The sequence below is a fragment of the Heloderma suspectum genome, chromosome 16 (assembly GCF_057233095.1).
Source record: "Heloderma suspectum isolate Gila_16-S chromosome 16, 16-S_ref, whole genome shotgun sequence".
Taxonomy (NCBI): domain Eukaryota; kingdom Metazoa; phylum Chordata; class Lepidosauria; order Squamata; family Helodermatidae; genus Heloderma; species Heloderma suspectum.
Genome location: NC_139473.1, coordinates 2,427,360 through 2,631,067, shown reverse-complemented (window position 1 = coordinate 2,631,067; position 203,708 = coordinate 2,427,360). Strand labels below are relative to the sequence as shown.

Sequence of the window (203,708 nt, the reverse complement as noted above, 5' to 3'; positions counted from 1 at the left end):
ATTATTATGCACCCTCAGAGGAAGCTGATTCGGCCATCTAGAGAGCCCCAGTCCGAGACAGCCAAGGGCGTTTTCCTCTCGCCTCCCACCTGATCCTTTTAGGGAGAGGTGTCAAGGATCGAAGCAGGGACTTTCTGCGGGCAAAACAGGGCCCCTGCTACTTAAGGCACTCTTCCCTTTGTCTCCCAGGGTCGGGCTATTTGTCCAGGCATCCACAACTTAGTGCCTTCCAGATCTGTTTGACTGCAATCCCCATCATTCCTGGGAATGATGGGAGTTGCAGTCCAACACATCTGCAGGGCACCAGCTTGTCCCATCTAGCCAGTATCAACTGCTCCGACTGGCAGCAGCTTCCCGAGGTCTCAGCTAGGGGTGTCTCCCATCTCTCGCTGCTACCAGGTTCTTTTTAAATTGGAGGTGTTGGGGATTAAACCTGGGACTTTCCTTCCTTCCTTCATTTCTTTCATTGATTACTTTCCATACCGCTCAATAGCTGAAGTTCTCTGGGCGGTTTACAGAGATTAAAAATCTTAAAAATACATTAGACACAGTATAAAAACCATTTACATACAAACATATAAGCAGGCAGCACACACACAGACACACATATCTGAACAATGTGGAACAATCAACCATAAGAAAAATCCAGGACTGAATGAAAACCTCATCATATGCTGACAAATGCTTTCTTGTCTCTGGGGGGCCACGTCTCAGGAGCAGAGCATGTGCAGAAAGTTTCAATTCTTGTCATTTCCATTTGGTATATTATTAAAAAGCCGTGCTGGATCAGACCAAGGGTCCTTCTCGTCCAGCATTCTGTTCACACCATGGCCAACCAGCTGCCCTCGGGACACCCACAAGCAGGGCATGAGCGCAACAGCGCCCTCCCACCCGTGTTCCCCAGCAACCGTGTACACAGGCTGACTGCCTCTGGTACTGGAGGCAGCATAGAGCCATCAGGGCTAGTAGCCATTGAGAACCTTCTCCAGGGATTTGTCCAACCCCCTTTTGAAGCCACTCAAATTGGTGGCCATTATGGCATCTTGTGGAAGTGAGTTCTACAGTTTAACTCTGCGCTGTGTGAAGAAGTCTTTCCTTTTATCTGTCCTGAATCTCCCGCCACTCAGCTTCATGGAAGGACCCTGTTCAATTCTAGTATTATGAGAGAGGGAGAAAAAAGTCTCCCTATCCACTTTCTCTATGCCACACATAATTTTGTACACCTCTGTCATGGCTCCCCTGACCCTCCTTTTTTCTAAGCTAAACCATCCCAGCTGTTGTAACCTTCCCTCATAGGGGAGATGCTCCAGCCCCTGGCTCATTTTTGTTGCCCTTTTCTGCACCTCCCCCCCCCAACTCTATGATATCCTTTTGTAGGTGCGGTGACCAGAACTGTGCACAATATTCCAAGTGTGGTCGCACTATAGATTTGAATAAGGCCAGCATGATCTTGCCAGTTTTATTCTCAATTCCTTTCTTAATTATGCCAAACAAGTAGGTGGCAATGGGGGAAAAAAACTCTCTCTCCACTTGAAACCCTGGAGACCCACTGCTGGCCAGAGTCGAACAGTAAATAGATCCAGAGTCAAACCCAGTGTAAAGCAGTTCCTTACATTCTGCATGTCCAGCCCTGCCACCGACCTAGATTCGCTCTGGGGCACGCTGGGAGTTGTAGGACTTTTTTCCTGTCTAAACGTGCATAGAATTACGCCCAAAGCTGCTTTTCTGTCAAGAGTATTTTTATTTTATTTTTTATGTGTATTTAAACTTATTTGTTGCATGTATATCCCACGTTCCTCCAAGGAACCCAAGGTGACTTACATGGTCCTTCTCTCCATTTAATCCTCACAACAACTCTCTGAGGTAGGCTAGGCTAAGAGTCAGTGACTGGCCCTAAATCACCTAGTGAGCTTCATGGCCGAGTGGGGATTAAAACCCCAATCTCTCCACTCCAACAAACGACACCACAGTGGCTCTTGTTTTCATTTTAAAATATCGCTATTCCACCTGTCATGGAAAAAACATGCGGTGTACAGTAAAAGCCAGCATATAACCATACCATACAGAGCAGTCTGGTGCATCCAGATAAGGCTTTTATTATGCCATTGCCCTGCAACAATCATGGAATTTTACAGGGGGTCCAGATGATGCCATCTTCCACTCGTGACCCTCCCATTCCCCCCCACCCCCGCAATTTATTCCACCTTATTTCTTCCTGTGGAAAATTCATCTACAATAATAAAAGAGGGTGCGTGTCTGTCTGTCGGTCAGTGCCATACATTGAAGACCTTGAAATGTAGACACCTGAAACCTGGCATGCATTTTAAAAGGACCTGAGGGTGTGCATCTTGGGGTTATTTTGTTTTTTAAAAAAAAAAACATGCATTAATTAATTTTACTTAATGGAGGGAGCAATCCTATGGCCGCTAGACAGCGGCTAGACGGCCATAAGATACCCTGTTTTCTGGGAACCGACCTCGGAGCCTGCACTTCGAGGTCAGTTCCCGGAGCACCGACCTCCCCACACTTCTGCACTGCCTCAGAGGCAGCGGAGAACAGCCATCTTCTGTGCTCACAAGAGGAGCATGGAGTGGCCAGAAAAGGGCATGGCTGGGGGCGTTCCGGGGCAGGGAGGGCGGAAATGCCTGTAAGACACATCCAATGTGTCGTACAGCAGCCTCGTCCCCCACTTAGCCCTCCCGTGGCTAGACAGCCACAATTGGCTGTCTAGCCGAAACTGCAGGGCAGGCGAAGTGCGGAGGGAACGATCCCCTCTGTGCTTCTCCTGCCCTGCTTTGGATAGGCGGTCGCCTCTGAGTTCGGAGGCAGCCACCTATCTGGATAGGACTGCGCCCTTAAACGTGCCGGTGTGTTTGAAACCTGCACCAACATCTTCAGTCACTAGGTGGCAGACTCCCCTAAGCAGCACATAGCTTTGCGGTCCATGCAGTTGGAAGCCGGTGGAGATTAGGAGGCCGGGAGACAGAATTAGAGGCCTGCCCCTCCCCGTTGCTCTGGGGCAGCCCCCTCCTCAGGATAATGGAGTGGGGAGACCCCTCCCTCAGGGTGCTATCGTGATCCCAACAAATGGACCACTTTTTTTTCTCCCCTCCTTTCTGGGGTTTTCCATTCTGGCTGGAGGTGATGGAAACTGGGATTCAAAGACAGCTGGAGGACATCAGGTTGGGGAATGCTGATTTAGAACAGGGGTGTTGAACCATTCAGCCTGAGGGGCAAATTCAATTTTGGAGCTCTCGGGGGCTGCATTCCCATGGTGGGTGGGCCCACAAAAGGGGTGGGGCCAAAATGAATAAAAAGATGAGTGTATTTCAGCTGAAAGCTCTTCCTGCCAGTACCTGGGTCTTAGGAGACGCTGCAGGCCAGATGTTCAACACACGAGGTTTAGAGGGCACGAAATGCTACTTGCATTCCCAGACTGCCTTTCCGCCCCAGCCCACCCCAGCAAGTCCCACTCAAACATAGCCACACGCTGAGCCTGGGGGGCGGGGGCAGTGGAGGGGCAGGCAAGAAGAACGCGTTCCTGGCCGGTGTGACGCCCTCCTCCACCTCTTGTTCTTAGCCATTGCCAATCTGTTTGTTTCGGTTCGGAGCGCATTTGGGTAGCCGCGGGGCATGCCGGGCCCTCACTTCCGTTTAATGTCTCTTCCAGCACCAGAGGATGTTGGCAGCCTCTGTGCACAGGAGCAAAGCGGGCGGCTTGCAGAGATGACCAGAAACCATCTTTTGGATCTGGAATGTGGTGTCTGCTTTAGCTCGCAAACCCGACACACTTTGTCTGCCGAGGAATCTTTCCATGCTGCCTTGTCCGTGACTCCTGCGATGCTCCAAAGCCCTCCTTCCCCTGTCCCAGGCCTCCGCTGTCACCCGCCAAGCCAAACACTGAGTTTCAGCCGTGTTTTGTGGCCTGCTTGGGATTTATGATCCTAGCCTGTGTCGAGGAACCTGCCCTGCCCTGCACAGTTAAACTATGGAACTCGCCACCGCAAGATGCTGTGATGGCCACCATGGCTTTAAAAGGGGGTTACACAAATTCCTGGAGGAGGAGGCCATCAGTAGCTACTAGTCGTGCTGGCAATATGCTCCCTCCAGGATCAGAGGCAGTCTGCCTGTGCGCACCAGCTGCTGGGGAACATGGGCAGGAGGGTGCTGTTGTTGCACTGCTGTCCTGCTTGTGGGTTTCCCGTGGGCAGCTCGTTGGCCCGAGTGAACAGAGTGCTGGACTAGAGGGACCCTTGGTCTGATCCAGCAGGGCTCTTCTGATGTTCTTATACCAAGTCAGCCCATCTACGCCAGTACTGCCAACGCTCACCGGCAGCAAGTCTCCAGTGATTCAGGAGAGGGTCTCTTGACCCAGCCCTGCCCAGAGATGCCAGGGTTTGACCCAGAGACCTCCTGCACACAAAACATTTACGTTGCCACTGAGCTAGGGTTCTTCCCCTAAAACTAACCGTTAAGATGCCAGTCCTCATGGTTTGGAATAAAACTGATTCAAGCAGGATCATAGGAAGCTGACTTTTACCATGTCAGATCCTCGGTCTCACTAGTCAGGTATTGTCTATACCAGGGGTGCAGAGCCTCTTTCAGAATACGGGGCCAAATTCCATTTTGGAGAAGCTCCTGGGGGCTGCATTCCAGTGGTAGGCGGGACCAAAGGCAATGGGGGTGTGGTCAAAAATACCAGCATAGTGTAGCTTCAAGCGCTTCCTGCCAGTAACTTCGCTTTAGGAGAGGCGTTTCAATCTTTCAGAATGGGGAGAAAACTGCACTAAAGCCAGGAAATCATGAAACAATTGGTGGCTGGGGGAAAGGGGTCATTTGGGAACCTGGGAGGGCTGGATTTTGTCCCCAGGCCTGAGGTTTCGCACCCCTGCTCCACACCAACTGCCAGTGGTTCTCCAGGGTTCCAGATGTTGAGGGATGTCTTTTCCAGTCCAACCTGAAGCTGCCAGTGCACACACGTTATTTCTACACACAGAAAAGGCATGACAAACATTTTAAGGGGGAGCATTGGAAAATGTGGCCTCTCTCCCTATTCTCCCAGCCCCAATGTCCAATCCTGGAGCCAAGGAGGAACCCTGCTGTTATAATTTCTAATGTGTCATTAATTAACAGTTTTCAAATAGCCATCCCTCCATGGAGCAGATCACCTTGGAGTGTTGGGGGGGGGCACTGTCCCACCTTAGGGGTGCAGAAGGAATGAATGAATGAGTTATATTTCCGTACCACCCCTAGCTCTCTGGGCAGTTCACAAATCAGGACGTAAAACCATACACACTACAATAACATAATATATCCTATTGTATTTTATTCTTATAAATATTTGTACTGTATTTTATATTTTAAGCATTCTATGGCATTTTAGGTTTCTTTTGACTGTTATAATACACCTAGACAGCATTAGTTATTGGGCAGACTAGAAATATAATAAATATAATAAATATAATAAATATAATAAATAAAAATACATAACATATAAACAAACAAGCAAACAAATGTTTATTTATACATAAAATGCCACTGCTGACTCTGTTAAACCGCCCTCATCCCCGCTGGCATGGTGTCAAGAGTTGGTAAAGGCCAGAAACACCCTGAAGGGGTGGTTCTGTTCCCCCACAACCCCCTGCCCTTGCAACATCCCCAAACTCAAGTGCTCAAATTACTGGGGGAACCTTACCCAGAAGGAGCTTGTCTTTTGTGATTGCTCCCTTTGGCCATAATCCAATCCATAATCCAATTATTCCAGCTGTGGAATGCTGGGAGTTGTAGGACTTTTTTTTATCTAAACATGCATAGGCTTGCCCCTTTAGTTACTGTTTTTAGAAAGCATGTGTGTGTGTGTTGATTTGGATATAATTAGGGGAGCTTCTGAATTTCATACCTCCACCCCAAAACTTGAGTGCTGTTCAAGTGCAGAGGTTCGATTCCCCCCCCCCCCCCAGAACAAATGGCAGCCATTTGTTTTCCCGTGGGAGAAAGGGGTGAGCTCAGAATCTGGCCACACCGGCAGGGGGTGAGGTTAGCCTCATTCTGTGCCTCTGTGTAGAGGGGAACGTTTATCCTCTTTCTCTCTGCACAGGTCCATTTCAGATGCACTTTTTTATCTGCAGCCTACGGCAGACATATATATATATATATATGTGTGTGTGCGTGTGTGTGTATATATAAAATAGACAGTAGCAGACCAGCGGAGCACACACCAGTGAGGACGCTCGGTTCTGGAACCCTCCAGGACGGTGCGCCCAGAAGACCTGGTGATGGGCTCACGGGCACACAGATCAGAGGCAGAGGCCACGTTACCGCTAGAATTTTGGACAGATGGGCCAAACGCCTCTGGCAATCCAGCCGCCACGATTCCCACATCAGGCAGAACTGCGTCAGGTCCGTACGACCTGCAGGTGGACTATATGGGGCGGCGGGAGGACAGATGGAGCCGTCGGTTGTCGCAGCATCCACTTTGGGGACCAGCTGCCTTGTCCGTTCCTGTGCTCTACATGCTTCATGTCCTGTGCTCAGGCACAGAAACTGCTGCTGTCAGCACGCTTAGTCATGCAGGCAGGCCAGCCGGCCATCTCCACAAGGGAGGTGAAATATTGCAGTCTGCCTTGGCACGTGCCCCCAGATCAGGGCACAACTGGGTTGGTGGGGGGAACCTCAAGTGACTGTGAAGGCAACGAGGGTGAACTTTCTGGATAAGCCACAAGGGAGAGACAGCATGGGGCAGTGGTTCGCGCATCTTTTCTCTCCCCCCACACAACTACAACTTCCATCAGCCCCACCCAAAATGGCCAATGATCAGGGATGGGGGGCAGGATTGGAGCCCCAAACATCTGAATGGCACCAGGCTAGGTTAGAACGTCAGACTAGGGACCAGGGAGACCTGGGTTCAAATCCTGCACTCAGCGACGAAGCTGACTGGGTGACCTTGGGCTAGTCACTGTCTTTCGGCCTAACCCACCTCACAGGGTTGTTGTAAAAATAAAATGGAGCAGGGAAGAGATCCATGTTTGCTGCCTTGAATGCCTTGAAATAAAGGTGAGATATATATGTAAATAATAACACAAACAATAATAATATAATCTAGATGACCCTTCCCCAACTTGGCACCCTCCAGATGTGTTAGATTACAAGTCCCATAATCCCCAGCCAGATACATTGTAGTCCAGCACATCTGGAGGGTAGCAGGTTGAGCAAGTGTGATATTTAAGGGCATAATCTATGCACAGTTAGACAGAAAAACATCCTACAACTCCCAGCATGCTGGGAGTTGTAGGACTTTTTTTTCTGTCTAAACAGAATAGTGCCCTGAAACAGATAAATAACCTAAGCTCTCAGAATGATGTACATAATAAAAGTGAAAATAAAACCAATGATTAAACCACATAATAAAACACAATGAAGTCTTATTTTTAAAAGCAGCAAGATTCAGCATTTAAAGGTGCAAACCTATTCATGTTTAGACAGAAAAAAAGTCCTACTACTCCCAGCATGGCTGGCTGGGGAATGTTGGGAGTTGTAGGGCTTTTTTCTGTCTAAAAATGCATAGGATTGCACCTGAAATGACCTATGGAGGCAAAGAAGCTGTCTGGAAAATTTACACCTGGGGTTTTAGGGAACTCTTTAGCAAATCTGTTTCCCGCCTCCCAGCTGAGCAGAGCAGAGCAGAGCAAGCTGCTCCAGGGACTACAGAAGCAGGCAAGCTCCCAGAGAGCGAGCGAACAGAGTGAGCCTACAGGGGGAGCAAACAGGAGTTGGCCAGGGGAGTTCGGCAGGGGAGGTCAAGGGGGAGGCCCCTAACATTTTTTTTCATTTTTTTTATTTTTTATTTTAACTAACTTTTTTCCATTTATTTGTCTTGTAACACACACTTCCACACCAGTGGGACTCTGCTTTTAACCTCTACTGAGTAGAGGAGCAGGCACAGGCTAGTCTAGAACAATCACAAAGCTAGACACAAAAAGGGAAAAGAGGCTATGGAAGGACAGGACTCTCCAGTGGTGGTGACCTGCAAGGCCTGTGCCATGTTCGCTTTCTTGCCTGAGAACAACATGGCCCACACCTGCAACAAGTGCAAGTTGATCACGCTGCTGGAGGAAAAAGTATTAAGTGGACTGGAGCGGCGACTGTCGACCCTCCGGAATAAGAGAACACGGAGAGTTCTTGGACAGAATGGGGGAACTACAGCAGCAGAGGGAAGACCAGAAGCTTGAAGAGCAAAAGCAAGCTGAGGCAGTGGGAAATGCTGAGGTGAAGAAAAATGGAGTAGAGGATACCCCTTGGAAAAGGGTGACAGTTAGGAGAAGAGGAACTAGACGCCACTTTGCGCCCGTGGAAGCAGTGGAGCTGTGGAACAGATTCCAGGTACTTGCGGATGAGACTGGAGGTCAGCCTGCAGAGGAAGAATCACAGGGGAACCTGCATGAGAGCGAGAAAGAGGCTGAAGGTCAGTCAAACAGAGGCGATGAAACCCAGGCCTACAAGAAGGAGAGAAGAGTGGTAGTAGTGGGAGACTCCTTGCTGCGTGGGATCAAGACCCAAGTATGTCGCGAAGACCCATGGACTCACCAGGTATGTTGTCTCCCGGGAGGACAAATTAGAGACGTGACTGAAAGGTTGCCTGCACTCATAAAGCCCACTGACAGGGATCCCTTTCTTCTCATCCATGTGGGAACAAATGATACCGCCAAGCGGAGCTACGAAGAGATCACGTCAGACTTTGAAGCTTTGGGAAGGAAACTCAAGAACTTTGGGGCCCAGATAGTTTTCTCATCCATCCTTCCAGTAGTTAGAAGAGGGGCAGAAAGGGAACGAAAAATACTCCGGGTGAATGACTGGCTACGAAGGTGGTGCCAACGAGAGAGATTTGGATTCTGGGACCACGGGCTATACTTCCTGGAAGATGGGCTGTTGGCTAGGGATGGGTTGCACCTCACAAAGGATGGGAAGAATGTGTTTGGCCACAGCATGAAGAACTTCATCAGGAGGGCTTTAAACTGAATCCTACGGGGAAGGGAGATGTGGTGTTGGGGGTAACAGTGGACGTAGGCGCATGCACTGCAACGGAGAGAACAGCTCTGATAGCGCCCAATAATAGTCTTCAGACACATGTAGGAAGAAAGCCAGACTATGAAGCACATGGTCTTTGATGTCTATATACTAATGCCCAGAGTATGGGAAACAAACAGAACGAACTTGAACTCTTAATACAAGAGGGAAATTATGACCTGATAGGTATAACTGAGACTTGGTGGGATGACTCTCATGACTGGAATACAGCAATGGAAGGATATAACCTGTTCAAAAAGAACAGGAGGAACAGAAAGGGAGGTGGGGTTGCACTGTATGTGAAAAATACATATCTCTGCACAGAAATACAGGAGGAGGAGCTTGGTAGCCCCATCAAGAGCATCTGGGTAGAAATAAATGGAGCAAAGAATAAAAGGAACCTGGTGGTCGGAGTCTACTACCGGCCACCCAATCAAGGAGAAGACAAGGATGAAACTTTTGAAAAGCAAATAGCCAGTGTTTTAAGGAAGCACGTTGTAGTAGTAATGGGGGACTTCAATTTCCCCGATATTTGTTGGGAGACAAATTCTGCAAAACATGGCCCCTCCAGGAAATTCCTGACTTGTGTGGCAGATCACTTCCTCCTACAGAAAGTAGAGGAAGGAACTAGAGGATCGGCTATCCTTGACTTGATCCTAACCAACAGAGATGACTTAGTGGATAAAGTAGCAGTTACAGGGATTCTGGGGGAAAGCGACCATGTTGTACTTGAGTTCTTGGTTCTAAGGGAAGCAAAAGCCGAGTGTAGTCAAACGCGTACCCTGGATTTTAGGAAAGCTGATTTTCATAAACTCAGAACAATGATCAGTAAGGTCCCATGGCAAGCGATGCTAGCGAGAAAAGGAGTCCAAGATGGGTGGGAGCTTTTAAAAAAGGAAATTCTCAAGGCACAATCACAAGCAATTCCAACAAGAAGAAAAGGTGGAAGACAACAGAAGAAGCCAATGTGGCTTCACAAAAAGCTTAGGGATGACCTGATAACAAAAAAAGACACATATAGGAAGTGGAAAGAAGGCCAAGTAACAAAGGAAGAGTACAGGCAGATAGCACAGAATTGCAGGGATGGCATCAGGAAGGCTAAAGCTGAGAATGAGCTGAGGTTAGCAAGGGATGTTAAAAAACAAAAAGGCTTTCTTCAGCTACGCGCATAGTAAAAGGCAGAGGAAAGAAATGGTGGTTCAGCTATTAAATAAGGATGGCAAGACGATAACAGATGACAAAGAAAAGGCAGAGGTGCTCAATTCCTACTTTGGCTCAGTCTTCTCCCAAAAGAGGGTCTATGACCCCCCTGGCAAAGGCGAAGTACAGGCTGAAGGGGCAGGATTGCAGCTTGAGATCGACAGGCATATGGTCAAGGAACACCTCATTACTTTGAATGAGTTCAAATCTCCAGGGCCAGATGAACTGCATCCTAGAGTAATAAAGGAACTGGCAGAAGAACTCTCAGAACCGCTGTCTATTCTCTTTGAGAAATCATGGAGGACGGGGGAAGTGCCAGATGACTGGAGGAGGGCTAACGTTGTCCCTATCTTCAAAAAGGGTAAAAAGGAGGAACCTGGGAACTACAGACCAGTCCGTCTGACATCAATCCCTGGGAAAATTCTGGAGCAGATCATAAAGCAATCCATCTGGAAGCACCTTGACAACAATGCCGTGATTACTCGAAGCCAACATGGATTTGTCAAAAACAAGTCCTGCCAGACAAATCTGATCTCATTTTTTGATCAAGTCACCTCCCTTGTAGACCGTGGGAATGCTGTAGATACCATATACCTCGACTTCAGCAAAGCTTTCGACAAAGTGCCCCATGATATCCTGATGAGCAAACTAGCTCAAAGTGGGCTAGATGAAACAACGATCCGGTGGATCCACAGCTGGCTACAGAATCGGACTCAAAGAGTGCTTCTCAATGGGACCTTCTCAAACTGGGGAGAGGTAACGAGTGGGGTACCGCAGGGCTCAGTCCTGGGCCCAGTGCTCTTCAACATTGTTATTAATGACTTGGAGGAGGAGGTGCAGGGAATGCTGATCAAATTTGCAGATGACACAAAATGGGGCGGGATAGCTAATACTTTGGAAGATAGAAACAAAATTCAAAGTGATCTGGATAGACTGGAGTGCTGGGCAGAAAACAACAGAATGACATTTAATAGGGATAAATGCCAAGTTCTGCACCTAGGAAAAAGAAACCAAAGGCACAGTTACAAGATGGGGGATACGTGGCTCAACCACACTACAAGCGAGAAAGATCTTGGAATTGCTGTTGATCACAAACTGAATATGAGCCAACAATGTGATGTGGCTGCAAAAAAGGCAAATGCTATTTTGGGCTGCATTCATAGAAGCATCGCTTCCAAATCCCGGGAAGTACTTGTTCCCCTCTACTCAGCACTGGTTAGGCCTCATCTGGAGTACTGTGTCCAGTTCTGGGCACCACACTTTAAGAAGGATGCAGACAAACTGGAGAGGGTTCAGAGGAGGGCAACAAAGATGATCAGGGGACTGGAAACAAAGCCCTATGAAGAGAGACTGAAAGAACTGGGCATGTTTAGCTTTGAGAAGAGAAGACTGAGGGGAGATATGATAGCACTCTTCAAGTCCTTGAAAGGTTGTCACAGAGAAGAAGGCCAGGATCTCTTCTCAATCATCCCAGAGTGCAGGACACGGAATAATGGGCTCAAGTTACAGGAAGTCAGATTCCGGCTGAACATCAGGAAAAACTTCCTGACTGTAAGAGCAATACGACAATGGAACCAATTACCTGGGGAGGTGGTGGGCTCTCCCACACTGGAGGCCTTCAAGACGAGGCTGGACAGCCATTTGTCAGGGATGCTCTGACTTGGATTCCTGCACTGAGCAGGGGGTTGGACTCGATGGCCTTGTAGGCCCCTTCCAACCCTACTATTCTATGATTCTATGAAATTCTTTTTTGAACAATTTCCTTAATAAATGAATTAGTACAATTCTGAAGGAGCCTGAAATTATGGCTGGCATGTGGGCCTCAGTGTCAAAAGTGATTGGGAACAGTGACCGCAGTGCTACCAAACTCAATGTATATTTAAGTGGATAATTGCCAAGAAAGTCCAACACAGTCCCATTTGAATTCAGCAGAGGATACTTCTCAGAAAATAAGGGAACTGTTAAAAGGAAGTTGAAAGGGTGAATCAAGAGAGTCAAATCTCTCCGGAACACTTGGTGGTTATTTAAAAACCTAAAAAAGAAGTTCAGCTAGAATGTGTACCACAGATCAGAAAAGCTATCAGCAAGTCCAAGAGGATGCCAGCGTGCTTAATGAACAGTGTCAAGGAAACTACATGGAGCTAGAAGGCCCCCTTCCCAAAAAATGAGGGCAACAAAAAGGAATATAAACTCAGGCAAAATAAGTGCCAGCTGATGAGAAGGCACATGAAAGAAAGAGGAGCATATTGCTAAAAACGTTACAAGCTCAACAAGAAACTTTTACTTCAATACAACAGAGGTGAGAAACTTGACAGGAAAGCCGTTGGATTATTAGATGCCTGCCTCCCAGGCTAATGAAAGATAAGGAGATTGCAGAGAAGCAGGATGAATTCTCTGTCTTCCTTGCAGAAGATGGAGGGCAGATATGCTGTGGCTGAACAGACTTTTTCAGTGGGAGCCTGAAGAATCGAGACAAGTAGTGGCGACAGGAGATGAAGTTCTATGGCTTTGTTGTTGTTGTTCAGTCGTGTCCGACTCTTCGTGACCCCATGGACCATAGCACGCCAGGCCTTCCTGTCCTGCGCTCTCTCCCGGAGCGTGCTCAAGTTCATATTCATTGCATCCATGATGCTATCTAGCCATCTCATCCTCTGCCGTCCCCTTCTCCTTTTGCCTTCAGTCTTTCCCAGCATCAGGGTCTTTTCCAGGGAGTTTTCTCTTCACATTAGGTGGCCAAAATATTGGAGCTTCAGCTTCATTATCTGTCCTTCCAATGAGCAGTCAGGGTTGATTTCCTTTAGGATGGACTGATTTGACCTCCTTCCAGTCCAGGGGACTCGTAAGAGTCTTCTCCAGCACCACAGTACGAAAGCATCAATTCTTCGGCGCTCAGCCTTCCTTATAGTCCAGCTCTCACAGCCATACATTACTACTGGGAAAACCATAGCTTTGATTAGACGGACCTTTGTCGGCAAGGTGATGTCTCTGCTTCTTACTATGCTGTCTAGGTTTGCCATAGCTTTCCTCCCAAGGAGCAAGCGTCTTTTAATTTCATGGCTACAGTCACCGTCTGCGGTGATCTTGGAGCCCAAGAAAGTAAAATCTGTCACTGCTTCCATTTCTTCCCCTTCTATATGCCAGGAAGTGATAGGGCCAGATGCCGTGATCTTCGTTTTTTTAATGTTGAGTTTCAAACCAGCTTTTGCACTCTCCTCTTTCACCCTCAACAAGAGGCTCTTGAGATCCTCTTCGCTTTCTGCCATTAGGGTGGTATCGTCTGCATATCGGAGGTTGTTGATAATTCTCCCAGCAATCTTAATTCCGACCTCTGATTCATCCAACCCGGCATTTCTCATGATGTTCTCTGCATAGAAGTTAAATAAGCAGGGTGACAATATGCAGCCTTGTCATACTCCTTTCCCAATTTTGAACCAATCGGTTGTTCCATCTCTGGTTCTTACTGTTGCTTCTTGACCCTCGTACATGTTTCTCAGGAGACAGGTAAGGTGGTCTGGTACTCCCATCACTTTAAGAATTTGCCACAGTTCGTTGTGATCCACACAATCAAAGGCTTTAGCGTAGTCAATGAAGCAGAAATAGACATTTTTCTGGAATTCTCTTGCTTTCTCCATGATGCAGCGAATGTTGGCGATTTGATCTGTAGTTCCTCTGCCTCTTCTAAACCCAGCTTGTACTTCCGGTAGTTCTTGGTTCGCATACTGCTGAAGCCTAGCTTGTAGGATGTTGAGCATCACCTTGCTGGCATGTGAAATGAGCGCAATTGTGCGGTAGTTTGAACACTCTTTGGCGTTGCCCTTCTTTGGAATTGGAATGTAAACTGACCTTTTCCAGTCTTGTGGCCACTGTTGAGTGTTCCAGATTTGTTGGCATATTGAATGCAGCACTTTAACAGCATCATCTTTTAGGATTTTAAATAGCTCAGCTGGAATACTGTCATCTCCGCTAGCTTTGTTGTTCGTAATGCTTCCTAAGGCCCACTTGACTTCACTCTCGAGGATGTCCGGCTCAAGTTCAGTGACCGCACTATCATGGCTATCAGGGACATTCAGATCTTTCCTGTATAGTTCTTCTGTGTATTCTTTCCACCTCTTCTTAATCTCATCTGCTTCTGTTAGGTCCCTGCCTTCTTTGTCCTTTATCATGCCCGTCTTTGCACAAAACATTCCCTTGAGATCTCCGATTTTCTTGAAGAGATCTCTAGTCTTTCCCATTCTGTTGTTTTCCTCGATTTCTTTGCATTGTTCATTTAAGAAGGCCTTCTTGTCTCTCCTTGCTATTCTCTGGAACTCTGCATTCAGTTGGGTATATCTTCCCCTTTCTCCCTTGCTTTTTGCTTCCCTTCTTTCCTCAGCTACTTGTAAAGCCTCATCAGACAGCCACTCGGATTTCTTGCATTTCTTTTGCCTAGGGTAGCTCACCCCAAAAGTCCTATTTTCAGTGCCAGGCCGAGGACTTGAGCTGGGGGTGGGAAAAGCGAATGTGGAACCCCAGCGACCAGCGCCTCTGAGCACACGCAGAGCGCGCCTTCCACCCTAAGCCCTTTGCTTCCGCGAGCCGACCCAAGCTGCTCAAGCATACCTTTTCCCTAAAAGAGGTGCGTGGGGGGCGGGGGCGCAGGCGTCCTGTGCGCCAGAACCCCCCAACTTCGGCTCCCCGCCCCAGTCCCCCGCCAGCCCGCTCCGCTCACGCCTGGGAAGCAAGCGGGCTCCCTTTCAGTGCGCCCGAAGAGCCCCGGTGTCCTGCCGCCTCCTCCCGTGCGCCCCTCCGGAAAAGGAACGCGGCCGCCCTTTCGCCCGCTCCGCCAGGCGCCCTCCCGAAGAGCCCCGGCGTCCTGCTGCCCGTCCCTCGCCCCCGGGCGCAGGCGGCCGCCCCCCGTCCGCCCGGCCCCAGCGGCCGAGCCCGGCGCCTTCCCGCGCCCCGCCCCGCGGCAGGACCAGGCGCCCCGCGTCCGCGCCGCCCGCTGGCTCCGCCCCGGCGGCGGCGGGGCCGCGGCTCGTCGGTGCGCCCTCGCGGCGGGCTCGCTCCTCCTCCGGAGGGCCGGCCTTGCGCGCCCGCCTGGCTTCCTGCGAGAGGCGGCGGCGCGGTGCGGCGCGGCGCGGCGGCGGCGCGCAGCCCGGAGCCGGAGCGCGGCGAGGGAGACGCGCGCCCGGGCGCCCCTGCCAGGCTGGCCGCCTCGCCGCTCAGGATGGCGCGGAAGGGGCCGCGGGCGGAGGTGTGTGCCGACTGCAGCGCGCCAGGTGAGCCGGCGCCCGCGCGAGGCGAGGCGAGGCGGGGCCGGCCGGGCCTGCAGTCCCGCCGCGCCGCCCGCGGCCAGGTAGGGCCGGCGGGGCGCGGGCCGGCGGGCGGGCGAGCGGAGCGGGGCGCGGCGCGGCCGGGCCTGCGGCTCCTGCGCTGCGGATGCGCGGCCGGGCGCGCTTCCCGCCCCGGCGCGCCTGGCCGGCTTCTGGCGGCGCCGCGGGACCCAGGCGCCCGAGGCCAGGGAGAGGACCCAGGCGCCCGGGCTCCCAGCCCCGCCCCGGCCCGGAACAGGGCCCGGGGGCGGCTCCCAGCCCTCCTCCCCCATCGGCCACAGGACCCAGCCGCCCGCTGCCCGCCTCCGCGCGCCAGGAATAGGGCCCAGGCGTCCGGGCCCCCACCCCGCGGCCCTCTCCCTCGCCGGGAGTAGAACCCGGGCACCGGGGCTCCGCCGCGCCTTCCCTCCCCGCTGTCTGTTTGTCTCTTTCTCCTTCCGCAAGTGGGAATCGAAGTCGGCGCTCTTGGACCCCCGCCTTCCGCCCCTCCGGCCTGCCCCTCTGGCGTGGGAAGGGCAGGGCCTTCACCTGTCTCCCCTTCTCTCCCCGCCCTTTCCTTCCCACACGTGGGGATAGAACCCAGGCATCCTGGGGCCCTCCCACCCAGTGTTAAGCTGGGAGCCCCTCGCCCCGGTCTTTGTATCTCCCTCCCTCCCGCCCGCCTGCCTCTTCTTCCAGACTGGGAAAAGAGCCCCTCTCTCCCCATCATTGGGGAATAAACCCAGGCACCCTGGCACGCTCCTCCCCTGACATCCCATGTTGTCCTTGTGGGTAGGCTGGGGGGGGACGACGACACACACCTTGCTTTTCCTCTTGACATCTCCCTACTAAACAGGCTTGGGGATTGTCAGGGCTAGATTGTAAGGTCTTTGGGGCAGAGCCCTGTTTCTTCCAACACACATGCTCCTGTTCCTTGTGGATCTGGATGGCCTGTTATATAAAATGAGAAGGCCTGTAATTTTGGGTCTTGATGTTCTGGCTGTCCTCCTAGTTTTTGGCTTCTCAGAGTAGATCCAGGTTGCCTTTTCTTGCCATCTCCAGTTCTTAAAGTCCTTAAAAGGTACATGGGAGGGCACATCTCTCCTTTTCTGTTTGCTGCTCTTGCCAGGTGGGCGCCGACCAGGTGTGAGGGTGTGCACAGCTGCCCATTGGGTCTCCAGCTCACCCCATTATGTTGGCCTGTTCCAGCGGGGATTGCGTACAGCAGATGTTTTGGCCTATAATTCCCGTGGACCCTCACTGCTGGCTCTGTTGTCTAGGGCTGATGGGAGTTGTTGGCCAAAGCATCGGGAGGGTGGCACCCCTGGCGTAAGGAAAGAATTGGCTCCAATTCATGGACAACGACTCTCCCTCTGGATTCCAGGCATTGGGGCTTTGGCCAGAGGCCGGGACTGTGCCTGGGATCGAAATGGGTTTTCTTTCTGAGTCTGAGTGGCCAGCAGTGCTTGAATTATTGGGGGGTTGGTACAGAGAGACCCTTAATGAAATCCACCAGCCCCACCTCCTGATCCATTCAATTTTAGCCAAATACCCCCCACCCCAAACACATACAATTTTCTAAAAACAGTAGCTGAGAAGGACCGAGGCAAAAGTTAGGAGGGCTGGGCATCTAACGCCCTCCCCAACCTGTGGTTTGTGACTGTTCCTTGTGGGCCAAGAGGCCTTTTCCCCTCTCGGCTGCTCTCAGGAACGTTTGGCCTGGCCCGTTTCTCTCGAGGCTGTCCGGGCATGTGCGACTCGCCCCATTTCTCCGCGTGAACCTGGCTCCGTCCAAAAGCGTTGTTGGGTTTGCTGTGGTTGCTAAATTGAGCGTTCACGTACGGAAGCAGTGCCCTGCCTGTCACCATCTCACTGTGGGAAAGAGAATGCTGGACTAGACAGATCTCACGTTCGGGCTGCGATCCAAGCGGCGCAAACCCAAGGGCCAACTTGCTCGTCAGAGTGGGACCTTTGTGGCGGCCCAATATCCCAACGTTCTTTGCACTGTGGCAAAGGATCAAGGGACACGCTGTTTGCATTGCAGTTCTCTTGCTGGCTCCCTTGGGCACTCGTACTTTCCAGCTAGGCCTGGATATACAGGCTGTGTGTGAGTGTGTGTGGAACTACCTCTGGTACTGCGTGGCTTTTGTTTGGGGAGGGGCAATCCAAGAACCCCTCTATATGCCCCTGAGTGGCTCTGCATTTACACTGGGGAGGGTGAACTGCCTATCGCACCCCATTGGGCCTTAAAATGTGGTCTTACGTGCTGTATCTTGTTAACAACCTTGAGGACTAGTAACGTATGTGTGTTGTTTTATTTAGAACACTCCAGAAAGGCCGGGAGCGTCTGGAGGTTTCCCTAACTGGGATCAGGAGACCCTTATCTCGCCTGGCAGCTGGGGAGGAAGTGAACAATAAAAAGCAAGGCATGAGGAGCAATGTGAGGGAGGGCTGGGTGTTCCTGCAGAGAGGCGAGAGCAGGGTCGCTCTGCTCCTATCCACCCCCAGTGTGCGTGTGTCTGTGTTGGTGCAAGGGGCTGGTGCAAGCCTCATGCTCTGTCCACATGTACCTGCAGTGCAACAAAGAAACTGTTAGCTGCTATTCTTGGAAAATGCAAGATAGAGCAGTCAGGCCTGTGTCTCTCCGTGCTGCGGTGTTCAGAGAACAGCGTGTGCTCCTTGGATTGCTGCGTTGATTTTGCCTGGGCTTTCTGCTCCAGCTAGGCCAGGCCTGGACTTGTGATTTAAACTGTTTATTCTTTCATATTTTCATCCATCCATCCATCCATTTGTTTTTGATGTAAATTGTAAGCTTGGTGGGGCAGGGGCTTGTCCCGGCCTGCGTCTGTTCTGTAAAGCAACATATGCTGAGATAGCGTTCTGTAAATCGTGCTTTATTTAGATCTATATGTTTTGTAGCTTAGGATGCAATTGTATGCATGTTTAGACAGAAAACAGTCCTACAACTCCCAGCATTCCCCAGCCAGCAGGCTGGGGAATGCTGGGAGCTGTAGGACTGTTTTCTGTCTAAATATGCATACGATTGCACCCTTAGGTAATAGATTTTTTTTTTTTAAGCATTATGGTGGAACGACAGAATTGTAGGAAGGGGTAAAGTGCAGAAGTGGATGCTTTCCCTTCATTCTCTGATTTAGAAAAGTGTAACGCACGTACACCCAGAACATTAAAGCTCCCAAAGCGGTCTTAAGTGCTGCATCTCGATGAAAACCATGAGGACTAGAAACGTCCGGGTGTTGCTGTTGTTTTAAAAAACTACAGGGTTTTTTGTTTTAAAAAATTGGGTCTTTTAATCAAACACAAATTAAACAGAATTTTGCCTTTCTGGGCAAAATGTAGCACAATAAACAAACCTAATGACAAGCTATACCGAGAAACAAAACTAATGGCAATATGGTTAAAGATGTTAAAAACCAAGCTGGTCTGTTTCAGCCTTCCCCAACCTGGTGCGCTCTAGATGTTTTGGACTACAGCTCACATCGGCCTGAGATAGCATGGCCAGTGGTCAGGAATTCTGGGAGTTATCATCCAAATCTTTTGGAGGGCACCGGGTTACCAGCTCTGGCTTAGCCGGCCCTAATGCCAATTAAGCCATAGTGCTGTTTGCCCTTTAGAGAGAGTGCTCCACCCTAAAAAAAAGCAAAACCCCTCCAGGTCAAGAATTAATTGTCTTTCCGGTTGAGTTTCCCTCTTGCTCCCTGTTTCCTAACAGTCACTGCAATGCCCCAGTCTCTTGATTTGGATATGGGCGGGAAGCAGAGATGGCTTGCTCTGAACCGGGAGGGAGGCACCTTTGTAATTCAGGGGAGAAGGCTTCTGGGGGGCAGGGGGGGATGACCGACCATCCGGTCTGCCCCATCCCCCAGTTTCCTGCCAGAGAGGTTCGGGATGGCATTGGCACAGCAGGGGTTTCCTGATGGTGCGTGCACGCCCGTCCCTGTGACGAGCCGTTCCGCCATGCCAACAGCTCCCGTGGGCATCAATCGGCAGACATCTGCCAAGGCGACTTTTCATCACCATCTGTGCCGGATATGCCCACGTGCTTCCCTCAAGATTTGGAACCCGGGGGAGGCGAAAAGAGAGAGAGGCCGGCTCTCTGGCCCTGGAGGGAGGCAGCCTGCAGGGCGAAGCGGGATGGGTCCTCCGGCCCCAAGCCTGCACATCGCAGAAGCAAGATCTGAAACGTCTTTGCCCCAGACTCTGAGGCGCACGAGGAACGTGCCAGCCTGGCTGTGATGCGCTCTCTTGTTGCTGACGATGCCCACCTTCCCGGATGAGGGGATCTTGGCTGCCCATATCTCCAGCAACCCGCAGAAGACTGAGCGGATGCTGACACCCCACCTTTCCCCATCGTGGCCTCGCTGGCCTGGTAGGATTGTCGCACAAGAGGCCTGCCCGGGGCACCCAATGTCCCAGGTTTGATCTCCGACAACTCCAGGCCAGGCTGGGAATGCTCCCCCTGTCTGGAACCCTGCAGAGCGGCTGCCGATCAGTGTGGGCCGGGCATGGCCAGCCTCTCAGCCCAGGGGCCGAATCCCATTTCGGAGAAGAGCTGGGGGGACGCCTTCCAGCGGTGGCAGGGCCACAGGCAGAAGGGGTGGGGCCAATATATATTTTTAAATGCCAGCCTTTTGCTTCAAGCTCTTCCTGCAAGTAATGGAGCCTTCGGAGAGGTGTTTCAACCTTTTAGAATGGGGGGAACCGAGCAAAGGCCAGGCAACCATCACACAGTCGACGGTCGGGAGAAAGGGGGTGGTTTCTGTAGCTAGATGGACCTAGGGTCTGATGCTGTACAAGCAGCTCTATCCATTCTGGTATCTGCCATTGGCTCATTCTAGGAGGTGGGAAGACTGGGGCGCTGGCCTAATCTTGTCTATAGCTGGATCGGCCCCTCGAGGTCCATTCAGGGCTTCTTGTTATGCTGCATAGAATCATAGAATAGTGGGGTTGGAAGGGGCCTACAAGGCCATCGAGTCCAACCCCTGCTCAATGCAGGAGTCCAAGTCAGAGCATCCCCGACAGGTGGCTGTCCAGCCTCATCTTGAATGCCTCCAGCATGGGGGAGCCCACCGCCTCCCTGGGTCATGGGTTCCATTGTCGTATTGCTCTAACAGTCAGGAAGTTTTTCCTGATGTTCAGCCAGAATCTGGCTTCCTGTATCTGGATCCCATTATTCTCTGTCCTGCACTCTGGGATGATCGAGAAGAGACCCTGGCCTTCCTCTCTGTGACAACCTTTCAAGTACTTGAAGAGTGCTATCCTGTCTCCCCTCAGTCTTCTCTTCTCAAGGCTAAACATGCCTAACCGGAGCTTCTGTGTTCAAAGGCTGTCTACCCCCGGAATCCCAGGAGCTTGTGGGGGAGAGAGACAAATGTGTTCTGGCCTTACTGGTGAGCTTGCCAGGGAAACATCCTCGTTCAAGAGTAGTCTACCCTTGAATTTCAGATGCTGGCAATGGTGAGGGGGATGTTCACAGATGAAAGGGAAAGTTCCTTGATTTGGGTCTGTTACATTCTTATGCCTAGAGATGTGAAGCCTTGGGAAAAAACTGGGGAAGCCCCATTTTTCTTCCCCAAGTTTTCTGAACATTCCTGGAAAAAAACATTTAAAAGATACGTATTTCTGTTTCCCCTCCCGCCTCACACTTTTTATGATTTTCCTCCCAGGCCGTCACATCTCTAACCATGCCCCCCGTCTTCCAAAAATGACTTTAATTTGCTCCCACCTCTCCAAAAATCAGAGGGCACCTTTGGAATGTTAAAAGTAAAACGTTCTAGGATGAGAACTGCGTCTGCTACGCACTGCCTCTGCTATGCACTGCGTCTGCTATGCACTGCGTCTGCTATGCTCTCTCCCATCTGGAAACACTGGAGACAGTGCAAATGCTTGTTAACCTGTGGAACTCACCACTGTGTGGCAAGGAACCTCTAGCTTTAAAAATAAAAAAGAAGTAAACATTCACTAAGGATAGGTCTACTGAGAGCTGCAGTAGTTCAGTGGGACCTTTAATTCAGAGGTAGCGTACCTCCAGGTATCAGCTGATAAGCACAAAGAGCTGGAAATGCCTGGGTCAGGCCCTGTTTGCGAGTTTCCCAGGGGTTGTTTGGCTGTTCACCGTTGGAAGCCGAATGCTGGCTTTGCTGGATCTGCAGTCCAGCCCTGCACAGCAGCTAGAGTCGTGAATCTGAGGACGGCGGCAAAGCTTCTGTTCATGCCATCTTGCCCGTCGCTCTGTGGCAGTCTGGCTGGGGGACAGGGGATGCTGGGGGTTGTAGTCCAACATATCTGGGTGGCACCAGATTGGCTGCTGTGTGGCACGTATTGTGCATCTTTAGGGTTGGGGTGGCAGGGAGCTGTCCATTCTTTCCATCTGCCGCAATCCGAAACTAGCCGGCACGCCCGAAAGCAAGGAGCTACATCCAGGCCAGGCCAGGAAGGAAATATGCGAAGAGGCCACTCCATCTGCCGGAACTGCACATCCTGTAGTGTTCAGAGTGGTGTGGGGCTTGCTGTTAAGTTAGGGGCTGTGTCTGCCCCCCCCTTTGCCTGGCCCCTGTGCGGAAGCACAAAACCGGTCTTTCCATCCCCAGAATCCTAGTGCACCCCATCATGCTGGAGTCGGTGTCAATGACGGTGTTGGGGAAAGGGGCCCAGGAATTCTGTGCGGGAGGGGATCAGGGGACCTTTCAGGGGTGTCCTGTCAGCTCTACTATCTGCGCCCTGCATTATGGGTAGCTCCTTGTCCGGCTTTCCCCACATTAAGCTGCCCGGGATACCTCCCTGCATGGGCTGTGGCCGCTGTCGAGCATTCGCTTTCTAATTCCCCGCTTGGCTCGGACAGGTGATGGGAGCTGGCGGCAACCCTGTCCCCCTCTTGGGTGTGAATGCAGGTTGGCGTCCAGCCAAGCGGCGGCTTGGAACTTGTTTGGAGGCTGCTGCTTCCACCCGGCCCGCTTGGTCATGTCCCAGCACCGCCTGCGGGCCGCGCAGCACTGCCAGAAACGGGGCGTGGGAGGCACAGGGGCCTGTCCTGGCAAGAACCCCGATCCAGCTGTGCCCGTCCCATCCCCTGTTCCTGCCGTTAGATTTGGGCCAGAGGTGCCTCCTCCATTCGGAAGAGGCCAAAAAAAGAGGGAAGGGCTGTAGCTCAGCAGGTAGAGCGCCTGCCTTGCGTGCGGAAAGTCCTGGGTTCATTCCCAGGCGCATCGATGTTTTGGGGCACAGCAGCATCATGCGCTACACATGATGCTGGCGCAAGGGGAGGATTCTTCAGGCAGTCTTAAGAAGAGAGAGGACGGGCGCCCGTTTGAGCTCGAGGACCTCAGGTAAAGCTGGGTGGTCACCATTCCCTAGAATGGAGGCTGCATTCGGAAGAGGGAGCTGCCGCCCACTTGAGAATGGTGAACCCTCCAGATTTCGCAGTGAAAGGAGCTCTGCGAGGCATGCTGGGCAGGGACTCTGTAGCCAATCCTTAACCGAACCAGAACAACTTCTTTTGGTCCTTACGCGACAGAGCTGACCTCGGTCGAAGCCCTGGTTCTGGCTCCAAAAGCGGGTCGGTGGCGGCCTGGTCTTCTCACAGCTCTGGCCACATGTGGGGCCGGGAGAGACCCCTGCCTGAAACCCTGCAGAGCTGCTGTGAGGCAGGGAGGACCAGAGTCCCCCAACCAGGTACCTTCCCAATGTGTTGGACTACAACTCCTGTCATCCTAGCCCATCTGGAGGTCTCCTGGTTGGAGGACTCCACTGTGTGCTATCTGCGTTGTTCCTCTTAGTTTTGCATCAATCCATCAACTGTTTTGTGGAACTTCTTCTGTTCCCGCTGTTTACTGTGGAGCTTAGTAGGATGCTGAAATTGCCCCCACCCCTGGGCCGCTTTTAATGGCAGGCAAATGAGGCAACCACCTGGGGTGCCAGGCTCGCAGGGTGTGTGGGGACAGGGGGGCTGTTATGGGCTCTTCACTCGGTTCTCCACTCAGAGGCTGGAAAAAAGGGGTCAAATTTAGCATCCTGCGCAGGATGGTAAACCACGCATGCAGATCGGGCATCAAAGTCATGGAATTGGACCACAAAAGCAGTTGTGTGTTTATTTTTATAAAAGTATCCAACAGCTGAACAAATGGAAGTGGTGTGTGTTGAGGATTGCCCTCATCTGTGGGTCCCATCTGATCTAAGGCCACTGCCCCCCACTCCCAACCCCTGGAAACCTTGTCCAGCTGCCCTCTCTGGCTTCTGAGATTTCCACAGTTTCGGGCCACATGCTTTCCAGCAACATGAGGTCTAGAAACTTAGATTTTTCTTTTTAAAAGAAGCATTCGTTTTTTGAGAGGGAGCTGCAGTTCGTGTGCATGCTTATACGCACAGCCATGCTCATAACGAAGGCAGCCGTGCAGCCCTGGTCTGTCTGAACGAGACGAAACCCTGGGGCTTGTGATGATGGGAAAACTTGTCTCATCGGTCAAAACGGGAAGAGGCCAAGCAGAAAAAAACCTGAGGACTTCCTTTTAATGGAAGTACCTTTTCTGTGTCCTGCGTTGGGGTAGGGTGGGGGGAATAACCTTCAAAAAGCAAGTGCTACAAATATTTATTGAAATGTTGACTGAAGTCTTAGAATATTGATGGCTGTCTTGCTTGCTTAGTCTGTTTTAAACGTGGAGTTGGCTCACTTTCTTCCTGCTATTGTCCTTTGAACCCTGTTAAGTTTTATTGCTGCCTTTCTTTCTTTTTTTAAAGTTTGCTTTTGTTTTATTTTTAGATATTTATACCCTGATCTGTCTCATATCTGTAAAGCACCCAAGGGGTTGTACAGGAATAGGGAGATCTTTTAAAAAGAACCAAAATGATAATGATAAAACTGCTCAGGTTAAAAACAACAGTCTGAAACAACTAAATTACAGACAGCAGAACGCGGCATATAAAAATATTATCTGCTAGCCAAGTTGGACGAGGCAGAGAACTGGAATACCTTCCTCCCCCCAGCTGACAGCTGCTGGGAGTCCTCACCAGCTCCCACCTCTGTCTTCTGAAATTTTGTCATCCCCCTGATGACCCACACGTTCAGCCTGCTTTTGCTGTCATGAGGGCTAGCATGAGGGGTTTTAAAACATGAATGTGGTAGTGGCAGTCTGCACCCCAGACCAAAGTGGGGACTTGGGCAGAATTTTATAGCCCCCTCCCCAAATTAAGCATTTTGAGTCTCACGCATGTTCTACACAAACTCTTGCGCAGGTTTCGTGACCGGTGATCCCTGAGTCTGGAGAGGGAAGTGCTGAGAATGGATTCTCCGTTGTTGTTGTTGGGGGGGGGGGTTGCAGTGAGAGAAGCAGTTGAATTAATTCCAGGTTGCTAACAATGGCTGGCCAAAACACCTTTCCACGTTCCTTCCCCCAGTTTGTGGATTCTGGCTGCGGCCGGACATTCCACCCCGCTTCTTTCTCTTCCTGGATTATGTGCTTGGGCTGGCGAAAGTTCCGCATAGCACTGAGGAGAAACTCCTGGAATTCTTTTTTGGGTCCCCAAATGATTTAGGGAGGGGGGCAGATCCAAAACTTCCAGATCATCCCTGACAAAGGTGCTGATAAACCAAGATCCCGATAAAGGGGTCGACGTCAGCCTTTCTCAACCTGGGGCCCTCTGGAAGATAGGAGTTGTAGTCCTTGCATCTGAAGGGTCCCACTTTGGGAAAGGCTGATATGAGCTCTTGAGCTGGGAAGTTGTCTGTTTTGCATGGGGAGTGGTACCATTTGGGCACATAATGCGCTCTGCACATTGCCCTTGTCAAGACTGGCAGACTGATTTCACTCCCTTCTTAGGCTTTTTTTCTTTTTGCCAAAGTTCTCAAGAGCATACGCAGAGGAGATTCTCCCCAGCACATGAATGAATGTGTGCCAAAGACGTCAGGAGGTCAGATGGCCATGCCCGAATTACAGTGGGCGATCTGGGGTTCCAGACCTGCAGAGAGAACCGAGGCACATGTGGGTGAGGGAAAATGCCTCCAGAGTTTGCTCAAAGCCCTCCATTTATAGCTAAAGCATTCCAGGGCCAACCAGTTCTGGGGCTGACCGATGTCCCCCACTCCCCTGGAGGGGCTTGGCTGGAACGGTCATGCACTGTGGCAGCGCTGAGGTTGGCTCAGGAGGTCGGCCTCTCACAGGGCAGCGAGTCTGGTGCATGACTGGTAGTGGCGGCAAAGCTGCCGAGGGGCTGCCTGCCTGCCTCTCCTTCTCGCCTGCCTTTCCGCATCCTTTCTCCATCGACCAAGCTGCACTTGGATCTTCTCTTCCTGCAATTTCCCTAAAAACCCCACCTCTTATCTCGCTGTACAGCTCCACCCCTGCACAGCGCACGGGCTGCAGTGGCGGTGGAGAGGAGCAGAATAGTGCTGTGGTGATCCAGGTTCAGTCCCCTGCGCCCTGACTTTAAAAACATCTCCGTCTGCACATCCTACGAAGGATGTCTCTTGCTGCCTGGGGTGGGAGGCACAGCCGGTCAGTAGCCGGAGGACAGGAGTGCAGAATCATGGGCCAGATGTGAGGGAACTCCGACATGCGGTGTGGTCAGCTGTCCTGGTCAGGATGGCCGCAGCTCTCTGTGTGTGCCGTCGGCGTCACCCGTGGCAGAGTTGTCCCTCCGCATCTTGGGGTTCCATTGGGTAGGGCTCTCCATCCCCTGTGCCGCACCTCTTGGGTCATAGCGGGCCCCGCAACTTCCGGGGCAGGGTTGTGCCCTGTGCCGCGGCTTGGCCTGGGTGCCACCCATAGGTTGGCATAGGCCTAGCTTCATTCCAGCCAAGCGTTGCTCATCTGTTCCCCTCGCCCCCCCCCCCCCCGAATGCACAGCCTTGGCTGGAGTCAAACGTCCCTTTGTTTTCGCGCTCGGGGAACAGAAGGTCTCCAGTGTTGCTGTGGGGTGGGGGAAGGAGGGGTGAAGCCAACGAGGGTGAGGGGGCGAACAAGATCTCAAAGTCCCCCTTGCCAAGAGCCCCCCCAGCGGCGCTTAACTCCTCACCAAGAGGCGCTGGGAGTGTTGCGCTTTTTGCACCCCAGCCATGGCAAACCATCGGGAAGCCGTTCCCTCCCTCTCTCTCCCCTTCCCTTCCACAGGCTGGTTGTAGATTCCCTGGAACTGCTTGGGGTTCTAGAGTGTGAACTCTTTGCATGCTCAGAGGCACTCTTGTTGCTGCTTCAGGCTGTGCTGGCGGAGACTTTGGGAAGGGAACCCCAGAAGGAATGGTGGGTAGTTCTAGATGGGGTGTGTGGGGGGAAGGAGGAGGCTGTTAAGTTTGGGAGGTATCGATTGCCCTGAATGGGGGTGGTGAGGGAAAGGGGTTAGGCTTGCAAATTTTGGTACCTCCCTGGGGATGGAGGGGGTGGGTGCTGAGCTGGGAATAGCAGCGTGTGTGGGCGGCCTTTTTTTTTGCACAGAAAGGAGGGTGTGAAGACACTGGCACAGCATTTTAACTGCCAAGTCAGATAGCTGTTGCTTGGGGTGGGGTGGGGGGATGGATAGAATAGGATAAATGCTGAAACCCGGATCCTTCCCCACTACCCGAATATATTTGCAGTGTGCAAGATCATTCTGTCACCTGTCGTCTTCTGGCACACCTAGTGCGCAGGAGGCTATGTCTCTAAAAGTTATTTTTCATTACAAGACCCCCCTCCGAATACTGAGGGTAGAAAAACGCCAACAGTGGGCATGTATGTTTTGGGAGGGGGCCTGTTCAGCCTAGAGCATCTTTCCCCAACAAGCTAAATTTACAAGCAAGCTAAATGTGGCTCTTCTGGAGCTCTGTGGCCACCATTTTTTCCTCCTAAAGCTATATTTACATTCCCCCTTAAAAATCCCCTAATTTTGGGGGGGGTACCCCATGAATTCAGAGGTGATGGTGGCTGTGTTTTGCCAGCCCGTGGCCTAGAGGGAGGAGCAATAAGCAGGGGTGAGTGGGAACCAGTACTGAATTTCTAAACTGAAGGGTTGCCAGAGTTTGCACCTGCCCAGGTCTTTCGGCCTTCTCATCTAGAAGCCTCCCTCATTCTCCCCGGGGGTCGGGTTCCATCATTCTGTGGTTGAACTTTCCCCTGTGCCGACATTCCAGGAACGTTGTAATAGCTCTGTTGATGCTTTTAGGAAGCTGGAGAGAGGGGCGGGGGGGAGCTTGTCTGAGCCATCCTCGCTGAGAACTAGGGACATCGGAAGACTCAGACCCCTGGTCCTGCTGCCTCGGTGTTGTTTATGCTGCTGGGCAGCATCTCTCCCAGGTTTCAGACAAGGGTCTCTCCCAGTTCTATCTGGAGATGCTGGGGGTTGAACCTGGGATGCTCTGCATGCATAAGAACATAAGCACCCTGCTGGATCAGAGCAAGGGTCCATCTAGTCCAGCATTCTGTTCACACAGTGGCCAACCAGCTATCGACCAGGAACCTACAAACAGGGCATGAGCACAAAAGCACCCTACCCCCATGTTCCCCGGCAACTGGCGTACACAGGCTCACTGCCTCTGGTGCTGGAGGTAGTACCTAGCCATCAGGACTAGTAGCCATTGATAGCCTTCTCCTCCAGGAATTGTCTAACCCCCTGTTAAAGCCATCTAAATTGGTGGCCATCATGACATCCTGTGGTAGTAAGTTCCATAGTTCAGCTATGCACTGTGTGAAGAAGGCAAAACAGGGGCCTTCCCAAGTGTCTAGTTGTCACGGTTCCGACTAAAGGTCTGATTCAAATAGAAACCTGAGAAGTTGCCTTATACTGAATCACGCCCATTGGTCCATCCAACCCAGTACTGTCGACGCTGACTGGCAGCAGTGGCTCTCCAGGGTTTCAGGCAGGGGGCCTTTTCCCAGCCCTCCCGGGGGATCGAACCCGGGACCTTCTGCATGCCAAGCAGGGATGCCACCATTGAGCTGCTTGGCCTCCCCTTGAAGGTGTTCTCATGCCTTCGCTGCTGCGGGAATTGCTGTGGACCTGGGCCAACCCTTCCCTGGGGCTGAGGCTGCGTCCCCGTGTGTCCCGGCGGAAACGCGGTCGGGACATTCCCTGCTGCTCTCGTTCTGCCACGTGGGGTCCTGTGTTGCTCCCAAGAAACGTCTTTGGGATGGGGAGGACCACAAGGGCCTACTTAGCTCCCATGGCTCCAATGCCATCACCCGGTTGGTGTAATGAGACTCGGCTGGCCTTGCCAGCTTCCGGCAAAGCATTGGCTGAGGTTCCAGGATGTCACGGCAAGCTTGCGGGGCGTTCTCTCTGGCCGAGGGGGAAGGTCCAGTTGCTAAGCGTTTATGACGGGTTGCCTGCTGTGTGCAGCAGCGTGGGATCTCGGGCGCCGGGGAACGAGATTCCAACACCCGGATGCTTTCCTGTGCCAAGGCCTTCCATGCGCTGGCGTTCTCTTTCTCTCTGTCACAGCATTGCCGAGGGAGGGTTTCCTTAGCTACCAGCAGAACACCCCCTCTTTCAGTTGCTAGGGAAACCTTTAGGGTTTCCTCAGCAACCAGACAGGGACAGAGGTGTGTCTCTTCTTTTGTACATCAGTGCATCTTTGATGGGCGCCTCCCCCGCCCTCATTTTTCCAGGAACGCAGCAGGGAAATGCCCTGGCATAAAGTGGATTTAGATAGGAAAGGTCAAATGCCTCCAGGTTTCCAGATTTGTGGGGCTGGGTAGAAAGGGGGGGTGGGGGGCTTCCCTCCCACAGCCTGTGGCAATGTGCATGAGGTCGGATGCTGTGAGAGCTGGCTGGGGGATTCTGGGAATTGTAGTCCAACCTATCTGGAGTATGCCATGGTTTGCCTTGAAGCAATAGTTGGATCTGGTCCTGGAGCTGTGAAACGACAAGATGGGTTTCCAAGCATGTACAGAGTGCGCACACACACACACACACACACACACACCATCTTTCTGACCAGCAGCGAACTACTCAACTTATGGGAATTGGTGCTTTCTGAGGCAGAGAGTATGAATTGCAGGCAGGGCTCTGCCCCAGAACCCCTTTGTTTTTTTAAAAACAAACAAAAGAAATTTAGGTGCCAGACGTATTTCAAGACACTGATGGAATCTGAAGGGGAATGAACGTCCCTGGCAGGCTTATATTATGACATGTGGCCCCTGAGGCATTCTGGTCCAAAATGGGGATAGGTCAGGCGAAATACTTTTTTCATCAGGCAGGCCTTTGGGGTTTAAGAGGGTCTGCTGGGTTGGGTGTGTTTTTTATTCTCTTATTGTGGCATTTCTAGTTGTGTTCTTAGTGTATTTGTTTTCTGATTAAATCAGTAAGTCAGCGAAGATTCAAGAGGTGCGGATTTTGTTCAATCCATTCCATCTGTGTTTCGTGGATCGTAGAGCATCTTTTGTTCCACTGTCCGCTCGTTGACAGAATTGGATTTTTTAAACCAGAATACCATCCTGCTTGTGCTGATGCACATTAGCGGTAATGTGCATTACTGCAAGTGTGCATTAGCACTTATGCACACTTGCACAAGTACGCTAATGCGCATTAGTTAATGCGAAAGTGCAAATACAATTATTCAAAAGTGAAAAAGCACTCTGCAAGTCCACAGAATCCACGTGACTTGGAAAAAGCGGTTTCGTTTTCCAAATCTGTGGGTTGGATTCATAGAAATCTCAGCTCATTTGAATCCGTTGCGGAGATCCCCAGTGAAGATAGTCGTATTCTCCTACAAAGCCTTGTAGATCAGGGGCAGGTAGAAAGTAAATCTCCATGTGTTTTGGACTTCAAGTCCCAGCTTTCCTGACCATTGGCCGTGCTGGCAGGGCCTTCTGGGAGTTGAAGTCCAAAACACCTGGAGATCTGCCACCTGGTCAGCCCTGTTGTAGATCGTTAATCCAACAAAAGCAGTTTTTCTCTGACCATTTGAATGCGCAGTAGAAAAACCAAATGCCAGCCTCCCCAAATTAACACATCTGTGATAGGTTAAAAGTCGTTTTAATCGGAATGTTTACCAATAGTAACAATGATGTTAAAAACCAGCTTTTAACTCTTCACGGACGTGTTGATTTGTGGAAGGTCTGAGTTTTCGTTTTCCTACTGTGCATTTAAACGGTCGGAAAAAAGCTCCTTTCGTTGGATTGTTTTATTCTTGTTTTAACCGAGTTTTTATTTTAAATTTCGGCTCGTTTCATCACCAGCCGCCTTGGTGGAAAGGCGGGCTAGCAATCACATGAATACATGGGCGAATGAACAGGAGAGGCCGCATGTGACTTGGGGCCTGTAGGTGGCGCTGAGGGCCTCTGCCATCCGTGAGTCACGCATGCGCCGCCCCCCTGACATGCCCCGCGGTTATGCTCTCTTCCTCCAGACCCTGGCTGGGCATCCATCAACCGTGGCGTTCTGGTGTGTGACGAGTGTTGCAGCGTGCACCGCAGCCTCGGGCGCCACATCTCCATCGTCAAACACCTGAGGCACAGTTCTTGGTCCGCCACCTTGTTGCAGGTGAGTGGGGGGAGGGGCTCACCTTCTGCCAGGGTGGGGGGGCAGCGGTAAGGAAATGACCCGGAGAGGATGGTGGCAGCTCCCGTTTGAGGCCTTCCCCAGTTCCAATGGTAAGCTCCTTGCGGGTGGAGACCTGCCCCCTTGCTTCTGCTCCTCTCCACGCTGCCGCATGCCACGGTCCACAAACTCACTTGCCTCTGGTGGGGCGCGTCTCTTCACCTGGCGAGTGCAGCGCCAGGGGGGATCGCCATGCTTTGCCTGAGCTTGGGGAAAGAGCAGGAGCGTTCCTGGACAGCCTGGAAATGCTCGGAAGCAGTGCGCCTTCTGTCTCCTGCTTTCCAAGGGTTTCCGGGACTCAGTGGCCATGCTGGCTGGGGGAGATAATGGGAGTTGTGGTCTTCCAGGAGGGCGTTGGGTGAACCCCAAAGCTTTGCAGGGGTGCATTGCCAGGGATGACGGTTCCCCCAACTTTGCGTTATCCATTCTTTTGACGGATGACTTTCTGTTTCTCTTTTCTCCCCTCGCCTGGCCCACCTGAGATGGTGCACACTCTTGCAAGTAATGGTGCCAACTCTATATGGGAGCACTCACTGCTTGACCCGGCGCAAGTCCAGAGCGGGAGGCGCAAGGCAAACCCCCAGGACAAAGTCCAGTGAGTACTGGGGGGGGGGGGCGTGGAGCAGCAGGTGCCCTCCAAGGAGGCTGGTGGTTGGGCATCAACTGTTCTGGAATTGAGTACACTGGCCCGCCACAAAGGGTGAGCGGAGCATCATTTCAAAGCTCTTTTATTGGCCGTTTTTTGAAAAAAAGGAGAAAAGGGCATGCTTCAATCCACGAGATAAAAACTAGGAAGGCTTAGAACAATTTCCCCTAACCCTGCAGAGATTTTGGACTACAATTCCCAACATGCTGCCTGGGGCTGATGGAAGTTGAAGTCCAAAACCTCTGGAGGGTGCCCAGTTGGGGAGGGCTGACTTAGAAAATAACTGGGCTGGAGGTCCAGAGAAGGGGAAAGCATGACCGCTCTTCTTGTGCTTGTCACCATAAATTTCCCATTGCATGTAGCCGCTGCCCAGGTAGCTGGCGCCAGCACCACTCGACCCTTTTGTGTCTGCCCAGGGTGCTTCCGATGATTCCGCGGACAGGCGATGCACTAATTTTGAACCTGTTAACCACAGCAGAAGGTTTAGTTGTCGGTCAGGGGCGTAATCCAGGAGCTCCCATCTATTTTGGAGCGGCCCTCTGTACAGGACCAAAACGGTTCCAGTTATGGAATACTTCCAGTTAAGAGATGGCCGACCGCTTCCAAAAGAGTTTGGATTGCTTTTGTGCTGACTCCTGGAAGAAGGAAGAGGGGAAAGGGAATCCCCCTGCCCGGACATTATCTAGGCTTTCTCTGCATTTGTTCATCTGTATTAGTTGGATTATTGGGTAAAATCCAGTGTAAGTCCTACTTGGAGAGACCCCATTGAAATGAATGGGGTTTAGGGTAGTCATGACTGACCTAAATCCCATTCATTTCAATGAGTCTACTCTAAGTAGGACTTAACATCGTATTTTACCCATTATTTTTGATTGCTGTGGCAACAGGGCTCCACGTTATTATTTTATCTTCCTCCTGTGTTTTGTTGTCATTTTTAATAAAACCTTGCAACTTGGGACTTTGACATGCTCGAATTGCAGCAGTGGTCATAAGAGAAGGCAGAGCCTCTGACCATGTGCAGAGCTCTTTGGCCTTGTTATCCAGGAACCTGACATGCCTGCACAGAACTGGGATTTAGGGGCGTGGCTCCCAGGCGGAGTGACCCTCAGCAGTGCTCCTTGGGGGGGGGAAGGCTTGGGTTGGGGTGATGCCTCCAGCGGTGCTGTGCACCGGGGCTCGCAGGGCCGAAGCCCCGGGATTCTTTTCTTAGCAGGGACGCTGATGGCACCCCCTGCCCCCCTCAGACTTCCCGGGGAGCTTAGCTGCAGTCCCTACCTAGCTGGAGGAGAAATGGATTTTCCCAGCAATGGCACATAATTGTGAGCGCTCCCTGTGGGAATGCAAAGTATTTGGGAGCAGCTTGGTCTCGAATGGGCAGTTCAGACCCATTCACTTTCCACAAGACCAGCTCCTGGTGAAGATGAACAAACGGGGAGAGCTGGTTTGTTGGTTTTGAAATGAAGTTTGTCTCCCTGGTGCTGTGTGTGGGGGGGAGCTCCTGGAAAATCTCTAGCTGCAGTGGTCTTATGCTGTTTGGGGACATCTCTTTCCTTTTCTCGTGGAATCTCGTCTCTCTCCATCCAAAGCCCGAGATGGTAACCTTTCCCAACTCGCTGTTCTTTCGACCAATCGCTGATCCTGATAAATTGGGTATTATACTATGTACTGGCGCTCCTGCACATACAGATCAGCACATCCGCTTGCATTTTGGGACTTTCCTTGGGGGCATTGCTGTGGGGAGTCACGCTGTGCCCCCGCATTTCAGAATTCCCTCCTGCCTCTCACTGTTCCGCTTCTGCTCTCTCGCAGCCCCACCAAGTCTGAATTCATCCGTGCCAAATACCAGATGTTGGCCTTTGTCCACAAGCTTCCATGCCGGGACGATGATGGCGTGACCGCCAAGGACCTCAGCAAGGTGCATGCGTGTGGGCGGGCTCATATAACGTGTGTTTGTGTACGTTATCCGGGGTGCGGGTTTTCCAGACATTTTTTCCAGGCCCTAAATTGCTCTCTCCCAAGCTGTCACCTTCTAGGCCATGTTGGACTACACCTCCTATCATCCCTGGCCAGCTGGCCAAATCATGCCAGTCCCCAGTCGGCCAAATGTTAATTTTCAAAGACATTTAAAGCTTGACCGGGCCCTTTAATTGGAACACTTGTAAAGAAAAGGAAAAAAAATGGTACAATATGACGAGTCAGTAGCACTCGCTCGCCTTACAGTGTTTTAAAGCAAGGGTGTGGAATCTCTTGCCCGTGAGCCTAATTCGGCCCACGGAGGTTCCGTATCCGGCCTGCAGAGCCTCTTAGGGTTCCTCCAGGGGCAATCTGAGAAAGGCAAAATGGAGAAAGTCAAAATGGGCTGGGGGGGATGACATCAGTGGGCGCAACCAGAGAGCCAGTGTGGTGTAGTGGCGAGAGTGTTGGACTGGGAGCCAGGAGATCTGGGTTCTAGTCCCCACTCGGCCATGGAAGCTCACTGGGTGACTTTGGGCCAGTCACACACTCTCAGCCCAACCTACCTCACAGGGTTGTTGTTGTGAGGATAAAATGGAGAGGAGGAGGATAATGTAAGCCGCCTTGGGTTCCTTGCAAGAGGAAAAAAGGTGGGGTATAAATGCAATAAATAAACCACACCCATTGACATGATCTGGCTCACGGAGAGCCAGGTCAGGGGGTGTTCAGCTCCCCAGCCGCGTTTGGTTCTGCACCGTGGGACGAAATTCACCTGCGTTTTCCTACCCCCCGGACTTCCTGTCTCCTTTGTCCACAGCAACTGCACTCAAGTGTCCGGACGGGAAACCTTGAGACGTGTCTGCGCCTCCTCTCCCTGGGTGCTCAGGCCAACTTCTTCCACCCGGTGAGAGCCCTGTGTCCCAGTTTTGCATTTCGCATGGCCGGGCCTGCCTTTAAATGCTCAGCCGGAGACCAGCTGAGGAGGAACGGGTGCCGTGTCGTGCTTGAACTATCCCTTCCCCGCTTTTCTAGGAGAAGGGGACCACACCCCTGCATGTCGCCGCCAAAGCGGGACAGATCCTTCAGGCTGAGCTGCTGGTGGTGTATGGAGCTGACCCTGGGGCCCCCGACGTGAACGGACGGACCCCCATTGACTATGCCAGGTGGGGGTTGGCATTGGCTGCTTCTGGTGTGCTCTTTGTTTGTTTATTATTTATTTAAAGGATTCCCCCCACCCCACCGTCTTGCAATCTAAAAAAAGAAAGGCATGACACGCAAGGAAAAAGTGATGGGGAGGGAAGAGGAAAAAATAAGCAGACTTCACAACCGGGATGGTGGAATGGCCCTTTTTACCCGCTTGTCTCCTGGGGTGGGGGGTGGGGGGCACATTCCAACTGGAGCTGGCCCTGATGTTTGCTTTGCCTGCTGCTGTCTCCCTTGATCTTTCTTCTTTCCCACAGGGTTGTTGAGTTCAGTTTTTGCTGGAGGATTGGGGACCAATACAACTGAGTCTGATACGACACCCCTGATAGAGCATTAATGAAACCTTGCTCTCTTTTCCCCCAGGCGTAGTTTTTAGATTTTTTTTCAACGGCTGTTCATTTATCTTTCTATATTTAGCCATCCCTGTGCTGTTTGTTTTGTATTGTACAATTTCAGTACAGTGAAATGATACTTATAGAATGTTATTTTTTTTAAACAAGCCCAGCACATCTGGAGGGTGGGGAAGGCGGATCTGTTGTTGCAAATTATATTGCCGGCAGCCGGCGCTGTCCCCAAAGCGTACCAGAAAAACAACAAGCCAAGAGATGGAGTCTGCCTCCCGCTGCACGAGTTCTGTGCTGTAGTTGACAACTTACATTTGGGATTGGGTGGACGCTGCCTCTCTCAGGCAGGCCTCCTTTGACCGCTGGACCCCCCCCCCCCAGGCAGGCGTCCCAGCACGAGCTGGCGGATCGGCTGGTGGAGTGCCAGTATGAGCTGACTGACAGGCTGGCTTTCTATCTCTGTGGGCGGAAGCCAGGTGAGAGAACGGAAGGGGGGTGTCTGTGTGTACGTGTGTGTGTGTGCCTGGGATTGGGATGCACAGGCGCACGATTCGTTGGTGGATCCCTGGCTTCTGTGCAGTTTTCCCCCCTTCTGGACGGCTGAAAGGCCTCTCCAGAGGCCGAGACACTGCCAGGAAGAGCTCTAAGCTGCAGCACGCCGTACTTTTGGCCACACCGCGCTTTGTCTTCAGTCCCACCCGTCTTTGCAAGGCGACCCCCGAGAGCTTCTTGGAAATGGAATTTTGCCCTTGGGCTGGAATAGGGTCAACACCCCTGTTTTAGACCTGTCAAATTTTCCATGGCTTTCAACTCCCTGTGCTGTTTTATGCTGCCTGTTACCTTTGCCTCAGGGATGTTTTGTTCTATATTTTATTCTTTATTGTTTCGGACCTGTCCCAAAGTCATTTTTGAACTTCTGCAAACTTTGCAGAAGCCCACCGTTAACCTCACTCTTGTTTCTCAGTGGCCGTGTTTCAGCTACAATTCTGTCAGCACTCACCAGCTCTGTTTGCTATTGGAGTGGTTTTTGTAAGCTGCCCTAAAAATAAATAAATAAATATATATATATATATATATATATATAAAAAATTCAGCTGTGGTATATTACATTTGCATACACATAAATAAATACATCAATGAAATAAATCACTGAAATAAAAGTCCTGTGTTTACAAGGCTACCTTTGTGAAAATGGTGAACCTTCTAAGATTGCCCTGTTGTATCTTCTCCAGTTATATAATATTGTTAGTGTGTGTCTGTGTCTGTGTGTGCATCAATTGGAATCATGCATAATACTGTAAATGCAAGTGTGTTGTAAGCTAATTTCTGTTTGGAAGCTTCTTTTCTCACATAGACTCAAAGTGACTTAGGGTGCAATCCTATGCATGTTTAGACTGAGAAAAGTCCTACAGTCCTATGCATGTTCAGACAGAGAATTGTCCTAAAATCCTATGCATGTTTAGACAGAAAAGAGTCCTACAATTCCCAGTTGTAGGACCTTTTCTGCCTAAACGTGCATAGGATTGCACCCTTAACCAGTGGTGTTATTGCTATTTGCAGATATATAACAGCACCTGCTGTTCTTCTGTTCCTTTCCTGAAAATTCTTGGCCCTAGATTTTTGCCGCAGCGCAGTGAGCAGACATGCGAGTGCGTGTGTGAGAGAGAGCAAACCTGGCTGTATTTTTTCAGCCTATTTTTGGAAATCTGTGTAAGAGGGTGGGAGCTGGATTCAGTGGAGGTCCTGGCTGGATTGCTTAACCATTTTTGTCTTTCTGCGCAGACCACAAGAACGGGCATTACATCATCCCGCAGATGGCAGACAGGTGAGGAACGCTCCTACTCTTCTCCCAAAATCTGCCCTCGTTTTATATTCCAGAGGGCATAATTGCTGCCACCTTGTGGCTATTGTACGGATTGCATCTGTACCAATTCCTAGAAGGGGGTTCAAGGCCGAGAAAGGGTAGAGAGAAGGGGGGGTCAATCAGAGGGGATAATTTTGTGAGGTGCTCTGTATAACTGTCTTTGCGAATGAAAAAACGTTAACGGTCTTTCCTACTAAGAGCAGTAGCATAAAAATCAGCATTTATTTTGTTTTTTTAAATCTATTCTGTACTGGGTATATCGATGCAAAACTAAATCATAGCAAAGTGGTGGGATTGCCATATTACGATTTTGAAACCCTTCCTTTCTTCCTCAAGTCAGCTCCATTCAGCTTATGTATATTTCTTTATTTTAACACGGATGTACCAGGTTAGCTTATCCGAAATGGCAAAATCCCCATAGTGTAATGTCATAAGCCGCTTTTTAAACACTAGAATATTGTTTAAGTTCCAGTATTTCGCTGCTAAAATAATACAAAATAGTGAAGTCCTGTATACCAGAGTTTTCCTTGCCCTATGGGACCTTGTAGATTTTTCCTCTCTCCTAAATTCAGCTGCCGAAATCAAGAAAGTGTTGGGTGCTGGGGTGGAATTGGAATAGATTTGTGTGTGAGCTCCACTTCTGTCATTAAAAATCAATTTCTGGGCCGAGCATATGCTCAGAGGCACCCTTGGTCCTCAATTCAATGCCTTCCTTCCTTAGCTGTTTTTTTTTTGCACCGGGGGCCAGTTGATCCTGCAAACCAAACATCTGGCCAGCTCTGCTTTTAGATAAGGTATTAAACTTAAATTGGAACGGCCTTCCACAGCCTGGTGCCCTCCTGGGTATGACTTCCAGCATCCCCTAGCCAGCAATGCTGGAAGACTGCTTTAGAAACCATATATAAAGATCAGGGGTGTTGAACCTCTTTCAGCCCGAGGGCTGAATTTCAGAGAAGCTCTCAGAGGCCTCGAGCCAGTTGTGGGTGGGGCCAAAGGCAAAGGGGGTGGGGCCAAGCCCCCCTCCCCATTCCAGCCTAAAGCTCTTCCTGCCAGTCGCTAAGCCTTGGGAGAAGCATTTCAAACTTTTAGAATGGGGGGGAAATCTTCATAAAAACTGGGAAACCGCCAAATGATTGGCGGTTGGGAGAAAGAAGGTGGGGCCAGGACAGGGGTGTGTGGCTTCCTGGGGAATTCCAGAGTGCTGGATTTGGCCTGTGGACCTGATGTCACCCAACCTTAAATACCTGTAGATACAGATAAAAGAAGCGCAAGTTTTCTTTATGATATTTCAAAAATGCCACCTCTTTGGAAGCATCAGTAATACGCAGGTCTAAGCTTGAGCGGCTGCCCCTGTTTGCTCCACGGACCTACGAACCTTGGAGGGGACCCCTGCCTCTTCGGGTGTGGGGGCTGAGCTTGCAGACAGGAGGGTGGGATGTCAGGCAGGTTGAGCCCCCGTTCTTCTCGGGAGAGGAGAGCATTTTAACACCCTGGCCCAGGCATCGAGCAGGAGTTTGCGGTCACAGGCAGCCCTGTGCAGATGCTTCGGGGGCTTTTGCAGGGGGCTCTTCTTTTAACGTCCTTGTTTGTCCTTTTCCTTCCCTGCTGCCTGTCTGGAGTTCAGAGTGCACCCAAAATGCATGTCGCAAAGGTACCGGGGGGTTCGACACTCAACTGCATGTGACTGCTGTCGCCTGCCCCCATCCCCCTCTTTCTGTGGGTCATTACCTGTGCCCAGGGAATAGAATGTGCATTTATTTGTGTGTGTTTTTCAGTGGGGGGGGGGATTGTTGGGTGCAAAGAGGGGATTAATGAAACATTTTGTGACCATCTGTTTTGATTGTACCACCACCCTGGCGCCGGGCTGAAAAATCCCCTGGCTTAGAAATTTACACCCTGGGGAAAACATCCACAAACTTAGGATCTTTTTCTTTTCACATATTTTTCCTCTTCCTCACCTTTGAGCTCTACGTTTCTGTCCTATATCTCCCCTTGGGCCATCCGTCTGCTGATGACTTTGCTTCCTACCCCTACCCCCCCCCCCCGCAATAATAATCTGGTGGTTGCCTCTTCTTCATTAGGGTATCCTGCAGATCTGAACAGAGCTTGGTGCTGGGCAGGATTGGGGCTGGGAAGGGGGGCGGGAATAGACAATGATGCCCTCCCCTAGATTAATTTCTTGTGGGACAGGGATGATGGGTTATCTCTTTCTTTTCCCATAGCCTGGACCTCTCTGAGCTGGCAAAGGCAGCCAAGAAGAAATTGCAGGCGGTAAGTTCAGCCTCGGGCAACTCTGAGTTTCGGGGCCGGGGGCACAGCTCCCTCGGCCTAGTGTCTGTGACCCCATTGAAATCCAGGGGCTAGTCTTCAGCCTGTCCCTTAAGCCACCCACGGCCAGTTCAAGACCCTACCCCTGGCTTTCTTCTCCTGGAACATGCCATATTTTTAGACATGGACCAAGCAGTTTGTGGGGATTTGCCCCGTACCACCCCTCACCTATCAAGTGGTATAGTCCAGAAAAGGCGTGCTTGTATAAATATGGCCCTTCATGTGGGTGAAATGGGGGGGGTGTAGAGCAGGATTTGGGGGAGGTGGTGAGCTACATATCCCTTACACCAGGGGCGTTGAACCTCCTTCAGCACGAGGGCCGAACCCAAGGAGAAGCTCTGGGGGGGCGCATTCCTATGGTGGGCAGGACTGAAGGCAAATGGGGGGGGGGCGAAATGCAAAAAATACCAACCTATTTTCATGTATAGCTCTTCCCGCCACGAATGAGGCTTTTGGAGAGTCATTCCAACCTTTTAGAATGAGGAACAAGCTGCACAAAATGCGGGAAGCCACCAAGGTAGCAGTGGGTGGGGGTGAGGCATAGGGCACCCCCAGAGGGCCGGAGACCCCTAAGTGCTCCGTTGCGGTCATCAAGCCCCCAAATGACAGTGATGCCTCCTGGCGGTCCTGCAGCCCCCCCCCCCCGCGTTACCATGCCATGTCCTGTCGCTGAGCTCGCTTCCTCTCGCCCCCTCCCTGGCCCCAATAGCTCAGCAACCGTCTCTTTGAGGAGCTGGCCATGGATGTGTACGACGAGGTCGACCGCCGCGAAAATGATGCAGGTGAATGGTGGGGGGTTGGAGACCTTGTTTGGGGGGCCAGGTGGTGGGAGATTTGGGGGCCTTCTACTCCCACGGTACATGTGCGGGTTTGTTTGTTTTTTTCTGCTGAACCACAATGTCTGGTGTCGGTATCTTTTCTTCCAACATTTGCCCCTCTGAAAGTGTAAAGGTAGGGGGCAGATAACATGTCCCCCCACCCGCATTCTCCACTATTGCCTTCACCTGTGGTTCCTCTGTCAGCCTCTTGGTGGCACTGTGCACCCAGTTGCTTGTGGCAATACTATACTATACCGTGCAAAAGGTGGGGGGGAGCTCCAGCTGATGCAGCGTAACTCCCAGGCCTCTGGTCCCATGTTCAATTTGTCGTTCTTCTATGTATTTATTTTTATCCTTCTATTTTCTTCTCCTCCCCACACCTTTTACTTTGTTACGTGGATTTCTCTGGTTCCAATGGATACGGATACCCAAAATTTCCCAGGACTCAGGGTTCCCCTTCTTGGGGTTTAGGTTGTGTGGGCTCCTGGGAAGGAAAAGGTGATAAAAGGGGGGTTTCGGGCTCGGCTGTGGGTGCAAAGGAGAATTTAGGATTATTAGGCTGACTTTGAAACGTTTTATTGAATGGTGGTGGGTATGTGTGCATGCATTATATGTGCGTTTTATATACCAAAATAAAAGTGCTAATTAAAAAAAAGGCTAACAGAGATTTAGTTTGGTGTTCTTGCTACCATAAAAATGGTTTTTTATCAAAGGGATTGAGTTTTTGCGGGGAGGGGGCTTTGGGCTTTGGCGTAAATTGGCTCACTTGCAAAAGTCACTTGGAGATGTTTGTTCTGCAAAGGCAGCTGTATTCTGTTCGCTGGTTGGTGCTGGATAGGAGGTGAGACTAGATGACTTTTAAGAACTCCTGTATTCTGCTTTGATTGCAGCAAACTGATTGTGAAGATTTGAGAGGGGGGTCGTCCCTTGTTTCCATTGCTTAGTCGTGGCACCAAAATAATGGGTGTCGCCTCTCACGGTGGGGCAGGATGTGTGTGTCATCTGGCCCCCTCTTTGTCTATTTTTAAAAGGGCTCTCTTAACACTGTACTATTCTGGCAGGCGTTTTTTAAATAAATAAATGAATTCCTCTAATCCAGCCTTCGCCGAGCCAGATGTGTTGGACTGCAACTCCCATCATCCCCAGCCACCACAGCTAATGGTCAGGGATGCTGGGAGTTGTAGTCCAAAACGTTGAATTAGGGAAGACTGCGGTGTAACTGCAACACAGCCTCCCCCAGTCTGGTAGCCTCCAGATGAGTTGGACTACAATTCCCATCTACCCCAACCATTGGCCATGCTTGCTGGGAATGATGGGAGTTGCAATCCAGCATGTCTGGAAAAGGCTGAGTTGGGGAAGGCTTATTTTTTAGTTCTGCTGTTGTTGGTACTGTTTGTTTATGATGCTGTTTTAATTCTTTTGTTAGGATTGTTTTGTCGATAGGATTGCCTTTTTTCCAAAAATGGTTGGTCTTTTAGACTTTATCCGTTATCCGTAAGCCTCCTCGAGTTCAGTTTTGATCGTAGCAAGGCGAGGTATAAATATCTAAATAAGGGAAGACATTTGTCTGCTGCAGAATCCAGGCACGGGAGGCAGCCCACCTCCCGGAGCCTAGGTGGAAGGCTTTTTTTGCCTGGGGGTTGAAGATGGTTTGCGAATGATTCGTGGGTTCGGCGTGTGGATCTCGGCTTAGGAGTCTTCTTGCAAATGCAGTTGTTTTTATTTGGTTCAAAGCTAGACGGGTGGGGGCTTGGCAGTGTCTTGGTGGAGTGGAGAGACCCGGGTTCAAATCCCTGCTCAGCCACAGAACTTGCCTTGGACCAGTTGGTCTCCTTCTCTCTCGCCGAAGCTACCTTACAGGGTTGTTGTGAGGATAAAAACGGGGGACGGTGAATTACCCATGCAAGTGTCTTCTCAAAACAGGGTGGGCGGCTTAAAAGGCGCTCTCCCCCCACCCCCAGTTGGTATGCAGAATGCTCCTGCACACCTTGCAAAATGCGAGAGTGCTTTGGATGTTCGTGTGAGTTGCTCTCGGCCGCTCTGGCAAATCTCAGCTGGCCGTTGGTTGCCCACCCGGGAGCTGGCTGGTTCTGTCTGCTGGCCGGTGCCCAGACAGGCCCAGGGCTGAGTCATGGCGAGACAGCCCCGTGCGAGAGTCAGTAAAGGGGAGAGTATAGAAAGGTGGGTTCCGTGGGGCTGGGCAGGGCGTGGGGGGCTGACATGTGCCGGTGTGCTTGGTTCTGCCCCGGAGTACAACCCCCCTCCCCTCAAAGAGCGAGGGGGGCGGCGAGGAGCGCGCCGTGGCTCTGTGGGAACGCTGCCACTTCGCTGCCTCTCCCGGCCACCCGGGGTGGGCCTCGCTCCCCCTCCCCCTCCCCTTCATTCCTGGGCAGCCTCATCTGTGGCCTCTTGCCAGCTCCGCCGCGGCCCGGCCGGGATAAGTCTCCCGCGGAGGGAAGGCGCGGCTTGCTCCAAACGCAGCTCCCCCCTCTGGAAGCTGTGCCAGTGCCCGGCCCTGCCGGGGCTGGGCAAGGAAGGTGAGGGGCTGGATCTGTGCGTGGCTGAGATGCGTCCATCGAAACGTGGCTGGGTGACGGCCAGCCGAGTGTTTCCGAGCTTTAGGGTGGGGCCCTCTCCTCGATCCCCTGCATTCCAGCTGGCTTTGCGGGGGCACAGAGAGGTTTATCCAGAGCCTGAAAACTGCGCTTCGGTTTGGGCATCTCCCGCCCTGGCCCCATGGGTGCGACTGCCCCTTCCTGCTCCGTGTTACTCTGGAGTAACTGTTTTCCTGTGCGTGCTTTTAAACACGGATTCCGCTCCCAGCATCGCTCGGCGGACTGGATGGTTTGAATGTTTGTTTGGCTGCATGGAGTAGTTTTTGAGCTGCGCCCAGGGAGATGGAGAGGGAGAGAGATCCGGGGTGGGGCGAGACCAGTTGAACACTCGCCTGTTGTTTGCAGGGAAATGGAAATATTGGGTGCCTTTCGGCGTAATGCCACTATTGTTGATCAGTCGCATCGAGAAAGCTTCTGTTGGTTCCAGTTTTGGAAATCCCCACGAAACTGTGTTCTGAATAGGATTACTTGGAAGTACCTTCTCCCTCGGCGTCGTGGGCTTTGCTTTCTCCTTTGACCTTGCAGCCTTAATTTGCAAGGCAACGCTGCAGAGTTTCCAGCTGCAGCCTTGTGGGTTGTCTGTGTGCTCTCTTGCTACAACAACCCTGCTAGGCGGCTCATACTGTGGGGAACTGACTTTGTCAGAGTGAGTGACTTGGCCACAGTTACGTGGAGATGAAGCGGTGGAGGATGGGACTTGGATGGTAGCCTTCTCCGAGTGCTCATCTTTATCTGTCTCTGATATTTTGCACATCCCAACAGTGCTAACATTTGCAGAGCCCTGGTTTGGAAATTAATAGGTTTGGGGCATCGATTGAGAGGGGGAAATTATTCCATGGAAGAAATGGTTCTGTATTGTTGGTGGTTCTTTCTTATTTATTGTGTGTGACGACGCTGTGCCCGTTGTGGTCTTCTAGGGAGTGCGGGAACCGCAGGCGATCCCTTCTGTGAGGATCATGCCGGCTAGATTCTGACAACAGCGTAAATTGCAGAGAAAGAGAAGAATTGAGAGAGGCGCAAGCTGGATGTGGTTGAATGCAGTTTCTCATATTTAAGGATGAAGAATAAAGGTTACAGCAGAGATGTGGACCATACTGCCCTTCAGCTGTTGCTGGACTACAGGTCCCATTGTCCCCAAGTGTTGGGGCTGATGGGAGTCCAACAATATTTGGAGGGTTCCGGGGGAAAGGTTAGTTTGGAGGCAGGAAAGGAAAGAGGTTTGTAGATGTTTTGGGGATGTAGGGGCAATTCCAGACATAGGAGCCTGCCATTTGTATGGGATTTCTCTCCACTTATGGGACAGGAGTGTTCCATCTCTATCAGAGAAAGTTTCCCTTCCAAAGCAGGAAGGCACCAATGCAGTAACAAGAACACCCTGGAAAGGGCACAGAAATGCAATTTGTTGAATCTACCGTGTTCTGACCACTCTTAACTGGGGGCACTGGTAAATCAAGCAACTTCTATTTCCCATGGATTCGCTTTGTCACAGAGCTGGTAGGAAATAGCCTTGTGTTTATTTTACCAGTGCCCCCAACAACAAAGACTATTTGAAATGTAATGGGATGAATAAATGGTATATTTGTGTTCTAACCCTCTCTTCCGACCAAATCCTTTGATGTGACCTATGTGCTCCCATAGTCTGGCCTGCTGTTCCCACATCTGTGGGCAGGCTTGAGATGATACCACCTGGGCCTCTGCAAACCTGTGCATGTATGTGGGGCAGGGGGGGGAGGCAGATGGCTTGCTGACAGTACCTTTTTGCTCCCCTTCTCTCCCCCTCCCCAAAAGTCTGGCTCACGACACAGAACCACAGCACTTTGGTGACGGAGCGCAGCGCAGTTCCCTTTCTTCCTGTAAACCCTGAATACTCGGCAACACGCAATCAGGTAAAGGGGGAAGGGGTGGCCCTGATCCTCCCATGGCTTCCCTCTGTGGCTAAGGCCAACCAAGCAGAGGTTACCTCTGGAGTAAGGGTGGGTAGTAGGGAGAAGGATGCCAGGGCTTCTGTTTTTTCCTTGAACCTGTGTCTTCTGATCTGGAATCCCTGGTGCTTTCATTTCTAGATTTATTTATATTTTGTGTGTCCAGGGAAGGACGTAAATACTCAGTGGTGCGGGGAATATCGTCTGCATTTGCCCAGAGCAATTTTTCATCTATTTCCCCCCTGTGTTTGGGGACTTGATCCTGTTGCCAGATGTTGACTCTTGGGTCTGAGCTTTTAATTGTGACTGACTTAACAGATTCTCCCTGACGTTCACTGAAACGCGTGTCGAACCCGAGCGCCTCTGAGGGAGTGGCGCTCGGTGCATGCTCAGAGGCATTATCATCTTTACTATCACTTCCGAAGGTCCAACTCTTGGCATTCAGAATGAGCCTTGGGGCTGAGCTTTCCCACCACCACATGTCCTGTTTTTTAAATCTCTCTGCCAGGGGCGGCAGAAACTCGCTCGCTTTAACGCCCGGGAATTTGCCACTCTCATTATCGATATCTTAAGTGAGGCAAAGCGCCGGCAACAGGGCAAAGGCCTCACCAGCCCCACAGGTAAAGGGGTGAGAGAGGGGGGCGTGTGGGGGGATGAAACCCATGCCGTGGGGTTAACCTGCCACACTGGGGCGGCCTTGGGGCGTTCTGCCCATCCCTCCCTCCCTCCCTCCCTTGTAACTCTTCTGTCCTCTCTGCAGAGGCCCTCGACTCCTCTCTCCACGGGCCAAGCGACCCGGACGACCAGCACGATTACGACAGTGTTGCCTCGGACGAGGACACGGATCAGGAGCTGCTGCGCAGCGCCAACGCTGGTCGCAACAACCGTGCTCGGGTGAGACCCCTGGAAGGTGCTGCGGGGCGGAAGGAAAGCTCACCTGTTGCCCAACTGATGGCGATTTAGAGCTGGGGTGCTGGATGTCTTTCGCCCCAGGGCCAAATTCAATTGTGGATGAGCTCTCGAGGGCTGCATTCCCCTGGTGGGCGTGGCCAAAGGCAAAAGGGGTGGAGCCCAAATAGCAGAATCTTCCAGCTTAGAGCTGCCAGTATCTCGCCCTTCAGAGAGGCACGTCGGCCTTTTAGAATGGGGGAAAACTGCACGACGGCCGGGAGACTCCCAAACGGCCCGTGGTCAGGAAAAGAGGGCAAGGGAAGAGGAAAGGACATGTTCCCGGGGGGGCCACAGTGGACCTCCAGGTGGGCCAAATTTGGCACCCAGGCCTGAGGCCCTGCACCACTGACTTGAGGTTTTAGCCTCCAAAACGTTTTGGTTAATTCAAATCGGAACGGGGCGTTTACCCTCCTCCCAGTACCTGTCCGCATGAGAGAGCTCCAGCGGTCGCCGCAGAGGGTGAAGTTCTTCCAGAAAGACGTTTCCCTTCCCTGGCGAAATCCGCACGTTCGTCCGTGCAATATTGCTGGCGGGTTAGCCCCCTCGAAGCTGCGGTCTTCTGGGGGGCGGGGGGCGTCCCGCCAATCGCTGGCCCTCCCGGAAGGGGAGGGGGCGTCGCTTCAGTCTCCGCATAGGGCGAGGGTCGTGTCCGCGCTGACCCCAGAGTTGACCACCTCTCACAGGCTTCCTCCCTCCCTCCCCAAAGAGCATGGACTCTTCGGACCTCTCGGATGGGCCCATCACGCTGCAGGAGTACCTGGAGGTGAAGAAGGCGCTGGCCGCCTCAGAAGCAAAAGTGCAGCAGCTGATGAAGGTGAACAACAGCCTGAGCGATGAGCTGAGGCGGCTGCAGAGAGAGGCGAGTGGCGCCATGTGGGGCGGAGCCGCGGCGGCCGGGGCCCTTTCTGTCCCCCGGGGGCTGCTGCCTGCAGTCTGCAGTACTAGATACGCGTTTTCCCCAGCCTGGCGCGCTCCAGATGTGCTGGACTGCACCATCCAAGTAGAGGCTGGGGGGCCCTGGCTTGGCAGCAGTACACGTGAGAAGGACTGAAGAACCAGGGACATCGGAAGCTGCCCGATATGGAGTCAGAGCCTTGGTCCATCTAGCCCAGTATTGTTGACACTGACTGGCAGCGGCTTCCAAGAGTTTCAGGCAGGATTCTTTCCCAGCCCCACCCGGAGATGCCAGGGATCGAACCTGCAGCGCAAACGCTCTAATGCCGAACCCCGGCCCTTCCCCAAAATAATATGGCAGTCCTGCTCTGGGTTTCCAGAAGGTATCCAGCAAGCCCTAGTTGGGAAACAAAATGCCGGATGCTCCCGAGTGACTCTGACCTCCCCCCGCCACTCTCACTTCAGATCCACAAGCTGCAGTCGGAGAACATGCAGATCCGCCAGCAGGCGGGGCCTGCCCACCCGGTGGCCCCACCCCCGAGCGAGCGCCCCGAGCACAGCCACGTCGCGTCCGCAGCCGCCGGGTCCCACCGGCGCGACCGCCACGCCGTCTCCATGTACGAGCCGGGCGCCAGCGGGCTCAAGCCCTTTGGGCAGCAGCCAGGGGATGACCTGGTCAGCCGCCTGCAGCCGTTCCACCCCGGGGTGAGTGCTCCAGAGTGGCCGTTTTGCCCTGGCTTGGCTCTTAATTGTGAGCCGTCTTGATGGAGCATGAATGCGACTTTTTGTAAGGGTGATGCTGGGAGGGGAGGGGTCCCAGCTGACCGCTCAGCTGGCCCCGCCATGCCTTGTTGCAAAGCAGGGCGGCATCAGTTCTTGACCACTGCCTGTGGGAAAGAAAAGTCAGGAAACCGTGTGCGGGGGGTTTTTTTTGCCACGCAGCAAAGTGTAATCGGTGCTGCTGGGGGGGTCATGATGCACCAGGGGATGCCCCTCTTACTTCTCCTCCTTGTGCCGACCAGGAGGTGGGTGAGGACTCCCTCTATTCCATGCACAACCAAGCAAGCATCTACCGGGTAAGCGGAGTTCAGGCGAGCGTCGCCAAAAGGGACTGGATGGGGCAGAGCGCCACCAGTCTCCCCCCCCTTCCCTATTTGTCTTCCTCCCAGGTGCGCCGTGTCGTGCCATGCCAAGCGCTCCCTAGTCTCTCGGGAGACCCCTGCCCCGCCCTCTCCCTGCAGGACTTGGGTCCACCTGCATGTCTAACCCCTGCCCCCCTCCCCCCTGGCGTTTCAGATCCGGAAGGACAGCTCCGTTTCTTCGATGCCTTTCCCGCCGTCTTCACCGCTCGTGTCGTGCCCACCGGAGAGCGGACGTCACATGGTGAATCGATACGTTTCGGGGAGGGGGGAGAGGGAGAGCACATAGCAAGCCATGGGGTCATAGTCCATAGGAATTGCCTCCCAAAATGTGGGAGTTTGCTGCAAAAAAACAAATAGGGTTGTTGTGAGGCCCCGAGACATTCCATCCAGAGGAGGCTCCCCGTTGCTTCTCTGGATGATAACCCGCTCCAGCTTTGTTTCGACTGGGTGGGGGAGAGGTGGAAGTGTTCCCTCCACATCTCTGCACCAGCTCTACGATTCTCAATCCTTCCACCACTGCCCCCGTGGCAGAAGTTAAGTGGCTGCCCGTGGCCTCTCCCTGTGAGTCCCTGTTGTGGGGTTTACCTGTTTCTGATCAAGAGGCCCAGTCGTGCAGACATGATGGGGGAAGGTGGCTTTTTGTTTATGGACTTGCCAGTTCTCTCAAAGCCAACTTTTGGGGGCGCAAGAGAGATGCATGTCTCCAATTTTAATTTGGGGCGAGGGAAGCATTGCATGTTTGAGAAAGGCTGCCCTACCCCAAGCTCTGGGGACTGGTTTGGGTTATGCAGTGGATGCGGGACAGGCAAAGAGCTCCAGGTGGCAAACAAGGTGTTTCCCCCCTCCTCTTGGCTTCACAACAACCCTATGAGGTATGTTGGAGTGCAGGATAGTGACTGGCACCAGGTTACTCAGCTCCGTAGCTGAGTGGAGAATTTGAACCTGAGCCTTAACAAGCCTAGTCCAGTGCTCTGACTGTTGTCTTCTCCCTAGCCAAGTCGCCTGTGCCTGACTTTGTCCCGTTCTTCCCCCCCTTGTAGACTGGAAAACTGGACCGACATGGCAGTGGCACAGACAGCGACTACGACAACACTCAGGGAGGGGATTTGCCACTCAGGTAAGGGAGGGGGTTCTGTTGGCAGGATTACAGGGGTGGGGGGACTTGGACTGGAGAGGGGGGACTTGGCTCCTCGGGGATGTAACCTTGCTTTTAGAAAGAACTAAAATATGTACTGCAGCCGAGTACACATTCTGTTCCCAGAGAAGTTGGATTCTGCAACCTGCATAAACGATGCAATTTGGGCAGCTTCCTATCCTTGCGTTCCACGTTGTTCTGTGTTTTGCCAGTCATGGGAGTGGTGGCCCAGAACTCTGCAGGTCACTGAAACCCCCATCTTCAATTGCTGGAAACCATACTTGGCAACTTGGATCGATTCTGCGGTTTTCATGGAATGTTTCACATCTCTCTTCCCGCCCCCCAATCACGAGGGCTAGGAACTTGCTTTGTTATTTTTAAACAAAAAGCCGAGATGTAAACAAAAAGCCATACAATAGACCACCCTTCTCCAACCTGGTGCCCTCCCAGAGTGTTGGCCATGTGGGCTGGGAATGATAGGAGTTGTAGTCCAACACAGCTGGAGGACACTAAGTTGGAGACCACAGTAATAGGTGGTTGACGTGGCATCAGAATTCAGGAGAGTGACGTCTCTGTCCCCCTTTCCCTCCCGCCTCTAGGAGCATGGACGGGAAGCGCTTCTTGGACCTAGGCAAGGACGATGATTTGCATCCGGAACCTGAACCACTGGAAGGGGACGTGGATCCCGGGCTGCCCAGCACGGAGGACGTCATCCTCAAGACAGAGCAGGTCACCAAGAACATCCAGGAGCTCCTCCGAGCTGCACAGGAGTTCAAGCACGACAGGTCTGGATGGATCCCTCCTAGCGGCTGCCTACCCTACCCCTGGGTTCCAGGGGTCTTGCTGGGAGGGGGATGCATGCCGTAGCAAAGGGAGCCTGCGGGATGTGGCAGCCATTTGGGGAGCAGGCGCAAGGCAATCCTACCCACACACTGCGCGGAATTAAACGCATGGCGCCGCACCCCTGCATGACCCTGACATGCCAGCCTTGCCTTCTTTCCGGCCTAGGGAGAGAGGGTTATCGTTCCCATGGATCTCTGTGATTCGGTCGCTCCCAGGGAGGGGAGGGGCTCCAGCAACTGTCCAGGATGTCTGCCTGTCTGTATGAGTTTCTGTTCTGAACTGGCCACCTCCAAAGCAAGGAGGGAGGTGCTGCCCAGATCGGGGACACATGCAGAAAGACAAAGGCATCCCTCGAGCCCTCTTTGAGAATAAGAGCTACTCCATCCATAAGATTAAAACAGTGTTCCCCAAACTAACACGCTCCTGACGTGTTGGACCACTATGCTGGCTGGGGATGATGGGTGGTGCAGTCCAACACATGGGGAGAGGCTGGAGTAACTCTGGCTTGGCTCTCCAGAGTTTGGGTACCGCTGGGATGGGAGTGAGTGAGAAGGCTTATCCTTCTTACGTTGAAGGAAGACCCACGGGGGAGACGCAGAGAAGGGGTTCTGCCCCATCGTTCCGGCTCTCGCATCCAGGCCTCATTCTGTCTCTCTTACCCCAGCAGCTTCGTCCCCTGTTCAGAGAAGATCCACGCTGCTGTCACAGAAATGGCGTCGCTGTTCCCCAAGGTGGGAGAGCGTGGAAGTGTTTCCTTTTGGGGCCTCCGGCCAGGGGACCTCCAAACACAACTTTTGCCACTAACTCCCCCCCCCCCCCCCCGCCGCCCTCTGGAGTAGGGCTCTACTGCTGAGCGCCTCCCTTCCTCATTTAGGCCTGGGTGCCTCCCAGAGAAAATGTGGGAGCAGAGTTGGTGCGGGGAAGAGAACTCGGGATGGCCTTGAGCAAGCGTGCAGAGCTGTGCTGGGCTTGGGCAAAGCGACCCCCTTAAAACTCTCCCCCAGCTTCTGCCTCACCACGTGGGAAAGGGGAAGCTCCCCCCGCCCCCCTGGCTCGTCGCACGAGGACGCTGCATCCGTGGCTCTCGTGATGACGACGGGAGAGAGGCGGCCGCCTTCCCAGCAGTGTGTCGGCACAAGCCCCTTTGGGGAGTGGAGTGGGAGAGCCCGTTTGGCGCACAGAAGGCCCCGGGTTTGATCTCCGGGTAAGAAAAGGGTCAAGGCACAAGACGACAGAGAAGGCCCTTTCTCTGCCTGAGGTCCCGGGGAGTCACGCCAGTCAGTGTAGAGCACAATGCCAAGCTAGACTGAGGGACGGATCTTGTTCAGACAGGGCACAGAACCAGAGTTTAGCGTTGCACGCACGAGCCTGTTCCTCTGGCGCCACCAACGCTACTTGGAGCTGTGGTTTGTTTCAACTGTGGTTTGTCTGAACAAGCCATAGTTTGAAGCAAGCCGCTTCCAAGCGGGCACGCGCTGTGTGTGTTCGACTGCAGCTCCCATGCTTGCTGGGAACAGTGGGGACCGTAGTCCAATACACCCAGATGGTGCTGGCTTGTTTAAAGTAACCACAGCTTGTCCTGGTTTGGACAACAGGAAAAAGGGGTGACGAGTTGAAAACAGAAAGCAGGTTTTCCCTTTGCAGCTGCACCAAAGGAAAGGTGGGAAGGAGTACAGGATGCAGAGGCTTGCTAGCGCTGCAACACCCACTGGCCTGATTCGGATGTCCCGGGAAGCCAGAATCACTGTGACATCTGAATGAACCCGGGGGTACGGTTCTGGTCTGTTAGGAGAGTGGTGTCGTGATCCGGACACCACGCGAAACAGACCGGACTGAGGTTCCACAGATACGTTCTGCCTGGGGTGTGGGGAGCCTGTGGACATGGGCTCCAGCTCCCATCGTCCCCAGCTAATGAGTTGATGGCAGAGGTAAGATGCTCTACAAGCTCCACCTCAGTGGATCCTTGGCACTTCTGTTCCCCCTCCGCCCTGCAGAGGCCTGCCTTGGAGACGGTCCGGAGCTCCTTGCGGCTGCTCAATGCCAGCGCCTACCGGCTGCAGAGCGAGTGCCGCAAGACCGTGCCCCCCGAGCCCGGCGCCCCGGTGGACTACCAACTCCTGACGCAGCAGGTCATCCAGTGTGCCTACGACATCGCCAAGGCCGCCAAGCAGCTGGTCACGATCACCACCCGGGAAAAGAAGCAGTGAAACGGGGACGCCCCTCCGCCCGCCTGCCTTTCCTCCCACCCACCCCCCCCAGCCGTCAGGTCCCGCAGCTGCCTGGAAGTGTCCCTCGCCTGCGCCCGGCCATTGCGCCTCATGACTGGGATGCAGCGGGGCAGGATTGGGGCCCCTCCATGGTTTGCGCCGGGGTGTCGGGCGCCTGTGCGGTTAAGAAAAACTTTGGCCATGTAAATACTCCAATTCCCTACCCTGACGGGGAGGACCCCCCGCCTCCTAATTCCTCTTCCCTCCCCATATATCGTGCGTGGAACTGTATGTACGTATACCCCCCCCCCCCGGCCTCCCTGTGTGCATATATATATGTATAGATATATATATATAACACAAAATGTATTTATCTCACAAACAACCTTTCCCCTCCCCAATAGTGTTAACACTGGAATAGCGACGTCCAAGTCAGCCGTCTCCAAGCTGTGGCCCTCCAGATGTGTAGTCTGAACACATCTGGAGGGCCCCAGTTTGGAGACAGCTGCTCAAGGCGTTGCAGAGATTGGCATAGTCCCGCGCCCACCTGTTGCTGTGCCACTTCTCCCCCGCCGCTACGTGATTCCCTTGTTTACTATCTATAGGGCAGGCGTTGCCCCGTGGCAAAGGACCAGCAGTCGGCTTTCAGCCACGGCTGCTACTAGGAGCGCCCCCCCCCAAAATTAGCTATGACGTTGAGGCCAGTGAAGGAGACGGGTGGGGGGTCGGGGGGAGACCATTGCCGGAAGGGGTGTGGACTTCTGGGCACTGTGCTGGAATCTTGTTTGTCCTGTAAATTTGTAACAATTAAAGATGTGAGCAATCAGAGAGTCCATCCCCACCACCCGTCTTTGTGCTTGGACACCAGCTGTGGCTTGGGGGGCTGTCCAGCCCCTTCCCCAGGAACTGGCTGGAAAGCCTAGACGGTGCTGCGGGGGAGAAGCCAGGGAGGGGTCTGTCTCCCGCTCAAGCGTTCCGGGTGTCCGCATGCGCCTTGTGTCCAGGGCGAGGCCCAAGGTTCAACATGGGTGTCTCTGGGAATGGCTAGGAGCGACCCCGGCCCGAAACCCTGGGGACCAGCTTCCTCCAGTTGGGAATTCCCTCGCCTTTTGGGGCCAGTGGGCACGTTTGGAATGTTGACTGTGTGCTGTGGGCACTCTCACAAAATGGCTGCCCTGGTGGGTGTGGGCGGTCGCTGAGCACCTGTTTCCCAGAAGGCCAACTGGTGACACTTCTGAGAAAAGGAACTTGCCCCCAAACCGAAGAACAAGGCAGCGGCGGGTGTCCGAGGTCCAAAGCACAAAACGACCCTCCCTTTTCTGCTCTAGCACCCATTTCCCAGTAGGCAGCCCTGATGAGGCTCAGTCGGGGCGGCCCAGAGGCCTCCTTGGAAATGGAGATGGCCCCCGAGGCTCACACATCACTTTGCGGCATGCTCGCCTCCCGGTTACTAAAACAATTAACTTGAGGAATAAAATTAGGCCCTGGGGGCCTCGCAGATGCCACGAGAGGGAGAGGTGTAAAACAGGCCTGAGTGTCGATCCGCGAAGGTCTGACTTGGCGGAGTCCTACATCAGTCAGCCCTTTTTCCAGAGCCATGAGGACTAGACCCTTCAATTTTAGGAGAAGGCCTATAGCTCAGTGAGAGGCCCCGCTTTGCACGCCAAAGGCTCCAGGCTGTGTTTCCAGTTCGAAGGATCCTCCAGCAGGCCTTTGCTCTGTCGCAGACAAATACGAAACTGCCTTGTGCCTGGTCTATTTATCTCCTCAAGCCTCCTTCAGCCTGTCCCCCCGCACTGTACCCAAGGCCCCCCCCACTCTTTGCTGCTCCGCTTTCCCCCCCTCCGACTCAAGTATGCATAAGGCTGTGTGTAGGCCATAATTGCATTGAGGGCGAGGAATGGCAAGCTGGGGCGCAGTTTCTTTTTAAGAACGAAGTTTCTAGTTCCGATGGGCGTCAGCATCTCCTAGTTCTCACGGACAGCGAGACACCCTTTGTCTTTCCTTTAGACTGTAGGCGCAGGATCACCTGATGCTTTTGCGACGCCTTTATTTTGCTTTACGTAGAAAAATATATATTTTTATTGAGCAGGAAAAGACGGAGAATGCAACGTGAGGAGGCCTGCTCCTCCTGAGGGTTTCACGGCTGTTGGTGACGGCTGTCCCACCTGCAGCTACACGCCCAGCGACAGCCGCCCTCCTTCCTCTGCTGACAGACGCCTGTCCCCGCAAGCGCCCTGCCCCAGACGTCTCCGCCACAGGCAGCCGGGTCTCATGCGGAGCTGTCGCTGGAAGTGGTTGGCAGAAGCGCCCTTTGCTGCTGCCGCTGCCGTGGCGGCTTCTTGCGCCTGCCGGGCACGGAGAGGAGGCGGCGCTTGATGACGGCTGCGGAGAAGAGGGAATCCGGGTGTGAGGGGGAGCTGTCCCCGACCCGAGGTGCTCCCGGAGATGGCCGTGAGCCCAAGCGGGGGGTCGCCTGCCCAAACAGGTTTCATGGGGGTGCAGGAAAAGCCCGGGGGACCAGGCCGAGCCCTGTGGCGCCCCGGAAGCCAAAGGCCAAGCAGTGATCCCCCAGCACCACTTCGTGGCGCCTGCCCTCCATAAACGGCCAGCGCCGCCTCAAGATGACCCCCTGCACCTCTTACTGGGGAAGGGGCCGCGGCTCAGCGTTGGAGCCCTTGTCTGCACGCAAAGGCCCCCAAGTCGATCCTCGGCGTCTCCAGGCAGGGCTGGGAAAACGCCTGCCTGAAACTCTGGAGAGCTGCTGCTGCCAGTCAGTGCCAACAGTACGGGGCTAGGTGCACCCAGAGTCTGACCCGGTAGAAAGCCGCTTCCTAGGTCCCTATCCCGAACCATGCGGACTGGAATCTTAACTTCATTTTGAGAGGAAAGGCTCAGTGATCCAACCCAAGGTCCCACGTGCAAACCCCTGGAAGGACTAGGGAAGAATCCTGCCGGAGTCCCCAAGAGCCCTTGCTGCCAGTCTGTGTAAACCAGCCTGCTACCCACCAGATGTGTGACGACTGCAGCTCCCATCAACCCCCTCCCCAGTGGCTGGCAATGATGGGAGTTGTGGTCCAGTGCACCTGGAGGGCACCGGATAGGGGCAGATGAGTGTGGCACATGCTGGGCTCCTGCTGCCTCCCCCTCCTCGCCGGTGCTGGAGAAGGACCCCAAGGTCGCTGGCCTCGAATGCCGCTGAGCAGGGCCAAGGGATCGGCTGCGGCGCCCTGCCTCTCCCGCAGGCTGTTTCCGGCCCAGAGCCAACCCTGACGCCTTGATCGACTGCCGCTGCCAGCGGAAACTGGAAAGGCTGGAACCTTCGCTGCGGGCTGCAGCTTCTCGGGCCGGGGGTCCGCAAAGGCGTAGCGCTGCTCTTCCCCTTGCAGCAGGGGTGGGTGACGTGTGGCCCTCCCGCCCCTGCGACCTACAACGCCCGCCAGCCCTGGCCAGCACGCAGACCAGCACGAGGCCTGACGGGGGTTGTTGGCCGAGGCATCTGGAGGGCCCCCAAGGGCCCAGCCTGGCCTCCACTGAGCCCTGGCGCAACGGAACCGCTCCTGCCGCGATGCGGGGGGCCTCCGCTCCTGAGCCTGGGGGAGCGAGCGCAAGCGCGGCTGGCCGCTCCTCGCCGGGTGCCTGGTTCACAGCCTTGCGCGGGGCAGATTGAAACGTGGCACGGAAAGCTGGGAAGGGGCGGGGGCCATCTCAACCAGTCTCCCCGCAGCTGCGGCTGGACTACAACTCCCACCACCCACAGCTGTGCCAGCGGGGGATGAAGGGAGCTGTGGTCTGGCCGCAGCTGCTAGGCGCCGGGTGTGGGGAGGCTGATCTACGCGAACGGCTGCAGCCATATTTAATTCCTTTTGCTGAATGGAGTTGGACGCTGCTTGCCCTCCTCAGAAAAAACCTCTCTCAGGCGCTCGGGGGTGCGTTCTGTGAGGGAATTCTGCACAGAGCCAGCACGGGCCCTGCTGCGCCGCGCTGGGTGGCAGCCCCCGCCGCGCCCGGCTTCACTCACCCGCCACTGTGTCACGCCCCTCCTCGCCACTGGCCCCCCAGTAGAGACTCCGGCCGCGGCGGCACTTCCGGGGGAGCCGGGCGTACAGGACGGCCAGCGCCAGCACCACCAGCAGGAAGGTGAGGGCGCTGGCCGCCCAGGCCGCCTCTTCCGTGCGGGGCGTGGGGGCGCGGGCCCGCGCCAGCGGCTGACCCTTCGCTCCGTTCCCCGGCCGGTCCTGGGCGCGGCCGGGTCCTCGGTTCGGACACGGACATCCGGTCTTCTGGGCTGCCCCTGCCTCAGTGGGCGGGATGGGAAGGGTGGGCCGGCGGCTCCAGGGGGCCGTAGCCGTCAGCTGGCTCCCTCGGGGGCCTTCCGGCTGAGACGGGTCCTTTCTCTCAGGCGGCAGGGTGCCTGCGCCACCCGGGCCAGGGCTGGATGCTACAACATCCCGTCTGCCAGCCGTGGCCCTCCATGGATGAAGAAGCCGTCCCAGCCGTGGAAGGGCTCGCTGTTGCCTCCCTGGCGCCGGCAGCTTCTGATCACCATCCCGGTGCCGGAATAGCTTCTGCAAGGCCTGTAAGGGGCAGAGGAATGAATGAATGAATATATAAATACAACATCTTTCATTCAGCTTCCTCTGAGGCAGCCTCCGTGGATTTCTCCCCTTGCTCCATTTTACCCTCAGAACAATCCCGCGAGGTAGGTCAGGCCGAGAGCGTGTAACCGGCCCAAGGTCTCGGCCCACGGCTGGGGTATAGGCTGGTTGAGGAAGGTCTTGCTAGATTATGCGAAGGCACATCCCAAAGTCACTCTTGGGGAACTTTACCACGGCAAGTGGAGCTCGAACCCAGGCCTCCCCCTACAAAAATTATCCCGTGCGTCAGGGGCGGGCAACGTCTGGCCGTCACAATATTCTGACCAACAACTCCCATCATCCTTCACCCACTGGCTCTGCTGGTCACGGCTGATGGGAGCCCACGCCTGCGTTCCGGACACCGCTGTGGCTCACTAGTTTGTGAGCCTGCAAAGAAAGAAAGGCCTGATATCTCAAAAGCAGATGGGGGCGGGGGACGGGACTTCCATGCCCCTGCGTTGGCCAGCAGAAGAAAGTGATGCAAAACTAAGCCAACTGACACTGTATTACTGCTAGTAAGCAAATTAACAATAACAGAAAAGTTCTCAGGGGCACGTATCCAGTTCAACCGCGACGCACGACGCCTGCTTTGGACCTGATTTAGCGCACGACGTATCGAACAGAGGACTTGCCCATCGGGTGTCTCTCCGCGACACGTCCTTGGTGTGTGTGTGGGGGGCCTTTCCTGTCCCAGAGCCCATCCCAAGACAGAGCGCCTGCAGCCTGTTACTGTCATGGACGAGGAAGCTATGCCTGCTGGCTGGGGATGACGGCAGCGACGGGTCCAAACTGCGGGAGGGCCACAAGTTGTCGCACCCAATCGATCGGCAAGAACCATCTCTATAGACGTGCTGAGACCTTGCCTGCGCCCCCCCTTCTGAAACATCCATGTTGATGAAGAGACCGGTGCTACTCCAAAGCTCACACATCCCTGTAGGAACCTGAGTTGGTCTTAAGAAACTTTATTAGACCAAGACCCTCGCCGCCCCCTGGAGTAATCCAGGACGCTCTGTGGGCCAGAGGTTCCCCTCCCCTGCAATAAAGAGTATCAGGGCATGTAGGCTGAAGGTGGCTGGAGCTGCCCTTTCTCTCTCACACTTGTGGGGGAGGGAAAGCTGGGCTGAATTAGCCCCCCGCTGCCCTCTCCCCACATCATACCTTTAGACCGTGGGGCCAGTGCTGCAGAGGCCAGTATCCATACTCCCCATACACTGTCGCCGTTAGGCGGGGTGGTCCGCTGTGGAAAAACACAACAGGAATCTTCAGTGCCCATCACACACCACTTTTGGCCTTCCCTTCACCATGTCCAGGATGAGATTTAGGGCACGCCGCAAAAAAAGTGACGCTGTAAGGTAAGTAGCTGTGGGTTGTCCCCAAAGGGCAGTTGATACCAAGTTGCCCATCCCTCCCAGATCAATATACGATGACAGAGGAAAACGTGCAAGCTTTCCGGTTTCACAAGCCATCTCAGCAGGGAGGAAGCATGCTGTGGCATTCAAAAGCTGGCACACTTCCTGTGCCAAGTGAAGCTGCTTTAGTAAAGCATAGGCTGGAATAAGATGTCACCTGCTTGGGTATTCCTGTCCCACATCATGGCCTCAGTAGGAAGCCAGACATCCGCTTACCTGTTGCCAACGATGCTCCGGCTATAGACTCTCTCAGTGTCTGTGAAAACCACCTTGTTCTCCTGGTGCGGGGAAAGGAGGGGAAAAGATGGTTAGCATGGCTATCGTTTACAGCAGCTCTTTCCCCAACTAGCGGGGTGTCAAGTGCTAGGCCAGGCCCCTTCTCTGAAACTTTGGGCCCATGCAACAAAATGTATTCTCTCTCCCCGAGAGGAGTGCTTCCATTCCAGGATCCAGCCGGCCATGCCCTCCCTCGAGGACACCATTCCATGATCTCTCTTCCCCCCCCTTTCCCATTCTTCTTTCCAAATGATTCTCAACATTCTGTAGCTACTCCGCATGCTCAGCAACCCGCCGGACTGTTCCTTGGGGGCGGGGTGGCTCTGCCCCTTTAAGTCGTTGGGTTATTTTAAAAGGATTTTGTCCGTACTACTACTACTTCTACCACTACTACTGCCAGTGGCTTCAATATCTCCTAACGGAGCAACACATCAGGATGGAAACAGCCTCGTTAATAGCACAGTCCTCTGCATGTTTAGGAAGAAAGAAGTCCCACAGCCCCCAGCACTCCCCAGCCAGCGTGGAGTTGCGGGGCCTTTCCCGTCTAGCCGCGCAGAAGCCTGCCCCGTAGATTCCCCACGTGGCCGGCTGCCGGCCGCTGGCAGTTGCGATCCAGCGGCCGGGGAAGGCTGCGCTGCCGCACGGCCTCACAACCATCCGCCCGGCGCACGCCCCGAGGGGTGACGCGAGCGCGAGGCAAACACGCTGCGGCGACGCACCCGCGCGCCGCGGAGGCGCGCGCGCCGAGGGGGCCCGGCCGGAGGACGAGACGCGGGGCAGCCGGCGGCCGGCGCTCCCCGGAAGGGGGCGCGACCGCAGGCCGAGACATCGGGAACAAACGGAGCGCTGAAGGGCTGGCCGCCGGCCGCCTCGGGCACGCCGGCTCTCCCGGCTGCGCAGAACACGAGGCCTCCAGGCCCCCGCGGCCCAAGCGCAGGGAAGCCCCGCGCCAGGCTCCCGCGCCAGCGGGGGCCACGGCCGGAACTACCGGGCGGGGGCGGGGGCGCGCCGCCGAAGGCCGCCACGGGGCAGCGCCTCATTGGCTCGGAGCAAGGCGCGGGAGGCGGCCCTGGCTGCGGGGAGCCCGCGGGAAGGGCGGCGACGCCCTTTTCCTGGCCCCGGGGAGCGCGAGGGGGGGCTCGGATTGCGAAGCGGGGAGGGGGACTGAAGGAGCCGGGCGAAACCCAGCCCGGCGCCTCGGGTCGGCGCGGGCGCCGCAGCCCCCGTCCCGCGCGGCTCAGCACACGGCCCAGGGACGGGAGGAAGGGCCCCGCGCGCCGATCGAGGGCAGAGCGCAGAAGCAGGCGCGCGAGGCAGACGCCGCCCTCGGGGCTCGGCGCGCACGTGTTTGGGCCTCCGGTGCCAGCGGGGGGGCAGCTGGAAGCCGGACTAAAACTGCCGGGGGGGGGGGGGACGGGACACCCTGAAGGCCACGTGCGAGGTGCCGTTCTGCAGGCTGAGTCTTTGATGTATCCATTTACTTAGAACTTTGCTTCTGCTTAGCACCTGCTAATACAATTCTGCGGGGGAAAGTTACCTGGCGACCCGAAGATTTTTCTTAAATTGACCAACTGTAAAGGGCTGATAGATAAGGAAACCCCCCTTTCTCGTCTGATGGTCACCACTAGAGTCGTACATGCGAAGCATTGGAAATCTGATCAAATCCCAAGAATTAGGGGGTGGTCTATTAAACTATGGGATTTTGCTGTTCTAAGTAAATTAACTTGGATTATTAGAGCTCACCAGAGGAGGAGTTCTTGTGCTAAGTTTGAACAACAACAGAAGTGGTTTAAGGTGCAATCCTATGCATGTTTAGGCAGAAAAAAGGCCTACAATTCCCAGCATTCCCCAGCCAGCCATGGATGGCTAGGGAATGCTGGGAATTCTAGTCCTTTTTTCCTGCCTAAACTTGCATAGGATTGCGCCTTAAAACAATTCTGGAACAGTCAACAAGTTATCATGATGGGTAATCCATTTTTGTTGATATGAGGAAAGTTGGTATAAGTTCTCTGTTTAGTATGTCATTGTGGCTGTAGTAGATCTCTTTTTCCTTTGAAAAATTATTTTTTTTAAGCAATAAAACTGCAAAGTCAAAACATCACTCCCCGTAAAACAGCCAAGACATCTAACAACATTTAGAAACAGAACAGAACAATGATATAAGATGAGCCAAACAGATGAACTCCAAATAAAGTAGAAATAGCACCAGGAAAACCCACAGCCAAAACATTGCCAGCATGATTTAAGTCAGAAGGCACAAAACAAACCAACACAACACCCCAGGAAGAGTTTAAAAACAAATCAAAAACAGCATCCTACATGCCAAATGATTTTTTTAAAAAATGAAAGGCGTTTGCACTGCAGCAGAAAACCATCAGGGAGCAATGAGGCAGGCCACCCTAGGCAGGGAGTTTCACAGCATATACTCATCCACAGAGAAGGCCCTTTCACTGTGTCATTTTGAACTAGCAACTTTCTAGCCCTCAAGGACTATAAAGATATGCTTAAAAGCATGTGATTAATGCCTGCTTTAAAAAAATACAAACTCATGTGCCAAAGGGGTTTGGAGGAACAAGTTGTCCTGGAAGTGGGACGTGGGGTGCCAGCCATTCCTTGCCCCTTCCTGTGACTGGCAGACTCAAAATAAATTATGCAAAATAATGCAAATCACTCAATTGGCAGTTCACACTGGTGGCAGAATTGAGCTTCTCGGGATGTAAGGATCTGGACTGCCCCAGGTACGGATTTCTGTTTGCTGGTTTTAGTATGGGATTCAGAAAGCAACAAGGATGGCTTTAGGACTAGCTTTCTACCTGCAACGGGACTGGCCACAGTTCTCCACAGCAGCAGAACTGCGCTTTGGGGGGTGGAAGATTTTGCTGAAAATTGAGCTGCAAGGAAGAAAACCAAGGGTGAATTAGTCTTCCACTCCCCAAAATGTCCTCCCCCCTCTTTCTCTCCACGTGTTCTTCCATCCATCTAGCTGTCCTTTCCGAGGAAAGCTGTTACGTTCCCCCGCACCTCCCCCCAAAGTTACGCCAAGCCCCCGACCCCGCCAGAGACAGGACTCCTGGGTTCTCTCCCTAGGGATGCTAAATGGTCTGCTACATGAATCCAGACAAAAATCTTCCTGCTAAAGCTAAACGTGCCTCAGTGCTCCCGTGCCCCAAAACAAGATACGCCAGACAGGTGGGGGCATTTAGAAGGGGCCAAAAGAGAGACAGACAGACCCAATGGGAAGGAGAAAAACCTCTCCACAAAGATGGGAGCCACGATATTGCTTTCTCAGTTTGTGTTGCCTTAAAATGCCGTGTGTGTCATTACAAAAATATCAATAATAATAATAATTTTTACCATTATTATTACTATTATTATGATTACCACCATAAGCAGGATCCAGACTTGGGCATACTTAGTGCAGACTCATCGAAACCAGTGGGATTTAAGTTAGTCATTCAGTTAAATCCAGTTGATTTCAACAGGATTTAAGCTAGTCAGGGTCAGGGTGAGGCTGGGCCCAGAACTGGTTTCTTGGCCTGGTGGCATCATAGAATCATAGAATAGTAGTAGGGTTGGAAGGGGCCTACAAGGCCATCGAGTCCAACCCCCTGCTCAATGCAGGAATCCAAGTCAGAGCATCCCTGACAAATGGCTGTCCAGCCTCGTCTTGAAGGCCTCCAGTGTGGGAGAGCCCACCACCTCCCCAGGTAATTGGTTCCATTGCCGTATTGCTCTGACACTCAGGAAGTTTTTCCTGATGTTCAGTCGGAATCTGGCTTCCTGTCACTTGAGCCCATTATTCCGTGTCCTGCACTCTGGGATGATCAAGAAGAGATCCTGGCCTTCTTCTCTGTGACAACCTTTCAAGTACTTGAAGAGCGCTATCATATCTCCCCTCAGTCTTCTCTTCTCAAGGCTAAACATGCCCAGTTCTTTCAGTCTCTCTTCATAGGGCTTTGTTTCCAGTCCCCTGATCATCTTTGTTGCCCTCCTCTGAACCCTCTCCAGTTTGTCTGCATCCTTCCTAAAGTGTGGTGCCCAGAACTGGACACAGTACTCCAGATGAGGCCTAACCAGTGCTGAGTAGAGGGGAACTAGTACTTCCCGGGATTTGGAAGCGATGCTTCTATGAATGCAGCCCAAAATAGCATTTGCCTTTTTTGCAGCCACATCACATTGTTGGCTCATATTCAGCTTGTGATCGACGACAATTCCAAGATCCTTCTCGCTCGTAGTGTGGTTGAGCCACGTATCCCCCATCTTGTAACTGTGCATTTGGTTTCTTTTTCCTAGGTGCAGAACTTGGCATTTGTCCCTATTCAATGTCATTCTGTTGTTTTCTGCCCAGCGCTCCAGTCTATCCAGATCACTTTGAATTTTGTTTCTGTCTTCCAGAGTATTAGCTATCCCTCCCAATTTTGTGTCATCTGCAAATTTGATCAGCATTCCCTGCACCTCCTCCTCCAAGTCATTCATAAAAATGTTAAAGAGCACTGGGCCCAGGACTGAGCCCTGCGGTGCCCCACTCGTTACCTCTCCCCAGCTTGAGAAGGTCCCATTGATAAGCACCCTTTGAGTCCGATTCTGTAGCCAACTGTGGATCCACCGGATCGTTGTTTCATCTAGCCCACTTCGAGCAAGTTTGCTCATCAGGATATCATGGGGCACTTTGTCGAAAGCTTTGCTGAAGTCGAGGTATATGATGTCTACAGCATTCCCACGGTCTACAAGGGAGGTGACTTGATCAAAAAATGAGATCAGATTTGTCTGGCAGGACTTGTTTTTGACAAATCCATGTTGGCTTCGAGTAATCACGGCATTGTTGTCAAGGTGCTTCCAGATGGATTGCTTTATGATCTGCTCCAGAATTTTCCCAGGGATTGATGTCAGACTGACTGGTCTGTAGTTCCCAGGTTCCTCCTTTTTACCCTTTTTGAAGATAGGGACAACGTTAGCCCTCCTCCAGTCATCTGGCACTTCCCCGGTCCTCCATGATTTCTCAAAGAGAATAGACAGCGGTTCTGAGAGTTCTTCTGCCAGTTCCTTTATGACTCTAGGATGCAGTTCATCTGGCCCTGGAGATTTGAACTCATTCAAAGTAATGAGGTGTTCCTTGACCATATGCCTGTCGATCTCAAGCTGCAATCCTGCCCCTTCAGCCTGTACTTCGCCTTTGCCAGGGGGGTCATAGACCCTCTTTTGGGAGAAGACTGAGCCAAAGTAGGAATTGAGCACCTCTGCCTTTTCTTTGTCATCTGTTATCGTTTTGCCATCCTTATTTAATAGCTGAACTACCATTTCTTTCCTCTGCCTTTTACTATGCACGTAGCTGAAGAAAGCCTTTTTGTTGTTTTTAGCATCCCTTGCTAACCTCAGCTCATTCTCAGCTTTAGCCTTCCTGACGCCATCCCTGCAATTCTGTGCTACCTGCCTGTACTCTTCCTTTGTTACTTGGCCTTCTTTCCACTTCCTATATGTGTCCTTTTTTGTTTTCAGGTCATCCTTAAGCTTTTTGTGAAGCCACAGTGGCTGCTTCTGTTGTCTTCCACCTTTTCTTCTTGTTGGAATTGTTTGTGATTGTGCCTTGAGAATTTCCTTTTTTAAAAGCTCCCACCCATCTTGGACTCCTTTTCTCGCTAGCATTGCTTGCCATGGGACCTTACTGATCATTGTTCTGAGTTTATTAAAATCAGCTTTCCTAAAATCCAGGGTACGCGTTTGAGTACACTCGGCTTTTTTTTTTTTTAAATCCAGGGTACGCGTTTGAGTACATCAAGGAAGGCCGATTCCGTCCCCCCCAACCCACAGTTCCGCCAGCTCCAGTTAATGGCCCCTCGCTTTTCGAGAGGGTTTAATTCTCCCAGGCGTCGCCTGTCGCTTTTCTTGCGTCTTGAAACGCGGCTCCTGGAGCCTTTCTGTTCTTTCGCGTTTTGTTAATGAAAAACTGCCCTGTTACAAACGTCATTTTTTTTTTAATGGGCGCGGGGTTTTTCCTAACATGCTCTTCTGGCAGTGTCTCTCCTAAATATTTTAAAGATATTGCCCAAGAAACAAACATGCTGGGACGGGCGTCTCCCCGCTTCTCCTCTGCTCCCCGACAGAATTCCACCCCCCGCCCCGCCAGTGCCAAATCCTGCCGCTTGGTCCGGAGACATCCGCGGCAGGATCTGCCAAGCCTCTGAGAACGTGCAGAGTGCACCCCATCACCCAGCAGCGAACAAGCGGGCTCATGGACTACAGCTCCCATTATCCCCAGCCCGCTGGCTGCGGGGCGACGGGAGTTGTGGCCCGAGCCATCGGGGAGGGCGCCGCGCTGGGCGAACGAAGGCTGCTGCAACCGCCGGCGCCCGCTCTCCCGGCCAAGCCCAGGCGGGCAGAGGCCGGAGCCCGGCCCCTCCCCGGAAGGCGCGGGGTCGCGAACCCAGGCGTCCCGGGCCCCGCAGAGCAGGGGAACGGGCGGGCGCTCCTGGAGGAAGAAGGAGAGCCCCCCCTCACCTGCCCGCCGTCTCCAGGCGCGCCGCTCCCCGCCAAGCTGAGCAAGAAGAGCAGGATCGGGGCCCGCGGCGGCAGCGGCGGCGGCTCCCCCATCCGGCCCGGCTCCACCTCGGCCGCCTGGGCTGGCCCGGCGGCGGCACCGCCTCCCGACGCGCGCCCTGCGCGCAAAAGCGCACCGCCTGGCGGCCGTCGCGACCGGAGCGCTTGGCCCGGCCCAGCCGCCTGGGGAGGCGGAGCGGCAGCGGGCGGATGCGCGGGGGGGCCTTGCTTGTGTCTCCCCCCCCCCCAAACTTCCAGCTGGGCCGGGTCGGAGCGGCCTCTGACGCGCCCTGTCGTTATTTCGTGGTTTTCCTTGGCAAGCTCGTTTTCTGAGGATTTTGTCGAAACACGTTTTGATTTTTAAAACACTGTATTATCCACTTGGGGTGGTTTTGACCTTAGGCGTCGCCTCGAGAGTTGTAGGGCTTTTTCTGTCTAAACGTACACAGGATCGCACCCTTAGAGGCTTTTAAGCATAGGTTGACTACCTGTCAGGGATGCTGTAGCATTGGATGTGCAGGGGTTCGACTGGATGACCTTTGAGACCCCAACTCTAATGAGCCTATGAAAGTAGAACCAGGGACTCGCAAGGCGTGCTTATTATTTTCACATTCAGTACTGGTGGCTACTAGGAGGAGGGCTTTTTCTGCTGTGGCACCCCGGCTCTGGAATGAGCTCCCTAGTGAGGTTCGCCTGGCACCTACATTGTATTCCTTTTGGCACCAGGTGAAGACCTTTTTATTTTCCCAGGCATTTTAGCTTTCTAAATTTTTAGCTTTGCTGTTTTAAATCTGTATTTTAAACTCCTGCACTGCTGCTAGGTTTTATTGTGGTTGTATTGTTATATTGTGGTTTTAATGTTCTATATATTTTAAATTGGTTTATTGTGTGCTGTTTGGTTTTAATTTTTGTGAACCGCCCAGAGAGCTTCGGCTATTGGGCGGTATAGAAATAAATAAATAAATAAATAAATCCACCCATTTCTTTCTTAAAGAGTGTTGTTGTCCTTCCCCTGGCAGACAAAACATCTTTGCCTGCCAGCAGAAAGACAGCAGCACTCTTTGGGATAGGCCTTTGAGGTATGAACCAGTCTGTTGCTGAAGGAGATCTTTGGAACGTAAGAAGAGCCTTGCTGGATCAGACCAAGGTCCATCTAGTCCAGCATTCTGTTCCCACAGCGGCTGCCCAGCTGCCCACAGGAAACCCACAAGCAGGACATGAGTGCAACAGCACCCTCCCACCCATGTTCCCCAGCAAATGGTGTACCTAGGCAGACTGCCTCTGATACTGGAGGTGGCATAGAGCCATCAGGACTTGTAGCCACTGATAGTTTTAATTGGTTAGGTGTTATTTCTTTTCTTGTGCTTTTAATTGTGCTTCCAATTTATCTGTTTTTATGTGATGTTTCAATTAAGATTTTCTATTGATAGAATGCCATGTTTTGGCAGAAAGGTGGGACATAAATAAAATCGATAAAAACTGCCAGACGGGTGCACTGAAGAGAGAAAAAGAAAACCATCTTTTAGCACATTGATTGTGAGCAGAACAGAAACATTGGGTGGGGTGAGTTAAAGGCTAACTCCTGGGAAAGACTGAAGGCAAAAGGAGAAGGGGACGGCAGAGGATGAGATGGCTAGATAGCATCACTGATGCAATGAATATGGACTTGAGCACACTCCGGGAGGGAGCGGAGGACAGGAAGGCCTGGCGTGCTCTGGTCCATGGGGTCACGAAGAGTCGGACACGATTGAACGACTGAACAACAACAAACCCCTGTTAAAACAAAGAGCAACCGATTTATTGCGGAAGGCACCTTTCATGGACTAGATAAAGTGGGCTTCTAGATCATTAGCATTTAAGGTGGCTGACAATACTTTGTTTACAAAGCCCTAAACAATTCAGAACCAGGATATTTAAGAGATTGGCTCTTCAGTTGCTGTGCTTATCAGGAGACACCCTCCTGCTGGTACTCAAGATTCTGGAGCTCCGATCTATCATGATGCCAAAAGGGGCCTTTATTAGCATAGTGCCAACTCTCTGGGATTCCCAGTTACTACAAATTAGACAGTCTTCTGGGGTCTCAGCATCTACAGAAAACATTTTTCCAACAAGCAACCCCCAAGAATGTCATCTTGTCTTCTGTCTGCAGTAATATATGTAATTTAATTTATGATCATATACTGTATTGTTTTGTACATTGCTTGGAAATGTGTTTGAATGCAAGCCATTAACAAGGTCATGAAAGAAGTCATTGCGAAAGCTCACCTGATTTCTGGACTAAAACTTGAGACACTTCATTTGTAAAAGCTGAAAAGGAAGAATGAACTGTGAAGGAAATAAGGACCATCTACCAACGGAGGAGGTCCCTTCCGTCTGTTTCTGTATTAGTTTCTGCTATGGCCTGCTAAGGAGCAACAGGCAAACACAGCTACAGAATGCTGCTTTGGGCTGCTGGGAAACCTTCAGCTACTGCCTTAGTTCTCATGCCAAACTAGACAGCCTCTCCGGGCACTTTGGGAATGACTAAAAAAAGTCAAGCACTCTGGAGACGCCGCCAACAAGAACTCCACCCCTTGTCATACACGCTGGCCTGCGATCTCATCCCCCAGTTGGGAACTGGGCCAAGCAAGGCCCAAGAAGGGTTGTGATTGCTTCACCCAGATTTCGCATGCACACATGAGAGTGCAGCTGGGCCGGCCCGCCCCAGGCTCCAAAGCTGCTGCTTATTCCTTTTGGGCAAACGAGAGGAGAGAGAGAATCTACGTTTGCAGTAACAACACCCCATTTGGGCCTCCAGCAGGAAAGGCGAATGGTTCTGGCAGCTAAAGGGTTAATGCCGCCGCAGGAACAACACCCACCACCCCTGGGCTTTTCCCCACCAGCCCTCCATGCGCAGCAACCTTCAGACAGGTGCATTATTTGCTGAGTAACCAAGTGCCGGCCGTGCTGGTGAAATGCTGTTGGGAGAGACGCAGAAGCTGTCCGGCTCCTGCCCAGTTCCGGCAGATGAGGTGCCCGGCTGGGGCTGTGCCAGAAAGAGAGGGAGAAAATGGCCCTTTGGATCATGGGGTTCATTGCCCTCTGCCTTTTGGTCTGGTGGCTCTGGAGGCGGGCAGGCTGGACTGGAGGCGAGGGGCCACAGCGGGGCGCCATGGTGGGCAAACACGGTGCCGGGGAGGAAGCAGCATCGCTGCTTGGGGACTGCCAGTTCTTTTGCAAGCCCTCAGCTCTTGCCCATGCCGTGATCAAGACCTTCTGCCGATCCGCTGACCTGGAAGCCCAGGAGTGGTCCTGGAAGACTTGGCCAAACCTGCAGACCGCAGCTCAGCTCCTCTGGCCCCTGGATCAGCCACTGGAGCTCTCCAGGGACCATCTCCAACTGGAGGACGGCGGCATAGTTGCCCTGGATTGGGTGGTCGGACCTTTGGACCGGGGCAGGAAGGCAACCAGCGCGGTGGATCCTTCGGTGCTGCTGCTTGTGCCAGATGCTGCCGGCCGGATCACTCGGGGTGTCTGCCAGCTGTGCGGGCTGGCCCTGCGGGAGGGCTACTACCCGGTCATCTTCAACAGGCGTGGGCACAATGGTTGCCCGCTCACCAGTCCAAGGCTGCAGCCGTTCGGCGACCCGGCAGACCTGAAAGAGGCCGTGGCGTACGTCCGCTTCCGGCATCCTACCTCGGCGCTCTTTGCCGTCAGCGAAGGCTCTGGCTCGGGCCTGCTGCTCTCCTACTTGGGTGAATGTGGGTCATCCAGCCACCTGGGTGGGGCGGCCTGCATCTCGCCCTTGCTGAAGGCCCAGGACTGGTTCGAGACCAACATCCCATGGTGGTACGAATGGAGCCTGCTCATGTTCCAGAAAAGATGCATCAGCAGGTGAGTGGATGACTTTAAAAGGGGGTTGGACAAATTCGTGGAGTGAAAGGCTACCAAGGGCTACTAGTCTTGATGGCTATGTGCTCCCTCCAGGACCAGAGCCTGTGCGCCCCTGTACACGAGTTGCTGCAGAACGTGGGTGGGAGGGTGCAGTTGTGCTCGTGCCCTGCTTGTGGCTTCCTGGTCGACAGTTGGTCGGCTCCTGTGTGAACAGAATGCTGGACTAGATGGACCCTGGGTCTGATCCAGCAGGGCGCTTCTTAGGTTCTTATGCAGTGCTTGCCAAACTTCTAGCGTACAGCCTGAAGCACTCTGGACTTGCCTTCCTCAACCTGGGCCCTCCGGATGTGTTGGACTGCAGGTCCCATCATCCCCAGTCAGCATGATGGGAGTTGCAGTCCAACACCTCTGGAGGGCCCCAGCATGGCAACAGCTGGTCTAGGCAATGGCTCTGTGCGCTCCCCACCCCTCTAGCCGTGGAACTGCTGGCGTGTCGGAGTGGTACAGGCGCCCCTTGACCTAGTGGCTGCAGCTGGGGGCGGGGGCGCTCTGAGCTTACCGCAGAACAAAAGGACAGTCAGAGTCGTGCCACGAGGCAGTCCAAACCCTGCCGCCAGAAAAGCCGGATTCTCCCAATGCGTATAAGTTATGCAAATATGCTCTTAAGTTCTTATTTTCCCATTATTTATTCTTGGGGAAGGGCAATACCACCCTTGCCCCTTAACCACTGAAAAATACGATCAAGCGACTCTTCCTGCTTTGCGAGATTCGTCTGGCAGGGTCCGCACATCCAGGCATGTCAGGGCTGAACAACACACTGCATTAAATGCAGAGCACGTAGGTGCTCCTGAAGTTTTTATTTGCTCTAGTGAAACACTAGTGAAACACTCTAGTGAAACACTCTAGTGAGCTCCTGATCCAGATTGGGACCCCGGTGCATTGGTGGGAGTGTTACACTTTTCCGCCTAGCTGTTTTTTTCCCTTTAAACTCACCCTCACACTGGGGTAAAAAGAGAAGACCCCCCCCCCCATTGGCGGCAACCAGTCAACCATAAGAACTAGTAACTTGCTTGTATTTTTTTTAAAAGCTCAGATTATTCAAAAGTTGAGTTCTGCAGCCACCCCACATAATTTTCCTGATTACAGCCCCCAGCCCATGACACCTAGTTTTGCAGACTGCACTACTAACTGGTTTCTACCTGGATCACTTTGTGCCTACCAATGCTTTCTTTCACCACCCAGACCACTAGCCATGCTAGCTGGTGCTGATGGGAGTTGAAGTCCAAAATATCCGGAGGGGACCAGTTTGGAGAAGGCTGTCCCGAGCCTAGTAGGGCTGCGAATGGTCCCATAACCGACCCTTTGGCTTGGGCTTGGAAAGGAATCTGGAACCAATGCAACTGGTGCAACTAAGGAGTAGCATCCTTCCGACAACCGCCTCTCATCAACCGCCTGGCTGCAGCATTCCAGGACAGCTGAAATTTAATTCTGAGAAGGTTCTACCCCTACCCAGCCCAACCTAAAGTAACTCTGTGTTCCTCAGCCCCTTGTTCTCCTCTCCCCTTTCCATATCCCCAGTTTGGAACTGCTGTCTAGGTACCCGATGCTGTTGCCATGGGAACCTGAGTGATGTATTTATCCCCAGGTGCTCAGATTCCCACTGAGTTGCTATGGCCAGAGAGAAATCAGTGGAGAGAGAGAGAGAACAACCCCCCCCCACCCCCAGCATTAGCCCCACAGGTAGGACACAGTGACCTCCACAGACTAAGTAATTCACCAGTTTGGCTTCGAGATGCATCCTGGGTAATGTTGAGAATTGCCTATTGGGCCCCCTTACCTGGTTACCTTCATTAGCCAAGGCTCTTGGCAGGATTAAAAAGGAAGCAGGAAGAGGCTGGCTAACGCTGCAGCTCCGGGGGTGGGGTGGGGTGGGGTGGGGGAAGAGGCTGGCTAACGCTGCAGCTCCTGGGCAGTCTTGTACGGCATGTGGTCACTCCACCTCGACGCCCACTGAACCCACCTAGGCCCCTCTTGCCCTCGTCTTTCCCGCTGACCCTGCCGCACCAGGGCTCCCCATCCCCCAAACCATCCGCTCTCACCTGGCAAGGCTGTTGCCATCATGACATCCCCTCTGTAGGTACGCTGAGGCCCTGGAGGAGGCTGCGGAGATGGGCAGGGTGCTCGGGAGCCGCTCGCTGCGGGCCTTCGAGGAGGCGCTCTTCTGCCACAGGAGGAGCCAAAGCCCCACCTGGGCGGCCTACTGGGACCGCAACGACCCACTGAGGGATGTCGACGAGGTGGCTGTGCCAGTCCTGTGCCTGTGCAGTGCTGATGACCCAATCCGGGGGCCACCGAATGACACACTCCCTTGGGAACTCTTCCAGAGCAACCCTTACTTCTTCTTGCTGCTGAGCCCGCACGGCGGGCACTGTGGCTTCTTTGGAAAGAGCCCTGTGGCCTCTTGGGGGAACTCGGCGGCCCTCGTGTACCTACGCACAGTGGCCGAGTTCTTCTGCCTGGAGGAGAGGCTGAAAGAAAGGCCCCGGCGGCGGAGCTCGGCCATGCAGCATCGCTGCCGGCGGGGCACTCTCCACAGCAGGGAGGCCTCGCCCTCCTCCCGCGACCTTCTCCGCGAGACCTTCAGCTGGCAGCGGTCGTACACCCGGTAACAGCTCAGCGCCCAAAATACCCCCCCAACCCACCAGGAGAACAGGAGCCGGTATCAGGGAGACAGTCTTGATGTCAACTTGCCTAGATCACATGGGTTAATTTTGCGCTCCTTCAGGGAAGGGTGGGAGACTGGAGGTGGGACAAAATAAAGGACTCGTTGACAGACTGCACTGTCAAGCTGTGAGATTTCTTGCCAGGAGATGACATGGATGGCTTTAAAAGGACAGGAGACAAATTCATGGAGGAGGTTAGTCCTGGGCACCGGTCATGATGGCTAGATGCTACCTCTCAGATCAGAGGCAAACTCACTGAGCAGGAAGCATGGGACAGCGTGATTGTCCTTGTGTCCTCCTTGATGGCTTCCCGTTGGGGCATCTAGCTGGCCACTGTGGGATACAGGATGTTGGAGAAGATGGATCTTTCGTCTGAGTCAGCATGGTTCCTCTTAGGTTTTTACAACACATCTGGAGCTAGTTACTTTGAAAACTCCTTTTCCGCAATGCATCAACCTCTGCTTCCAGTCAAGCACTGTGGTCTGGATTATGTGGCATTGTGAGAGGTTAGCAGGTAGACTATTAATGCTAATGGAGAGATTGGGACATCCATAAATTCTAACTGCAGTCCTGGGCCTGCACACAGTTGAGAAAATGGGATTTGGGAAAGGCACATAGCCAAAGAGGAGGAAATGTTTAGCCAAGGACGAGAGATTAGGAAGGCGGGCCCTCCCTCTCTCTCTCTCTCACACACACACACACTGCAGCAGCGTACCCAGGTTTGTCATGGAAATTACATAAGAGGGAAGCTGGGGCCCTGTCTGTCGCCATACACGTTCTGCTTGTGGGCTTCACAGAGACACCTGCCACACTGGGATATAGGGTACTGATCTAGACAGGCCTTTGGCCTGATCCAGCAGCCAGGCTCTTCCATTTATATGGTCCATGTGTTTGCAAATGTGCACAGCGCCCCGCTTGAGCACACCTGATGCTTTTTCAAGTGCACCTTTGCAAGTGGGCCCACCAGAAACGTCTGCAGATCAGCCCTTGCTAAATCGAGCTTCCCAGGAAGCTGGGAAAGATGGTGCTTTGAATGAACAGAGAATGAATGCCGATGCCCTTGGTACAAAAAAAATGGGTAGGAAAGAAGTGCCTGATCCTAGGCAAGGAAGGCGACAGTAGGAGGAGGAAGATGGTAGCTCGGTCGCTGGCATCTTGAGAAAGATGGTGGCTCGGTCGCTGGCATCTTGTGGAACTCTGGACCGAAACACTAGAGAGCAGCTGTCCCACAACTTGGTACCCTCCAGAGGTGTTGGACTACAACATCCAGCTCTACTGGCGGGGGGATGCTGGGAGCTGTAGTCTACCATCTGGAGGGTGCCAGGTTGGGGGCAGGGCTGGTGTAGGCAGTTCTGAGCTAGATGAGACCCATTCTTACCTTGGAAAAAGGCCGCCTCCTGTGTTCCTGGTGGAGTCTTCAGTGTTGTCTCAAGAGGACAGCCTTGTCTACCAGAGGAAGGAACCCCACAGCAAAGCAAGGCTGCATCTGGTTCGAGGGGGCAGCCCAGGCAATGTGCCGTGGGGCGGGGCTTGGGCATACCTTGCAGTAGTGGGCAGCTTATCGCTACCATTTTAATTTCTTACAGAGCAATGTGACAGCAGAGGCATTGCAGGAAAGTTAAACGATGGCTGCTCAGAACCAGCATTCAGAGGGACTCAGGGCAGGTGTTGGCAACTAGCCCCACTGGGGCACAGGGACCCCAACCGCCACCGTCCAGGGATGCTGCCCAGCCCCGCTCATCCTTGTAACAAACCCAAGCTGACACGCCATCTACTAAAATTACTTTATTACAGCTCAATTTTTTTAAACATTTCCTTTGCTATGATACAAAGGATACTTACAAACAAAATATTACATATGACCTCTTTCTCTTATTCCCTGCCCCCCAAACAACTTGATAACAGTTTTAAATGCACAATCTATACAATTAATACAGGTTATATATGAGCTATTATGCACATCTGAACCAGAAGGATACCAGAATACTGACAAGAATCACCGTACAAATGCAGCCCCCGCCATCGGGCAGTAGCGGCACGCTGCCCCACCGAGGAGAATGCACACTGGGTGCAGGGCAGCCGGGGTTCACCCGCGCGTCGCCGTGCCAAGGTGGTGCCTGGGGCAACGGCCATTCTGGCCGCAGAGGCAACTGTTCCTTCTTTATACCTGTGCGTGACCAACCGGGTAGGGAGAACGCGTAAAAAAAAATCCCAAAAACTAACTTCCAAAAAAGAGGTGAAACTGGCAATGCAGGCTTGCAGCCAACCTGATACACCTGAACGGCTGATCCTTTTATAGAACAGACAAGCTGACCTGCTGCTAAGAGAGCTTGGTCAGAGAATGAGCTCAGCGTAGTGTGATTCTGAGTCACACCCCCTTGTGCTTCTCCTTAACCCCACACACCTCTGTCTGCCCCAGCCACTACAGTTTTGAAAAGGGCAGGCTGTTCTATTGGCTGTGTAGAGGGCTTTCCCCAACGCTTTTAAGAAATGGAGGGTTAGGACTTGAACCACAAGGACCCTCTGCATTTGGGCAGAACATTCGGTGGAGCAAAACCCCTTTGCCCCTCTTCACTTCCCACTCTCAAACCCTCTGGCTTTCCTCCACCCATCACCTCACTTATTCCACAAAGTTCTCTCTCTCAAAAATCAGGGGTAATTTCTATTTCACTGCAGTAGCCTTGCATAGAGCTAAAAGTAACTGTGCAATGAGTTTGTTCTCATCCCAGTGTTTTTAAGATCTGCGCAATTACAGGTGTGCATCTACATGGTCTGTCATCAGTTAGCAAAGGGTGCTGTCTTGGCCATTTGGTTCCTTCCTTTTGATCAATGGACTGTTGAGGTGAATATAGTGGACTGTCAAAAATTAATTAGAATGACCAGATGTTTGCATGGTAAGCTGCAAACAGGGAACAAAAAGAAAACCGGGAGGATTAAAAAACACCACCACCACGTTGTAATTTTAATGTATGCAACTCTTGTGCAAAATGGGGGTGGGAGGAGAGAATAATGTCAGACTCATGCCAGAAAGTCATGAAGCCAAGGGATGGGGAAACTTAATTATACAAAAATTAATAAATAGAATGTCCGGTTGGCTGGTAGAATAAGCCAACCTGGCTTATGGAAAAAGAGGATTATACATTCAAGATGCTTTTTAAAATTGGTTTTACCCCAAGTGGGATAAACTTACATTGAAGTTCTGTTAATAGTTCATTAGAAATCAAGTCTTGTCTTTTGTTTTTAAAATAATCTTCACAATACAAGCAAGCTTTCATTTTATTTATTTTTTTAATGTCAAATGTACACTATTCACATCTCACACACTTGCCTGAGAGGCCTTAATTTAAAAAGATGTGCAGGCAGTTAAGAGACCCCAACCTGACGCAGAGCAATTACTCCTTGGTGCTGTTTATCTCTGCATCACTGAACAGTCTGGACCTCTCCCCTGGGAAGAGCTTCCAAAGGACTTCCAGCAACGCAAAAGTGTTAATTACTTTTAGAAGGGAAACACATACACACTTTAGTGTTTTTACAGCCATTTCAGCCAATGTAGCTTCTTCACGAGTGGGGTTATGTGCTATAGTTTTAAAAATATTATTTTATTTACATCAAATTCATTCTTGACATATAGAGGGTGGCTGGTCAGGGTTCTGAGTTGGAAAAGTGAAGGGACAAAATTGATGGTGGTGGGGTTGGGGGGCATGGAGAGAGAAGGTACACATTTGCTAGCTGTGTACATGCCATGTGCGCACGTGCGCACGCACACACACACACACCATCCACTTTGTCCTTGCTGTTTGTGGTACACCACAACTCATGCATTAACAGTCTTAACACACAGTTTCTGCCACTTTGCCAAAGCATAGATGAGATGGAGATCAGTTTCTAATTCACCCCCCCCCCCCCCATCAGATACCTGTGGGACAGGGAAACTCATTCAGTCTTTTTACTTCAGGCAAATTTAAGAGGCAAATGCCAACATGCTTCAATGCCACATCCGTTGAAAATCTGAGGATGCCCAGGAGCAGTTACACGCTACCCCATTTCTCCTTGCTTCTGTTCAAACAGAAAATGATTGGGGCAGGGGAAACCATTTTTAATAGTAAAATAAAATCGAGAATAATCCAAATATTGCTGCCTTTGAACAAGGATTCTCCCAGCAAAAAAGCTCACTTCCTTCCAACGCAAGTCAAAAAACACTGGTCGTGAACTTCGCCTTTTGGTTTTGACATTTTGCTGAGCTAGGAGTTAACAGAGAAATGTGTAGTGCTGAAATTAAAACAGCCAGCAATTTGGGCTCATTAAATCCACCTCTTTCCCCTTAACTCCAGCTCTCAAGTCTAAGAACAGGTTTCGGAAAAGGTGGTTGCACTAAGAGAAAGTGAGATGGCTGTAAAAAAAGAAAAAGAGAAGAAACCAGGAAAACATGGGAAGCAAAAGCTCTATCAAACTTGCATTAGCTTCTGTGGTTGCCACTTGGCACATACAGTAAATTCTAATTTAAAATGTACTACGAAGCAGGGCAGGGGACGACAAGGGAAGGTTCCAGGATTCAAAAGAAAATACACACACACACAAACACCACCCAGGTCAATTTGTTAGCTATATTATTTACAGAAAAATTACAGCTCTTCCTTCCCCACATACTCTAAATGAGTTTGTGGAAGATGGAACTGTATGTGTTGTTCCAGGTTACCCGTAATTTTGAAGAAGAGAGGGCATTCGTGTGGATGGGTGGTACGTAGTGAAGAAACACCCTCTCTTAATTTTTTTTTTTTAATTGCACTGCTTGCTTTCGGCAGGGCACCAGTCCTCATGAAGACAGGGGTGTATTTGGTTGGCAAAAAGGTTAACATGCTAGGTTTAGGCTAGGCAAGGAAAAGGAATTGGGAATGGTTCACAGACTTCACCCCTGATTGGAACCTGGCCCAGAGGGTGATGGTGGCATGTACACTTGCTGCTAAGAGGCACTCACTGCTGCAAATTAAGCACTTCGCTGGCCCTCGATTGCTGACGCTGTGCTTTTGCTCCTGACGCCCGTGTTTACCTAAGGTTTGGGGAGAAGGCTCAAGAGCCATGGGAAAGATAGAGCAGAGTTTAAAAGGGGCCAGATGTTGTACTAATGCTACACAACCCAGACTCTGCATGATCATAACCAGAAAAATATCAGAACGAGTTTTGCTGTGCAAGAGGTTAAACTAGATTCAAGTCAGGCCAACCTAAGAACATTAATTGACTTGGGAAAGGTTAGCTGTAATCCTGCAACATTAAAAGAGATAGATGAAGAAAGCAGGACAGGCGGCTGTCTGTCAGTAATCCTGGCGCAGAGGTTCCTGCTGTTTGCTCAAATATATTCCTCCTGAGCAACGCCAAAGTCTCCACCCCTGATGTGGAACTGCTTTAAAGAGGCGGCCACATCTTTCTGAAAGGCAGCCCCGTGGGGCCTGAGCACTTGGGCTTGTGGGGTTTAAGGACATATGCCCAGAAACCAGCTCCCAGTCTGGAGCAAGTCACCCCTCCTCCACAGCTACTGGAATAGCCTAAACCAGCTAAGACTTGCCGTTGTACACACTACCTCCCAGTGACACTGACAGAGTTTTCAAGGGTGCTGTCCCGAGCAAGAGCATCTGTGCTCCATCCATGCCTATAGTTTCCACTGCACCAGGGGATGAGCTAAGAATCCTGACTAAAAGGACTGCCAGATTACCCTTGGGACATGCCTTGCCACAGATCCAGGAGGTGTTGTTTCAGGTGTTCGGATTTCAACAAAGGATCCTTTCCCATGTGCACACACATGAGCAAACGTACTGTGTGAACCCAGCAGACAACTGCAGGCTCGGAGATACTCCCGCCACCCAGATGTCAATGGGAGTTCACACGTAAATGGCAGACATGCAAGAATATATCAATACTTACACAAACAAGAGCCCACATTTATGAAACGGCTGCATTTTCTATGTCACCCCAAGAGGTGTGCATTTCAAGGTAGGCCACGACTGCCTTCACACTCCCTAAACCCAAGCGGAAGGCGCTAGGTCAGTCAGCATTTCTGCGATGGGATTTGACAGCCCGGGGCTACTGGGCTAACACCAACCAATTAAAAAAACACACTCATAGGAACATCCCACTGGGAGGCTGATTTTGAGCCCAGTTCCCTATTTCCCATGAAGGAGGCATCTAAAAGCTCCACAAATGCAGGCGCCTCTGCTGTGTTAAAACAAAATCTATGACACTTCCAAGACAACTTTTTGGCAAATATTGTGACAAGAGAGTGAACACAGAGGTGCTCCAGTGTGACTGGTCTTTAAACAGAAGAGGGAATGGGGAGGAAAAGGAGTAATTTCTCCCACGCTTATCTCTCTCCGCCTTCCACCGTGATATGGTTTTTGATACAGCACCCAAGGAAGAAGAGGTAACTTTCTAGACACAAGAGGCACTTGCATGTCAGAGATCCAGCTGCTACCAAACAGCAGGGAAGTACCAGCTGAAACCTCCGCTGCAGCTTTTGCTTGTCACAGCTACATTCTGGCAGCTGCCTAGACACCCTGCTCTGTCTTGGAGGAAGCAGCATCAGGGCCATGAAGATGAAGCTGCCATTCAGCAAAATGTGAACATGTGCAGCTCCTCTTCAGTCCTCTGCCGTTCCCTAGCAGAGTCTGATGCTGGACTTAAAGCTGTGCATGCCCGTGAGGGAGAAATAGGCTTTCAAGAGCTGAGTGTCACTGAGCTGAAGGACATAGGAATGCAAGCAGTTTGTCTGGTCACGGCATTTTAAAACAGGTGAGGAATGTGCAGCCCTCCAGATGCTGCTGGATTGCAAGTCCCATCAACCCTACCCAGCACAACCAACAGGGGGGATCTTGGGGGTTGCAGTCTAACATCTGGAAGGCCACATTTTCCCCATGCCCATGTTAAGAGATGGATTTTAAGAAATGGAAACTGAAAAGAGAAGGAAGCAGGAAAAAATACCCTGCCAAAGATAAACACGGAATGAATAAATGAATGAAAAAAATAAACTTTTTTTGGGGGGGGGGAGCAGGGGGAGAAGGAGGGATGCAAGTAGACTTCAGCATGGCTAAAAATCTTGAAAAAACTCTCAAGTTTGCAAACTGATTCAGAAAGCACAAGCCTTTCATACTGGCTCTATCACAGACCCATCGCAGATGGAATCCACATCTTGATGGCATTAATATGCACTCGACTCAAACCCGCAGTTGCTTCCCCAAATTTCAGTTCTTTAAGAAACAGAAAACAGTCACAGCAGCAAAACTTGGTGTGCTCAGGTTATCTCTTGGCTTTTCTCAACACACACACATACACAAAACATTTAGACCAAGTGATCTGAATCAGTTTTTGCAAACTATTTTAATTAAAATATTAATTCATTGAATAGTTCAGGGCCTGGCACGCAAAGTTGTACATGGAAAGGGGTGGTGGTGGTGGGGAGAAATGGTTACACAATTCTCTTTTGATGAAAAGAACACACATATCGAAATTGACATCATGGGGCAGGGCGCGGGGGAGAATTCAGCAGTTAAGTTCCATGTCTTGCTTCACACAAACGAGTTCAGGGGAAGACTCCCAACTGAGTCTGCCCAAAATATCAAAAATGCAAGCAAGAGGATGAACGACGCAGCAGGTTTTCAAGCGCTGCTCGTATCCTTGCTCCTTGGTATGTGCATGCGTATGTCTAGGGACAGCTAGAAAAAGAGGAGCCCCCTGTCCCCCCCAACACATTTGATGCCACTGATATGGTACCACCTAAAAAGGGACACTTCCCAGATGTTTAGGGGATCAGAATTGGATGGGTGGGGTGAGTTTCTGAGTTAAATTTCAGTGTTCATCTCTCTCCACATCTAGGTCCAACTCTGTCACCTTTCAGGAATAAGTTAAACTGGTTCAAATTTCATGTCAATTGCAAGGAAAAGCAGGATGAGAGATGGAGCCCTTACTCGGATACCAGGTAGCTAAGAAGGATCTGAGTACCTTGACATTTTCGCATGCACACATACACATTCAGATTTGCTGTTCTGACAACCTTCCCCTGCCCTCCCAAGAATCGCTATGCTTAGTGAGGTCAAGTATGCACAATCCAACATCAGAAATCATTTTTCCCATCCTCTCTTCTGGGGAGGCTGAATGGGTTACAGGCCCCTCTTTGTTCCCAGTGATATGATCAACCAAATAACTTTAGAGGTCCATGGCAGGGGCTGGGGGAGGTTAGCTGAAGTTAAGGATCTGGAGTGGTCTTTAATTTAGCTAAATTTTTTAAAAAAGTCACACTGATTAAAGAAAGAACTGAGCAGCAGTGTGACACACATTAGAGTATTTTCTATACAATTATGTCATGTGGACATAAACACATTCGGAACAAAAAAATTGCATTTCTGAGCCCTATAGATGTGTTAAAAGGCAAATCCTAGAGTTAGTAGCTAGTGTTTTTTTTTTTTTTTTTAAGTGTGCAAGAAAATTAATTTACAAAGAATGCCAAGTGGAGCAGCTTGTAGTGAGAAGCATCTCTCTCTCTCTCTCTCTCTCACTTCTTCTTCTTCTTCACCTCAGGCCAAACTGCCCTCAACTGAGCCCCCTCTCGTGAGGCTAGTCGCAGTACCTCTTTGGCTGCCTTGGCAATTAAGTTTCCAAAGGCCCTCCACACAAAGGGATCTGCCTTCTCAAGCCCCTCTGCTCACCCCCCTGGAATCCACATGAGCACAACAGCTCCTTGGATGCAAAGCCTCAGGGCCAAGTGGCGAGGGAGGTTGCCAGCCACCATGGCTATGGGTGTTGTGAAGGAATTGCAGCAACCCAAAACTCGTGCAAGGGACAGGCCGTGTGCAGCAGACGTCTACAGAGGCAGTAACAGGCTAGTCAGCAGCTGGGAGAGACACACCAACGGCTCTTTGCTCCCCCATGGCAACTAAAACACTCAGAACTGTTGGCTACAGCTTTACATGTAAACGAGAAATTGTGGCAAGCCCAAGGAAGTTAACAAAACTGGCAAATGTAGTGTCAGAAGGAGGAGGAACTCCTCATCTACCAATGGCATGTTTTTTCAACTTATGGCATCTTTTCACTCACAATACCTCTGGAAATTGGGATTGGTTGGCTGCAAGTCTTAAAAGTTTCTGAAGAACAGAGCAGACAGACCAGGGCGATTCCAGGCGTCCCGTGAGTTGTTCTGATGCTTAACTAAAATGAGATGTCACAGTATTAAGCCAGAAAAGAGCCCTCCTCTCTGGCCCGGCCTCTTCCCCTCCCACCACCACACACAACAGCCGGTTGGGCTGAACTGTGGACAGGTTTCTAGCAGGTGCGTTTGACTAGTGCAGTTCTGTCCAAGCAATCGCATGCACCCTGAACTCTCAAGGCTTCTGCCTCGTAGTGCAATAGAGAAAGCGTGCGTTAGGGGTGCAGAGAGCCTACACATCTCCTCTCCCTCAGCTTCCCTCAGCAGGCGAAGTCCCTTCGACCCTCTTTCATGGCACACTTCCATTTGACCCCTTCTGTGCAAGGGACCACCGCTACGAAGCAGAGGGAGGGCATGTTTTAATACAGAGAGGAAGCCAAGAATGCATCCCCCCACACACAGTTTAGCTAATTCACCATTAGCATCCCAGGACAGGAGAGTCTGGGAAAGGGGATACCCACCCTGACCTCCAGGAGGCAGAGAGCTGTACAAAGCCAGTGGAAAGAGGGAAAAACCCTCACCATCACCACTGAAAGCACTACCCTCTCCTCCCCGCAACAACTCCAAACTGCTCCCTTAAAATAACTTTTTAAGGAGGTAAAGAGAGCACCTCTGCAGCCGAATACTATGACATCCCTATTAGTAAACCCAAAACAGAATGGACGTGCTCGCCAGTCGGCAGCCAGAGTCACCGTCCTGCCCAGATCGGGCCAGGCCTGGGGGGGGGGGTGGGGGTGGGGTGTCTGTCGGCAGTTTCTGTTGGCAGACAGCTCCAGTGGAATCACCACCCCTGGGTACAGCTCTGGAAGTATTATGTATAAGACATGTGTGACCCATTGGAGATTTGTGACGTGACGCTGGTGCTGCGGCTCATGCCCTGCTCTGTCCGTCCCCCGGAGGCCGTCCGCCTCAGAGCCTGGGGGCTGTTGCGGACCCCTAGCGAGCTGCCTCGGGGTACCCCCTGCATGGGCCCCGAGGGGTGACCCCATGGCTGGGGGCCACCTTGCATCGGGTGGCCCCACGCTTGCGGCGGGCCCCCCATGGGATGACCCCAGTGAGGCCCCGTGCCCCCGGAAGGGTGGTGGGACCAGCTAGAAGCTCCCGGGTAGCTGTGGCTGAACGCCTCGGGGGAGAGATTCGAAAGGACCATGTTACTGAAGCCCAGCCTCATGCTCTCCGAGTCAAAGGCCTCAATCTCCCGCGCCTGGCGCTCCAGCAGGCTCCGGATCCGCTCGGTCCGCTCGTTCTGCAACGCTAGCATCTCTTCCTCGATCTGGGCAGGAGAGAAACGGGGAAGCGGGAGGGGGCTATGCTTTAGAAGGGCAAAACAGTGCACCAGGGAGAAATACAGCCATCAGGGGAACAATATTATGCACATTCCATCAGAGAATAAGTCCTACAGCTCCCAGCATTCCGCAGCCAGTCATGCTGGCTGAGGAATGCTGGAAGCTGTAAGAACTTTTCTATCTAAATATGCATAGGATTGAGCCCTAGGTCATTTATTTATTTCAATCATTTATAGCCTGCCTTTTCAGCTTCCCAAAATAGCGTTCCAGGAGGCTAACAACATCCAAACAATAAAACAATAGCCAACAAACAGAACACAGAAACAACACAGCAGATAATGAAAAATTTAGAGTTAGTGTCAAATACCAAGCTTAATGAATACCAAGCTTTTGTGTCTGCACAAAATTGTCTTCACCTGGCAGTGAAAGCTAGAAAGGGCAGCGGCAGGGTGGTAAATTAACCTGCTATGGAAGAGAGAGTCTCATAACTGGGGTGCAGCCACAGAACAGGCCCTCGTGCGTCCTGTGTCACTTCGCAGCCACCCAAGTTGGGATGCAGGAAAAGGCCTCTCCAGGCAGATCTTGGGGGTGTGGCCAGGATGATATGGGAGGAGATATTCTAGATTAGGCGTAATATGCACACACAGCTGTGTCCCTGTGAGCAGCCTTGCTGTTGCATTCTGGACCATTTAAAGCTTCTGAAGACTCTTCAAAGGCAACTCCATGCAGAACACGGTAGTCCAGTTCTGATGTAAGCCAGGCATACATCACTGTGGCTGGGTCCACCCTCCCTGCAAACAGGCACCATTGGCATACTGGCCTCAGGTGGGCAAAGGGCCCAGGAGAAGCCAATCATACCCCCACCCCCTGAGCACCCCCATCTTGTCTGGATTAAGCTTTTATTTGCTAGCCCTTATCCAGCTCACTGCCGCCTCTAGGCGCCAGTTCAGGACATCAACAGTTTCCCTGGAATCAGATGGAAAGGAGACACAGAGCTGTGTGTCAAATGTGGAATGACAACAACACACCCCAAATCCCTGGACAACTTCCCCTGGCAGTTTTATATAGATGTTAACGTAAGGGACAAGATGGAACCCTGTGGGACATCATAGGCCAGCCTTAACCAACCCGATGCCCTCCAGAAATTTTGGGCTTCAACTTCAAAATTCATCCCTGACCACTGCCATAGGCATGCAGAAGTCCCCATTACCACCTTCTGAAACTGGCCTCCCAAGGAGGACAGGAGCCATTGTGAAATGATGCCTCCATTATCCATCCCCCCATGAGATACAGAAGGAAGCTGTGACAGATGATACGGGAAGTTACTGAGAGGTCCGATGCACTCCCACTGCCCAGTTCCTGGCAGAGGTTGTCAACCAGGGCAACTGATCTGCCCTTAAACCACACCTGAAGCCAGACCAGACTGGATCTAGGTAATCCGTTTCATCCAAAAACCTCTGAAGCAGAGGTGCCGCAACATGCTTAAAACCAAGAATGCAACTGTGGATCATTTGACTGGACCAATGGCCATGAGGCTCTTCCTCAGCGGCCACCCCACCTGCCTGCTGCAGAGGGAGCAGCAAGATGGCAAGGCCTGGTTAGGACCAACCACCCTTGGGCTCCTCCTCTCCCACAGCTGCCTCCACCCACAGACTTTCCACCAGGCCATTACAATGACGATATCACATTTTGTAAGAATGGGTACCTGGTTTCCTTCTTCCCTCGTGTCTTTAAATTGCAAAATGCCTTGAATCCGTTGACAGAAAGGCAATATATAAACATGGTCAATAAAAGATGCTCAAGGCTTGGGCAAGGCTGGAGTTCCCACCTACTCCACTCCTGCAGGATTCGCTGCATGGCTTGCCCGCCCCTTCAGTCATCCCCAACACAGGTCCCTTGCCCTCAGAAGCGGATGTGGACATGGTGCATCTTTATGATTCGCTGTCAGAAGGCACGCCTGGGACACAGGGAACCTTACTCCGAAAATAAAGCGCCTCTGGCGTATGAGCAAAGCGCTCCACCAACTGTAGCTAAGAAAAGAAGAAGTGTGCCTCAAGTATGAGATGCTTTGGAACCCCTGGTTTAGAACGGGAGCAGGAAGGAAGCTGCAAGCTGCAGAGAGACCAGACAAGCGGTAGCTGTCCTTACTGGAGGGCAGGCAACTTCCCTCCCTTCCAACCCAACATGGAATCGTTGGTGGATGCTTGAAACACGTTCACTCCCTAGGTGGTGGGACCCTCACTCTGATGCTCCACCTGTCAGGGGCCCACTCTGTCCAAAGAGCTGCCAAGGGGATGGTGGACCCCTCCCCCTCCAGATTTAAATCAGTTTTTTAAAAATCCTCAGGAAATGGTGCAAGGAAGAGAGTGACCCTGTGAATGCAGGCTCAGACAGGCTGCCTATCAACTAAACCTTACCTGGCCAATGCAATTGGTCAGGTGAAATCTGAACCCCCAGACTCTCTTTGTGCTTCAGAATTCAATTTTGACTGCTCTCTGGAGATTCCCAGTATCACCAGGCCCCAGGGCAGTGGTCAGAGCATCATCACAGCCTCTCTTGCTATCTCGGCTTACCCTCAACCGGTATCCAACCCCCTCCCCATCCCAATCTTTTGAGTCCATTTCATGAATCTGGTGCAGGGGATTCTAGCTCACAACCACCCAGGTGCCCCAACCAGGTGCTCCAGTTAAGATGGCCATGGCCTTCATGGCCTGCCTCCTCCTCCTCCTCCTCTTATTATTCTCATTAACATCATCATCATCCCATGATATGCTGTCAAATGCCTGGGAAGAGAGGAACACCTTGACTGGGCATCAGGCAGGCCTTGCTGGGGACAGCATTCCACAGCCAGCAGAAAACAAAATGCTGGACTTGACAGACCTTTCTTGGAGTGACATTAAAAGATGGGTTATGCAAGCGGTGCTGATGCTAGCTAAAACAGAAAGCAAAAGGTAGCCATGTTGGCCATAAGAACCCCCCGCCCCCAATCGCTATCAAGCTTTTGAAATCTCGTAAACAGGCAAGATGTTCCAATAAGCAGGTGGGGAGCAGGGAGATGCTGAATCCATGAAGTCCGCATGATCACAGTATTAAAATGAGATGTGGGAAGAAGCTGTGTAGACATTCAAATTAAGCTCTGCCAGGTGACATGACGGTTTCATCCCACTCCTGGCATGAAACAACAACGAATGAACTCCCATCTTAAAAAATATAAAACCCAGCTGTTCCTTGGAACCGCCTCCAGCGCACAGGCTCCTTGGAAGGTTAACACACACACGCGCTCCCTCTGGGGGCTGCTGCTGCTCCCCAGCATCATAAACCACACCCCTAGCACATACATAGACCCGTTGGACCCAAGTCAGCCAGAGCAGGGCTTAACCGACACTCCCTGATCATACACATGAGTTATTAATAGAGCCATGCAACAGATGAGGGCGTGGCTGCATCTCTCTCGCCAGGAGCCACCGTCACCCCCCCCCCCCCCCGCCAAAGCAAAGGAATTAGCCAGATGGCAGGTTCCTATTTGTCCAACCAGATTTGGGTTACAGGAGAAAAACAACCCACGGCAGCATTTGCCTTGCTCTTCGCACAATGAACCAGCCCTACGCTCTCTGCCTCACAGCTACCGAACCCAGACAGCTGGGGTCATGTGCATGACGACCGCCGCTCGCTCCACCCAAACGCTGATGTGCTGCCGCGGGGCACTGGCGCTCTGCCGCCATGCATCCCCCACCCTTCAGGAGAAGCAACTGATTAATGATCCAGGGAGCTATTTGTTCTGCTAAGCATGGTGTCAGTCTCTGCCAAGCTGCCTGCCCTCACTTGCCTGTTCCCTTTCCAGCTCTGAGGACACAGAGTCCTGCTGGGGTAAAGCATTCCTCCGCTCAGATTAACACAAGTGAGACATCAGCAGGATGAACCAGAAGTCAGGCTGCAAAGCTTCAGAGGGGGTCACTATGCAGTTGGTGTTCTCAGGCCGGATAGCAGGGGCCTTGGCCACCCTGGTGCAAGACCAAAGGCGCCAGCATCCGCCTACCCTGATGAAACACATGTTACCTTGAAGTGGCCCACTCAAAGGGCTCAAGCTCCCTGAGACCATCACAGAAGCCAACGCCAAGAAATCACAAGATGACTGAGCTCATAGTCTTCACTCGCCTCCCTTTGAGAAGCCTCCAGATCTGTCCAGATGTAGCTGGGTGGGATCCCAAGATCCAGGGCCCAATTTCAGGCTTCATACAGAACATCACGTGTGGAGTGAGCTGCTCTTGAGTTCCCCTTTTTTATGCGGAAAAGCAACTGATACACACAATACTGGGTTGTAGCCAATGCTGGTCCTGCTTAGGGTAGACCCATTGAAATGAGTGGGATTTAAAAGTTAGTCATGACTAAGACCCATTCATTTCAATGGGTCGACTCTAAGTAGGAGTAACATTGGACACAACACTGAGAAAACTTATTTTTGAGCCCAGTGTGACATCAGGATTTGCAGGAAACTCATTCACAAAGCCGGATGAGCCTGCAGTCACACGCTCCGCTATTGAGAGCTACACCTGAGGAGGCCAACAGGGGGCAGCAGAGACTTGAGCAGATGCAATACGGAAGTGGAGTGCCGGGAGGGGACGTTTAGCCTTTCCTCCCCATGCCCCTCTCCTGATTAATATCCCCTCCCCTCAAGCTGCTGTTAAGCTCTGCAGGGAGAAAGAGAGGGGACTGGGGAGAGGAGGGGGAAAATGGAACAGCATACATAAATCTGGAATGAGCAGTGCAGCCCTATCCTCAAGTAACGCTGGCTGGAGGAGGCCACCAAATCCGCCTGTGCCAACTTTAGCTCTGAGTTACGACATCGCGGAAATGTTACAGCATCACAACTTTGTCAGTTTAGTTAGAATGTTGTTGCAATTACAACTGGGTAAAGGGGCGGGGGAGGTTATGGCAGGGATGAGCAGAGGAATGGCCAGTTAAGTCAGAATTGGATCCTGCCCGGGACTAGGTCCTGCCTCCTCCCACACACAACCCTCTTTTGCAGTGGCATAGTGGTAAATGTTGAAGCGCAGGCAGTCCCTATGGCAGCCCCCAGCCACCCCCCAGGAGAGTGCAAAATGCAGGCAGCTGCGTAGGTCCCAATCAACAAACCCTTTCTGACAGGCTTCATCTTCACCAGGAGCGGGTCTTTCATGAAGCTGATGGGTCCGCATCATTGAAGACGAGGCCGCCCCAAGTACTTTGCATTGCAACAAGGAGCAATATATTGCTGCTGGGAAAATTAATTCTCCTCCAGCTGCTGTGGGGACTGCAGCTTAGCTCAGGGGGAACAGGGAAGTCCGATGGCAGGGACATCAGCACCCCCGCTAATCAGAAAGTCCTGGTGCTGCACCCTACAAGCCCTGGCCCCAGGACACCCTGCCCTTTCCACAGCCATCCTGGCCAGAGGACAGGATGCCGACGCACTCGGCAGGCCACCACTGCACAGTGCTAGGAGTATTTATTTTATTTCATTTCTATACCGCCCAATAGCCGAAGCTCTCTGGGTAGGTGAGCCCTGGCTCATGGCATGGGCTCTTCCCAGACGGGGCTCATACATGGCCATCACCAGTGATGCTGCGATTAGTGGGTGGTGGCAAGCGTCGCTTGGGACGGTGCTGGGGGAGTGCAGGGTGATGCCCAGTAGCATCCCTCTTAGCTGCAGCAGAGGACTGCTGTGCCCTAATGTCCCCATACTCCCCAGGAGTTTGTTGGCAATGTCCTCAGGGGCAGGGGTGGGCAGCAGGCCGATCTCCAGAAGATCTGGACTTCAACTTCCAGGATACTGGCCACGCTGGCAGGGGCATCTGAGAGTTGATGCCCAAACCACTTGGAGTTTGACCTTCTGCCCGACCCTGCTCCAGGGTTCCTTCCCATTCCCAAGCAAAGCCAGAATCCTGCGCAAGAGGAAAACACAGAACCCACACGTGTTTCATGATGTCGGCCGGCTCTGTCTCAGTCCGTACCTTCTGCTCCAGGAGAGCCCTGCGCAGGGACACCCGCTGCTCCAGTTCGCGCAGCTCCCGGTCATGCTGGGCCTCTGCCTGCATCTTGATCTTGCTCTGGTAGGCATTCAGCAGCTCCAGTTCCTGCTGCAGCTGCATCTTCAAGACCTGGCACTCCGCTTCCTGTGCCTCGTCCAATCGGAGCTGCAAAAGAGAGATGGTTGGGCAAGAGAGAAGGGCTTGCAGGGAGGAAGACGGTTGGGACACCCGATGAGCAGGGTGGGAGGCAGCACAGAGAGAGAGAGAGAGAGAGAGAGAGAGAGAGAGAGCGCGCGCGCACGTGACAGACACGCAGAGAGAAGTCCTATTCTGTAGGGACCCACCAGTGGCAGACCCTGAGGCTCAGCAATGCTCCTCCAAACTCACAGTCATCTGTGCCTCCACCCCTCCAGCTTTCGACGAAGAGGCCTGAAGCACTGGCTCCATGCGGCCACCACCTGGACCCCCTGCCCAAGGAAGGGGGCTGTGGGCCTTGCAGATTCCAGCAGGCCATATGAGGGGAGGGGAGGGGAGAGGAGAGGGGAAGCAGGGTCTTTCCACGAGCCATGCTGGAAGCCCAAGTTTCCTCCCGTCTTCCTTCCCCATCTTCCTGGTGTGCCATGCCTCTCCAGGCAGTAAGCCTGCAGGGCACAGCTGTCTTGCTTCATTGTGGCATGCAAGCCACTCCAGGAGCCGTTGTGGCTGAGGAATGGGATGTGGCTATTTCGGATAAATGGAGGTAAACGAGACTCTGGGAACGCAGCGCTGCGAGGAACTCACAGCTTGCGTGGAGAGCATCTCATTGATGCTGTGGTCATACTGCTCTGCCAGGATGGCTAGCTTCCGCGTCTGCTCCTCCTTGAGCCGCTTCAGGACTGCCTTGTGCTCGCTCTTCGGTGTGGTCTCCAGCAGGTGGTTCCGCAGTGCTTTGTACTGCCGGGTCTGGATCTTGCAAGTGTCCTGGAACTGCTTCTTTATCTGAAGTTCTTTAGACTGGGGGAGAGGAAAGGGTGAGCAGATGAGCCAACAAGGCACGTTCCGAGGGAGGTTCCTGCCACTGGCGCTTGTGCTCACTCGCTCCAGCTGGGTGCTCAACTGCACAGCTCCCAGCCTGGAAGCCTCCCCCACCCCCAGGAGAGTGAGGCCAGTCTGTCGGTATAACTCTGCCCAGGCCCCAAGAAGGTCCTTGTGGGTTCCAAGACCGGCCCCAAGGCTAAACCCTGGCTCAGACGCCTGCAGCCTGCATGTTTCAATCTTCATCCGAGGCCCTGCTCTGTGTGCCACCACCAAGAGAGGCGAGGGTGGTGGGGACACGGCACAGGGCCTTTTCTGTGGCAGCACCTCGCATGTGGAACTCCCTCCTGAGGGGGATTAGACGAGCTCCTCCTCTGTTCGCCTCTCGACAAGCACAAGACACATTTATATTTTGCTCAGTGTTTAACGGCAGTGAACTCACTCATGCATTTTGGTGCCCTGCTTTTAAATTTGCTGTTAAACTTGAGAGCTTATTTCAGCCTTTCCCAAGCTGGTGCCCTCCAGCTGTGCTGGACTGCAACTCCGATCATTCCCAGTGAGCATGACCTCTGGTAATAATGGGAGTTGCAGTACAACACATCTGGAGGGCACCAGCTTGGGAAAGGCTGGCCTACTGGCCAGCGGATGGTACTACAATTCTTGAATAAACAAACATTAATCAACAGGATTGGGAAAATGGGGTCAGATCCTGCACCATCGTTGAAGGTTTTTGAAAATCTCATCTGGAACAACTGCCAGACCAGTGGAGAAGGCGTGCGAGCCGAAATAGAACTACCAGACCAGTGGAGAATGGTGCGGGCCAAAATAGGGGCCTCCGCGCTACACACTTCCCTGGTTACTGGTTTAGTGGAGGGCAGCTTAGACCTTATCACAGTCCCCTCAAAAGTGGCAGGGGACAAGGGGAAGGCCTGGAATGAGGGAAAAGGGGAAGGCCTGGAATGAGGAACATGGGACTCTGCCTTCCACGGACTCAGACCCTTGTTCTAACTGGCCCAGTATTGTCAACACTGACTGGCAGGAGAGCCGTTTGAGGGATCTTCTGCATGCCAAGTAAGGGGCTCTACCACCAAGAAGGGAAGCAGAAGGGTGAAAAGTATTACTGGCAACGAATACAAAACAAGTCACAGTTCTGGGCTCCCCAAATGCTGCCTGTGGTCACTCTGGACTCACTGAAAGGGAGGTGTGTGCTTCCAGCCTGCAGCTCCTGGGGCAGAGCGCTCTCTGGCAGGAGGATCCTGTCACCGGACCACTGAGAGCGCATCTGCTTCAGGGGCCAGAGAGGAGGTGGAGTGAGATTTCCAGTGGCTGGGGGGGACGGGACTGGAGAGCCTCCCCCCACCCCCACCACACATAACTAGCTAAGCCAGGATTATGTAAATAAAAGACGTCTTTGAAATGTGCCTGACTTGCATAATTCATGACGGACACTGAGTTCAGGCTCTCTCGGCACAGGATTTGGGTCGCCTGTTTGCAGAGGCACAGAATACACACCGCTCCCATCGCCGGCTGACTGCCTACCCTTTGCTCACGGAACAGAGCAAGAGATAAATGCCCAACCCACAGGTTTCAGTCCCCGAGAGGACAAAGCTGCTGAAAGGTGGGGACGCCTTTGCTGGAACAGACTGCCTGGCCTCCCTGGCTTGAGGGTGCCTGCTCCCACATCCCCCCAGCCCAGGCAGTGGAGGGCCAAGTCCTTCAGGGCGCCTGAGCTTCGCATTTGGCTTTAGCCAGGGAAGGAGGGGCCAAGACATGCAAAGGACAAGGATGCCAGAACAGTGCCAGGGCATCCTGGGCTACCACAGCCAGGAGATCCCTGCTGAGGACGCCTGATGGGTGGGCCAGCTCACCCCTGGAAGCCACGCCTGGCCCTCTGAAATGCTAGCTATTTCCCTTCGCACCACTCCATCTGAAGCAGGGCGGCCGATGTGCGGCCCTCCAGCTCCCATGACTCCGCTCCACTGGTGAGGGCTGATGGGAGCTGTCGACTAACATATCGGGAGGGCCACAAGTTGTTGGCCCCTGATCTCAGGAAAGGACACCAAGCCCGTTCTCTTTCTCGATGCCCTCCGTTGCCCCTCGGTGGAGAAAGGCACTGCCCAGGAGGGAAAGACGTGACATGGAGGCCAGGCCCTTCCCTTCCCTCCCCACCGCACCCCCCCACCCCGAGGAAGCAGCAGCTGGAGCCCTAGATGACCCTTCCAAGCACCCAGCCTCAGGCCCGTGGCAGGGTCAGCGTGCCAGGCCAGGCCTGGGTGCCCAGGTCTGTTTCTGACTCCCAAGCACAGGGGCTGTCACAAGAAGGGAGCAGCCTCCCAGCCAGACATCCAGCCAGGTGACTCCGACCTCCCTGCTCAGCAGCAACAGCTCATTTGCATGGCAATTAAGCTTGTCTAAATCATTATAAAATGGGGCTGGGGGGAGCCCAGCCTTAATACCAGGCAGCAAAGGTCTAGAACAGCCTTCCCCAGCCTGGGCTCTCCAGATGTGTTGGATTACAACTCTCATCGGGCCCTTCGCCGCTTGTGTCTGCACTGTTCTCTCCGATCAGAGAGCAGAGACCATGGCAGGGTTTCTCCTGGGGGCAGGGCAGGAGGAATCCAAGCAGCTTCTGCGCACTGGGCATTCCCCACCACTGCCCTGGAGTACAGATGCACCCCAGCTGACTGACAGGAGAGGCTCTGCTGAAAGGTCCTGACTGGCTGGGTAGTGGGCATGTCCACTTTCTGCTGACCAGTGCACTGCAATGAGCCAAGGCACATGGTTTTTCTGCCCCTTGTTCTTCAGCTCTGCATTGACTCATGGAGCTCGCTCTAGAGAGCCAGTGGTCCAGGCGGCAGGGGCCAACCCCTCCCCCCGTCTCCTCCCTTTCTCCCAACATTCCAGAAGGCCAACTGCACACCCGCCCCCCTGTCGACAAGGGGAGGGCTGAATTTCAACGCTGTGTTGGGAGAGGAATGACTGAACGCTGCCTGGGTCAAACCTTGGAATGCAGGAGCCCCCGGCGGTTTCTCCGGCTCAGTGCCTCAGCAGGCAGGCTCGCTCAGTGGCCAAAGGGAGGAGAGGCCACGGCAAAACCCTCACTCCTCAGAGCCACCCTGACAGCCAGAGCGCGGCCATATTGAAGGCACCTGGAGCCACGGCCAGGAGATGGCAAAAAAGCTGCTGAAGTGTGGGACTGTGCTTCTGCCCCCCCAAGGCCTCAGAGCGAGTGACTCCTTCGTAGGAAAGGGCCAGCCGCTCAGCGGGAGACAGCACATGGCACTTTCAGGCCCTGGCACCTCCGCTTAAAGGATCTTGGGATGCATGGCTGGGAGAGACCTTTATCTGACTGAGACCCTGGAAAGCTGCTGCCCGTCAGAGCAGGGGACACAGGGCTATGGGGACACACACCCTGACCTGGTGTAAAGTAGCTTCCTCAGGTACACAGGCCTCCTGCTGCTTTCTGGACAGGCCGCCCAGACTCTTGCCTTCGCACGGCCGCCTCTTCACCCTTCAGCTGCCCACCACAGAGGCGAAAGGGTGCTTCCCGGAGGCAGGAGAGAGCACCTTCATTGCACCTAAGGTAGCTCGATCAGGCCAAATGCCCAACACATGCACAGAGGCAGTTTCTCCCTGCTTACATTTCCACCCGAGACAGTGCAACTGGGGGGAGCGGAGTGGTGCAGGTACCTTGAGGCTCTTGGGCTGCTGCCGGACCTCCATGACGTGCTTGCGCCTCAGCTCCCGCTCCCGCCGCTTGTTGTACTCCAGCTGGTTGGTGAGCTCGGTCTGGTGCTGCAGCCGGATGAGCTCGCAGCGCATCTTCTGGATGGTGCCCAGGTGCCGGAACTCCAGCTCCTGCATAGACTCGTGCTGGCGCAGCAGCATGGCGTGCTCCAGGTCCTTCTGGGTCTGCCGCTTGTTGAGCTCCTGGGGCATAAGCAAAGGGTCAGTCCTCAAAGGGTGAGGGGAGGAGAAGGGGATCTTGCACAATGCAAGAATACGCCGGCTGGACTGGTCCTACCGTCTGTCTAGACCAGCCTTTGCCCTCCAGATGTGTTGGACTACGACTCCCATAGCTATGCTGGCTGGGGGTTATGGGAGTTGTAGCCCAACACATCTGGTGCGTGCCAGATTGGGGAAAGCTCCTCTGGTTTTTTTCAATACTCCCCAGCAATCTGAGAAAGACATCCCACACCCAGTCAAGCTCTCTGGTGTGCCACAGGAAGCATCATTTTCTACCAGGACCACCAGATACACCCCATGAACTATAGTAGGGCTGCACTAGTGTCTTAATTCTGTTCCCAGCATACATCCCTGTGTTACATACAGTGGCACGTCTAAGCTTTCGGGCAGTTGGCACAGTCGCCTCGCCTGCGAGAGTAGGGCGCCGAGTTCACAGGGAAACGCAAGCTCATGCCGCTCCAAGATTAGCCACATGCATCGCATGCTGCACCCAAGATATCTGCTTTGCAGGCCGTAAGCCAGAACAACTGCCTGTCACCTTTAAGCCTCTGGGCTCCCAAAGCAATGCAGGGCACTGTTTTGGATGATGGAGCCCTAGAAAGGAGTCCCAAAAGTATCAGGGGGCTGCAAAGGCCAGCCTGTCCCCAGGAGAAGAGACCAGCTAGGAGAGCTGGCAGTGGCTTTTGCCTCTTGGCCGGAGGTAAGAGAGGGTGCTCCTCAGCTTACTTTCCTTTGAGCAAAAGGAAGAGCGGAACCCAGGCAACAGCAGGGAAATTGAGGAGCTGCCACAATTCCAGCCCAGATCCAAAATGTCCAGTGTTTGCCAGGCACTTTGTCCGGACTGCTCCTCCCCTTGTAGCGCCTCGTACACACCTCCCGGACAAGGTCCTGCTCCAGGTTGTGGCGTGCGAGGAGCATCCTCCTCTTGAAGCGGCGGCACTCCAGCTCCAAGTATTGCCTCTGGCGCCGCAGCAGGTTGGCCTCTTCCTCGGCCTGGAAGTGCTGGATGTTCTCCTTCTGCTTGGACAGCCACTCCTGCTTCTCTTTCTTGGGAGTGCTCTGGTTTTCATTCAGCTCCTGCAAGGAACGGAGCGGGAGCGAGTGGCATCGCAGTGAGCTCAAGGCAAGAAGTGGCAGGCTTGCTTGGCTTGTGAAGAGGAGAGAGGGAGAAGGGCTCTCTCTGCTGCAGTCTTCACAGCCTCGCAGAGAGCTCAGAAGGGGGGACACGTGACGAGCGATGGCAATTCTGCCACCAATGCCAGCAGGCTGCACGGAGGGAGATGAGGGGGGAAGCAGGGCTATTCCACCAAACCTCCTGAAAGGCTGTTTAATTTTTTCTTCCACCCTTCACATCCCTTTTTCCTTGTGTTGTGGCTTTTCAGATTATAAGCCTGTGGGCAGGGACTGTCTTGCTTAACTAGTTGTATGTACTGTATGTATGTTGATTGTTAAAACTGTTTGGATGTGTGCGCATGCGCTGTCTGTTTACATGCTTATGTGTAAATGGATTTTATATTATGTACAATCCTTGTAAAACCTTTAATCCTTGTAAACCACCCAGAGAGCTATTGGGCAGTACAGAACTGTAAATTAATTAAATGTATGTATGTTGCTCTGAGAGACTTTTTGGCCAGCAAGCAGGATAAGAATACTTTAAATAAATACATAAATAAAAGAAAACCAAGTAGGATGCGCCCAGGAGAAATACATCCAGAGGAACAGCCCTTGCTGGAGAGAAGGGCGTGCTCTTCATTCCACATGCAAGGCCTGTAAAAGGCATGTTTCTCTGGCCAAGCACTTGCTAGGCCAGACACAAGAGCATAGGAATGAGCAGCCCTGCCATCCAACAAAGACGTAGATTTTTAAAGGGTTTTTATGCAGCCCCCCTATTTTAATGCCCTAATCCAAGGGTCTGGCCTGGGGATACTGAACCTCTTTCAGCTCGAGGGCTGAATTCAGTTTCGGAGAAGCTCTCAGGGGCAGCATTCCAGTGGTGGGTGGGGCCAAGCCTTCAAAATATACTAGCAGAGTTTAGCTGGAAGCTCTTCCTGCCGGTAATGAAGACTGAGGAGAGGCATTTCAACCTTTCAGAATGGGGGCAAAGGCTGCACAAAAGCTGGGAAACCATCAGACGACTGGCGGTTGGGGTAACAGGAGTGTGGCTATCTGGGGAACTGTGGTGGGCCAGATGGGGGCCCCAAGACGGTTGGATTTGGCCCCCACAGCTGAGCCTCTGCACCCCTAGTCTAGCCCCTAAGCACGATGAAGGGCATTGCTTACAGGCTCCAAAGTACCAAATCTGAAACCCATTTCAGAAGGCCCTGCTGTGCCAAGATGTGCTTGAGAAGGAGATTCCAAGACCAAGTCTGCAGCAGAGTTGCCTCATGGTACAAAAATACAAACTCCACCAGAATGCTGTTCAGCCTGGAGGCTAGATGGGATTCTCCATGTGCCCTCGCTCTCTAGGAGATGGGAGTTACCTCTTTGAGCTGCTCTTTGCGGAGTTTGTACTCTCTTTTCTGGGATTCCAGGAAGCTGTTTAGTTCTTTCTTCTGCTGGGCTTGAATGTGTTGCTGGAACTTCTTCTCTTCATTGGCCATGACTTTTGCCTGCACCAAGACCAGGAGAGAAGAGCACGTTGCCAAGTATGCGGCTACAGACAGCACGAGGGAAGAAGTAGGCCAGCATATCGCACTAACATGCAAGGGTCCCTTCCCACTTCATACACACCTTAACAAGAGCAGAGGAGGAGTTGAACCAGCCTTCCCCAACCTGGTGCTCTGCAGCTGTGTGGACAGCAACATCAAGCATTCCCAATGGCCTTGCTGGCTGGAGATGGTGGGAGGTGCAGTCTCACACAGCTGGAGGGTCCAAGATTGGGGAAGGCTTTTTGAGACACACAGGCCAGCGGTTCAAGCACCCTCCCATCTGGGGGGGGGGGGGGATTCTGTGTGGATCGCCACCTATTGGGCAAACGCTGCAGAAGCAGCTGCCTACCTCCTTCTCCATGGCTGCCTGGTGCTTCTTAATGAGCTTCTCCATCTCGGCGGCGAAGTTGTTGCGTTGCGTTTCGAGGTCCTTGTCGAGCCTCAGGCGGTGTTCATCCATCTCAGCCTTGAGCTTGTTCTCCAAGGCCATGAGCTGCTTCTGGTGCTGCCGCCGCATGCGCTTGTAGCCGGACATCTGCTCCCGGAGCTCTGAGTCTTGCTCGTGTTCTTGCATTTGCCTTGTCACCTACAGACAGGCAGGGCAAGAAAACAGACGGCATTGACTCCAATGGGATGGGGCACTCGAACGCACCCTCGCGCAAAACCCAGGGCGCCGGGAGCGACTGTTGCTGGAAACATCAGTGGCACCCTCCTCTCAGCTAGCGAGCAATGTGGAAAATTACACATGGAAAAGCAGCCTTCTCCTTTTAAATGCAAAGGCAAGATAATATACTTAACAGTTGTCACTGCACTGTGCTGAACTGCACTGCGAGCAGAAGGAGTTTGATATTATTCTGCAAACCATATATGTAAAATGTTTCAAAACAGGTTCAAAGTGTTTTTTAAAGTTGTGTCTGGGCTGGAACTGAACAGGAGACCTGAGCAGAACATGCTGCTTTTTTTTAATGGTTTGACTACTGGGACAATTTTTACAACCACCACCTGGCATTTGTGGAGAAAACGGCAGTAAGATCTTCATCCTTGGATAGATCTCTTTTATTTCTGCTTGGAAAAGAGACACTCAGGCCTCTAGTTGGTGGCCAGCTTCCTTTGAGTCTCTTGCTGATGAAAAGCCAATATTCCTACAATGAGTGCCAAGGGCCTAAAACCACTCCACAAAAGGGAGGCCGGGAGGGCGACGGAAGGGGGACGGAAGGGGAGCTGAACCTACCAGTGAGGCTGTGCGTATGGTAGCAAAGTGCTCTCGGTTGCGGTAATGGGACCTGTGGCGAGACGCTTGGGGCGGAGACTGTGGTTCCGATGCTCTCGACCTGGAGTCCGAATCCTCTCTGTAGTTTTCTTCCTCCTTGGGAATGGAAGGAACGTTAATGGCATTTACAAAGAAACCTCTTGTCCAGTTGGGTTCCAAATGTGCAACATGGAGAGACTTCGAAGAGCCAAGTTGCCAGCAAGCTGAATTTATAGAAACTGTACTGGGGAAGGAAGGAAAACCCCACCAACCACAGGGCCCAGAGTTCCGTTTATAGATGCGCTGCGATGCAGCTACACACACCTCAGACGCAACGTGGGAAAAGAGGTTCGGAAATGCGAAATGGACTGCACTCATGTAGCCCATGCATCTGCCGAAGCAGGCTTCTCCAACCTGGTGCCCTCCAGATGTGTTGGACTACAGCTCCCAGAATCCCTGGTAGTTGTACTCCAACACATCTGGAGGGCAGAAAGTTTGGGAAGGCTGTTCTAATTCCAGGCAGAGGTTCCCCATTTTATGAACCCCCCCTCCCTGCCCTGGGCACGTGTTGGGTGGACAATAACCCCCTCCCTACTTCCTCATCCCGACATATCTTGGCTTCTGTATCCTCCCCTCGCACACATGTGTGTCTGAATCTTGAACTAAGAGAGAACAGACGTGGATCTTTAATGCCACCTACAATCATGTTTTGCTCTGCTGTTTCGAAGGGGGCCAGCTGGGGGCAAGCGCCGCTCTCTCGCAACAGACCAAGCTGCAAGTCACAAGTCCCTAATGGGCTTCCCCGCCCCCCACCCCACCCCACCCCACATGACTTACCGGCTTCAAGCGAATGACTGAGCTGTTAGACATCACCGTGTGGTCCCCCTCCATCATGTCCAGCTCGCTCTTGTCGTCCGAGGCATCTGGAAGACTATTAACACTACTGCTTTGGCTGCTGGCACTAATGGACATGCTGGGGATGGACTGATTGCTCCCAACGCTGTTCACCGTTCCCGTCCGACCCACGCCGTGGTCTGGCTCCTAAAGGAGAGGAGATGGTGTGAGGATTGGCCGCGCCACCCACTGCAGTCGTAACATTAAAGAATCTTTCCGAGCTGGAAGTTGTGACATTTGGTCTCTCTTCAGTTCAGCGTTCAAGGTTTACAAGTTGCCAAGGAAGCGTTTGTGCAAGTCTTTCAGAAAGTGTGTTTGGGCCCACAGCAGACATTTGCCAGTTTCACACACTAATCCCTACAGTTCATCAGGCAGGTGTCTGTGAATAAGCACATTAGACCAAGACTTGGGTTCACATACTTCACTTCGAACCAAGTCTATTGGCTGGCCTTGTATAAATCACCCAGTTCTTGATCTCTGCCTTACAGGCTACTGTAATGTAAAGAAATTACTATTATCCCTTAACAGTTGTAAATGCCATAGAAAGAAACCATGTAAATACTGAGACAACAATGAAAATTGTTCTGAGTGCTGTTGGCCTGCAAAAACTTTTCTTTGTGTTGCCCCAGGTGAGAAGCCAGCCAGCTTAATGCCATGACTGTGCAGGTCGTTGCTTCCAGTTGAGTACCAAAAATTGAAGGGCATGTTATGTCAGCCACTAGAGTAATTGTACCAGGAGCAAACCGTATTAAAATATGGGAAGACCACGTTTGGAAGCAATTGAAATTCACCCTTGGTTTCATCTGGGCAGGGCAAACAGTTGTCTGAATGCAGAGAGCAGTTCTCTGGGCATAAATGCTGAAGGACAGGTTCAGTACCAATGGAGATGTGGAACAGGAACCCGGGATGCTGCAAACAAGCACTACAGAACTCAGCATGGCTCACGGTGATAGGCAATAGTGGCAGCTGTTGCTATGCTTATCATCTCCCCCACTCCTGGTCCCCCCTCTGCTATTACCTCCTCTTCCTCCTGGGCTTCAGCTGCAGGCCCATTGTGCGCCTCCTGGAACAGGAGCTTCTTCATTTTGCGGTACTGAAGATTGTCCAGTTCTCTGACGGCATCCTTGGTTCTCTGGATCAGGTCTATTAACACTGTCTCAGGACGCTCCCGGAGGACAAAGACATGCTGGGGCAGAACACACACGCAAGAGAGGGTCAGCACCCCAGACCTCCAGGCTGTGAAGCTGTTCTCTATCTTTCCCTCCAGTGTATAACAGCCACAGGGACAGAATGAGCTCCCTAGCAGCCTGGTAAAGATGCGGGCGCCAACCGTACCATCGCTGGGCTAAGCCTCCCTAAGCCTAAGGAAAAGTTTCAGTGGGTTAAAGCCCGTGGGAAGCTGCATGCAGAAAGGCTGCTCAACTGGAAGAGGCCAGGTGGAGGAGATCTGGCATTCAAGGCAAGGTACGTTTCTTCCATTTAGACCAGCCTTCTCTAACCTGCTGCCTCCAGATGTTAAAAAAAAAAAAAAGTGTCCCCAACCAGTCGTATCCGACTCTAGTGTGTGGTGCTCATCTCCAGTTCTAAGCCGAAGAGCCAGCGCTGTCCGAAGACACTTCCGTGGTCATGTGGCCGGCATGACTGAACACCGAGTTGCATGGAATGCTGTTACCTTTCCCGCCGAAGCGGTACCTATTTATCTACTTGCAATTTCTTGCTTTCGAACTGCTAGGTTGGCAGGAGGTGGGACTGAAGACAGGAGCTCACTCCGTCACGCAGCACTTGGGTCTTGAACTACTGTCCTGCTGACCTTCCGGTATGCAGTTCAGCGTCTTAACCACTAAGCCACCGCGGCCCTGTCCAGATGGCCCTCCAGATGTGCTGGACTACAATTCCCAGAATCCCCCAGGCAACATGGCTGGAAATGCAAGGATATACTGATTGCGCTTGGATCCATCACAACTAGAGGCAAAAACAAAAAGAAACTGGAAAAAGAGGGGGAGGGAGACCTAGCTTTTTCCAGGGACTTCTTTGTCCTGGAGGGAAGATGGGGGGAGAACAGGATCCTTTCAAATCACTTTCCCCCCAGGCCTTCACTTCTCCAACTGCAGCTGAAGACCCTCAACCTTGAGGGGGAAGCAGGGCAAGCCAGCCTCAGATCTAACCTCAGCACTTCCCAGGAAGACAGACTCCATGGCATGAGACGCAACTGGATTCAACTGCTGTTTGGGTTGATATTCAGAAAAGCACATCCCACATTTAAGAATGAAAGGGCTGTCAAGCACAGATCTCAAGGGACCCAGGGAAGCTGTCTTCACTGGAAACTTGAACATGCATGTTCAATAAGCCACTCCGGAAGGGCAGTGGTGAACTGACATTCTGAGCCCGTATCTGAAGCTGTGATCGTGGGCTGAACTTCCATCGTTCTGGATGCAATCTCCAGCTGAGTTTGAAAATAAACCGAACACCATCATGCAAGGTGGGCAAAGCCCAGGCACGCAGACCATCACAACCACTGAAAGTGGCTAACACCTGTGGGAACGTACGCATACACAGGCTGGAGGGGCCAGAGCTTGGCAGCATGTGCTTTGCATGCAGAGGTTTCCAGGTTCAGCTTCTGGCACCTGACGTCACGAGGCTCTCAGGTGGCAGATGTGGTGAAAGCCCCTTCCCAGCCTGAGACCCTGAAAGCTTCTGCCAGTCAGAGTAGGCTGCACGGGACGAGGGAAGATCAACAATCTGCTTCAGAATAAGGCAGCTTCAGGGTTTGTTTTTTAAAAATACAGAAAGCGTCTTTACTGTTAAGAAGAGCCACCATTAACAGTTATCATTTTTACCATTTACTGGTACTTGCTGCTTTCTGTCAGCAAAAGAAACTAAATCGAGGACACAAGGAAGATGAAGGAGAAAACAGAATGGCGTTGTAAAAGTAGCAAGCAACTTGCACATAAATGCATGTCCGGGGAAGGGGAGGTGGGAGTAAAAGACACTCTGCCCGCCAACTAAAATCAAAAGCCTGCCGTGTGCATGTGTGCCTGTATCTATGCGCGGACACAGAAATATATGCAAAGGATAAAGAGAAGATAGGTCTTTTGTTAGCTAAATGCAATAGGGTTCACATCAGTCAAAGGCCAGGCACTGAGAGAAAATGGCTGCTGGTTAGTATCCCAGTATTTAGTGGCAGCTGCAAGGACAGAAGGGGTAGGGAGATGGAGAAAAGTCAAGCTAACCTTCAGGAGCTCCTCCGACGTTGGCCTGTCTTGGGGGATTTTCTGGAGACAAGAATCTACGAAGTTTCGGAAATAATCAGACCTATATGGGTAGGAGGGGTAAAAATGCAGTTTAAGTGATTGCCTAGCCAAGGTGTTGGCTCCCCCCACCCCCCAAGAGATGAATCCAGACTCAAACTTAAAAGGTGCAAGTTTAATGTAGTGGATGCAATGAAATCTTTTTTTGCCTGAGTTACACATCACTTACACAGAAATCATGAGGACAGACACAGCAGCTGGGACCAGGGCACTGTCAGCCACCACAGATCTTAGTCGTGCAGGAAAGGAGACAGCCCACCCCTATCATTTCACATAGTAATGCTGCTCCCACAAACATACTGTCATGGATCAGCACTTTAGGAAAAAATCACCAGAGGGCTTGCTTTAAAAAGAAAAGAAAAGAGTTTGGTGTGTGTCTCCCTAAACCCACACAACCACTGATTCTTCAAGAACCCGAGTGACAGAAATCAAATGCCTTGCAACATTTCCTCTCTTGGTAATTAACTTACCATTCGTTGGACTGGAGTGTAGGGGATTCATTCTGCGCTATGTGATATAAGGCACTCATTGCGTTCATATTAAACAAAGGAGGCTTCCTTTCCGCTGCATAGAGAAGAAAAAGTGTTTGCTTAATGTAGGGGGAGGAATTGGTGGTTTCCCGGGGTCAGCTTGTGCCTGCTCCTTTTGACAGAGCCCCAAATGGGGTTGCTACTTCCCGCAGGCCTGCCTGCCCCCTCAGCCCAGATGAGAAAGGCCATGAGCTTCGCACATTCAGCTCCCCCATCTGCCAAGAAGATCCCGCCTTTGCTCCCTTGCTGGCTTCTTCCCCCACAGTACAGAAAGCAATGAAAGGATTGGTGGAAGACGGCCATTTAAAGGACATAAGCAGGGACACATCAGATGTCACAAAGATGATCTGGCTCAGCATCCTATATCCCAGCCTTCGTGAACCTAGAGCCCTCCAGGTGTGTTTGACAGCAACTCCCCTAACTCCCAGCCAGCATGGGAAGTTGCCATCCAACACACCGGGAGGGTGCCAGGTTCAGGAAGGCTGCCTTCAGGAAATTTTGGGGCAAACCTCCTGCTTAGAAAAGGTGGGAAGAGGAGAGGAGAGGGGATGCTGTCCTAAGTGGGAAGACAATCCCAGAGATCAAAGCATGATGGGCTCTTTAATCCATGAGAAATCATGACACAGATACACAGTGCAAGGAAACTGCACCACTCAGGACAAATACCAGTGAAAGTTTTTGCAGTACGGTAAAAGAATTTAGGCAGAATTTGTGAGGTGAGGAACAAATTTCAGGTAGTAAGGAATGCAGGAAGCTCTCTCCTTCTTGTGGGACAAAAGATATTCACCACAAAAGGGGGAATCCACGATGTTGGGAAGCATGCATTGAACAAACATCTTTCCTTCTGCAGAATGCCACTTTTGATTAGGATAAGAAAGAAAAGCCGGGCAGCATCTCTACAGGATGAAGTCAGAGCTCTGGCAGGGAGGGAGGAACCGGCAGATGGAGGGGCATGGCTTACCTAACTCAATACATGTTATCCCAAGAGACCACACGTCCACTTTACCATCATATTGCCCTTCATCCATGGCTAAAATCACTTCTGGGGCCATCCTAGAAAGCAAAAGGAAAGATGCTCAGCAGAACAACTCATCATAATCCTTGCTCATTTCAGTGCAGCTTGTTAGGGCCAAACAAATCTGTACCACCAAGGTGTGGGAAAAATGAGACAGGATATGTATACCCAGAACCCGGGTTCTCAAGAACACTACCCAGTTTCCTGAGGTAAATACACAATGTAGTGGGGAGACAGGTAGTGCTGAGGGCTCCTGAAATGGCAGAGCAAGGGACACGCAGGCACATTATGAATGTGTGTGTGTGTGCCTATGGGGTGGGTCTCTTCCTGTTTTCTCTTGTGTTTGTTTCCTTCCATGACATTTTCTCAAGCCACTTCAGTTTGAAGTGAAACTGAGAAGTTTGAGAAGGAGAGAGGAAAAGAAAGATCAAGATGGGGGTGAGGTGGGGGGAGAGACAGACAGACACATGATGGAGGTGTACAAAATGATACATGGTGTGGAAAAAGTGGTGAGGGAGACATTTTGCTCCCTCTCTCATAAGACTAGAACCCAAGGGGGTCCTCCCATGAAGCTGAATGGTGGGAGATTCAGGACAGATAAAAGGAAGGGCTTCTTTAAACAACACAGAGCTGAACTACGGAATTCGTTGCCACAGGATGGAGCAGTGGCCACCAACTGGGATGGCGTTAAAAGGGGGTTAGAGACAAATCCATGGAGGAGAAGCCTATCAATGGCCACTAGTCCTGATGGCTGTGTGCTACCTCCAGTACCAGAGACTGGAGGTAGCACACAACTGCTTATGTCCAGCAGTTGCTGGGGAACACGGGTGGAAGGGTGCTGTTGCACTGATATCCTGCTTGTGGGTTTCCCACAGGCAGCTGTTTGGCCACAGTGTGAACAGAATGCTGGATGAGACGGACCCTTGGTCTGAATGAGCATGGTTCTGCTTATGAGGAGGGAGAGGCAGGGACAACCTTCCTCCTGTTACTCACACACTCCTGTCTCTATCCCGGGAAGTACAGAAGGGAGAGAACACTGGCAAGTGGGGGTGCATGATTCAGCAAGGGACCTCTCATTGCCAAACCCGTACACGCACGCATGCACCTGAAGCCAAAATCCCCTCCTTTCCACCCTACCTTAAGTGCAGTTTGCAAACAACCTGCTACGCACATTAAATAACCAATTACCAAACATAATTCCAATGTCCTCAAGCAATAACAACATTGAAGCATTATCCTTACCAATATGGCGTCCCCACAAAGGAATTGGCAGGAGATGCTATGGAAGCAGATCCGAAGTCAGCTAGCTTCACCTGGCCCGGTTCCGTCAGCAGAATGTTTCCTGCCTTGATATCTCTGCGGAATGAGAGAAAGTTAGGTATACCGCAGCTCAAAGCAAACAACACCCTTGTTCACTGGCCCCAATAGGTCAAAGGCAAGCAGAATTGTACCACAGCCACGTTGCAAGCTGTAGTGTTGCCTCAAAACATCTACGGGGTTGAACAGCAGGCCCTGTGCAGATGGATATTGGCTGAAAGGGGGTGCGTGTGTATTCCTTTAATTACAGCCCTATCCTCATCAACAGGACCAGGAAACTCATTCTGTGTCCATGCTGTTCCAGAGGTAGGCTGGGGCCACAAAACATGAGGACTGACTTAACACGCCTGCCAAGCAAGAAAAGGCGCAGCTCAAAAGAAGCCCTCCAACGTCAAACAGCTTGGGACGATATAGTGATACCCTTCAGAGCCACCACAGGCTGGGGATGGGAGGAAAGCGTGGTGCATCATGTACGTTTATTTTCTAATAAGCCAATCATTATGCTCCCTTAGCATTTACATACCTTTTATTTTAAAGTCAAAACTGCAACCTGAAAATCTGCCTGCGTTTGCAGTGGAGGTTTCTAAGAACCTGAATTTGTTTCATCAACCTACTTGCTTAAAAGTTTACCAAAAATGGCCACAGTTTCTTCCATGCCCCATGATCCCTGAAGGCTTTACACCTGCATTAAATGGTCTAAATTCATGAAGTATGACCTGTACATACATGACTCTCTTTCCTTCTCTGTCTGCCTGACATATACATAGAATCATAGGGCTGGAAGGGGCTTACAAGACCATCGAGTCCAACCCCCTGCTCAAGGCAGGAAGCCTGATTCCCAGGAGGTCTCCCATCCAAGTAGATATTCAGCTAGCTCACCACTGCAGGTTCTCTGTGTTTTATGAAACAAAAACAGAGCCTCTAACAAAGAGGCAAAGCTAGCTGATGCAGATGCCAATGAAGTGTTCTACACAAAATCCTATGAACATGGGTAAATTCAAGCTGCCACAATTAGGGGTGTTGTGTGGAAGGACTTACCTGTGGATCATGTTGTGGGAATGCAAGTATGCTAAACCTTGGAGAGCACCATGGGTAATTGCAGCGATTTCAATCTCTTGCAATGGCTTTTTATGGACTTGAGGAAAGAGAAACTCAATTAGCAAAATGGGCAGGCAAGACCTGTAATGCAGGCTACACAGAGAGCAGCCTTGTCCACCATGGTGCCTTCCAGATGTGCTGGACCACAGCCTCCAAAATCCCCAGTCTGGTAGTGATGGGAGTTGTAGTCCAACACATCTGAGGGGCATCAGGTTGGGGAAGGCTGACATGGAGGGAGATATGGATATGGTGGCTTGCCATTTGGCTGGAGGTCATGCCATCAACTTAACAAGTTATTTTATAGCTGCATTACACAAACATGAGCTTGTGTAATGCAACATCCAATTCTGCAAACACATCAGAAGCCTTCCTGAATAGTTGAATCAGTAAACATCAAGGCTGGCAATGAGGTCGTACACTTTATGAAGCCAATTTGTGGATTTATGCCCTCCTGGGGCAAACAACACAAGGAAGGGGGTGCTAAATCAGGGCCAGAGTCACAGAAAGTTGCCTGGGGTTAAGGAAGGGACTGATGCTAGAAGAATGCAGAAAAACATCGACAAGCTCTGAAAAACTGTCTGTGAAATACGCGAATGCTACGTTCCAGAGGGACTCGCTTCGTCTTGCACACAACACGAGAACTCCTGCAAGTCAAAGAAATGGAGTGGACATACCTTCTAATAAATCTGATGCCGATCCTAAACAGTATTCCATAACAAGCTGCACACGGGAAAAGGGAAAATAAACTGTTTTAGTATTTTAAAATTGGCTAGGATACCCACACAAACACCTAAAATGGGGTACCACACCAATCTCTTCCTCAGGAGAATCCCTGTTCCTCAACAGGCAGCACACCTGTTTTATCAGGACCACCAAACCTCTCCCATCTTCACCGATAACTTCTGTACCAGGTGGACACGCAGACACAGCCTGGCTCTTCCACTTTTCCTCAAAGTGCTCTGTGTGCTCAGACAGACACACATGGTATCTTGAGGAAATGCATTAGAGGAAACTGGACTGTAAGCATCCAGAAACTTATGAGAGAAGCGATGAATCCAGCTAGTTGGGGTGGGGTGTGTCCCTCAGCCTCCTGACAATTTAACTGAGACATGTTCACCATTAAAGCTCTAAAGTACCTGTCAAAAGACATATTTACCCTAAATTTCAGAATCATGCACTCTCTATGGTTTGATCATGCTTTTTATGGGCAAGGGCAGTGGCTTGGTGGCAGAGGCCCTGGTTTGCATGCAGAAGCTCCCAGGTTCAGTCCTCAGCATCTCCAGGTAGAGCTGGGAAAGAACCCTGGATAACTAGCCAGCATCAACTATTCTGGGCTAGATGGACCAATGTTCTGACTCAGGATCAAGCAGCTTCCTATGTTCCTATCCTCTACTGAACAAAAGAAGTCAGTTTACACCAGCCTTCCCCAACCTGGTGCCCTCCTGATGTGTTGGACAGTAACTCCAGTCATCCCCAGCCAGCATGGCCAGTGGCTGGGAACACATTGGGAGAGCACCAGGTTGGGGAAGGCTGGCTGATACCAGATCAAGACATCTTTCCCAGTCCTTCTATGTGAGCTATTTTTCCAGTGGCGATGCCGGGGACTGAAGGTAGGGATTCCCACATGCAAACGATATGCTCTACCTACTGAGCTACGTCTCCTGTGTGCACACACCCACACCTCTGCTGCCACCACCCACCAGCTCTGCCTGAAGAATCAACCATACTATAACAGGCTCCCAGAATGTCATTCTGGACAAGTTCAACATCTTACTTAGACGCATGTCCACAGCTAAGAGTGCCTTGCTCGCTCTCTCTCTCTCTCTCTCTCTCTCTCTCTCTCTCAAAAAAAGAGAACCATCAGCACAGGACTGCAATCAAGTTTTCATTTCTTTTTTTCTTTAAAATATTTCTTGGCTGCCTTTCAGGGCAGGAGCCCTCCTCACAACTTGGCGCCAATGGTCCCTTTTCTGCTCAAGTTGAGGGAATACATTTCCATGCTGGTTTTGGGATTTAAAATGCCAGAGGAATCCAGGCATCGCATGTCACGCAGACAGGGAATTAGAACTCAGGTTCAGGCCAACTGGGGCAGAACAAACCTCAATCGGAAGTACTTTAGCTTAGGGCAAGGGACAGGCTGAAAATCCAGTGTGCTCAGGTATGTCATGTGGGATTAGTTGATCATCCAGAAGGCTCATTCACTGACAGGCTGATCCTACTCGGGTTTACGTGGAACCAAGTCCCACCAACGACAGTGGGGTTTACTTTCAAGAAGGCAAACTAAGCGGCTGCAACCCTGATAGATTCATCAATAGGGACTTAAATGCCATCTCGGTGTTTTGCTTTTGTTTGAATGAGGATTGAAGGGGGCCTTGGAGGCTTATGGTGCTGACGTCCCATCAGCAGGAGAGTTGGAAAGGGAAGCCAGCTTCTCACTTTCATGGCTTCTGCCCTCAAAGGCGACCAAGAAATATTTTAAATAAATAAAAAGAGGGGGCGCTGTGTAAGGCAAACACTGGGAAGCCAATGAAAAGAGTACCAGGATCTTCCAATGCCATCTTCCATTTACTGCTTTAAAAATGTACCCTCAAACAAACAGTGGTCAAGTAGTGACGTATATTAAATAAAACATTACATAAGCAATCTATAAAACATGTCACGCATTACGCAGCTTCAGTTACAGTAATACCTCCCCATAACTTTCACCTCTTCTGCTCCTTAAATATTATCAATGGTTTGATTATGTATTTTATTTTCAATAGATATGCTAGGTAATTACTTATTTTTTATGATATTTATTCCCTGTAGTAACCTATGGCTGCGAGAGCTGGACCATAAGGAAGGCTGAGTGAAGGAAGATAGATGCTTTTGAACTGTGGTGCTGGAGGAAAATTCTGAGAGTGCCTTGGACTGCAAAAAGATCAAACCAGTCCATACTCCAGGAAATCAAGCCAGACTGCTCACTTCAGGGAATGATATGAAAGGCAAAAATGAAGTACTTTGGCCACATCATGAGAAGACAGGATACCCTGGAGAAGGTGCTGATGCTAGGAAAAGTGGAAGGCAAAAGGAAGAGGGGCCAACCAAGGGCAAGATGGATGGACGATATTCTGGAGGTGACGGACTCGACCTTGGGGAAGCTGGGGGTGGCGACGGCTGACAGGAAGCTCTGGCGTGGGCTGGTCCATGAAGTCACGAAGAGTTGGACGCGACTGACCGAGTAAACAACAACAAATGACATTTATATCCCACCTTTCTTCCATCGTGGAACTCAAGGTGGCTCCATGGGATTACCAGGTGGTCTCCCCTCCAAGCACAGACCAGACCCAGACCTGCTTAGCTTCAGCGATGTGGCTGCCGCAGATGCCTTCAGACCAGGCCCTGAGACCTCTGGGAATCCATCTAAAGCAGGGGTAGACCACTTGTGCCCCATCCAGATGTTTTGGCCTACAATTCCCATGATCCCTCACTATTAGCTATGCTGGCTAGGGCTGATGGGAGTTCTAGGCCCAAACATCTGAAGTGCCCCAAATGGCCCATCCCTGTGCTATGGTCTTGAGTATCAAACTGAGAGCCTGATGGTACATTGCGTAAAGAATAAATGTAAAATGGTGCACAAAAGTCTTTAAAATACAGGTTCCAAATTTTACAAGCCAATACTGGGTTTAGACATTTTACTTCAATAATCCAGCAGACCATAAGAGCTCTTATCATAGCTTTTAGGACACCCTCCCCCAATTTAGCACCCTTCAGATGTGATGGACTACAATTCCCATAATCCCCCAGCCATTACATCCATTGGCCATGCATGCTGGGGATGATTCGCATTTTAGTCAACACAGCTGGAGGGTGCCAGTTTGGGGAAGGGGGGTTTATAAGACAGAAATTGGGGAAATGCAGCCATCACTGAGATGCATCGATTCTAATTCAATTCCCCCAGCCAGTGGAGTCACATTTACTTTAACACACACAAATACACAGTCTCTTCTTACCCATGCTGTATGCTCCCGCAAATAGCAGCCTTTGTATTCTATGCTGTTTGGATGTTGAATTCTTTGTAGGAACTTGACTTCTTTAATGATATCCTGCCATTTCTATGAAAGAGAGAGAAAGAAACCACTCTGAGGAAGTGGGGGAAGACAGGAAAAAAGTGACCTAATCAAGACAAACATGCAAGCAGAGGACTAAGAACTAAGTTATTTCTAATTATCTGCTACTAATATTGGGACTGGTACAATAAATCAAGTATCAAGCCCGAATGAAGGTGGCTTTCGCACTCTCTGCTGTGTCACTTTGAGCCAAGGAGAAGCAAACGCCTTTCCTTATTAAGCTGGACCAACCTTCACTAAAGGATTTACACCCCCTCCATCACATGGCCCTCGAGGGAGAGACAGAAGGTAGATCTGGACCTACTGGAAGATCTCTGGATGATCTGTAATAGATCATCAAGGGTTTCTGACACCCAGATCTTTAACAATAGCAGCAATAATATGCCACCCCCCTCACCCTGGTTATACTGCTGAAATGAAGGAAGTCTGTAGTAACCAGGAGTGGATTTTTGTGTGGAGGAAGGACTGTGACCTCTGTTCTGTTCTGGTACTCAAAACAAATTCCTAGGCACAGAATTCTCAAATAATAAGTGAATGTCTTTTGCATCAGATTTTGGTGAAACTCAGGGTTCTAGTAAAAAACAAAGTCAATCCTGCAGTGCTGAAGTCTGTCCACCCGACTTGTCTTTTATTAATGTTGAACTCTCAATTTTATTTAGAATATATTTATCCTTGTTTCCTTTGAAAGTGCCTTTCCTACCACCACCACTATGGAACCACAGGATTCTTCTTGTTACAAATAGCTCCTATAGCAGAGAATGGGCAACCTGCTCTTCTCATCCTAAATTCAAAAGTCCTCTGCAAGTGATCAGCTCAGACCTCTGGCAAGGGTGATCTATCCCTTTACTGGCAGCCTGCTTGGCAGGATGAAAGAGAGAGAAGGGGAGGAGGTGTCAAAAAAGAGAGAAAAGGGGTGCTTCCTACGACCGCTGACATGTGCCCCCCCACAAATTGCCCAACAGGATGTGGCCCTTGACAGAAAAAATGTTCATCACCCTCACCCTGCAACAGGGGTGTCGAACCACTTTCAGCCTGAGGGCTGAATTCCAGTTGGGAGAAGCTCTCGGGGGCCGTATTCCAGTGGTGGGCAGGGCCAAAGGCAAAAGGGGTGGGGCCAAAATATCAGCATAATTTATTTCAACCTTTTAGAATGGGTGCAGTGGGAGAGAATGGGATGTGCAAAAGCTGGGAAGCCCCCAACAATTGGTGGTTGGGGGAAAGGGGGCAGGGCTCTGTGGGGAACCCCAGAGGGCCAGATTAGGCCCCCAGGGAGGCCAGATTTGGCCCATGGGCTTGAGGTTCCACAGCCCTGCCCCAGAGTAACTAGAAACAGAGGAACGGAGGATAGAAACACAACGAGTTACCGAATAGAAACCTAAACACCACTTGGGAATAGAAGGAGTATTACAGCTCAGACAGAACTGAGAAGAGGAGCCTGCGCCCTGCCCGGCCAACCACCTCACAGGGCCATGGCAAGAGTGCTGAGGATGGTGATGGAATGAATAATCAGGACTGCAACATGAGCTGCCTCCTCTCTCAGTAGTGGAGGAGCAACCCAGGGTTTCCACCTGCATTTTTCCAGAAGAGACATACATACCACCACCTTCACTGGAGACAATCCAGCCCTAGTTCTGAAGCAGGCACCATGTGCTCCATTCATACGAACAGAGTATTTATAGATGAATAGTAATTAAAACAGCAGGGCGAGAAGCAGGTACAAATTAGACTTTCATCACCACACAGTTAAACAAGATGCATACGGCTCCAATAACTGAATAAAATGTAATGGCTGAGCCTGAGAAAAACAAGCGCACAGCCACCAAGTCCCCCAGAGCCCTCTGGGAAAGCGCTCTGTCAGCCTTTGTCAGATTCTCAGTACAAAGGGTGGGAGCAGGGCCACGAACAGGCACTTCTGCACCTGAGCCAGCCACCCAATTCTAAACCCACATCCAGGTGAACGGTCACCAGGGAGAGAGCAGAACGTTTGTGAACGTTTTACAAGCTCCCACTGCTGAGACAGATGACTTCTGCTTGAAGGTAGCGTACAAAAAACCGGCTGGTTGCTGATGCCCATCGGCACACACCTGCTTGTCTTCTTTCCCCTCCTGCAGCCATCGCTAAGCCTCAGATCAGTATTTCATAGCTGAATGAATTCTTTGCTGGGTTAAGCTAGGGGAAGGCAAACTTTAGGTCGGTGGGAATCTACTTTGCTGGTTTTTTTTTTTTACTAGAACCCAAAGACCACCAAACCAGAGCCTGGAACAGAAGATCTACACATAGAATTAAAGCATTCTGAGCCCAGGAATTTGCACTGAGTATCAGAACTGAATGGAGCTTGTAGCCCTTCCACACAGCAATCCACCCCTGGCTGTCTTGAGCTTTCCTCATTTCAGCAGTATAAACTTGGGTAAATTACCTGAGATCTACCAGAGGTGTACAAAAATATGCCCGGTGTGGAGAAAGTGAGTAGGGAGATGTTTTTCTCCCTCTCCCATAATATTTGAACCCATGAAGCTGATTGGTGGGAGATCTGGGGCAGATAAAAGGATGGACATCCTCCCACAGTGCAGAGTTAAACTGTGGAACTCTCTGCCACAAGATGGAGTGGTGGCCACCAATCTGGATGGCTTTAAGAGGAGATTAGGAAAATTCGCAGAGGAGAAGGCTGTCAATGGCTTCTAGTCCTGATGGCTATGTGCTACCTCCAGTATCAGAGACAGCATGTCTCTGTGTACCAGTTGCTGTGGAGCACAAACAGAAGCTGCCTTGGAGTGCCTTATTTTGGTAGAAAGGTAGGGTATAAATCAAATCAAATATTGCTGATAGACTCATGTCTCACTTGTGGGCTTCCCATAAGCAGCTCGTCAGCCACTGTGGGAACAGAATGCTGGGCCAGATGGACCCTTGGTCTCATCCAGCAGGGCTCTCCTCATGTTCAGATCTACCTTCTGCCTGCCCCTGTGTTAGGCTATGGGCACATGGCCCAGAAGAAGCTGCAAAAGGGACACTCTGCCTGGCCTTCTGCCTTCACCAAGCCTCTCAGCAAGCTGATGGCTGGATTTATCTCCCATCTTAAAAACCATGTTTAATTATCCTGTAGAGAAAAGAAAACGTTTTAACAAGAGCTGAACTTTGAGGCACATTTGTGCCCCTCCCCAGGACATGGTCCACTCTAGTTACACTACTGGATAGGAGCCAAGGGATCTGCTATGTACAGCAAGCCTTAAGCAGTGAGAGCTGCTTGTATTCATACAAAATCCAAACTCCACTGGAGTTTTTGAAAGACTGCAAAATTAAAACCTCCAAGCATCCTGTCAAGCACAGAACTAAGAGTCTTTGGCCAATGTTCTAGAGCTCAAGCAGATCCAGGGTTGCCAGGAGAATGCGTGACATTCCTAACCCCCAAGGCTTGCTCTCACTGGTAGTGCTCAAAGCCAGCCTTAATCTGCCAGGCCCGGAATTTTCCCACGCTCACACCGCCGCTTCACTGTATCTTTGTGAAGTTCCTCAGGATGAATTTGTTCAGAGTGAAGGGGTCAGAAAAGGGATGAGCTTCTGCCTGATCTGCCTGTTATTAAATTCGGCAGGAAAGCCCTCTGTCTGAGCCCGTGTCTCTGCTGTGTTCATGTCTATCATTCCTAGCAAGCTTTCTTTAATTAGGCAGTGGGGAGGAGGGGTTTATGTGTGCATTTTTGAAAAACAGAGTTTAGAAAGGAATGCTGAAGGCAAAAAAGGAAAATCAACTTGCATTTAAGAATGAACACCACAGTACTAGGTTAGAATCATAGAATAGTAGGGTTGGAAGGGGCCTATAAGACTATCGAGTCCAACCCCAATGCAGGTTCATTTTACTTTTTCTTGTTATATGCGTTTTGTACAAGCAGTCCCTCTTTGTTTTCAAAATGGTGGATCAGGCCCCAGCATAATTCAGCATTCCTCAAAGCACTTCTCCTTGACTTCATTGGTAAGGGCATAATCCCAATTTTTTTTGCATCATGCCACCAAATGGTAGAGCTAAGGTTCCCTACATTGCATTCAGAAGAATCCTGAGAACCAAACTTCTATTTTGTTTTGTTTTAAAAAGCACGCTTCTAGTCCTCATGACTGCCAATATAAATGTAAAGAGAGGGGAATAGGACCTGCTAAAGGCACTGAGTATTTCGGGGAGTGGGTGCCAGGAAATCCTTCTAGTGTTTAGGGAAAGAGCAACTTTTTCCACTTGTTAGGTTTCCTATTCCTTCTGAATTTTACCCTACAAATAGCATGCCCCATACCTGCTGCCTGTCAGAATCCCTGAAGCCATGATCCCCACTTCTTCCTTCCCCTCCATCTAGACTTAAATTTTCCCATTAGGACAAAGAATCCCACACCGTTGTCTCCAAGATGCTCATATTTGGTTTGTGAACATGCCATCTACGTACATTATAAAGATAAAATATTTCCCTCATGTTTGCAATTTACACAATTAATTCTGCTTGTGGTTCAACTTGTGGAATGTGGGCTGAAAAATTCTGGAGTAAGAAATCTGTGAAGTTCCTTTCCCCAGTGGAAGCAGTTAGCCAAGATTCCTCAGGTAAAATTTGTTTTTCTTCTCTCAGCAAAGCTTAAATGAATTCAGGTCAGCGGATGCAGCACACAACCGACACCGATCCAGCACCTGTTGTGTACAGGAGCGGTTCACATACCTCGTTGGATTGCTTCCCACTGTAAGACATTTTCTTGATGGCCACCACTTCATTGGTGCGCACATCACGTGCCTGCAATATTAAAACACACGACTCATCAGAGTTCTGCTCCTGGGACATCCCACCACCCAACTGTGTCAGGACTCAAGACTGGCTGTGGGTCCTGAACGTGGGACGTGAGGATGTCAGGGGAGGGATTGCAACCACCACCCTGGTTTGGCCAAAGGAGAGGAACCGCTAGATGACCAGGTGCAAAAGCCGGAGCAGGTCATGCGCTATCTCTTGACCTCTGAAGAGGCTTCTGGATCAGGGTACTTTGGTAGTCTAAGCACCCAGCTCCTGCTGCTGGCTACAGACAGTCTCTGCTAGGGCACAGGGCTGACAAACAGCTTTCAGGGAACCCTCTTGGGTACGCAGTTGCTCACCCAATGGCCCCAACACAGCCAAGAACTTCTGGAGGGTGGCAGGGGTTCCCTTCCACACTGCTAAAGCCTCCCCAGGCAAACCACCAGGTTTTAGTCATTGGGGATGGGGGATCTGAGCAACGTCTGTTGCCAAGAAGTGCACTGCAGGGCTGAGGAGGTAGGCTTGGCCTGGCCGGTAACCAAGCGGGAATGAAATGCAAGATGTTCGTACTGCAGACCGGGCAACAAGAAGCTGCATTACTGGCAGGCTCCAGGCAGCCTAATGTGAAGCGCCAATATGATGTAATGGCTAGGCAAAACCACGTGTATAAAGAGTGCGTGTGTGGGGAGAGAACCACTTTCCCTTGGTGGGAGAACAGAGCTCAGTTAATAAGAGCAAGGCAAGTTGCTGAAACGAGTCACTGTGGCTAAGCAAGCAACCCTTCACCCTGACTTGTCTGTCTGCACATTTGGAACCCAACCAGCTCTTCCCTCCCCTCCTCCAACTTGTCTCACAGGTGTGCAGGTAGGTTCTGAAGAAAGACTGTCATGTGCCGAAAAGGAAGACACTAGCCTCGGTTAGCACTTTCTGCAGCTTGATGAGTTCTGAGACCTGAACTGATTCTGCTTTGGGACCAACCTTGCCCGCAGTTTGCTGCTGCATCTCATCTTTCTTCTCTACTTAGAAATAAAAAGCTCTCCATTCCCTCCCTGACAATGGCAGAGACATTTTAAGCCTCCAGTTCTCCCTCCTCCAGAGGAAACTGATCACTCAAAGGGTCCTCTCAGCTCCCCAGAGCTTGGAAAAGCTACAATACGGGGAAGAGGCTAATAGTTTAGGAGAAGGAAGTGTGTGCAAATCACCCTTGTTTGCTTTTTTCCTTCTTAAGCTACCACACCCAGAGAATGGCCAAAGTTAAAATCCCAGGTTGCGCAGCTTAGAAGCTTGTGCTGCCATCCTCAGGACCTCACATGCTGCACTGCTCCAGCAGGTGCAGGGTGCTTGCGAGAAGGGGGGCCATTCCCAGCTGTGTGCGACAACGCCCGACTGACAATGGGCACCAGTGCGTGTCCACGTCCACACCACAACGTGCTTTTGTTAGGGCTGCTATTGTTCCAGGGAGGAACTCCTCATCCTGGGCAAGGAAACTGGAGCCGAGCACCGCGAGTCTCCATGACAAACCTCCCGTTCAAGGCAAACCTCCAGCATCGCAATGCCCTTGCTACTGCTGCTTGCTTCCTGGGAAGCCCATTCACATGGGTCACAAGGAAACCTGCCTGACTCCAGGTTTTTAAAGGCCCTTGAACGAGATACTCTCAGTGGGCCCCCTCCATTGGGCTACCTCACAGACTACCTCACAGAATCATAGCATGGCAGGGTTGGAAGGGGCCTATAAGACCATCGAGTCTCCCTCACAGATGGCTGTTCAGCTCCATCTTGAAAGCTTCACCTTCTCACCACCAGTGTCAGCAGCTGCTCTTGTCCCTCGTCCTCTTTCTCATCGTTGCTGCCACTTGCTTGCTTGGCAGGTGTAGCACCAGTAAGCAAGCAGGCAGTGGTGTCCGCTCCTCCTCCTTTGCAACACCACTGTTGTCTGGGCCAGAGCAATAGGCAGGCGAACAAGCATGTTGTAAGGGTGAAGAGGAGGAGCAACTACAGGGTGCTCTTGTCAGTGGGCCCCTGCAGGGGGGCAGGTCCTTCGCAGATGCCCAGCCACCCCTGTCTTTGGCCCTGCCGCTATCAACCAGCCCGCGGCTTGAGCTGGCTGTGTGAGTGCATGCATGTCCCCCTTGCTGAAGAGGCAAATTTGCAGTGGGGTACCTTGATGAGAACCAGATCATGGTACAGAAAGAGGCTTAGTCACCTCGGTGGATGACTTACACCAGGATATGGACTCTGTGTGTGCATGCGCATGAGAAAGAGACAGAGACAGCCACCCTGTTGCTTCTCCTGGATCTCCCAGCCGCATTCTCAGCAGTGGCCTCCTATCTGAGAAATTCCTTCAATTATACACTCAGCTCCCTTCCTATTACCTTTCAGACAAGCCCTTAAGACTTCTCTATTTCAGTCTGCCTTTGGTTAAGGATTTGTAGATATAGATATATTAACCTTTTTATTTGGCTGGCTTTTGAATTATTATTATTATTACACTTACATCCTGCCTTTTTTCCTCTTACAAGGAACCCAAGGTGCCTCACACGGTCCTCCTCTTCTCCATTTTAACCTCGCAACAACCCTGTGAGGTAGGTTAGGCTAAGAGTCAGCAACTGGTCCAAAGTCACCCAGGGAGCTTCCATGGCCGAGTGGGGACTAGAACCCAGGTCTCCCAAGTCCCAGCCCAAACCCTCTAACCACTACACCACACTGGCTCTGGATTTTGTAAATTTGGCTGTTTTAAAAACATCTGTTCTGTGCTACTACTGAAATGCTGTTTTTGTTCTAATATTTTTGTTTTAATATTTAGGCTGCTTTGGGGGAAAATTGTTGGTAAAGCAGCCTATAAATCTAAGTAATAAATAAACTAAGTAATACACTCTGTCTTGGTAAAGGTGAGATTGGACTACTCAGTGGTCTCCTAGCCCTGACACAAAGCAGGCCCTCTGAATAGGAGTCTCCCAGCAGAAGGGTCAAAGGAAAGGAGTTTTTGCCTCCCAAACGTTTTGAAAAACTACTGCTCCAGATTATAGCCACAGATCCCAATTCCATCTGGGCAGGTGACATTAAGGGGTGGGGACTGAGGAGGCAGTCTGAGCTTAGGACAAAATGCTTGTTTGTGTTGTGACCTGAGGAAAGTGGAACCTGGGGGTTGCTGAGTGTTGGCTGCAAGTTTCCTTTCTATGTGCCCCACAAGGAACCTGCAGCCCTTTGACCTCTACTGCCCACCCAAGCCCTCTTACAAAATAAACAGCTCCGAAGCTTCCATGGCCGATCTCTCGGAGATCCGTGAAGAGCTTCTCCGGATCTTCTTTGAAGAAGAGCTCTGCAATTTCTGGGTCCTTCAGGCTGCCCGCTCGGTTGGTGGATGGCATTCTGCTGGGCAGTTAGCCAACCAACTCTCTGGCTTTAAAGTGCCACCTCGACCCTGGGCTCATCTGTATGAATGGAGCCTCTGCAGCATGGATCACTAAAAAGGAACAGGAGAGAGAGAAAAGGGAGCACGTTACAGGAATCTAAAGCAAACCACAAGCTGCATCAAATCCTACCTAGGCCAATCACTCCAGCCATACCAAGGCTCCACTCACATAATGTACTTACTCCAAATTATACTCCATGTTGGAAGTGGCCTACCCCTGCCTTAGGAGAGGTGGGGAACCTCACTGCCCCTCTGGTACCCACTGGGGGAACGCCCCACCTGCGGCACCAAAACTGCTGCTGAATTTACTGCGGCAGCAAATGTGGCAGGCAGGGAGGCTGCATGCGGGTTGTGGGCCATGTGTTGCCTGCCCCTTTTATAAGGGTTTCCATGGTGCGCACATCACCACAAAGCTCTCTTGGGGACTGAGATTCTGGGTGTTGCCAGATCGTGCTAATGTATGACTCCAAAGCTGGCAATCAGACATTGTGCTACTGCTCAACAGGGCAGCTTTCCCCAACCTGGTGTCCCCCCACATGCGTTGGACTGTAACTCATATCTTTCATGCTGGCTGGGGAAGATAGGAGTTGCAGTCCAACACATCTGGAGGTCAGCAGGTTGGGGAAGACTGCTTTAGGGCCTCCTTAGAATGGTCTCCACTGCTCCCATAATGCACAGCAACCAAACATAGGTCTCCCTTTTTACTTGTGGTAGATCACTCACTCACACACACACGCACGCACCCTTTGCGTGCAAACGGTTTCAGGTTTGTTTGCTGGCATTGCCTATAAAAAGGCTTACCAGTAGCAGGACAGCCTGAGAGAGGACAGGTGAGCTGTCGTCTGTCAGAGGAGACCACACTGGGCAAGACGGACCAACAACCAGATGCTGTGCAATGCATTCCATCTCCCCCTAAGTAACATCGTAAATTAGATAAGCTTTCATATAATCATGGAGAACTACACCTCCTAAGATCAGGTATTCCTAGGTCTACCTAGGCTAGCTTATGCAATGCCAGTCATAGGTTCAGTTAGATCATACTGTAACAGAATACCTACTACCACATCAGAGAAGTCAGCAACTCCTGTTTCTATAGCAATGGAGCCAGAAACACAGAGATTGTGTAGTCAAGTAATCTGACAGAATGTTAAGAAATCCCGTTCTGCCCAGCCCTCTGTGTACATGCTCGCATTCTCCATAAAAATCAAGAGAATGTCAGAACCCCTTTCTTGAGGAAATCATCCCATGACTGCAGTAAACGAAGAAAAAAACATCTTTGCCATTTTTATTTATTTAGTTAGTTATTACATTTCTATACTGCTTGGTACCCGAAGCTCTATAAAATATTTCCTACTCCTTCAAGGGAGTTAATGCTGGAACTAGAACTGGAATCCTTCTGTTCTAAAGACAGGGGCCCAGTGTGTAGGAAACATGGTTCCCCACAGAGTGCTTTGGATTGCAGTTCCCACAATCCCTGACCACTGGCCATCCTGGGTAGGGCTGATGGGAGTTGTACTCCACACATCTGGAGGGCAGCAGGCTGCTTACCCCTACTTTCACCAGTTGGCTATTCTGGAAAGCGTGGCTAAATGCTGGAACTGGTCCATCACTGTTCTCACCACACCCACTTCACAGGATAGGCCAGACTTGACCGTCCCTCAACATAGTGTTCTGATAAGCTGGGAACCATCACACCCCTCTTTTAGTCAGACCCTCCACCTAGGACATTGTGCTAGCTGTTTAAGTGACTAGGCTTTCAGACGAAGATGTTGGATGTTTGAAGTGACTACAGACACATCTCTGGCATCCCCCCCTCTAGCCCAATGTGTGTGGTGTAAACCAGACCAAGAGGTGGAGGCTACCTGGGTTGTGCTTCTCCTGGGCTGACTGTGGTAAGGGATATACTACACAGAGACAGGAGCAACTTCAGTCAGTACTCTAAAAGCAGGCTGTTATCTGTGATATCCTTTTACCTAGGAGGAAAAGTCAACAATGCTACAACTTCATCCTCACTCTGAAAAGGAATTAAACACTATAGAACAGAAGCATCAGGCAGAAGGGGGGTGGGAAAGCCAATAAGTGACAGTACACTCGATATTACTGAAGAAATTATTCTCAGCTCAAACGATAATGAGGTCATGTCCCATCTTTAAGTAGTATCAGATCCTTATTAAAAAAAGGGGGGGACACATGCTGCAATCTCACAATGCCCCTTTACCCCTCTATCCCTTAGCTAGAGGGATGAGTGTTTGACAGACCTGCCAACTACCTCTGGACAAGGCTGTGCATTCCTGGATCACAAGAGCTGCACACAAGAGCTGGAGTACACTGCTGCTCTCATCCATACCCACCACTATTACTAGGACAAGACCTGAGCCCAAGGCTACGAAGTGCCAATAAAAGGCTTATTACTCAAAGTCTCCAAAGCTAGCCAAATACCATGCCAGTAGGAGTGGCTACTAGCCATGATGGCTATATACTACCCTCAGTATCAGAGGCAGCATGGCTCTGAATGCCAGTTGCTGGGGAACAACTGCAGGAGAGGGAGATTTCCCCTCAGCTCTGATCCAGCAAGGCTCTTCCTATGTTCTTAGGAGTGGCTGCTATCTGAGCAATGCCCTTCCCAACCACAGTAAATTACTGTACAAGGAAACTTTATAAAGTGCTTTTTAACTTTAAATTTTGCAGACCGCCTAGAGGGCTATGCTGAGTGGGTGGTGTTTAAGTGCTGACCCAAACAAACCTTAAATCAACAACTGCTTTGCTACCTTATGAAATGTTTCCTTAAGTTTAGACCCTTTTGATGTTCTGTGAGAGGATAACCGCAGTTTTTTTCTGTTACAGCCTCGGAACTTTTGGTGCTCATTATGTCCAAATTGGTACCTTTGTGTCACAGTAATATATCTGAAAAAAATTCATTTTTCCTATTTTAAAAGGGAATGCTCAAGGCAGTTTACATCATTAAAACAAATTATGCAATAAAAAACAGATAAGCTTCAGAATGCAATAATAAAACATTGTAAACAAAAGCACAGATTACTTGCAAACTGAAAAAGCCTTAAAACAAATAAAAATTACCACTAAAAGCAGGTAAATCAAAAGCTTGCTGAAGGTGTACAAATTTCAGGTGGCAGCAGAACCCGGGCAAAGTGCCAAATTAATTTTCCAAGGCATAGGGAGTTCCATGGCTGTGCATCCCCAATGGCATCTCAGAAGGTGACAGGACATTCAAAAGGGCTTCACCAGATTATCTTAACTGATGGGCACATTAAGCTGGGGGAGGCAGTCCTTTAGGCAACGTGATCATACATAAGCAGGAAGGGTAGCAAAAAAGTAAGATTTAGTTGCTGCCAACACCTCCACAGAAAAGTTGTAAGAACATAAGAGCAAACTTGTTGGATCAGATCAAACAGACTTATCTAGTGTCTAAAACAGATACAACATTTCTGGACATTTCAAAGCCATGAGAAAAAAAATTTCCCTGGAAAAGCCCAACATTTTGGAGAAAACTGGAATATATGCAATATTTACTTTCTTATTAAACCTAAACTTATGTCATTGCTTGCTAAACATTAAATGCATAATTTATAACTTAGCATATAAAATTCTACTATTTGGCATATTTATCCCAAGAAATGCCCTAGTTTTGTACAGGCAAAGCTGAAAATATACCCAATACTAGAAAGGAAGCTGCAAATGGGTGCATTCTGTCCTATCTGAGTGCATGCATCTAGTCTCTAACATATCGGAGCCTTCATATCTCTAGGCTTTAGAATAAGAGCCCGGCTGAATCAGACCAAAGGCCTGCCTAGTCCCTAACATGGTTTTAAGCTCATCTTGGGTTGGATTCATCTCACTTAAAAAAAAAAAAAAAGCAATTCTAGGCATCCCTGCAACTATTTTATTGCCCCAGAAAAAAGGGAACTAATCTGTCTCTAACCAGCAACACCAAGGGCTGGGCCTCCAGTCCCAACCCACTTAAAGCCCTGTTCTTTATTGCTGCCTTTTGTTCTGCTATTACAGTATGGAGGGTTTGTCTTGTTGTTAGTATTACATTTCCCTTGATTTACCCTTAAAACATAATGAGTACCAATAATGCACCATGAAATTCTTTGAGGGTGGGATGGTAGGTGGAGTCACAGAACAAAGCCATGTGAAATTCTGCACAATGCAGAGAGACGAAGTGAGAGGTTGTAAAGCAGCTGTTCCCCAAACTGGGGCCCTCCAGGTGTGTTAGACTACAGCTCCCATTATGCTAGCTGTGTGTGATGGGAGCCGCAGTCCCAACATACCTGTAGAGTACCAGGTCGGGGAATGTTGAATGTAAACCATGTCTGTGGTTTTAAGCATTATGTTGTCTTGCTTCAAACATGCTACAAGTTGCAGCAAGAATTGGCTGACACTTTCTAACGTTTTCGATGAATAAATTGGTAACTCATTTTTAACTGCCATTAGAAACACTCCAACCTACGTCTGAAGCGTTACTGAGATCGGCCAAGCAGGGTCATCATCTCTGCCCTTTACAGTTGTCTAGTGTACTGGGAGAAGTACAACTAATGAAGGATTTTGCCAGAAATTATGGAAGAATCCCACTAGGGAGAACACTGGGGTGCCAAGTGACTTTACTGGTTTAGATCCCCTTGTGTAGAATAAGAAAAACGGGGGGGGGGAGCTACAGGAGTTCACCAAGCTGTCCGCCATAGCTTAGGGGCTCTGAAAGAAATTCCTATGCCTTTGTGTTTATTAGACAGAGAAATATTAGACAGAGAAAGAAGGGGGAGGGAGAAAGAGAAAAATACACTAAAAGGAATGTTTGTTTCCTTAAGTGTGGTAGATCCCAAAATATGTGTTATTCTACATAAACATTTTAAGAATGGTTGCCATTTTAAGTCCTATTTATTTTGACCGTTGGTTCTGTTTGTAAGCTTTCTCCCCCTTTGACACCTAACTCTAGTAACAATGAAGCCTAAACAACCTTTTTGGTGTTAACATAGCTTTCCAGTTTTCTAAAATAATTTAGAAATTATCTAATTTAGATAATTCAGCCCTTAAGTAAGCTCTTGCTATCCAGAGCCTATTTTCTGCTGAAGGAAGCTGGTACTGTGTCACAGAGCCAGATTATTAAAAGTAATAGACAGCTTGGATTATAGAACCACCTAGGATCACACATTTCTTTGCAGGATGGGACAGTTTTAGTTCAGATGCTTTGGATCTGCCCTAAACAAGGTAACACCCTTACTATATCTCCAGCAATTGTCACCAGAAAGAAGCCTCAGTTTTTAGATGCTGGTTTGGGAACCAATGGATTTTAGTACAACCTTTTGTTGAATTAGCCTAAGACTATTTGATTACGCCAATTGTTTGATTACGTTTAGGACAATGTTCCAGGGACAATGAGCAAGTTATTGACCAAACCCTTAGTTCCTGAAAGTTCCAAGGTACTGTTAAGTTGTATTTAATCAGAATTACAGTAATTCTAGAAAAAAGTTGTAAGATTTTTTTAGAGTATCAGTTTATTAATTGGGGGAGGTTCTGATGCACTTGATGCATCAGGCCTGACATTGTGGTTTTAATGTTCTATATATTTTAAATTGTTTTATTGTGTGCTGTTTGGTTTTAATTTTTGTGAACTGGCCAGACAGCTTCGGCTATTGGGTGGTATAGAAATGAAATAAATAAATAAATAAATAAAATTTTGGGCTAAATTACTGAATATACTGTCTTTAAGCAGATGTACAGTCAGGGCCAGAAATATCGGAACAAGGATAACTGTTTTGGCAGTTGGCCTCTGTACACCAACACACTGAAGTTGAAAGGAAACACACCCAGATGGGAGCGAAGTCAGGACTTTCAGCTGTAATTCAAGGGGTTTGACAAAAGTGGGGCACTAACCATTCAGGAAGTACAGGCAGTGGCATACACCCCCCCCCCCCAATTGTTGGTGGCTCATAAGTAATGGAACAAATGGCTGACAAGCAGCTGCATGGCCAGGTGTGGCCTGTTTCCTGGGTACCCCATGACCAATCAAGCAGATAAAAGGCCTGGAGTGGTTCTGAGTGTTACATTTGCATTTGGTAGCTGTTCACTGGAACCCCCAACATGAGGTCCAAAGAGGTGTCCATGCGAGTGAAGGAGGCCATCATTAGGCTGAGGAAACAAAATAAACCCATCAGAGAGATAGCAAAAACATTGGGAGTGGCCAACACAACAGTTTGGAACATCCTGAAAAAGAAGGAATTAACTGGCAAACTCAGCAACAGCAAAAGGCCTGGAAGACCACGGAAGACAACTAAAGTGGATGACTACAGAATTCTGCTCATGGTGAAGAGGAACCCTTTCACAGCATCTAGCCAGGTCAAGAGCGCTCTTGAGGAGGTAGGCATGTCATTGTCAACATCTACAGTCAAGAGACAGCTTTATGATTGTAAATACTGAGGCTTCACGACAACATGCAAACCGCTGGTAACGCTCAAGAACAGAAAGGCCAGATTAGCCTTTGCCAGCAAACACCTAAACAAGCCTGCCCAGTTCTGGAATAAGATTCTTTGGACTGATGAAACCAAGATTAACTTGTACCAGAATGATAGGAAGAGAAAAGTATGGAGAAGGAAAGGAACAGCTCATGATCCGAAGAATACCACATCTGTCAAACATGGTGGAGGCAGTGTTATGGCATGGGCATGTATGGCTGCCAATGGAACCGGGTCACTGGTGTTTATTTATGACCTGACTGCTGACAAAAGCAGCAGGATGAATTCTGACGTGTATAGGATTCAGCCAAATACTGCCAAACTGATAGGACGCCGCTTCATATTGCAGATGGATAATGACTCAAAACATACAGCAAAAGCTACCAAAGAGTTTCTCAAGGCAAAGAAGTGGGATGTTCTTCAATGGCCAAGTCAGTCACCTGATCTCAACCCAATAGAGCATGCTTTTCACTTCCTGAAGACAAGACTGAAGGCAGAAAGACCCACAAACAAGCAGCAGCTGAAGGCAGCTGCAGTAAAGGCCTGGCAAAGCATCTTGAGGGAGGCAACTCAGCATTTGGTCATGTCAATGGGTTCCAGACTTCAGGCAGTCATTGACTGCAAAGGATTTTCATCCAGGTATTAAAGGCGATCCTTAAGTTTGAAATGATGTTGGTTTGTTCCATTACTTAAGAGCCACCAATGATGGGTGTGTGTGTGTGCCACTGGCTGTCCTTCCTGAATGGTTAGTGCCCCACTTTTGTCACACCCCTTGAATTACAGCGGAAAGTCCCGACTTCGCTCCCATCTGGGTGTGTTTCCTTTCAACTTCAATGTGTTGGTGTACAGAGGCCAACTGCCAAAACAGTCATCCTTGTTCCGATATTTCTGGCCCTGACTGTAGGAAGCTTAAAAGAGGTTTTTTTGTAGTATACAAGGTTGAAAATGTATCACCTGCAGCTATTAACTGAAATGTGCATTAAGACTACCTGGTTTCCATATTTGATGCTTGAATACGACACAGTGTAACACGATTTCCCAAACTGGTTGAAAGGTTCTTCCCACAAGTCCAAATCATTCACATTGTTTTTACACAACCCAACAGGACCAAATGCCTAATATATTTTATTATATAAAGTAATATTTTGTAAGGTCCCAAAATTATCAGTATGTTTGAATTTGCATGTGTACAGCATGAATGTGCTAATATAACTCAGCAGCCCCAAACCTTCTGAAATGTCCACTACCATGAAGTTGCATGTTAAGAAAAGGGAAGTAGAAGAAATAGAATAAGAATGAAATGCCATTTTCCATCTATTACTCAAATATTTTACTCAAGTAAGGAGGCCCTGGCCTTGAGAAAAGATTGACCATGGGTTTTAAACAGAAAACACCTTCATATTAACAATTGCTGGCATCTGAGGTGTTGCCCATGTACTAGCAGAATTCTCAAAACACAATCAAACCTTGACTAAACCGGAAAAATCAACAAAGACAATACTGAGACACCCCTCTGGTAAGGCACTCCATGAGGTCAGGACAAGCCAAAAGTCCTGCCCCCAAGGTCTGTTCCCTGCCACCGTCACAGATGGGTGGGTTTGGAGGGGCACCTGAAAGAACACAGGAATCCAAGTAGAATGCAAAAGTACTACTCACTTGGAATAGTACTTCTGATTATCCCAGATGGCACTCCACAAACTGCATTGGAGAAATGGACTGATGAACTCCTAAATGCAACAAATCAATGTTATCTATAATAACCTATGCCCAACTGCAATCTAAGCGGGGGCTAAGGTAGTTCTATCTTTTAACACCTCACAAATGACTGCCCTGCACACCTCTGCCCAAGGAAGGTGGCCCCTCACAGGAAGGACTGTGACCTGCACTGGAGAAGCCCTATTTTATTTTGCTTTGTGCACATCTAGATCACCCCACCACCAGGGTTCTCTGGGTCGTGTAAAGGTAAATTAAAAATACAAAATAACAGACAATGATATAAACAGAAGAAAAATCAAGATAAAATAAAACTGGCAAATGGTAAAAACTGTGCATCATAAAAACCAAAGTAAAAAGAAAAAAGAAAAAGTGAGGCCTCAGAGCAGTCTTCTTCCAACTTGGTGCCCTCCAAACGTGTTGGGCTACAACTCCCATCATCCCCAGTCAGCATCACCATTGGCTTCCCTAATACATACCTTTATCAATTGTCATATGGATGCTGCCAGAGCCTTTCTGCCTGTGTTTGCTGTGTGGCACTTAACAAAGAATGCCACATCTATCCTAAAAAAAACCCAGACTGGAGCTGAAAATCTTACCTGCTCTCCTAAAGTCTTGTGTGCCACAGTTTCTTCTATGGACTGGGAAAGAGCAATGAGAATGGTGATGAAACACAGAAATCATCAGGGGCTTAATGGCCAGTTCTGGTCAAAAGGACAAGCTTATCCATATGAATTAAGCACAAACTGAACGAGATAAAGCCCCACAACTCAAGATACCCTCCCAAACGGTTACAGAGTGGCAATAAAAAAGGCTACCAATGTTGAGAAAACAGAGCATTTAATAATCAAGATGGCTCAAATGCTTCTTTACTGTTCCTGTATTTTATGGTTTTGCCTTTTTATTTTGTAAACCGCTCCAAGAGCTCAAGCTGTTGGGAAGTACAGAAAAGTGGATAAACTAAGTACAGCTTTTAGGACCAACTTTAAATCCCAGAAGGAAACTGGTAAAAGGATACTCACTCCTTAACAACATAGAGCCCATGGGTACATGCATCAATGCAATCATGCTCCCCTAGAGAGTATTGGGTTTATAACTTCTCAGGGCTATCTGGCAAAAATAAAAAATATAGATCTAGAATATGACAGTGGTTGGACAAGTAGGGTCTGCGACAAAATGCTGCAGTATAACCCTGTATAGCGGAGCAAGAGGAGCTTCCCTCCTTCAGCCTTAAGCCCCTTCCAGAAAGGAACCAGAATTGTTAAGAGACCTGAGCAGGCCAATAGCCCTCTTCTCCTCCCCCACCCACTGCACAACAGTCACCCCATCATTCAGAGAGGACCACTGAACATCTTGCAGTTTGGGAAACCACAGTCTGAGAAGCCGGCAAAGCAATTTCTCGATATGTCTGCTGTGTCTGAAGACAAAGAGCCTATTATTGGAGCAAGTAACAGACTGTGAGGTGAAAGATGCTCTTGTTGAGAAGATTGGCAGATCCTGACTTTATGGCGTAGCCCCCACCCACACAGACTGGCATCCATAGCCAAAAACTTCCTGTTGTGCTGTCGTTGGGAGTCCTCCGCCACCCCCAACCCCGCCTTCTGGCTAGAGATCTCTCCTGTCATGATGTCAAGGGGGCAACAGGGTAATACAGTATCCTGGCATAACAGCGGATGTTTCTGCTTTCATAAAAGGCCACATGAAAACATGCCCATGTTATGAACCCGATATTTGAAACCATGGACTCTTAAGGCTGGTGACTATGTTGATCCTGATAGGCCTCTCGTGTTTGATTCTGCTGATCCAGAATGTCTGTTTGGGTGCTGGAAAAACTTGCATACCATTGCATTCAGAAGCCTTCCCCAACTTGGTGCCCTCCAAATGTATTATAAGCTTGTTGTTTATTCGTTCAGTCACTTCCGACTCTTCGTGACTTCATGGACCAGCCCACGCCAGAGCTTCCTGTTGGCCGTCGCCACCCCCAGCTCCCCCAAGGTTGAGTCTGTCACCTCCACGGACCGTCCATATATTATAAGCTAGTCCGCCACCAATTATCTGATTTGGTATTAGGCAGCTTCCTGTGCAAGTATGTACTCCCTGAACCTGAAACAGGGCTACGACTAATCAAAATGTGTTCCCAGGTTATGGAAGGCTGCCCTTACAATAGGCTTATGGGCACAGATAGGCAAGCATCCTTCACCTCTCTTCATGACATAAATTACGCAATTGTACCACAACCACTGTGGTGGTTAGATCTCTGTGCTGCTCTTCTATCTGGTGCCCTCCAGGTGTGCTGGACCACAACTCCCAGCACCTGGTTTATCGTTGCATGTGGATGTGGTCAGTGTTTGCATGCAGGTACCATGTCCTTCTTTGTGTGTGTGTGTGTGTGTGTGTGTATGTGGGGGGGGAATGGGCTCCTATCAAGTGAATAACTTAACATCTAAAATGTTTCTGGTTGTTCATGATCAGTAACTTCTGAACACTGTAGCAATATCCAGCAAGGCTTAAGAATATGAGAACAAGCAAAGGCAAAATTATTATGCTTTTTAAATCTCGCGTGAAGATTATCTGAAGATTCCCCAACAGGCAAAGTTTCTAGCTTTGTTTAAATCTTGCTTAGGGGTTGTTAAGGGGGTGGTGGGCTTTTTGTGCCTTCAGATCCTCTAGCTTCCCGTCAGCTAGCCATGTTACCTACTGAATTTTCAAAACAATCTCATCTGGGTTAAAACTGAGGACATCAGGTTAAATGACACTGCAGTGGTTGCAACAGAATGGTAGCCCAAAGTTAAGGGTAGCATTTAAGGTTTTGCAGCATCTGAGCCATAAGAAGAGTAACCAGTGATACAATTTAGAGCCATTCCCCCTTTAGGATCTAATGTAAGAGAAGGAACTAATTTCATCCTCCCATGGTCTCCCTTCCATGCCCACCCTAAAGCACCTGGGACTTTCTGTTATGTTGCATAACAGGTTACTTACAATGTAAGGTTACTTACAATTCCACAGAGTGCACAAAGCAGAAATTAAAATTACCCTCACATACTATTAAATTCTTCCTGAATGGCTTTTAGCTGACAGTGAGAATTACTCTCTCTTTTATGAATAGGGAGGTCATAGAATAGTAGGACTGGAAGGGGCCTATAAGGCCATCGAGTCCAACCCCCTCGGTAATACTGAGAGTTCGATCAAGTTTTTCCCTTTACTGTTCCTAAAATAACTGTGCCTGAAAGGAGATTTAAATGGAAAATATGCTTGAAATATAGAACTGGCATACTGTAGTCTCTTCCCATGTCAAATGGCAAAATGAGGTTTTGGATCAACAAATTACAACTTAAGGGCATAATCCACAGTGAACTTTGCTGGCTGCGTTCTTGGGGAGCACCTTCCTCATTTCAAAGGGGTCATGCAGGAGTTCCCTGTGAATTGTACGGCAAATAAAATATTAATAATAGGTAATAACAACTTCTTTGTATTGAATGGGTTACTGGGAGATTCCACACAGACCATGCAAAGCAAGGACATTCAGAACAGAGAAGTCCATCTACAACAGAATTAAAATTGTCCCTATTGGAGAACTACACACCACTGAGTATTTCACGTCTCTTTGAAGGCGTTTATACAATCTCCACTTGATTCTGCTGTAAGATTACTTTTGGCCCATGACATCCTATGCATATTTACTTAGAAGTAAGCCCCCTTTTGTTCAAAGGCACTTACTCTCTATTAAGCCTGTTCAGAATTGTAGGTGCTGTGATTTATGCCCCCCCAAACCTATGTACCCTTCAGAAACTTATTAGTATTTTGGTATTCCACACACATAAAATTTAGTATTTTATGTATTTTATATGGAATTCAGACAGGTTTCAGTTCCGCCTTTCTCCCTTTTATAATAATAATGTTTAAAAGTCATAATTCCATCTCCATATTGATGCCAATGGCAAAACTCCCATGGATTTCAGTGGAACTGGATTGGATCCCAACTTTCATTCACAGATACACAGATACCTATTTTAAGTTTTTAGACAGCCTCTGCAGAACGCAGCAGGTTCACAAGGTAGAACTTCTGTGGCTTGCAAGCCTATATGACCTACCTACCTAGACCTTCCCTTATAATTACGTCACACTAACACTACAGTGCCCCAAATGCCAAATTAAACTGCACACACGACATTGATTTGCAGAATTATCCTGGACCCAGAATGTGAATTTGATCTGGACAGAATATAAAAGCTTCATGATTATGCTGAATCATGGTATATAAATATAATGCATTTCCTAAACACTCAAGAGTATTCATATGCATTACAACCACCCTGCAAAGAGGGACCAGCACTATTAATTCTTCCTTCCCCATAGTCCAGACTGGGTGGGAGTGGGGGACTGACAGTGGCTTACCTAAGGTCACCCAGGAAGCTCATGTCTGAGAGGAAAAAAAAACTGCATCAGGGACGTCCTGGCTCCCAATCCATTTTCTTAACCACTGTGCTATCTTTGCTCTTTAGATAGAGAGCTATGAAGACCACCATTTCAACATATTTCCAGCTTTTGATCTAGAACAAGAAAAGCATGTCTAGACCTCATAGTCTCCCAAAGTTTAAGATAAGTATGGCAAATGCTTCTGATGTGGTCCCCAGTACTGAACAAGAAGACTCCCAGGGAATAAAGGGTTTTGCCTAAGTGGTCAGTCAGTCAGGCCTATCTGGCAAACATGCATTTTCCCTAAGCTGGACCTTTGTTTGATTCCTTGTATTTAATTCCTCCCTGTGAAGTTGGCATGCCACCAAATGTACTGAGCCACCAAGTCTCTGTTCCTCAGTCCCTTTAATTCTGGTACCACAGCACAGTGTCAGAACAACACCGCTGCATTCATGCCATCTGCACTGGCAGGCTGTTACCCCAACAACAGTTCTCCCCTCAGACTTAGAGAATTAAACTGAAAGAGGGCCCAGGAAGTCCAGTTCCAAAATGACATTATATTTCAGTATTAGAAACACAGGAAGCTACTTGTACTGAGACCATCAATCCATCTAGCCCACTATTGTCGACACGGATTGGCAGCAATGGCTCTCCAAGGTTTTAGGAAGGATTCTTTCCTAAGTGTAGAGGCAGATGCCAGGGATTGAACCTGCGACTTTCTGCATGCAATCTACCACTGAGCTCTGGCCCCTCCCTCGTGGTATGGCCCCTGTGGATCTGAATGCTATGGACCCTGGAATACAGGAGGAATAACTGACCCTGGAATACAGGAGGCTGCAATGTGAAGACCCACTGTCCAGCAAGGAAAGGCATGAGGTAACAAAGCATCTCCTTGCACCTTCACACCTAAACATTTCAAGTTTTCCAAGAACTTTAAAAAGAGAAAAAAAGGAAATTTCCTTCCACAAGCTCTTTGAGCACCTAGAAAGGGGTAATTCTAAGGAAGTTCTGTGAGCAGCTGTATGACCCAGAGTCTTCAACTACCTACCCCTGAAGTCATGCGACTTTAAGCCTCAGAACCTCTGAAAGGACTTTAAAGGGCAGCAAATGTCGGATTCACTGGAGCAAGTGATGAAGCATTAGAGCTGGTGTTGTCTTAAACTGACATACAGAAGCTACAATGAACAAGTGAGCGCTCCTTGCAGGGCCTCTAATGTTAGAAGATAGCCACAGGGACATTCATCGTGCCTGACTCAATCAGGGAGACAGATAGATGCTGGCTCCTCTGGGTGTCCAAGGCCTCTTCTGCAGAGCAACAAAGTCAGAGGAAATTCCTTTGTAACAGCTCTTTTGGCTAATGGAAAGGTTGCAAACGTACTGAAATGGTTTCTGCATCCAGGCAGACACCTTGCAAAGCTAGCAGAAGAGATGAAGTGATGCGTCAGCCAGCTATGAGGGACAATAGTCATCGCTTGTGAGATGCCCTCAAGAAAACTTTAAAAACCTTTCAAACTAGGTGGTTCAGCCATGCATTGCAATTACATTGAACATGAAAGGAGACAAGGGGCAGCCATGGATTTGCACTTCTAACTTGGGGGAGAAACAGGCGGTGCAATTTTAACCACCACTATGTATGGATAGAAGCCAGGATGCACAGACAAACTGTTGCACCAGCCATGCCCTGTGCATTTCAAGCTAGTAAATGGGAAGAAATGTTTTGCTTTTTTGGTATAGCGGCCTTAGATTTGCAGCATGCTTACTCAAAAGTAAGTCCTATTCATCTCAAGAGTCTTCCAAATATGCATCTTTAGGATTGCAGCCTTAGGGCAAATTTCAGCAGATGCTTGCATAAACAATACATTTGATGCTCCAGGAATCCAGCTGTGCTTTGCATTCCTGTTAAACTGTGTTGCCTGAAGGGGGTTCTGTTTCAGGCACAGGGCAGCCCTGCTAACTCTCTCCCTCCAAGGAAGCTCATTGGAACTTCCTGACCCTTGCCAAATACAAATACCTCCAGAGGCTCCATTAGGCCTGACTTGACCACCCTGCTGGGTGATCCTGCCACATTCAAAGCTTTGTTGCCTGGTGTCCCATATTCATACTTCCTGACCTGCTGATGTGCCTGGTTCTTGACCTTGGTTGGGTGCTGGGTTGGGCTCCAGTTCTTCCCATCAGCCCTTCAACCTTACTTGATGAATGCCTTGCTTGCTTCTAACCCTGATTCAGTATCTGTCCAGCTGGACAGGTTCCAAGCCAAGACTTGCTGGTGCAAATCTAACCTTGGCAATACTGCCCACACTCAGTATCTGACAGTTTATATCTACGGAATGCTGTCAGTGCATGACCCTGAACAGCAAGGCCCGGTTCTTAAGGCTGCTGAAGACTAAGGTGATCATAGAGCGACTAAGTTGATCAGAGATGACATGGTCACCTACAAGGAATGTGATAAAAAAGGACCTCACTACGGAAAACAAACTCAGAAAATCAGCTTGTTATACAAGCACCTCTTTGAGCAGTTAAAATTAGGGTTTACCAGAAGACAAGCTATTATTGACTTAGAACCAAGTGTGACTCCAAGTGGAATGCTGTTTGAGTAGGCAAAGTAACAGGAACCACTGTATAATTAAAACAAACATCTTCGGAAGATGAACACCAAAAGCTGCCTGAATTCCAGCATCACCGGGGGGGGGGGGGGAGAAGAGAGAAAAGAATCAGAGAAAGCAGGAAACAGGAATGAGGAATTTGTTCTACATCACAAATGCGTTTCATGCCTATTTACGTTGACCAAAAGAAGTCAAATGTGACATATAAACCCCTCAGTCAGGAGAGAAAAGACCAACGAAGGAGTTTTTTTAAAAAAATGTCAACATACAAAAGGTCATTCATGGTAAAATCCCTTCAGAAAACAGATCAAGTCAGTCAAAAGGAGCACAAAGAAAAAAAATCTAGACTTTAAAATCAAGAATACTACATTTTAAAAATCATGAGATTGTTAAATCAGTATTCTGGGCTATTAGGAAAGGGAAAGAGGAAGTTGGAGGAGGAAATATTTTGTTTATCATCCAAGATTTGCTAAGATCTCGCCATGTGTGTGCATGCATCCCCTCCTCTTCAGTTCTCTCAAAAGTCCTGGGGAAAAATAAACATCTATAAGCCATTTTCTGACTGAGCAAATTAAAGGAACTGTGCTGTTGCTTTTCATAACTCTGGATGCAGAAATTCCCTTCCATTGTATTTGCCATAGTGTTTTGTTTTATTTTTAATACCAAATTCTAAGTCTCTGAGTGGAGCAAGCTAAACTGTTGGAGAAGGTTCAGAGGAGGGCACGAAGATGATCAGGGGACTGGAAACAAAGCCCTATGAGGACAGACTGAAAGAACTGGGCATGTTTAGCCTTGAGAAAAGACTGAGGGGAGATAGGATAGCACTCTTCAAGTACTTGAAAGGTTGTCACAGAGAGGAAGGACAGGATCTCTTCTCGATCACCCCACAGTGCAGGACACGGAATAATGGGCTCAAGTGACAGGAAGCCAGATTCCGGCTGAACATCAGGAAAAACTTCTTGATGTTAGAGCAATACGACAATGGAACCAATTACCTAGGGAAGTAGTGGGCTCTCCCACACTGGATACGTTCAAGATGAAGCTGGACAGCCATCTGTCAGGGATGCTTTGACTTGGATTCCTGCATTGGGCAGGGGGTTGGACTCAATGGTCTTATAGGCCCCTTCCAACCCTACAATTCTATGATTTTGTGGATAAAATGGTGCATTTCTGTAATGCATCACTCTATCCCAGCCATGACTTCCAGAAGAGAAAGCAACTGGTCCAGCTTCATCTGGCTAGCTCTGTTGAAGTATTTATCCCTCCTACCCTCACATGATTGAATAGAACAACTTGTTAACTAACATGTAGGGAGAGGGTGAGTAAAAAAAACAAACCCTGCCTTTGTTCTTCCTGCCTGATGGAAGAAATGTATCCCTAGTAAAGTCTAATAGTCAACTTCCTCCTATCTTCCACCCCTCCACACACAGTGCCACATTGCCCCCATTTCAAGATGGCAAAAAATCATGTTTGTTGTTGTTATTAATCAAGTAATGTTATTTGGCTAGATTTTTTTTTTAAAGCAACTGTGCCTTGGCTTATAGACAATATGGCCTGGTTTGCACGGAATGACCTGCGGGTTGCTGGAGCTGAATGCAAGCGCGCTTGCCCCTTCCACTTTGCAACCACTTTGTTAAACAACCCAGGAACGTCCTGTCAATTCCAGAGGGGGTGTTGAACTCTGGAGGCAGAATGTGTAAACCCTCCTCTGTCTGAACTGCTAATCTGTGAGGTGTGTGTACACCTCACAGGAGGACAGGGGAAGTACAATCACCAAAGCAGGTGGTTTGTAACTTACTTCTCTCTTCTGTTCCAATGACTCTGACCCTTATCTTGCAACATGTTTCTCTTTTCAGCTAAGAGGAATACACTGGAGAAGGGATGGAGGCAATGTAAAGTATGGGGGATGTCACCACAAAAAGGAGCTGGAGAAGGTGCAGAAAAGGGCAACCAAGGCGATTATAGGCCTGAAGCAAATCCCCTATCAGGAAAGATTACAACGTTTGGGACTATTTAGTTCAGAAAAAAGGCAAGTAAGCGGGGGGACGGGACATGAAAGAGGTGTACAAAATTATGCATTGTTTTATGCATTATTACAGGATAAGTGTAATAATGAGAAGTTTCTCTCTCTCTCATATAATACTAGAACCCAATGGGCACATCCCATGAAGCTGAATGGCAGGAGATGGTAGGACAGACAAAAGAAAGAATTTCTTCACAGCAGACATAGTTAAACTATGGAATTTGCTTCCACCGGATATGTGTTGATGGCCACCAACCAGATGGCTTTAAAGGAGGATTAGACAAATTCATGGAGGATATGTCTATCCATGACTACTAGTCATGATGGCTATATGTTACCTCCAGGATCAGAGGCAATATGTCTCTGAATACTGGTGGCTGGGGGACACCAGCAGGAGAGAAATGCTACTTGTGGGTTTCCCCCTGGGTCAACTGGTTGGTCACTGAGATACAAGATGCTGCACTAGACAGGCCTCTGATATGATCCAGCACGCATCCCTTATATAGAAGAGGAGATAACAGAAAGGTTACTAGATGTAGAGATTAAAGTTACCCCCATCAAAGCGTGTTTTGTTACAGCAAGATTTCAGTATTTATCTGTGCTCATTAGAGCCAAACAAGGATTATGCAAGTTGATTACTCAATGCCACAAGCAGCTCTGCACCGCATTTGAGCCTGACAGAGGAATGCAAGTGAAACGCAAGTGGATAACCATTCTGACAGCTGAAATGCAAATGTTATCTTCTGCACAGCCACCTGGAACTGCCCTTCTCCTCCAAGACAATTGTCAAAAGGGTCTTTTCCCTCCAGTGCACTTTCCAATGATTCTCTAGATCCTGGGACCAGTGATGGCGGAACTGCAGTCTCAAAAAATCATGACAACAGCAGCAGCCATGCGCACAAGCCTGGACTTGGGCCTCCCTCTGCCAATTTGTGTTTACAAGTATCCTTCCTCGTAAGTGGGATCAACTGTCCCTCTCAGATGGGCACACAATGACTCACAGCTTTGGTTTATTTGCTTATTAAATTATGAGTCTGTGGTGAGTTGGAATCACCTCCAAGTGGCCAGGGCAGGGAAGATTTTGTAAATCCAAAGATAGTTCTTTAATCTTCCTTTCAAGCTGTTGATGGGACTAGCATAGGCATATATGGACAGGTGGGCTAGAAAAAAAAATTGTGTGGAGTAACTTTTCTGGATTTAGCTGCAAGGCTGGTGTGTGTATGCATGCCCACTCATTGTGTGGTGCAGATATGCAGCTAAATACTGCAATGGTTGCAACCCTCAGAGCCATCCTACACCCCCAGCAGCAAATGCGCTGCCAACCCCTTTTACTGGAATGGCTTCATAGCACTGTCATCAGCAAATCTTTCCCGGGTTCACCTTGCATCTAAAACTGTAAATGTGACTTATCTGGCATACGTCTAACCCCTCAGAATTAGGTAGCCCTCCTTCCAGCTACCAGCTGCAATCGCTCAGGTAACTGGAGAGAGGGGAAGCAGCAGCTAAGTTTCCCTCTATCACACCTGGACCCTGACCCAGCTGAGAATCCTGTACCCCAGGAGCATGTTGTACTGAGTTTTAAACTGCTAGTTGCCTTAGATTTTGATTGCCATGAGACAGTTTGGGAACCCATTTTGGCTGGAAAAAAGCATGATTAAAAATATCACAAAATTATGAACTAATTCTCTATCAGAGATTATCTCTTGATATAGCAAACAAATGACAGCCCTCATCAGCTGGACATCAAACTCTCAGGCCTGCAGCAAGTGGTAGGCGATACCCGCATATTTGTTTTCAGTTCCTTCCCTAATAATTCACGCTGAATGTGCCTTTTTAACTGCTGCAACACAATGAGCTGATGCTCTGAGTGAGTCCTCTGCCCTGACCTCACTACCTCTTTCCTGGCTAGTTATGGGCAAATTAGCGCCCACCCGCCCACCCCGAAGACATCCACATATATGTGAAGTTGCATATCAGGAAGCCAGAACATAAACAGCAGCTTTCAGGAAAAGAGCATGCCCAGGGAAGCAGCTTTCAGGCTGCCTTAAGGGAAGACTTTTTGAGTGGCCCTGGTTTGCTATGACATCCTTGTGCACTGCAATGGATCCTGGGAGCAACATCAGTTTCCACAGGTCACTGGCCAGTTCCGACGGGCTTCAGTGTCACCCTGCATGAACAGAGAAGGCATTCTAGAACAAACCCAGCACAACACCACCTTATGGCTACACATTTTAGGGAATATCAGGAGTGATGGGCAAGCTGTTGTTCAAGGAACCTTGATAACACTAGAGAACCTTCTCACCAAGGAATGCGTAAGGTTCTGAAACACAGTTCAAGAACAACTGCCCCTAACACATTATTCAAAGAAATGAGGCAACACTCCATACATCCAGTATTGCAATGCAGTTGAAAGAGAAACAGGTGTGGTCATGAGGCTCATTGGTGCTATGTGGCAAAAAACCACAAGTATGTACAAAATGAACAGATTCTTCTCTGCCCAAGATCAGGAAATAAACTGACCTGAAAACCAAACACCAAGACAACTCATACCTTATAAAAAAGAAAGCAATGAGTAAATAGACAGGACTTGCAAAATACACCAACATTCTGTGTATCTGGGCCATTTCAGAACAAGGCCAGAGTGTGACGTCTAGCCCCCTCTCATATGGAAACAAGCCTACAGCTTCTTAACACTGATGCAGATAGGGGAAGGGAGGCTTAAGGCCACATGCTCCCATGCCAGGCAAAAACTAGGTACCCGAATACTGCCATCTAAACAATCAGGGTGGAACTGAAAATTCCAAAGTTCACAAACGTCAGCCAATTAATACAACCATCTCACTTGAGTGCAACAAGGGGAGCAGAAGCTCTAGCTAGTTATGTTACTTAACACAAACAGGTGACCAGCAGAGATAAAGGGGCTTCTATAAGATATCAATCTCATACTGGAATCCCCAAAGAAGCAGCACCTGGCACTATTAAAGGCGTTGTTCTGGTTTCTAAATATTCAAAGGGGAAAACAGCAAGGCGTAAAACAGGTGTCTGATCTAGAAGTACTTACACAAAAAACCACGTTATTATTACATTTATATTCCATCTTTTTTCCTCTTGCCAGGAACCCAAGGTGGTATACACAGCCCTCTTCCTCTCCATTTTATCCTCACAAGCCTTCAAGGTAGATTAAGCTGAGAGTCAGCAACTGGCCCAAAGTCACCCAGTGACCTTCCACGGCCGAGTGGGGACTAGAATCCAGATCTCCCAAGTCCCAGTCCAACACTCTAACCACTACACTACACCAACTCTCTTACTGCTAGCAAAAGGAAGAACAAGGTCATAGAGGCCTCTATGTATGGCAGAGGGCATGGGGAAGCACAGGAGCCATTGCTTGCTACTACTGCCCGTGCACCCCACTCCCAAGTGTTGTTTACTGCTGCATGCTTGGAAAGGCCATGTACGTATTTACTGTATTGTTAAACACCTCATAAAACTGATTTCTCTAGGCACTGTATAGTGCAATTTAAAATATTTTACTAATGCAGCAACATAAAAATACAAAAAGATTTTGCACTAGCTATAGTTTCCAGACATCTTCAGAAGAGAGCCCAACACACAATGCATTACAGTAATATAAATGGTAGGTTACAAGGCCATAGATCGTGCAGCTAGGTTATCCATCCCAAATAGGGCCGTAGTTGCAATGCCAGCCAAAGCTGGTAAAAGGGGCTCCATGCCACAGAAGCTAGTGAACCTACACACCTGACCTTTTAGAAGGAATGCAGCACCCTCCAGAACAGATTGAACCCCCCCTCATCTGGTCTGAGCAGCCACCCATAAACAGTGCCTCTGTCCTGAGCTTCAGTTTATGAGAGGACACACTGGTGGTGTAGAAAAGCTGCTCCTTTGCCACCATCACCACCACAGACAAGTGGGAACTCACCGTCAAGCCTAGTGTTTGAGTGTATTGGCTCCAAGTTTTCCTCCACTTGTGTTCTAGGTGTCTCCCAACTTACTTCATTGCCCTCAGCTGAGGTGTGTACCAAGGCAGGCTCTGCTTTGTGTTAGAGGACACTCGGGAGCAATCATGTCAACTGCCTGAATCATCTTTGCATCCCACAGACTGACCAGGGTTTCAACAGGCATGCCAGCTGGAACATCCCTCAGAGTCCCCTGGAATCCCTCAGCTTCCAAAGGTGAACCATCGTAATAGCACCCCCACCCCTAACCTCTTGCAGACAGAGGCAGCCACTGTTAGTTTAAATCTCACCAGAAAGCAATCATGTCAAAGGACAGATTATAAAACTCCCTCCTTTCAGACCATTATCCTCCTGTCCAGAGAGAAAATCAAGTCTAGTGGCAATCACAAACTTCTGAGCTGTGCCAGATTCAGTGGCATGAGGTAATGTTGAGGTCCCTGAGGACAATCATCCAGGGTGGGTGGGGGTGGGGTCCACAGCGCCAAGTCCAAGACAACCTCTGTCAGCTCAGTCAGGGAAACTGCTGGAGGGCAGTACACCAGCAGAGTCCCCAATCTGTCCCACTTGCCCAACACAAGATACAAACATCACGAACTAGCGGTCATCTGGACAGGAAGTCTGGAGAAAGAGAAAGAGACAGACCACAATAATGCTGCATCCCTAAACCCTGAGCCTATTCTGGTGCCAACCGCATACCCAGGGGGACACAGCTGGCAAAATCTAATTCCTGCCCAGCTCCCCCACCCAGGCCCCATATATACACACCAGCTTGGCTTCCTTATTCACAATTAAGACATGGATGCGAGAGATTGTGTTATAAAACAACCTGATGTTCAACAGCAGCACCAGAGGGCCAAAAGGCAGACTAGTAAGACCAACCTCACTGGTTGGGAGGAGAACCAGAACAGGGAACAGACATCAGATGTCTAACTTGTTTTCCCCAACACCATACCCCCCCCCCCCGAACACACTAATTCATCATCACTCCCACCTTCCCCTAATGATTCTAAAACTTTCCCCAGGCACATATCTGAAGTCCTCACTAAAACAAATGGCAATTTATAAACCCTGGATCAGACAACCAACAACTAAAAAATCCCAATCTTGGAGATAAAGCTACCCCAATCAATTTCATCCCCCATAGCCAACTCTCTACTTGGGCAACAAAAAACCACACACATGGGTACAGAGAGAAAAAGTAGTAAACAGTGGGGCTAAAAAGTCATGAAATTCAATGGGTAATATTGACCCAGTTTGGAAGCAATGACAACCCAGGGTTTTAAAAACTTTGAGTTGTGAAAGAGCCAGTGCACTAGTCCCCATATACTAGGCTCCTCCTGCCAGCAAGAGCAGCTGAACAACCCAGGGATGCACCAACCCTGGGTTGTTTAGTGTGATGTCCAGACCCAGAACTCTGGCTTGTCTCTTCCCCGAGATACCAAAGCTGGACTGCTCAACCTTGGCTTGTCAGAAGGGAAGCAAGCCAAAGTTCTGGGTTTGGATGCCACGCTAAACAAGCCAGGGATGCTTTGTTTAGTCACTCCCACTGGCAGGAGGAGCCAAGAGGGAGTGATCAAGGTGCAGGGACTAGCACACTGGCTTGTTCACAGCAACCAAGAGTTAAAAAAAAAAAAAAAAAGCCTGAGTTTGTCACTGCCTGCAAACTGGACCAATAGGTATTTAACATATCTGGCTGGAGAAACTGGAAGAGCAGCAGAAAGAGAAGGATGGCAGTAAATGTTTGTCCAGTTTGAAGGACCCAAAACAAGGAGGCAGGGCAAGGCCTTGAAGAAAAAAAAATCATTTTGTTCACATTATGTACGGGAAGGAGAAAGATGATGGCTATCTTGCTGACCAAGAAAATACTTCTGAGGGAAAAACCATGCATGGATGTTGTTTTTTTAAATACAGTACCAATGCATGCACAATACTGAGGCTGCAGGATCCAGTCTAATTAATACATAAAATCCACATGAGCTTTTTAAACATGTGAGTATTTAAAATACCTCACTCTGCATGCCATGTGTTAGTACAACAAAAATATCTGCCTGGCTGTTGCCATAATAAAACCAGGGCCAGTTGAAAACCCACAGGCAGATAAAAATTGCAGATCCCACAACTTCAGAATTTTAGCGATCCCCCCCCTGCTCCCCTATTTGCTTCTTCATAATTACTCATTTTAAAAGGAAGTTGTTTCCTGTACTCCAAAGTAACTCTTCACACAACCTATCAAAGGTCAAGTTCCTTAAGAATGCCTGCTATCTGTTTTGGATGGAATGCCCTTTTACCTCATAATATTTACATACAGTAGTGTACATACAGGTACAAGCACACAGTACTGATCTACAATAGAATAATATATTTCTATATTGTCAGTCATTTCTCTAATAAACCCTCTTTATCTGCCTTAGCATAGTTTCTCCCTTATGAGCCTAGGTCAAAGGAAAAGAGATATTGAGTGGTTTGGCACTGTGTGGAGGAGCCTGGGAAGAACTTCCTTGGGCTCACACACTCAGTTCTCCCCACTTTCCTGGTTTGAGGCAGCCCACAGTTTTCAGTTTTGCCCAAACTGGCAATTAAGTGTAAGGACAAGAATCAGACAGAAACCATGGGTCTGAACAACCCCCAATATGTTTCAGCCCTATATTTCCTAGAAAATAGTTACAACTTCCAAAATATCAGCTCAAACAATGTTTGGATCATTCTTTAAAAAAATTAAAAAAAAGGAAAGAAAAGAAAAACTAATACAACATTGTGTCACTTTATCTCACAATTGAATTGTGACCCAGACATGACATAATTAAATCACTGTAAAGTCAATCTAGATGTTATGAAGTTCGCAAAACATCTTGCCTGCTACATGCAAAATTTTAATTGTACAGGCTTACAGAAGAACCTTCTAACCTTTGTGCTTATACCCAATTATTATTTTTAATGAAAACAGTATACTTAAACCCATAATCCAAGATGATTATTTCCTTGCACAGACTGTTACAGCATGAGGGGACTCCTGAGGTCTAAATGTGACAGAATGAAATTGAGATCAGAAACAGATCACCAGAATTTGAAAGATATCTAGAAGTAACACAGAGGAAAACCAGCAAGAACTAATACAATGTTGCCAGGAATTTAACCTGGAAGGTCAAAGCTACCAGCTACACTTGTCCTTGGACACAAGTAGCTAGCAAACTTATAAAATAAGTTGCAGTATATGAAAAGGGAAAAACACAAATGAGTCTTGAAGTTATAAGTACCAATTTATTATGGGGATTGCAGGGATACAAGATTCATGTAAGAATGTTCTTGACACGCTCATATTCTAGAGCAGCCTTCCTGATACATTACCAGCCCACCAGTCTAGGTTAGCCATTAATGGCTTAAACAAAAGAAACAGTTTTGCAGGAGCTTCCCTGCCTATTTGCCTTGAAGTAATTCTTACTAGCCACAGATGACCGGGCAAACGGACAGTTACAAATCTGAACTAAAGAATCCAACAATATGTACTGCTATCCATGAGTTCTGGGCTTCTGCAAATATTTCACTAGATACCTTTCAAAAGTGATAATCTTTATGCAAATGCATACAGCCAGAAGAAAGGTGGCATGCATCCTATAAACAGCATTAATACCAATGAGTAAGATGCACACCCACAGGCAACATTTCAGAATTTAGTTAAGAGTGAAAGGCATGGTTTATTCAGTTTAAGAGAAGCTATTTAATCAAGTCAACCCCTAAAACTAACACATAAATCAAAGATGATCTGTCATGATAAATGCAAGATAAAGGTTTAATACCTTCTCCTTGGCTACAGAAAAAAACCACATGAAGATTTAAGGATTAGTTGTGGTATTTATCAATATATTCGAGTAATAACTATACTACACACGTGACAAAATGATTTTAAATTTCACTCAGTTCCTTGTACCACACCCCTCAAGGAGATGTCAATGCACTTATATGTATTGTACCCACTGAGAATATTTTCAAACAGTCATCCAAGGAGATACTCAACAACAGGCTATCATAAATAGAGAAACACACAGAGGTCCTGACACTGAGATCCCAAAGGATACTTTGAGTGGATGCATGAAAATGATATTTTGCTGTCAGACAGCCATTCAACACAAGATGTTTTAAAAATAGGTCACTGTCATCAATTAGCAATATGGGCATAGTAAAAAAAAGTGGGTTTTGCACAAAAACATGCCTTCTCACATCACTCTGAAAGAAGCAGATGTCCAACACACAAGAGCAGGGTAGACTTTTTCTCTCACACAATACTAGAACCTGGGGTCATTGCATGAAGCTGATTGGTGGGAAATTCAGGGCAGATAAAAGGACTTCTTCACACAGTACATAAACTATGGAATTCACTACCACAACATGTAGTGATGGCCACCAATTTGGATGGCTTGAAATTCCTGGAGAAGAAGGCTATCAATGGCTACTAGACCTGATTGCTATGTGCTACCTCCAGTACCAGAGGCAGTCTGCCTATGTACACCAGTTGCTGGGGAACATGGGCAGAAGGGTGCTGTTGCGCTCATGCCCTGCTTGTGGGTCCCTGCTCAACAGCTGGTTGGCCACTGTGTGAACAGAATGCTGGACTAGATGGGCCCTTGGTCTGATCCAGCAGGGTCCTTCTTATGTTTTTATAATAGGTGTGGCATTTATTTTTTCTTTTAAAAAATCATCAGGTCAAAAAAATCATCCAAGTGTAAAGAAAATGTAACTGCTTTTGACAAGCCCCTCCCCAGGATCAGGCCAAATCAATGAGAACCAAGGGATGCCTCCCATGCCCCACTGCAACGCCCTCCATCACAGGTCTCTGGGAAAATGCACGTCAGGCTGGCCCTGTTATTGATGGGGAGAGGAAAGTAAGTAACCTTTCCAAGTAAAGCACCATTATGACTCCTGCTGCTCATTCCCCCCACCAGCCTCAAGTGTACAATACACACACACACATACACACAAATTCCCACAGCTGTGTTATGTGTAAAGAGCCTGGAGTTCTGCAGCACTGCAGAGCAAGGGGGATGGGAGTATGGGGAAATATTTCTGTTCCTCGCTCCCCTCTAAGGGGGTACTTTTGTCTGTAACAACAAGAGCAGGCCTCTGACAGCACCCAAATACATCTAGCTGCTCCTGGCTACCAACTGACAGCAGTTTGTCTTTTTCGAGGGGAGGAACTTTCCACTCCCCAGAAGGTAAGAACTTTCCCCCAGTCCTGTCCAGGCCATCCTCTCAGCCAGGAAAGGCCAACATACTCCTTCTTGCAGATATCCCCAGGTCAACAGACAGAAAGATGAAGGAAGCCACTCATCTCTCCCATAACCAGGGGAAGCTGCTGAACTTCCACACCACATGGAAAGATCTATGTGACCCATAACAGAAGAGGGAAGAACTTGCAAATCCCTATGCAGGCTCCCAATAGCCAGAAATACCCCCTCCCTGTGCCCATACAGACCCATCCTAAGAGTTACAAACACACATGTCTCTCTTACCAGTGTTTACCCACCACCACTGGTCTGATCCAGGCCTCATACAGGTTCTCTTTTATGTTCTCAAGAGATGGGACCATGTCCCAAACCTGGGAAGCCCACATAATCCATAATATGCCACACAGAGTTGCTTTTCAAGAGGAAGCCTCGCTTCTAAGCACAGCCCTAGAAATTAAACCAGACTTTTCCAGAGGAAGGGGAGAAGACCCCCAATTGATTCAATATTAACCATTCCTCTCTCTTTGTCCAGACACGTTCTCTCCTTCACCAGCCCCGCTAGATCCAACCCCGCAGAAAACACACACCTAAGCAACTAATGGTATTGATCCCATGAACTCCATAAGAGGTATCAGCAATCTAGGGAGCTTGACCTCTCTTCTGCAACTGCCCCCCCCCCCACACACACGCGTGCGCCACATCACCTCCAGGCTGTTGGGGGGGGGGGGAGTCGAGGGGAGGCAGAAGAAAGGCTGATATATCTCACCTTACTCTTTCATTCTGTTATTTTGTTAGCTGACATGGGCAGTTTTTTTAATGGAAAGATAGGATTAAAAAAACATTTCAAATAAAAAGAAACCTTAATGTAGACCCCTAAAAGATCACTGTGCACTCTCCCCCCCAAAAGCATCATGTTACTGGGTAACGGGTGTCCTGACCTCCTCTCTCTTCTCCCTCATCACATCCTGATTTTTCTCCATCAGGGGGTAAAGTTGCCTTCTAATCCTCTACTCTCCCAAACAGAGAAGCCATGCCCCCATGTTATTTCAAAGAGAGATTGCCCCCTCATAGAGAAGCCCCTACCCATTACATATCCGGATTCTCCCCCTCCTGTCCTCGCCTCTTCCCCTAGACATCCCCCATATAAATAAACCACCCCTTAGAAGTACCACCTGCCCCTATACAGATTCCTGGTTTCCCCCAACCCAACCCTTCCGGCTACCCCACACGAAAACACACCATGAAGCCACGCCCCCGTGTTATTTCTGATGGGGGGAAGGAGAAGCCCCTCCCCGGTAGGGACACCCCCCTCCCCATTATAAACCCCGACTTGCGGGTGGTGTCCCCCCCTACACACACAATAAAGACGCCCCTTTTTCTGAGGGGATCTCACCGGCTCCTTCTCTGAGGAGTCCTCTCCCCTCAGCCTCACAATCCCGCCCCCCAAGGAATATTATCATCATGACGACGATAATCACCCCCTCTCGCCCTGCCTCCGGGGCCGGCCGCTCACCCTCCGGGTCCTCCCCAGGGCTGCTGCTGTCGCCGTCGCCGGGGTGGGTCCACCAGGCCGCCTCCGCCGCCGCCTCCCCGTAGCCGCTCCACCCGGCCGCTGAAGCCCCGGGCCCGGCTTGCGCCCGCCCGCCCGCCCGCCCGCGTGCGGGCAGGGCCGAGGGAGGGAGGCGGGCGAGCGGGCGGGCCGGAGGCCGCTGGCGCTCGGCGCGGGCGGGGTCGCGCCCCCTCCGCTCCCCTCAGCGGCAGCAGCGGAGGCGACGGCGCCGCCCTCCTCCTCTCCTCCCCCGCCGCCCTCTTCCTGCTTCTCTTCAGCCGCCGCCGCTCCGGGCCCGGCCTACTGCGCCGCCTCCGCCTCAGCCGCCGCCCGCCCTTCCTCCTCTGCCTCAGCCGCAAATCGCGCCGCCGCCGCCGCCGCTTCTCGCGAGAAGCCTGCGCGCGAACGAGCGAGCGAGCGAGCGAGCGAGCTCTGCCGCTGCCTCCGCGGACGCGATGAGTGACAGGAACGGGGCGGGCGAGCGGGCGCGCTTGCGCACGCGCGACGGCGCGTGGCGGCAACTGCCGTTGTTGTTGGGTGGTGGTTGCTTCTGCCTCCCCCCCCCCGCCTTCTTCTTTTCCGCCTCCTCCTCCGCGCATGCGCCGTGAAGCGAAGCCGTCAGCGTGCTAGGAGGGGGCGAAGGGTGCGTGCGCATGCGCGTTCCCCTCAAAGGGATGCGGGCGGACCCCTACGTAGACTTATATAGAGAAAGAGGAGCGTTTTACCTGAGGAGGGTGGGGAAAGTGGAGCATACCAAACTGGGAAAGAGGATGGGGGGGAAGGGAAAGTGGAACGTGCCAATGAGAACAGGCTATACGGCCGCAATGGTGAGAAAGGGAGGAGAGTGTACCAACAAGGGAATTGGGAGGGGGAGGAGAATGTTCCAAAAAGGGAATTGGGGGGGGAGGGAGAAAGAAAGCGGGTATTGGGGTGTACCAAGGAGACTAAATCATAGGGGGATTGGAATGTACCAAAGGGTAAATTGGAGTAGAGGGGGAGAGGACCAAAGGGTAGAAAAGAATAGGATGGAATATACCAATTGGAAGGAGGAGTGGGGCGTGGAGTGTACCAAGGAGATCAGATCATATGGGGGAAGGGCATGTACTAAACAAGAAATTGGGGAGTGGGGGAATGTACCAAGAAGGGATGTTTCAGGACAGAAAGGCAACGAGGGAGCATCTTCATGAAAGAGGGGAGGGAATGGACCCAGAGGCGAGAAAATAAGGAAGGACTGTGCCAAAATGGAGAGGTCATGGGGGGAAGTGGAGCGCACCACTGAGACCAGATCGTGGGGGGTGGAGTTTAGCTATTTGTGGCAGTCTTCTGCTGCATTTCCACAAGAGTCACTGCGGGGTGTTCAACGAATCAAAGGAGGCACCCGCAAAATGGGGATTCGCTTTGGGCGCGTAGAGGCCCTTTGGGAAGGCACTGAAAGGGATGGGACAAGAGGAACAATTTATGAGGGGTGGAGGAATTGGGGGTCCCCCAAAAGGAAAGAACAGGAAGGGGGTTCCTCCAGTACAGCCTTCCCTGGCCTGGTGACTCCCAGAAGTGTTGGACTACAACTCCCAGCATGCCCCAAGACCTGCACTGGGGCAGGGGCGAGAACCCCAAATTGCCACTGCAGTCGTTCTAGGGCAGGGCAGGATTGTTCCGCCCACCCTGGAGGGATTTTGCCGTTACGGGCACAATCCTGTGCATATTTGGACAGAACAAAGGCCAGCTGGAGCATGCTGGGAACTGTAGGCCTTTTCCTGTCTAAACATGCTCAGGATTGCGCCTTAAGTGGGAACCTTCTGAAGTCCGCCACCTTAGGGGAGCCACCTGTGCTGCCCACTGGACTGGGCCCGGCCTGCGCCCACGACACTGCTGACAGCGAATGCGCTCAGCGTGGGCGCAGAACCTCTCGCAGCCGGATTCCATTCCAGCAAGTCTCTGGGGTGCCGCAGTCCAGTGGTGGGCGGGGTGAAAGGGGTGGAGCCAAAAGTCCCAGCCTCTGCTGGCCCCGGGCTCTTTTGCCGGGCACTCACCCTTCGCAGGGGCATTTCAGCCTTTTCGGAGGAGGAGGAAAACTGCTCCTGTTATGCACAACGTTTGACTTGGGCAGCGGCTGCCACTTAGGCCGCAAAAGCTGACGTCCTCACTCACCCAGTCTCAGCCGAGTCCTTAATGATGGGTTACGGCAGTGTACAAGAAAAACATGTTTGGGGGAGGGAGGAGGTTGGTGGAAATGAATTAGGCCACAACTTTCTCTCCTGTCCCTCAACTGTTGCCTGCCTCACTGCTGGCAAAACTGGCTGGCCACAACAAATAGGGGCATGTGTTCCACCGAATTCCCCTGCTGCTATTTTCCGGTTTGCTCTGATAGGAAGGGGGTGATTGTAAGAAAGGAAGTATTATTATTATTTTTATTAAATGTATGCATCACTTCCCACTGCAAATGGTTCTTCTTAGCCATTCAGACTGGCTCTATTGCTGTTTATACACACACACACACACACAATTTTAATACAGTATTTTATTTATTACATTTCCATACCATGCAATAGCCAAAGCTCTTTAACTCTGTAACCCAGCATTACGTTTTCAGGAAGGGAGTGGTCTCTAAGCTTTAATACATAAATGCCCACGCCAAACTGCAGTCTGGCATTTGCTGTTCCACATGATAGCAACAGGCAAAATGTTAATTATGCAATGAAATACTTAGATGAGTGGTGACAGGCATGATGGGAGTTGTAGTCCAATACACCTGGAGGGCACCAGGTTGGGGAAGGCTGTGAAAACTGATGTCCAAATGTAATGTGTGAAAGCCAGCATGGCTGAACGTCTCAGTAACATTTTTCCTCTTCCCTCCCCATCCTTTTGCCTTGTATGTTGTGGCTTTCTCTCTGGGGAGGAGATTGTAAACCTGCAGCCAGGGACCGTCTTATTTACTGATTTATTGTAAGCTGCTCCAGGAGCCTTTTTTGGCTGAGGAGCAGGATAAAAATAAATTTAAAAACTCTGGAAAGCTGCTGCCAGTCAGCGTACAGTAGACAACCTTGGACTAGATGGACCAATGGTCTGTTTCAGTATAAGGCAGCTTCCACATCCTTTTTAAATCAGCCTTTTTCTCAGAACCATGAGGAATAGAATCTTTCCTAATTTTTATAAGGGAAAGGCTTATAGCTCAGTGGTAAAGAGCCACTGCTTTGCATGAAGAAGGTTCAGTGCCCTGTGTCTCTAGGGAGGGGTGAGAAAGACCCCCTGCCTGAAACCCCAGGGAGTTTCTGAATTGCCCGCTGGAGACCAAGCCACCCCCAAACACCTGGCATTGCAACAAGGAACAATGTATTGTTCCTGGGAAAATCCACTTGCCCCCCAGCTACTGCGAGGATTGCAGCTCAGCTCAGAGGGAACAGGGAAGTCTGCGGGGTGGGGGGTGGCAGGTGACATCAGGCCCCTGCTAATAAAAAAGTCATGGGGCTGCGTCCCTGAGGGCCCTGCTGTTGCCTCTGTGTACTGCGAGCTTCTTAGATCTCAGTTTTCTTGACACTGAAGAAAATGTCAGTAATGCCCCCTCCCATCTCTCAAGCTCCCCCAGCCCATTTGAACGTGCTGCGGCCCTTCTGGCTGGGAGTTCATAGGAGCCGGTGTGTCATTAAGAAACAGCAGCCCGCTCTTCAGCCTCTCATGAAGTGGTACAAGAGGCCTTCTCCCCGCTTTTATTTTTGGCTGCCCCTGTCCAGGCCGGCCGGCCTGCCTGCCTGCGACGTCTCGCGTGGGCTGAGCCTCCGGTTGGGAGATGGTGATTCAGGCCTCCTGCAACTGAAGAGCATTTGCTGCAGCAACATGAGTCACTCACTGCTGCCTTCTCTTCCCGGCTGTTCTGACCTTATGGAGGCTGCAGCGATCACAACTGAGAGGAGCTGGAAGCAGAAATGGAGGGGTCCCTGGGCTCCTGATCGTTTCCATCGATTACGCCGCCGTTAGCAGCAGCCGTACCTTCTCTCTCCACACACACACGCGTGCACACACACATATATAGTGGTCTCCCGGCGAATGGAAACGCTCCTTCCCATCATTCTGTTACCATCCAATGTGACCAAGTGACAGAATCTGGGGCACTGCAGAAAAACTACCAACTGATGCAGCGCCAGGCGCTCTGCTAGCAATCATCCCACTAATTGCGAACTCCAGTGTTTGGGGGCCGACAGGGATGGAGCTCAAAGGGGGCCACCAGGAGATAAAGAGGAGGTATTGGTATGTTTGGGGGAACGTTGCGGGTTGCAGAAGGACAGGAAAATCTTTCTTTAAAGAGAGCTAATGAGGCAAACCCCGCACCTCATCCCAAAATCACACAGTGAGGACTGAGCGTGCATAGCATTTACAGTACGTTGAATCTCAGCTGGAAAAGAAAAGGGGAGAAGGTGGTGTGGAGATACGCTGAGGCATTTTGTTGCAGGTCCGAAGCTGTCATGAATTCACATGCTAAACCTGCAAAGCATAAAGGTGACATCTGAATTGGGCCTTGGAGGCATAAAAAAAACCTCACCCAAATTGGTGCCCTCCAGATGGATTGGACTACAAATTCCATCGTCCCCAAGGTTGGGGAAGGCTGATCAACACTGACTGGCTGCGGCCCGCGTGGGAATCTTTTGTGGCCCTCCCTGGAGATGCCTGGGGTGGAACCCGGGTCCTTCTGCATGTAAAAAAGGGGCTCTACTGCTGATATCCCTAATATCTGGGAAAGGGCTGTGTTGCTCAATGGTCAAGCATCACCTTTGCCTTGGGTTCAGCCCCTGGCACCTCCGGCTCAATGGCTCTCAGGCAGAGAGGGCATGCAGTGTTGTGAGGAGAGACCCAGGTTCAAATCCCTGCTTGGCCATGATGCTTACTGGGTTGGCCTGGGCCCGCTGCATCCTCTCAGACTCACCTGCCTCGCAGGGTTGTTGCAAGGATAAAATGCAGCGGGGGGTGGGACACCACGTACACAGCCATGCACCCGTTGGAGGTAAGGTTGGATAATAAATAATAAAGCAGTGAACTGCAAAGAGACGCTGCCAGCTAGGAGTTGCACTGGGCTAGGTGAAATCCAGTTTTCCTTTGGATTCTGTTACACGCAGATGCACACATGCTGCGGCTTCATCCACAGGCAGTGACGGGCTTCCCAGTCTCTAGCCTCCGTCAAAAATTCCCATTGGCTCGAGGCCGGCGTACCACCGCCACGCCCAGTGGCTTGTTTCCTAGAGAACAAGAAGCTGGAGAGAGGAGAGGGGCTTAGCCTGGATTGGCAGGAGAACAAAAGAGAGGGAGAAATCACCTAGAAACTGGAGCAGCCACCGATTATTCAGGGATTGTAGTTGAGCAGCCTTCCCCAACGTGGCGGACTACAACTTCCAGCATCCCCTGCTGACAGCCATTGTGGCATTGTGGTTAGCATCTTGGACTGGGACTCAGGAGATCCGGGTTCAAGTCCCCCACTGAGCCATCAGGCTCACTGGGTGACTTTGGGCCAGTCGCTGACTCTCAGCCTGGCCTTCTTCGCAGGGCTGTTGTGAGGATCAAAGGGAGAGGAGGAGGACCATCTGAGCTGCCTTGGGTTCCCAGCAAGGGGAAAGGGATCTGGAAACTGGGACTGGACCGTGATGTTTAAAGGGGCTTTCTGAGCCACGGGGAAACCCATTTCCTTTGGGGCATTATCATATGCACCAGCTATACCGTGCTCAGACTGCTGCAGCGGGTTGTAATGTGGGGCTGCCTTTGAAGACTGCTTGGAAAGGGCAGCCTCCCCCAACGTGGTGACTCTCCAGATGTGCTGGATTGCAACTCCCAGCATCCCCTGCCAGTCACGTTGGGGAAGGCTAAGCGAGTGCAAAAATGGCTACTAGCTTGTTTTCGGGTGGAATTCAAAGAGCTGTTTCATTTTTTAAACCTAGAAAGTGCGAAACAGCTTTGGACCTTGGGAGCAAAAGGCCCCGGGGCTGTCATCCATGCCTCCCTGCCATTGGACATACGGGAGGAGTGAGTGGAGATAGGGGCCTTTCGGGGGAACCCCCACTCTTTTTATTTGTTGGGTTGTTACATTTTTATCCTGCCGTTTTTCCTGCAAGGATCTCAAGGCGGCGTACATGGTCCTCTTCTCCATCTTATCCTCACAACAACCCTGCAAGGTAGGTCAGTTTGGGAGTCTGGGATTGGCCCAAAGTCACCCAGTGAGCTCGCATCTTTAGGGGAAGTCTGCCTCTAAATCAGGAATGGGGAATATGCAGGTCTCCAGGTGTTCTTGGACTGCAATTCCCATCAGCCCCTAGCCAGCACAGACAGTGGTGAGGGATGATGGGAATGGTAGTTCAATAATGTCCCCATCTTTTCCCCACCCGTCTTCTGACCAACGGGCAAGCCTACTAGGATCTCTCTCAAATTAGGTGGCTTTAAAAGGGGATTAGACAAACGCCTTGAGAATGGGTCCATCAGAGGCTGTGATTTATTTTATTTTATTTATTATTTATTTCATTTCTAGCCAAAGCTGCCTGGGAGGTTCGCAACCATCAAAACCATAAAATACCACATCATCAATATCACAGGAAAATTTAAAACCACAGTAAAAAAATAAAAATACAAACCAAAATAAAACCTAGCAGCAGTGCAAAGATTTAAAATACAGTAACCGATTTAAAACAGAAATTGAAAGACTAAAATGAAATACTAAATGCCTAGCAAAATAAGGTCTTCACCTGGTGCTGTAAAGACCACAGTGTAGGTGCCAGGTGAGCCTCTGGGAAGCTCATTCCACAACCGGCGTGCCACAGAAGAAAAGGCCCCCTCTTTAGCAGCCATCCCCCTGATTTCCTTTCGCAGGGGCTCCCGGAGAAGGACCGCTGAAGCTGTTGTTAGGGTCCAGGCAGGTGTATATGGGAGGAGATGATCCTTCAGGTTAGTAGGGTGGAACCTTCACCTTTAAGCATAGTCTACCTCTTAACTCAAATTGCCACTGAAGAAGCAAGCTATTGCCTCCACTGTGACTTCATGGGCTTCTTGGGGGTTAGCCACTGTGGCCAAGGTAGATCTTTGGACCCATCCAACCAGCCTAGTCCTTATGTTCTGATCCACTGGGTGCTCTGGCTGTCTGGAGTCACTTTATGGAATGTTTAGGGGAAAGACTTCTCTCTCTCTCTTTCCTGCATCCCACGTCCATATATAAATGTACTGATGCTGCAAGGGCACAGTATGCGGCTTGCAAAATACTGCCCAACTGTGCATTTTGGATTTTTTCTCTCTCATGAACCACCATGGCTATATTTTGGGGGTTGGGGGGGGGGTGCGGGTTTTTTTTTAAATAGGTCTTGGAATCCGTGGCTGTAATAAATTAATAATCACTGGTTTGGGATTGTGTGATTGCACCCTCTGGAGGTCACAAAGGAGAATTATGCACCTTTCTAAGTGAACCTTTTTAAAAACTGCTGTTTGTTTTATTCTGTGGCTTTTTCATTCTCTTGCCATTTTCTCTGCCTTTATTGTCAGTTGCCCTTGACTTATCGTTGATTTATCTGAAGGCTTTGCACCCCAGTCTTTGGGTCAACAAAAAGCAAGGCAGGCTGTGCCCACAGGCTTTTGACCTAAAAAGAGACGACATAGAAGGAATAAAGGAGGAGGGGAAAGGAAAACAAGAGAAAGCGAGCACTAGTTCTTGATATTGTATATTGATGGAAATGGGCAGGTGAAAAGCAGACCTCCGAAAAGCAGCCTGATGACCCGACCTTCTCCCAAATGGCTGTAATTCCATACAGAAGCCTGGTTCTCTATTGACTTGCATGCAAGCAGGTTGCATTTTGAAACATTTGAAAATGAAATATAGTAATACATCAGTTTTGATTTATTATTACTACTTATTTTGAAGACAAAATAAGATCTGAGTTAGAGCAGAAACTCCTCCCTTTGCTGCTACCTTTTCTTGGGGTGGGGGGGGGAAGGGTAGAGGTGCTGCTGTCTACAATAACAGTCTCGATTTCTCCAGCGTTCGCTCTCAGGTCTACCCCAGGTAAGAGGTCAAAAAGGATCTAAGCCAGGGGTGTTGAACCTCTTTTTTTAAAAAAGAGGCATGGTTTTCACATGTGCAGTGAATGCATTGACAGGCCAACCTATCGCTGCGTCGGGCACATCTTCACTACTAGCTTTCCAGTAGATGCCTTTTCCCCCACTGCGTTTATTGATTTATTTTAATCAGTCTTGGAATGACCGGTATTCTGTCGATATTTCTTTTTAAAAAATCAAAACATTCACACAGTAGTACTTAAATGAAAGAGCATTATAGAGCTAATTTTTAAAACTATTTTTCATAAACCTACCAACCCTACTGCCTTTCTGGTGGTCACCATTTTAGTAATGTCGTTATTTCTCTCTCTCCTGCCCCTACCATCTACAGATTTGGTGAACAGCTATAGCGCAGTGGCAGAGCCCTTGCTTGGCTTGCAGAAAGTCCCAGGTTCAATTTCCAGCATCTCCTGATAGGGAAAAACTCCTGCCTGAAACCCTGGAGAGCCGCTGCCGCTGCCAATCAGATAGCAGAGATGCAGAACCTCTTTCGGCCCGCGGCCTGGATTCCATTTCAGAAAGGCTCTCGGGGGCTGCGTTCCGGAGGTGGGTGGGACCGAAGACAAAAGGGGCAGGGCCAGAAATACCAGCATACTTTAGCTTCAAGCTCTTCCTGCCAGAAACTCAGCCTTCGGAGAGGCATTTCAACCCTTGAGAATGGCGGGGAAATGGCGCGAAAGCCAGGAGACCAGCAAAGGATTGTTGGTTGGGGGGAAGGGGGCGGCCTCGGGGGGAACCCTGAAGGGCCAAATTGAGACCCCACTGGAGGGCCAGATTTGATGTTCTCCACCCTTGCTTTTTATCACACAGGACTGTTAGTTCACTTGGTCCAGGGATGGGCAATCTTTTGGTCGTGGAGAGCCGCATGAAGCAGAGGACGGCAGGAGTTGGGGGACACATGATGGGGTGCGTGGGACCTGGGATCCCTCTTTCTCTCACACGCACACAAACACACGAGCACCTCTCCACGGCCCACCACAATGGCAAGGGCTCCCGCAGGCCGCATGTGTCCCACGGGCCATGAGGTTGCTCATATGTGATCTATCCCGATGGTGTCTGCTCTGACTGGCAGCAGCTTTGCCACTGATCTGTGGCCCTTCCTTCAGAGGAGTAGGGGAAACAGCATCGGGGTTCATCAGCAGTGCGCAGGCCCAGTGCATGGGCTGACCTCCAACGCCAGCCCTGCTCTCTTCCTCCAAACCCCTTCTCTGGAGGGGCTGGCTTCTGAGTAAATCTGCCCAGGTTGGCACTGTTCACTCAATATAACCTAAGCAGCTAATTCACTAACACTCAGCACACCCCCAGGTAAGCGTGCACACGAGATCGCAGCAGAACGCCACAGTGCCGGGTCCAAGCTCCGCAAACCCTGGGCCTACGATTTCACATCAGAGATTCCTGCTGTGGACAGGCAGAAGGTGTCAGCCGCATCCCGCAGCTTGCAGAGCAGAGACCAGCCCCCAAATACCTCGACAACTTCACAGGCTCGGCTAAAAATAGCTCCTAGGTCAGGCGCGTTCTTAAAGTAAGCGGAACCTTGGCCAGAGAAGAAGAAGCCGTCTCACTTCCCGGGAGAAGGGAACCAAGCTACAGCTGAATGCACCGACCTGGATTGAAGGTTCATCTCGTGCATCTTAGATGCAGCACGCTTCTTTTTGCGAATTAAAGGAAACTGGCTTCGAATCAGGGCAGGGGCGCAGGAATCCTTTCTTCATTCATTGAGGACATCTCTGCACCGCCCAACAGCCAAAGCTCTCTGGGTGGTTTACAACATGGTAAAACATAATATAAAACCTTTAACATACAAGAAGTTTAAACAATTAACCATCATACTACCAGGGATATAAAAGAAATGCCCTATTGTATGTGGTCAAATCCCAGGGCAGAGGAAAGTCTTAACATGGTGCTGAGAAGATGACAGCGACGGCGCCAGGAAGAGCTTGCTGAGGTGTGTGTTCTGCAATTGGCGGGCCACCACCAAGAAGACCCTCTCCCTGGATGCCATCCTCCAATGGGCCGGACAAGGGCAAAAAAACCTGAGACTCAATCCGGACAAAATACAGGAGGTGCTGTCGGTGGCTGGTTTGTTCACTCGGGCAAACCTGTTACGGGTCACATGCCCTCTAAAAACTGTGCCCCTGGACCCGCCCCCCGCCACTTGGAGATCTCAGGATAAGCCGGAGATAATGTTTTCTGCCTTCTGTCATCTCCGTTTAATTGCTCTTGGGCGATTTAGACTGGCAGTGTGGGTTCTGAAAGAAAATGACAATGCAGACGTTGCAAGGAGCAGCCCATTTGCCACATCAGGATCCAGCTGTGGATCATACAAAAATGGTAACCAAGACAAGGGGTGCCTCCGAGTACGTGCAGAGTGTGTTTTCTTGGATTATTCAGTAACCACAGCCTGCAGCCACAGATTTCCCTGACATTTATTTATTTCTTACATTTCTAATCCTCCCAGTAACTGATGTCCCTCCTTTCTCGCAAGGATCTCAAGGGGGCATACATGCCCCATCTCCGTTTTATCCTCCTATCCCTGCATGGTAGGTGAGGCTGAGAGATAGTGACTAGTCCAGGAGCATTGAGTTAGCTTCATGGCTGAGTGAGGATCTCTTCAATTTTCATCTGACTAGCACACCATACTGGTTCAGCTCTGAGATGAAGGGATGTTTGAATGTGTTTTTTTAATCATTTTTTATCTTGTTTCTGTATTGTTCCATTGTATTTTAATGTGAACTGCTTAAGGATTTCAATATATTAAGAGGTATAAAAGTATTATCAATCAATCAATCCCAGGTCAGAGAGTCTGGGGCTGTTTACACGTAACAGCGGCAAATGTTGGACTAATCAACCCACATATTGCTGCTGCCCGTGTCCTGTAGCCTTTTGGAATATTCAACCCCAAATCAGGCCGATCAGAGGTTGCTACGTGATGTCCAAACTCCAACACTATAGGTTAATTGTGGGTTAAACAACCTGCAGTTAACCCAACTACTAATTGTAGGTTAACTGTAGGTTGTTCAACCCATGAGTAACCAGTAGTGTCCGGGTTTGGACGTCCTTTAGCAATCCCCGCTCAGTCTGATTGGGAGATGTGTATTCAAAATGGCCAGAGAACACGCTCGGCATGCATGGCGGCAAATCATGGGCTAATTTACCCACAATTTGCTCTGTTAGGTGCGAACTGGTCTATGACTTGCCAGCAAAACTGGATCCTTTTTGGAATACCCCATCCCCTGTCCAACTCGTTAGCCTTATGCAAGCCAGTGTTCTTTCAGTCCCCATCTCTGTAATACGAGGACTATCATACCGGCCTACTGTACAGGGCTGTTGCAAGGATTGCCAAGATCTATCTCTTCATCCAAAGCCTCGACTTACCTTTCTGGTTGAAAGCATTTGAGGCAATGGACATAAAATTCCTTGGATTCCTGCACTCAGCAGGGGGTTGGACTCGATGGCCTTGTAGGCCTCTTCCAACCCTACTATTCTATGATTCTAAAAGGGATCAAACAGCCTTAAAATTTCAGAGGAAAGTAAGTGAAAAACCACAATGCAAAGCAAAAAACAAAACAAAAAAACAGCAGGGGGTCGATTCAGAGAAATGTAAGGGTTATATTTATGCTGTCCCGGAAGCTTGGACCAGCCCCTTAGAAGACCTCTCCTGCTTCTTTCAAAGCACAGCTCAAGACCCACCTTTTCGGGGTCAGGCTTTGGCTCAACCCCCGAGTTCCGCGAATCTTCAGGACTCCAAGATCGACTTTGTTCTTGACTAGAACTCAAGGTCTACCATCTGGAGCCGGGTGCAAAAGGTGCACAGAGAATTAAGGAGTCTGGAGCCCAGGAATTTGTTTTGAGTGTCGGAACTGAAGGGAGGCCACAGTCCTTCCACGCAAAAATCCACTCCTGGAAAGGCCCTCAGCTTTCTTCATTTCAGCAGTATAATTTAAGGTGGGGATCGTTTTGTTGGTGCTATGGTTAAACAACTGGGGAGTCAGAAATCCTTGCGGATCTACCACAGGTCACCCAGAGATCTGCTGGTAGATCTCAATCTAGCTTCTGCCCACCCTAGCTGTACTGAAATTAACCCTGTCCCCAAGCACACGTTTCGGTGAAACCACCGAGATGGTTCCCATGTCACGTTTTGGATCGGCAACTCCTTGGGGCAGAGACCTGGCCGCTCAGGCTCTGTAAAGCGCCAGGCACACAGATGGCTCATATAAACAAACAAACAAAACTAGAAAGGCTTTATGTCCTTAATCAGCCACTGTACAAAGGAACGAGGGAGGGGAGGTGGGAACACCCTTGAACCGTCTGCCCTCCAAATGGCCTACAAACCAGGTCCAGTTATCACAAATGTCAGCATTCCACACAGCTTTAAAGGATGCTTGTGTGTGTGGGGGGGTCTCTGGGTTGGGAAGTACAGTGGGACAGATGTATCAATTGTCTGCATTTTATCAGCTCTCACCAAAAAAACCCTTTTGATTGACTAACGATCAATCAAAAGGTTGCTTGATTGACAATGATTCTTAGCCGCCCTGAGCTTTTGGTAACGAAGGGTGGGATAGAAATCAAATACATAAATAATAAAGATTAATCGAGCAACGTATTAGATATATTAATTTGTTTTTAAAATCTGAAAATAAAGAAACTTAAGTTTTCTTAAAACGGATTGCTTTATTAATCTACAGGTGCATGCAAATTTAATTGATTAGCCCACTATGGATTAAATTTCACTAATGGAGGGAGCAATCCTATGGCCGCTAGTCAGCGGCTAGATGGCCATAGGATACGTCGGTTTCCAGGAACTGACCTTCCCCCTTCCCACGCTGCCTTGCAAGCAGCTCAGAATGGCCCCTTGCTCCACACTTGGAAGAGGTTCGCGGAGCAGCGAAAACAGGGCATTCCAGGGCGGGGAAGGCAGAAATGCTGGTACCACACATCCTATGTGTTGTCCGGCAACTGCTTCCCCTGCTCCACCTTCCTGTGGCTGGACAGCCGAAATCGGCTGTCTAGCTGCAAATGCAGGGCAGCTAAAGTGCAGAGGGGATGATCCCTTCCGTGCTTCTCCAGCCCTGCATTGGATAGGCGGTCGCCTATCCCGATAGACTTGCGCCCCAAATCAACTAAGATTTCTTTAAATGAGTGGGTCCGTACGAACCACTAAGTGAGGGTGTTATTATCAGCCTGATGCACTGGCATATAGCGACATCAAAACATTATAGTCATACAGCAACATCTTTAGTGTGACCAAGCACTTATAGAGGGACAATTATATTCTGTAGTCAGTGAGTCACTCCCAGTCTCTATTGAGTCCAAGTTCCACAGTGTCAAATGAGCCTGTGCATTTCTCCATCCTTCCATTTCTCATATTCTCTCTTTTGTTCCCAGACTTTTTGTGATGGCCCCTTTGGTTACAGATTTTAGAAGGCTACAGGGTGACAGGGGACATGATTTGGCTGAAATTGGGTGCAGGGATAGAGAAGAATAGGGGGGTTAATGATTTCACGACCCCCCCCCCCCCGATCGTTTCAACCATCATTTGAGCCCTGCATCCTTCCTTCCTTATTTCTTTAATGTTTAAAGTCCATTTTACATCCTGCCTCTCCTTCAGGGAGTTAGGGGTGGCAGGCCCCCACTACCCCTGAATGTTATCCTCACAACCACCCTGTACGGTAGATTAGGCTGAAATCTGGTCTGGTCCAACTTTCCCCAATCTGGTGCCTGCAAAACATTGTTGGACTGCAACTCTAAGCACCCTGTCAGCTCAGCATGTTTCTGGGGACGATGGAAGTTGTTGCCCAACACGTCTGGACGGCATCAGGCTGGGGAAGGCTGATCTAGGTAGTCTTTCCTTCTGATCTCTCCTCCTTACAAATCTATTTCTGCCCCCCCCCTCTATTTTATTTATGATTATATTTATATCCTGCCTTTTTTTCCTCTTGCAAAGAACCCAAGGCAGCTTACATGGCCCTCCTCCTCTCTGTTGCAGCCTCACGACAACTCTGTCTGTGAGGTACGTTAGGCCGAGAGTCAGTGAGTGGTCCAAAGCGCCCCAGTGAGCTTCATGGCTGAGCAGGGATTAGAACTCAGATCTCCCAAGTCCCAATCCAACACTCTTAACCACTACTCCACACTGTCTCTCTTCCTTCCTTCCAAATTTATTTTTCCATCTGTCTCTTAAATCAGCCTTCTCCAGCCTGGACTACAGCTCCTATCATCCCCCACCAGCAGGACACATATGGCAGGCGTCAGGTTGGGCAAGGCTGTTCCCCAACCTGCCACCCTCCCCCTGACAAATGTGTTGGACCGCAACTTCTATGCTGGCTGGGGATGATGGGAGTTGAAGTAGAATGCAACTAGAGGATGCCAGGTTGGGCAAGGCTGGCCTGAAGAAAACAAGCTGCTTTCCTATGCAGTGCAAGGTTCAGAGGACGGTGAGAGTTCACAGCCAGGAAAGTTGGGGGCAGACTGGAGGACCTCGTGGGTACCCTTCTGCCTCCTCTGCCGTGGTGGGGCAGTGCCTTTCTGGGAAGTGTCACTCCTGCTGCTCCAGTAGCAAAGTCATGGCCCCGAATTAGGGCCAGAGGGCAGTGCGATTGCTAGCTGGGAGAGAACCTTCTCGCCTCCCCCCCCCCGCGCATCTTGACTCCCTCAAATAATCAGAGTGTGTAAAGTCTGCTGCCCCCTCAACCCCAAAATCACCTCCTGCATTTTATGCTCTTCAACTGCAACACCCATCAGCCCCAGCCAGCTTAGCTGATGGTGAGGGGTAATGGGAACTGTAGTCCAACAACCTCCGGGGGCGACACACCAGCAGTTCTCCAACGTGGGCCCCCTCAGAGAGGTCGGACTACAACTCCCAGCATCCTGGGGAAGCTGGGCGTTGTGGTCCAACACCACCGGAGGGGCCCAGGTTGTGGGGAATGCACACTTGACTAGGAGTGAATTTCTTTGAATTCAGCGGGGGTTACTTCTGAGTAGACACATGTCGGACTGCGCCGCCAGCCCCACAAGCCCGGCACAAGCCCGGCGCTCCGCTCCGAGCGCAGGGCGGCCGAGGAGCTCCCCGATCTCCCTGTCTGGCAAAAGCACCATCACTAACGTCACCCTTATTCTCATTTAGGCCGGGAGAACACAGAGCTGCCCGAGACGTCCCTAGGGAGCGGCGGGCGAGCCCCTTACCCGCGAGTCGGCGCCGTCCAACTCCGCGGGGCGCCGCCGCTCCGGCGCAGGCCTCCTCCGGGGGCGCGTCTACTCCGCAGCCGGCCACGCCGGGGCGTCCGCGGGGCCTCCGCGCGGGCGCGCAGCGAGGCGACGCGTGTCTTGCGGCGCCCTGCAGCGGCCGATGCCGCGCGGGCCCCCCTTTTCCGCCGCCCGTGAGCCGGGAAGTTCGAGGCGGCGAGTTTCCCGGAGAGCGCAAGACGCGCGATCCTCCGGCGAGCAAAGGCCGTGCGGAAAGCGCCCAGCCGGCGCCTCTGCGTGGCCTCTACCATCGCCGTAACTGAAGCCCCATTCATTCCAGTGGGTCTACTCTAAGCAGGGCGGACACTGGCTTTCTCCTCCGCCGCCCCCCACCGGCTGCTGCTTCTTCACGCGAGAAGCCCAGAGAGACGCGTCGAGCCAGCGAGGGCCGCCGAGGCGCGGGGAGGCGCCGGGCACGGAGGCGGCCGCGCGGCCCCCGCCCGCCTTTCCACGTCGCCCTTCCCGGGAGGGGAGGAGCGCGGAGGCGAGGGCGCGCGCGCCTGCGGGGGGAAGCGCCGCTCCACTTGCGGGCCGGGCGGGGGCTCAGCCACGGCGATCGCCGCCCGGGGGCGCGGGGGCAGTGCTGGCGTCGGATGCGCCCGGCGGAGCAAGGGAAGAGGGCGAAGAAGGGGCGAGGGAGATGACGGCCTTGGGAGCGGGCGGGGGCCTTGCTCTGGGGGAGTGAGCGAGAGCGAGAGCGAGAGCAGGGGGGGGCTGGCTAGGGCGGGGCCACGGAGGCCCGGAAGCTTCTTGATTGCGGGAGAGCGGCTGTCAGTCTGCGCGGACTCCCCCCCCACGGACCGGGAGTGGAAAGGAAGCCCGGCTGGCTGGCTGGCACCCCTCCCCCCGGGCCCGAGAGCGTGCGCGTCCGGGAAGCCAGCAAGCCGGCCAGCCAGCCAGCCGCCGCCTCCTTTCCCGGACGGCGCAGCCAGCCGGCCAAGAGAGGCTCCGAGGAAGGGGGACGGCGAGCGGAACCAAGCGATCGGGGGGGTGGGAGCCGCCGCCGCCATCATCCGGAGGCCCCGTGGCTTTTCAATGGAGGAGCAGCCCGGACAGCAGCAGCAGCATCCGCCGCCGCCCCCCCATCACCACCACCACCACCACCACCACCACCACTACTATTACTACAACCACAACCACCATCAGCACCACCAGCAGTACCTGGCCGAGGGCAGCGGGCCCGGCAAGGCCCAGGCGCACAAGGCGCCTCCGCAAGCCCCGAAACATGAGCTCAAGCACGGAGGCCTCCCGCCGCCGCCAGAAGCGCCCAGGAAGAGAGCAGGTCGGCGGGGCGCGCAGGGGCGGCTTTTTGTTTTTTGGAGAGGTGGTTGGCTCGTGCGCCCGGAGGGAAATTGCGGGGGGGGGTGTGTGGATCGGGCCGGGATCGTGGCGTGGCAGAGGGAGGGGAGCTGGGAGGGAGGGCCGGAGATCCAGCGGCCCAGATCGTGCGCAGCCAGGGCGCACGAGACAGGCGATCGCGCGCCCGGGAGGCGCAGGGCCCCGGAAGAGAACAGAGGGCCCCTTGCGTGCGCCCTCGGTGGGTAGCTGGAAAGGGGGGCCCTTCTCGAAATCGGCTTTCGGAACAGGGAATCAGGAATGGCATCTTGGGGATCCTGGCACGGGCAAGGAAGGAGGGCGACTCCGGCGTGGGATTGGGGCCCTTTGGAGCCCGGCACTTCCACCCGGGAAGGAAAAGAACGCGTAGGATGCCAGCAACCCATTTTACGCACGGGCCACGGGAGTCCCCTGGGTTGAGCCAACGAGGCCGGGGCAGGAGGCGGGGGAGGGGAAAGGGACCTTGCCAAAAGGCTTGGGAGTGGATCCAGGTCAGCCCCAAATCAGGAGACCGGGGGGGGGGGGGTCATGCATAGTCTCTCCTCGCTGGGGTGGGGTGTGGATTGGATCTCCAGCTCAGACCCTGCAGTGGATCTCTCTTGGTGGTGGGGAGGAGAGTGGCGGGGGAGAAATAGATGTGGGATCCGGCTCGCGACCAGGAAGGGCGTGTGTGTTGTGTTTTGGGATGGGTGGGATCCCTTGTCTGGGTCTGGCTGATGTGGGTGTTTGGGGGACCAGGATTTCTGTTTTCCTTTGGTCTTCAGAACCTGAAATTTCGCTTTTTTTTGTTGCTTTTGGGGGAGGCAAGAAGAGAAGGCCTGAGATCCAGAGAAGGGGAGGGGGGATCTTTTAGGGTCTTCCTTGCATTGGAGACCCAGGATGGAGAAATGAAATAATTAATTATAATAATAATAATAATAATAATAGAAAATAAAAGAAATAGATCCGGGATCCAGGTCAGAAGCAGGAAAGGTGGGGCAGGGGGCTGCTGCTTCCCCGGACCTTATTTTGGGGCGGGGGAGAGGGGTTCGGATCCTGCTCAGGCCGTGGGATAGGTGCTAAATCCCCTTTTTGGGGATGCCTGGAATGGGAAGAACGAGGCCGGGGCGGGATGGGGCGCGGGCGGGCGAGGCTGGCCTTGGCCCGGCGTGGTCCTGGCGGTGGAGGGAGAAGGGGCCTGGCCGGGCCGGGAAGGGGAGCCGGGAGCGGCCCAGGCCGGGCGGCGTGACTTCCCTCCTTCCCTCCCACCCCGCCGTCTTGGTTTTCGACCCTGCCGTTCGAGGCCGCCGCCGCCTTCCCCGGGCCCCGCTGGCTTCCTCCTCCTCCTCCCGCCGCCGCCATGTTGGGCGGGAGACGAAGCCGCTGGGCCCGGCCGCCGCCGCCGGCCAACGCCCTGGCTTGGGCCTAGCTGGGCCCGAGCCGCTTTTTGCTTTTCCCCTCCTCAGGCCCAGGATGGGGGGGCTCCCCTTTTGGGCGGGGCGGGGCGGGGGGGAGACTTGGGGCGGCGAGTAATAGGGCAGGCTCGGGGTCACGAACTAAGGCGGGCTTGGGCCCCCGCTTTTTAGGGTCGCAGACCAAGGCAGGGTTGGGTCCCCCCCTCTTCGAGGTCACAGACCTAGGTAGGTTTGGGCCCCCCCTTTTTTAGGGTCACAAACCAAGACAGATTTGAGTCGCCCCTTTTGGGGGGCCATAGAACCAAGGCCGATTTGCCTCCCCCCATTTTAAGGTCACAAGCCAGGGCTCGGTCCCCCCTTTTTCTGGCCACAAACCAGGGCAGGTTTGGGCCCCCCCCCTTTTAAGGTCACAAGTCAGGGCAGGTTTGAATCCCCCCCTTTTAGGGTCACAAGCCAGTGAAGGAAGTGTTGGGGCAATTGAGGAAACTGCCCTTGGGTGAGGAAGAGATCATTCTTTTTCATTCTAATAATTATTACTATTATTATGGACACGTTTGTCCAGGCCTTCCTCCAAGGAGTTCAGGGTAGTGCATCCTGTCTCTACTGCCCACCACCAGCTAACCCTGTGAGGTAGGTTAGACTGAGAGAAAATGACCGGCGAGCTTTGTGGCTGAGTGGAGAGATTTGAAAACTGCTCTCCCTGGCACATCATTATTATTATTATTATTATTATTATTATTATTATTAGCATTTTTATTCTATCTTTTCTCCAGGGAGCTCAGGGCAGCACAAATGACTTAATTCTCACAACAACCCTGCGAGGTACATTAGGCAGAGAGTGTGTGTGTGACAGGAGAGACTGGGCCAAGGTCAGTGAGTGAGCTTCATGGCTGAGTGAGGATTTGAACCCAGGTCCCTCCAGTCCAACACTCTTAACATAGCCTTCCCCAACCTAGTGCCCTCCAGATGTGTTGGACTACACCTCCCATCATTCCCAGCGAGTGTGGCCAGGGACTGTGGGATATGTAGTCCAAAACATCTGGAAGGCCCCTGGTTGCCTCCAGAATGTATTCATTTATTTATTTTATGCCTTATAAGAGGAATTTCTCTAGGCATTTTATAGTAATCCATGTAGCAATGCATGGAGGTTCTTATGGGGTGAGGCTCATGAGGCGAGAGGGAAGGAGGGTTTAAAATGTCTGTATGGATCAGGACTTGGGATACAGCGCCAGTAGAGAAGGGGCAATTCATTTCTGGGGCAACAGTAGAGAAGAGGCAATTCATTTCTGCTCTGCCCTATGTGAAGGGTTTGGCATTGGAGTGAGGGGGGGCTGTCCAAATGCAGGATTAATTATGGGACAAGCTTTACCCCAAATTCTCAAATCCAGCATTCAGTCCCAGGGTCGGTTGACTTGGGGGGTGTATATGTGGGCTCCCATCCCAAGCGTGGTGGGCCATCTGTGGTGTTGGGAGACAGAATAAACAGGTCCGGATTGGAATGGGCATCCTTAGTTGTTTGGGGCCACAAATCCCATCATCCCTGGCCAACCTTAGGCCAGCAGGGATGTGTTTGTGTGAAGGGTGAGAAGTCTGGGAGGTTTGAGGGGCAGCGAAGGAAGGTCTTTGGGCTTTGCATCCAGTGGGACTGGTGGTGGGGAAATTATGAAGTGGCATTGGGTTTTGTGAACAACTGAAAGTTGGAAACCTGTAATGGAGCTGGGACAGGTGAAGCCAGAAGGAAGGAAAGATGGTCCTGAACATCTTCGAAGGGAGCAGTTGTTGTTTTCCCTCACCAGGGGGGTGTGTGTGTGTTGAAAGGAGCATGCGTAAGCACAACCAAGGTTGAAATGGAAGATGCGTTTATGTAGGGTGCCCACTTTTTATGGGCAGAAAGCTTCTAGGCCTTGGGCGTGCAACTGGGTGCCCCCCAGATATCTTGAACCACAACTCCCATTGTCCCTGACCACGCTGGCTGGGCTTGATGGGTGTTGCGGACAGTCACATGTTACCCGTCCCGCTGGTACAGGTCAACTGAATGTGGTTTGATACAGCAGACTTCAGCTTTGGGCAGAACAGGCTGTGGTGGTTTGAGACTCAGCATTATTTATTAATTTAGTTTTTATTATCACATTGTTATCCCGTCTTTTTTTTCCTGCTTGATAGGAACCCAAGGTGGCTCACACGGTCCTCGTCCTCCTCTATGTTGTTCTCACAACAACCCTGTGAGGTAGGTTAGGCTGTGAAACAGGGACTGCCCCAAAGTCACCCAGTGAGCTTCATGGCCGAGTGGGGCCTCGAACTCAGGTCTCCCCAGCCCCAGTCCAACGCTCTAACCACTATACCAAGCTGGTTCTCTTCATTCCTTCCTTCTGTTTGGATTTATTTCTCCATCTTTCACTCTTCCGATGTGTGCGGGTCTGCGGGTCAAAACGTACCGAGTAGATCCAGTGTGGTGTAATCGTTAGAGCATTGGACTGGGCCTGGAGAGACTTGAGTTCTAATCCCCACTCGGCCATGAAGCTCCCTGGGTGACTTTGGGCCAGTCCCTGACTCTCAGCCTAACCTGCTTCACAGGGTTGCTGTGAGGCTAAAATGGAGAGGAGGAGGGCCGTAGAAGCTGCCTTGAGTTCCTTGCAAGAGGAGAAAAGGCGGAATGTAAATATAACAATGTTCTTGTTGTTATTATTGTAGAATAGTAGTAGGGTTGGAAGGGGCCTATAAGATCATCGAGTACAACCCCATTGGAGTCTTATTATTGCAGTCACTGGCTGGGAAGAAGACTCGTGCAGGGCACAGATTGTATGGTTAGGACTCGCACTTTAAACTTGTGGGGAGCCATACCTTAGGGCAACCTTCCCTAGCCTGGTGCCCTCAAGACGTTTTGGAATACAACTCCCATAATCCCTGGCCATTGGCCTTGCTGGCTGGGGATGATGGGAGTTGTAGTCGATCGCCTCAGGAGGCTGCCATGTTTGGGAAGGCTTGCTTGGGGCCGGGTGTGTGCCTTTTATGGAGGTGTCCGTCGGCTTGATCCTTGGTGTGCCCACTTGAGAAGGACCTTGGGTATCTGGTCTCAGAAAAGCTGCCCTGCCTCAGACACTGGCGAGTGCATTACCTTGCAGAGCGGACCAGGCTGGGTTAGACACATCAGTGGCCTGATATGGTTCTAGGGCAACCTCGTAAAGTTGCTTCAGATGTATTGGTGTGTGTAGGAGGCAGCCCTTCTCCATCGCAGCCTTTTCCCCAACCTGCTGCCCTCCGGATGTTTGGGACCACAACTCCCAGGATTTCTGTCCGTTGGCCATGCTGTTTGGGGGCTGACAGGAGTCAGAGTCCACTACTTGGCCAATAAACAACAACAGCAAAGCCTGAATTTTCGAGACTTAGAGAAAAGTCCCACGCTATTACAGTAGGGCTGCCTTCCCCAACTTGGCACCCTCTAGCTGGGTGGGACTGCAACTCGGCCCAGCCAGGGATGATGAGAATTGAAGTCCAACACATCTGGAGAGTGCCCGGTTGGGGAAGGCTAAGATATGGAGCAGTTCCTATTAAAATAGTTACAAAGGTGTTGGTTAGATGTGGACGTCCGAGGCTTCTGCCCCATAATTATGCCATGCACAAAAAAGAGGCCCGCCTCTGTTCTCCCCTTTGGCAAAGCGTTTCCCTTGGGTAGGAGTTGTTCATCCTTCTGCAACAACAAACCCCTAAAGGTGAGATGCGTGAGGAGTGCTTTGCCCCCACCCCCCCGTGAGCTGTAAAACCTCTTCCTTGGCCGATCAAAAAGAACCCCTCTCCAGTGCTAGGGCGGTGAGGAGAACCGAGAGCCCGAATGCCAGCGTAGCGAAATGCATCTTCGATTAAGCGGGGAAAATCTTTGATCTGTCGCAGCATTTCTTTTGCGGTTGTTTGTGCCCAGGAACACCCTCCCCCTTTTCCCGGTGTGATTTCTGTGTGGTTTTATCGTAGCAACAGTAATAAATTACAGTAATACTAGTCATATTTATATCTTGTTTTTCCATTGTTAACCCCCAAGGTGGCTCAGAATAACAGTGTTTAAGGAGGCCCACTCATGGGAAGGAATCTAAGGTGAGCTCAAAGGCCTGCCTCGGCCTCTCCCATTATCCCCAACCTCATGGCCATGCGGGCTGGGGATAATGGGAGTTGCTGTGCAACGCATCTGTAGGGCACCAGACTTGGGGGGGCTAGTCTTTCTGGTGTCCTGCAGCAAACATCTGCAGTGGGGGGATGTCGCGGAGCTGAGCTCTCATGATCACAAAGACCTGCTTTTCCTTTAGGGGCTTGTTACTATGCTAGGCCAGATGGCAGGGCAGGCCACCTGGCCCCCCACGCTTAGGGCCACGACAGCCATTGGCCGTACTGGCTGGGTTCATGGAAGCTGTAGTCCAAAACGTCTGGAGAGCACCAGGTTGACTACTCCAGTACCAGGGAATTGTAGCATACTGTGGATTTGAAAGAATAGCCGCTCTCAAATAGGTTAGTAAAAAGATGCCCCGAACATCCTGCCTCTTCGAAAGGTCTGGGAAAAACAAACACTTGTTTACTCCTGTGCCGGTGTAAATTGATCCAAGGATAGATCACTGTGCCCTGTTCACAGCCTCTTAAAATGCAAAAGCAAAGTCAGCCCCCAGCCAAAAGCCGCTTGACAGTCACAGCCCCGTGGTGTCAGGATCAGAAGTGATCCTGTCCAGACGGCCTGTTTCTGATCTGTTTACATTGCGAGCCTCGTAGGCTTTCGCTTGTTCCGTCTTGTTGCGCTGGAGTGGGCCAGCTTGCCACACTGTACTTGAATGGTTGCTACTGCTGACCGCTGTGTTTTGTATCGGAAGGCCCTCCCGTGTTCCCGAGTACGCTCCAGCCCTCCCTGTTTATACTTTGCAATGAACCGTGGCTTTCTGGGAGTCTTCCCTGGTCTGGTGCACTCCACAGCCAGTGGCAGTGCCATCTGGGGGATGCTGGGAGCTGTAGTCCGAACATCTGGGGGGCAGGTCAGGAGGTCTGCTCAGGTCTGCTTCTCCACAGCAATGGCAGATAAGCATCCCTTGAATGCGGTCATGTCCTCCACTGCCACTTTTCCTTTGCAGCTGTGGTGAAGTATGAATGTGTCCCGGGTTGCACTCTCGGTTTATGTGGGGGAAGGGTGAGGCCCAGCAGTGACCTGACGGTGTGCTGTCAAGTGTCCTGCATGGCCAAATAACTTGACTTCCTCTGTAGAATTTTTCCCTGAAGACAGAAAGTTTGAAAACCACTTGAGTAAACGATTACTGGTGTAAACCGGCAGAGACATCTCTGGGGTGCTGCTGTATCCTTTTTTGGAAAGCGGTGGTCTTCTACTGACTTGCTCTATTCTGCTCCGATGTTTTCTGATGTTTTATTGTGATGGTTCAGGAGCTGGAGGACATCATCGTATCTGTCTTTGGTATCCCACAGTTCTCCCCCCCCCCCCCCAATGCCAAGATCCTGGTAGAAACAGCTTTCAGCTGTAGCAGAGGTTGTGTATAGAAAAGTGGGCACCGTTTTTGTGGTGGTTGAAGCTTCCAACATATGCTCCCATAAACTGGATCAAATGTTTTCCAACATCCATTAGGTACCAGTTGCCATAGGGCAGAGGCAACCGGATGCCTGCCAAATGTTCTTGGGTTCTGATTCCCATGAGCCCCCAGCCAGTATGGTCAGTGGTCTGGGATTATGGGAGTTGTAGTCCAAAACATCTGAAGGGTGCCATATTGCTTACCCCTGCCATTGGAGAAGGATGAGCACTGCAGAGGCCTATGTGCGCCCTTCCTTTGTTTTCTTTGAAAATCCAAGCTTTCATGTAAAAAGAAAAATGGGGCTCTGCTCTCCTGGCTTCAGGGACGAGTTTGAGCCTTGGTGGGGAAGTTGATGAAAGGATAAGAAAAAGTAGACCACTAAGAAACCCAAACTTAGTTGTCACATTTTCCTTCTGAACTCTTAGAATGTCTAAGACTTGTTGATCGGGATCCCTCCCCCCCCTTTTTAAAGATAGTTGAATCAAGTTTGCCACACTGGAGAGCAGGAATACAGTAGAAGAACTGCATGGATTACAAAAAAGTGTGTTCTCGCTGCTGAGGAATAGGACATGTTAGTTTAAACCCAGCTCAATACGTGTATCAACATTCTTTCCCATCAGGTCTGTCATGGTGTAGCTGGAGCAGAACCTGAAGGTAATTGGGATGTGCAATCGAAGTGTTGCAGGTTGGCATGATAGCGGGTGGGCCAGTTGGCCGACCTGTTACTGGTGTTGCTAGCAGTCTTCTTTCAGTAAAAAGCAAGGGCCTCTTCTCAGTGGTGTGGAAGCTGAAGGAACGCCTCCCGCTGACGCCCCATGGTGTCTCGCTCTGCAGCTTGGAGGTGGGGCATTTTCTGAGCATTTGGCTTCGGCGGTCCTCTGAACTTGCCCCTCCTTCTTCCGGGCAAAGAAGAGCTGGAGACTCCTCAAGAGGGTGATGAGTCTCCCTTACCCCTCTGGAATATTCCGTCGGTTTGGGGCAGAGGGCGGGTTTAGCCCTGTTATGCTACCAGGACTTGGGCTTTGGCCAAGCCTGGTGGCCAAACCGCATGGAGGTAGCCCTCCTCCTTGCATACGAGATCTTGGGGATGCCTCGGGTCCCTGCGCAAGAGGAATGCCTGCCCTCGGAACTGCTCTTCGTTCAGATCAGCGAGGCCTGGTGGCAGTGGAGCACACGCGGCTGTGTTCCTCCCGCGCATTTCTGGGTTGTGACGTCTGTGTGTTCACATCTGAAGCACACCGCTCTACTGCCTCTTTTAAGGTTATTTCCCCCCCACCTGGTTCCAAAAGGTTTCAGCTGTCACCTTCCTTAGCCTCCCTCGGTCACTCCAAAATACCCCTTTTCCCCGCAAGCAGCACCAATAAGAAAGCACAAACTATTTCTTTCTGCTAGAGATGAACATTCTTTTAAAAAAAGATGGAAACGAGATGTTATTCAAACTCCTTCTCTTCATTTTCATGGCCGCCTACATCTGCTCGAGTGTCTGTTGGGTTCCACTTAAAAAAGACACATTTTTGAGGTGGATGCTGAAGACAAATAAAAAACCAGGAAGACTGTGCCCTTCTTCTCTCACACTTCCCCCTCCCCCAATTAAAAAAAAACACCTTCCTAAAATGCCACACTGCCAGAATAAAATTTTTGAAGAGCAACAAATCTGTCGTGGGCAGAGATCCTGTGTTGTTTTAGAGGAGTGTGTACAGCGGAGTCTCAAGCTGCCTGGCAGTCTCAAGGCGAAGTTGTTGATGCACAGCCCTAATCAAATCAAGGTGGCACTTGCGGAGCCATTTCCGGGGCATGGAGGTTTTCTGTGCCCGTTCTTTAGCCACAGGTCTTGGGACGTGCCACTTCGGGACATAGCAAAAGGGGAGTCATGCGCTTCAATGCGTCCACATCGTGACGCCTTCCCCAAACTGGTGTCTTCCGGATGTTTTTGGAATACAACTCCCATCACCCCTGACCATTGGCGTTGCTGGCTGGGGCTGAGGGGAGTTGTAGTTCAAAATATCTGGAGGTTACTAGGTTGCGGGGCGAGGGGAGGCTGCTGCAGATGTAAAAACGAAAAGGAAGCGGTATGTAGAAAATAACACATTAGGGCACGGGTGGGCAGCAGGGCTGTTGGGGCATCCCCCATCCAGTTGCTGCTGCTGTCACCCCTGAAACGCCAGGGATTCTGCTTGGAAATTAGGTGCGGACTCCAAATCGGGGGTTGGACTCGATGGTCTTACAGGCCCCTACCAACCCTACTATTCTGTGATTCTCTGCCCTGGGAGCACGCGCTGCTTCTGGTGGTGGTGGGGGGAGGGGTGCACCCCCGTAGGGTTCCAAAGTGGTGCGTGCAGCCTTCCAACCCTCTGAAATTGGCCACCCCTGTGTTAGGGAGAAGGGTTCTACTCTCAGCCCCTTGACGTGATAGTTTTGTGTGAGGGTCCTCAATTTTTGGCAAGGACCCTCATGTAGGGAGGGTCTGTAGCTCAGTGGTAGGCCTCCTGCTTTGCTTGCAGAAGGTCCTAAGTTCAATCCCTGGCACCTCCAGGTTAAAAAATGGTTCGGGGAGCAGGTGATGGGGGAAGACCCTTCTCTGTCTGAGACCCTGGAGAGTCCCTGTCAGTCTGAGCAGACAATACTGGGTTGGACGCAGCTTCTCCCTGCAAATGGTAGTGGACACAGGTTCACCACCCCGGTGAGATCAAGGCCTCTGTTCATTGATGTTGAGAGAAGTCAGGATTTGAGAGCAAGTGTTGGTCCGGCTGCAGAATTCCTGGGGAATCTTTGGTGCAGCTTTTCCAGGCGTCAGCCAGCCGTATCTTGGCTTATTAAGCCAAGGTATGCACATTCCTCTCCCCGCCCTGCACAGCCTTTTCGATCCTCCATGCATGCTGCAGTGAAACCAGGGAGCCTCTGATTAACCATAGTTTCCCTTGTCGTCCGAGCCCATTATATCAGCTTTGGTACAAGCCAGGTTATTAAACCACCTTCAAACCATGGTTTAGGATCCTGGCTTGTTCCAGAGCTGATGACAACCACAGTTTTTCAGTTTGGACAAAGTGGGTAACTGTGGTCAGTTAGAGGCTTTGTGGGTTAATCATCAGTGACGTATCCTGAGAGCTTGCTTGAAAATGGGACACTTGCCCTAGCTTGAAGCCAAGGGAAGCTTTATTTATTTATCTTCTTATTATTTTTATTTAGTTCTAAGATTTCTTAGCTCTTCTAATCTTAGGAAAGAAGAAGGCCTCATCACAGCCTGCCTCAACCAGGTGACCTCTTTTCCCTGCCAAAAAGGACTTTAAAACTAAGAACTGGTGCCTGAGTTTTGAACAACCCATGGTAAGCCTGGTCGTCTGTTGGGCTCACCATGGGTTGTTCCGATGGCAACCCACGCGGCATAGCTTGTTCACCAGGCTGGGTTGTCATGTCTTGCAAACTCTCCCAATGCCGTTATACAAATCTATGATGTGACCACACTTGGAATACTGTATACAGTTCTGAGCACCACACCAAAAAAAAGGGTATTGTAGGGTTGGAAGAAGTGCAGAAAAGGACAATTAAAGTGATCAAGGGGCTGGAGCATCTCCCCTATGAGGAAGGGTTACAGCCTTTATTTGGGACTCTTTAACTTACAAAAAAGAGAGAGAGTAAAAGGAGACATGGTAGAGGTGTACAAAGCTATGCCTGGTGTTGAGAAAGTGGATAGGGGGACATTTTTCTCCCTCTCGTAATACTAGAATCCAGTTGGATAATGAATGGTGGGAAATTCAGGACAGATAGAAAGCAGCACCTCTTCACAAGCGAAGAGTTAAACTATGGAAACCACTTGCACAAGGTATAGTGTTGGCCACCACTTTAGATGGCTTTAGAAGGGGACTGGACAAGTTCATGGAGAAGGCTATCAGTGGCTACTAGTCCTGATGGCTCTGTGCTACCTCCAGGATCAGAGGCGGTCTGCCTATGTACATCAGTTGCTGGGGAACATGGGCGGGAGGGCGCTGTTGCATTTGTCTCATTTGTGAGCATCTCATTGGGGCATCTGGTTGGCCCCTCTGTGAACAGAACGCTGGACGCGATGGAACCTTGATCTGCTCCAGCACGGCTCTTCTGATGTCCTTAGCAAGAGCTGTGTGGAGGGCCAACCCTGTACTTCTGGAGCTGAAAGCAGATTGGTGGTCAAGTGTATCTCTCAAGAACCAAAGGAAGGAAGTTGTCCTAGTTCAGGCAAGGGTTGGTCACGGAGTCCTTCTCCGTCAGGATAAGGCACAGCCCCACCGTTGCATGTGCCTTGCAGAGCTCCTCGCTGTGAAATCCGGAGGGCCTACGATTCCCAAGTGTGCGGTGAGCCTTCCTGTGTCCCCGGTTCCCTGCTTGGAACACAGTTTCCATTCTGGGCTACACTGTTTATCCAACTGTCTTTTTAAGACAGTCCGGACCATTGGGAAGGAGCCGTGACCTAAAGAATCCTTGTGCGTTTGCAGCAGGTCCAGTGCCTGATGCAGTGTGGCTTAGTTGCCCTCGTGGTGCCCTGGGGTTCAGTACATCTACTGAGTGGCCCCCTGCATAATATCAGGAGGAGAAGCACCAACCTGGGTCGTCGTCAGGGTTATATTGCTAGCATGTGGAAAAAGGGTTGAGCCCATGGGGAAATGGCTACATATTTAATGGGGGAGCCAACTGTTAGTAGGTTCATGTGTGGAATTCAGAGGGTTTTAAGGGTGGGGTGGGCTTGCTCAGAGACTCTTGAGATCTGTTGCCTCTGTGACACCTTTAACATTTATGTTGTTGCTTTCCCCTCCCACAGGCTATGGTGAGCTCAACGGGAACGTTGGGGAAAGAGAACCCTCTGTGAAGAGTTTGAACGCCAGTGATGCGTCTACCCCGATTTCCAGGGTCCCCAATGGCAGCCAGCCCCCCGGAGACACTAACCTGACCCTGAAACAGACTGTGAAGGGCAGCGCATTTGGGAAGCCAGGTCTCAAGGCCAAGAGCTTTGTTCCGAAAGGTGGCATGGACAAAAAGAACGAAAAATGCTATGAGAGTAAAGTGAGGGAGGGCCCCTCCTCGGATAAGCCGGAGGGCCTCTCCATCCCAAACGGCGTTGTCACGAACAGCTCCGGCTACATCACCAATGGTTACGTCAGTAAAGGGGCGGACAACGATGGGAGCGGGTCGGAGAGTGGCTACATGACCCCCAAGAAGCGGAAAGGCCGGCGCAACAGCACCAAGGGTGGCGAGAATCTGAACTTGGTGCAAGAGCAAATTATGCAGCACGAGCTGCCCGTCGCCACCCCAGCCTTAAAGCAGGAGCCAGAAGGCTTCAAGCCAGACTGCGGCGAGCCCAAGGCAGGGAGCCGCATTGATGGCCTTAAGCCTGCTTGGAAGTGTGAGGCCGGCGGCTTGGGGGTGGGCCGCGGGAAGCCGGGAGTTGGGGATGTGCAACGGAAGAACTCGGATGCCAAAGCTGGGGTGGCAGGCAAAAAGTTTGAAGAGCGCCCCAAAGGGAAGCATGTGCCGTCAGCAGCTGCCTCCTCGAAAGAGGACTCCTGGACCCTCTTTAAACCGCCCCCGGTTTTCCCGGTGGACAACAGCAGTGCGAAAATTGTTCCCAAGATCAGTTATGCAAGCAAAGTCAAAGAGAACCTCAACAAGGCCGCGCAAAATCCCACCCCATCTCTGTCATCATCGTCGTCCTCTTCCTCGTCTTCGTCCTTGTGTTCCTCGTCCGCAGTGGAAGCCCAGGGCCAGACCTCCAGCCGCCTCTCCCAGGTCCCCATGTCCGCGATGAAATCCGTAACTTCGGCCAACTTTTCCAACGGGCCGGTTTTGGCAGGGGCTGACCGCGGTGCGTGTCCTGTGGGGAACCCATCGTTGCTCATGCCCGCCGCCAGCGCGGTCCTTTCGGCAGCTTCTGAGCTGTTGCCCCAGGACGGAGGTTCGACCTCGGTGGCTGTGGAGCTGCAGAAGTCGAGCCTGTTTATCTACCCGTCAAATATGCAAGCTGTGCTCAACGCTGCTGCGCAGGCCGAGGCGCCCATCCAGACAAGTCAGCAGAGCCTTGGGGACATCTTCCAGAACCAGTGGGGTTTATCATTCATAAATGAGCCTAGTGCAGGCCCTGAGATGGCTGGGCGGAAGCCGTCGGACACTAAGGCCGCAGAGGTGACATTTCAGGGGGACTGCCCTGCTGCTTTGGGGTCCCAGGGGGCGGAGACAGTTCCCTCAGGCCCTGACCAACCTGTGTTCCCCAAGGCTTACGAGCTGGACAAACGGACTAGCCCGCAGCTCCTTGGTGGGGTCCTAAAGCTTGGGATTTCTGGCGAGGGGGGCGGCTTTTTGCTGGAGTCCCATCAGCTGGGCGGCCTGCGCCAGGCTGAACCCGGAGGCCCGGGGGCGTTTGTGTTTCTCACCAAGGACTGTCACGCAGAGGGTCGCCTGGCCTCCCCTACGAACAGTTTGTTAGCCTCCGCCAAAGAACAGAGGTACCAGAGAGGCCTAGAAAGAAGAGAGAGCTGGGGTGACTTTGACCTGCGGGCGGCCGTTCTATATCACACTCAAGGTAACACCTGCGCTTGTCCACTTCCTGTAGAACAGCCTTTCCTGGGCCTGGCTCCCTCCAGATGTTTGGGCCTGTGCCTCCCGTCAGCCCCAGCCAGAGTGGCTGGTGGTCAAGGATGATGGCAGTTGGGAGTCCCAACTTCTGGAGGGACTCGCGTTGGCAAAGGCTGCTATGCAAACCTATCCTCCGGGGATATCCCTGGAGAGGCCCACTTCTGCGAGTGGCCTCAGGTCCCTGAATGAACTCAACCGCCCTTTTTTTTTTTTTTTAACATTAACCCGGAACGGCTTCTAGCTCCCATCTTTATTTTTCTCCCCAATGCCCAGGAAATTGAGTCAATCTTGGGCACCTTGTTGGGGGTGTGTGTGAAGAGGGAGATGGTTGTGACCAAAAAGCCCCCCCCCCCCCCATGACACAATTTCTGGGGCATTGAGTGGAGAGGAAAGCAAGATGAGGGCTGGGCGGTACTAGGTGGGGTGTGTGGTTGAAACTGTCTTTAAAAGAAGGGTGCTGGGGGGTGGGTGCCGGCAGTGTGTTGGAGCACCTTGGTGAGGGAGCCCTTGCCCCTCGGTGTGGCCGCTCACGTCTGAGAGGTTTCAAGCACTAGACTGGGGAAAACCTGTGTTACCCGCGTCCTAGGGCTCTCGAAGTTGTTGAGGACCAAGCAGACCCAAATCCAGCTGTTTGAAGATGATGGGATCCCAGCCTTAGCCACTTGGGAGCCCTCCAGCTGTGTTTTGGACTGCAGCTCCCAGCATCCTCTGGGCAGCATGTAGTCGAACACATCCAGAGGGCCCCCGGTTGGGGTCATCTGCCAAGGCAGCTGCCCTCGGAGCAGTCGAGGGGACCTCCTTGGCATCCTTGACCAGTCCCAGGTTCCGTCTCCGGCATCTGCAGTTGGATCTGGGGCTGGGGGTGCAGCGGGGTGGGGTGCTGGAGGCCTTGCCCCCCCTCTTAGTTAGAGGAGGCAATACTGGGCTCAATGGAGCAGCAATCCGATTTGTTTCTGTTTCTTCAGAGCAAGCGGACTTGCCTTGCCTTGCCTTCCCCGGCGGCTCTGCCGATTTCATGGGCCCCCCCTTCCCTCCTGTACATCAGCATGCTGGCTGAACCAGAAAGTGCTCTGTGGGGAGGGGGTGCTCGCCTTTCTTCCCCCACTAGCCAAGAACCTGGCATGGAGTCCCCTCTGAGTTTTCCTGATTGCGGTGAGGCCATGAGAGTTGCAGTCCCAGCACACCTGCTCGGCTCCCGGCTGGGGGCAGCTGGGCTGGTCCGTGATGCTCCGTCCCTCCTCACATGCCTTGCTTTTGATGAGCACCGTGTTTGTGGACAGCTCCATGGCACGGGGGGGGGGCACTGCATCTGGGACAGCAGCAACACGTGGTGGCTTCAGGTGGCCCAAGGGGGCTCCAGCCGAGCAAACCTGAGGGGTGCCGGAAGTCGCCTTAAAGCCCTCTGTGTCCATCCAGCCCAGGCTTGTCTTAACTGGGGAGGCTGGGGATGGAACCCGGGGCTTTCTACAATCAAAGCAGGCACCCTTCCGTGGAGCTGGGGCCCCCTCCCCGAAGGAAGCCCACTTTTCACAGGGTCTCCCCCGGCAGAATCTCCCGAGAGCTGCCTGGCATGCGGTCAGAAAAACCAGCTGGGGCTGAGATCTCCTGGTGGCCGTCAAGGCAAAGGATCCGGTGCGGCAGGCGCCCTTGGAGGGCCTCGTGTGCCCGCAGGCTGCCTGCCTGCCGAGAAACGGACACTCAGGCCAGGGTGGGGAGAACGGGTGGCCCTCCCATGTTTTCAACCATGGCTTCCATTGCTCCTGGCCAGGCTGGCTGGGAGTTGTGATCCAACAGTATCCGGGGAGGCCAGGCTGACGGAGGCTGTCCTCTATTCTCCTTATCCAGCAAGGCGTTCGTGGCGTTTGTGCCGAGGCGGTGTCTTCTGCACAGGCTGTTCTTGCGGGGGGTTCTTTCCTCCTTTTTTTGCTGCTGCTTTTTCTCCCGCCGCTTCGCCTCCTCTGTCGCCCCCCTCTTCCGCTGGACGACTGCCCTCATGTCGAGGGGCAGAGGAAGCGGAGCAGGGCCTGGCCTGGCTCAGCTGTGCTGGAGTGGCCAACTGGGCCAGAAAGAAGAGGAAAGCTGTGGGTTCGGTGCTTCCTGAGTGCCGCCCTGCGGCTGAGCGAAGGGTGTGCGTGAGCATAAGTGTTTGGGCCGATTCCGCTGGGCCGTCCTGCTTCATCCCAGCCTGTTGCTGCAGGGCGGACTTGCCCGAGGAAGCCGCTCTCCTCGATCTTCCGATTGCTGCATGTGGATCATTTGCTGATCTCCCTCCTCCAAAGTTGTGCCCTCCGGACCTGTTGGATTCCAGCTTCCATCATCCCTGTCCGACGCAGCTATAGGAGCTGGAGTCCTGCACGCCTGGAGTGGACCTGTTTGGGCCATTCTGGCTGGCTGGGGAAGATGGGAGTTGTAGGCCAACACAGAGTGCACACCAGGTTCGGGGGGGCTGAGGTGGGAAGGCAGAGAGCATAAATGGGGGACTCCTTCACCGCACCAATTATGCGCAGCCTCCAGTAAGGTCCGTGTGACATCCGTGAGCTCCTTCTGACACTGCCTCCCCATAATCGCCGAGGAGAACACGGGCATTTGATGCGTGCTGTGCTGTAAGGTGATCTGATGGCGGCCGTATTCGCCCTCTCTGGCTTACTCCCATGCTAGCCCTGTAACCAAGTGTGGGGCTCAGGGCCCAGAATCCCATTTCATGAGGATCTCTGGTTGTTTGTTTTCTAAAGCTTCCAGCCCTCAAGGTTGCCGGGTCATTGTGAAAGGTGTCCTGGCGGTGCCTTGTGAGACCTCCATAGGCTGCAGTAGACATGAGTGGTTCCCCCCCCCCCCCGGCAAATACTTGGTTCTCTGCAGTGCCTTTCGTCTCCTCATGGCTAATAATGGTGGACATTAAGCACTAGAAAGATGCCAGAGCAGGAGTGCAGAACCTTTTCAGCCCCAAGGGCCACATGAGGTAGCGGGGGCCGCACATGGGCATACAGCTCAAACATCCCCCCCTCCAGTGCACGCGCTCTCGCAGGGGGAGGGAGGGAGGAAGTGGCTGCTTCACAGATTGTTTCCTGGGATCTTTTAGGCTGGAAAGAATGGCCTAGGAATGGGCTCTGTGGTTCCTGCCATAGAAGCCCCATTCCTAGAGCATCCTTGGAAGCAGGCAAGAGCCTTTGAGCACTGCTTACGAGGAAGCTCTGGGGCGCTCTAGGAATGAGACGTTGGTGGCAGGAGCCATAGAGCTCATTCCTGGAGCATTTTTTTCCATTTTCCATCCGTCCCCCCTTGTTCTTGTGTGTCCTTAGCTTTTTAGATCAGCCTTCCCCAGCCTGGTGCCCTGCAGATGTGTTGGACTACAACTTCTACCATTCTCAGCTGGCATGGCCATGCCGGCTGGGAATGATGGGAGTTGCAATCCAACACATGTTGAGGACACCGGGTTGGGGAGAGTTGGTTTGGGTTGTAAGCCCACACGTTGGACCATACTGTTTTCTTGTGTTTTTAAAAACATATTTTGTAATGCTCTTAATAGCTATTTTACTTCATACCTTCTCTGAATTTGGGAAACGGATTTCATGACTGTCTTTCAGGCCATTTGTGACTTCAGGTTTAGCCTGATCTGTAAATACTTATCTCCTCATATCTCTTTTTTCCACTCTCTCTCCACAGAAATGGAAAATATTCGTAATTTGCAAAAGCAAGGTAAGGAACCTGGACATCTGTGCTTTCTGCAAAGAATGGATGAGTTATTTGCAGCGCAATCCTATACGTGTCTGCTCAGAAGTAAGCCCCGTTGAGTTCACCGGGACTTACTCTCAGGTGAGCAAGTATAAGATTGCAGCCTTAGTGGTGTGTGAGTCGGGGAGGTGGGGGGCTTTGAACCCAAGCTGCGCCAGTCCAGGGCACGATCTGCTTACACCACGCTGGCCTACAGCCCTGCTTCACCTATGGGGCGCTTCCTATGTGCCTCTGGGGAGATGGCTGCAGTTACAGCTGGCAGGCAAGAGGAGGCGCTTTGCTGTGTGGTTAGAGTTGCCCCCGAGTACTGCTAGGGGGGCGGGAAGGCTTCCCTCCCTTGCTAAGCTGTGCCCGAGGGCTGAGATCTGTTGGAGGGGCCCTCCTCTGCGTCCCACCACTGCGAGACATGCACTATGGTGGGCCGTGGGGTGGGCCTTCTCTGCTGTGGCACCCCAGTTGTGGAATGCCCTCCCCTTGGAGGCCCGATGGGTGCAGACACTGGTTTCATTTCAGCGCCAAGTTAAAACATGGCTTTTTACCAACGCCTTTGAGGGCTAATTGGATTCCCTGAGTTTGCACACTGTTTAACCGTTTTATTGTTTTAGATTTTAAATTGGTATCAGCTAGCTTGATGATTTAATGTTTTAGCTATTTAAATTATTTATTGTTTTATACTCTTTAAATCAATTTTATCCATACGCTGCCCTGAGATCCTAATGATATAGGGCGGATGCAAATGTTTTAAACAAATAAGAGATGGCACCTCAAAGAAATGAAAAAAGCCATGGTGTTCTCGGCTTCGTGCGATATTGGACTGTGTTTCACTTTCGTCCAGGAGTGTTGTTCAGCTGGAGGGCTGGATTCTATTTTGGGGATGCTCTCAAGGGCTGCAGGCCAGGCCAAAGGCAAAGGGGGCAGCGCCCACAGCGCCAGTGTGGCGTCGCTTTGAGCACTCCATGCCAGTCACTCGGCCTTCGAGAGGCGTTTCAGCCGGGGGGGGGGGGCTGCGCAACAGCCAGGAAGCCTCCAAATGATTAGCAGTTGGGGGGAGTGGGTGGGGCCAGGAGAAGGGCGTGGCCACGGGGGGACCCCAGCGGGCCAGACCTGGACTCTGGGAAGGCTGGATTTGGCCCCAGGGCCTGTGGTTTGGTGCCCCTGTGTGAAGGCAAGCTTGTGGTGCTGCTGCTGCCACCCGAGCCTGCAGCTGAAGCCTCACCTGTTGCTTTTTCCTCCCTTTTTCCAGATCCCAAAAGGATACTCACTTACGATGAAGCCATGGATCACCCTACGCAGTGAGAGGAGCAAAGGGGGGCTGTTTGCCGGTGCCTCTTCTTCCCACCCACGCGCTGGCCCCGGAGGGAGCGGGTGGCGGCAGCCGCTCTGGCCCGTCTTCCAGCACCCTTCGGTCTGGCAAAGGAACTAGAGGCGCAGCATCTCACACACTCTCACATGCACACACACACACACACACCATATATATATATATATATATATATATGACAGTTACTTTAAAAATGAAGCGAGAGGCTGCGGCATGACAGGACAAGGAAACACGTCCTGCGATGATTTAAACTCCGGTCCTGGGTTTCCCCCCACCTTCCCTTGCTCCCGCCACTCTCTTCTTTGGGTTTCCCCCTCCTGCTCCGAAACTGGACGCGGGCACGGACTCCGCCCGCTCGCCTTGGCTCGGGACTTCTGCGGGGGGGGTGCGTCTCGGGTTTGTTTGTTTGTTTTTCTCCTGGGACTTTGCAATTGTTGGTAACACACTAACCACGAGGATAGTGGAACATCCCCGCCACCCTTCTGTATCCCAACTTCCTGCCGGCCTCACGTTCGCTTCTCGTCTCTTTTCCACCCTCCACAGCACCCCTTTTCCTTTGCTGGAATCTTGCAGAAAAAGGATCCACTGGGGCGGACTTGGAGCAGTGCATTTGTTTTAATGCTTCTCCTCTCCCCTTTGGCAGAAGTGGGGGAAATCTGTCTTAAAAGATGATGTGTCCCCCCCCCCCCCTGCAAAATCCATGGAAAAGTATTGCTCTGCACTTCGGAAATCCACGCAGTCACCAAAGCACTTGGTTCTACTTCTGGGGAAGAATGTGTCATCCTGACAGCCACCGTCCAAAACCCTAGCTCGCCAAAGGGGTTGCGGGGTTTGGTTCTACGGAGGCATTCAGGGTTGGGGTGTATGCGTGTCTGTGTGCTTGCAGATTTTTAAAAGAGCGCCCTGTTCCCATAACTTTACACACTATCCCCGGGAGCAAGCCAAGAAAACAAATCTGTTCAGCTTACAGGTACTCTGTATGTTTCCCCTCTCTCGACACTTGCCTGACTGTTCTTTTTCATTATGATCCTCCATTGCAAAGTTGAAACATGAGGAATTCATGTTTTTGCTAACTTTATACAGGCACGCATTAACTTCTGTTCTATATGGAGATTCATTTCTTCAAAGGGAAAAAAACAGAACATCTGCCTCCCCCCCCCCCCCCATTCTCTCTCCCTGCCACCCTCCATCGCCTGCCTTTTCACTTTCTGGGTATGAGCCCTTTTTTCCTAGCCATGACACTAAAGGATAATTCTAGATGGTTTCTGCTCTCCATCTGTATGTTTTTGTTCTGAGTTCTGCTGCTCCCCCCCCCCCCAAATAATTTTGCACCACAGGAGCAGACCTGAGAGACGGGTGGTTGGTAGTGGTGGTTAGAATCGAAAACTTCTTAAAAACCCTCTTTTCTTTCGAAGGTCCCCATGTTGTGGGGCGGGCGGAACAGGCCGTGGAGCTTTGCAAATCTGAGAAATCCTTTCATGTGCGACGACAGTTGAGATGCTCGGGAGATGTAATCAAGCCCATCTGGAGGTGCATCAGGTTGGGGGAAGCAGCTTTGTGTTCTCTGACAGCCCCCAAAGCTGGCTTTTGGGCAGGCTTCCACAAGCGTCGGGCAGTGGAGACGTCTTGGTTCAGGTGACCCTTTTGGGGGGAATCCTGGGCTGTTACATAGGGGAGTGGTGCAGCTCCTCTAACACGCCCACCCCGCAGAGCTGCACTCTGCTGCTTTACGTCTGTGTGTGTCCCCTATAACATGCCTTTCAAAAACCCACCTTCAATGGCTTCTACTAAAGTGCACTCCAGACAAAAAAATAAACCTTTCTTTTGGAGCCCCCTGAAAGACTGCTACTTCCCACCCCCCTTAGCGATGGAGTTCTCCCCCCACCCCCCGGCCTTTCCAGTATGATATATTGGTTTCCTCCTCCGTTCTGTTACTAATCCACCCTCCCTAAACACCAACCCCACACCTCTGATGGGATTGACAAGATACGGCAAGGGGCGGTCGATGGACCCTTTCGTGCCTTGCCTTGGCAGGTGTGCAGGCGTGGTGTCCATGGTTGCCTTGCCATGCTCGAGACCCTTCCCCCTCTGTGGTGCTGCTTTTCTCCACATCCCTCACTGAGCCTGAGAGCCTTCGTAATGTCTGAAGCGCCTGCCTCTTGTTCATGGGTGAAGTGTTCTCCCCTCCAACCTCCGCTTCTTGTTTTAAGCCCCTTTCGCCCTTCCTTCGTTGGGAGCCCCCATTTGTGTGTAAATGTAGGGGCAGGGCAGACGCAGAATTGAGCTGTGAATGATGTCACACATGAAAATAATGCTAATGTATAGAGGCATCATTATTATTTTTCCCTTTAGCTCAAAAGTATTAGTACTGTAGCATAGACCAAATACAGGCAAAGTGTGTGAGTGAGTGAGTGAGAGAGAGAGAGAGAGAGAGAGAGGTTATCCAGTCCCTTTGTAGGATGACCCTTGCATGAGTGGCAGAGGTGCTGCCTATGAAGTCTCAGCTTATCTGTCTGCTCCTGTTTTGGAACTGCGTTTCTATTTGCTTGTGCTCTCTTGAATTGGGCTCCAGATTTAAAAAAATACTGCCTGCGTCCCAACGCGTGTGGCACTCCAGGAAGAGAACCGCGATCCATTTCTTGACAGAAAAGACCTGAGGATCCGTGGAAGACTCTGCTTTTCTTTCCCCGTTTGCCTGGCAGGCAGCGCTGTGCTGAGCCTGTGCTCCCCCGCTCTTGCGTTTTCTCTTTTGCCCCCACCCGGTCGTTGGCTATCAGTATTTCGGAAAAGTGGAAGGATGGCAGAATGGGGCCCTGCGTAATGGGAAGCCGCTTCGACATCAGACGGTGCCAGGGGCGAATTTACATTGCGGGGGTAACAGAAGCCTAGTTCGGGTGGTCTGTCAGTTTCATGGCCAGACCCCTTCAGGTGGACGACTTTGTGGCTGACTGCTCCTTCGTACGTAAGGACACGGGAAAGAAAACTTCCTGTTTAGATGCCTTCCCAGGCTTACCTGTAGAGTGTCTGAACATTTTTAAAGAGTCTCTGTCTCCCTTCCTCCTCACTCTTTGTTCCAGCAATTCTGTCATTCTTTCCCTTCTCTCCCTTTCTCTCCATCACCACTCATCAAGCAAGTTTTTAGTTCCCAACCAACCTCTGGTTTGTCCTGCCTCTAGCCAGTCCCTTCTCTTCTGATTGTGAAGCTTGGATAGACACCGCGGCCGCCAGCCAAGAATGGCGGCCCTCCATCTTGCGCTTGGTCAAAGAGGGATTCCCGCCGCCCAGCCTCGCTGAACCCGGGCACTTGGGTCTGTCCTGAGAAAGCATGTTGGGAGATGCGGAGGAGGCCTGGCGGGTGCCAACAAGGTCAGCTACTTCCTGAGGCTCGGACCAGACGGAGCAGCTTTGCTGGTGCTGGGTGATCAGAAGTGGAGTGGCTGGGCCACACTAAAAACGGTAGTTCACTCTGGTGGCTTTCCCATGGGCAGCTGTTCAGCCACTGTGTGGACAGAATGCTGGACTAGATGGACCCGTGGTCTGATCCATCAGGCCTCTTCTTAGGTTCTCTGGTCACTGTTGCCATCTGTTTTGCCCCACACGTGGAATTGGTGGGTCTTGCCCAAGAGGTGCAAGGAAAGGAGCGCACGATGCCTCACTTCCTTTAAAACAGGGGTATCAAATCTCAGACCTGCGGGCCCAATCCAGACCACCTGAGGTTCCAGTCTGGCGTTCTGCGGCCATAGACTGCCATGGTTTCCTGGCTTTTGCCTCTCTCTCCCCTCCCCCCCCCTTCTGTACGTTACTGGCAGGAAGAGATTTGAGCTCAAAAGAGGCTGGTGTTTTGGGTGCTTGGCCCTGCCCGCTGCCGAGAGCGTCTCCAAAATGGAGCTCTGCTCTTGGGCTGAAAGGGGTTTGGCGCCCCCGCTTTTGAGCCATCCTTTTACTCCCAGGCGTCCCACAGTAGAGTTGCTCTGTCGTGTTCCTGCTCTCGAGTCCTAGGCTCAGAGGGCCTGCTTTGGGGGGGGGAGAAAGCCCCGCCCGCCCACGGCGCGCGCGGATGTGCAGGTCTGCTCATTGGTGGGGAGGGAAACTGTTTCATCGATCCCTGTTAAGCACGGTGCTTTGTCCATGGCTGGAACGTTCTCGAGTGCTTTTCTTCAGCCTTATTAATAAGAAGACTTGCGTGTTTTTTAAGAAAGAGGGTTTTGGTGGCGACGGGGAACGAAGTGACTCGAAGCCATCTCCTTGCTCTTGGTTTTTTGGCAGCGCTGGATCTCAGCATTGCAAATACACATGTCAAGCCGTTGTCATCACTAGGCTGGCTAGCCTTTTCTGTTCTTCTCGGGTGCTAAGAAGAGAATCTGAAAGTGGCACCACTCTCGAGCCTGCTTTACTCTTGGGTAAGAAAAAAAATACAGGCTTCTATAGGTGTTGCAAAGATGGTGTTTAACTGTTGTGTCGGTTTGGGTAGATCTCCAGCCATGCCTCCTTTTTCATACGGTTGCCTTTATTATTACCACCACCACTTTCTGGCCAGCTTTTTCATTCTTGATTTCTTTAAAAAAACAAACTCCCTTTTTCTCAGAGGCAGATTCTTTTCTGATACATGGAAAACTTTCATTAGGCTATGTCAAACCCACAGCATCCATCTTTCTGCCATTGCTGCCCAAATAACTACCCGAGGGAGCTAGCACGCGTTAAAAAGTTCTCGAGGTTCTGTACCTTGCCTTGTGCTGAGCACCCAGCGACCTCCCCTTGCCCTTGAGGGCGGACTGAAGGTGACAAACTAAATCTCCAAAGCGGTTTTAACACCCACAACTGCCCCAAGGATCCCTTTTGGACTGTTGCTTTTTGCGAGGGAATCGTAACGACTCGGCATTCCTTGCGGTGACGCGGGTCCTAGGTTTCCTTGGCTGTGTCAGATCATGTTTGCAGAGTAGAGACAATTTGAGCAACGCCCCTCATAGGACGACAGGGTGAGCCTGCCTTTGGGCATTTTGGTTAGCTGCACGTTACATGGGACTGGTGAGGCACGTGAAAGCCTGTTTTCTCATGTACCCCAGTTTTCAGGGCTTGTAGGAGGAATTCTGAGCAAGGAACCTGGCCAAGCTGTTTGCCCGTCTGGTCTCATGGAGCATAGATGCTGTTGCCTTTGAGATTTTTGCCAACCTATTTGAAGTATTATGGTGTGTGTGCATGCTGCAAGGAGAACGCATGTCAGAATGCTGCAAAAGATTTTCCTCCTCGGCCACAGTGCACCTATTAATATAATTTGGTCATATTCTTGCATCCTGGTCTGAGGATAGTTATTGAAGATGGTTAAATCTTTAACTCAGGAGTGGGGAACCTTGAGCCCAGGGGCTAAATCCTGTCCACCGAGGTTTCCCAGAAGGCCTTTGGTCCTGCCTCTTTTGCCTTCAGCCCCCCCAGGAGCTTTTCTGAAATTGAATTTGACCCTTGGGCTGAAAGAGGTTCCTCACTCCTGCTTTAACTCTTGGTTTGAGCAGGAAAAGTTGGTTGGGTATTCACTGTCGCTAAATCAAGCGGCCCATCCACCCTGCTCTGTTGGGAGCTGATGGGGGACCTCACAAATCTTTGACTCGGCTAGTTTCACTTGCTTGGCAGAGCAGGCCAAAAAGTCTTCTCTAGTTGTTGCGCTTGTCTCTTGACCAAATAGCTTCTGGGCTGTCTTCTGAACAACTCCACATTGGCAGCTTTGGGGTGCTTTCAAGAGCCAGCAAGACTTGTGATATGCATCCACAAGGCCTCTTTGTGGGAGAACACTTCTTCTAATAAATGGAGGGAAAAGGATGCGTGTCTTGAGCATGCTTGAGTGCCTCCCCCCCGCCACAAAAGTACCCAGACTGCTACTTCCCAAACTCTAAACTGGTTTTGTCTCTCTTTGTTGACTGCTGTTCTGCTTTGCCTACATATGATGTGCCTTGCTAGTAGGTGGCTGTATGTTTAGTTTTTTTATTTGCATCTGATTGTATTCCTCCAGTACACTGATCTTTGTAGGGGTGGACATGTAGGGATATGTGCCCGGTAAGCCGCTTTTCTCGCACTGGTGTTTGCTTGCACGACGATTGGAGGCTGGAGACTTCTCAGCTGAACCAGGGGTGAAACTCGTCAACCGTTCGTACCTGTGTGTCTGCATACAGTCATTACGTATCTCTCTTTAGGCAAAAACCTGGCATACGGTTCTTTGATTATTTTTGAAGGCAGTCTTGGAATTCCAGGAGATGCAAGTGTTCTTGTGCATTTCATTTTGAAGGGTGCAAAACCACATCATTTTAACTTGCCATAGGGTGTTGCATCGGAGTTAAACATCCAGTATAACTTCTGTACCTGTAATATCTGCACAGCGTGATAATTTAGTTGATCGGGAGTTCCTTTCCAGGCTTTTCTTTCTTTCTATTGATCTATCAATCAGGGGGGAGGGTTAGTTTAGGAAAAGGCGGCAAAAGCACCTTGCATTTGAAATAAAACCTAGAGGGGTGCTTGCTTATAGCCCATAGAATCAAACCTGGACTCTTGACTTGTGTAATCTTTTATTTTCTCTCCCCCTCACATACGCAATGTATGGGTTCATAAGACTGTATGATAGCATCTCTGTACGCCTGCCACTGTGCGTGTGTATGTCTGCGTGTATGCATCAGTTTTGCGTGCATTGAAATTTTAAAAACAGTAATGCCTTTTGCACACTTGGGTTTCTCTGAAGCTCTTTCGGGTGAGTGGGAGAGATGTTTAGTTGAAATAAAACTACATCTTCAGACAACAACAGCAGCAACTCCCCCCCCCCCCCCAAAAAAAACAGTTTGTGTTTCATTGCTCAAAGTAACCTGTAGCCTGATCCTATGTGTGTTGACTTGGAAGTAAGTCTCCACAAGTTCAAGGAGGCTTAATCTCTAGTAAGCTTATTTTAGGACCGAAAGTTCAGTGTGCTTCTAAGAAGTGTGTGTGTGTGTGTGTGTGTGTACTAAGTTAAAAATATTGGAGACTTTTACATTGATACGTCAAGAATTGCTGCTGGTGTGCCCCCTCCCCCATTACTGAGTGGTGAATCTGGTTTGATTTAGGTTACGCTGTATTCTCCATAGTAGCTGGGTCACCCCCTCCCTAAAAACAATTGGCACCTTTCTTCCTGCCCGTCTCTGCAGCCTCAGCAACTGTTTTCAATTGCAGCTGAGCTGAAATGACAAATCTTCAGTTTGAGGCTTGAGATGTATGTTCCCCTGGGGCAGGTCGCAAATTGACTTGAGGGCTGGGTGGGTGTGCATGCATGCACAGGCGTCTAAAGTTTGCATATTTGAGATGCAAACCTCAAAACTGCAAACGTGCATAACTTCATGTCTTAATTTTGTGTGTGTGGAGTTTGAATTCCAGGAAACTTGACGGCCTCAAGCCCCCAAATCTCTGTTTGGAAGCAGAACTTTCACAAGCTGGTCTAGGCACCGAATCTCTGCCTTTCTGCCCACAATACTACAATCCCCAGCCTCCCTAGTCAGCACGGCCATTGATGATGGGAGCGGGCGTTCTGCCCATGTGACCAGTTGACCATCTGTGCCCCTCCTTCCCCCCAGTTCTTTTCTAATGCTTGGACAAGTAAGATTGTCTTCACTGACACCTCTTAACGGGCTCCCTGGGTCATGGCCAAGAGTTGTATTTAAATTCCTGGGTGTTCTCCCCCCCACCATACAAATTTCCTCATGTGCTGGATGTGGTTCCTTGTGCTTTGGATCTGGGGTGAGGGTTTGGGCTGCAGCTGTGGGCTATGCCTCCTCTCTTCTGGTGTTGGAACGCAGCCTGCTCTACACAGACCTGGGTCCAACACTTGCCTGGCTTGCTTTGGATTTGGGGGTCGGATCCACTGCTCACAGCTTCAGCTCCTTTCAGGGGTGGCCTCCCTGTGCAAACCCCACTGAAATGGACTGAGGCAGCGCCGGAGCACCGGCCAACGAGGCTCCCTCATTTCCCACTCTGTTCTATTTTTTCATATGGCCTCTGCTCGCCACAGGTGCTCAGTTTTGCTTCTGGGAGGCCCAGACTGGCCAGTGACGAGCTGTATGAAGCTTAAGTCTGTGTGTGTGTGCAGATAAGACAAGGTAGTCTAGGATATGTGTGCAAGAGACACCGATTCCCGCAAGACAGAAGTCAAACTTCTGGAACACTCTGTTCAGTAGCAAATGGGGGTTTTGGCTAAGACTTGGAGAGCAGAAGTATCTTTCCTGCATAGTCTGTGGGAAGTTCAGAGATTTTCCTTTCCCCAACCCCCAGTGTTTTTCGCCGAGGGTAGAGCTGGGATGGGTACCCAGTTGCACAGGGTGGTATTTCTCAGACTGTAGAAACTGGGTTTGTGTGTGTAGGGGGGGCGGGGGGGGGGGCTCCAACAAAAGCTTCACGGTTTTCCTTAGTTAGCACAACCTCCGTTATGGCTGTTCAAGCTGGGTCAAATTTGTCAACTATGGAAGCCAAATCTCACTTTTTTTAAACTTGCATCGTCATGTTTGAATTCTGTTCCACAACTGTTCCTAAATGTTTTAAGTTACCCACCCCACCCTGAAAAAATCTATTTTATATTTTAATGAAGAAAAATAAAACTAAAAATGGGGAGAGAGATGTGTGTAGAACAAATAAATTAAAAGAGATGCTACATGATGTAAATTGTTGAATAAACATTTAAGCTTCCATGTGTTTTGTCTGGTGGTACTTAATTTTTTTTTTAATTTCCCCTTCCCTCGTGTTCTGGGTGGCTGCCTGGCTTATGCTGATTCTGATTTTGGAGCTCAGCAATCGCAGTTGATTCAGCCAGTTTCCATGCAGGCAGAGTCCTGTGCTGCGGTGTTCTTTATGCACACTTTGTAAACGGGCACCTGGACAGAAGTGAGGCTTCCAACTAGGAGGCACAAATCTGGCCTTGCTGGGCCGTCACCTGCCATCCGTGCCGTACAGCTTAACTGGCTCCTGTAAATGTCCAAGGATCACCTAAGGGTGCCTTCATATTAGCCATCTTGTTCCTAGGCTCAGGACACCACTATGTGGCTGTGTGAGTCTGCTGAAATTCTGCATGCGTACAGAAGTGGATGCAGAATTCAGCTTCAGGGGACTTCTGCCTCCCAGGGTCCCCCCCCCCAAGCTTCTAGCCTTCAGTAGCTACAAAGATAAGACTCCGTAGATAGGCAATGTGCTCCCAGACCAGCGCAGGAGCTTCAAACGGGGAGTTTAGTGCTCCTTTGCATTCTGCTCCTCAGCAGAAGCAACATACATGACAGAATTCTGCATGCTTTGCTTCCACCCGCTGGAGCAGAAGTTGCTTTCCTGGATGCCGAATTCTGATCTTGATTTTTAAGTGCCCAGAGGCCACCGCCCTGCCTTGCCCTCCCCTTTCCCTCTGCCCGCAGCTACAAATGGTGCATTTAGTGTTGACATGGTGTTGGGCCACTTTAGTACACCTGGGAGGTCTGCGTGAACACACTGGTGACAAAACGTGCATGAAATGCTTTCTGTTCCACAGATTTTGTTTTCTTCCAAGGTGTTTATTCATATCCATGGAGGCAAAGAGGACCCTGGAGAGGAGAGTTTTCTCCAGCCCAGTGTCACAGAGGGCTCAGCACCCGTGTACTGCACAGGGGGTTGGGGGCGGGGTGAAGGGGGACTCCTTCAACTATGGCAACCTGGGGAAAGATGCTCCAGGTGTCTACTGCTGGACACGGCGGATCGACTGGATCTGGAAGGTTTGGGCGTGCGAGCCCCATTCTTGCCAGTGCTTGTAGTCACCGCCGTGGTGGTCGGACTCCAAGATGTACTGGTAGCCACGATAACCAGGGTACTGGTAGCAAACCCACCTGCAAAGGGGAGGGGGGAAAACACCCGAGTTGGCATGCTGTGGGGCCAAGACTATTTGGGGAATGTTGGTAACGTATGGCACTCCATCTAGAAAAACCTAATTGCTCTAGTATGTAAAGCAACGGCGGGGGGGGCATTTTCACCCCCCAGTCGACTGCACTCCTGAGTGCGTGGGGCAGGGAGTAACCAAAGAATGGCTGTGTTAGTCAAAAGCAGTGAGGTCCAAATACCCCAAATACCAGCCTATTTTAGCTTAAACCTCGTGCGGCCAGTAATGAACCCTTAAAAGAAAGCTATGCAAAAGCCAGGAAACCACCTCAAAATGGGCAGTCTGGGGAAAGGGAAGGGGGTGTGGCCATCTGTGGAACCCCAAAGAGCCTGAGGTCCAACACCCTTCTCTTGGGCGAGTTTTGACACAGGGCTCCCAGCTGCAAATCCCTGGCCTGCGCTGCAAGACCAGTCAGCCTGCTCACATCACCGGTTTAGTCATGCAGAGCCTGGACTCTGCCTGGCCCCCCCTTTGCTGCCCCAAATTCTTCTGCCAGCCTCCAACTTACGCGCCACAGTGAATCTTCATAGAGCCCACTTCGTTGTTGCTCCAGCCCATGGCCTGCAGAGACGGGTAATCGTCCTGGATGTCCCACGGGTGCCCCATGAAGTTCTCCTTCTCAAAAAGTATGATCTTGGACTCTTTGTGGTTCTGTGGGTGCAGAAGAATAGGCCCTGGGTGAGACTGACTGTCCTGCCTAGCCCAGGACCTTGTTTTTCAACATGAGACAGATGAAAAGATGACGACAGTGCCATGGAGCGCGTGCAGAGTGCCTGACTTTCATCTGCAAGCAGTGCTGGCTCAGCTTGAGGAAAGCTGAGTGACGATTCTAAGGGCAGGCCCCAGAGCATGTTTTCCATGCAGGTGTGAGAGGGAGTGGCAGCAATGCTCTCATAAAAAATCAGTACCCAATTCTCTCCAAGGCACCATTCCCCCCCCCTTTGTAGCCGTTCTGTTTCAAATATGTGGCCTGAAGAAGGCCTCTTTGACACTTGAAAACTTCCCTCTTGAACTGGTAACGTTGCTCCTCCGCAAAGATCCCGCTTTAATGGGCTGGTGGCATTAATGCCGTGTAGCCCAGGCTATACTCACCGCTGAGCAGATGGGGCGGAAGGACATCAGCCGCTCAACGTGGTAAGCGTTGCTGCCGCTCCAGGCCTCCCAGCGAGGGTACTCTCCACGCTCCAGGACAAACTGTTGCCCGCAGAAGTTGGTGTGCTCGTAGCCGAACCAGCTGCAAAGAGAAGGCACTGGTCAGCCTGGGCTGCAAGTGGCCCTTGGCAACTCTCGGAAGGCCCAAAGCAGAGAAGTGATTTTGCCCCCTGCCTTTGCACTGGATCCACTGGCCTGCCCTACAGCAGGGTGGAGCAGGGCTGGCATCAGGGGTCAGCACAATGTGGCATCTGCCGAAATTCCACACCCCACTGACAAGAGCCCCCTGGAGTTGCTCCTCCTCTTCACCTGCCTCTTGCTCTGGCCCAGGCAACGGCAGTGGCGAGGAGGAGGAGCAGGGGTGCCGCAGCCTCTTTGCTCCCTGTCTTTCTGCTGTGATGTCACAGAAGCAGCTCTGGAACAGGCCGCTGAAGGCTAAGAGACCCTCTGAAGGCGAGAGACCCTCTGGTCTTGAATGTAAGACCAGGGAGTTATGTTTGAACCAGGTATCTGAGCCAGTGTGGTGTAGTGGTTAGAGTGTTGGGCTGGAAATCAGGAGATCTGGGTTCTAGTTCCCACTTGGGCATAAAGCTCCATGGGTGACTTTGGGGCAGTCACTGACTCTCAGCCTAACCCACCTCACAGGGCTGTTGGGATAAAATAGGAGGAGGAGGAAGAGGAGAACCATGTACGCTGCCTTAGTTTCCTTGCAAGAGGAAAAAAGGTGGGATGTAAACGTAATAATAAACAACTTTGCCCAGAGAGCTTCGCTATTGGGTGGTATAGAAATGTAATAAATACAATTTAAAAATCTCTTGCTTGCAGGCTGTGGGCTCCGGAGCGGCAGTGAAGCACCCTTCTGGGTGTAGTTTGGCTGAGCAAATTTGGAAATTCGTACTGAGAATAGACGGAGAGACGCTTGCATCGAGGCGAATGACTTGGAGCTGTGGCTGTCGGTGATTTCGGACCCACAGCCACTTCCCACCAGCCCGGGGGAGGTGGGCGATTGGACCGTGCTTAGGCAGCATCGACCCATACTCACGCTCCACACTCCACCTTGAGTGAACGAACATTGTCGAAGCCACATTCCACAATGCTGGGGCAGGAGGTGGTGAACTCCATCCGTTTCCCCTAGAAGTTGTCTTGGTCGTAGATGGCAATCTGAAAGGGAGCGGAACCATCAGGTCGGGCCCTGTCTTGGAAGGCTGGAAGAGGGTGTGGTTGCATGGGGGGTGGCGTGCACGATGTCACTCGTTTAGCTGCACTTTTAGGGCAGCCTATTTCTGCACCGTTGCTACTGCCCAACAAAATATCTCACTCTTTTTCACTCTGGGGTTTGTACAACTGTTTCACTCCTTTAAAAATAAGGCATAAAGCAGCCTCTACTCCAGGGGGGTGGAACCTTTTTCAGGGGCTGCATTCCAGTGGTGGGTGGGGCCAAAAATGCCAGCCTGTTTTAGGTTGAAGCTCTTCCTGCCAGTCACTAAGCCTTCAGAGAAGCAGTTCAGCCATTTATAATGGTGGCCGGGGGGGGGGGGGGGCTGTGCAAAAGCCAGGAAACCACCAAATGATTGGTTGTTGGGGGAAAGGGCGTGGCTGTCTGGGAAACCCAGGCAGGCCGGCCGGCCAGATTTGGCCCTCAGCTCAGCACCTTTGTTCTAGTCCACGAAAAGACCCATCATTGGCATCCATCTTGCTTGGGCAGTTACCGAGGCCCCAGTGTCCTGGCAAAGTCGCTGCTCACACCTGCCCAGGTTCCTCCCAACTTTTTGTCTGTAGTCAGACCACCCTTTGAATTTCCCACCATACTACCGATGTGGTGCCCTGTGGTGGCTCCGGTTTTTGGGACCCTTGGGCAAGGCACCCTTGGGCCACTCTCTCGGTGAGTCAACCTTCTCCCCACCACTGTCACCAGCTGCTCTTGCATCTCCTCTTTCTCATCGTTGTTGCCACTTGCTTGCTTGGCAGGCAGACAGCCAGGGAGCAAGGAGGCCGCGGCATCTCCTGTTCCTCCTCCTCCTCCTCACCAGCACCATTGTCCAGGCCAGAGTGAGAGGCAGGTGAACAAGCAGGTTGCAGTGGGGAAGAGGAGCAGCACATCCAGGGGGCCTTAGCAGTGGGCCCCTGCTGGGGTGTGGGCTCTTGGCAGTGGCCTGACCATGCTGACCCTTGGCACCAGACCTGATGGTGCCACTCCAGGGCATCAAAAGGTTGGCTGGCCAGCTCCCAACCACCCAGCACATGGATGCCCACTGCTGTCTCCACCAGCACCAGGGAAGTGTGAGATGAGGAGACCCACGGATGCAGGAGGGAGCATAACCAACTCGGCTTTGCCGTGGGGCCCATCTCCAACCTGGAGCTGGCTTTGTCTATAAAAGCAGCAGTGGCAGTAATAATAATAACAACAGTAGTAGTAGTAGTAGTAGTAGTTTGCATTTAAGGTGCCATAAGACTATTAATTTCTAAACCATGTTTGTTCACCTTTGGGACGTACCTTCCATGGGCCACGTTGTGCTGGCTGTGGGTTTGTCTGAGCTATCTTGGCTGCAGGGATGAGTTCTAACACCAGGTTTGGGGGGAGGGGAGAGAAAACGAAATCAATCTAGGTTGTCTTAAAATCTGGGCTGGCAGGCGTGGGAGCTGGTTTTGACACTGGTCTTTGGCGCCATCCTCACTGCAAGCACAGGCGTCTCCAGCAGAGGGCAGCGTCTGGCAATAGTGACAAGTCTGGCTTCTCAAAATAGGGCGTATGAGAAATTCATTTAATTTTTAAATTATCTATCTATTAATACTTATACCGTTTAATATAAAAAGTCTCTAAGTGGTTCACAAATATTAAAAATCACATTCAAGTACACCATTAAAAACACTATTAAAAACAACTTCAGTCACAATAGCAATACAAATAGATTTAAAATATACTGTTAAAAACAATTTCAAACTACAATAACAACACAAGGAACAGTGAAATGGAGCAACATACAATTAGTTGCAATTATTTTCAAGCCAGAGCAGTCCTGGGTGAACAGGTGTGTTTTCCAGAGGCGTTTGAAACATACCACATTTTCTGCCTCTCAAACTACATGGGGCGCGCCGGGTGGTGGTGGTGGTGGGGTTATGACCAGAATTTACTCTGTTTGCACCTCCAGAACATGAGTGCAATTTTTTAAATGTACGCATGCTGTCGGACATTGGAGGGGGTGGGGAGTCCACGAATCACATTGCAAGCTTGGAAATGTATGAAAGGTGCAAACTGAGTAAAATCCTGACCAAACCCAAACTGAAACAAATTTCACATACCTCCCTAGATCTGGGGCACCAGAGAACAGCTCTCTGCTGCCTTCTGCGTGACAACCTTAAGAAGGGTAGCATGTTCCATCTCAGTCTTCTCTTGTCCAGGCTAAACACATCCAGTCCTTCATCCTTTCTCATGGGGCTTTTCTCTGTTCCCCTGACCATCTCTGTTGCCCTCCTCTGAACCCATTCCAGTTTGTCTACATCCTTCTTAGAAGGCCCTCTATAGTTCAACTGTTGCCCTTGCCATGAAGTGGTCAGCCTTACTGTTGATATGGGAATAATACACCACACTTACCTTACAGGGTTGTTGCAAGGATTACTATACATATAGATAGACTTGGATAGATATGCATGCAAACACTCAAGAAGCTTGGTATTAAAAAAGAAAAAAGCATTGTATTATTATCCAGCTCTTGTTCAGAAACTCCAAATCCTGCCCGATTCTTCAGTAGAGACTGTTTGATAACGGTAGGTGGGGATCTTTCCGATTTATTCAATAAACTGATAAATCACACCCGCTGCCTACCAGGCACCTCATGCAATACAACCGCAATAACGAAGTACAAACTTCAACATCACAAAAAACCCAACCAATACAGGAGTAAAACCAAATGAAAACATTCAGTACAAAAATTTAGTGGGTGTCAGTAAAGAGAGACATAAAAACTATATTAATCCCCATCAAAAACCTGATGGAACAGGAGAGGCTTTGCTGCCCGCCTAAAGCATAACAGAGAGGAAGCCTATCTAACCTCTCTAGGGAGGGAGATCCAGAGTCAGGGTGATGCTCCCAAAAAAGCCCTGCCTTGAGTGTCTGCCAGCTTAGCCTCTCTTGGGGGTGGGATGTATAACAGGGCCTCCAATGAAAATCGTAAATTATGAGGCTTATCCTATTGAGAAAAGTCTAGAAGGGGGAAGCACCCAGCTCAGCTCTCTGGAGTGACTCACCTCGCTCGCTGAATACTGACAGTTCCTCCAGGGGCTGCTTACTGCTGGGACTGACTCCGTTTGTTTATATAGCGCCCGTGTCCAGACAGGGACTAGGCAGCTTTTGAGCTGCAGTCAGCATGATGCATTCTTTGCCATTGTGCCTCTCTTGATCCCTGGAGATTTCAGCAGCTCGCCACTACGGTCCAAGTTGCATTCTTGGCGGGGAATGGATCCAGACACCCCTTGGCCTCACCCAGTGGGGTGGCTGCATGTGGAAATGGCTAGCTTGGTCCGCAACAAAGTATGTGTTTGGGGAAAGGAGAGGACCACATGGCACAGTGCCCATCCCTTCCTGCCCCATGACACTCACCCCTGCCAAAAAGTGGCCCCAGAACTGGACTGATACTCTAGCAGCTATTCTGGCTTCCTGTTTCCCACAGTGGCCAACGGGATGCCACAGAGGGAAGCCCACAAGCAGGACAAGAGCACAACAGCACCCTCCCGGTCATGTACCCCAGCAAGAGGTATTGGGAGGATGACTGCGTCCGAAGCCGGAGGTAATATATGGCCATCATGCCTAATCCCCATGGAGACACACCACTGCTGAGTGATGGCCCTTCTCTTAATTCTGGAAGTTGACAAAGTTGAAATATGACTTCCTTCTGTCAGTCTGGAGTCCCTGCTAGTGTGGCTTCCTCTCCCTTTAGTCCCCTCCTCCCCGAGGACTTCGCAGCCTAACATTTCCTATGTGGATGGTCAGGCGATCGGCGTAGACCAAGCGTGGAAGGCGAGGTTCTGCTCCAACAAGGGCACACCTACAACCCAGGTGGGCTTGCACTGGGGAGAGTGTTCAGCCCCCTCTTTTCCTCTTAAGAACATGAAAAGAGCCCTGCTGGATCAGACCAAGGTTTGTCTTGTCCAGCTTTCTGTTCACACAGTGGCCGACCGGCTGCCTGTGGAATCCCGCAAATAGGACATGAGTGCAACAGCATCCTCCTGCCCATGTTCCCCAGCAACTGGTTATGTAGGCAGACTGCTTCCAATACTGGAGTTAGCATATAGCCAACAAGACTAGCAGCCACTGACTGCCTTCTCCATGGATTTGTCAGGAGCTGTGAAACTGTCCAATCCCAGCAGCTGCACCTCAATTTCCTTTGGGGCTGGAGAGAAGACTTGAGGGCAGTTTCCTCCTCCCACTTCCCCCTGGGCCTGCACAGGGGCAGCACTTGCTGGGGTTGGCGGCTGCCTTAACTCTGTGGGGGAAAGGAGCGCTCTTCTCAGACGTGGGCAGATGGGCCTCCTGGTGCCCTGGCTGTGGTTCCGGCTCCGAGGCCACATGAGGGCAGGTGGCGCTGGCATGTGAGCTGCTGCCTCAGCACTTGGTGTCCGGGGGACTCTTTTGTTTGTCACAAACGAGTGATCGGAAATTAAACAAAGTGCCCCAGCCGTTCCCGCCACCTCGGCCTGGACCCAGCAGGAGGCTTAATGGGGCCTCGGGAGATGAGCCTGCTCAATGAGTGCAAAGGGTATGTGCTAGACAGCAGCCATGGTGGAGACATTAGATGCTTTTGACCACCCCCTCCAATGCTCTTCTGGTTTTATTCCTTGTCCTACCCAGCTTCAAAAGCACAACTCTCTACCTGCTCCCCCATCCTCCAAGTCTGCCCAACCAGTGATCCCCTGGGCCAAATCCAGGCCCCAGAAACCAGTGGTGTAACGGAGCCAGGGCTTGCCGGGTAGAAGCCCCGGATTCTTTTCTTAGCAGGGATGCTGCCGTCATCTGGCACCCCCCTCAGGCTTCCCCGTCCCCTCTGAGCTATGCTGCAATTGTCACAACAGCTGGGGCAGGGCAGGGCACATGAATTTTCCCAGCAACCATATATTGTTCCTTGTTGTAATGCAAAAGTTTTTTGGGGTCTCTTTGTCCTCAATGGGCGATTAAGACCCATTTGCTTCACAAGAGACCTGCTCCTGGTGGGAATGAAAACTGCTAGAACAGGCTGTTGGTCATGATCCACACAGTTGCTGGCATTTTTGGACTCTCCCTGGGAGTGCGGCTGTGGGGACTGCCACGATGAGTGCCTGCACCTCAGCGTTTGCCACTACACCACTGACATAAATGTCCGGTGGGCTACCAGGATGTCAATGAGCCTCCTGTATTCCCTTCCTCCCCGGGACTGGGGGGAAAAGAAGCAGGAGAGGGTGACAGACCACCACACAGGCGGCATTCCGCTTAGCACTAGGCCATACATTGTGGGGTCCACCTTCCTCTGTTCCCCCGGGTACTCATCCCATCTCCTCCCCCATCTCCTCACAACCAGCCCCTCCCCACTTAAAAAAACACCCTGTTAAGGAGCTGCCACCAGCACGGGGGACTCTCCGCTCTGGGTGCATTTGGTGAGCCACTGAAACTGCCGCAGGGAGCCTCTTCCCTGGCAAACGAGTGTCCTCAGTCTCTGGACTGGCCCTGCTCCCACGGGTTGGTCATTTGCCTCTTCGAGACAAGAAGAGCTATGAAAGGCTTCCTGTTTGGGCTGGGAGTTTCAGCAATGCTCCCGTGTGTCTTGGCATGTTCTTTGGCTCTGACTCCTGGTGTTGTCCTTAGCTCTGGCTCCTGGGTTGTTCCTCATCATTGATGCTGGGCGTGTCCTCCTAACTTGACCCTCTTGCTCTGACTGGTGGCAGAACGCCTACCCGCCCCCTCTGTTCCCGGTGCCACTCTGACAGCTGCTCAGCCCTGGCTTATACACCATCACGGCTTTCAACCATCCCAATCCAGTGGTGTAGTGTCAATTTTGAAGTGCAGGCACTCATCACAGCAGTCCCCTAGCCACACCCCCAAGGAGAGTCCAAAATGGTGGCAGATGTGTGGATCCAAATCAACACACCCATTCTAGCAGTTTTCATCTCCACCAGGAGCAGGTCTTTGGCAAAGCTGATGGGCCTTAACTGACCATTCAAGACCAAGCCAGTGTGGTGTAGTGGTTACAGTGTTGGAGTAGGACTCAAGAGAACCAGGTTCTAATCCCCACTCCGCCATGAAGCTCACCGGCTGACTTTGGGCCAGTCACTGACTCTCAGCCTAACCTACCTCATAGGGTTGTCAGGATAAAATGGAGAGGAGGACGAGGACCATGTAAGCCACTTTGGGTTCCTTGGAAGAAGAAAAAAGGCAGGATATGAGTGCAATAATATATAAACAAGCCACCCCAAAATACTTTGCATTACAACAAAGATTAATATATTGTTGTTGAGAAAATTCATTTGCCTCCAGCTGTTGTGAGAATTGCCACTCAGCTCAGAGGGAAATCTGGGTGGGGTGGCAGATGATGTCAGCATTCCTGCTAATCAGTCTCAGAGCTTTGACCCTGTGAGCCCTGACTCCACTACACCACTGCCTCCCTCAGACTCTCTCTCTAAAATGTGACCCTGTCACATTTTAGTGTGACCAAGAAACAGAACCAGGGTTGAGGCTATGCGGGTAAAGGGGCAGAGCTGCAGAGACAGACATAAGTTTGATCCTCAGCAGCTAGCAGTGCCAGGGAGCAGCTTTCATCCCAACCTGAATGGGTGTCGCTAAGCCCCCCCCCCCCCCCCCCCGGCCGCCCACTTATATCTCCCATTTAAGTGGATATGTATTGTTAATTTCAGTTTGCGGTGAAGTTCTTTGTAATGTTTAGCAGTGTCTGGCAGTGAAATGGGTTGCCTCGGGAGGTGGTAAGTTCTCCTTTGCTGGAGGCATTTAAACAGAGGTTGGATGGCCATCTATCAGCAATGCTGTCACTGCAAGATCCCCGAATTGAGCCTCTGGGTCCCTTCCAGTTCTAAAAGGGCTTTTCTACATGAGGCACTTATCATGCAGTCATCATTCCCTACTCATGGTTGTTTACAGGTTTTTAGGTGATACTGTGACCCTCCAGCTTCGCTTCTGTTTTTAAACTGCACTTTCTGCAAGTTTTTTTTCGAGTACGGAAAGTGTATGCAATTGTAAAAGCAAAAGAAAACACTTTTTTAACTTCTGTGTTTGCGCTATTCTGCTATACCACAGTGCCACCTAAAGGTTATGTGGTGGAAAAGCAGGAAAGGAAATGCTCTCCATGTAGTGCTTGGACCTCAATTCTGCGACAAAACCCGAAGTAGATACAGTGGATTAACAGCTGATTAACAGCCTCATGTAGAAAAGCTCAAATTCACTGCGTCTATCACTTTATCTATTTTGGGTTTTGTTGCAGAATTCAGATCTGAGTTTTATACAAAGAGCTTTTCCTTTCCTGCTTTTCTATTACATAACCTTTTGGTGGCACTGTACTATAGCAGAATATCACAATTACACAAGTAGGAAAATTTCTTTTCTTTTGCTTTCAGAAATATACCCCTTTTCCCCTGCCCCCGAAAAATGCTCTTAAAAAACAGACGTGAAACTGGACGATCATGTCATTGTCTAAAGAACCTGTAAACAATCATGAGTAAGAAATCATGAGCACACAATAAATGCCTCGTGTAGAAAAGCTCTATGACCAGAATCCTGCAGGATGATACAGCATGTCTCTTCTTATATACAAGCTCTGCCAAGAATCCATGTCATCAGCTGACACATGGATCTGGAATGCCGTATCTTCCTAAACACTGGAATAAGTTGGACTCTGGAATAGAAAGCCTGAATGTTCTACCCACTGGACAGTCAAAAGAAGAAGCCACTAATTCAGGAACAGCAAATTGCAGGAGACCCACAGGTTTTGTGCATCCTTCATACATATACCAGTGTGCCAAAACAAAGGTAGATGTGGCTTTTGGAGCAGCATCCACAAGAGGGCGCAAAAGTTATGTAAATGGTCATTAAAAAAAAAACTCTCCCTATTATCTTAATTGAACTTTGCCTCCAATAAAGAAAATGGCTTAATGCTTCTTTCTTCTCTGCTACAGGCAGCTACCTTTGAAAGGTTTGTGTACGTAGTTATTTTTGTTTGCATGGAGGAAGGGGGGGATCTATTTATTGTTTTCAGTATTACTGTTTTATCTGTTATGATGCAAACGTTACTGGGGTGGTGGTGGTGAGGGAGTGTTTCGAAACCATCAGCCTGTGTCATGCAATCACCCTGCCTCGTTAAATTTTGCAGGCGGCCCTCCTGAATTTCCCCACTACTTCTTCTTTTTTCTTACAACAAATTATCTGTTAGGGAAGGAAAGATGGAAATGACTTTTGATAGTTAGCACTAAGAGGCGGGAAGCTTCCTGCATCTGGCCCAGAATGCGGCAGGCAGACTTCGGACTGTAGTAGGCTGGATGAGTATATCATGTATGGTCATTGTTACCAGTCCCAGTTACTTCCTAGGCCCAATTCAACACACTGGCTTTGACCTTGAAAGCCCTGAAACAAAGGAAGAGGTGGGGCAGTAAAGTTTACAGCTGGGGGTCTCCAACGTGGTGCGTATGGGCACCAATGTCCCCAGAGACCCCTCTCCTGGCATCAACCAAGCTCCCTGTCCCTTCTGATTTTAATTTTATTAATTCTTTTGCCGGAGGTTGCTGTACTGCAAAGCAAGGTGCTGCCCTCACACACCATCTTTATTCTGGTTCATAATAATAGCTTTGTGTTTTGAAGATCGGAACCCACCTTTGTCTTGTACTTAAGTTCTTGGGCAAGTTATTTTTCTTTTAGCCTCACCTGTTTGCCTTCTGGGAAATGGGTGTTTTGTAACCAGCCCTGCCCAACATGACAGCCATTTTATGGATAAGCAGCCACCCCATAGCAGCCATTTTGTTAGGGTGCCAATTACACACTCTTAAATTCAAATGCACCTCCCAACCCAAAAAGGTTGGGGACCTCACTTGATTGGCCTCACTGGGGCCAGTTGCTGTGTGGCTCCAACCTTCCTAGGATTGTCTCCCTCAGTGGCCATTCCACCTGGTTGTTATAGTTTTTATTTAATTTTGTGCAGAACTGGTGCCTGAATTGGCTTGTTTTCCTCTTCCTTCCCCGTCCCTTTTTCCCCTTTGAATCATGTCTATTAATAGATTGTTAGCCAGCAGGCAAGGCCTGGGATGGTGCTCTTTTAATGTTTTTCTACCATACCCAGAAACTTTTACGCATACTAACAAAAACAACAGCTTTAGACTAGGATACTTGAAGGACTGCTTGTTTCCAGTGTGCTGAGATTATCTTCGAAGGGTCTGTTGCATGTCCCCTTGCTGCTAGATGCGTGGTACTGGATAGCTGTGGGCCTTCTCAGTCGTGGCACATAGACTCAGGCATGGCACATGGCTTGCTTGCTTGCTTGCTGGGCTTTAGACAGCAAGTTATCTCTGTCATTTTGGAGGATAATGTCTCTTGCTCCCACCGCCATCAGAGGCACTGTTGGTGGGGACACGAGAGAGGGCCTTTTTGGTGGCTGCTCCGGGGGCTCTGGTGGAACTCCCTTTCAAGAGGGCTTGGTTGGCCCCCCTCACTGCTGTCCTTCTGCCAGCAGCCAAATACATTTTTATCCAGGGTAGCCTTTGGCATGTAAGCTGGTCTGTTGCTGAAGTGGGCTTTATCAGACTGGGTGATGTTTTCATTTCTTTTATTCTTGAGTTTTTAAAAATTCTGCTTTTAATGTATTTGTATGATTGTTTTAACCAAGTTTATTTCAATCTTGGTTTTATTACTGTCACCTGCAAGTAGAGTGCCATTTTGTTGGGTGGAAAGGCAAGGTCTAAAGCAAATAAACAATAATGGACAAATAATGTTTTCTTGTGCAACATGGTTATTTTGTAGTGGTTTTATGGTCTATGATCAGTGACTGAATCATTGCACCCGGTCTCGCTATTCATAAAAGGAAGAAATGAAACAGCCACTTCCAATGGAGCGCCAGTTCCACGTTTCTAAGATGCCTCAGTGCTATTGCTTCTGGCTATTCACTTGCTGGTCCCTCTGGATTCAATCCACACCACCTCCAGGTGCACAAGTGTGGTGTAGTGGTTAGAGTGCTTGACTGAGACCAGGAGATATGGGTTCTAGTCCCCATGAAGCTCTAAATCAGCCATGAAGCTCACTGAATAACTTTGGGCCAGTCCCTGGCTATCAGCCTGACTTACCTCGCAGGATCGTTGTGAGGATAACATGGAGACGAGGAGGAGGACCATGTAAGCTGCCTTGGGCTCCCTGCAAGAGGAAAAAAGGCAGGATATAAATGTAATAATAAATAAATAGGTGGGCGGAGGTTACTGTTCCTCCTTGCTCTTCTCGTTGCTTCCTCGCTGGGAGAGGGAAGGTGAACAGGCAGCCACAGTGAGGAGGAGCGGGGCCCTTCCGAGGTGTGGGCCCTGCCAGGTGCCTGAAAGTGCCAACCTCCAATGCTGCCCCTGACCCAAAACCTTGCATGGGAAATGATGAGAAAGCGAGAAAGCCGTATTGATGGAAATGCGGAGTGGCTAGAAGTAGATTGATTTAAAGCAGAGACAAAAGGTTGTATTCCTACCAATTCAAGATGGTGTAATTGTTATACTTTCATATATATGGCAATGCTGGCTGGGAATGAAGGGTGTTGTAGTCCAACACATCTGGAGGGCAACCAGTTGGGAGAAGGCTGCTGCAAACGATAGAATATGTGCTGATTGGAGGCTCTGTCTCATCCATGATCGATCGGGTTGCAGAAATCACCCGCTGCCAATTGAATATGTAGTAGTAGTCCAGAACCTTTCTCTTAAAACAGAGCTCAGACCCTACAATTGTATCTCGTGCTTCAGTAAACCTAGGATAACAAGTCAAACAAAAGATTACGCTACAGACCAGATGCAAGGAGGACTTGCAACAAAATGTTGTGAACGTATCCTCACCGCCTAACAGGAACGTTTTGGTTCAGGGTTCTAGACAGCTACTCCCTCCAAGGAGGACATCCCAGTCTTCTTCATTAGTGGTGACTGTCTTCACGGGGCTGTTTTAGGGCTGCGAATTTTGCCTCCTTTGTCTTTTTTTTTAAGACTGTTCTGCAAACCTTGGTGTTTCCTGGAGCGTGCCGAATGCTCCCTTTTGCTTCACGTTGGCCCCGTTTTGCCCTCATTTCTGGCGA

At 50.9% G+C, this 203,708-nt stretch overlaps 7 protein-coding genes across 19 annotated transcripts; 3 read left to right on the top strand and 4 right to left on the bottom strand.

The window, feature by feature from the left end:
• The first annotated feature begins 15,381 nt into the window (after positions 1 to 15,381).
• Positions 15,382 to 52,778, top strand: GIT1 (GIT ArfGAP 1). 6 transcript variants are annotated; one of them, XR_014786169.1, is made up of 22 exons: positions 15,382 to 15,521; positions 30,883 to 31,016; positions 31,556 to 31,668; positions 33,529 to 33,634; positions 34,490 to 34,576; positions 34,705 to 34,835; positions 35,601 to 35,695; positions 37,002 to 37,044; positions 39,306 to 39,354; positions 40,121 to 40,193; positions 44,633 to 44,730; positions 45,275 to 45,386; positions 45,527 to 45,660; positions 46,424 to 46,576; positions 47,077 to 47,316; positions 47,634 to 47,687; positions 47,908 to 47,994; positions 48,794 to 48,870; positions 49,488 to 49,673; positions 50,399 to 50,462; positions 51,726 to 52,341; positions 52,433 to 52,765. XR_014786169.1 is itself a non-coding variant. In XM_084823035.1 (22 exons), exons 1-22 carry the CDS (start codon positions 15,470 to 15,472, stop codon positions 51,936 to 51,938), a joined length of 2,328 nt encoding a protein of 775 aa, XP_084679161.1. In that variant the 5' UTR covers positions 15,382 to 15,469; the 3' UTR covers positions 51,939 to 52,772. The 6 variants fall into 6 exon arrangements, 4 of the variants coding, with proteins under 4 accessions (XP_084679161.1, XP_084679160.1, XP_084679163.1 ...); XR_014786168.1 differs by having other exon boundaries at positions 50,396 to 50,462; XM_084823035.1 differs by adding an exon at positions 38,708 to 38,734 and having other exon boundaries at positions 51,726 to 52,772.
• TP53I13 (tumor protein p53 inducible protein 13) lies at positions 52,759 to 64,874 on the bottom strand. 2 transcript variants are annotated; one of them, XM_084823039.1, is made up of 5 exons: positions 64,756 to 64,874; positions 58,201 to 58,262; positions 57,734 to 57,812; positions 55,960 to 56,515; positions 52,759 to 54,323 (listed from the first exon to the last, which is right to left on the bottom strand). In XM_084823039.1, the coding sequence occupies exons 1-5, from the start codon at positions 64,846 to 64,848 to the stop codon at positions 54,211 to 54,213; spliced, it is 903 nt and encodes a 300-aa protein (XP_084679165.1). In that variant the 5' UTR covers positions 64,849 to 64,874; the 3' UTR covers positions 52,759 to 54,210. The 2 variants fall into 2 exon arrangements, with proteins under 2 accessions (XP_084679165.1, XP_084679166.1); XM_084823040.1 differs by lacking the exon at positions 64,756 to 64,874 and adding an exon at positions 58,997 to 59,515 and having other exon boundaries at positions 53,973 to 54,323.
• A 2,871-nt stretch (positions 64,875 to 67,745) lies between these two features.
• On the top strand, positions 67,746 to 71,503 carry ABHD15 (abhydrolase domain containing 15). The gene is made up of 2 exons (XM_084823140.1): positions 67,746 to 68,667; positions 70,805 to 71,503. The coding sequence occupies exons 1-2, from the start codon at positions 67,844 to 67,846 to the stop codon at positions 71,334 to 71,336; spliced, it is 1,356 nt and encodes a 451-aa protein (XP_084679266.1). The 5' UTR covers positions 67,746 to 67,843; the 3' UTR covers positions 71,337 to 71,503.
• An 8,219-nt stretch (positions 71,504 to 79,722) lies between these two features.
• TAOK1 (TAO kinase 1) lies at positions 79,723 to 145,201 on the bottom strand. 3 transcript variants are annotated; one of them, XM_084823137.1, is made up of 22 exons: positions 145,111 to 145,200; positions 119,948 to 120,083; positions 119,042 to 119,152; positions 117,004 to 117,230; positions 113,702 to 113,773; positions 108,900 to 109,001; positions 105,582 to 105,627; positions 104,848 to 104,944; positions 103,735 to 103,848; positions 102,439 to 102,530; positions 101,418 to 101,511; positions 100,870 to 100,951; positions 98,658 to 98,825; positions 97,583 to 97,786; positions 96,728 to 96,862; positions 95,846 to 96,082; positions 95,329 to 95,457; positions 93,722 to 93,925; positions 92,573 to 92,812; positions 88,649 to 88,861; positions 87,851 to 88,033; positions 79,723 to 81,850 (listed from the first exon to the last, which is right to left on the bottom strand). In XM_084823137.1, the coding sequence occupies exons 4-22, from the start codon at positions 117,133 to 117,135 to the stop codon at positions 81,389 to 81,391; spliced, it is 3,006 nt and encodes a 1,001-aa protein (XP_084679263.1). In that variant the 5' UTR covers positions 117,136 to 117,230; positions 119,042 to 119,152; positions 119,948 to 120,083; positions 145,111 to 145,200; the 3' UTR covers positions 79,723 to 81,388. The 3 variants fall into 3 exon arrangements, with proteins under 3 accessions (XP_084679263.1, XP_084679262.1, XP_084679265.1); XM_084823136.1 differs by lacking the exons at positions 119,042 to 119,152; positions 119,948 to 120,083 and having other exon boundaries at positions 145,111 to 145,201; XM_084823139.1 differs by lacking the exons at positions 119,042 to 119,152; positions 119,948 to 120,083 and having other exon boundaries at positions 145,076 to 145,171.
• A 2,452-nt stretch (positions 145,202 to 147,653) lies between these two features.
• LOC146334819 (uncharacterized) lies at positions 147,654 to 160,924 on the bottom strand. 3 transcript variants are annotated; one of them, XR_014786175.1, is made up of 3 exons: positions 160,399 to 160,922; positions 150,062 to 150,386; positions 147,654 to 149,622 (listed from the first exon to the last, which is right to left on the bottom strand). XR_014786175.1 is itself a non-coding variant. In XM_084823134.1 (2 exons), exons 1-2 carry the CDS (start codon positions 160,731 to 160,733, stop codon positions 150,242 to 150,244), a joined length of 480 nt encoding a protein of 159 aa, XP_084679260.1. In that variant the 5' UTR covers positions 160,734 to 160,924; the 3' UTR covers positions 147,654 to 150,241. The 3 variants fall into 3 exon arrangements, 2 of the variants coding, with proteins under 2 accessions (XP_084679260.1, XP_084679261.1); XM_084823134.1 differs by having other exon boundaries at positions 147,654 to 150,386; positions 160,399 to 160,924; XM_084823135.1 differs by lacking the exon at positions 150,062 to 150,386 and having other exon boundaries at positions 160,399 to 160,924.
• Positions 160,925 to 160,950: 26 nt separating this feature from the next.
• NUFIP2 (nuclear FMR1 interacting protein 2) lies at positions 160,951 to 180,555 on the top strand. Of its 3 annotated transcripts, XM_084823133.1 has the most exons (4): positions 160,951 to 161,740; positions 173,526 to 175,280; positions 178,997 to 179,029; positions 180,309 to 180,555. In XM_084823133.1, the coding sequence occupies exons 1-4, from the start codon at positions 161,494 to 161,496 to the stop codon at positions 180,359 to 180,361; spliced, it is 2,088 nt and encodes a 695-aa protein (XP_084679259.1). In that variant the 5' UTR covers positions 160,951 to 161,493; the 3' UTR covers positions 180,362 to 180,555. The 3 variants fall into 3 exon arrangements, 2 of the variants coding, with proteins under 2 accessions (XP_084679259.1, XP_084679258.1); XR_014786174.1 differs by having other exon boundaries at positions 173,526 to 179,029; positions 180,309 to 180,375; XM_084823132.1 differs by lacking the exon at positions 180,309 to 180,555 and having other exon boundaries at positions 178,997 to 180,060.
• Positions 180,556 to 189,801: 9,246 nt separating this feature from the next.
• CRYBA1 (crystallin beta A1) lies at positions 189,802 to 203,020 on the bottom strand. Its single transcript, XM_084823309.1, is given in 6 exon segments — positions 189,802 to 190,231; positions 190,790 to 190,932; positions 191,374 to 191,515; positions 192,476 to 192,594; positions 193,928 to 193,992; positions 202,735 to 203,020. Coding segments are annotated over 6 exon segments (903 nt in total). The 3' UTR covers positions 189,802 to 190,083.
• Between the last annotated feature and the right edge of the window lie 688 nt (positions 203,021 to 203,708).

What these genes read in the sequence shown, in the direction of transcription:
- GIT1 (XM_084823034.1), top strand. Translation starts at nt 15,470, where the DNA reads ATGGCGCGGAAGGGGCCGCGGGCGGAGGTGTGTGCCGACTGCAGCGCG. An exon ending in TGCCGACTGCAGCGCGCCAG is followed by an intron (nt 15,522 to 30,882) that starts GTGAGCCGGCGC and finishes CTCTTCCTCCAG; the next exon opens with ACCCTGGCTGGGCATCCATC. An exon ending in ACTCGGCAACACGCAATCAG is followed by an intron (nt 44,731 to 45,274) that starts GTAAAGGGGGAA and finishes TCTCTCTGCCAG; the next exon opens with GGGCGGCAGAAACTCGCTCG.
- TP53I13 (XM_084823039.1), bottom strand. Translation starts at nt 64,848, where the DNA reads ATGGGGGAGCCGCCGCCGCTGCCGCCGCGGGCCCCGATCCTGCTCTTC. An exon ending in CGGAGCATCGTTGGCAACAG is followed by an intron (nt 57,813 to 58,200) that starts GTAAGCGGATGT and finishes GTTTTTCCACAG; the next exon opens with CGGACCACCCCGCCTAACGG. An exon ending in GGGGCGTGACACAGTGGCGG is followed by an intron (nt 54,324 to 55,959) that starts GTGAGTGAAGCC and finishes TCTTCTCCGCAG; the next exon opens with CCGTCATCAAGCGCCGCCTC.
- ABHD15 (XM_084823140.1), top strand. Translation starts at nt 67,844, where the DNA reads ATGGCCCTTTGGATCATGGGGTTCATTGCCCTCTGCCTTTTGGTCTGG. An exon ending in CAGAAAAGATGCATCAGCAG is followed by an intron (nt 68,668 to 70,804) that starts GTGAGTGGATGA and finishes TCCCCTCTGTAG; the next exon opens with GTACGCTGAGGCCCTGGAGG.
- TAOK1 (XM_084823136.1), bottom strand. Translation starts at nt 117,135, where the DNA reads ATGCCATCCACCAACCGAGCGGGCAGCCTGAAGGACCCAGAAATTGCA. An exon ending in CCATACGCACAGCCTCACTG is followed by an intron (nt 96,083 to 96,727) that starts GTAGGTTCAGCT and finishes GCCTGTCTGTAG; the next exon opens with GTGACAAGGCAAATGCAAGA. An exon ending in GCAAAGAGCAGCTCAAAGAG is followed by an intron (nt 93,926 to 95,328) that starts GTAACTCCCATC and finishes CGTTCCTTGCAG; the next exon opens with GAGCTGAATGAAAACCAGAG.
- LOC146334819 (XM_084823134.1), bottom strand. Translation starts at nt 160,733, where the DNA reads ATGAATGGGGCTTCAGTTACGGCGATGGTAGAGGCCACGCAGAGGCGC. An exon ending in TGGACGGCGCCGACTCGCGG is followed by an intron (nt 150,387 to 160,398) that starts GTAAGGGGCTCG and finishes TCCTCTCTCCAG; the next exon opens with CTTCTTGTTCTCTAGGAAAC.
- NUFIP2 (XM_084823132.1), top strand. Translation starts at nt 161,494, where the DNA reads ATGGAGGAGCAGCCCGGACAGCAGCAGCAGCATCCGCCGCCGCCCCCC. An exon ending in AGCGCCCAGGAAGAGAGCAG is followed by an intron (nt 161,741 to 173,525) that starts GTCGGCGGGGCG and finishes CCCCTCCCACAG; the next exon opens with GCTATGGTGAGCTCAACGGG. An exon ending in CGTTCTATATCACACTCAAG is followed by an intron (nt 175,281 to 178,996) that starts GTAACACCTGCG and finishes CTCTCTCCACAG; the next exon opens with AAATGGAAAATATTCGTAAT.